This window comes from Agelaius phoeniceus, chromosome 3 (assembly GCF_051311805.1).
Source record: "Agelaius phoeniceus isolate bAgePho1 chromosome 3, bAgePho1.hap1, whole genome shotgun sequence".
Classification (NCBI taxonomy): Eukaryota; Metazoa; Chordata; class Aves; order Passeriformes; family Icteridae; genus Agelaius; species Agelaius phoeniceus.
This window is the reverse complement of record NC_135267.1, coordinates 44,171,512-44,435,113: the sequence shown is the minus strand read 5'-3', so window position 1 is coordinate 44,435,113 and position 263,602 is coordinate 44,171,512. Positions and strand designations below refer to the sequence as shown.

Here is a 263,602-nt window from a genome sequence, read left to right as displayed (position 1 = left end):
ATCACTTTGTGCTCAGTGATCCTGACTGTAAAGCAGATGGGTGTAGGTCCATTCTCTGGCCCTGACACCTGTACTGGAATGGAATGTGCTGTTCCCATGCAACTACCCCAAAGCTGTGGCTGAACTGGGATGCTGGTTGGGAACACAAATCTAGATTCAATATCAGGAGTCAATATAGAAATATTTTCTGCCTAATTCTGGAGAAACAATGCAGTGAAAGCACCTGTGGTTGCCAAGTTACTATCACTGATACAGCACATGAAACAAGCCCATTCTTCTATCCACTGACAGCTCTGTCTGTGCCCAGAATCACAGAACCCTAGAATCATGGCTGGAAAAGACCTAAAGATCATGGAGTCCAGCCATTAACCCAGCACTGCCAAGCTCAGCACTAAACGACGTCTGTCAATGTGACATTTACAGATCTTTCATGTACCTCCAGGGATGGTGACTCTGGGCAGTCTGTTCCAGTTTTAACAGCCCTTTTGGTGAAAGAAATTGTTCCTAAAATCCAATCTGAACTTCCATTTATGCAATTTGAGGTCATCTCATCTTGTTCTATCACTTGTAACTTGAGAGAAGAGCCCAACCCCCACCAGGCTTCACCCTCCTGTCAGCTGTACAGAGAGAGAAGGGTCTCCCCCTGAGCCTCCTTTTCTCCAGGCTGAGCCCCTTTCCCAGCTCTCTCAGCTGCTCCTCCTCAGATCTGTGCTCCAGAGCCTTCCCCAGAGCCTTCAGAGCCTTCCCCAGCTCCGTTCCCTTCCCTGGACATGCTCTAGACCCTCAGTGTCCTTCCTGAACTGAGGGCCCAGAACTGGGCCCAGTCCTCAGGGTGGCCTCAGCCATGCCCCCCACAGGGGACAGTCACTGCCCTGGCCCTGCTGCCACACCATGGCTGGTACAGCCCAGGTGCCTTTGGCCTTCTTGGCCACCTGGGCACACCTGGGCCATGTTCAGCCACTGTCCCCAGCACCCCCAGGTCCTTTTTCACTGGACACCTTTCCAGCCACTCTGCCCCCAGCCTGTGGCACTGCAGGGATTGTTGTGACCCAAGTGCAGCACCCAGCACTTGGCTTTCTTGAACTCAATCAATTGACCTCAGTCCATGGATCCAGCCTGTCCAGATCCCTCTGCAGAGCCTTCCCACTCTCCAGCAGATCAATACTCAGATTGGTGCTGTCTGGGAACCTACTGAGGATGGACTTGGTCTCCTCCTCCAAACCATCAATAAAGACATTAAACAGAGCTGGCCCCAGAGCCTTGGGGAATGGGATTTATTAAATCTAACAGCAAGACTTTCTCCTATAAGCTAACTTCAGACTGGCTCTATCTTATTATTTTCAGCAGGACTACACACAGAGCTGGAGCAGATCCAAAAGGCACCATTGTCTGCCTGACTGGCTCAGTAATAAATTCAGGAGCCATATCATATTTGATGTGAGGTTTGTTTTTTGTTTGTTTGTTTGTTTTCTGCTATGAGGGGAAGGCAAAAAGTGTAAAGCTGAAAGATTGCAAAAAATGCCAGCACTTTCAAAATCCTGTAACAATATCCACTCATTATTTGTTGCAAATACTCACATTGTTCAAAACTGGCCACTGTTCCTAGCAAAGACTAATGCTAAGTTTTTCCAGGGCCAGATTTGCAGTAGTCATTCTTTGGAGTTTACTCTTGCTGTCCTGGATGATTTCTTTGTGGGGAAAAAAAAAAAAAAAAAAAAAAAAAAGAAGAGTAACTTTTCTTTGCATGTTACAAGATATTTCTGAAAATTATTTAAAGTTCTGCTTAGTGTTTATTCTTTAGAGCAGATAGTACCTCACAAATACAGGTATTTTAAATTTTCAGATAGAAACAGCACTGTCATCATTTGAGTGCAGTATAGTGCAAGGGGGATATGTACTTGAAAAAAAGCATCTCCATTACAGCAATTCTGTACATGACTTTTATAATCATTGATTTAAATTTTTATTTATTTATGTCCCTGTGTTATTATAGCAGACTACTTTAGAGAGAAAGGTAGCTGAATCAGCAGAAAACTTGGACTTCATCAACCTCAAGAGTGCTCATTAAGAAATGAAGTACAGAAGTTCAAAACTTTAAACAAGAAACTGCTGCTTTACAACATTACAGCTGCTGAGCTCCCTTCTGTTTTTTCAAGAACAATTGTGGGCTTGCTTCTCATAAAAGGACTACCCTATGCATTTGCCTTCTATGTTTCTTAACGGAATTGAAAGTGATGTCTTCACTATTTGGTTCAAGATGTTGTGCTTTATCTTTCTAATGCTGTATTTTAGCCTGCTTCCAGATAACACAGTTACTAATCTCACTTCACAAAGTAAGTTCTCTAATGGCATTATAGCTACACAGGAGCCATAGACCCAAGGGACAAAGGAAATTGCTAAACTAACACATTTTCAGACTGTCCTGTACATCCTTGAATAATAAAATAATAAAACATATTTTTATCATGTGAATTTGCATTGTCAATGACTGCAATAGAAAGTTATTTTAAACTGCAGCGGATTGCAAAGTCCTCTGGGGACAGTGGAGGAGGAACAATGCCAGTACTGGCACTGAATCAGGCTGTCTGCACTATAGACCAGGCTTCACGATCTTTCCATCTTCAGAAACACATCAATTCTTAGCTCTTCAAGTCACGTGAGAACAAAAGAATTTTATCTATACTTGATTTAAATTTTTTTCCATTTCAAAGAGGAGTTTAAAAGCCTGAATCCAAAAATCTCATTATTACAGGAAAAAAAAAATCCACAGAAAAATCCCACACATATGAGTTACCATTTTTAAATAGTCTGAAGTGTCAGTTTTATTCCCTGACAGCTCAAACACTCAAGAGCTGGTGAACAGGACACCGAGAAAGGCGTGATCTGATCCTTCTGCAAAGCTCAAGGAGATACCATCAGACTTTTAGAGCAGTACTGATTCTGATTCCAAACCCTCAGGTAGAAACACACGGGGTGTAAAGATGTGAACCAGCGAGCTCTGAACGCCGCTGTTCCCCAGGAACAGCAGAGCCCAGGGCAGCCTCCCCAGCGCATTCACGGCATCAGGGCTGGCACAGCTCCCACGCTCTCAGTGCCAGTGCCGCAAATCGAGTCTGAGACACAGAACTCTGAAGTGACAGCACTTGCACAGCTGGAGCACACCCCATCACACTCACTGGCACAGCCACGGGCAGCAGGCCAAGCTCCCCGTGCGCTGGGGCAGCGGCCGATCTCTGCCGCAAGGCCAAGCGGGAAAACAGATTTCTGTGCCAAGCCATGGAATAATCCAGGTCGTTCGCAGGAACAATGGGGAGCTGTGCTCATATTTCTGACTCCTCGTATGTGTCGCTCCAAAGAAGAACAGCCTCGCACTGTTCCTCGCCTCGGCCTGCAGGGGAGTAGCTGAGTGCCGGCAGGAACTGGGATCGGACTCTGCTCCCGAGGACAGGCTGGGTTTGTTCCGGGGCACAGACTGTCCGTCCTTCCTTACAGGAAAAAGGTGAGCTCGGGAGTGGGCTCGGGAGCCACAGAGCTTCTTAAAATTGTCATTTTCAGCCGCTGCTGGCAGATCTGAGAGCTTGAAATGGTTGGAAACCTGTATCTCAGTTTCTGCGGTTTTCTGTACGTTTCAGAGTAACGTAAATATTCAGATCCTCTTGGTTTTTTGGTTCTGTTTTTTTTGGGGGGGGAGTTTTTTTAAACATTTTTTGTGTGCCTGCTTCTAGCAAAAAAGACAATCATTTATTAAAAAACAGGTTAATGAACTCTGACAAAAGAGGGACAAAAGCTTCCTTCACATCTTATTTTAACTGACTAAATTTGGACCAAATTAAAGGCAGCAGAAACAATTGCTATGGGTGGCACCAGGTGGGCTTTCCATTGAATTTTTTTTGCTGATACAGGCAAATTTTGTGGGACTGGATTAAATTGTTAATAACAATGACTAGAAAGCCAGCCTCAGAAACAAAATCCTTTAAATTGCACTTTATACAAAGTGCTTATTCACCATAAAATAGCCATAGAGCACCACCCTGTGGGGATTGACATCCCTGGGGTTTTAAGCTGTTCATCATTCTGCATTTGCAGTTTTACAAGTAATTAGGTATGCACTTAGCTTTTCCTGCGCAGAAATCAGTGATTTTTACAGAGATTTTTTTTACTGTCTGTCACACAATGCTGGTCACTTGAAGAGGCTCTGGCCTGCAGCCTATCCTGTGCTGCAATCAGTGCAGTACCAGCTCTCAGGAACTAACAGCTGTTCCCCTTGTGATTGCCTCTCCTTCCCATCTCCTTCCACCCAGGACCCAGGGAGCAGAGAGAAGACTGTTCCTCATTTGATTTTACCAGGCAGGAGAAGGCTTGACAGCTCAGCCCATCTGCTGGTGCCAAAAGGATCCCAGGAGCAGCATCTGAGGAGGTACCTCAAAGACTCCTGCAGCAGTGAGAGCCTGTACCACAGCAAATCAGGCATACAGCAATCACCTCCTGAGGCAAGGGAAATAAATAGGAATTTTAAAGCTATTTACCTTTCTTACCTGAGATTTTTCCGCTGCACATGCCTGCATTCGTGCAATGTTTTTTTCAGTTTGGTTTTGTTTGGATTTTTTTTTTAGAGAAAATGTTTGCAGCCTATTTTGATTGCCCAGGAGGCCCAGAAAATCTCTATATGAAAGAAGTGATGAAACCAAATCCAGGAGAAGGAGAAGTTCTTGTGAAGGTCTCTGCCAGTGCTCTGAATAGGGCTGATTTACTCCAGGTATGTCTAGGTTAAGCAGATTTATGCACCCAAAACCAACACAGTTTTCAAGTCCCTCTGTGAAGTCCTGACAGATCTGATGAGCTAAAAGAGTTTGAACCTGGTGAGCATTTGGATTAGAGAGTTCATAGGGCTGAAAGAAGAGATGTTTGTTGATTCAGCAGATAAATGTTTTTATCTGAGATAGTGCAGTGCTGGGCTGGCATGGAAAGGCCACGCTCTGCAAATGGAGATCATAGTATCTCTTCAGCATGAATTAGCCTGGACAGAGGAAACTCACAAATATTTCAATTTATTCTTATTTTAAGAATAAGACTTAGGAAGAATAACACTTAGGAAACAAAAATGTTTCCAGAGGCTAGAAGATCCTCAAATTACTGCAACATATACACAGGGCAAAATCAGGATTAAACAAATAGGAATTTAGACTGGAGATGTGTGAATGAAATATTGCAGGTAATTACACTCATTGATAGTTTTTCCTTCCTTGCCTTCTCTTTTTTTTAATTTTTATTTTAGAGGAGAGGGAAGTACCCTCCCCCCAAAGGAGCAAGTGACATTTTAGGCCTGGAAGCAGCTGGGAGCGTGGCGGGGCTGGGTCCCGGCTGCTTGGGCCGCTGGAAGATCAGCGATGCAGTGATGGCTCTGCTCCCCGGGGGGGGCCAGGCACAATTCGTGACAGTGCCCGAAGGCCTCCTGATGCCAATTCCCAAAGACATGACTTTTATCCAGGCTGCAGCCATTCCTGAAGCCTGGCTAACAGCATTTCAGCTGCTCCATTTTGTAGGTGAGAGGTGCATTTGCCCATTTATCCTACCAAAACAGCTCATCTTCCTTTCTGTCACAAAATCCTCTCCTTGTTGCCTCTATTTGAATGTTGCTTGCCTTCAAAGAACCTTATTTCTGTCACTTTATTCTTGTGGGTCAGAATCCAGTATGCCAGACACAAATCCTTGAATCTTGGCCACCTCTCCCCAGTGCCAACCTACCATGCTGGTTACATATTTACAAGGAAGGATATGGAAAGATAGCCAATTTATTTTCATCTGTATTTCTCAGTTTGAATCACTGAATGGTTTGGGTTGAAAAGGAGCTAGGTGATCTAGTTCTACTTCCTTGCCATGCACAGGGACACCTTCCATTAAGCCTAAATTACATTAAGCCTAAACCCTGAAATTATTCCCACCTTTTCAAGACATCCAAAACCACATCTTACTTCTAAGGATTTGGCTTCACTGCACGCATGACCATACCAAGAACTTTATCACTATGTTCTTGTGAATCTACAGTAGGCAACATCTTGTACCTTTGTTTACCAGATACATTATTTGTAGGTAAAATCCACTCAGAGCTGATTTAAAATAGACAGAAGCCTACACTCTTCATTTTAAAAATACGCTGCCAAGGTAGTAAACCTGCCAAAGTTTTCCTCCTGTGAGAAATATCCTTCTTCTACACTCTTCAGCAGTAGCATCTGAAAGATCCAATAAGGAACAAAAAGTTCCAAACATAACTTCCCTGCACACTTGCTTCAAGTCTCCTGGGGATCAGTGGGAGGCTACTTGGTGCCTCACTTACAGAAGCAAGTGGTGAAACACAAATGAATGCGACCAATAGATGGTAAAATGATTGGTAGGACTGGTCTTTAATGTTATCCAGCATTTCTGGTATTCCTCCATTGCTGAGTGCCTGATTTCTGGAGTATGAATATCCTCCAAGTGTGTTTTCTACTGATGGTATAAAAAGGCTGTGACTGCCCTCACTTAAGCATTGGTCACAGATGCCCAGAACTGCACACAGCCAAGTCAAAGTCCTTCCCCTGAGGCTGGGAAAATGACATCCTGTCAGCACACTGCAACCTCTGCTGCTTCTGGATTTCTCTCTTTTATGAAGGCTACAAAGATGTCCAATTGTCCAAAGTCCAGTCAAGGACAACTCTTTCAACCTCCTCTTTGCTATCTTACAGATTGTTCATATTTTAATTAAAAGGTGATGCCCAAAGGGTGACCACTTCCCTTCTGCCCTCCTCCAGGTAAAGTACAGGAGGGTGAGAAAGTGTTGATCCATGCTGGAGCCAGTGGGGTTGGCATGGCAGCCATTCAGCTGGTGAGACTGGCCAAGGCCATTCCCATTGTGACAGCAGGAACTCAGGAGAAACTGGAAGCAACAGCAAATGCTGGAGCAGCTGCAGGTTTCAACTACAAGAATGAAGACTTCAGTGAAAAGGTCTTGGAGTTCACCCAAGGTAAAAACCTCTCTGTAAAAGTGCAAATGAACCTCCCAACATGTAGACACAGACTCAGTTTCAGCTGTCACTTGGTGAGGGATCAGACAGTAGTGATCCTGGAAGCACAAGCTTAATATCCTGCTCAGCCCAGAATGAGCTTTTCCTTAGTTTAACTGTGCTGTTTTCTGCATGGGCTCTCTTTGGCTGTGTTTATTTGGGGCATAAATATTGTGCCATGTTATTGCTGCCTCCCCAAGAAACTGCCCAAGGAACAAATCCTCACATTTTGGTGTTTGAGTCATCACAGAAGCACAGCATGGCCTGGGTTGGAAAGGGCTTTAAAGATCATCCCATTCCAACCCCCTGCCATGGGCAGGGACACCCCACCTTGCTCTGAGCCCCATCTAACCTGCCTTGAACATTTCCAGGGGTGGGACACCTATAGCTTCTCTGGGCAACCTGTGCCAGTGCCACTTCATTCCTAAACTATTAGAAAAATGTAGCTTTTCTAAGCATTTGGGGTGGTTTATGCCTGAATTTGCTTATGGATAACTGATGATTCTTTTTTTGTGCCTGATTCCATACAAATCCTTAAGGATTAACCCTTCCAATTCCTTACAAATCACTGTGCCAATTCCTAATTTCAGTAGAAAGATTTAAATAAGAATTTTAGGGTAAATTCTGTACCTATAAATAACAAGGTTGTAGTCATGCTTGAAATTATCCTGCCTTTAATGCAGCTTGGACTTCATTGATGAAATCTCTTCTGTTTCTACCTGAGGTTCTGGAGTAGATATTATTTTAGATTGTGTTGGGGCCTCATACTGGGAGAAGAATCTCAACTGTCTGAGCACTGATGGCCGGTGGATCATTTATGGCCTGCTGAGTGGAGGTGAAGTCCATGGGGATTTGCTGGCAAGGCTGATTTCCAAAAGAGCCAGCATCCACACGAGCCTCTTGCGGTCCCGAGACAATGAGGCAAGTAGTGGCTATCAGCAGTGTATGGAGTTTGATCTTAAAATTTATGATAGTTTTGAGAGCTTTCTTTTAAAACCAGTGTTGAGCACATTCTTGTCAAAAAAGCCCCACCTTGAACTGTTACTACATTCTTTGGAAAATGTCACAAAATTAGGTTGTAATGGGTTTTTTTTCTATTTTTATCAAATTCCTCCCTGAATGAGAGGAATGACACCCAGGACTTCTTAATGTGCTTCATGGATACCATAATTTAGATATTTTGCCCTAGAAGAAATAAAACTCCAGTGATCGGGCAACTTGATCAAGTCTGAGGAGGGAAAAATAAAAATCTTTATTAGGTCACTTCAAAGTAGAAACCAAGGCCATTTGGATGCCCAGTTACCAAAGAAAACTCATTTTATGTGGAATCTTCTCAGATGTCACAGTAAAAGACCCACAGTGCAGAGCCCTAAGGTGGATTCTGTGCATGGTTTAAGACAGAGTATTTACAAGACCTTTATCAGTTCGATTTAAATGGTTCTGCAAGGAGCTGACACCACTTGCTTTGCAGAATTTCATTCAATTAAGATGTAATAAATCTAAAAGCTTCCTCCTTGTTTTTAATTTAGACCTGTCAGGTGTTTTTATCTCCGTTTCACTGTGAAAATGTCAGAAGGTGTCTCCTTGAGGGCTGTGTACATTTTATACACCGTGCTCTGAGACGCCTCGGTGAGTGAAGCGACTGGAAATAACCTTGCAGGTGTTTATTCCGCAGTACAAGGAGCGGCTGGTGAGAGCCTTCACAGAGGAGGTGCTGCCCCATTTTTCCGGAGAGGCTTCCCCGCGGCTGCAGCCCCTCGTGGACAGCGTTTACCCCCTGCACGCCATCGCTGAGGCACACAGGGCTATGGAGGAGAACAGGAACATCGGCAAAATCGTCATCGAAATTCCCGTTTGCGGCAAGAAGGGGCCGCCGCAGTAGATGCTCTGGGACACTCACTGCGGGGGCCGCACTGGGCCATCCCGCCACGTCTGCTCCACACCGGGACCGATTCACGTGGGTGGCGGGGAAGGGGAAAGGACAAGCAGGAAGCGTTTATTAAAGAGGTTCATGTAGCAATTCTCGCACCGCGGATCGAACGTGCGGGGGCGGGCCGGGGCCGGGCCTGGGCCTGGGCCTGAGGGGCTGGGGGGGCGGGGCCGGGGCCGCCCTGGAGGGGCGGGGCTTAAACACGGGGCGGGGCCGGGAGCGAGCGCGCTGCCGCTTCCCGCGCGGTGCACGCTGGGATAGATCCGGTTCCGTGAGGGCAGCGCGCGGTGCCTGCTGGGATAGACCCGGGTGTGCCGCCCGTCGCTCCCGGTCCCTGCCGGTGTCCCCGCTCCACGGTCCGTCCAAGCCGCTGTCTCCGCCCCAGCCTCCTTCCCCGCCGGTGTTTCTGTCCCAGGCCGCGGCCCCCACTCACCGCCCGTCGACATGGCGATGCAAGCAGCCAAACGAGCCAACGTGAGTGCCCTGCCCTGTCCCGTCCCTGCCGGGCTGGGCTCGGCTTCGTCCCGCTCCGGGCACCCCGCTGCTCTGAGGGGAACGTGGCAGGGGGGTGGGACTGGGGTATATTTAAGGCCCGTCCAGCCCCAGCCATTCCGGGGGCTCGGTGGTTCCATGGTTTTGCCCGTAGGCTGCTGGGTTTAAGATTTGCAGTACGTGCCGTGGGCCTAACACACCGCCGGTCTTTTCCCCATCAGATCCGGCTCCCTCCGGAGGTCAACCGGATCCTGTACATCAGGAACCTGCCGTACAAAATCACGGCCGAGGAGATGTACGACATTTTTGGGAAGTACGGGCCCATCCGGCAGATCAGAGTGTGAGTATTTCCAGTTCCTTTGGACCGTGAAGGGTTTCACAGCTGGGAAGGTTCAATGTGCTGGAGCAGACCCCGGGTACCAGAAGGGATGTGATGATGCTCTTAACACGTGAATTTGTTAGAGAATGATTCTGCTGGGAGGTGCAGAGAATGAACTTAAATTTGAAATGAACTTGGGGAAGTTGATAAAATATGACAAACTTGTTTGCTTAAGTCAGTTTCAAATACAACTGAAGTTTTACCTCGACTTGGGGTGAAAAAAGGAAAGGCAGCAGCTGAGCACAGTTTTCCTGTTTTATGAGTATCTGCTAACCAGTGGGAAAACAGGGATGTGGTGTTGCTGGATCTGTTCACTAGAAACAAATACCAGCAGCAAGCCCTGCATGGCAGAGACAGGGGCCATGCCATGTAGGGGAGGTGTGACTGTGCCTTTGGTTCTGAATTGTGTGGAGGTTGTACAAGTCTGCAGCAATTCTGATGTTCTTCTCCTGGTTAGCTCAAATGCTGAGGACCTGAGCTTTGATCATCATAGGAGGGTTTGTGTTGGAAGGGACCACTTTATTCCAACCCCCTGCAGTGGGCAGGGACACCTTCCACCTGCCCAGGTGCTCTGAGCCCCATCCAAGCTGGCTGGCCTTGAACATTTCTAGGGATGGAGCATCCACAGCTTCCCTGGGTGACTTGTTTGAATGATTGTTGTGTAAAGTGAGTTTTACAGAGTTGCTCTCAGTAAGCAAAGGACACAAGGGCACACGTGCTGCTGCTGTCACACTGGGATGTGACACCAGACAGACCCTTCTCGAGCAAGGAAGGGCAGTAGATGTGACTGGAGAAGTGGCTGAGAGAACAAGGGGCAGTGTAAACACTGCCTGGCTAAATAGGTGGAACTCTTTGCTAATGAGCATAAAGGAGAGCCAGTACTTAAGTTTTCTGAAAATATGTGGGCTGCAACAGCATGATAGTGGGACACAATTAGGACGTATCAGGGGCTCTCTATTGTGTTGATGCTCTGGTGTGTGCAACCAGCACTTTGTTCAGAACTACTAATTCTGGAATTTCCCACAGAAATCCCAACAAAGCCCCTCTGTAAAGGCTTCTGTGCTTTGTGCAGTGTTTATCCCATTCTCCTCCTCACCTTTTCACAGACCACAGTGTGATATTTGTGATACTGTTTGTCCTCGGGTGTTCTCAGAAGCACCTTAGGGAGGTTTTTCTGACTCTGAAGTTTCTATCACTGCCTGTTAGCTGAGACCTTTGGGATCTCTGCAGCCCCTCTGGGCTCATTACTGTTACGTGCCAGACCTGTGTCCCATCCCTCAGGAAAAGGACATGGAATTGGTGCTCCCATGGGTGATGATGTGCCTCAGCAGTGGGCTTGCACCAGCAGGGCTGTTCTGCCTCTTAAGTTCACTTTGTGATATGCCAGGAGCCCTGTTCCATCCTAGGGACACATCTGATCCAGACAGCCACTGACTGTCTGCCAAGTAATACTAAATAAAAGCTAGTTGCTATAATAAAAATTTAAATTATTTCCAGACACAGCATGGCAGCCCTGACAAAAGCTGCAACAGCCCAGTTGTTGTGGAGAGGTGCATTTCCCTTATGGAGCAAAATATAGCACATTTTCTGTTGTCTCTGGCTCTGAACTGTTTGGTGTGGAAAGCAGGGATGTAGTCTAATACCTAAAAAAAAATAACAAATTGGTTTTTAGTGATGTTGCATTGGTTCATCTAATCTCAGTCACTGTGAAATAAATAAACTATTTCTTGTTGATTTTATTTGATTGATGCTGCCCTGCTGAGCAGTGGGAATACCCCTGAGACCAGAGGAACAGCCTACGTGGTGTACGAGGACATCTTTGATGCCAAGAACGCCTGCGACCACCTGTCGGGGTTCAACGTGTGCAACAGATACCTTGTGGTGCTCTACTACAACGCCAACAGGGTATGTGCACTTGGGCTGGGGGGCTCACCTCTGAGCAGAGCTGTCACAAAGAAACAACCCCAGCATCACTTTGTAAAGACTGTTGCTTGGGTGTTTTTAAGAAATAGAACCCAAACTGTTAGAGGGAGTGAACGGGATACATCGTCAGAGTTTCATATTTACTTGGTGGTTTGTGTGCAAAAAAAAGTTTGCCTTTGGGCAAAGGGTGGGAAAAAGATGTTTGTGGGGAGTGTACTCTGGAGAAAAGGGTGCAGAGGCCCCACAATTGCACAGCTGCTGCAGGAGGAGAGATCTTGTTTATGGCTAAAAGGTCTACAGTTCTCTGTGTCCTCCCTGTCATTGATGACATCCAGGGCCCTGCGACATTCTCCAAAGACAAGAATCAAACAGTGCTCTGTGTGTGTGATGGTGATGGAATTCACAGTGGTGCTTGTTGCAGATACTGGGAAATAACTTGTCATGAGATGAGAGACTTAATTTGTCTTCTTACAACTTTTATTTTCCTAATTACAGGCATTCCAAAAGATGGACACAAAGAAGAAAGAAGAACAGCTTAAGCTTCTCAAGGAAAAATATGGAATTAACACAGACCCACCAAAATAAAATGATCCCTTTTGGAAAACTGTTTTCAAGCCCTGTTGTTGAGTTCCTGGCCTAAACATAGGAATTCTTAACAAAGTGTAATTTTTTTCTCTTATGAATTTGATAAACTGCAATATGAGTTTTTATATCTTCAGATTAGGATTAAATAAATTTAGAACACAGGGAGATCTGCTTTAAGATGAAATTCCCCAAGGCAACATGGCTTCCCTGTGCTGAGGGTGACCTGGTAAAGGCTGCAATGTCCTGTTTCTACCAGGAGCTTTCAAGAAGGGACTGAGAAGGTTCTGCACTTGACTGAAGAAAGTGCCCAAGCCCGTGTTTGTAACAAAGTTTCTTTCACAAACTGTAGAAGATAACGGCTTTCAAAAGGATCCAGCTGATAAGGGGACTCCAAGTACCTTGTTCCCAGTGATGGTACCAGGTCTGATCAGCTGCAGTGAAACAACCCAGCTCTCACACTACAAAAAAAAAAGTGTATGGGGGCTTTGTTTGGTGTCCCAGGTTTGGACTGAGGATTTGGTATGAATTGAAGAACACATGACCAAAATGAGACAGCAGATGAAGGTTTTCATTTTGATACCTGTAGTGTGATTGTTTTCTACTTGGCATGGTTGAACTGTAACACATTTTCTGTATGTACATTTTTAGGTGTAGCATGTGGTGAAGGAAAACAAATTTACCTTTTTTTGGCTTTTTTTTCTGTACTCATGTCTTGTGTGTAAAAATGAGTGTAATCCAGGCATAGCCAGTATCTTTTGGAAGTGAGAAAGAATAAACTCTGCTTGTGTTCTGAACGAGCTGGAAGTTGTGTGAATGTGGGTAGTATCCTGCTTTAGGAGGATTTATTTGCATGGATGTGATGTTCCATTCCCTGACCAGACAGCTTCCAGCCAGTGCAGAACCAGGGCAGATAACAATATACTTTGCCTGGAATTTGTAACCCAGTTTTATTTTTCAGTGCATTGTACTGTCGTAGAGGAATGCTTCCATTTTCTGAAATTACTTTTTTGTTGGAATCTGTCACTTTGGGAACAATGCTGTGTCCATTTGGTGAAAAAATAAATGCGTATTTTGCTTTTTTTCATCAAGGCTGTGCTGTTAGATGGGAGTCATTCATCACCTGAGTGATGCAGGCAGGAGCTGCAGCAAATGCATCTGTGTGGGTACAGGGATGACCCTGTGTGTGACAGGAGGGTGCCCAGCTGTGGGAACAATGCCCATCTCACCTGGAGGACATCCCTGGCACTGCCCTGTGCTGAACACCTCCTTTGGCAGCTGGGAGGGGCTCACAGCAGTACTCAGATTTAGCTGGAACCAGTGAGAAACTCAACACTCATGATTTTGCACTAAGTGGTCCTATTTTCTTCATTCCTCAAATAAACTATTACAAATTAATAAATCAGTGATGGCTCGTGAAGAGTGAGCTCCAAGCCAGCTCTGGGGGAAAGCAGCCATGATGGCTGAGGTGTGATTTCAGCTTTGGGTGGGTGCTTGGAGTCCTATCCTGTGCCTGACCCTGGAGCACACTGGAACAGATGTGCCCTGCCTTCCCTTGCACACAGGCACTGGGGATGTGAGCCAGAGGTCACTAAGCCATGCTTAGTGCACAATTCCCCCAAATCTGCATCTGTCCTTTGAAACTGATGCTGTTTTTGCAGCAAGAAGCCTTGCAGGCTGCAGTAACCCCAGCTGAGGTCAGGAGCAGGCACTGGGAGACCTGGAGCCCAGGAGCTGTGTTAGCTGAGCAGTCCCTCCATGGCCAGCCTGGCTTCCAGGTCCTACCCATCAGATTAACACAAACCAAGAGCTCTCAGGCAAGAACCAGGTTGCATTAAAAATCTTTAAATGACTTAAATCCTCCTGGGGGATTTGCTTCTATGTGACCATTCATAGCTTTTCAAGGGTTACAAACTGCTCTGCTGCCAAATATGTATCTTTTATATATATAAATATATGTATTTATATGTGCCATGTATATACGTACACCTCCATGTACCAAACACTTGGGTAACAGAAATCATTTACACCAACTGCTGGGCATTGGGAAGGCTCCTTGCTGAAAGGAGAACTGGAGGTGCTTGTTGCCATGCTGGATTTATGCTTCTATGGAATAATGAACACTGATAATAAATACCAGAGTGCCAATAACGGTGCTGTATGCTGGCAGCCTTGTTTTAAATCATATGCAAATACCACATTCCTTCTGTCAATAGCGGAGAGCATGGTGCTTGCACTGCAGTGTCTGTTTTGATGAGGATTTGATGCTGTTTGAAAAACATATATAAAAAGCAATTCTTTAGGGTAATAAGATTAATAAAAATTCCTTCAATGAATCCTCAAGATCAGCAGCTTTTGATTTCTCTGAGAGCTCAGCTGCCGCCTTTCATTAAATATTCCATTTCATAGTTTTTCTTCCAGTGCCTGTTCAGGGCTTTCAGTGTCCCTGCACATGTAAAATGAAATAATAATTTGTACCTGCAAGACAGAGGGAATGGAAATGGAATGCCCAGAGGACTGTTTTGATGAGATCTACTCAAGATTTTGTTTGAAATGTAATATCAAAGAACAGGGAAATGAGTTCATCAGCTTTATTTGCTGCCCCTCTGCCATTCAGTTCATGAATGGCAGAGGGGCAGCAAATAAAGCAGATGTTACCAGGCTCGCACTCTGCATCTGTGCTGGTTTTGTGTGTGCTCACTTCCCATTTAATTTTTCAGGAAGTAGGGCATGAAATTAAGACTCGAAGGTCATTTTTTTCCCATTGAAACTGTTTAGAAATTAGTAACAAGAGTATATCTGATTACACAGGCAATGACAGTAAATTTTTTCCATTCTATTATATAGAGGTAATAATTATATGTACTGTGTTGATCGATGATACAATTAAATAAATTAACGCATTCGCAGTCGAATAAAGAGCTGAAGATTACATTTCCTTGAAGACTTAATTTCCCTAAGTATCACAAAGCACAATTAGTTTTCCTTTCAGATTTTTTCTTTTTAATGAAATTGGCATGAAAAATGTAATAGTCCCTGTTTCCAACCAAGGTCTCTGCAGAGAGGAGGCGATGAGGGAGAGCTTAATCAGCCAGCTGTAATAAGGATTTTACAGAGTGGGTAATGGCTGGTTTGTGCTGGGAGGGTAGGAGGGAAGGGCACAGTGGCAGCTCTGCAGATAAAAGTGATAAGATCAAGTATGATCAGCTCTCAGCCCAGCAGGAATGTGCTGGGTTTCCTGGTGAGAAACCCACAGGAGCAGAAGGGCAGAGCTATGCCCTGCCCATTGCTCAGATGCAGCAGAAACTCCCCAACAGCAAGGCCAAGAGGGGATGGAGGGAGCACAGGGCCATTCCAGGGTCACTCACACAAACCTTGGCATTGCCATTCCCTGTTGGGACATTCAGGAAGGGGCCCAAAGCAGGTGCTGGTCTCTAGTGAGACCCTCACCTGCAACCAGCTCTGGGGCCCCAGCACAGGGAGGATGTGGACCTGTTGGAGCAAGTCCAGAGGAGGGACACCAGGATGATCAGAGGGATGGAACACCTCTCCCATGAGGAAAGGCTGGGAGAATTGGAATTGTTCAGCCTGGGAAAGAGGAGCTTTGGGGTGGCCTAACTGTGGCCTTCCAGTACCTAAAGAGAGCTAACAAGAAAGATGCAGAGACTATTTACAAGGACATGGAGTGACAGGACAAGGGGGAATGGTTTCAAACTAGCAGAAGGCAGGGTTGGATCATAGATTAGGAAAAACATTCTTTACTGTGAGGGGTAGTGAGACACTGGCAAAGGCTCCCCACAGAGATTGGGGGTGTTCATCCCTGGGAGTGTTCAAGGCCAGGCTGGATGGGGCTTTGAATGACCTGGTTTAATATTCCAGCCCATGGCAGAAGGCTGGAACAACATTATCTTTAAGGTCCCTTCCAACCCAAACCATTCTGTGATTCTATCACACTTTGGGTTTTTTTCATTTTTTTAAATAAGCAATTAACTTAAACTGAACCATTGATAGGAACAGCTTAGACCAATGTGCTGAATTGAACTGTGTTTGACAGGCACAACAGAGCCACACCACCTTTAACCAAGACTTTGGGAAGTGCAATCTGGGACCCAGTGGTAAAAGGAAGGCCAGTGACAGAGGCCAGGGCAGTAGCAAAGGAGAGCAGAACCTTTTCAAATTATTTGGGAAAGCTGGTGGACACCAGATCTTGAGAGATCCAATTACCAATTTTTAACAGGAAATTAGCATGCCCTAAATAAAAGAACTATTAGTGGAGGTCTAACCCAGCTGCTGCAGTGACTGAGATTTCCACCAAAAAAGGGGTTCTGAAAATCCCTTAATTTCTTTATGGAAAGCAGAGTGAGAAAAAGATTTACTCCACTTAGTGTATAAAAATCCCTAAGATATGGATTTATGGGTTTATTAATTAACAAGCTGAAATAAATGCAGCTCTGGGGGTAAAATGAACATCTGGAGAGAGAAGACCACAAGCCATGGACTCTGGCCAGATCACCAGTCTTGTTTCTCTGTGCTCATTCTCTCTCCCAACTCCAGGAGGTGTCACCTGGGATCATCTCTGTAGCTTTGCTGTCTGACTGCTCATGCTGGGACTGTTCTCCTTACACAGACATAGGAACAGCACAGCTGTTTGAAATATGACCATCAAAACATCTGTTAGTAGAAAACCATGCAAATAGTTTACAGTCAAGTTAAATAAAAGTAACATCACAACCTGGGTCTTGTACAGCAAAGAGGAAAAATGGAAAGAAAAATGGAAAGAAAAATGGAAAGCCTAATGGAAAGAAATCAGACAAGGCAAAATAACAGCACAGAGAAAGCCTTGCTGATCAGGTCCTGCTCCCAAATCCAGATAAGCCAACACATTTTCCTGCCTCCAGAGGAGAAACCAGCATTTCATGAATTCATATAAGCAGCAAATTAAATAAATATTGCTGAGCCTCAAGTGCCAGAGGCCCAGTGCACAAGGTCAGTTTGCAGGCTTTGTAAACAGCAGCAGCTGCTACAGCCTAAAGGCCCCAGAGTGTTCAGTGGCCACATCATCCCACAGCTCAGATTTCTTTTGAAAGGTGGATGCACATAATCCTGCTCTTTTCTAGCCTTACTCAGCTCCAGTAGAAAATATTACACTAGTTTTGCTGTTGTAAAGGCACAGAATTAGACCAGCACTGCATGTCTTTGACAAGCAGCACTTTCCATCTCTTCAGCAGCCCAATTTTGGCCAGAGTTGAGGGGCCATAGAGGCAGGGGATATGGAGAGTCAGGAAAATTGTCCCAGCACCCCTTACTTGCATGTCCCTGGTACCTCTGATCCCACAGAGATCTTCCACTGGGCCATCTCTAATAGAAGCAGTGCATGGAGCTACATGTATTTCATATAAGAGAAATAATTAACAAAAAATGGGTTGATGATTAAAGAACTTCTTGTACAGTAAAAAGCATCCCGGTAGACAGAAGAGAAAAACAGGAAGAGAAATGGTAAAGTATCAAGATTTTATTGTTTTATATATATACTTATAATTCTTAAATGAGACAGTATTTTTTTAAAACAGCAGCAAGCAGAACATACAAGTTGAGAAAAGTGGCAGCGCAGGTAACTCTGTTTGGCTAATGCCCGTTCATGTACAAGGCGTACATTGGATTTTTTTCTTTTGAGCACCTTTTGTGGTTATTTTTTCTTGGTTTAAGTGTACAGTAAGGCAGTGGTTTTTTCAATAAGGAATATATATATATATATATATTTATATTTATATATATTTTCAGTCATCACCATGAATTCTTCGTACATGCAAATTCAATAAAATGTACAACTCGGAAATGTTACAGCGGGAGACAGTTTTCCTCAGAGCAAAGCTTCTAATAAAAGGCAAATACAGACACCACAAAGTTAGAAAAGAGAAGGAAGGCATAGGAAACCAAGAGTCAGGCGCTCCTGACAGGACAGCTTGAGCAGGGAAGGTTGGGATTCCAGTGAAGATTCCTCCTGCCGCTGGCAAGGCGGGAAAGAAGGGATGGTTATTAACAGATGTCTCCAGCCAACTCCCTCGGGAAGGTTCACTCTAACCTGAGAAGCTCCACATCAAAGAGGAGTGTGGCATTGGGAGGTATGACCCCAGGGTGGCCTGTGGCTCCATAGGCCATCTCAGGTGTGCAGGTCAACTTTGCTCTTTGTCCTAAGCTCATCTGTGTTTTGGACATCGGAGAAAAGAGAACACACACAAAAAAACAGGATTAGGAGGAAAACAAAAAAAAAAAAATCATTACCTGGCAGATTTACAGAATCAAGGAGTGTTCATAGAATTGTTTAGTTTGGAAAAGACCTTTAAGATTATTGAGTCTGGGGCTTGGAAGGGGAAGATCTTTAAGGTCCCTTCCAACCCAAGCCACTCTACAATTCTGAGTCCGAGTGGTTTCACTTCAAGCTGAAGCTGCCACAAAGAGCTCAGACATGGGCATGGGCCTCCTCAATGATCTGCACTCTCACAGCAGTTATTTAAACTGCCAGAACCAGCCTGGAAGTGACACAAAGTCTTTTTAACACAATGCTTGGTCCATCCTGCCTATACTGGTGCAGGCTGAAGGCAGTCTGAGCTCCTCCTGTGGAGCACAGGGTACAAAGAACGCCATCAGCAGGCACTGGGAAAGGCCCTCAGAGCTCTCTATTCTTGAGAGATCCATGCTCAACACAGCCAGGTTCGGCACTTAATTCCCCAAACTCAGTCCAAGCCCCAGGGCAGACATCTCACTTATGCTACTTATCCAGACAGAGCCCTTGTCCCTGGATGGGCAGGAATGCTGATTTCCCTCACTCCAGGCTGGCTCTGAAGGGAGCTGCTCACTGAGATGTGGAATTATCTTCTAACTGAGTATTTTGGAACATTTTCAAACTGCTATTCATGCATCATACACTGGTGATGGAATATTCACTGGCCAAGAAACATCCCCTGATTTGACGCAGTGATTTTAATTCAGACCTCTCTCCCAAGATTGGGCACATCACTGGACTACAGATTATGTGATACCTCTTAGTTGAGAATATTATCAGGTTCTATAAAAGATACAAAGCTAGAGAGTCAATTACTTTGGGTAGAAGAAAAATGGGGATATGAACTTTCCCACATTTGAGGAGTACTCATGGCATGGGGCTGAGGATGTCCAAGCTGATGGCCTCCCCTGGTCCCCACAGAGATTTTGCATGGGGCTGGCTGTCCAGTGCTTGGATGTGTCCATGCAAAGCAGGCAGCTGGTAGGTCATGCCTGGGGTTTTAGGGATGAGGCAAACTTGAACTTTGAGAAGCTGAGCAGACAAATGCAGACAAACCCTGCTGACACCTGACAGTCATTACACCAAGGTTTGTGAAATCTGCAAGCTGGACACAGGGAACTGCCTTGTTCCAAGAGACTCTGTCCAGCACACTCCCCAGATCCCTCAAACCTGGGCTGGAAGGAGATAGCCACGAGCTCGACTTGTGTCAGTGATCCACTAGGAGGAGCAGGAGGGCAGCCTGTGGCCAAACGGGCTCCTGCCATGGCTCTCGGCCACTTATTTTCTAGGGGACAAGAGCTGGGGAGTGAGAGCAGTCAAGGAAGGGATTACTTGATTCACCCAGCACTTGTTGATGCTGCTTTATCTGCACTGGCTTCTGCTTCCTACAGCTCTGCAGTCCTGAGCTCTCTTAGGCCTTTCTGCAAAGCAAATAATAAACAGTCCAACTCAAATCCTTCAGAGGAAGATGGTATTTTTCACAGTCAAGGATTCCTCAAATGGACTTCTCTGGCTGGAGAGAGGGGAATGCTTGCACTGCTTTCTCCACAGGGCTGGAAACCCTTGTCTCTTCCACCCTTCTCTGAAAAAGCATGGTTGCATCATTTCTCAGTGGATTTTTTCTGGTTTTGCATTCTTCCCTTCTCTCTATTCAAGCATAAGAACTTGTTCCTGTTAAAGTTGTTCCTGTAAGAGTATTTGAACAGTTGCCTCCTACACTGAGCTCTTGGATCCTGAAATGGGAAGTCAGGAGGAATTTGCATCCTGATCTCATTCACTCGTGCTCTTGAGCAGCCTGATCACACTCCTCATGTGTGGGGGACCCTCAGAGCACTGCACAAAAAGCATGCCCTGGCAGTGAATTGTAATTTGGGGCTTTTACTGTCCTGGTACTCTAACTGCAGTCAATGGAGGGCAGTTTTCTTTCTCTCAGCACAGGGCTGGCCAGTGAATGTTTTGTAGCTGGGAGTCTGAAGTAGTAAAAATGTACCAGTGCAGTTTGGTACCTTATCCAGTCAGGGTCAGAACCTGTAGCTGGGTCATGGATGTCATCAGAAAGGGCAGCTTGGGCCTCTATGGAGTAGCTGAATAGAGATCACTCCATAAAAAGCTGCCACCTCAACGTTTTAGAGGCCATTGCTGTTTGTGGAGCTGCCCATGGGAGAGAGACAGCGCTTACATGGCACCTGGGGAGGGGACTTCACCTCTCCCCTCCCAAATGCATACCATGGGGAAAGGCTTGTGAGCAGGGGATAGCCCTGGGTGGATGGATGGATGGATGGATGGATGGATGGATGGATGGATGGATGGATGGATGGATGGATGGAAACCACAGGAAATACTGTGCTCAAATGCACCACACTTTCACAAAAACACTCCATATCCTTCACTGTGATTTCCACTTGGTCTTGTCACCACTGCCCTGCACGCTGCTGAGCTCACACACTCTTCAGCCAGCTCCAGGTTCAGCCAGAACAATTTATTAGTACCTGTGTAACACCTTCTTCAAATCCTTTAATGACTTCTTGCCTGCCAATCTTGAATCTGAAAGGCTTGTTTCTGTCTCTGGAGGAATCAAACTTCTTTCCATTTTGTAGCATTCCTGCCAAAAAAAGACACATGGTTTCAGTCTGAGATACATCTAAATTTAAGTGCTGGAGAAGAGGGAAGGAGTGAAAAATTAATGTCTTGGTCACATCAGCTGCTCATTTCCATTTTTACTTTAAAGCCTCATTCAAAAGGCAGGAGAGGCAACTGCAGTGGTACCATATTGTTACCTTTGCCTTCCTGTAGTTTAGGCTCTAAAATGGAAATTATTTTTACTGTTCTCAATGCAATAGCTTATGACCCATGTTGCACCAAACATTGCACAGACATACAGAAGAGCTGTTGTTTGCACTGTGGAGCTCCCTGCCTAAGTGGATAAAAGCAGGCAAGGAACAAGTGGGAGGCAGCAGAAGTGAGAATCCCAAGACAGTGCCTGATCCAGGGCTGCCCCTAATAACGTGTGTTACACAAACAGAGCCATCCCACACCATGTGTGTGAAACTTCTACACAACGTGACAACTGCATCTCTGTCATACAGACAGAACAGAAGAGACTCTGCAGTCACAAATATGAAAGTAGCAGAGGCATTTATATAAATGTTCTACTACCCTTGTTTTTCATGTTTTCATTCAGAGACAGTCCCAGAAGACATGACTTGTTCCTTTGCATGGGCACTGTTTCAATCCATGGGTTTTGAACACATGCCCAGATTCCTCAGCAAATGGACAAAACCTTCACATAGCACATGATCAGCTATTCTCCTTCTCTTTTCAAATTGTGGCTGATTACAGTAGCTTTCAATTTAGAAGTACCTGGTACTTAAAATGCTTTACTCTGGATATTGCAAGGTTGGGCTGATATTCATATATTAGAATCAATCCTTTCTTTGTAGTGCTGTAGAGCCAGTGTTGTGGGTATACTCCATGATTCTTCTATGCAAGCGGTTGCACAAAGAGAAGTTAATTAATCTGAGAAAGACTTTGGTTGCAAAGAACATTAACAAGTCCAGCTTTGAAAGAAAATGCTGAGAAAAATGGCCTTTAAGATTCAGTATCAAAGACACAGTCTTACTAGTTTCTTTCCATTAAAGCAGTTATATTAACAGATCAGCTTGAAGCACAAATTTTATTTTTCAGCGAAAACCATCATTTTTTGTCCAATAACAAAGAGGCATCTTTTGCTTGCTTAAAAAGTCTGTACTGTGAATCAAAGGTAAATATGAAGAGGTGTACCAGAATGAAAAACAGAGACTAAAAAGGTAGGATTCATTTTGCCAACTTTTAGGCTTCTAAGATATAGCCAGCTACTTCTGAGCTAATTACTCAGAGAAAATAGATAATCAAGTCAGAGAAAAATGCACTTTCAGGGAGCAATTCATCTAACCAAATCTAGGGATGTACATTAGGACATAATGAATCACATCCCAGCAGTGCCTGTTTCTGTGCAATGAATAAAGGACAGTCCAAACAACAGCTCAGACACAGATGTCTCCAAATTCATTAGTAGTTAAATCAGTGGCAATGGAGTTCTTGACTTGCAGTTATGAGCACACAGTGTTTGATTATTCCAGTGGGGTTCTCTGTCCAGATATTTTACAATACTAAAATCAAATGCCATATTAAGGCACATTAGCCATTAGCAAAGTCCAACATTTGTCCAAGTTGGTCTTTCAGACATGCCTGTGCATGTGCTCAAGGTTTTAGAAAGAAAACTGTGGAGTAACCAGCCCATAAGGAATGTTTCATAACCATTAGTGCCTGACATAATCCTTTAGTTTTTCACAGTCAAATAATGAGGTGTTGTATGTGTGCTCTCATGCAAGTACATAGAATCAGAAAACCACAGAATCAATGAGGTTGGACAAGACCTCTGAGTCCAACCTTTGACTCAATGCCACCTTGTCAAACAGAACATGGCACTGAGTACCACACCCAGGTGACTCCACCAGCTCCCTGGGCAGCTCATTCCAATGTCTAATTACCCTTTCTGTGAAGCAATTTCTCCTAATGTCCAACCTAAACCTGCCCTGGCAGAGTTTGAGGCCATTTTCTCTTGTTCTGTCCCCTGTTCCCTGGGAGCAGAGCCTGACCCCCACTGGCTGCACCCTCCTGTCAGGGAGTTGTAGAGACTGATGAGCTCCTGCTGAGCCTCCCTTTCTCCAGACTGAACACTCCCAGCTCTCCCAGCCACTCCTCAAAGGATTTACCCTCAAGACCCCTCCCCAGTTCCATTGCCCTTCTCTGGACCCACTCCAGCCCCTCAATGTCCTTCCTGAATTGAGGGGCCAGAATTGGACACAGAACTCAAGGAGTGGCCTCACCAATACAGAGGGAAATTCCCATATACTGTGCAATGTATCAGCTCTGGGATAGCCACAAACCCCTCCAGGCAGGCTGGGAAGCCACAGCAGCTCCTGAACAAGATTTTCCAGCTACAGACTAAGATGGGTTCATTTGTAATATAGAAATTCAGCCTATATTGGGGGAGGGAAGGCAGAGAGAAGGGGAGAAGCAGCTCAGGGGGAGCTCTCAGGCATATAATATAATCCTTTTTGAAGTATTTGATCTTAAATTTAAGTGACAGTCCTTCCTCAGAGCACTTTTATTTTTAAACACATCATAAAACCTTATGATTCTATGAAATGGAAGGAGACTACTACAGAATCCCAATATTTAAGAGTTTTAATATTAAAACTTAGTATTGTCATTACAGCTTGCATGTTCAAAGTACCCGAACATTAATTACTCTTCACATTAGCCCAAGGAGGTAAAGAAGATATTTATTACAAAATAGCCTCAATCTGAAAGTTCAGATTCAGATGCAAAGTTCCACCACACTTTATTATGCATTCATCTTATTTTGTAACTAAATCCTATTAAAACTCTTAGCTTAAAGCTCTGATGATTTACAAACACCCCATATCAAACCAGCAACAGAATCAGAATCAAATCTTCAGAGATTCTGACAACAGCTCCTGGACAATGTTTCCCCTTTAAAGCAACATTTCCATCTTCCCATGAGCTTGGTAGCTTGATACACCACTTAAAAAATTAATTAATTTCACTAGAAAATGCCCATAGAAGATGTGTTAGGCCTTGTAGAAGAAATCAGGCTTTTCTATATTTACAGCAACATCCTATTTTCAGCAACAACTGAAAATTCATGAGGTTATGGATTCACAAATGTAACTTCCTCTGCCATCACCTTACTGCTTTTGGAAGACAAACTGGAATGCAGAGTCAAATGTGTCTGTATTCACTGAAGCTCTGGCAGAAGGGTCAGTTTTTATGTGAGTGCCCTTTAAATGCACATCCAGGCTGGAAATGAGTCAGAGGCTCCATGTGCCCTGAAGAAGTTCTGATGCAGATTTAGATGTGAACTTTAGATCTTTTTTATCTCTGATTCTGAGAGCTAGAGTTAGCTCTGCAGGCTCCTGGGAGCTAAAACAGCACAATGCTTTATTTTCTCTCTTGCTAATGCACCAATTGAATTTTTTGGTGAAAAAATTGATTTAGTTAATATTCTTCAACAAGGATGGATGCCCATGTTCAGCCTACATCTTTATTTATCTAGCTAACAGCAAGGAGAAAAAAAACCCACAATCTGGAACTCAGCAACAACATTGTTTTGCAAGTCAGAACAATCAATAAGAGTTTTGACTGAGCAAGGACATCTATATGCCTATAAGGCTACTTGTGAAAAAAACCTTAGGTTCCTGAAATGGAACAATCATTGTATTAAAATAATTAATTGCACAAACATGGTTATCAGAATATGGCACAGATTTGAAAACATTCTGATCTACAAGGCATCCTAATTGAAAACCAGGCTTTAAAAATTACAAGGGCATAGAAAAGGAGACATTTCAGATCATGGGTCCTACTGAATCTCTGATGTTCAGCTCATTGAAGCTGCAGATTAAAGAGCAGCTGGATCATTTTATTAAGGGACATGACCACAGATCCATCCCAGCTGCCAGGACTACAATGCCATTTGGGCTAAACTGGCAGTGAAAACACAACTTCAGGAGAGGTTCAGCACAAGTTATTACTTCTTATTAAAACACAGGTGTGCCTGCAGCTGTGTCTGCACTGCTTTTTAACACTGCACTACTTTAGCTAAGATCCCATCACTGAAGTCTGTTTCCTAAGGGGAGAGGGCTGATGAAATGAGACTGTCTGCACTTGCCTAATAATGGGAGATTCTTTGAGCCAATTTCAACCCCATTTGGCAGAGGAATAGGGATCATACCAACATTAAGATCCAATGCATGCAATGAAAAAAATCTGTGTAGAAAGAAGAGCCTGTAAGAGCTTCTACCGAGAGAAAGGCTCAGTCTTTGTTATCAGAGAAACTCAGAGAGGTCAGGAATGGAAAGCCTGGAGCACAGACCAAGTTTCTTTTTCTTTCATCTGAGAACAATTCAGCTGGGAATATAAGCAATCACACAGCACAAATCCACAGAGCCATCCCAGGTGTTAGACACCTAATGCCCCTATTGTCCCAACAAAACCCTACCCCAAACCATGGCCCCAGACTGTTATCCACACCAAGGATGGATGGAGAGGGAACACTGGAGGCCATCCACAGGTAGACTGTCAAGCTTCTGGGCCTGAACCTGGAAAGTTCATGTGTAAATTCTACTGCAAAGGTTATCCACTTCAAAGGTACAAACTGGGTCTCAACCTGGCATCTAGGCTACTCCTTGGTTAATGGAGAAAGAGGAGTATCTCCAAGAATGATGCATCCCACCTAGATTTAGATGTTAGGGCTGAAATAACCTTTTGGAACTGTTTATCATTCTCAGTCAACTATCTTAAAAAAGGTAAGGTACCTTAAACCAAATGCTAGACTGCCAGGTTTTTAGAGGGCCCTAGAGAGGCAGTATGAACTCAGCCATCCATCCCTAAATGAAACAGGCAAAATTGCATCCCAGGCTTCACTGACTCCAGTGTTTACTGAATCATTTGTCTCTGCAGTGTTGACAAATTCTGGGAATCAGAAGATGAAGATCCTAATCCAGAACAAATCTCTTGATTTCACTAGTTGCTCTCTTTTTATCCTGTACAATAGGATTCACTTATCCCACAAGTATTGAGGGGATAAACTGAATTAAATAGGTGACTTTCAAAAAACAGCATCATCCATCTAGGAAGTATTCCATTCCTATATTTTTTCAAACAGTAATTACCTACAGAATGTAAAGGCAACACATATGCTTGAAGACAGCTACTTCCTGAACACTTTTTGGCAGCAGAAAGAGAGGCAGATATTCAGCAGTTTCTAGGACACTATCCTATTTCATTTTATGTAGACCAGAGGCTCTTCAGGACAGGGACTATATTCTGATGCCACTGAATGCCATCACCTTTCCAATTATGCCCTGTAATCAATTTATGCTGTTAGGAACATATCTTTCAGTTTGGTTCCTAGGACCTTCTGAGGAGTTAATGCTGCTGTGGGTTAAGAATTTTTTATCTCAAGTGTTTCTTTTTTTCCTCATAAAATATATTCTTTCTATGTCAAAATATATCCATATTCTGTCAGGAGAATATCACAAAGGTTGGAAATTCTGATATTCCCCCCATTTACAACATGGAACTATTACTAATATCGAGTTTTAGCCTGGAAAATATATTATCAGAAAGGTTCTAGTAACTGCACAAAAGTCCTTGTGTAAACATTGATGCTTCCCAATGTACAGAGGAAGGCACAGTTCAGTACAATCCCTGAAGTTGTGGTGAGAGAAACACATCCATAAAGTCACAAATCACATCCCAGCTTGATTCACACCAGCAGAACTCCACTGTAGTGTTACTTGCATTTAACATTAAAATAGATCAGTTGTCTTCAGGACTCAATTCTGAAATACTGGCAAAGCATTCCCTGCATTCAGTGGTGTTCCCACTTTAGCTTGTGGCTGAGTCTCAAGATAACATACCTGAAAAAAGTGTGGTTCCCTCAGGAACAAAAACAATTCCCCTATGTCTTGGTGGGAAATGCAGAGATCTGAGCAACAGTTTTCTAGGCAAATACTGTCAGTGCCTTGTGTTTCTTCTTCCCAGGACCTAACTCAGCCTTCCAACACATTCCATCAGAATCCAGATGTGCATCACTCAGACATCTCACACTTCTTCCATCTTAATGTCATTATTATCTCAAAATTCAACTCACTGTTTCACACATTTCTGTCATAACAACAGCTCCCAGTAACCTGGCCCTGAGCCTGCTCCTGCCACAACACAGTGAGCGGCACACACCTCTGATTCCCTTGCTTGGACTTCCAAAGGAAACTCCTCTGGACAAATTTGTTGTCTCATTAATTTTACTGATGGCTATTGTAATGGAAACAAAGAGTGTTGAATGTGAGCTGGAAGATACTTTTGTTCTCTTCACTGTGTTGAAATAGGGGCCACCTTACTGTGTCCTGTCTGGGGACTTTGGCAACTGAACTGCAAAGGAAGCCTCACTTTTCCAGGGAAAGGCTCAACAATGGAGGTTTAGTACTATTACAAACACTCAGTTTTATCCTGCTAACATTTTCTCTGCTTAATATAAACAAAGTCTTATGTGAAAAAAGGATTTACTGTCTTAGACTGCATTTTCCTGACAGTTTGCAGCCACTTAAGAAAAAATTATTAATACTCTAAGGGAATTTTCAGTCTAGAGGGATAACAGCTGAAAAAAAGGGGGAAGGGGATAAGCACAACTCTGCAGCATATCAGCCCTTTACCACAATTATTTCTTTTTGTCTAGAAAGGCAACAGCAAGGACTTGAATGTGCCATTTGTTGCCATGACAAACCGACTCAATAGGAGAAGTGGGAAATGGATAGTGGTGGTGGGCACTTCCCAGTTCCTGCTACTGCAGCACACTTCATGCTTCATCTTTTGAGCACTGGCTGCCTTGCTACTTCATTTTCTTCCTGTATTAGATACTCATATATCTTTAATGTGGAGTAAGAGCAGCACAATCAATTATTTATTATGCAGCTGAGAGCGTGCAATGAAGACACAACAGACAACTCCTCAATAATGCATCACCGTGGGCTATGAATCACTGCTGCACAACCACAAGGCAAAATGAAAGAACCTTGCACTTAGCTCGACTTCACAGCCAGGAAAATTACCTGCAATTGTTTAGCTCACTCTGCTGAAAGGCATTATTCTGTCCTAGTGGCTTTAGGGATTTGCATACTTTTAAAAGAAGGAAAAGTAGATTTACCTTCAAGGGAGATTTGGGGCTCACTAAGCATATTCTACATAAGTTGTAGAGAGAAAACAATTCCTCTGGTATCCTATCACCTTAAAAAAGTAATTTTATTTTAGAGTTTGAGTCTGTTACTGTTACAAAGTTCAGCTGTAAAATATACATGTACTGCAGCATAAGGCAAATTTCATTTGAATAAGCATGGCAGAATCAGGTCAGTGTGGGAATGCTACTGAGTGGGATGATAAATGTCTAAAGCAGCATTTTAGAGAGAATATATTAATAGAGAAGTACTTTGGATCTCTTGTTTCTCTATCCCCAAACACCATGTCTTGTAACACAAGGTGTGCAGGGAGAGGGAATGTTCCTCACAGGTCCGGGTCTTTCTGTCCCTACCCTCTGGTAGCAGCCCAGAAGCACAAAGAACAGTTCAGGCATGGCTGTAATACAAAGAAGAGAGTCTGCAAGATTTCCCACTCAAACACAAGTGGCAGAGCTTGCCCAAAGAATTCTGAGCACCCAGTGCACCATGAAAACAGAGCAATAAAATAAATCTCTTTTTTTTTTTCATCTTGGTTTCATTCTCATTCTCATCCTATGGCACATGTATTTCCTTCCCTCCTCCCTTTTTGTTTCATGGTTGCCTGTGTTGTGGGGGCATGGATTTGACATTTTAGCCTGTGGCACATGCACAACTGTGCAGGTGACCTCCCACTGGGAAGTTACACACTTGTGTAGCAGGTAAACCACACTGAAATAGGTGTGAGTGTGCCAGCCACTGTCTCTCAGGGTACCAAACCAGAAAGGCCCAAGGTGGAACTCCAGAGTTCTCAACACAGATCTGGGGGCAGGGAGCGTGGGAAAACAGCAGAAAAGCATCTTCAGAGGTTTCTTGTGAAAGCTCTGAGCTTGGCTGTGAGATCACATGAGAGGGGACTTGGGGTAAAAGCACCAGGTTCTTAATTCCTCTTCTGTGCCAGGGAAGAAACTGCCAGAAGAATCACCTTCCAGCCTGACATGACAATCTAACCAGCAGTTAGATGTGCTTTAATAATAAGCTGTTCTCAGACTGGGCATTTTTTTTGGTTTTCAGCTGTCCAGCCTTGTAGTATGTTCCATTCTGAATAAAATTTGTGCTAAAATCTTCATTTAAGTGCAACACTTCTGATTCCCTTGGCTCTCACTAGCAACAGCCTAGTGAGAGTTTCACCCATCTCTACCAGGGCACTGAATTAAGGGGCTATGGAGAGAATCACAGAATAGTCAGGGTTGCAAGGAACATTAAAGATCATCTCATTGCAACCCCCTGCCATGGGCAGGGACACCTTGCACTAGATCCAGCTGCTAAGGGCCCCATCCAGCCTGGTCTTAAACACTTCCACAGATAGGGAATCCATGGCTTCTCTGGGCATGCCCAAAGACAATAAATTTGAGCATGAAAAAGTATATTATTTATGTGTTACCACTTAACACCAAGATGGCATGTTGGCTTTTAGGGCATTTGGAACTGAAAAATAACATTTCTCCCCACATCCCTGGTGAATGAAGGCTCTTTCTCTCCCATAGGTCCTTGTTTACTTGGTTCTTTATCACATCCCACTTTCTTAATGCTCAGCATGGCTACACCTCCTTGGCAGGGGAGTGTTTTACTGAGACTCATCTTGACAAACACAGCAATCAACTAACATCGTGCAAAGGACTCAGCAGCTACTCTGTTCTTAAATGAGATGGAGAAAAGGAAAAACATTATTGGAAAAAGAGAGAAACACACAGGACACAACCAGAGAAGTAAATAGTTTATAAAAATGGGTGTTTACTGAGCCAGTATGTCAGCCAGCCATAGTCAATATGCCAGGATTACATATACTCTAAGTAAGTCAGAGGCAGACACTGCTGTTCCACCATGATCTCATGTGTACATAAAACATACATAATGCAGAAGTCCAATGCTTTTCATCCAGGGTGTCCAACTTTTTGATCTAGACTGGTCAGACATCCCTGTAATATCTTATTTTAGAGATGTGGTATAACCTTCCTGGCTGGCATTATGCAATAGCCCCTCCCTTCACAAGTGTTTGGAGAATTCCTGGGGAGTCATCTCCTCCTGCCTGCGATTCCATGCAGAAAAATGAGACATTACTTCACTGACACCAATTTGAGGCTGCTGTGAGGCCTCACTCCAGCATAACACACAGAGTTTCCAGGGTGATCAGGTGGAACACACTGCTGGGTCACTCAAGGGATGAGTCCCTTGCTGGGATGGAAAAGGCATCTTGATGCTGCACTCTCCTCACTGACATGGAGAGATTGTAGACTTGTAGGTAGCTAGGACAGTCAAGCTTAATTCCATCCAAAATCAGTTGATGACAGTCAAGATTAGTGAAAAAACGCAGCTTAAAACCAAGCTGGTTTTGATCTGTGCACCAAATGCCTTTCAGTGGATTTTGTTGCCTGAAGCAACTCTGCTGCAGAAATAACAGAAGAGCCCCATCTAGACTTTGAATAAGCTCTGAGAAGGGTTCATTATAAGTTATTTGTTGGGAAACCCTTACTGTATTGTCAGAAGTTCAGCTTACCATTAACACCAGATAAACCCAGCATTTGCTGAGGAGAAGCTTTGCTGTTTGCTGCAGGACTCCAGTAGAGAAATGTCTTAGTTTACTTTTCTAGACCTTCATTTGAAAAGGTAGATGAGACACCTCATCAAAGGGACAAATCTTTCCATGGATGTACAGTTTGCTCTTCCCACCTACTAGGAATATACCCGCTTTTACAAAAAAAAAAAAAAAAAAAAAAAAAAGAGTATTTTTGCAGTATTGTTTTCAATGTAAACAGTGTTTTATGTGCTCCAAGGCAGACACTGTCAGTGTCATAAATGTCACTCTGCCTGTAAACTTTGAGTTTGTTCTGAAATCATAGTACTGTGAGATTATTTTTTTTTTTGCCACATTTGTTTCCTATTTTTGCTCATCATTCCTGATGTTGCAGATTCTCTTTGGCGTGAACTGGCACAGTTCCCCTGATATTAATGAAAGTACAAAAATATATGCAACAGCTTGAGACCTGGATCTCAGTAATTTAAATCTACATTGAATCATGCACTTGGGGCTATTCTCCAGAGCAGAATCCTGCAAGAATATGGAATAGTGTACATTTGTGATCACAGCAAAAAGCTGCATGTCAAAAAGAAGAGGTATAACTCACCTTTATTTTATACCCTGTGAAACAAGCATTGTAGTTTCACCAAGGTCAGCCAGTCAATAGCATTTCCAGCAATAATATTATTAACTAATGCACTTTGCCTTGGATATCCTGAAAGGCTTCATTCAGTAAGCCTTTAAAGCATCTTCTGAGCCACAGAGGAAAGGAGCTATTAACAGCACAGTTTGTTCTTAAAAATAGGTCTTTTCCATCTCCAAGTTTTGAGCTCAGTGATCTTATAAATGAACTATGGAAAAAGTAGCAGCTGTTATCTTGACAGATGGGTCTCAGGCATTGCTCTGTTGGACATTAGAGTTGTCTCTCTGAAGAACAATAGGAATTTCCAAGAGCCTGTATCTATTTTCATCTCCTTAATAAGCCACTCGTGTCTTGGGCAATGGAGAAGCAAGAACACAAAATAAACATTTTAGGGGACGCATGTCAGAGAAAGGGGTAAGAAGAGGGATATCACCCATTAGGGACTTCCCCCTTGCATTTTATTGAAGTGAGAGACAGAAAAAGAATCAGAAGTTTCTTACAGAGGCAAGAGGGACAAGCAGGCACTTCCAGAAGGTGAGATACAGAAAGCTTGTGCACCAAGTGAAGTGCAGCTGACAGTCAGGTAGCAGGACACAATAAGCACAAGGATGAACCTCAGTTTTAATCTCTTTCTAAAATTTAGCATCATCATGAATTTTGGATGTAGAGCTTTGAATCTGGTTTTAAAGACAGACAGAAGGCTGAGAAAGTTCATCCTTTTTCCAGGGTGATCGGGAGAGACGGCACTGCCGCCCACCTTTCCTATTACAAACACTTGTCAAGGCACTATGAGTTCAACTCCACCTTAACCCTGAATTTAAACTCATTTTCTTCACCTTTTCTGATGGCATTCTCATCATCAGACAACCAAACACTCAGTGGTATCATGCTCTATGCTCCCTCTTTGAATCACTGTGGTAGCTGGAAGTAGAGAACATTGGAGTCAGGAGAAAACAAAACAAGCAGTAATTGGGGAAGTCAGTGGCATGGGCAGAGAGCTGGATCCCAGTTCCCAGACTCATGGAACCATGGAATGGTTTGTGTTGGAAGGGGCCTTGCATAGATCATCTTGTTCCAATCCCTCTGGCACCTCTCACCAGCCCAGGCTGCTCCAAGCCCCATCCTACCTGGCCTGGAACACTTCCAGGGATGGGGACACCACAGCCCTTCTGGGCAACCAATCCTTGCTCCCAAGATTTGTTAGATCAGCAGTGACTGATGTGTAGGGTTTGTCCCTGCACTGCCCTCTCTGCCTTCAGTGGCAGTTTGAGGATGGACTGCACAGACCATACCCTTCTCCCAAAAGCAAAAGTGTTTTCACACTCAGGACTGCAGCAAACAGAAGACATTGTAAATTAAGACAGTTTAGATACTACTAATAGAAATAGTAGCCAGTCCATAGACACAAACAACAGAGATAAACATTGCCAAAAATACCTCAACAGCACAACAGAGTGGAGAGCAAGACAAGCTGAGTGTGGACAAAACAGCAAAGCACTACATAAAAAATGTATTATTACATCAACAATGAAAAGCCTGAAGATTTCAGACTCTGCAGTGAAATGTGTAATATTATAATCTGTAAAAGCAAAGACTGAGATGGTGCATACATTGTATAACTCACAGGGACTGCTGTAGACCAGACTCTGCTCCATCCCAGGTCACACTATCTTTCATAATCTCAGCATGTGTAACTGAAAAAGCAGCATCTATATGAGCAATTTACTATGTGAAGTCAATAAAGATCTGTTCCTAGCAATCAAATGGCAAAAACATTCAAACCACAGTATCAAAGAGTGTTTTTGGAAAAAAATAATCAATGTCCTGTTCAATATCAAAACTTCAGAGAAAATACAGTTCAGTGTTGAATGGAATGAAATATTTTGCTTTAAAAATAATAAAAAGAAAAGGGTTATGTTCATCTGAAATGTTACATTCTAGAAAGACTTCATTACTTGGCTTTCCAATTACCAGTATTTAAATCTATTTAAAATTCAGCCTGGATGAGATCTAAGGGGTTCTTGAGCACCACCACCTTTCCAATTACATAACACTTGAAAATATTGTTTAGCTACATCCAAGGTAAAAGACACCAGAGTTATTAAGAAGAAAACATAAAAGGAAAACAGAGAAGTTTAAATTCATAAGAAGCTTGCTGAAGGGGAGGCATATCAGATAAAATCCAAGTATCCACACAGCCTAACCAGACAAAAGAAAGGCAGAACTGAGCTAAAATTTGGATCAAAGAAGCTGAGAATTATGTGAGAAGGATACAGTTATCTAGCCCAAAATAATCATTCACCCAGACACTTGGATATTCTACATTGCTTTTAAAAATAATAGAACAGATCTTCCCTGAGCAGGTAACATGGCTCACTCTGTAATCCATAAGATCTAATGTTATGGAATGTGTAAACATTCAATTCATTTGAGTTGTTGCTTTGATTTTCCCATTTTGCACAAAAATGGGAAAAAATGGGAAAAAAACCAACAACAACAACAAGAAAAAAAGGCTTGTGGCAGTTATTTTCTCTCTGTTTTGGGAACCATTTTAATGCTTACACACGGATCTGCTGATTTACTGGCTGCCTGCACAGGGAGTTTCAGTGATCCTGCTCACAAGGGCAGCAATCATCCAGGACATTGGGTCTTTGGAAATCATTCATCAGACTTTTAAGTATTCTGGCTGTTTGTGTCATAAAACACTTGTCAAGAAAAAAGGGAATAAAATGGGAAATTACAGCTCTTATAATATTTACTGTATCAAAAGTCTAAGACAGCCATAACAATTCTGGTAATTCAATTCCTGATCTCTACATATTTCTGTAATTTTTGTGTGCTTTGCCCTCCTCAGTCACAACATCATCTGCCTTGCCTGTGCACTGTGTGCCCTGGTGTTTGCCTTCTAGCAGGAGGATTAAATACTGCCTTCTGTCCCTGTGGATCCTCACTTTCTTACTTGCTGTTCACAGCCTTCTTGGAGAGGTGATCACACATTTCAAAGCCCAGTGGGATTGCTATTCAGCAGCCAACTCTCCAAGAAAAAAAACCAACCCGCGTATAAATTTTTGCACAGCTCAAAAATGACCCAGTGAGCCCTTGTGTGATCGGCCCTTAGTACTAAGGTGCCTCCCACAACCCAAACAGCCTTTCCTGCAAAAATCTGAGCATCTGACTCTGGAGATTATGACACCAGACTCCTAGAAAGCAAATCTCAAATTAATATTTTGTTAAACAGTTTAACAAGCACATCTTCCATCGGTGTTTCCCAAGGGTTTAAAAGAAAGTAGCATGATTCAAAAAGAAAGAAAAGGTGATTTATAAACCACATGCATTTGGATTGCAACACTGCATTAAGCAGAGAAGTAATTTTGAAGAAAATACAACAGTCTGCTTCTGTTCAGGTGTAATATTTTTTTACCTCTCTTACACCAAATTATGTGTTTAATACAGGTACAGTGCACCCTGCAAGCAGCCAGAACTCCAGCAGTGTTTAGTTGCATCTCTTTTCCCAAACTCCTTTGGAGGACCATGAAACCTAAATTGTGGTGCATTGCAGATTGTCATTTTTAGCTGCTGCAATACCCTGTCTTGTTTTGGTCCCTACTGCCAGATGACATCATCTTGTAGCAACTTTTTCAGTGGAACAGCCAATGCTGCTTTTCCCAGGATATTGTTGACTAGAAATCCAACAATAGTATATTTTCTTTTTTTTTTTTTTAGTCTTCCTGCTGCAAGTAAGAGACTGAAGGATGCAAAAGAAGAGGAAATTACAGAATCATATCAGCAAGGAAGATCACAGGAAGCCCTGTGATCTTGTGCAGTGATGCACTTATTGCTGTAGTGCAGCCTGAAGGTTGATCATATCTACACCCAATAAACACATGAACACTATCAATTCTTCAGAGCTGGTGCATGTGTGGATACATAAAATTCTATTTTCTCACAGCAGCTTGAGCTTTGTGTCATGTTCTCTGCCTAGTAATCTAATAATGGCTGGAGGTGAAGCCCTAGCAGGGAAAAGAAAAACAACAAATAACAAAACACAGAAAGGTCATTTGCCATGCTGCAAAGACAATTTCTGCTGCAAATGTTTCACAGGCTGAGAGCAAGACATCTGGCTGCCATGTAACACAGAGCTATAAGGCAAGATAAATTTGTCTTGGCCTCCACAAGTTTGAATTTTAGGGCTGCACTGTGCATGTTCAAATCAAATACCAAACTTCCTCTGGGTGAGCTCCAAGATCTATGTTGACTCTTGGTATTGCTTAATAAAATGGAAAGGAGGATTTAAACTACAGTTTTTTGTTGGGGTTTTCTGTTGTTGTTGGGGGTTTTTTTTAATTCTAATGCTTTGCACAGCCATTAAAAGGATACAGAGTTTCACACATGACATGAAGCTGACAGCAAGTATTTCTAGTAATGGCACAATTATGTTTTTACTCTGAGGCAGACAGACTCCATCCCAGTGACTGGGAGAACATGTTATCTGATCCCTAATTGGTTTAACAGTCCATAGAACCTTTTTAGGCTGGTGCCCAGATATGATCTTTATTTCTGTCTTTGTGGTGACAGTGCCACTCGACTGAGTGCCTTGGGCCACGTCTCTGTTTGGTTGCTTACATCTCAAACATTCAGCTCAGAAGAGAACACAAATCAGTGTCACCTGTAATTTTAAGGTTACAGGAACACGGAACCCTTATTCTGATCTTGTTCAGAGCAGCTTCACATCCTGTTGGTTCTGCTGAAGTGTCACAGAATGCAAAGCAGGGGCTCTGGTTTCTATCTGCTTCAGGAGCCTTTGTGGAGATTAGGAAGTGTTGCTCTGCTCTCTCCCACCTTGCTATCTGGACACAGAAGTTCTGTGCCACCTTGCTATCTGCACACAAAAGGTCAGGTTTCAAGCTGGGGTAAATCAATTGAACCTCAAAAAGGTCAATAGAGCAATGTGAGCTCATACTGGCTGTGGAGAAATTCTCACTGAGCCATTCCATAGATATGAGACTTGGGATACAGGCTTTTCCCACCATACAGTCTGCTATAGATATTTTTTACTCTCCTACACAGTTTTCCTAGCTGCCTGGATAGTCTATGCAATTTCTTGCCTTTTTTTTTTTTCTCACTTACTGTATTTAAAGACAATTTGCCTTCCTGGAAGCCAGAAAATAAACACATTCTAAACCTTGCACCACAAAGATTTTCTAATATGGAATTACTCTGCTAGACCCAGGACTAATAAACCTTGGTATTACAAAAGATACAATGAGAATATCTGCCCACAAATCGTTCTTAACAGTAAGAAACATTTTCTTCATTTGTATTTGTACCAAGAGTCTACTGAGAGGGTAGGAAGGAGAAATGATAGAGCTTCTCCCAGTGTCCTTGCACATCCACTTTGAAAGGACCAGAATACAAGAGAGATATTTGTGGTTTCATTTGTGTGAAGGAAAAAAGAGATGTGTATGAGACACAAAAATAGCTCAGTTTCAACACTTTTTACTGCAACAGCAGAACATGACATAAAAATTAGTGTGGTGGCTGAGCACAGAATAAAATGAAGATGTTTCATTACCTTTAGATAATGACTGTATTTTATTTTGTTTTATCACAAATTGAAAGAAAATTCAGCCAGGTTTATTTTGGCTGGTTTGCTGCATTGGTGTGACTGCTAAATATAGGTAAATCAAACCAGAGCTCCCTACTCAAGTTTGACCCTATTAATAGAAATATGCCTGACCCCGAGACACTCCTACATTAGTTAGTCTGAGTCAGGGCAGACTCCCTGACTCATCCAAATTGCATTTCTCATTTTGGGTAACAGTGGCATGGATGTTACAGAAGGGCAGTAAGTGATACTTGTATTAACACCTTCATTTTTGGAAATTTGGTGTGCCTGCTACAGGCAACTTGAGGAAAGAAGGCAATAAATAAATAAATCAAACTCTGGCTTGTATAGAGAGACAGCCATCCTTCCCCTGTGGGTAGGGAAAGTGTCAAGGAACAAATTAGATAGTGGGTACAAAAGGAACAAAACCCCTCTACCCTGCTGTTTGCTTGCACCAGAACATGCCATTAAATGTGTATGTCTTGGGGAAATGCCAACCTGCCCCCAGGAAAATCTGGCTCATCTCGAGGAGAGTCATCATTTACTACTGAAAAAAAAAAAAAAAAAAAAAGAAGGAGCAGTGGTAGTGAGAGGCTAAGACGATCAGGTTTAACTTTCACTGGCCTGAATCCAAATATGCAAGCACAGGCTTAAGAGAACTTTCTACTGATGTCTCTGTGCCAACAATAGATGTGAACAGGACAAATATTTACAGAGCAAAAGTAGAGGGAGACTAAATGGGGGCAGCCAGCCCCTGGCTGAAGTGGTTATTGCGGTGCTCAGGCCCCGGTGGGTGCAGGCTGCAGACGGGACAGGAGGGGCTGACTCAACGCCACAAGATGCTGTGCACACATCCATGGCCAGCTCCCTTCCCTGGGGATTAGCAGCAGCACAGCCACACTCCACATCCTACAGAACCACCACCTCACTCTGGTGTGAGCCCAGGCAAGGCTGCCCATGGGCTAAAACATGTCCAAAACAAACAAAATGGTCCTGGAGACCCGCTGGAGGCGTTGGCTCTTGTGCTCCACGCCCTGAATGCTCTCTTTATGCACCTCTCTGAGGCCACCTCGCTCTATAAGGCTCTCTCAACACCCAAACGTGTTGTAACATTACAGGAAAATGAGTTATTAAATGGATAATTTGGTTGAGAGATGCCTCTCACTTTGCCTTTGAAACCATAAAGTAAATATCATAGTAATACATGTATGGATCTGACTGTGTCCCTTCCTCTTTGTTGTTCATCTTCCTCAGCTGTCTGAAAATGAGAGTTTCTCCTAATCCATTTTTTGCACAGTTAAGCACAATGGAGCTCTTGAATGATTCTACAATACAAACATAATCAAATTCTCCTTTTGCTGTTCCAGGAAACAAGGAAAATGTTATTAAAAAAATAATAACTCTACAATAGTGGGGAGGACATTTGAGAGCAAAACTTTGTCCAAAAGCATCTGCATTGAAAGCAACCAAAGAACCATTAAAATGGTTGTTTGGTTGTGATAACTGGTTAGCTCATTCCTTATTTTTCCAGAGCTAAATGTGTCACTCACCCTGAAGAGCAGTTTATCACTGTGAATAAATTCAATCTGCAGATCTTCCCAAATTTCCCTTCCTGAATATTTCTGTCTGAAACCCAAGAAGGACCACAGGCTGATCACTGCAGGATGGATCTTTAGCAAGCAGAACTGTGAAATAAATAGCCACATCCTGAAGCATCTGATTACAGGGCTATAACTGCATTATTTTCAACCATTTCAAAAGCAATTACTCCCCTTCTTCCTACACACCCATGTTTACTGGAATAACTGGAAGCACTTTCAGAGATGCATGGAAAAATACAGAAATTGTCTGAAAAAGCAGTTATGTAATAGAGGAGTAAATACAGTTCTCCAGCTGGATGTTAAATAGTGAACTATCTTCTGCTTCTCGATCACTTTGAGCTTTAATGCCTTAATGTCCAGATGTCCAAGGCATGCCCAGGTGTACAAATGAGTAATTTCCTATTTATCTTTTCTACTAAGAAAATAAAATCAATAGTGTAACTCCACAAATGTCACAAACTGCAGCAACATGCAGCTTTCAAGAAGTAGATGAACATCCTTCCTATGTAGCCCTAAGGAGACCCATGAAGCAAACACAACCTTGTGTCCTCACAGACAAAACACTGTTTACCTGCTGTGACTCTCACATTTCATTGCAAAGTAGCAGGGGGGTGTTCCTTGCAACTATTCTACTGTGCCCATCAAATTCCTTGCCTTTTCTCCCTCTGGCTTGCACATGCCAGAAATTAAAACAGGCATGTCCTGACCATCTGCAGGAGCTAAATCATGCATGGGACATTCTTGTCATCGGGTTCTCAGTCTGCCCAGAGTAAGATTAAATAGAAGATGCGATAAACTGCCCCATGAGGCCAGCAGCAAGCTCTGGGATTGGCTCCAGAGCCAAGCTGAGACTGGTGAGTCGAGTGAATGCTCCAGTGCACAGCCTGAATGCTGCTCCATGAGCGCTTGGTGTGGAGCTGCCAGGAAGCAGCTCCTCAGCATTGTGTGTGCATGTGGTATCACTCCTGCCAAGACAAATGTAATCATTCTCATTCTAATCCTAAACCCCTTCATTCTTTTCCTTCTGTTTTGAGCTCTGCTTCTGTTCTCCAGTCAGAAATCTCTAAGCAGGCGCTGACCTGTCTGATCCCAACTGGGGCCTGAGCCAACATGGATTAGCACCAGTGAAGAGCTACAAAATCATGGCTAGGGCATGTCAAGGTCATGGATGTTTCCTCAGCTGAAATTGCTCTCTCTCTCCTTTGCAGCCATGTATCTGACCTAACTGTGCAGCTTAGAGAGCTGTCTGTGCTCTGAGACTTGAGGCATTTCCATGTTGCACACCAGGGTCATCCCAAGGCTGCCCTCGGGACCAGACCTACTCTATATTCAGACAGTGAAATGCAGGTGCAACCCCAGGCACAGCCCAAGGCACTCTGTCTAAGCCTGTCTGGCAGTTCAGTGCTCTGCCAGGCCGTGGGCATGGGCAGGGGTAGTCTGCAGCATGCCTTGGGGCAAGCCTGTGATCAGGAGCCGTGGCTCACACACCTTCCTGCTCCCAGCCCTTGTCAGCTGTAATGTAGACACAGCCTGGGGTGCTGGAGAACAAGAACGTGCTTGTCCCCAGCCCAGCAGAGTCTCCAGAGAGAGAGGCTGAACGTGCCACATCTCCTACAGCTGTGACTCACACACACGTACATAACAGAAGGCAGTCAACATCTTTTCAACATCTCTATTAAATAAACTAGTAAGTACTTAAAATTGCAAGCCAAATGGAACCAATCTTCATTTAATATGGCCAGACCTGTCTCCATGATTCATAACATCAAAAAGTCCAGCAAAAAGCTGAGAAACACGCAGTGCTTGCTGCGGAGCCACTCGCACTATCTCCTTTAAACTGAAAATGTACACAAAATGCAGTAGGTAGTAACCAGATTTAAAATGTCACCCCAACCAGAATAGCAGAATGTAATATCTGGTCTCATACACACTTTCTATGATATAAAAATGTTGGTTGAAAATACAAATTTCTCCCAACATCTCTGCAATGCTCACATCAACACACCCATGTCAGAAACACAACAGTAGTGACAAGTGGCACCGTTTTTATAATCACAGAATCATTTAAGATGGAAAAGACTTCTAAGATCATCAAGTCCAACCATTAACACTGCCAAGCATTTTTGCATGTAAACATGACATAAAGGGCAGATATTTGAAGATAATTAGGTGTCTAAAGATGTAGTAGTCATACTGCAGGCATTTCAAATGCACCTGGGCATCAAACTCCTTTGATTTCAACACAGTTATTTTAGAAACTTTTCAACTCTGAATATTTTCTTACGTTTTCCCCAGACATTAAATGTAACTAGCACAAAGTTACAGTAATTACCATCACTTCAAAGCCCACACATCTCTTTTAAAAGTTTAACTTCCTAAGTTGTGCAAAAACATCTATGACATTAAACACCTACAAAAACCCCAACTCTTAAAAGTGAGGAAATGGACAAGTCAGAACATTGCAAAGTTCATGATGTCCACACAGTAAAAAACATTTCTTTTTATTACCCAGCATGAAGAACCTGCACTGCATCACTGCAGGCAGGCATAATTCTAATACTGAAATTTCATATTGTTCTTCTCAGCTTTGGTGTGTATTGGGTAGTGGAATATGGAATATATCAGTTGATGTGTGTGTTAATCAGACATTTATCATTATTCATGCTTGTATTTTGATGGAGTATTCATAAATACTAATTCTGAGTCAGCTTTGACCTGGCAATTCCCATGGAACAGCCTGACATCCTACTTGGTTGAACTTGCTCACAAGGCACATCCATCGTTTTAAACCTGAATGTATTTCTGCCCCTGTCAACTTGCTATCTCATTATCTCACTATTCACTCACAAAAGAAATGATGAATCATGAACACTGGGGTGCAGGGAACAAAATACACTCAATAAAATTAACCTCATTATGTCAGTTGTGAGTAGCACCATGGAAATCTCTGAGGGTTACTCCAACACAAGAAAAGAAGAATTGTGTTCTATTGGAAATAACGATGAACAGATACCTTGACAAAATCAGCAAAATCAGGGCTACAGGTGAATTTGCATTTGAGAAGTTTTGCTGTGTGACATTAACAGATGAGAATTGTGACATCTTTCACAAAGTTTTTTTTGTGATTTGGTTTGATCACTAGCTTTAGAAAATACACAAAGTAGGTAGCATTTTATACTTAAACAGAACAAAACTGTTACAAAATCAAGTGAAAAATCTTACACCCAAACTATCCACGGGGTGAGGCTGTATTTTACCAATAGCAAGAGGCCATCTATGTTATTCCTTATAATGTCTATGATGCAGACCTACTTTGGGAAAGGCATCAAGGTGCTCAGTATCACCATGTACAGACTGCACCACTGCCACAAGCAATGCCCAGGAATGTGGGCAATTGCCAATGCCTGGCAATCCCAGGATCCTGCTGTGTCCACACAGCCCCACCCAAGTACCAGTCCTCTCTATGTAGTCAGACTGCTACAGATCATCCAGTGACCCCAGAATTTGCTCCCAAACCACCTCCAGTGTTAGCATGACTTAAAAATCAAGGTGAACTTCTGTGCAAGGTACACAGGGTATTTATAGGTGGGATAATTTTATTTTACAATCACTCTGTAGGGAATTTTTCCATGTTCTTTCTGGTGTGACTATTTTTCTTTTTCCCATACACGGATGTCTTTGAAGTATGCTTAAAGCCCAACCAGTGAACACTGCTCGTCACCCTTGGGTTTTCCTGTAACACGAGACATTTCTGATGTGTGTGTGACACAGAGAACCCCAAAACCATGTGCCCTGTGGGCAGGAACACACAGCAGAGTAAGAGTCAAAAAGTCCTGCTGCAAAACAGGGCAGAGCTGACAGGGGGCCAGGGCTTCATATGGTCAAAGGCCACTCCTAAGAATAGCTGCTGCAGAAACTTGCTTTGCCTATACTATGTTGGTAAGGCAGTGTTTTCCAGAAGAGTCAATCAAATGTTTTTAAAGAAGAACAAAGCAGTGGGATGTCAATTAAATGAGACGTGATGATTGCAAGGGGATTTATGCAAACAGTGTTTGTTACCCTGAGCAGCACAATGGCTTGTCAATCTTCCTGTGTGTTGCAGATTCCCTTGGAAAGGCTCCCTTCTCGTAGGCGTTGCTGTCTTCTGCTGGGCATGTCTAGTACTTACCATTTTTTATAGAAAGAGCCATTGCAGCTGTCTGTTCCCAGCTCCAGTCCCAGGTTTCTGCCCAGTAATCCCCACATCAAAGACATACCTTGAAGTCAGACATCCATCTGTTTCAATGCAGCTGTTTCGGTTTTCATATACAATAAGCACTATCTAATAAAAATTGTATCAACCAAAGTGGTCTAAAGACATAATTAAGTCCTCTGACTAAGCATGGAAAATTACTTTGAAACATGATTTTACATTCTAAAATTGACCAAGCATTTTTTTAATATCCCTTTAATATACTTCAATTACTTTTCTGAGAAGTGACCAGTTCTAAGGATGTCCAGTGCAAGCTGATGACCAGCATGCAAATGGATGTAAATGGTTCCAGAGCTGTACCAGCTCATTCCTCACAGTAAGGAGTATCTTGTGCAAAGTGCTGACTGTCCTCTGGTGTCAGTGAATTCCACCCATGGGAGGGCACCCTTTTGGTGGTGGCAAGCATTAGGACAAGAGACAAAAGGCAGAATCTGATGCACAGAAAGTTCCACCTGCACATGAAGAAGAACTTATTTCCTGTGCTGTGACTGAGCACTGGAAGAGACTGCCCAGAGAGCCTGTGGAGTCCCCCTCACTGGAGATATTCCAGAAATGTCTGAATGCAATCCTGTGCCATGTGCTCTGGGATGACCCCGTTTGAGCAGGAAGTTGAACCAGATGAGCCACTGCAGTCCCTTCCAGCCTGACCCATTCTGAGATTCACCTGACCATCACCCAGAAGCTGGAAAAGCAGGTAACAGTTTGATTGACACCTTCTTTTAGTTGTCATTCATTTATATACAGCAAAAGGTATCAAAGATCCAGACACACAAAAAACGAAATGCAAAAGAAGAAAAGTAACTGGCATGATCAAACCTAGGGAAGCAAATGAGTTCAAGTTCAAACATTGTTATGGGGGGAGTTGGACAAATTACCAGCCCAACTCTAATAATCATGAATCTAGGAAGGATATGAAGTCTCTGGGACTAATCTACACAAGGAAAACACCACTGAACAAGAATGCTACCAAAGCTTCCAAAATACATGACAAAACTGCTAATTAATGTACCTATATGCCAGAAGTGATCCTTGCAATTTCTTCTTCTGACTTCTTACTTTAATAGAGGCTGTAGAATTTTCACTAAATAATTCCTGTTTGAATTAGATCTGATTTAAAGATTTCTCAGGGAGATGAAGTGATTGCAATTATTGATTGGTGTTAATTTATAAATCAGAATTGCCAGTTCACATGTATTCCTTATTTTCAGGTGAACTTACAAAATTTCACTTTCCAGCTATGATATCTTTATGTCTCTGGGTGAACTAACAGATCAATTCAATCGTCCTATCAATTTTTTATTCCCCATGTAAGTAGCAAACTATCCCTTAACCCCTGCTGAATAAATTAGGCATTTTTTATTCAGAAAGGTCTCCCAGCACTTCTACCATCCTCATGTATCTTTCCAGCATTGTAGACTACAGAACTGAGCACACTGTTTTTGAAATATCTGTGTGAGATCTCTGGCTCCCCTCTCTTCTCCTCAGATTGCTGTCTGCAATCCATGAATATCCTCATATTCATGGATTGCAGACAGCTTTTTAGCCAAAGAGCAGCTCAGAGCATGTGTTCAGTTGATAACCAACCAAAACTCCCCAAATCTGTCTCAAAGTCCCTGCTTCACATGACAAAGTGCTCCTAAAGTGCACAGGAGTCAATCTTTGCTCTTCCACCTTCAAGTTTGTAAAGAGTTTTATAGCAACTGAAACAAATTATTTACTGGTGACAATATTAACTAATGATTCCTCTTACTGTGTATCAATGATCTATGGGATGAGAACATTTATTTAGGATGTCTCTATTAATTTTTATCACCTTGATATCTTCCTCCACTGATAAAAACATCCACGTGGGGCTGACACCAGCCCATTTGAAGGTCTACTGGAAAGTCCTCTATTGAATAAGTCAATTTTAGATCCACTGGCATGGTTTTTTTCAAGTTTCTTATTCAGGGTACCATGAATTCCTTGCAGACCATGATGGAAAACCTCATGATGCTCTGGAAATGTTATCCAGGCATCCACACACCAACTCCTTGAGAGCCAGCTTGACAAGATTTTCTGCGGATGACCCCACAATTGCTTGTCAGTGTTTAAAAGGCATTTTGACAATGCCTTTAATAATACCCTGTGATTTTTGGCCAGTTCTGAAGTGATTGGGCAGTTGGGTCAGATGATAGTTGTAGGTCCCTTCCAACTGAAATAGTCTATTCCATTTCTATGACATCCTAAAGCAGAATTTTGTCACTATTACTCACCAAAAACACAGATGAGAAAGACCAGCTGAACAAGGTACAACACAACATAAAACATTTCAGAGCTGCAATACTGACACAAAACAAGAGTCAGAATTTATTTTAAAATGTTTTGAACACTAAAAACCCACACTCATTTTGACCTGATTTTTTAAACATTATAATCTAAGGTCTTTATACTTATACTGTCTTTATACTATGGCACACATACACCTGAATTAGAGATGTCTTCCTCAAATACATCAAAAAACAGGAAAACAAATTGTAAACATCCACCTTAATCCATCTTAAATGCATAAGTGTTGATCCCATATTTAAGCTAATACCATAATCTTTTGTATAAGATATGCATCACAGTTTAAAAAATATATGGTAGGCTGATTTTTTTCCTAAGTTGTTTCCCCAGCTCTCTGGAAAACAGCAGGAGAAAAGCATCCATGGGTTGTGGCTTTTCCCCATAAAAAAGTCCTAAATACCTTCCTCATATGAGGGGCCTGTCCTCAAATCCACCCTCACTCAGCTAGGCCAAAAGAAGCATTTCTAAATCACTAAATGCTGCTTCACAAGGAGCAGTAAAAGGAAGGTTCAGCAAAACCATTTTTTGACTTTTAAATCCAAGAGCCATGAATCTTTTGCAGGGGAAAAGATATCCCCATCATCTTGTGCAGCACTGTCACTACTTCAGGGTAAGGTGGGTTCTTTAAATACTTCACCCTGGTAGTGCCTTTGACATTCAAGTTAATACCTTCATCAGGATCTAATGTAGTTCTGATGAATCCTGCCCAGTGACAGGTTTATACAAGTTATGCTCAGAAGTTACCTTGGCTGGTGATAGTGATTCATTTTCTGATAAGAAGCTAATTATAAAGGCTTGAAATTTGCAAATGCTCAGCAGAAGGGCAAAGTACTTCCTTTAAAAGTCATGCACACTGTATTAGTAAATATATTTATAGCAATAATTCTTTCCCCATGTATAGACCCTGGTCTTCCTAGTCAAAATGCTCTCATTGTGCACCACAGTCTTAGCCCTGGAATGATTGTCCACCCACCACTAAATAACCGTACACCAAAAATGTTCTTTAGTACCAAGTTTCAAGAAGGAAATTTTTTGTCTTCTTTCTTGGGGAAAAAAAAAGTCAAGCAAATTTATTCTGAGATCACTTCTATAAACAAATAACAGCAGCACTAGAGAGCCCTCATCACAGCAGTGTTATACATATGAACCATGCTAAGCAGACAAATTTGTCCCAGACCATTATTGCAATGGAGAGATTGAGAGTTTGCTATGGGAGGGTCCCCAAACTGTGCACTGCTGGGAAGCTGGACAGGGCAGAAAGGTGAGAAGGAAGCAGAAATAAATACTCCCTCTTGTTCCCACAGGCAAATCTTCTTTTCTCTTCTCTACAGCCACCCAAGTGCTTTGGCTCCCTACACCACTGCCAAACTCTAGGCCTGCTGCAGTGCCAGATCACAAGTGGCTGTTGATCTTTCTATCACCCTGCACTTCCATCCTGTTCTCCTGATGTCCTTCACAAGCACTTCTTCCCTCCTTCCCCAACTTTTCTTTCACTTCAGATTTCAGCCCAGTTCATAGTGCAGCCACTGCAACATTTCTACACACAAGACAGAGTGATGCAGAGGCAGGAGGAAAGAGCTGGGAATGTCCCTGCATCCCCTGTTTCAGCCCTGTCAAATCACACTGTGGCACCTTCAGTGACTGTGACAAGCAATTATGCTGCAGCAAAAAGAAATATTTTCAAATCAGGGCTGCACTCATGTGTTCTTTTGGATGAACTGAAAATCTCCACTGCTTCATCCTCTGAGGAAGCAATCTGAAAACAAGTCTCAGCTTAGCATACTGCTAGAATGTGCTTAAGAAGCTGCAAAACAAATAACACTGAAAACTAACAAAAACTTGCCTGTGACTAAACAAACATACTAGAAAATTCTTCTAGAAGTCTATTACAACTTGCTAAAGTATTGGGAAAAAAAAACCCCAAAAAACTAGAAGAAGGGTGGTCCTCTGCATAGTAAGAGACCAACAGGAGGGTTGGAAGTGGAAGGGCACATTGGGGACATTAATTTAGCCACGGTGTGCCAGACAGTGTCCAGTTCCTCTTGGATGCCAGGCTTCTCAACATCAAAACCAGAGAACACTTTGCATTTGTCTGACTTTTATCAGCTGACACCCTCTTGGCCTGTATTGTACAGCAGTTTCTCAAGGGAAAAAGAAGAGCTAAGATAAGTACTGCCCTAGTGGCCCCTGCTTTTTCAACACAGCTACTTGTCCACAAGACGTACAGAGGTGTCCAAAACCTCAAGTGAATGTGGCAGACACTGAAGACTGGGAGCTATTCTTATCTCACTGCCCTCTATAAACACAATGGCCAACCATGTCCCCTACAGCCTCATACAGCTGTCAGCATCTAAATGCTTTGTAGCCTCCAAATGGGCCAGTCCTGCAGTGACAGGCTGAATAATAGAAAGATTACAGGTTGTGTAACTCCATTACAGTATGGAGGTGCTTTGCAATCAGTCAATGTTTCTTTTCACACTCCTGCAGGGAAAAATCCCAGCCCAAGATTTTATTGCTCTTTTGCTCTAAGGCAAATAATTTCTCAGCTCTCCATCACCTCTGGCCCCTGTGTTTCTAGCTCCACACTCTCTCAGGTCCAGGCTACTTTGTTTCCTATTGTTTTCCCAAATGCTTTAGAAACTTTTGAATATGAAGAGGAGCTTTGAATGTGCTACAATAGCAAGTCTTAGGAAAGCACTTCAGAAATGGTTCTGCAGTTTTAAGAAATCAATGTACTGCAAGCTTTAGTTACTTTATTGAAACACAGTGAATCGTTATAATCAAGTCCCCTATTCTTTGCAGCAGGAAAGGACTGAGCCCTTATTCTGTTTACAATGCTTATGTAACCAATCAAATCAAGACTGGTTAGACAAAGAGAAAACCTAATAAAAACTAAAGTATATAGTGTTTTTCCACCATTTATCTTAATTTAAATTGTTTGTTCTCAAAATTTAAAGACTTTTCTGAGGTCTGGAAATAAAAATAAACAGCTCTTCTACAGAGTTGGTATACCCTATATGTAATAAATATAGGTGGGTAATGCAATAGATAAGTGGTAAGATAAATATAGTAGATAAGGAATTTAAAAGCCCATGAATTTTTAGCCTCAACTTTTCTAGAGGCTTGCTTTGTGCCCTGGACACAGCATCTCCCTTCTGAATGTCCCTGTCCTTTAAAGGGGAGTAAACAAAAAAAGGTCTTCCTTTTCCAAAGCAATTTATGAATGAAGTGAGTAGCTCTTTGATCAGATTCAGCTTTCTAAGTTGTCCACAGGGGACTGCTGATGGCAGTTCTTCATGACTGTATCAACTCCAAATTTGCATTTGACTCATACACATTTAAAACTCCCACACTCTCAGCCAGGGATTGCAAAAAATATTGAAAATGAGATGAGCTTTATAGCTGCTTTCACAAAGAACAAGTCTTAATGGCACAGGTAAGGATCATTTTGTAATGAGGCATTTCCACCCTGTTCCAATGACTTTTGGACACCTCTTCCTACAGTTACAGGCCTTGGAAGTCCACAGTGTTAAGACATAAAAGGTCAGGACTCTTGAATTCCAGGCAGGAAAAGGTAGGACATGACAAATGGGCACAGTCAGATGACAGCCCTCAGCTGTGCTCTGCAGGAGCACTGCCCACTGACTCAGCAAGCATCTGAACCTGTCCCTGCTACTTATTTGACTGAAGATGAGGTGCAAATGATGGCAGAAGAAATTCAAAGGACAGAATAAACTGAAAGCTATCAATGGGGCTGTCTGTGTTCTCCCAAATCTCCCCTGACAGAGTGGGACAGACATAGCCATAGTTTTCCAGAGCTGTTGCCAGCTGGCCACTGAGAGACACAAGGGTGTGGGGAGCTGTCACCCAGGCAGAGTGACAGAGGAGCAGCTCCTGCTCTCATCACTGGACAGACACTGCCAGAGAGTGACCTCAGGCGCAAGCCAAGGTCAGGTGTTCCAGCATGATACTGCAGAAAAGCATTCATCTCTGTGAATGGCCTATGGAGCCCTGCAGAGAAGGATTTGGAGGCACTGCTGCATGAACAGCTGGACATGACCTGTTAATGTGTGCTTTTAGCCCAGAAACCAAACACACCCTGAGCTGCATCAGAAGCTTTTTGGCTTTTTCACCAAAATTGCAGCTTTTACAAATAAGATAATTTATTTCAGTTCTTCAGGCTGAAAATTGTACATTCCAGTCTGAAAATGGCAACACTTGATGATGATGCCTCAGGAACTTGTCCACTGTGGGACCCACCTTCTATTTTCTTTTATGTACTCTAGATATGGCTACATTACACTTCCAAAAGTATGATGTGCTCCTGTCTTCTTGAAAATCCATGCCTGTAGTAAAACCAGAAATTTATCCACAGAACAAAAATGTAAGTTCTCATAAAACTGCAATCCCTATATAGTATTTTAGTGTAATTTCCAAACAACTGCATGTTTGGTTTCTGTTTGCATTGGATTTTTTCTAACACAGAGTAAAAAATTTCAACACAGAGCTGCTACTTTCAAAGTTGCAACAGCAGCAACTTCAACAAGTTAGGAAGTAACAAAATATATATTCACTTCTGCCATTAAAAACTAGATAATGCCAATGTATCTGGGAGTGTCTTTTTTTTTTTTTGTAGCAATCACCAATTGGAAAATTAAGTACTCAGGTGTTAGGTATCTTCTGCTGTCCAGCAGGAAACCACCTTCAAAAAACAAGTTTTCCATTTGTAACTGAGAAAAGAAGTAAGAGAAGACAATCTTGCTAAATCAAGGTTGTCACTTCATTAAATGGGCAAAGGGAAGTGAATTAGAGCAGGAAGAGACAACTAAGAACCAAATAACTATGCAGGATTAAATGGAAAAGATCTGGAAGGAGTAACCACACTTGGGATATCATAAAATGAGACAGAGGGAGATCAACAAATCAAATGTACCTCACAACCACTGCTTTAACCCTGAGTTTCAGAAGTCCCAGGGTGTTCGATGGGAGAGAAAGGACTACACTGCCTAAGCACATGGACCTGCCTTGGCTACAAAGATGCTCTGGCTCTGCCTGATGACACCACAGCTACAACATTTAAGATCCCTCACACTGAGTGATGTGCAAGGGAGTACAAACTTCTGCAGCCAGCAGTCTTGTGGGAAAAAAAATTAAGGAAGATTTACAGTGCCCTTGAGTAAGTAAAGCTAAATAATACATCTCAACTGAGAGATGCTGCTTTCAATATAAAGCCCCCCCAGCCCCTGGCCCTGGTTCAGCAAGACTCAGCAGAACTCCTGCCAACACCAAGCTGCTGCTGCTGCTGCTTCCCGCGGCAGAGCGCGTGTCCTCTCCCCAGAGCCAAAATGGGGACCATGTGAGCTCCTTGGCAATGCCCTCCCCAGGGATCTCCCACACACATCCCTGCAGCACTTGGACCACACAATGCTGGAGATGACAAGGCTGCAGAGATCTCTGGCTGCACAGCATGTGCTCAGGTAATGCCCTGGGATGTGGGGTGTTACACACAGCCCTGCCGTGGATCCACTGCGCAGGGAGGACACCACGTGCTGAGCAGTTGAGAAAATCTTCCCCCGTCCACACTCCCTGCCCAGCTGAGCTGCCTGACCTAGGAACAGTATTAAGCTCTTTATCTAATCAATAGAAAGAGAGGCATGTCCACAATCTAACTGTTTAGGTAACCCAAGGTAACTAAGCTCTCAATTTAGACTTCTTAATTAGGTAAATATGGTGATGTCAGTTCTATTTTGTCAATAAAGAGAGACAAGCCTATCACTGGTGCCAGCTGTAAGAGCTTCTCTTTGGCTGATGTAGGATCATTTGTACATTTTACACTAACAAATACTATTCATTGCACAGTTTTTTCAATGATGCTTTGATTTTTGGCTGCATAAATTACTAGAAAATGATGTCATTCTTGTAACGACCTGGAATTCTGATGATCAAGAATTGATGCAAATCTTTCAGGTCTAAGTCCAAAAATACAAGTATGAACTGTAAGCAGGGCACACTGGAATCACTCAAAATAAGTGGAAAGAGGTTCCAGAAAAAAATACCTCGTTTGAAACAGCAATCTAATTTTCTAAAAGATGGCACTTTTTTGGATCAGCTCTGAGCTTTTAAAAACTTGATGAACAGAGGCTATTAGTTCTCTGGTACTTTAGATAATCTGCTTTGTGAGCTTTTTTTTTTTTTTTAATATCTCAAAATTCACTTCCTTAAGGCTTTTGTGAGGCAGGAGTAGGAAGTTTAATTATTCACTAGCAGTTTCATTTCTGGGCACAATGGGAAGAGAGCATGATGCTACAGTCCCACCATGAAAGGAAATCCTGTAAAGGTTAGCAAGTGCTCCAAAATTGAAGCTAGCAGTCACCAAATCACTCAGCACATCTCATGCTGACAGAGAAGTCCCTGTCAGGGGAGAAAGTGCCAGTGTATGCTATCTTGAAGAAATCTATTTATAATCCTCTTTACTCTGCAAGAATGAAACTCATCCTGTCTTCTTCCCAAATGAATGTAAGACAGTGCTCATGGGCAATCCTGCACCCATCCCTTTCTTTGCCCAAAGCAGATCAGCAGCAGTCCAAACAACACCTCAGTGCCATGGGGAGCACCTTCAAGGGGAGAAACTTCCAATTCTCAGTGAAACCAAGGCTTCACAGCTGAGGTTGCCAGTAAGAACACAGTTGAAATAGTTCAAGGTCCTTTTCTGATTCACCTATCCACAATAAATAACATCTAACACCACAAGTGATTCCAGTGAAACCAATGGGCACCAAAGGAGGAGCAACTGGGAAACCTGAGTTTATTACACTGATCCTTTTCCATCAGGCAACAATCTGGTGTGTTCAGTTTAAACTCACTCACTCTGCCACTGAAGCAGCTACTTTTTCTCTTAATAAAAAGATTCTCTGAATCTTTTTATTCATCAAATCACTTTTTCACATCAATAGCCCCTTACAGTGAGTCCCACTGTACTTTCAAACATTAATTGCATGACAATTTTGAGAGCACAGTCCCTTTAATGTAAAACTAAACCACAGCTTAGTTTTACATTAAATTTACAAAATGAAAGAGCAAGTAATATACCTGACATCAGTCACTAAGCTGGCAGCAAAATGTGTAGGAGAAATCTCTTCTGCTCAGACTTTTGCTTCTAGACTCTGACCACTATTATGACTATCAGGCCGAAGTCACTGCTAAAATACTTCCAGGGATAACTAATCTATAATTAAATAAGCAGAGATGAGAATTTTTATCTCCTTACTGACAGAGTTTAAGACCTGCAGATTGTTTCTAAGGGGCAGCAAAAGACCACATTCCTCAGGGAGGACTAAAACTACTTTTTGCAGTTATGATCCACCAAAGAAAAAAGATGTTTCTAAGTGCTTAGTTGTCACCAAGATCTCCATAGAAGCAAAAGGCTTTCATAATTTTAAACCAGGGCATTAAATTAAAAAAAAAAAAAACCAACAAAAACAAAAAACCAAAAAATTGGCAGTCCCCAAAAGATGGACAGACATCACACTCCTCTGTTATATTTTATCTTGGGAACATGATTGATTAAAGAATTAAATTCCTTCTAGGTAAGCAAGATTTAGCTGGCTTTAAATCAAGGTTCAATTATAATGTCTGTTACAATACAATTCTTATTAATGATAATTCTAATTGCAGTGTTCACTATCCTCTTCCAAACCCAGCTAGACAGCCTCCTGGAGACAAAGAATTTTGATTAAATGCCTTACTTAGTTCAATTTTCCTCTCAGCTACACACGCAGAGCTCCAACCTGAAGTAGCACAGCTGTTTCTGAAAGTGGGACCAGAGAAATAACATCCTCCTGTACTCACCTGGCACAAATGCTTGCACAAGGCTGATGTTCATCCAGTCATGCTCATAAGACAGATGACACTCTGTAAAGTTACTCTGAATTTACCTCAGTCTTTTTGAGAGTATGTCACTATAGACAAATCTCTGGCTATTACTATGTACACTCAAGGCTGAGTTGATTTTGATCCAAGAAAAACAGGCAGATCTTTTTGGCAAGGATTATTTCAAGGGAATTGCATTACATTTCTATTGTGTTAAATGGAAAATACTGTTTTTAATCATGATAAATCAAGCATATTCTATGAATTGCTGTTCATCTATATCTATGCAGTATGCTTTTGTTATATAAAGAGCTTTCAAATTCACAGACATAACCATAATTCTCAACACTACACCACTGCCAAAGCTAAAGAAACAATATAAAGTAATTCTGGCAATATATGGGAAAAGAAGATGATATGAATTTGTCCTCAGACCACTAGGAAAAGAACAATTAATCATTTGTTCTGCTTTAAATAAAAGCCTGCTTCCTAAACCAGAATGAATTTGTACAGCTCAGCTGCAGTAAATGGAATAGTATTCATTTATTTCAATGTGGAATTTCACTTCACGCATTAAAACAATAATAAAAAAGCAATTTCTCAGTATATAAACATTGAAGTGGAGATGGAGGTGCTGGGCTCTTCTCCCTGTGATCCAGGACATGTGGGAATGGTTCCAAGCTGCTCCAGGGGAGGTTTAGACTGGACATTAGGCAGCATTTCTTCACTGAGTGGGGGGCCCACCACCAGAGAAGTGGTTGATCCCCCAAATCAGTCAGTGTCTAAAGGATTTGGACAATGACCTTCCCAACATACTTTGACTTTTGGTCACCTCTGATGTTGTCAGGCAGTTGGAAGAGATGATCATTTTAGGTCCCTTCCAACTGAAGTATTCTACTCTCTTGGAGATCTATTTAGTGCAATTTTGGGGCAATAATCCTAGCCTAAGAAGTCTATGAAAAATCTTCTGAGAGAAGTCCGCTTTAATAAATAATTAATGATTTACTGTGGTTTTTTAGTCTCACTCAAATAAATCAGTTCCAGCACATTAGAAACACTGGTTATCATCAGTTCCTTAAAAAGAGTAATTGCATTATAATCAGAGCTTTACAGGTGGCCAAGGAGAAAGATTAAGAGGTTAAGGATTTAGCTCTGCCACAAGCTACATGGGACAACACAAGAGAATGTCAACTCTGAATAACTTGGGAAAAAAGCTGCCCTCTCATTATCATGAGCAGATTTAGATTCAGTACACACAAAGCTGGGGTGAAGGCACATCATCATCCAGCAGGAGGGCAGGGAATGGGATCCAGCTTCCTGGAGTGCAGGTTTTACCTCACAGTCTCCAGACAGAGCACATCCCTCCTCAGTGAAGGTTTTATTGAGGGGCATTTCTAACTGAAAGTCACATTTTGTATCATATTCATAAATCTTTGAAAATTCTCCACTGCTAATTCCCATGGCCAGAGTCAACAAATTTAAATCACAGGAATCAAAATTGCAGAAAATGTCTTAATTCCTTTTATGCACTCCAGGATTAATTAGTTTGCTTGTACTACTGTCAGTGGTCCAATGTAACCTGAAGACCCAATCAAGATTAGGTGACCATCACAACAGGCATGAAGAAGGAGGCAGTTCATATCTCAAACTGCCTGCAATCTCTCTACAGGAGGCAGACAAAGTACAACTATCATTTTGCAGATGGAAAACAGAAGGAGTAAGCAGATTGCCAAAGGCTTTGAGAAGCTTGCTCCAGGAAATCTGTGACAAAAAACATGACATAAACCAGTGCTGCTGCAAGTGCATTTCAGTGCCAGTGCTCTGCCTTATCTATTAATCCCATTACAGTGATATTGTGCAGGTAACTTTTGAGACTCAACATGGATGCTGGATGCTAAGAAGAAATTATTATATTTGTTATATTTGTTAACAAAAACAAGAATACAGGAACCTGACCACATTTTTCCATCGTATACTAAGATTGGGACTTGGTTTCATGTTCTATCACAGTCCCCCTATGTAATGTTTTATAATTATCTGGACATCTATTTGTGTACTTAAATCAGGCTGTGCAAAGCTGAAAAATTAGCAGGTGATTTACAGGACCAAAGTTAGGCACTAAGGCATCTTATGAAAGGGCAATTAGGTACTTCTGAAGGGTAATCCAAAAATCCTGCTCTAATTGTAAAGCAGCAGAGAATTACTCCTAAGGGGGAAAAAAATAATTAAAAACAATCTCCTTAAATGAAGAGGTCCTTTGTAAATTGCTCCCTAGTGAGGTTGCACCTTCACTCCTGCTGCCACTGGAACTTAGGTCTGTTCCTTCAGGCACCACAATGCTTTTGGGAATCACACCACTCTGTACACTGAGATTCTGTATCCAGTTGGGCAAGGAGAGAATCAGGAAAAGCTGCCACATGTAACAGCCTAATAGCTGGAGTGCTGACAGCAGAAGTGTAAAACTCAATCACAGTTCTCCTTCATCTTGAGGAGATTCCAGTTCTCACTTCCCACTCCTCCAGAACATGTAGGGTTGTCAGACTAGAAACTACCCTGCTGAATCTCTACCTTGGTGATGAAGCATAAAATCCTGGAGGACAAGCAGACAGAGCTCTAAAGCTCTGCCAAACATCTGGAGTACCAGCCTTTGGTCCTCCCTTGACTTTTCCTGCATGAACCACCAGGACAAGTCATACAGACAGCTCCTAAAAAATGGAGGTTGCTGGGAGCCTTTTACTCCTGCAGTGCCAGCAGTCCCTTCCTGTCCTCGCTGTCTGCCATCACTCCCCATCACATGCTAAATGCACGCCTGCAAGAGCAAAGGCACGAGGGGAAATAAGACACTACAGAGCCTCAAAGATTCATAACTTGCTCTGGCAGAAGAGAACCCATTTTAGCCTCTCCTCTCCTTTTGAGACAGGAATAATTAGTGGGCAGGCAAGGTTTTTTCTATGCATGCACAAAAACTAGGACCCACCACGCTTGTGCTGAGGAGCTGTATCACCACAGTGTGTGTTGGTGTGAGAGCAGATGGGCCACTGCAAGGAGTTACATGGCCTGCCCAGCTGGCACCACCACATGGGAAAATCTTAGGATTAACAAAAAAGGTACTGAATTAATCCCCAAAGACAGGGATTGCACTACAACTCCTTCCCTATCCCTGCATGAGTGCCTGCAACAAATACTCACCCTCTTGCCTGCTCCTTTCCTTGCCCATGGCTCCTGCACTCTTCACTGCTCAGTGTCCCAAGCTAGACTGAAGGGAGTGGGCAATTTCAGCTTTCTTCTCCCCAGGAATGTAATGGCTGCAGCTCAGGATGTGGCAGGCAGAGTTATAACCCTCTTCTCTTGCAAGAGCCAGCTGGGGATAGGTTTGCCTTGCCTGAACCAACTGTTATTCAGTTATTACACACCAAATGGGCTCCCACAGGCCGTGGTTTTGGCTCTCTGCTCTGCTTGATCCTGGATTCAGAGCTGTGCTCCAAGCACCCCAGAGAGTTTAGGCTTTTCTGGGGATCCAAACAATCTCTGGATCCTGATGGAGTCAGTCAGTGCATGGTTCCCCCACCTCCCATAACATAACACCTCCTCACAGGTATCTGTGCCCAGCTCCAGAGTGTCACATCAGCTGGATCTGGAGATCATTTGAGAGTTGTACATGTTATACAATATTAAGCAGCTCTGAAGAGCAGCATTTCTGGATTATTTCCTTGTACCTAAGTGTCTTAGTTTTTCCTAGTTCCCTTTTTAGGTGCCAAGGCAGAGGTTCTGCATTTCTCTGCAGACTTCCCTCTAACTTAGCTTTACAATTCCTAAAGAAGGAGTCAGAGGAGTGTGGTGAGGATAAGCATATTGAATAAATAAGACAGAGATCATTCCAAGATAATTACCAGGCACATCCAGAATCTCATCAGTACAAAAAGAAACTGTACCGGATCCAGATAAAACTGTTCTAAACTAAAACTCAACACTTACATGTCATCTTATCCACATGCTTTATAGATCACTGGAAGGAAACACTTTATCCACTAACCATGGGCTCAACTTATAAACATCATCACCAAAGACTGCTGGCAGCAGCAGTGGAACTGAGGTGATGAGCTTCCTGATATCTGTTCTAATCTCAGAGCCAAGAGAGGTTGCATAGCACCAGCAGCAAGGTACATGGAGAAAGCACAGTTTACACTAGAGATTGATTTAATGAGTTTTTATAAAGTCTTTTATGTCAAAGCCAGCTCACAACAGCCTCATCTAAGACACTACCTAATATCAATAGCAGTATGCAGCATCTTGTTATCTTTTCACATTTCACCATTCACACTCTTCTGAAGTTATCCAGAAAAAATGTGCTTTGTGGGAGCCAACAGGCTCAATTTTTTTGCCTATTTCAGTTCTTACATTTAAATTTATCTTGAACTAACTAGGGGTGGGAGGTGACAATTTTATTTCATAAAACCATTTGAAGTTTGGACACGAAGAGAAACATCGTTAAGCATCTTCACAAAAATAATTTCAAAACACCTATTTTCATATCTAAGTTACAGAGAAATGCCTGTAAGAGCTGAGACTGGAATAGGAGACCCATGTCTTTAACATCTTCTAATTCAAACTAGAAATCCTCATTAGACCAAAATACTTTGAATATATAAATTTATATATGGGAGTTCAAACCCAGACAACCTCCACCCCAAGCCAATGCACTAACTCCCACATAACCTTCTGAATGGTGGTATTATTGAAATTATATAAAAGGTTTATTGAAAATGCAAACAGGTTTACTTCATCAGTCATATTTATTGGAAAATGTTCCCATCTTGCTCCAGTTGTAAGAATCAAATACAAAGCTGAAGGAAAGCAACAGTTACCAGAGAGAACTTTCCTATCATCCTGAACACTAGAGGAAAACATGACCTCACTATCTAGGCCTAGATCAGAAGCTTCAATCCCTACATAACCTGCATGTTAGCTTCTTAAGGAAAATGTCTCATCAAATGGCAGCTGCTGAAGTGAACTTCCCAGTCAGAGACTCGGACTGCAGAGATTTTTGCATCCCTTTGACAACTTACATAACTACACACAAAGCTAACACCATAAACTGATTTAAAGAACATTTTCTTCTTCAGCATAAGCAGCTCCATTAACCAGCTCACTACTTAAGATTAACACAAGTCCATAAAACAGGTGTTTAAACAGACCTGGTATTGATCTCTTCAATCTGGAATGAATTTTACTGCCAATACATGGACACATGCTCTTAAGATATATACAATCATTAATTGTCTGTATCAAGACAAGAGGCTGTAAAAATATGAACCTAGCATTTTGACTGTTTCATGCTCAATTTCATTAGCTAATAAAATGGCTTAATGAATCAGGTCTGCAGCTTCTTCTGCAAAGCTCCCACCACTGAACGCTAGCCATGGCAAATGTGCCAGCAGGCACATCTAGCTACTGTAGCCTGAACAGCTCAGCTAGAAGTGAAACAAGCAGGAAACCCACCCAAGCATTATCCAATGGATTACAGGTGACAGAACAAAACAAAAAAAACAACAGACATCAAAAAATGGGAAACCACTCTTGATGTGAAGCAGAAGAACATCCAGAACATGCCTTACCTGTGTAGTGCACCACACACGTCTGACCCTTCTTTGGAAATGTCCGTCCTGTCAAAATTAGAAAAGGTTCATCTTTTATTTTCTCTGATTGACCTGGCTAGGCAAGTTTATCTTTTAAGAGGAAAATGCTGAATTGAGATCTGGTATTAGCCATTTGGTTACATTAGGATACCTGAAGCATCCACATAACATCTGTAGGTACAAGTGGCTCCTCATACAAATTGGAGCACAAGTCTTACAAGGAGTGGCTGAGGGAGCTGGGGGTGTTTGGCCTGGAGAAAAGGAGGCTCGGGGGGGACCTTATTGCTCTCTACAACTCCCTGACAGGAGGTTGTAGTGAAGCAGGGATCAGCCTCTTCTCCCAGACAAAAAGTGGAGGGTAAAAGTGAGGGGAAATGGCCTCAAGTTGCACTGGGTTTGGTTTAGATTGGATCATTGGGAAACATTTCTTCACAGAAAAGGTTGTAGAGCATTGGGTTGTAAAACACTGACTGCCCAGGCAAGTGGAGGAGTACAATCCTTTCCAGTGTTGAGAAAACACATGCATATGGCATCAGAAGACATGGTTTAATGGTGAACATGGTGGTGGTGCTGGGTTGATGGTTGAACTTGATGATCTTAGAAGTCTCTTCCAACCTTAACAACTCCATGATTCTATGACTATGTGTTACCAAATCACTAATATGCAAGACAGGAATGGGATGGTTTAGGGTAAAAGGTCCCAGTTTGGATGCTGTTTAGCTCTTAGACCAAGCAGTATTTTTCTTAGATAACTCTCCCTATATATGTGTGCATTAAATATGCATTTATATTCTGTAAGTGCAAAAGGACAGTCAAAACTTCATGGATTATAACTTTAAATATTCTTAGAATGTTTTTGCTATCATTTTTCAAATAAAGTCTCAGCCTGACATTGTGAGAAAATCCATTTGTATTCACATGTCTAATGCCTTCTACTCAAGAAAGACAGCTCTGTGAGGGCATCTTTAATTAGCAGGGATGGGTTTTACAGAAATTTTCACAGACAAAAGCGGTTTATTTTTGTAGTATCAGGCAACAGTAAAGCAGTAGTACACTGAGTTCTTTCAAAAGCCTGGTAGCTCCTCCTAAAATGTTCATACTGAAAGGAAAAAAAGCTCAAATTATTAGCTTGACACAAAATGAAATTACCATTTCCATTTTACCTGTTCTAGGTACTGCTAAAGGTACTAAAAGCTAAGGGATTACTCTCAAGGCTCAATTAGGTGCCAATAGTGTATTAAAGATGCTAACCATGATTTCTCAAGGTTGGCCAGGGGAGTGCCAGGTTCAGAAGAAATTAAAAGTATCAATGAGGTTAATTATTAAGGAACATCCTTAGAAAGCTAAATACTGGGGATTGAGTTAGGTTGCCCACAAAAGCTGTGGAAGCCCCATCCCTGGAAATATTCAACATCGGGCTTGATGGGGATGGAGCAACCTGGTCTAGTGGAACGTGTCCCTGCCCGTGGCAGGGGGGCTGGAACAAGATGATCCTCTAGAGTCCCTTCCAACCAAACCATTCTATGATTCCATGAAACTGAGGCTCATCTCTCAGCTGGCTTTCTGTCTCTTTGGTCAGAATTAACATGATACAAGTTCTGCATTACAGGGCACCTCACAGGGTATAAACCAGCAGGTCACACACAAGCTATGGCCTTGGGGCTCACGTGCCAACACCACATGAGCAATACCTGGCAGAGGGCAGGCTAACATAATGAACCAAGATTTACAACACAAAAATTGAGAAAGTGGTGCTTCCAAGTGCTACCTGAACAGCCTTGTTCATTGGCTTGGCTGGCTGGAATATCCCCAGTTGCACCTTGTACAAAATGCAGTACAGTAGGTATCTGGTAAGGTCACCATGGTATGCTAAAGTGGGATTCATCTCTTTTAAATTCACAGCCATCTAAACCACAGGCAACTATCGTATGCCAGTCTCCTGGGCTTCCTCTATGGACAGCAAAGAATTAGCAGTGCTTTGAGAGAAAGCCAGCATATCCAGAGAAAGGCAAGACAAATTATTCTCTGGAGATGGCCACAGAGAAAACCCAGGAGACTGCTTTAGAGTAGCTAGCTAACCTGAGGAAAGTTATGTGAGATGAATCCTACCTCCAGTAAAACAGGTATTATTAAAATGATCCACTATTATACAGAGATCTGAGAAAAGCAGTTTCAGACCTTATGGACACACACTCTGCTGTGTGAGTTTACCACCAGCAAAGCCAATGAAGATACATAATTTCACATCAAAACCAAATCAAAAGCAGAGATGCGCAAGACCACTGACTCACTGTGGCTTAAGACAGTATTTAAAGTCAGCTGATTTTGATTAAGACTTGCAACCAAGAGATCGAATCCATATAGCCTTATTTGGAATCACATATTACTTACAATGACAGCCTTGATCTATTTAATAGATAGAAAGTACTACCATGAGGTAGTTCCACCCTCCTTCCTACTCCCAACTCAGCACCATTACTTATGTGGGTATAAGTATTCTTTTTTTACATCTGTGCAAACAAGAGAAGAATTCGATCTCTAGAGCTAAACAGCACAGAGGGAGGAGCCAATTTAAAAGCATATACAAAGAAAGGAAATATACCGGGCCAAGAAACTTAATCTGCAATCAACTTGAACGAATTATTTACGGTTGTATATCAGCCAACGATGAATATGATGTAGCTATTATATAGCTACATACATATGCTAGAAATTACATTCTCTTAAAAAAAAACCCCAAAGCACAAACACCTTACGGAATTACAATGCCAAGGAAGAGCAGAACACTGCGAATTGGCTCTCGAAAGCCAAGCGTGCGCCAAGGAGAGATGACTGCCACCCGGGCTGCACATCAGCCCTCGCCAGCATCCCACGCTGGACCGGGAGGCGGCGGTGCCTTGCCGGGGGATGCTGGCACGAACGGGCGGCAGCCCCGGCGAGGCCGGGCTCGCCACCGGGGAAAGTTTGGGCTCCCCGCCGGGCGCTGACCGCGGGCTCCGCGCTCGGGCCGTGCAGCTGTCAGCGGATGCCACAGAAACCCCGGCCCCCGCCGCCCCCGCCGCCGCCGCCGCGACCCCGGGCGGCCGCGTGGCCGCGCTCCGCCTCTCCCCACGGGGGTTCGTGCCCGCGGGGCTGCGGGGGCGGCCGTGCCTCCCTCCGCTCCGCCGCCTCCCCGCTCTGCCCCCGGCGGGGACGCGGCTCCCTTGCTCCCGGAGCCCCCGGTGCCCGTCCCCGCGCCGCAGGGCTGCTCCCCGCACGGCCTCGTACCGTCTCCCGGAGAGATGGTCTCGATCTCCACCCCCATGGCGGCACCGGCGCGACTCAGCCCCGCTCCGCGGCGCGGCCGGACCCCCAGTGCGGGCAGTGCCCCTGGGCAGGGCCGCCCCGCTGCCCGTCAGCGCCCGCAGCCAATGCGGGGCAGGGGCGGGGAGGACGGGCAGGGAGGGGAGGGGTCCGCCCGCCCCGCTCCGAGCGCCCGGGGGCCGCGGGGACCGGGGGAGCCTTGCGGAGGGGGCGTCCCCCGCCGGCATCGCTCCCGCAGCCACGGCCGTGCGGGGGATGCTGCTGCCATCCCCCGGGCAGGGCTCGCTTCAGCGGTGGTGCCCGGCGGAGCGCTGCTCCGGGGGTCTCGCCGGCCTTTGCCCCCCGTGTGCCCGTGGCCGTGCGGAGCCCGAGCGGCGGAGGGCTCGGGGCTTGTGCGGGAGCGGGGGGTACTGGGGGTGATGCTGCAGGCGCTCCGGGCACACAGGGAAACCAAGCGCCGCGCTTCAGACCGTCCAGACAGCAGGACGCGGCTGAGTGCGAGCGGAGGGTCGGCATTTCCCGTCACAAAGAGCCATGGAGGAAGGCATCCGCGCTCGCACATTACGTGCGCGCTGAAGGGAATGTCCCCCCGATTCTGCTGGTGAACGGCAGCATCAGGGCAGTGGTACCCACCGCTGGGCAGTGCCACCCACCGCTGGTGACTGACCCCACACAGCAGCAGCAGCAGCAGCGGCAGGTCTCCAGCAGGCTGGCAGTGACCTTGAGTTTCAGTGCAAAACAGTTTCTAAGTCCTTCTTCATACCCATGTTTTAAATTGGAAAATCTATTTATGTATGGTGTTCCCATGATGTGAGATTACATATTCAACCTTGCTACAACTACTTCTGGGGAGTGCACCTGAAATAGACTATTTCCTCATGCACTTACAGTGTATTTGAATCTCAGGAGTTTCCACTGCCTCTAAAGGAATAGTTCTGTTTGCAGTTCTGTGTTTTCTGAGTTAAAAATAAAAATGGAACCACAACATCATCAGTTTCTCAACTGAAAGAGCTGTCTGTAGCCATCTAATTCCAACCTGAACTTTTCTGACATTGCTTCTTCAATATTTTTATCTGTTACAAGCTGGGAAGATCTTCAGGTAAAAAGATCTTCCTCTATATGGGCAGTTGTCAGGATGACTGAACTGAGGAATTACTGTGCTAGTTTGTAGCTGTGATAAGGTGGCCCTTGCGTGCATGCTCTGAACTACACTGACCATCTCCACACAGCATTTCACATTACTCTCATCAGACTGTTCCTTCACCTGGGTGCTCGATTCTATCTATCTTTCCTTGGGGTCAGATACTCTGAAATACCAGGGTTGGCTGCTTGAAGTTCCCCAAAAATGGGCAAGTGAAGAAAATCATGAACTCACACGAGTTCAGAAGCAGTAATGAGGGCTGAACATGGATTCCTTTCACCTGCCTCCCATTCCACTGAATTCTGCATCTTAGGTAGCATGTACAGAATAAGCAGGCACTTACTGCAGTTTATCAGAGGAGGTCTGTAACAGTGGAAATTCTGAAAAGTGGAAATTCTGAAAATCTCTTCCATTGCCAGTGTCAGAGTGTCATTTGATTTCTAATCAGTAGAAAGATACTAAAAATGCATTTGAGAAATAGGAAAATGCCAGGTAGGAGGCAAGTGGCACAGAAGCATTAAGAACACATGAACATTGCTAATTTCAGAGGTGCCTCTGAGTCATTACAGAGCAAAATGGACAGCACAAGAAAAGCCGAGTGCATGAGGGGAGTTATAAAGGGAAATTCTCGGTACATGGTGTCCTATTTGCCCTCTTGACTTTACTAGAAAGGACTGCTTTCATCCAGGCTCCAGGTAGATGTCTGTGTCCTCTCAGATGATCAGAGCATCAGAAGCCATAAATCCAGTGAATGAAAGCAAATGATTCTTTGCTGGGTTCACTTTAGCTTTTATAATTACATGTTTCCTTTGATCAGGCCACACATCTCTCCACGATGGGAGAGAAGCTGTTCTCAAGTTGTGTCTTGTGACAGGAGATTGGACCTAATCACATAATAGACATAATTCAGACAGGATCACAGAATATCTGCTGCAAGTGTCATCACAAGTAACAGGCCTTAAAGGCAGACCACAGAATCCTCAGGCAGACTGACAATCATAATAAAAAAGCAAAGACCACCAACAGCAAAATTCAGAAGGCACAAAATGGGATTAGGAAGGACCAAGCTGTGACCTAAGTCAAACATGCTGTATCTACAACCATCCTATCCCATGGCCTCTTGCCCCATGGTGAGACTAAATGCTTCTTTTGGGCATGAGGCTAATTAGATCCCCCACACTCATATTCCCAAAATTATGGAAAGAAAGGTCAATTTCCAAGACAGAAAATAAGGATCTGTAGAGAGCATATCAAAGTTGTTGGATGAATATGTTAAAAAATCTTTGACACCACAGATATTGAACCAAAAATAATGTAATTTTTCCCCTCACAGTATTCACTGGAGGCATTGAGATCCTTAAATATGTGTTAACAAGTCTGCAGCACAGGAAGATCTTGGAAGAGTAGACTGAAACAAGGAATGCCCACATCTTCAGAAAAGGCTCTGAAATACAAGACGAAGTAGTTTAAAACTGGCAGGGAATTGGAGGGGAAACAGAAAGGACAAAGGGACTAAGAGGGAAAGTTCATGACCAAGGAAATGGCTAAAACCAGATTATCAAAGCAGACCAGATTAGTGTATTAAGAATGCTCTTTGAAAGTCGTTGCGTGTCATCCACCTCCACCACCTTTGGGATCCAGAGTACCTGTATCAAAACACGTATCAAGGGCAAAGTCCAGTAGTGTCTCTTTCCAAAGCTCTGTAGAGTCACGTTCCTGAACAGTTGTTTACCACAAGACCTTCCCACAGCATGTTTTTCTATCCTGGCACCAGAAAGACTGGGCTGGAAAAGTGGGGGGGTCTCTTGACACTCATTCCCAAATGTTTTGGTGGAACCACACGACTCCAACATCTAAGATTACTCCATGGTCACAAAGAGGACAATTTGCCAGAGTCATTATGAGAAAAACCCCAAACCTCAAAGTTTAGCAGATGAATATCCATCCCATTTTCTTTAGTTCAAACCCCTATAGCCAGCACTGTTTACAAAATATTTGTGCATTTCCACTTCTAGGAAGACAAATTTTCAAGTTTTCAAAATTTTTAGGGTGTTTTAACTTAGTTCATAGTTCCTATATTGTGAAATCCCATTCTTCATTGTTTTTAAATCTACAAAGGATCTACAAATCATGTGTAATAGATTCCATATGCACACAAAGAACACCCCTGGAAGGCAAAGCACTAAATTGCCCATAAATGGAAAGCACAAATTCTGCAAATGTAAAAATTCATGGAGGCCACAAAACGCCCCCAACAATACACATTTCCCCTCACCAGCATCCATGGATAAAAAACCAGCATTACTTTGTAATCCAACCAGTGTGATGTGAACAGTGAAAACAAACTAAAAATGTGTTACCAATACTGACCTTCCCATTCAGTGAACCAACATGTGCAACCAAGTAATTTTAATCCCAAAGTGTACAGGTCATGCAAAACCAGCACCTCGCTGGAAAAACTCCTGACCAAAATAAACAGCAGCCTGCAGAGCTCAGCAGGTCGTGTCACTGCGAATGTTCCTGTGCACATGAGCATTGACAAAAGAGAGCCAGCCAGAATCCCTGATTCCTCTCAAAGCACATGCTTAGGGTAAGTCTGACAGCACACCCACAGTGACAGCCATGTGATTAACAGATTAAACCCAAAAATCTCCATGTGCCTGTCTCACTTCTCACCACTGCTGGTTACCACAGGTCTGCAGCACAGTCACCTCCTCCCAACTGATACTTGTTCCAAATGCCCTGAAACAGGATAAAATTTCCTCCTGAAGCAATCCTCATCTCCCTCTTGGAACTCCTTATCCACATCTGTATCTATTGATTCCTCTTGCAGCTGTAGCTCTGAGTGCAAAACTGCAGCTGGATTTTTTCAGTAGCACTAAAACTGCCTTGAAAGCCACCACCTCTCTCACCAAGCTCTTCCCAACTCAGATATTCACATATTCTCTCTCACAACACTTTTATGTGAGTCAATATGAAGATGTTAGACCTGATCTTCAAAGCCTTTTACAGGACCAGGTGAGGTAACCTCAGGTATGCACAGGGAAGACTCCAGCTCATAAGGATATATGCCACAGCTACTAGAGTCAAGGAATTAATAGCTTGTGTTCTGGAATGGAGGTAAAAATTCCACAAGACCAGGATCTTAATAATGGAGCTTGCTTCCAGAAGAGATTGATGCAATTTAACACTTCCAAATCCACATGAGTTTCAACAGATTCATGGTCTCTCAGACTTGTCTCCCCAGTACAAGGACATACTGGAGCAAGCCCAAGCATTCCAATGTTGTTAGTGGTTGGAGAGCGTGGAGAGGGGGGAGCTGGCTTTGTTCGGCCTGCAGAAGAAAGAGAGAGGAAGGATCTCAGTTATTGTCTACAGCTACATAATGGGTGGTGGAGAGGATGGTGTCACACTCTGTTCAGAGATGCCCAACAAAAGGACAAGGAGCAATAGACACAAGTCATAGCAAGGGAAATTCTGACTATATATAGATAAAAACATCTTCACAAAATGAGTTATCAAACAAAGCCTTAAGGAACTGGAACAAACTGATGTCAGCCCTGTTCCAAGCAAGAAATTAGACCATGTGGCCTCCAAAGATCCCTTCCCCTAAACTGATGTATGAGTCTGTAATATTTTTCATGCAACGTGGAGAAGGAAATTAAAAAATGGTAGTGAGGTTAACCACAATTCCAACATTGACTGCATGATCCTAAATCACCTTGGATCTGTTTGCAATGCATAATGCTCCAAAGTGGCTAATACACTAGCTAGCACCTCAGATGCAATATAAATATGAAATTGCAGCATCCATCCAGACTAATTAGCACACGTGCAGATTGTTGCAGTGATATTGCTTCACTGCCTACTCTTTTGAAGGCAGCTTGCTGAATGATCATTCTACCTCGTTTAGATTCCAAATACTTCAGGGGAAGAGATCCTCTTTTATCATAAATAAAAGAGGGCAAGTAACACCTTAGGGCAAGTAACAGAGCCTAGACTCAGGGTCATGCAGTGCAGTCTCACAAATAAAATTTTCAATAATAACAATATCTTAAGCAGACAGTCCAAGAGGATTTGATTTTCTCTTCCACCCAATATTTCATAGCAAAAAATTGATTAAAAAATGTAAGTAAATTTATCTTTCAAACTGTGGAAGAGTACTGGAATTACATATATTGCATCTATTCTGTAAACTAATTATTCTGGCTCTGTCATTTCCTTGCCGTGGAAGTTACAGAAAGACGTCAGCGGCTTTGAGAAACTTTGTATTTACAGGGCAACACATTTGCTGCTTTCTTCAGTAAAACTATTTCTCTGTAATTTTGGTATTTATTCTGCTCATTGGAGAAATGTCACTGGCAAGACATATTGGAAGCAGTTCAAACAACAGGAGAAAACCAAACAAGCTGCAAATATTAGCTACAAGCTTTTGATTAGTCTTTCTAAGATTTTGGAAAATGTAACTGTGGAAATGAAATTAACTGGCGTTCTCAATCCTCCAGATAAATGAATCAAGGGAGCTGGCTAATGGACTCAGAAAATTAAGGTTGTATTTGTTTTCCTTCATTCTGTATGTGCAATTATAACACCATTTAATGAGTTTCTAGAACCTCCTGACCAAAATGATCTGAAGTTATAACTAAAAGTTCAGCAGCCAGAGAGGCAAATTGTAACATACCAGACAGCTACAAGTAGGAGAGCATAGAAAGATTGTAAAAAGTTGGGGTTTTTTCTGTGTAATGCTCCAGGGATGGCTTTAATTCTAGGTAAGTGTCAACAGATCAGTGACAGCCACTAAAAATCTCAGAGTTTTTACATTCATCTGTAGGAGAAACACAAACACTAATCTCTCTGGTATTCAGCTCCCCATCAGGGTTGACCAGCATTTGGCCTTCAGTTCTCTTACAGAAAGACAAGGCTGGATCAGCCATTTCAGGTTGTGCACCTATGGTGGCTGAATCCTGGGAAATAAGCATTTAGGCTTAAACTGACCCAGTGGAAACATTTCTAATGCTTCCTACTAGGAAAGCAGGAAAAAGTATTTTTAATTTTATTTTCCATTACATTTGAAGGCCTTATCTAAGATAAAAAAGAGGGCCAAAACACAGCCATCACAGCCTTCCAGTAAAAATGTAGACCCCACCAGACCTTCAGTACAATTCTAGTTAATGCTTCTTCTATCTTAAGGGCTGTGGATTAAAAATATCATCCAGTATAGCTCAGTTTCAGCCTACATAGACAGTTACAGGTGGACTACTTAAACAAGCAGGTGGATAGCAGCACAATGTTATCACTGTTTCATTTTCATTAGCAGGTTTGTGTTAGAACACATTCACCAATATTTTCATCTGTATCAGGGAAATAGGGAGATCCTATTCAGTCTAACTAGCAAGAACATTTCTATGGGAGACAAAGTTAAAGATGTTTTATTACAAGGGTTTACAAATACAGCAGGGATTCATCTTTCTTCAGACAATTCTGAAATTGTCCCAAGTAGAACCAGCAACAGCAAACTGTTCAACTGTCTTGGGCATCAGAAGTGTTATCACCAAACACACCCTGTGCATCAAGCAAAATAAGAGAGACCCCACAATCTTTCTCAATCAATATTCCCAAACACAGTTTAATTGCCTGAATAGATAATAGAACCCATGTGATTCAGAAGTAACCAATTTTGATATATTTTATAAAATTTGCTTTCTAGTGCCCTTTCCAAAACAGGTGTTGTTGAGTTTGACTCTGTCATTGTCAACCAACCAGTTTGGATACAGGATTATGTCCAGCTCATGCTGTCCTGAGTTCCTTTACAATAATAAATTATTCTCCCAGAGCTGACAGAGTTTAGTGACCTTTTCAACTTACCAAGCTGGGACAAACATGAATCTGCTAAAAATATTGCTATCCTTTGTTCTTCTTCAAGTCTCAGTGGGTTTTCAACTGAGAGTGATCTAACTGAGTATGCACACTGTGGCAAAGAGCATTTAGCCATGCAAGAGGTTCCTGAGTTATCTGATGTGTCTGGTGGGAATTATAAAAATGTCACTTCAAGGGTATAAATTTACATCATCATGTAAAAAAGAAGGTACTAATAAGAGACCTCTTCAAAAACAAATACATTTAATGTCTATGAAGAAAAAGACTGTGATAATTTGGAAGCTGAATGTTGACTTACAGATGGAAAGACCCATTAGATCATTCATTCCCTCTCTTTGCCAAGACAGAAATATATCCTAAAGAACATTTCATACTCTTCTGCCCAGTATAATTTTTGTAACATAAGTGCTAGAGTTTCTATTGAAAACTGATTGTTTATAAAGAGTGCACAAGAGACTCGCATGTACATATGGGAGCATTAAGTCAAAAAACAATGGTTTGAGACAGGGAGGGCATTCTGCAGTGGGAAGGGTGTGGGTAGGAATCATGTAGCTCTAGAAAGAGTTATTGGTGGGCTGATCACTGATAAATGTTCTAGTCAGAGCAGACATGCACTTAATGACTACACAACCATTCCTTGGCATTCATCTGTCCATACCCATTTCCTATCCGAGTACTTCAGCTAGACTCATAAAGCAAGAGTTGTTAATCTATTTTAGGTACTTTAGGAGGGAATGAATCATGCCCTAAAAGTATGTATTTCTCACCACTGACTTTTAAGTGAATCAGGAAGGGTCTGACTTAGACAACTGTAGTGTGCATGTGCAGAGATATGTTAGAGAGCTGAGGCTCCATGCTGTTGCCTCGTGGGAGCTTGGTACTACCTTCATGTAGGGGGCTATACCAATTTACTTTAATGCAAAAATACTAATTTGTGGGATGAATCCCACACCTATAATTAAATGAGGCATGAGTCTCATTCTCTGCGACCATGTTTGCATAACCAGCCTGCTTTGCTAAACAGTTTTGCTTAAGTGTTGTGAAGGCCCAAAAACATTAAGCCCTTGATGAGAGTGAGAATTAAATTGCCTTCTGAAAAGACTTGGTTCTCTTCTCTCCACTCCAGTGAACTAGAGTCTCACTCTAAGCCACAAAAGGGAAGGCTTGGGTGATTAACAACTGCTTCACCAACTTTACTCCCCCCGATTTGCTGTATTTCTGTGTAAGAATTGCATGTTTGCCTTTCTGTTACAGAGGAAAGGGAGTTCCATGAACCACAAAGATCAAGAAAGCTGTTGAGAACACACCTGCAAGAATGATGGACAGCTCCAGTTCAAATGATGGAGCATCTCTGGTGCCTTCCCTGAGACCCAGAGGGATTTCAGAGAGCCCAAGGTCCGGTGTCAGAGAGGTCACTGCAGTCAGTCATACACGTATGACATTTGGAGAGTTGCCATCTAGCAGCATATCCCTGAGGGTAGAAATGAGCTCACAGAATTTATAAACTTCTACAAGAAGAGGCAAAACTTTTGTCTTGCTGTAGCAGCGTCTTGTCCATCATATGTGTTCCCATGCTAGGTGCCTCTATTTACAGATGACAGACCAAGCCAGCCTGGTACCCTTGGCCCAGGCAGTTGCTCCAGAAAGGTAACACCAAGGGTCTGCATATGTGAAAAAAACAGTCCTAGAAAGAAGTGGTGACTTTCCTGCCTGAAGTCTCCTCCTGCCTCCTGAATGTAGTCCACATAGAAAAGATGAGGGGCTTGCCTTTACACAATAATTTGCATTTGTGACTTTTTATTAATTAACCAAACTTCTTAGCAATTTCTTAAATAAATGTATGTAAAAATTACAGTATTTCATTAGGTGTTCCCCACTTTACATGACATACATACAAAACTGTGTAGTTGGTGAGTAAAATCGTATTCTGAGAGTGGGGAGAGCACACAGACATATCCCTGTCAGAAGAGCACACAGACATATCCCTGTTCAGATTTACAAGGCGTGGATCAGTGGATCTGCTCTGACAGATTACGTATTTTGTTTCTTTATTAACTGTGCATAATTTTTACATTCTGTTCAAGTTAGCTTATGACAGATAAGTACTTTTTAAAATCAGATCTTGAGGCAAAGAAATGTCAGTGTGAAAGAATAGAGACATTTAGTATGCATTTATTACGTAAATAAATACTCAAGCTTCTCAAAAGTGTTGAAGTAAATGACACACCTACTTAAATTGGTGAATTCATGGTGAGTAGCTTTAAACAGACATATTTTTGAAGTAAAAATACCACCAAGTATTAGACATTTCATGAAGCTGAGCTAAATTAATATTAGAAAAAATATTACTCTTACATTTTTATTACATATTGAGCTGAATCTCTCTTCCTCTGAAGTCACCAGGAATATTAACATCTATTTAATTAACTTGAAGCAAGATTTAGCCTGGAAGAGTTATTTTACCATGACTAAAGGAGGAAAATGAAGTCTGAAATTCAGCTTTTCCAGCAAGGCACTGAACTCGGATCCACAGAAATATTTAGACATCTAAATATTCAATCTCCCACTGAGATAGACAAGAGATAGACAGGTAAATATATTTAAGAACCTGGAACTCATTAGCTCTGATCCATTTGGACACAAGAAGTATTCACTCTTTCTCTGAATAGCAAGTAGAGCAATGTGTAAAAACATCAATATAAATCAGTATTATAAGAAAAGGCAGCTCACCCTCTGCAATGATGAAGCCTGGATTATTTTAATTTTAATTTTCCAACACCCATTATGAACCATGAGAACTCATATCTATCAACTGGCAGCCATGTGCAACTCAGTGTTCAATTGATGTACTTCTAAAAACCATCTCCTCCAAAGCACCAAGGACTGGCTGGCTGGAATTACTCTGCAGGAGAGAGCCAGCCAAGGTGCCACCAGTGAAACACCTTGTTTAAGCCAAAGGTCACATTCTGATCTCAGTTACACCAGAGCTAATCAGAGGATCAGAGATGCTAATAGATCAGAATCTAGCTTATTGTAGGTGTAAAGACTGTGGTTGCTCACTGAAGTGTCTCAGATTTCTAACTGTGGTGTTTCCAGGACAGTTTTCAATTACAGGCCTTTATTTTGAGTGTGTGCTACAGAGATCTGTGCATGCCAAGGTGATGGAAAAATATTAATTATATTTTTTTCAGAAAAATATGATAATTGAATGAAGGCAACTTGTTTTTCCACTCTTTTTAAATCCTGTTTTTAAAAAATGAGGTTTTTCCAAACAAAAGTTCAATGTATCTTTTATTCACTTTGTGCCTTTTTTGATCCCTAGTACAACTTGCTCAAATCCATAATCATGGCATAACTTAGGCTTTATTCCCCACTGTATATTTTACAAGTTTTCCATTATTTAGAGTTTTTAAAAAGATATTATCTGAATGATAACCTTATCTCAAATTCATTTTCTCATACGTGGTGTTTATGGGGGTACCGGAGGATTCTGTTCTCACAGAAGTTCCTTGCCCACATTATTGCCTCTCACCAGAACCACAAGAGGAAATTCTCCTTGAGATTCTCAAATGTTATCCCAAATGGAATCTGGAGTTCCAACTCAGTTGCTACAGAATAGAGCTTGCAGGGCGTCTAAACCCTGCAGATTTCAACAAACACTGAGAATTAGAGATTTTTGAAAAGGCCACAGCAAATTGTTGCTTACTTGACTCCCCAGCTCACTACCATGCCAGTGGAACTTTGTGGATGTTGCCATCTTTGTATCTGTGTATCTCAGATAATTAATTAGAAATAAATATGTTTCAGATGAAGTATGTCTTCATATGTGTGTCATAAGTATGACTTCAGATGAAGTCCTATTTCCTAAGGCCTTCAGAGATGGATGAAAATCTCACTGTAGCTCTGCTGCAAATATTTTTCAAGACTTCAGTGTTTGTGAGATGACCTGAATTCCAAAATTAAGATTGATTCTGACAAACTTACTGGCAAACCTCACATATTCAGCCCTGTATTATCCTCCGATAATGTGACAGACACTGCTGAAGAGCAAATGCTTTACAAGATGATGAAATTTAAAAAAAAAAAAAAAGAAATCAGCAAATCAAGTCCAATCTTCCACACAAGTAATCATTCCATGCTCTCAAGATGCCAGCATAGCTGGCAGAAATACACATTATCCCTAGCAAAACATCTGAGCATTTCAGTCACACTGAGACAGAAGTTTCTGCATCCAAACCACATTTAAGGTGGCTAGAATCCAGCTGTGACACAGTTTTGTTAGGATAATAAAAGCACAGTGGTGCAGAATATAGATGAGATACTGTGCCAAAGAATAGCTTTATCAGTTTCAGCAAAATACACCCAGAAGACAACAAAGCAGTGAAAGACTAATATTGTAAAGTAAAATAAATATATATTATACAGACTGTCAATTTATGGAGCTGCTGGGATTGTATTTTAATGCAATCTATTCATTAGAACTGCTATGAGTAAGAAACTTTCACTAATATAGAAAAAAACAATAATCCTGCTACAACTTGGAGGAAGTTGTCAGAACTCCTAGTGAAACAGGTATGGCAGAGTGGCATTCGAGCCTCAAAAGGGTAAGGTAAAATCATTAAAAATCATGGTTTCACCCCAGGCACAGACAGAGACCAAAGAATTTACGAGTCTTGCGTAAAAAAGGATCTTCTAACCTGTATATTTAGCTTTTTAACTTTTACCTATTCCAGTCATCCTTGCTGGCTTGTTCTTGAAGAATATAAAAAAGTTTTTATTTTGAATGTAGTCTTCACTAAATAATTCATACAAAAAAAATAGCTGTGAATGAGCATGTGATATTATTACACCAATTTGGGAGTTCTTTAGTGGTAATACCCATCCTCAGTAAATACACCTGGAAAAAGGGTATTAAAAATTCTTACAACAGAGGTCCAACTGCCTACAACTTTTTCCTCAGGTGCTAATATACAATATTATATATTGTATAAATATATATATATATATATATATATATATATATATATGATATATAATGTATATATATGATGTATAAATGAGTTAAGGATGGAGAATGTGTATTGTTAAGCCTTACATCTTTAACCACAGTGATTACATTGATAGCTTGTGAACCTTTTCCCAGGTTTAGTTTATTCCCTTTTTGTTAATTTACAAAGAAAGAGACACAAGTTACATGGAAGCTGAAAGGAAATGCACTGGCAAAACAAGAATTACAGAAAGATGCTGATGACGGGATTCGCTTACCTGCTTATAAGCTTCTAATGCCATCTTAGGCAGCCCAGGGACTATCTGGGGATCATCTCTTTGTTGCCAGCTGCCACCCCAGAATGGCACTACTCTTCTCTAAGTCCTGTGTTGTACCTGCCAGATCAGTGTGGCTGTCTGAGATATCCTGGGGAGCTGAAAATAGTAATGGTTGCTTATATTTAAGTTAATTAATCCCACTCTGACTATTTATGCTCAGCCATACACACCCACTGTCCAAACTAACCCCAGAGAGGGCTGTGCTGAGGAGGGAAGGATGGAGACACCCAAGCCAGTCCATCTGGCCCAGGTCTGGGCCTGAAACAACACAGCCCACCCAAACTGCTGTATCCTCCCACAGCCCCACTGTGCTACAGCAATTTATTGGTTGGGTCTTTTGGTCTTTGACAACTCAAGGATCTTGCATGATATTATGTTACACATATGCAGGGAAAATGCAGGGTTAGGAGAAATAGGAAATTTTTGGATTCCTCTCTGCATTCTGTCTGTATAATGAGGGAACAGCCCTTAGATACAAGTGGCTGGGATGACCAAGAAAGAAATCAATATATATTTGTGGCTAGGAAGTATGTCCCAGTAAAATGAACACTAAACACTAATCAGCTCTCTTTGCTTCTAGACTATGTATTTGGGGCTTTTTAGTTTGGGTGTTTGGTTTTTTTTTTTTTCATGGCACCTTCCTCTGTTCTCTTGTAACTACTAATAGAACAGAGCATGATTTCCCATTTCTACTTTCCTTTCATAGCCATTTCAGATCTTGTCTCTTTGAAAGATGCTGCCCATCACAGATTGCAATCTGCCTTGTACAGTTCTCAGTTATGTTTAAATCTTCTTTCATCCTCAAAGGCTGGCTGAAAGAAGTGTCAGGTCATTATTTCAGGCTGTAGCTTAATACTTAGGCTTACCAGTATATGATCTCTCTCTTTGGTAAAGACCTTCATTCACTGAAGGTCAAGGTATTAGTGTTATTTTTAAATATATTCCCAGCACTGAAGAGTTAAAAATAGCCTTCTACGAAAACGCACAGTAATTGGTTAAACCTTGTTAGCAATCACATGAAGATGATAACTCCTCCCAGGAAAAGACATAGCCAAAGCAGCTTTGACATGGATTTATACTTAGAAGAGCAGCTGCAGGCCTCCTGAGAAGGAGTTCACAATATAGACTCTTGGATTATTAGCAGAAAATTAGCAGCTTGATGCCGGAAAGGAAGGGAAGGAGGCATGAGAAAAAAACTTTCTCATGGTGATCTGCAAGTGAATTCCATGGATTCTCTATTTTGGAACTATCCTCATTAGAAAGAAAGCCTAAAAGATGGATTTGGGAAAGGCAAAGCTGCTGAGAACCGGCCTCAATGCTTTATATCAAGCTATCCACCCTGTGCATGGAATTGCCTGGACAGATGGGAAGCAAGTGATACTGACTACTTTATACTATCAAAATGGAGAGCTGAAGTTTGGAGACTCAAACATTCTTGGTCAATTTGAACATGTGCATGGGCTTTACTGGGGCCCATATTGCTCTACAGACATCCCAGCTCTGCTCGCCGTTCAGCACAAAAAGCACGTAAGCATTTGGCAGCTGGTCTACAGCAGTGCAGAGAAGAAAAAGCCCTTGATTTCTCAGACTTGTGAGGTTGGTGAGCCATTTCCACTGCTTTCTCAGGGCTGTGTCTGGCATCCTAAGAAGGAGGTCCTGGCTGTGCTTACAAAAAGAGATGCTTCAGTCCTGCACGCCGTTCGTACTGACAATACGCGGGTTAAGGCAGAGATCAAAAGCAGCGGACTCATCCACTGTGCTTGCTGGACTAAGGATGGTAATCGTTTAGTAGTTGCTATAGGCAGTACCCTGCACTCCTACATATGGGATAATGCTCAGAAAACTCTAAATATCTGCTCCTTTTGCCCAGTTTTTGATGTGGGAGGTTATATCTGCGCTATAGAAGCCACTCTGGATTTCCAAATTGCTGTAGCTACTGAGCTTCCTTTAGATAACATCTGTGGTATCAATGCAGGCATTGCATTTGATGTGCCCTCTGGTACAGAAGCTGGTTCTTTAACCTCACAGTCTGCTTTGGTGCTTGGTGACGAGGAATACTCCATGGACACACGAAGAAAGTCCATAGATTCAGATAGATCAGGTGTTGATTCAGTTGCCTCTTCTTCATCAGGTCCTGTGGATTTGACCCATATCCTTGCAAACCACCGTCGGTCTGATCCCAGTCCTCTCATTACTCTGAAACGCAAAGACTCTGCAGCAACAAATGGTCAAGATTCTTCTCACTTGATCTTGGTGACTTTTGAGAGGAAGGTAACAACCACCAGAAAAGTCACCATCCCAGGTATTTTGGTTCCTGATATAATGGCTTTTGATCTTAGAGCTCAGATTGTGGCAGTAGCCTCTAATACTTCTAATATTGTTCTGGTATATTCAGTAACCTCTTCCTCCATGCCTCACATTCAACAAATCCAGCTGGAAAAAAATGAAAGACCAAAGGGCTTATGCTTTTTAACAGATAAACTCTTATTGATTCTGATTGGCAAGCAGAGGTTCCCTGATTCTAATCTCATTCCATCTTCAAGTTCAGACAGGTATGTAATGCGTCTTATGGTCAAAGAATTGATGCTGGAAGAAAATTCTTCAGCATTGCCTGAGACTAAGCAGAATATGTTTTATAACTTTGAATCCTCTGTTAATATACCTGGGAGAAGAAAATTCTTTGAGAACCTTGCCACAGAAGACCAACCTCAAAGCAGGGAGTTGTTAATACCAAGAAGCACAGTTATTCAGTCTCCAAGTGGCAGGAGAAGACTCATTGAAGAAGTAAAGAGCCCTAGTTATGAGCAGAGCTCTTCATCAAGTGTGAGTGACCTGGATGAAAAAAGGCTCCCAGGTGACTCCTCGGTGGCCTTGGAAACATTGGATGCTGAACCTATGAATCGCTCAGTGTCTCTTCGTGGTTTTGGATCACCCAGCAGGATTTCCAGCAGACCAACATCCCCTAAAGTGCAGTTCAATGTGATCCAAGAAGCATCGAATTCTCCTAAAAACAACAATTTGCCAAGTGAAAGGGGAATGAGTCACATATCTAGAAATTTAGAGAGACTTTGTGGCAGTTTCAATGAGTTACAGCTGAGCCTTTCTGAAATAACAGACTTGGCTAGGAATGGCAGGAGGATTTCTTTAGCCTACCCGTGTTCCCAGGAACCGCCTGTCGTGCATGTCACCTACCAGGTAACTTTTTGTCAGCTTACAAATACTGTGATAGGTAACCAAACTTTTAAACAATCTTGCATTTATTTAGCTTTAAATCAAGTGGATGCAGTTTATTCTTATCAACCCATAAGAAATGTAACCTTGGTTTGGAGTCAAGCTTAATTTAAAATGGAATTATAATTTGTCATTGGAATGACAACTCAGGATGATGTGTATAGTTTACAGGATACTTAACATGGGAGATTTGTCTGTTTATTCTTTGATCATGCACAATTGTCTTGGACAGTGGCTGATTTTGTGTGCATCTGTCAGAGAGAACAGAGCCAGACTTGTTAATCTACAAAAGGCTTATATTTTAGTTTAGTGCAGAGATAAGCTGATGAATGGGGGGCTACAGTAGCTCACCAGAAATCTAATAAATTTAAACCTGAGCTCAAATACAAAGTCTGAAGATAGGCAGATTCACAGGAAGACTGAAACAAAGTATTGAATCTCAATTTATGGAAAATTTAAATGGATATGACATGAATTTGGCTTATTTCTGCTTTGATTTCTCAACACTATTCTTTGCAAAATAAGATGTACTCAATTTGTAAAGCACATAACCACTTAAAATATTAAAAAAAAACTACCCTCAAACAAACAAAAACCTTCTAATCCATCAATATGTAATTATGATTTCATCAGATAAATAAAAGAATTTCAAACCACCATGCTCCTATTACCCTTGTTTTGGCAAATTTCCTCCTGGCTTCAATAAGAATTTCAACTAAGGAATGTAGGTTGGGTAATTATTTCTATCTACTATTTTTAATAGTATTCACAGGAATACTAACATTATACTGATCAGATTTTTGAACATGTTGATAGTAGTGATAAAACTGGTATCACTTTCAGGATGTAAATGCCAATTATAAATGCATTCTTATCTACTGCAACATAAGCAGCATTATGTCAACATAATACACTGCATTGTGATGATGCTGAAGCAAATTTTACTTCCTTTAACTTTAAAGGATCTATGTAGACATCTAAGTACCCCTCCTTAAAAAGCCATTAAGGGAATGGTGACTCAATTCAATCATGGTCATTACTTTCTAGCAAGTGTTTACTTGGCATTTAAACAGATTCGGGTGTGTTGGGTTTTCTGGATAAAAGCAAAGCTTTCGATCTGAATTAGTCAATAATTTAACTTGAACACATTATACAAATTCTGGTGGAAAAGTAGCATGTCTATTTTAAATAATTCAGGATTTTATTGGCCAAGAAGCAAGCCCTTCTGTTCTCCAGTATGTTCAAATTAATTTTGATTTCTTAACATAAATCAACTTATTTATTTAGCAAGCAGCCCTGTTTCTAGGAGTCAATTGGATTAACCTTTCCCAAGAGAAGTTTTATTTGTGACACATAACATTAATCTAAGATCTGAAGTTGCTGTGCACGTGCTTGCACTAGAAGTAAGAATTAGTTAACCTGCTATTTTTCTTTGGAAAGAACAACAAAAAATTTAAGTGCTTCTAAAATACTGCTAGAAAAACTATGTTTAGAAAGGAATACTTATTTATCTGAATAGGTTAGTTTCACATTAAGCCAGCAGCAAGCACTGCTAGCACCACATTACAATGACTCAAAAAAGTGCCACTAATGCCTTCCCACACACAGCTTTCCTGGCGAAGTCTCCACTAATGCCTTGTATAGTTCAGCCCGTCTTCTGAAATCTAACAGGATCACAGCATGATGCCAAAAAATAATGAAAAGTAGACTTGGCAGAAAGGTCTACAGACAGACAGGGAAATATTTGCTTCATAGGCAGCTAATAATTTTCAGAGAAATAGTTGTTTTGATTAGTTTCTATTCAGACATCTGAACCTTGTTCCTCCTTCAGGAGTTGTTTAGTACACTGTGAGCTCAGAGACCAGCTGGGCTGTGAGCTCCAGCCAGACTCTGTGTTCACAGAGCAGAAAGTCAGGAAATAACTTTATTGCCTTATGATATAAGTATCAGCCAGTGGAAAACTTTCTAAGCTTTAGGAACACTGCAGTCCAGTCAATAATATGCCCATTATCTTCCAGCTCTTTGTGCCAAGTGCATGTCTTAAGTGTCTCTATAATCCCCAGCACAGCAGAGGCTCAGTCTTGATTGAGAAGTCTATTGCACTAAAGAATATAATTATCAGAACTGCATAACCATATTTATACATTTAGAAAATAAAATGAAAGTTTAAAACATAATGGTTAAAAATGTAGCAATAATTAATGAGCAATTATGAACACTTGTGCAGAATTGTTATTGACATATTTATGTGTACTTCCTGTTCTGCTTAGGAAACTAAAAAAACAGAAACATTTATTACTTAATAATTCATAATGTTTGCTCATTTAACAGTCTTTCATAACCTTTGTTTATACTGTTAGTGCAAGTCTGCCTGTAACTCCTCTGAAGTCGCATCTATGCAGTGCTACCAGAATCTGTATTTTTTGTAGCCCATAGCCATAGAAGAAAACCATGATCATTCACACTTTGGAAATGTCACTGCACTATCACTTTTGTAATAGCATTCAGCCACCAGAGGTAACTTGATCATTCAACCCTGGAAAGCAAATATTATTGCTCTTTCATCACAGGCAGGTTTGTGATTCAGGGGAATGTGGGAGGGCAGACAGACAAATGCAATAAGAAGACATTATTTAAAAAGAAAAAAAAAGAAAAGAGGATCTGTCACAGATTTTTTTCTGTTTCGCTTTGCAAAAAGATACTTATACGATCCCTTTCCCCCAGAAAAGAAACAGCTGCAGAATATTTAAACTAGTCTCATTCAGAAGCTAATTACAGTGGAAATAAAGCCAATCTGGATCTCAAATTAAAGGCATTTAGGCAAACCTCTCCAGGAGGAATAACATTCATCTTAATCTGAAGAACATCTTTAAACTCCTACATTTTGTTCACAAGCAGTATGATGTCAAAAGTTTATATCACTGATAGCATATATTGCATAATTAAATAGGAAATAATATCTTTTCAGCAATTAGTCACAATTACTTTCTTTTCTTAGCACAGACCAGTAATTGTACATAAGTCAATCTGTACTTTTATAGTATCTTCATACAATTTGCTATGGGAAGCTTTATTGCCAGCTACAAAGGTCAGCTACAAAATAAACGTGGGTGTTATAATTTTTTTACGCATATCTGGGAGATGAACAGAAAGGATCCAAACATATGGCAGTAAAGCTCTGATAGAAATACATGATGTAAAGAAGGGGAATATAAGGGGGGCACAAAAAAAATGAGCAAAGACCAGGCTGAAATGATGAGCTGTAATAAGACCATGAACCCTTCTGAAATCCAAAGGGCAATTTTGACTTGGGTTGAGCAATAGAAAGTAAGTCATGAAAATGATGGAAGAGGAAGCTGATATGACTGCTCCCTGGAGTAAGAAACTAGTCAGCTATCCTGAAATTTAGAAACAAGAGATTTAGGATGACTGTAAAAGAAAGACCTGCAGTATTCAAGAGAAAGTGTGATTAATGCATGGATAACATTTTGAGCAAAGGTTGAGGAATTTGTGTGATTAATGCATGGATAACATTTTGAGCAAAGGTTGGGGAATTTGTTATTAACAAATTCTGTCAACAGCGTTCTGAAACTGATCAATAGCAGACAAGCAGGGTGTGTAGAGGAGACACAATTCCTTTTGTTAAAGCAGATGATTTGTTTGTTGGATGCACAGGTGCAAAAGGAAAGGAACACACAATGTCAAAAATAGAGCCAAGTTATCATACTGCACAAAGAAAGTAGAGATCACACATAAATATCATGGAAGCACAAAAGGTGTATCTTAGATGACAATACACCTGAAACAGTAGCTGCAGAGAGCCAAGAGGAGAGAAATCCCAGCATTGTGTCACCAGGAATGCTGATGTGCCCTATAAATTCAAACTGCACTGGGATTTAAGCACCTCTGAGCACCTCAGGTCTCTTCCAGCATAAACATTTTACAGGCTTATGCTTCTCTGCCAGGTTAATTAAGGTTGCAATTGGAATGTCCCACATAAGGGTAAGGAAAGGAAAGATATCAATATCTCCACCACAATAAAAAACAGAATCTACCAAAAAGCAGGCAGGAATCACAGCAACAGTAGAAATAATGACAGGGAAGGGGAGCAGTGCAAGCTGTCAAACCTTATGAACACCACCTGTGGCAATGCTGCACGAGGCACTGTGAGAATGTAAATCATAATTCTCCTTCCTCTTCAATGCTCTCTTCCTTAGCTGTTTAAGTGTCTTTCCATTGTGTTCTGGGACAGAACTCCCACATCTAGCTAATCTACTAGCTTTTACTCACCCTGCACAATGAATATGGGGGAAAAGGTAAAAGCAACCTGACTAATGGGTACTAAGGTATCAAACCTGAAATCACCAGTGGAGCACAACACAGTTGAAATCAAGGGTGTAAAAGAAGGAAAACAGAATGCTAGACAACTACAGCACTAATCACTGTACAATGCATGTGCTAACCTGATACCTTTCCCTTATAAAACAACAGATTATTAACACAAAGGAGATGAAGAATATTTAAAATACCTGTAATTCAGTACAGTACTTGAAATATGCCACAGGGGAAATTATTTGTTCAACAGCAGAGAGTAGGGATTAATAGAAGAAAAATAAGATGGTTAAGGAATTAGCTGCAATGGAGATAGTAATAGTTATACCAGTATAGAAGAAAATGGAAAAAATTACTGGTGGATTTTCTCATGATGGATTTTCAGTGTCATCTAAAAGTTTCATTAATGATTTGCTGAGTTATGCTTATAAAATCTGCATATGACATAAAGTCAGTAATATTCTCAGTAAAGGATCAGGATTTCACACTTGTAAATGGATGACTATTATTTAACATCTAGAATAAATTTTAAAAAAGGATTGAAATTAATGAAATGAACTAATATAAAGTGCATAGTAATATATTCCAGGATTAAGAGATGAAATTTCTGCTTCTGTACATGTTATTTGACTACAAGATGACTGTGAATTTAAAATACAGTACTGTTACGAAAAGAACAAAGGCAGTGTGTGGGCACATCAGTGAGGCATATCCTTCAGCAGGTGATGAGCACTGGGCACACAGCTGGCAGGTCTCATCTGAAAAACATTTTACATTCCTAGACATCCATGGGCAAGAAGAACACACTGAGACTTCAACTGATCGCTAACCCAGCATCAATAAAAACAATTCTGAGTGGTAGCATATTCTCATTTACCTCACTGGTTCATCAGTTGTTAAATTTAAGTTCGTTAAGATGATCTCAGCATGCAGGAGAGTGTAGGCAGTACATTAGGAAATACAAGAAAAATGAAGAAAAGGTCAAGAGGCAGAATCAGCTCCAGCTGACTGCTCAGTGGGGTTCAAAAAAGGGAGAGAAGGCATGTTCACTTATTGTGCAGTATGAAAACTGCAAATACGTGAGGTATATAACATCTCATCCAGGAATCCTTTTGCCTTAGTAAATGATGCTTTTCTCCTACATATCTGCAATCTGAAATGAGTTTTGAAAAACAGCTTGGCACTGCTGTGACTGGCTGGCTGCTGCCCAGAACACCCTTAATAGGATGTAAAATCTGATCTGGGCAGGCTGACATGGGTGAGGGAAAACAATTATTGATCATTTCTTTTTGCTGGGTTTTTGTTGAAGAAGAGTTGCACTTGACATACTACAGGAAGTTGGCTAAAGAAACTTAATCTGAAAATATACAACTAATGTATGTGGAAATATATTTGTTTCTTCTGTTATTAACATGTTCTTTGTCTACCAATAAACTTTGTTCTAGGATAAATCAACTAACACAAGGGATTTTAATCTGGGAATTTCAAATCCTCTGATTACTATTGAGATAAATAACAAGGTAGCAAAAACAGACATGGATTTTGGGAAGAGGTGGACTAAATCTAGATTTGGCTAGAAAATTGTCTTTGGGTTATGGCACCAAGGCAAGCTTTTAGTTGTACCTCTAACTCTGTCACAAATTACTTCCATGACCTTGACTAAATCTCTTAAGCTCCCTGTGTAATGGTATGATCATCTATAAAAAGGGGATACTAAGAGTTACCTGCCTCACAAGAAGGTACAGGTTTAAATCAGTTAATCTGTGATATGACATCTGTGAACACATTCCTCCAAGAGAAGGCACGTTATCACCACTTAAACTAAGCATTAAGCAAAAAGGCTAAATAATTAGAAGATTATAACAGAGAAAGATTCTTGACCTGACAGAATTTGTAAAAAGTCAAAAATAAATGCATAAGATGATTATGTTTATCATTACAAACAGAAGCATGTAACAGAGAAAATAGCTCATATGAACACTGACAAGTGATGAAAGACAAACAACTGAGACTTGATCTTTCAGGTCTGTCCTTGAAAAACTGTTTCGGATAAAAAATAGGTGTTGTGCAGTTTTGTGTATACAAAAATGTCCTCCACTTCCAATGGCTGTTCCAATAATAATGTGCAATGCTATATAGGAAACAAACTAGAACAAAATCATCTTGAGTATACATTTCCATTCAACTGATTTCAAGTCAAGACAGACAGAGCTAGATTATTTTCTGATAATTCTTAAATTGAAGCACATCTATGTGAAAAATGGAACCCTTGGGTCAAGTCAATGAGCTTGTCTCATGTACAGTCCATTTTTTTCTATAATTCATGAACTGAAGTTCCAGTTTGAATAAACTCTGTTATTCCAACCTGAACTCAGGAAAATGAAATAGTTGTTAGATGTGCTAGTCCATAAACTGCAGCAATGACAAAGCTTTGCACAAATACCTGCACAGGCAAAGAGCACCTTTGCAATGCCTATAAAAGCACAAACTCACTGCTGAACATTCAGCCCATTGAGTTTCAGGTGTGTTTAGGTTCAATAGAATACAGTACTACATAATTTGGAAATACCAAGTTTTTGGTAAATTTCCAAGTACTACATAACTTGGAAATACTTAAAAATTACAAAGAACTTTTCTTATATAGTTGCAGCTGTAACAAAAAGCTGCTATAGGTTTATGACTAAGACAATGATACTTCTTTGATGTATTCCTTAGGTATACCCTTTATTAATTATGCACCAACAAATTTCTGGTTATTCTGAATGTGGAAAAAAGATGAGAAGACATTTGAAAGTTGGAAAGTTCACATATTTAATGGAAAGATATTTTTTATGGTTTTTATGAATAAAATCACTCACAATAAATAAAAAAAAGATACATTAAAAAAAATCAGCCATAGACTATCTGCATGAGCAAATAATAGCAGAGTGAGAGAAAGGACATTTGCAACAGTCAGCAGACATTCTGATTTACAGAATTCAATGCAGTTGCATGACAGCACAGACACTGTGTACAGAAAAGTGAAAGAGATTGATTTAGAAAGGTTGTTACACAGCAAAAAACCACACATTCACAGAGAGCAACTGTGAAAAGACAGCACAATTAGAAATGAAGACAAGCATTACAAGAGACATTTATTTAGTCAGAGGTTAGATTACAAATTGAAGATGCAGTTGTGAATTCATTCAACCGTAAGTTTTACATTAGCAAGAAAAATTCAAGGGTGTGAAGTAGACACAGACAGAGTAGGACTAGAACAGGAGTTAGGATAGATGAGATCCTCTCAATCCATTCTGAAATATTACCTTGGATCCCTTTTGAATGTATGAAACAGAGGGGTCTATGAAATTGGGTAAATAGACTGTCCATTCATAACAAATATGTAAAATCTGGGGGTATTGCAAACATAAAGATGCCAAAGAAAAAGAAACAAGCAAAACATAACACATGGAACTACACAGGGAGAAAGCATGGAAAGAATAAAATGAAATTCAGAGGACAAAGTCTAGAAATATTATTTAGCAATATTAGTTAGAAGAAAATGTCCCATCCACATCTATTTCATAATAACATTTAGTCATTGGAAAATTTTCAGTGTTAAAAGGACTTTTAAATTATAGCTGATAGGGAAATGTAAGTTCAAATATATATCCACTCCATGACCATAGCAGCTCTACAATTTTTTTGTCCTTGCACCTTGTAGTAACTAGAAAGATGAAACACAAAGATGTTGATTCTTAGGGCCACCTAAATTTCATGAAGCACAAACAAGCCACCTTTATATTCAAGTGTGTTCTTTCAGTGAATATCAGAGCAAATTCCGAGGCTGTAAATCCATACATTCCCTCTCTCTCAATGCCAGTCACAGGATTCCCAAGCTACCTTGATGTGACAGCTTTTCAGAAACTGTTGCTAGGTTCAGTCTCTCTGCAATACTCCCTGTGCCAAAATAACCCTGAGGTTATTTTGCCAGGGTGGAATAGCTGCCCAATGGCTCTCAAACCCACCCACACATACAGCTGAAACTGAGCAGAGTGCTCATTTACTCTGGCAGCATCTGGAACAACATTATTCCAGGTATGATACATTCCCTTCCACTGAACTGGCTTCAGGCAGGAAGGCCCCACAGACACACAGATGCCCAGCCCAGGACAATACATGTACAGGGCTGAGGCAGCTTTGAGCTGCAGGAGCTCACAAAGCAAAAGCCAAAGAGGCATTTTTATCCTCCTCACATGGGGCTATGAGATTGTGCTTAGAATGGTCCTGCATGATGATGTCATCTATAAACTGTCGGAAAGACAGACAAAGAAAAGGCAAAATGACTAAAGAGCTGAAAGGAGTAAGAGCAGAAGAATGGTTATGAGTACTCGGGCTCAATGTCTAAGCCATTAACTAGATCTTTTCTTTTATATACATGGATATGAAGAAAAGCTTTTCAAATGGATCAGTTACTGAAGAAACAAAAGACGTTCTCCTCTGTGACGGCAAGATCCATTTGAGTTTAGTCCAGCAGCTGTTTGATCTGCCTGTTATTGAAATGAAACACGGTACGTTCTTTTTATTTCTGCTATCTGGTTTCACCTGAGATTTTTAGCATATAAAAGAAGCATTTGTGACAGAATAATTACCCCAGACTTTAGTAAACTGAGCTAACTAACTTCTTTTGGCAAGTGTGTGTTTTCCCTTGTCTGAAATACAGCAGAGACTCTTGAAATAATTTAAATGCTAAGTAACTGCAAAACTACCTATTAGCAGAGTAATATGTTAGGTGCCTCTGCAAAGGAAGGCTGAGAAAATAATCAGTACACTGTGTTACCTGGAAGGAGAATAGTAGAATTGCTTTCCTGAAACCTTTTGGCATTTTGCTTCATCCATCCTTACTAGCATGTCTCAGCCCTGACAACAGAGAATAGGTTGGAGAAAAATTCAAAAATTCACTCTCAGAATATTATATACATACATACATATATATATATAAAGTAGCATTTGGGATTATTTTAATGTAAGATAAAAAATGAAGCTCAGTGTTCCTATTTGCCTATTTGCCAATCTCCCATTTTTACCACCCACCACTGATTAACTCATAAGGACAGGTGTAAAAGGGGAACCCTGGACCCAGACTGGCCTCTGAAGTGCTTTGTCCCTGTCTGTTCCTGTGTGACACCTAGGAGCAACACACAAACTGCCATTTCTTAACCATTTCACTATAATGCTTCTGATAGCTTTTCTCATCACAGACTACCATGATCCTCTTTCTGAGGTTGTTCCAGAAGACAAGGACATGCATGTTTCATATTTTTGTCAGGAATCTTCCTTGACTGTGCAGTGTAATGGAAGCACACATATGAAAAAACTCTACCTGCTGTGGACACCTGAGCTATTTCCCAGCAGGCTTCTGCAGCAACATGATGCAGAGCTGCAGGGCAAGGAGGAGCCCATTTTTGGCCTGCATTTCCAGCTCTTGATTTTGGAAAGGAGTGCCCATAATAAACAAGGGAACTGAGAAAACCAATTTTCAGCTCTACAGAGCAGTTGAATATTTAATTAGCAGAACACCTTTCCTCAAATTTATGTATTAGACTTCAGAGATATCAAAAAGATAATGTCTCAGAATCATCCTAATATGTCCCTCTTTCTGCTTGGATTTTCTGATATTGAGTCCGTACGCTTTCAGCAAAAACAAAAACTGAAACAATCTTTCTAAAACTCACCAAAATCCTGCAAAATTATAAGGTTTGGAGCAGAAGCAGTTGTGTAGCTCTTTATTCAACTCTAGATGGTACTTGCTTATATTCCTAAAAGTTTCTTTTGACACACGACATAAATATTAAATGTGAAGTTTAAAAATATCACTCCCATCCTTTAATACTACATAATTAAAGGGTATGTAATGAAGAGCATGCTTGTATTATAATGACAGCCTGGCATTTATTACAATGAGTAAACACTTAAGCAGTAATAGATTGGAGGGAAAAGCTTCACAACTGTAAGTCAAATTCATGTCCACAGCAATGCTGTTAAGATCATCAGAGTTAAAAGAGCAATGAGCTCGGCCTCATTGTTTGCCCTTTAAGCCCAGGACTGTAATACCATTACCTATGCTAAATAGAGTCTGTTGTGTAGTGCTCCTGGTAGCAGCACACAGGAGTCTCTCTTTTTGGCATATCATCATAATAATTGTTCACAGTAAAAGAGTACTACACTCTACACACTATGGTTATTCCATGGGATATGCCTCCAAGCAAGTGTTATCAATGGCACTGAGAATTTCCAGCATTTCAATGGATGAAAATAATTTCAAGAGTCTGACACAAAAGTATGCTTCATCAATTTGATCAACAATGGAATATCCATTTGGATCATAGAAATTCCACTTTCAGGGCCACTGCTCACAGAATCTGAAGTCTGTTCAGATTTAGAAAGAAAGTATTAAGAGCAGAAGATTAAAGATCCATGGTTTGGAAAGACAATCTTCTTATGATGTAACAGGTGACATGACAACATACAACCAGCCTGAAAAAGTGCTTTGTTAGTGGTTAAAGAAGGGGAGATTTACCTTCTCCAGGAGCATGCTTTGTTATGACTGACAAAAATAAGGATGGTTCATTTGGACTTTCTACAGTTCCTTTTTTCATATACCATTTCAAAAACAGTTTTATATCCCAAAATCTAAAATCCCATCACAGAACCTAACAGGGTCTTCTTTCCCTCATATCCCAGCTAATGCCCCTGCTCAATAATGACAGAATCACACGCTCTAAGGAAATTGTGTCATATAAAGGCTCCCCCAATGGTTTTAAGTTGCCACAGATTTTTTTTTTCCATACAGTGTCAAACTGGAAAAAAATAGAGAATTCACTTTTTTCTATGAGAACTGCAATATCCAGCAAGAAAGAAAGCCAGATGAATCACTAAAGAAAATAAATACAGCTTCATTTTTAAGCCAATTTGCTAAGAAAAGTAAAAAAAAAAAAAAAAAAGTGGGTGGAAGTCTATTTTCTTCTATGCAATACAGATAGAGAACCTAAAATGTTTTGAAGTATTTTGGTTTTTAAATCTCATCCCTTTTTTTTTCTGAAAAAAAGGATTAAAAATGTCATCCATATTTTGTTCATTCTCTTTAGGAGAAGATTCTATAAATAATTAAAAGACAAGACATTTTACTGTAGCAGCTTTTGTAAATCATCTTCAAGGTGTAACTTTATTCTATTTGCTATATGAATCTGAAAATACGTGGAACAATCTTGGCTTGATGGTAATGAGATGGAGACCCCTACTCCTTTCTAGAGCAAGTACAGCCAATCATTTTTGCTGGCAACTTTTCCAGTTTTTATAACCTCTTCATTATTTGAGTAGAGCAGATGAGTGAAAGGCTAAGCAGAAGTTGATGTCATTAGAACAAAAGTCAGCTGAAAGGCTGGCTGGGTTTTCAGAAGATGAAGACACTTTTAGTTCATTAGAACTAGCAAAGATGCACCTTGTGTTTGAACTTAATATAAATAAGGGACAAAATGCCTCAAACCTTGCAAGACCTTTCATTTAGCTCCTCACTGCATCTGCACAAAGGTGTGTTGAGCATGGATTGTCAGACCTTAATGTCATTAGTGTAATAAGGCTTTAGTGCACAAAAAGAAACCCTGCTCTGCCTGCGTGCTCACTGACTTTTAGAAACGTGCTTCTACATTTACGTAACCACAGCAGTGCACTCATTTTCTTTTTCTTACTTAATTTTTGTAGGCTCTTCTTGGATTGTGCTCACTGCAGACAAGGACGGCTTTGTGCCATTAATATTCAAAGCCACACAAGAGATAATCATAAGGGATGGAACTGACAGTTCAGAAGTCTGTGGAGGTCACTCCTACAAAAAAAGCATCCCAATGCGACCACCAAGCAGAGTGACATAATTTCTGAACAAAGAACCCCAATGACCTTCTTTTCTCCTACAATACAGAGACATTCTGTGCTCTCAGACACTGAGAGACTAGAAAGCTGTCTTCACCACTTTCTGTGTATTGCAACTGCAAAATCTGTGGCATGGTTACACTATAGTTGCATCCTGGGGTTGGCTGGACCCTCACTATTCCTTTGGCAGGACTGGACCTACAGTGAAGTTCACCACAGCTGCTGTTATTAATGGCTGGAGCCAAGAGACCATTGTCTACTTTGAGGTCAGGATGTTCTTGGAGGAACAGTAACAACAAATCTAGCTGGTGCAGGTGGTACAGTTTAACATAAAACCTGAACAAAATACAACTAAAGAGCTTTTATATTCATTAAGGAAAACCAGGATAGGAAAAAAAAAGAAAGAAAAAGAAAGAAAGTCTCAGCCTCTTTTCTGTTCCAGCTGGATCCCATGGAAACCTGCAATATTTTCAGAAATGCCTAATTTTTATCTGAAAATGTTCAAATACTAAAAAGGCTGCATCACTGTCTCCTGTCACTGTCTTACACAGCATGTAGATTTATACATGCACACAGAAGAGAAAGAAAAAATCTTGTAGGATTAACTGAGGATCAAAGATGTTGATTAAAGATGTTGAATGTAAATTTCATTTGGCTAAATGCAAGTGTATACACTGAACATTTCATCTATGCTCCTGCATGATCAGTCATTAAAGAAAAGCACTTCTACAGCAGATTATTCATGTCCTAACAGAGATTTCTAAAACTGATTGTGGTGAATTGTCCCTGTTAAAAAAGTAAATAAGTGCCTGTTCCTTTCCACTGACTGCAAACACAAGCTGGGGGACTGGTTTGAACACAAACATTTGCTTGTAGCTAGATGAACCTCACCCTGAGAGACAAAAGACAATACAGATACAGGTGAGAGTCAAGCAGGCAGGTCCATGGGAATGAAACTGTCGTGATTAAGGTGATAGAAATAGGCATAAGGGAAGAACTTAATGAGCTCCCTAACTTTTCCTCATTGAAATGCAAAGAGAAGGATAAAGTAGAGCAAGCAACCATGTGTGCAAGGGCATTTTGTACTGCTGGAACCATGGAAAGTCGTGCCTGCTTCACCCTGTACAGCCAGGGAAACAGACAAGGAAGGACATTTAAGCTACTATTAGGAGTTATTTTTCATACTGTGCATTTTGGGTCTTGTTTATACTCCTGGGGAGTCTTTTTTCTCTTCCTGGGAACTATGACAAGCCCATTCATAGTGCACAGATACTAAAATCTAGTTACAATACTTCACCCCATACAAAGGCTGGATCAAGACAGTAGAGCTATGCTCTGAAGGACCTTAATGGCTTTGGAGGTTTGGCATTAGTACCATTGCAGTGATGCAGCCAGGAATCTCATAAGGAATTATTTCAATTCTTGAAATAAGTAAGCAGTTTTGTTCCATTGAATTAAATATCTTCTTCATGCAAGTATCCTCCCAGGAACAAAGGAATCATCATTCTAAATGACCTATAAATCACCTATAACCGCAGACATGCAATACCATGGAATATATTTGTACTACCTTGTTTGTAAAGATATCTTTTAGTAGCTTCAAAAAGCATCCCTGTTTGTAAAAAAAAAAAAAATCCTAAACAACAAATAAATATGACTTTTTAAGTATTAAACACATCAGTTACTTTATAGTTATTGGGTTAATTGGATTTCCTGTTTCTTTGTATTAGAATTGTGTTCAAATGGGTATTTGTATTACTACTGCTTTAAGAATTTTATGTAAGTTGTGCTTTCCTTCACTGAAATCAAATAAGTAACACAAAGATTCACAGACATAGCATGGTGAGGGAAGACATGATCAGATTTCTAAAGGACATAGCACATTTCAAGACAGCAGATGTATCTAATCCTGCAAATACCCTTGAATAACATCTTTGTGGCTCATAAGTCTTGGGTATTTACAATGCTTATGTTATGGCCAAGCAAAATAAAACTTAATTATAACTAACTAGAATGATGGGAGGATCTATTTTAGAGGACTACTTAGGGACAAATAAAGGAAAAAACTACAATAATTTTTTTTCACAAATATTATCTTCTATGGGTGCTAATCTCATAGTTTGGTCTGCTCAAATTGAAGCTAATGAAACACAGGAAATGTTATAGGGGAACTCTAGGAAGGTGGAAAACTGAACTAGCAGAGATCAGCAACTATCCAGGCAGTAAAGATCCCCCAGAACTTATAACCAGACATTTCTGTGTCATTCTGTCATATTACCATTTTAGTTTTCCACGCATTACTCTTCTATAAAACAGTCTGAGTGTTGAGGAGATCAGAAATCAAAGGAGATTCTTTGAACAGCTATCAAAGTTTGGTTTGGTTCTGTTTGGTGGAGCTAAACAAGAACAAATATTCAGATGACAAAATAGTTCGTTTTCAGGGAGTAACTAGATATAAAATTAAAAACTTAGTTCCGTGATGCTTAATGAATTTCTGGATTTGTTATATATTGGTGACATTGTTTTCCCTGCTGTATGATTCAAAGATTAAGTAGGAGCCATTCTACCTGAAAGTGCCATCATCAGCCAGCACAAATAGTCTGGTAACGAGCAAGGATTCCAGTTTATCTTGGACACTTAAAATTTTATAGGAAGGCTTAAGAAAAATACTGTACATCAATTAAAATTGTATACTCTTAAAGAACAGAACTGCTCCCACATTTATGAATATACTGTTATGTAAATATGCTTGAAAACAAGGGTTTAAATCATATAGATACACTCAAAAATGGACAAAAATTGAACAAAGAAATATTTGTTTTCAGGTAATAATTAAGGAGAGCAGCACAGTGCAGAGTTATCTAGTGTCTATCACAGGGCTGTAAAGTTAAAATTGAAAGCAATAAAAGCACTGGAAGAAGTGCTGAAGAGATTTATGCAAAGCAGAGGATAAACTTTCAGGTTTGATTTGGATGGAGAACAGATGGAGAATCAGTGAAGTAGAGAGATAAAAGACGACTGTTCTATTAAGCACAAGCTGTACAGAAGATATTTGCAAAAACAGTGATAAAGGCATGTGGAGAGAGAGTTTGTACTAAACAAGTTGAGCAGAGAGGAGATTGTGAAAAGGACAAAAGCATAGACTGAGAAGCCTTCGCCATCCTCCCCAAATGCTATTTTACAGGACCAAAACTGATCAGTGTAGGAGAGGGGAGTTGTTCAGATCATCCAAATGTCATGAAGCACCAACCCCCTTTTTTAGCTCCTTTTTTCACCAGCAGAAAGGACAGTCACCAGACTAGACAGTCACCAGACTAGACAGTCACCAGAAAGGACAGTGCCCTCTGGAAGAATAAGGAGACTACTGGTGTTAAGCTGGTGTCCAGAGCCACCCAGCAGGGAGGTCTGTAGTCTGTAATTAAACCAGAGGAAAGCTAGGAAGACTAGGAGCTTAAATTAGAAGTGGAAGCAGAATGATGACACTCAGTATGCCAAACCAGTGGCACTCAGAAGTCTAAATGGGGTACCAACTCCTCCAAAACATTTCCCCTGTGGGAAATAAACAACATACCACAAAGTCTAAATTTCCATTTTAATTACTCTGCATCTTTAGCCAGCACATTTATATGCATCCCAGTATATTTTTAGGAGTTGCTACAGCTTTACTTAAAAGTATAATCTGCTTCAAAGTTAAAACTCACCGTACACTTTCCATAAGTTGCCTGCTAAGCATGCAACAGTCTGCTTTCTTTTCATGATTTTTTTTGCACTGGCCCACTTCTTGAGAAAGTGCTAACTACAGAAGTTCTGTATTCCACATGGACTTTTTCTTTTTTTGATTTTTAAAATGGTTTCATGAGAACAATAATAAAACAATATACAAATGAAACCCAGCAAAATCAAAGTAGTCTGAAATTCTGCTGGCCAATTTATGATGCTGACTGTGCACAATGAAATATTATTTTGGTATTCTTTATAGTAGCTAAAAAGTAAGATATCACAGCAGGAAGTGTATAAAGGAGGCCCTGCATTACCCTCAACTAGTTCTTCCATTCTTCCCTCTATTACTCTAGAATAGTATTTTCTATACTCATGTGAATTTCTTTAATATATTTTCAATCACTGAAATAGTATCAACAGTATCATCAAGCCTAATTTCCTTTCCCCCAATTCTCATTTTCCTCTGTATTTCCAAGCTTGGATAATGAACTTATTTTTAGCGATTTTTACTTTCAGGTTTTCCTGCCTTAACAGAAAACCACAAGTCCTGGACCATTTTCCTACCCAAAATGTAGCTGAAAAGACTATCACTCTAACCCAAACCAGTGCCAATTATTCTGAAGTAACTCCTGTCAGATGTTTGCCTAACTTCTTAAAAAACCCAATATACAAGACCTGATAGGACTAACCCATCCTTTGGAGCTGAACTCATCTGAGCTGACTTTTAAGCATGTGAAGTTAGACAAGGTAAATCCCAGGAGTTATGAAATTTCACACATGCAAGTATTACTTTATTTTCCATTGTCACACACAACTGAAATTAATTTATGTATTAGTGGTTTCATGTTAATAGTAATTTTATGTATTTATATATATGTTAATTAGTCAATGTTATGGTTTCATTTTTTTAACAGACTGAGGCAATTTCACAATTTTGATGTTAAATGCAAACACACTTTGCTGAGGTTCAGTCATTCCTGACAGTGTTATTATCTAATTGATAAGGAGAGAGCTGCCATTTTCCCCCAGCTAATGACATTGATGTACCCCTCATTCGAGTCTCCAAAGTGGGAAGGATCCACCCCTCTTGTGCAGGTACCATGGCATCTTACCAAAAAAGGCAGCACACAGCCAGCAGAGCATCCAAACACCACAGGATGACACTACAGACAAAATCAAACAAACTCTGGGCAAATGCAAACTTTTAGGTCACTTCAGAGGCAACAGTCACTTCCTTCCAATCAAACACACTTAATAAATTTTAAAAATATAAAAGGTAGTATAGAAAGACACAGTTCTCAAACATTATTTTATAAAAATATTAAAAAATTCACAATGATTTACTAATTTTAGCCATCAAAAAATAAACTTTTGCTGTGTAAGAAAAGGTCTGATGCCCTTATGGAAATTTAGCTGGAGGTGAAGTTTTACAAAGCAATACCAGTGATAGGACTTCTCATTCTCCATTGGACCCCTCTTCATTCATCCTGCAGTCTAAATGGAAATACACAGACCCAAACATTTATGGGGCTAAAAATACCAACCAAAACACTTTTAAAGTGGATCCATTTCTCAATCCAACCCACAGCTCAGCTACACAGTTGTGCCAGCAGAGAAGGCAGACCAACAAATACTAACATGCCTCCTGCTATCATAGCTCATTCTTTTTATCTGTCAGTGAATTCCATGTCTCTCTAAATATCAATAAATTTCTTTTTAATTGTAACACTTCAGAGCATTTTCAATATGGCTCATTGCATTTATTACATTTCCTACCTCAGACAGCATAACACCATCTAATTTGTGTAATGCCAATTGCTTCCCTTGCTATCTTTCCCTCAGAAACTTAGTTCACCTAAGTCAAATGAAGAAAAGTCAGAATACTGGCTCCACTGCAAAGTACTGTCAAAGTTTCCCTTGAACTTCAAACAAGTCACGATTTCATTCAGTTTGTAAATATTCTTATGCTCATGTAACTTGTACACAGCTGTCATCTCCATTTTCATGTCTACCTTTCCTCATTAACATTTTATTTAGATATCAATGATACTGTTATCAGCACAAAATGTAGTGACACTGATCTTCATTGATACACTGTTATCTCAAAACAGTTGAACCTCTTAATAGCATAAAAGAAAACTGTGCATGACAACAGTGTGCCAGAAATGCAGGATTAACCTAAGCAGCAGCAAAGATCAAAGAAGTACTTTTGCAGATTAGTTACATAAAAGGAAAATAGAAAATTTATCTGTAGGAGACAGAAGTATCTAGGACTGAATTGTTTACAGGCACAAGGAAGGGTTCTCACAGCAATATTTTCAGAGAAGGAGAAAAGATGTGTATATATGGTGGCACAAGGAAAAGGGAATCCAGATGCCTACCAGAAAGATTAAGATTTGAACAATCTCTTTCACAAGATATTGTTAAGTATCTGTAATTATGTGATTTGTGTATCAACTTGGTTCTGGATTCAACCCAGTTACAAGGATGTGTAATTTAAAAAAAGATACTGTTTGCTCTGAAGATGTATGCCTGGAAATGCCCTTGCAAAGATTATTCCAAAGGAACACTGTCATATCAAAAATTCTTGTTTACAACATGGCTGATTTACACAACTCAATTTTAAAATGGAAAGACTCTTAAGAGGATATCTTATTTTCAACATACATTATGCTATTCTGGTTTCGTGTGTTATTTATACAACAAACTGAGAAGTCACAAAACTGATTTTCACTTTGTAGCACTTCCACAGCAGCACAAGAGTATCAGCTTGGCATAGAGACTATTCACAGTTTGGATCCTTGTTTGGGGCAGCTGTCTGTTAAATACTTGAAAACTTTTCTGTCCATTAGGTCTCCTTTGAGTTTCCTTTTCTTTATGCAACACCACTCTTCAGCCCCTCTCACAGACATCCACCCTGGATCCCATTTCTCTGCCCTCTGCCAGCGTGCATTGTCTCTCCTGAACTGCAACAGAGTGGGCAGAACTCAGCTGAAGAACTGTTTCAGACACTGAAAAGCACTGCTGCAGGTTTTTACACACAGAAAAAACAGGCTGTCACAGCGTGAACCACTGCAGGGGGTGATAAACATTCCTGTGTGAGTTTTGTACATTTCCCATGCCTTGTTCCCGGTGCAGGAAACAACTAACTGTTTGAAAACTAATATACACAACGTTCTGAGTCTCCTTTGTCTCTACAGCAACCAGCAAAGTGTTGTATCTGTGCAGTACAACCTGCTAGGGCAGGCATCCGGTGGCCTGTACGGTAGCTGCTTTAGGAGAGGTGTGGTAGCTACAGCTGCAGAGAAAAGCAGCAATTCCCACCCTGCCACTGTTCTAATCCCCCAAATTTGCACTGATCCTCTCCATTCCTCAAAGTGTGGAGCCACAAGGAACCCCCTGCAAGACTTCGTGCTACAGAGCACAAAATTCATTTTTGCCTGTGCTGTGGAAATGCTGTGACCCCGTCTGGCTGTACCCAGCCAAGCCGAGCAGACACAATACAATGATCCTGTTCACACACCCCCCAGCACTGTCTGACTTCTTCTGACAACATGATATTGACTCAGAACGAGGCAATTTTCTGCAAAATTGCTCATCTTATTTTATTTTCATTACTAATCAGCTCCCAGAATGAAGAAGAAACATTTTAAACCTGATAATAAAAAACACAAAAAACATCTGTATCTTTTAGCTGCTGATCCTAGGCTTTACCATATCATATTTTAGAAGTCTAAATTACATGGTAGTGCCTCATTAAGTTTTCCCATTAAGAAATACAATTATGAGATCAATTTGCTCATTCAGTAGAGTCCATAGACTAGATTAAATATATATATGTTTTAAATTTATGCTTATGAAGCTAAGAGAAACTATCTTTAAATTTTTCTTTTCCTTTGTAACATCATGTTCTTTAAATGTGTACAAGTTCAGTAAGAGCAAAGAAAAAATCTAGAGAGCAAATCCAGCAACTCTACATATCCCATCACAACCATTTCACCTTCCTTCCCTGCCATTCCCTCCCTCCAGAAGGTATTCATAACTCTTCTGTCTCTGACTCTCCTATATTCTTATTAATGTTGTGTTTCAACTAATTCGAAAAGCAGACACCCAAATGATACAACAAATTAGGTTATGAGAAGGCAAATCTGCTCTCCATGCAGGGCCTGAGAACAGATTTGTGTGTCTGCTCAGTGTTAAAGGATAAGCCTGACTCAATGCAATCACATGTTTTTAAAAGCCAAGATGTGTGCTTTAAATGAGCATGGCCACAGGAAATTATTTCTCTCATTTCAGCCTTTAAAAAACACTTCCTTGCATAATTTCATTGAGCCATTTTCTACCTTACAGACTTCCCCCAGGGGGTTCTAGGTTGTTATAACCCCCAAAGTCACAGCCACATCATATGTATCAGCAGTGAACAGCTTGGAAAGTCTGGAAAAGAAAGAAAGAAAACCAGAGATATTTATTTGCAGTACAGCTGCTGAGGAACAACCACTGTGCCAGTGCATATTGTGGCTGTGTGACCAGCCATGGCTCATGGCTGCTGGCCAAGCAGCCTCCAGCCTTTTTCATGCTGCTCTACATGTCAAAATAACCAGGCTGTGGTTACACAAATAAGACACACACTGTAGGGCATGGAAATAAACAACTGGTGTAATAATAACTACATGCACACCATTCTGGCACTCTGGTAGGTTGAGTCAATTCCATTTCAATGGAAATATTATTTTGCAGATTTTCAGCTAACTCTGAGTTTTTGTGATATTTTCAGTTCATTTGTTGAACTCTATTAGCAGTTTACATATAACACAAGTTACATGATGAAAATAAGTCTTTAAAAGTACTTAATTGTACTTAAAAGTACTTAATTATATGCATAGGAAACAAAAATAGACATTTACCATAAAAATGTCTCTGAGGTATTCTTAAACTGTGGTCTCTGTGGTTTAAATGTTTATTTCTGTCTATTAATATGGATGGTCAATTTAAGTTTTATATTTAAAAAATAGTGAAATCATTGCTGTTCAACAGAATTCTTTGTGAGACTAAAATTATAGTCAGAAAACTGTTTTTGTCTAATAAAGCCAGCTGGTGGCTCAGGGTCCCAGACACCAAGTGACAATTCTGCTTGGCCAGACTCACCACTGAGGAAAATGGATATTATGAAGGTAAGAACAGATCACACATTTGTGTAACAGAACTTCTTGGAAATTGGCTTGATTGAGTTGTTCAAGTAAGCCAGTGGTGGGGAGGAGGGAGGAGGGGATGTCTTTTGCCAAAGGGTTTCAAGGCCAGGCTGTATGGGGCTGAGAAACCTGATCTAGAGGAAGGTCTCCCTACCTGCTGCAGGGAGTTGGAATGAGATGATCTTTGGGGTCCCTTCCAACCCAAACCATTCTATGACTTACTATTTAAAATTGTATATCTCTGAAAATTACCAAGTTTTAATGTGAAGATGCTCTGATGGCAGCTTGATCAGTCAGACTCACAGATGTGTCTTACATATTTGAATCTGTCCACAGCTCTGTGTTAAACCTTCCTTCATTAACTTCAGAACTTTTTTGTGCTGTTGTTTCCCCTCTGTACAAGCACTCATGCTATATGGCCAAGTCACCACCTAGTGTTCTTCTTTTGCTAAGCTGGAGCTACTTACATATTTGACCTTACATATTTGCAACTATTTTAAGCATTTTGTTTTTCCCACACCTTTGGCAGCTCTTTTTATGGCACCTTTTCCAGTGTTTCAGCATCATATCAGGAGTGTGGGTTTCAAAACTGGTACAATGATCTGGTACACTGCTCTGCAGTGCCGAGGAGTGGCAAAGTGGCACAGTCACACAATATAATTAATTTTTAAAGGGCCTCAGAGATTTAAAAGGATCTATGCTCAATACAATAAATCAGGACCAGGTAGGTTGTATTGGAGTAGTTCTGCATTGAATTTAGATGGTTTCTCACTTCAGTGTGACCACCTCATGGGATGGGATACACAACACCAGGGCCCTGATGTTCTTGCTCTGGAGGCATCTCTGCTCTTCTGTGCCACTTCCTCAGGCCTCTCCAGGAGCCACATGGGTGTAAGCAGGCTGGAGGTCCTGTGTGGAAGTGTCACACGGTGGATTACCCCTGGGGACAATGGAAATGACAAGAGCAGGACAATCACCTCCTTAGCCTGGCAGGTGATGCTTTGCTTGAAGCCAACCATACCCTGGGGTGCATCAGGCACAGCACTGATCGCTGGTCAAGGGAGGGGATTGTCCCTCTCTGTTCTGCACTGGTGTGGCTGCACCTCGAGTTCCATGTGCAGTTCTGAGTGTCACAATATAAAAAGGACATCTGAAGGAGGGCCACAAGGATGGCAAGGGTATGGAAGGAAAGCCTTATGAGGAGCAGCTGAGGTCACTTGGTTTGTCCAACCTGGAGGAGACTGAGGGGACATCTCATTGTGATCTTCAACATCCTCATGAGGGCCAGCAGAGGGGCAGACACCGATCCCCCTGGCAAGCAGTAACAGGAGCCGGGAGAACGGCATGGAGATGTGTCAGGGGAGGTTTACGCTGGATATCAGGAAAGGGCTCTGCACCCAGAGAGTGGCTGGCCACTGGAACAGGCTCTGCAGGGCAGCGGTCCGAGCACCAAGCCTGAGTTGAGGAAGCGTTCCCAGGCACACGGCGCGATTCTTGGGGTGTGCTGCGCACAAGAGCTGGGCTCGATGGGTGCCTCCCAGCTGCAGATATGCTCTGATTTATGACTCCTCATCCCCTCCCGCCGCCCGCCCAGCGTCCGCGGCCCCTCAGGGGCGCTGCGGGGATCGGGGGCGGCAGCGGCCGAGGCGCCCGCCCCGTGCAGGCCCCACCCGCGGGGCCATAGAGCGCCGCCGCCACCACAGAGCGGCCGGGCGGGCGGAGCGGCGCCGGCGCCCCCCGCGGCCGGGCGGAGCTGGACCGCGCTGGGCCGGGCGGCGCGGAGAGGGGCGGGCCGGGCCCTGCGGGAAGGCGGTGCCCGCCACAGCCCAGCGCCGCCGGGGCTGCAGGGCCTGGGGCCGCCTCAGCGGAGCGGGGCCGGGCCGCCGGCAGGGCGGGTGAGCGCGGCCGCGGCGGGGCGGAGAGGCGGCGGGAGGCGGGGAGGAGCGGGGCGGGCGGGCCCGCGCAGGCAGCGGCGGCGCAGGCGGGAGGTTTGTGCGGGCTCCCCGGCCCGCCGCTGCCCTGGCCGCTCCGTGCAGGGGGGTCCCTAGAGCGGCTCCTCTGTCCCTGGGGGTGGGACGGGCACCGCGTTTCGCCGACACCCGGCCTGTAGTGTGACACCTGCCCGGGGAGCTACGGCCGGGCCGGGCGCTGCAGGAGGCGGTGTGGCTTTGGACACAGGAATGCACTGGCCACTCTTGCTCTTTTTGCTTTTCCAGGGCAGCTGGGATAGTGACAACGCCCGTTGTGACACAGGAACATCTCCAGACGGCCCAGGAGGCTTTAGCATCTTTCAGTGCCTTGTGAGGCACATTCTCTCGCATCTCCCTGCCATCAGTAAGTATTGACCAGCAGAGTGGGTTCTGAGCACAGGGAACATCCAATGTTAATTTTCCTGGAACTGGTGACTGCTTAACAGGACTGAGTTGGTTATAGAGGAGAGGCCAGGTAGATGGTGGAGAAGTTGCATTGGAAGTATCTTGAGTGTTCTCCTGTGAGGCAGGATTCTGTGTGCTTAAACTTATCCCTGACAGACATTTCCTTAATTGGCTCTTACAGATTATGAAATTCATGTAGCGCCTTCCCCTCCTCTCCAAGGTAACCTGCTTCAATGCTTAGCTATTACATATAGTCAGAATTTTTCCTTAATAGCTGACCTAAATCTTTGTTGAAACTAAGCTGATTATTATCATGCCCTGTCCAGAGTATACCTGGAGACCAGTGGATGGATGTTCTGTCACTGGGCTGGTGAATGTTCTCTGGTTCCCACTCACAGTCTTCTCCAGACAGAGAACCCACTTCCTGTGTTTCTCTGATCCCTTAGCTTTGTTGAGCATTTCTATCATCTTCAACTCAGAAGGAGGTTCAATGGAGGTGCTGTTAGCAATGAGGAAGTAGGGCAGTTATCTCCCTTGTGTATCTCCATCCCTCTTAAAACATTCCAGAATGAATTATTCTTACTTGGCTACATATCTCACATTACTGAAATATTCAGTTTGTGATTTATTGTAAGCCACATCCTTTTTTGCTATACCTCTACCCAGGGAATTATTCCTGGAGAGGTATCCAAGTTGGTGGGTTTTTTTTTTAGTAAGTATATTATCTTGCACTTGTTATTAGGTTGAGAAGTTACTTTGGTCATAATAACATAACTTTCTATACAATTTTTATATTTTAAATCCATTCTTGCAATCCTCTTCCTTCAAGTTTAGGGTCATCCACACATAATTAAAATACTGAGTGGTGCCAGGCCCCGCACATTGTGATAAACTCTTCCAGTTTGACAGTTTTTAGTCTCAAACAACTTTCTTGTTCTTCTTGTTTCCTACTAAAACTGCAGCTCATTCTGTGCCATGGCTTTACATCTGAGCCAAATTTTGTGCAGATCTCAAATTAGGAAACCATCGATTCCTTTCAACTGGCTTTTGTGCACGGAGTAGGGATTGCTCACAGCTCAAAAACTAGAAGTTAGTGTAAAATCCTGAAGTTTTCCCAAGTGTTGATGCCTTGTGTATGCCTTCTTTTAAATTATTTTTTCTTTCATTTCCTCAGAAAAATCTGCTTTCATCCTAATTCTCTTCAAAATTGCATTTGCTTTCTTAGACAGCTTTCTGGGATAACCATCCAAATGCCTCCTTCTCACACGCTTAATACAGGATCAGATTTGTAGATAATACATTAATGCTTGGTTATACTTGTCAGGGATGACTTCATCTGGCCACAACTGCTCCAGGAAGTTGAGAGCAGCAATATTTTGAGAATTGTTGATATTGAAATAAACAGAAAATAATCTGAGAACAGCGAATTACTGATTAGAATGTAGGGACTGATCTTGTGATGGAAATGCAGCAGAAATCTGACAGTAAGGCTATAGAAACAGCAAAGCTTCTTTCTCTTAAAATTGCATTTCATGGTGGAAACATCATAAACAAAAAATTACTGGGCTGGGAATTAAGCATAGGTGAACATTATGTTTATATTGACTTCACTGGAAGGAAGAGTCCAGCACTGGCAGGGTCATAAGCTAAATGGTAATCCAGGTACCGTCCTCTACAATAATTTCTTTTTCCTTCTCATTCTGCTCTGTGTAGATGTTCCACTTTGAAAGCCATGGAGCTGGGAAAGGCGAAGCTCCTGCGCACCGGCCTCAACGCCTTGCACCAGGCCATCCACCCGGTGCACGGGCTGGCCTGGACGGACGGCAAGCAGGTGATCCTGACCGCGCTGCACCTGCACAACGGGGAGCCCACCTTCGGTGACTCCAGCGTGGTGGGTCAGTTTGAGCACGTGCACGGGCTCTACTGGGGCCCCTGTCCCGCCGAGGCCCCAGCCCTGCTGGCCGTGCAGCACAAAAAGCACATCACCATCTGGCAGCTCTGCTTCAACGGCGCCGACAGGAACAAGCTCCTCGTTTCCCAGGTCTGCGACATCAGCGAGCCCTATCCCGTGCTCCCCCAGGGCTGCGTGTGGCATCCCAGCAAGGAGGTGTTGGCCGTGCTGACCACCCGGGACGCCTCCGTCCTGCCCTCTGTCCACCTCGACAGCTCCAGGATTAACGCGGACATCAAGGGCAGCGGGCTCATCCACTGCGCCTGTTGGACCAAGGAAGGCAACCGCTTGGTTGTGGGGGTGGGCAGTGCCCTCCATTCCTACATTTGGGATGATGCTCAGAAGACACTCAGCGCTTGCTCTTTTTGCCCAATCTTTGATGTGGGAGGCTACATCTGTGCCGTGGAAGCTACGCAGAATTTACAAGTTGCTGTTGCCACCGAGCTCCCTCTGGACAAGATCTGTGGCTTAAATGCTGGTGTTGCCTTTGAAGTTCCATCAAGTGTTGAAACCGAGTCCTTCCCCTCACAGTCCAGCTTGTGTGGGGAGGAAGAGTATTCTTTGGATGGGGGGAAGAAGTCACTGGACTCTGAGAAGCCCTTGCCTGTAGTTACATCTCCTGTGGATCTAACTCACATACTTTCTAGCAAGCAGAGTGCTGATTCCAGCCCTCTCCTCCACCTGAGGCCCAAGGACTACCTGACGGGAAGTGGCCAAGATTCCTCACACCTCATCTTGGTGACTTTTGAAAGAAAGGTTACCACTACTAAAAAAGTGAGCATCCCAGGCATTCTTGTTCCTGATATAATGGCTTTTGACTCCAAAACTCAAACTGTATCTGTTGCCTCCAATACTTGTAATGTTATTTTAGTCTATTCACTGACTTCATCCAATTTACCTAATATTCAACAAATTCAGCTAGAGAAAAGCGAGAAGCCGAAGGGGTTGTGCTTCTTGACCAATAAATTGTTACTGATACTGGTTGGAAGACAAAAATTCTCTGACCCTGCTTTTCTTCCTTCTTCAAGATCAGACAAATACATGATCCGATTGATGATTAAAGAACTGATACTTGAAATGTGTCCTTCAAAGGCTGTGTCAGCTGATGGCAGCTCCAGTTTGAACCTTTCCAGTGTTACTCCTGATCCCTCTAGAGATGTCCACCCACTCAGCCGTGGGCTCCTGATTCCAGATCGCTCTGCCCTTCAGTCCCCCACAAGCCGAAGGAAACTCATTGAAGAAATCAAGAGTCCTGCTTATGAACAAAACTTGGTGTTGAACATCAGCGACCTCAAAGAGAAAAAGATTTCCATGAATTTTCCTCCAGCTGTCGAGACTCTGGATGCTGAGCCAGTTAATCGGAGCGTGGCACTATCTAATGCTTCAAACAGGCCAACGTCCCCAAAAAGGCAGCATGAGGCAGCTTCCAAAATACCCAATTCTTACAAGAATAACCTCTTCAGTGAGAAGGAGGCGAGTTACTTTTTGAAAAATGTGGAAAAATTGTCTGGTAACTTCGCAGAATTGCAGCACCATCTTTCTGAATTAACTGAGCTGCTAAAATCTGGGAAGAGAAATCTTGCAGTGTACCCATCTTCTCAGGAACCATCATTTATTAAAATCACCTGCCAGGTAATTTTAATATTGGAAGCCTTAATGGTGAAGCCTGTTTGTGGCTGTATGTTCTTTGTAATGCTCAGGTAACAGTCAGTAGGATTAGATTTCCATCCTGTTTCTGCAGGTATTTATATATGATTATAAATCCCATTACTCTGCAGGCTTCCAGTGTTTTTAAAGCAATGGGATATCCTGGAATGTGAAGCTCCCTGCCCCACCTCACCGTGGGCCAAACTTCTCAGCTCTGCAGTGAGGCTGCAGGGACTCAAGAGGACTCACATATTGCAGCCCAGCTGCAGAATTAAAGCCCTTTATAGAGATCTAGGAAGGGAATGCTTTTCCTAGGCAACACCTAAAGCTTTCTGTATAGAAATTTAGACAAGTGAAGATTTCCATGTGTGGGAATTGGTATCAATCTCCCGCTCTCCTGTGAGGAAAACTAAAATAATGAAGACTGAAACAAAAGCAAATTGCCTTGGCTTTGAAACAGAAATGTTGCTAATTAGCATTGAGAGCACCATCCAAGGAGGAAAGAGACCTTTAGGGACACAATAGATAATTCCATTAACATGGCTTAAAAATGGATTTAAAGTGAAATTTCACATGAAAAACACATTGTTTGGCTGAAAGATTTGCTCTTGCAAATCTCATGCTAGAAAGGGTAAATTACCTGATTATCAAAACCTGGCAGAGATCTACTATGTCATTTCTAGAATTCAGAATAATTAACCTTAGTCAATATTCAAAGTAATTTAACCTGCCATTTTCCTTTCAATTAGCTCTTACTTTTAAGCTTTATTACTGAAAAAAAGTCCCAACTTTTGTAGCATTGAATTCAAGTTCTAGATCATATTCCCTCACTCTCTTCACTGTTTTCCATTGTAAACATTTAATAATTGTAATAACAGATTTAAAAAATGCCTTCCTGTGCCCAACTGGGCATATTCTTTGAAGATGCTTTTTGGATTTAAGGCTTGGAGCAGTGATGGTCAGGGGTGGGACAAATAAGCCCTTCTGACTTGTGAGTCTGTTCCTCACCCCAGCATTCAAGCTCCTTGGGGAAGTCCTTCACAGATGGAAGGATGTGGATGAGGATTGTGCTGTGGATGAAGCTCGTGGTTTCTCCAGCAGCAGTGGATTTTCTCCCCTGTTCTGACATGCTGGATAAGTATTGTTCCTTGCTGCTGTCACTCATGAACACTTTGACAGCTGAGACTTCAAAGGATAAATCTTGCAAATGGGCCTGAATGTGTGGAGCATTTGACTTTCTGTAAATAATGCCACTGAAGACACGTCTGTGATCCTGTTGTGATTAATGCCATTTTAACTATACATCACAGTAGCTGATGACTGTTGCTTGCATTTTCAGAGGCAGCTTTCCAAAAGTGATGCAGATGAAAGTCGGGCTGTTCTCCTCTGTGGTGGTAAACTCCGCCTAAACATCGTCCAGCAGATATTCAACCTCTCCCTTGTAGAAATGCAGCATGGTATGTTGGGATTATCCAAGAGGAAAACACTTCATACAAACACCTTGTCAGAGATGCTGTGGCTGCTCCATCCCTGGAAGTGTCCCACAGCCTGGTCTACTGGAAGGTGTCCATGCCCATGGCAGGGGAGTGGACCTGGATGAGCTTTAGGGTCCCTTCCTACCCAAACCATTCTGTGATTCTGTGTGTCATTCTTAGTGAGCAATAGCAATATGCATATTCCATCCAGGGAAAAACCCAAGAAATAAATAATGAAAGATGAATAAAATTTTGCCTTTTGGTTTTTTTTTAATAATGTAAAAATTCTTCTCTGAATCTTCTTTTACTGAGAAGAGTCTTCATTATTAAAAAAAAAAGAAGAGCAAACTTTAATATTGATGCTCTTGTCAAGTAACTAGTTATACAGCAAAATTGCTTTCAGCCAGTGTTTTACTTGTTTTCAGCTGCTCAATAGAGAGAAGTCTGAGTAGCAAGGAGAGTAGGGTTGACTGGTGGTTTTGGGAGTACAGTGTTCTATATTTGAAACTGTGGCTCCAGCATCTAGACTTGCTGTAGGAAATGCTGTAGCACAGAAGCAGCTCTGTACTCTTCAGCAGTGCATCAGGTTTTGCTGTGAAGTAAACTGCCTCTCTTCCTGCTGTGTTCTCCTCTGCTGTTACCAGTTCATGCTGTGCCCATTTCATGTGTCTGTGTACATGTCAGTTCTGAGTGTCTCACTCTGGGCAGAAGTAGAAAACACACTTTGGGGTATGATTTCTTACTACTACAGGTATTCCCTGTGCTGTATTCCATCTACTTGCCCCCTGTATCTACTCTCCCCCTGCTTGCAGATCACTGGGCAGCCATCCCAAAGCCTAAGGCTGCTGTTCTTGCCATTGTTCTTGCCAAGTTTTATTTCTCCTAAAGAATTCTAGAGGGAGTATGTTTGTTTGAAATATACAGATGCAAAGTAGGAATGGTATTTTCAAATCCTGAGTTGTATTGATTTTCAAGTTTGGTCCAAATTAAGCCAAAAGATTAGATGGTTGTGTGCCTTTAAGCTACAATCTTCTTGTGACGTAAAGTTACATAATACAAATTTACAAACAGCTGGAAATGCTCCTCTGAATTCCCTTACCCCTCATGAGCTCTATTTTCTTGCTTTATCAGCTTAATGGATAAAAATATAAAAATTTTCTAGTTTATTTATGTTGGCAGAAGTCAGGGTTTCAGATTCAAATTGTAGAGAAAAAAACTAGTGATGAAGTCAAATAGCAAATGGCCCAGAGATTTTGGGTTTGTACAGTATTGTAAAATGTTCCTTCCTTGTATTTCTTGGAATTAAGTATAGTGAAATTATGTAATAAAAGCAATTTCTAAATTGTCTTTATTACAATAATTTGTCATTTAATTTACTAAATCTCTGCTTTTTATAGTAGCTGCATAGCTTTAGCACTGTGAAGTAGCTTATCAATACCTAATTAAAACCAAGTGTGGATGCTTATGAATTCTGCTCAGAATTTCAATCCTCCTCCTCATTTGAAGCATGCATTTATTATTGTCTCCTCTCCTAATGGCAAAATCCATCATAGTTGCCAAGTGTCCTTTATTTTTGAGATTGTACAACCTGTATATTTTCATACCTTTTCTTTTCTAGAAAGTTGTAAATATACCGAAGCATTTAATTCTAGAAGAAATTTGGTTTTTACCTTAAAGGTACCCTAATTACACAAAGATTTATCAACAGCCATGTGCTTGTCTTCCCAGGTTCCTCTTGGATCATCCTCACAGCAGACAGCGAGGGCTTCATCCCGTTAATGTTCACATCCACACAGGAGATCCTCATCAGAGATGCCACTGCAAAAGGCTACAGTGCCCGCTCCTCCAAAACTCTGGACATCATCAGTTCCACACAGGGGTGTAGATCCACTTCTTCTGAAAGCCTGGACATCACCAGTTCTCTGGAAGTACTGAGGGACTGCTCCTCCAAGACCTTGGACAGCATCAGCCCTTCAGAACAGCCCAGCAATAAAATGTAGTTTTTGACAGTGGTTTTGCAATACCTCTCTGATGATGGGAGGCTTTTATGTTTACTGTATGGGACTGCAAATTATTAATAACAGTCTCAAATGTCTGTACAATTTCTATAATTTTTTGTTGCATTGTAAATTATTTATTTGATCCTTGGAAACGTTAACTTTTTTTTATACTGAGCAGTGTTTTTTAACTATGTCTCTTGAGGTACAGATGAGGTTGAAAATGTGCATTCTTACAAGTTTCTGAGCTCAAGTTTCCATCTCGGTCTTTAATACATTGGTGGTTTTAGATAATAGTAAACTTGGATAATAAAGAAATCTTTGAAAATGCTGCATTGTCCCCCATTTCCTCTTTTCTGCCAAAGCCTGAAATATTGTGCTGGTGTTGTTTAGGAGCAGTGCCTGCAGAAGTGCACCTGGGTTTGCACTGGTGTAAGCACCAATGGAAGGTCATGGAGTTTGGGACAAAATAGGATTATGAGTAATACCCATATTGTGTGTAAGCAATATCTTTTTCCCCTCCTGTACCTGCCCATAACACTCCTCTGCTTCCATCTCTGGATTTGGGGAAGTGGTTGCCACATGTCTCATCCAGCTAAAGTCTGACAGAAGAAAATGTTCTATGGGCTTTTGTAGTGAGAAAGAGAGAAAATGCAATGGGGAAATGTAGAAAAAGTTTATGTAAGCACAAGTTTATGTAACATGATTGAAGCACTGAAGAAAAGACTAATCCAAGATTGCTCCCCATAAAATCACAGCATGATAACTTTAAGCAGTTTATCAGGCTTTCACAGTGGCACTTACTGTGTGAGAAGGCATCAAGCAGCTAGATTATAGAATTGGAGCTGCTGTCTCAGGACAAAGATAATCTCCTTTTTTTTATTGCCTATTTGGAAATTTAGCCACTGTCAAACTAAATATATCCACAAAAACACAGTATTAAAGATACAACACTAGCAAAAGCTGCAGAGAGCACTCAGCATTGGGTGGTGAAACTACAAGTTACAGCTTTTGATGAACGGGGAAGAAGGAAAACAAAGTGAAATACTTTGGCAGTTGTGGGCTCAATCCTTTACATAACGTGTCTTCTCAGTAATGGTCACTGTTTCATCAAAAGGTGGACCATGATTACAGCTGTCCTTACCAGAAAGTCACTGAAACCTCAGCACTGGGTGTGGGTTCAAAGCAGGCTGGATGCTGGGGATGGTCCATGTTTCTTCACAGCTGCCTGACAGTCCTTTTTCATGCCTGTTCCTGATTCCAACATCCCACTAACCCATGGGAGGAGAGGGTCAGGGCTGAGCACTCTTGGCTCTGCAGAATACCTTGACTTTGAATTTCTCATGTCTCAAATGCTGCTTCTGTAATTTTGTTATGCAGCCAAAGTGTATATAAAAATTAGCTGCTTATTTTGGAATTGTTCCTATTTGTGTTAGATTGACAAGACAAAGTGTCCCACCAGTAGTGTGCTCAGTCTCAGGCTGCACCAAACAGACCTGTGGAGTTCTTCCAGCTCCCCATGTAAGCACCAAGGACTTACCTGTGCACAGGGCAGTGCCGTGTGGGGTAAGTGGAGCAGACACAGCAAGAGCTGCTTGACAGCTACAGACACCTGCTAAAAGCTGTTAATAGTTTGGTCAACAGATTACACTGGCTCTTCATGGTGTGCTCTGTGCACATGGACAAATACTGCATTTAAAATATAATCCTAGGAATCTTGGAAGAATAAAATTCTTACGTTGACGGACTTGCTTATTTAATGGAATCACAGAATCATGTGGCTTGGAAGGGACCTGAAAGATCATCTAGTTCCAACCCCTGCTGTGGGCAAGCGTAGGGGGATAGAATATAAGAAAATAAAGATAGTGTAGAAAGTAATCTTACCCCTAAGGAGTTGCAGCTGGGCCAATTAGCAAAGATTAGGAAGAGGCCTGAATTTAACAGGCCACAGCTATAACCAATGAGAAGAAGAGTGCTATAAAAGAGTGGGGTGGGCCCTTGAAAAGGGAACGGAAGTTAGTTAGCTACTTTGTGAAGAAGGAGTGAGTGCTCTGAGGAACTACCCATGAGAAATAGCAAGAAGGTATGAAACTTTTGCAATAGAGAGACAACATTATGGAACCCCTGCAATACGATAACAACAGGCAGGGACACCTTTTACTAGACCTGGTTGCTCCAAGCCTATCCAGCCTGGCCTTGAACACTTCCAGGGATGAAGCATCCACAGTTTCTATGAGCAATTTGTGTCAGTGCCTCACCACCCTCACAGAAAATAATTCCTTCCCAATGTGTCAACTAAACGTGCTCTCTTTCAGTTTAAAGCCATTTCCCCCTTGTCTATTACCACATGCTCTTTTAAAAATTCCCTCTCCAGCTCTCTTGTAGGCATTGGAAACTCTAAGGCCTCCTCTGATTCTTCTCCAGACTGAACAACCCCAGCTCTCTCAGCCTGTCTCCACAGCAGAGCTGCTCCAGCCCTCAGAGCATCATCATGGCCTTCCCTGGACTCACTCCAACAGGTCTGTGTCCTTCATATATTAGGGGTCCCAGAGCTGGACACAGGACTTCAGGTGGGATCTCACAGGACTTGTCCCTCACCTTCTGTCCATGCTGCTTTTGATGCAGCCCAGGACACATTTGGCACACTGCTGCACAACAAAAGCACGTTAATGCACATTTGGCTTTCTGGGCTCTGAGCACACATTGCCAACTTACGTTGAACTTCTCGTCAACTAACACACCCAAGTATTTCAGGGCTGCTTGATTTCAAATCAAAGTGCTATTTCTAAACTTATGGGATGATTTTCACCAAAGCTGAATGTTAAAAGAAGGCCCAAATAGTTGGAAAAAGTACCAAGCCTAATCCAAGAATCCTTAAGAGAAGACTGCAGGTTTTAACAAACTCTCTTCTCTTATGGCTCTTCTTTCATGCCTACAAGTCCCTTTGGGAATTCTGGAGTTGCCCATTCTCTCTGCTAGGCCAGCTCAGCACAGCTGAGACTTTGCCAGGAGTCTGGGGTGGCTGAAGTTCTGCTTCATCCCACACTGATGTCAGCAGGTACTTCCATGCACTGAGACTCACGATCCAACGCGTCCAGCAGCTGTGGAAATTGTTGAACCTGCTGGATGTGGAAATGTGCATTCTATTCTATGACTTTGAAGGTGACCAGAGGGGGAGTTTATTTTGGAAACACAAGGGAATTTAAGTCCTCGTGGGCTTCAGCCAGTTTGAACAGAAACTTCTCAGCCAATGTAAACCTGTTACATCATCACAGTGACAAGCCCTAGGCAGACAAAAACATCCTCTAGGTAAAACAGATGAAATTCTATGATGGAGAATACTAAGGTGTAAAGGGAATTATTTTGATCCTTTGCTGAATACAGATGATGCTGTGTACATCAGCAAAAACAGGCTGGCAGGGGATGGGTGCTGGGCCTCCAAAGTGGAGCTTTGTCAGTGAAGCTGAGCAAACAACCATCATCAGTTCCATGAGACCTGAGCAATTCTTCCTCATCATCTACAGCAGAGCACAGCAAAAGTCAGAACAGACATCTGAATTGTGTAGCTGAAATTCATGCTCTCATCTAAGATCATTTGGAGTAAGAAATAGATCAGGATCTCCAGCTGGGCTTGGAGGCTGCCCTCTTTAATGCCTCTGAAGTGGTACTGAGGACCCAACTGCCCTGAAAAGTGCCACAGCTTAAAAGTGTCTTCTCTTTGTTCAGCTCTATCATGCCAGTTTTTTGTCTTCAGAGACTGTAAATTCTCAGGTGCTACATAGCAAAAACTTTCCTCCTCTGCCTTGGAGACAGACAGATGCTGCTGCTTCATCTTCTGAATGAAGCTTCTCAGTGAGTTAGCATCTGGTTTGTGCAGCAAGTTTGCTGTTTGTGAAGTGAAAGCCATCTGATTTCATATTTTAAGCCTACAGCATATACACATTCTTGTAACCATAACATTTAGCACTCTTGCTGAGTAGCTGAACTGTGGAATTGCAGAAAGTTTAAAAAAAAAAACATTCAGTGAAATTGCATGAAAACAAAATTCCCTCCTGCACCCACCTGTTGCATGAGTCCAACTGAGCTTCCTATCAGTCCAGAAGATTTCTTAAGGAAAAGGCTATTGTAACACTTTGAGACTGTTTTTACACAACTATGATATGAAATTCATATTATGTATATGATTGACCACTAAACTGCTGTAATCTATTGGATGGGACTTTGAGCTAACTTGCCCTCTCTTCTTCATCTTACAGCTGAACAACAGATACCAGGTCTGAAAGGACCCAAGTTGCCTTGGTGGAAACTCCTCCTCTCAACAGGATTGATTTAACTCTATGTTTTCTGTCTACAGCCCAGAAAGGCAAGCAGAGAAGTAAATGAACAAGTGGTATTTGGAAACAAACTCAGAACTCAAAAGCATTTTGCTTTAAAACATTTTCCTCTTCAACTACTTTGCTTGGAATGCTGAAGGTGAATAAAGATGAGAGGATGCAGCAGGGATTGAATCAAGCAGCAATTCTTATAAGGTTCAGGAGTGACTTAAGGAATTAGTACTCAAATCTTCAGAGCTCTTCCTGAAAAGCCAGTGACCTGACACAGGAGGTCCCAGCCTTCAGAGACTCCCCAGGGACAGATGTCCAAGGTGGTGTCCACCTGTTAATGTGGGGTACTTGGCAGAAGGGATCTGATCCAGATAAGCCAAGGTCAGTCAGCAAGCTCAGGGACAGGCAAGGGACAACAAGGCAGGAGAGGAACACAGAGGCACAGCTGGTGGCCAACAGCAACCCTCTCCACCAGTGCCTGGTGGGAACAGCAGCTTGGATATGGAGTTACCTGATCACCAGCAGGAAGCTTTAGGGGGGTGGGGTAACCTTGGAAGGTGCCAGCGTTGTTGTTAGGCAGGAAAAGCAATGAAACTGGAAGAGAAGACTGAGTTGATGGTTAGACTTGATGATCTTCAAGGTCTTTTCCAACTGTAGTGATTCCATGATACAATGACTGGTGATCAGCTCAGCTACTGACTGCCAGTAACCAGCCCAGCATGGAAGATTTGGGCTGCCCTCACAACACTTCAACAAGGACAAAGAATTGGACATGGTTTGGCTTCCAGAGCAATATCAAGTGACACACCACTCTGTTATCCTTCTCTTTTCTTCCAATATTTGTTGGAATTGCCTGTGTGCAGGTGGGGAAGTGCTGTCCCTTATGCACCCAGCTGGTTTAATCCAGTTTCCTATATTCTTATTAATGTATTTGGATATTACCTGAAGGAGAACCCCTGGGAATTAAACCCAGCCCCTGTTACTGCCAGTCAGTGGGAAAGCAAGAGGTTTACATTAGATCAGTGTTTAATCTAAATGCTTGTCAACATAAAAAATTGCTCCTTTTGGTCACATGTTCTGAACATGCATAAGGCATATACATCATTTAAAACTGACAAGAGATATAAAAATCTCTTTCATTTTACTGCACCAACATTGAGTCTAAGAAAAGAAATGTACAAAAATAATCTTATCCTGCACTTAATCCTCCATTCTTCTGACTTGCAAAAATACACCCATTTTCTCAACAAAATTACATCAACATTATATTTCTGATAATGAAATAAAATAATGAGATTTTCAAAATATAAAAACAGTCTGTTTCACTTAATCTACAGAAGCTTTATCTTTTCTTTTGGGAGTTCCTGTTGGTACCATATGCAAAGTGAGGACTGAGTATATTTCAGTGAGATAAAGATCACATTGTCTCTCTGGAGAAGAAGAAAACAGTTTACAGTCAACCAAGTTTACCTTCCAAGAGTCTGAATTCAGACTGGGTGTTATGCAATTTTAGAGGCAACTGCACAACTGATCTAGAAATAGTATTGTAAGCCACATTCAAATGGCTCCACTCAACCCCACCCAGCATTTTCTGCAGCCCCTTTATCACTGGGCTGAGTGTTCAGTTAATACAAACTGACACAGACCCACTGCCTTGTAGCTAGAGATTTATAGTAGCTGAAAACATAACCCATTAAAAAACATTAACAGCCTTTACTGGGCCTTCTGGTTATTTTTAAATGTGGCTATTCAGAAATACACAAATATTACAGAATAAATTGAATGCCCCAAACTGTTCTCTGTGATGTTTTGGAGCTATGTGATATTGCTACATAACTTACCTACTTCAAAGTGCAGTAAATCTGCTATTTCAAATTCCATCAGACTCAAAATTGTAAACAGGCTTATGGTTTTTATTGTTGTAAACACATATGCCCCAGGCATACATATCTTGGTTTGTCCAAAAACTGAAACAAGGAAGAAAACATAAAACCCCAGCCTTAGATGGCAAGTAAACAGAAATCTTAAATGAAGTTAATTCTTACCCACACACACTCAAAATATACCCTTAGAAGCTTCCTCATAATTAAGCATTTTGAGGAGAGTTCATAAGGCCTTCTACTTCAAATTTGCCTGACAGGGTTTCAGTATCAAACGTAATGAGATGCTTCATGGTTGCACTGATTTTACATCCCAGTGTCCTTCAGCAAAATCTTTCCCAATTTTCCAGCCCAGCACTATGAGCCACTTCCCAGATGGCCCTGGGCAAATTTCAGGTGGCCCCTTCCTCCAGGTGCTCCCAAACAGCAGCAAGCCTGTCCTCCAAAGGCACTTCTGGTGCAGCAAAAAGGCACTCACAGACTCGCTCAGGGAAGGCAGTGGGATGAAATTCATGTCTTGTCTTGCATTGCTAATTTCTTCAAGGTGAACAAACCTCTTGAATTGCTCACTCTTCCTTCCACATTTAGATATGTCTTCAGAGTCCCATCATTTTAGCTTAGGCTTGGAGTCTCCATTCTCTGGAACCACCACAGAAGCCAAGAATGAACAGGTCTGAACTTCAGTGCTCCAGAAGGTGCCTGAGATTAGGTGTGTCTTTCATTTAAAAAGTGTGCTCAACAGTATAAATCTATAGTAGAAATAAGTTGATGTATCTAAGGCATGATAACATCCCTGACTGAAAAAAAAATCACCATTTAAAAGACTGGTGCAGCTTCATTATTACAAAATAGGTGCAAGCTGAGATTAATACCCATGCCACGTTTTTTTGTGAGGCAGAGAGAAATGGGTATGGTGGTAAGTTAAAAGCCAAAATTTAAAGAAAATTGAATTACATAATTTTTGGAAGGGACTACTGATTTTTCATATCCTCAGGGGAGATGTTGATTTTGAAAACGTGAAGTTCTCATTCTCTGACAGAGATCAGTTTACAGGTTTCAGAAGCAAGAAACATCAGTAACAGGAAATGCAGGGTTCTATTTCTTGTAGAATCTATAAACTCAAAATATCTTTCAAAAAAATGAAAAAAAAATCCTCAAAATATGTCTGCATGAGTGATTTGCTTCATTTCAAAACAAATAAATCCTAACTTCATGTAGTACACTTCAGGTTCCCAAGTGCTTTCCAGACACAAGAGTGTGCAAGTTTTAGGTAGAGATTGTGCTCAAAATCCACCTCAGCCCCCAAGCGTGAAGTATATTGTGAGTTAATGTTTGGATGGTGCATCATGAATTGGACTCAATTACCCTTCAGGGTATTTTCCAATTCAGAACCTTCAAAGATTCTCTGGTCACATTTACTCTTTTTTCTTCCTCTTAAGTTACAAATGCATAAAATCTCTCATGAACAAGATCACAGCTTCCCATTAATCATTGAAAAAAACAAACAAAATCCCCAAGCCTTCAATAGCTTGCATTTTTGAACACGTGTAATGTCTTTTCTAGCACAGTGCATGGAGTTAGGTGCATATTTGCACAATGGTGTCCTCTCTTGATTTCATTACTGGCTATGTCAGAACCACCCTTTGTCCCTTTTGATAAAATGTGAGTGGAGAAACGACCTAGAAAACTCTCACAGAGTTTGTTGGTGGGATGTGAGTCTGTATTTGGAAAGCCAGTGCATTCAGAGCTTTCAGACAGAGGTGTCCTTTTCGTGGCTGTCCAAGTTCTCTGTGCTTTGGTGGCTCCTCCTGGTAAAAGCAGAACAAATGATACATGAACCCACTTCTGGCTTTCACTGCTGACTCACTGAGCTGAGTTTGGCAATCTCAAACAGCTGAGGACCCCCAGCAAGGTGTGGTGCTCTGGACTGAAGTTGCTGAACAGAGGAACCAGTCCCATTTTAGATTGTTTACCCCATCCCCTCCAGTCTGCATAGAGGCCTTTGTCATATCTGCCAACCCCATGCACATATCTTGGATATTTTAGGGCATGAAGTGGTCCCAGGCACCCTTGCTTAGGTCCTGGAATGGACCTCTTTGCATGGAAATCAGTTTCCAATTCCAGTAAATCGGGATAATAAAACCAAGACAAAGGAACAACCTTTTTTTTTTTTTTTTGGTATTTTATCCATCAGTCTTCTAGGACTCTCCTTATGTATGTCCTCAAGAGTTGACAGAGGTAGATGAATTTGAGCTAGACAAGATTTTTCTTGGAGAAGGAGAAAAAAGGAGAAAGGGAGAGTGACAGAGTAAAAAGGGAAAGAATAGCTCAAAACGGACCTCTTTTTTTCTCCCACAATCTTTTCTGCCTACACTTCTAAATGGTTTGGATATTTCTTGTATGCCATAAACACCAAGAATGCAGTCAACAACATATCATTTTCTTCTATATAAAAGTAAATTGTAGCTATTCACATTACCCCCACAAATTTAATCTATGTAGAATATTCCTCATTTCTGGCCTGAAACAATGTACCACAATAGTGCTTTGTGAGCCACTCCAGAGAAAATATAAATACAGCAGCTGAAATTTCTGATAAATGGTCCTCTAAGCAGGTTGTACTGCACTACAAAAAAGAGATACTGGAACATGTCATGGTACCATTCTGTTAATAATTTGACTAAGAGCACATTGTTTTATTTTGTTGTAAGGAATATAGGGGTTCCTTAAAATAATAAATTTCCCAGTATGATTAAGAGCTGCTGTGGGGGTGTTGCTGCTGTTTTCATGCCAGTCCAAACTTACCTTAACTCTTCAAGGGCAAGCTTTGTTTTTTTCCGACTTTCTTCAGTGATGGGGTAGAAAAGGAGTATAAACAAACCTAAAAGGATGAGGATGGCAGGGACTGCTCCAATCAGGAGTTTCAGTGTGAGGATCACATCATCTGACTGTCTGCATATCCCTGGCTTGTACCCAGTAAACCTAAACAAATGGAAAGAAGTGGTGTGTGTATGTCCAAAGCTAAAAGGCTGTTGTTCACCTGAAGGCTTCCTTCTCCCTACCCCCCCACTCTTCAAGACTTTTCTTCGATTTTCCCTACACCTCTCTTTTTTCCTTCTCCCCACTCCCCTCACTCTTCAAGACTTTTCTCCCATTTTCCCTACACCTCTCTTTTTTCCTTCTCTCCACTACATTTCAAATTGTGTTTTTCAAACCACATTTTTGTGCTCAACTTCAGATAACTGCATTATCTCTGTATTTTCTTGTTATTATATATAACATTTAAACTAATTATTGCTGTTGAAATTGATCAAATTGCTTGCATACTTTCAAAGAAAGGATTGTGGAATCCCATGGAAGGAAATAAACCCGGCAAGTTCCACCTGAACATGAGGCAGAACTTTTTTCCTGTGCAGTGACTGAGCCCTGAACAGATTGCCCAGAGAGGCTGTGGAGTCTCCCTCACTGGAGATATTCCAGAACCATCTGGACAGAATCCTGTGCCTGTGCTCTGGGATGACCCTGCTTGAGCAAGGAAGGTTGGAAACAGATGAGCCACTGTGGTCCCTTCCAGCCCTACCCATTCTGTGATTCTGTGGTTATGTGAAATTAATCTGTTATGTGTTTCCTATTAATATTCAGCAAAGTATTCAAGCTCTGCTTTAAAAGCATGGAAGTAATTTCACCAATTTCAACAGCAATAATTAACTTTAAATTAAACACACACTTAAGCACTCGTCTCAAGATAGACAAATTTACTCAAGTGCTCAGAGTTAGGTACACTTCACTGGTTCAGGGCTTCCATGCAGTCCCACAACTGCTGATATACTCAAATTCCTACTTCTTATTTGTGGAATGAGTTTTTCTTCTGAACATCCACCTAATAAAAACTCATTTGGCATCACTTTGTCTTCTGTGTTCTCCCACAAACATCTGCCTTGGCAAATTGCTGGGACCCAACTGGAATGCAATTGAAAAGGGGCTAATTGGGGAACTGCAAATTGTTTGAGGGTTTTAGCAATAAGCAGTTAAAATTCCTAAGCCCAAAATGTTCAGCCAACATTGCCTGTTATTTAGCAATTTCAGCTCCAGGCCCCAAAGCAAAACATTCTGGTTACCAGAACCTAATCTGGAGCTGAGGGATAGATTTCCCTTCTAAGTATTTATTGTGTGCTGTAGCAGGGACAGGCACAGGCCCTTTCTGCCAGGTCTTGCACAAAGGCAGGGCAGGAGATGTCACTTACTCAGCCTGTCTGGTCAGAACAGACAAGACAAAATGGGAAGAGACCATAAACCTTCTCCTAAAGTGACATGGTCTAGGTGACAGGCAGAGCTGTGAGAAAGGCTGTTCCTGACTCTGATCAGTATCCAGTTCCCTAAAATGATGCAGGAATTGGTGATCCTTTCATGCTGAACAGGTCTCTGGCACCCCCAAAAGCACTCCAGTCCATGTAAAATCTTACAAGCTCATAGAGATAGTCCAGTGCAACAGGGAGTGCACAAAGCACCTGTATCACCTGTGGGGGACCTTCATCTGCTGCACTTTTGTGTTTAGTTCTTTATTCATATAAGCCACTAAAATTTACATAAGTAATTGAAAGGAGGAAAATCTGAAGGGAAATCTGGTTTTCCTGAATAGAACCATGTCAGGGCAAGTAACTTAATGCTCAGTTGTCTGGCCTAGATGGCACCAATCCTGTCTTTAGTGGTCAGCCATCTGGAGCTGCTGGCGCTTTCAGGCTCAGTGCATGCAATTAACTCCACAGGGTAAAAGTGTTGTAACCTCAGAATGCTTTCAGAGTAGATCCACTAAGTGGAAACACAGTGTTACTTACTCCAGTCCTGCTGCAGAAATTCCTAAGCCAATTCCTGCTGACATCTTGGTAAAAAAAACATAAGAAGAATAGAAAATGGTTTCATGTCCTTTCCCATGGGGATTCTGCAGGCGAAAGTTATCAACAACATCAGGCAGCATTGACCTAGAAGTGAGCAAGATAAAAGAAAAACTCAAACCAAAATTTCTTTTCAAAGTCCAAACTTAATGAAATAGAGCACAGCCCTCCTCCATTTTTAAGCTGATTGATGTAGCCATGCACATGAAAGAATCCAGTTCAAAAGGTTCTACTCCTGGAAAGGAGGGCAAAAAATGTGTAAGAAAAGCATGGCCATATATTGCAATGTGGAAAATCACTGAAAAGCCATCAAACACTTGAGAAGTGACAGAATTTCCTAGTCTGTCTGTCATTCCAATCAGAAGTTGTGATATTAAAAAAGAACAACAACCCCCCCCCCCCAACATTTATTAAGATTTCAAGGGACTCTGAATGTCTGAATAATTGCACTCTGAAATAACTCTTTTGACAAGGTAGCAACAATTTCAGAAACCAATGAAACATATTCTCTCTCTAATTCAAAGAGACTGAATTAGGTAATGGGGAATTAGAATGGAAGCTGCTTGAATATTAATTGTGAATTGACATTTTTTTCCAATATACGTAATCATTTACTGTTGGAAAAAGAAAAGTCTTCTCACCCTCCGTGCAGAAAAGCTTACATAGTCTGACAACTAATTTCAAACTAAGTATTCCATGATCTCTTGGAGTTTTCAAGGCACTGTACAAACAAGTTATGAAAAACAGTGCTCTCAGCAATGGTCTTGCTTTCTGGTTAATGTGATCTTAATAACAATTATTCAGTCTGAAGAGGAAATGTCCTGCCATGCTCATCCTTGAGGTGTTTTTCCCCCATTATTTTCAGTCCTCAAGTGCAAAAGACCTTGAATTCTTGGTTTCTTAAAATCATAACCTTGTGTATTTGATCCATTACAAAGGATTACTCAAACAGGGACACACAGAATCATGGAATGGTTTGGGTTGGAAGGGACTTTAAAGCTCATCTCATTCCAGCCCTCTGCCATAGGCAGGGACACCTTCCACTATCCCAGGTTGTTTCAAGCCCCATCCAGCCTGACTTTGAACACTTCCAGGGATGGGGCATCCACAGCTTCTCTGGGCAACCTGTGATAGGGCCTCCCCACCCCCACAGTAAAGAAATTCTTTCTAAAACCTAATCTAAATCTATAATCTTTCAGTTTAAAGCCATTACCCCTTGGTCTATAAGTACATGCCCTTATAAAAAGTAAGGTTAGACATAGTTTACTTTATGTATCCTCTGCTACATTCTTAATTGCTCAGCATTAATTGATTTGCCTAACTTCATAATGCCTGAAGTAATGTTATCACACGTTGTACACTACTTAGATTATTGATTAATTTACATACTCTTGTATACAAAAAGCAGCTACAGCTACAGTGGATGTTAACAACAGGGTGACCAAGCTTGTATCACTGCATATAGCATCCACTACAAAACCACAAAAAGATTCTTAGAAGAAGTGACTCTTGCCATATTCCGCCTTTTTCAGAGGCAAATTCCATGCAGTAGTACATACATGTAATGCAGAAATACATCCATTCCCCAGCTCAAATGTAAAAGTCTCCTACCATGGCAACAGAAGAGATGCTGCAATGCTCAGACCAGAGACGAAGGCCACGAAGTAAGCCAGGATCAGGTTTGGAATGGTCACTAGCATGACTGCAAAAGGAATCATCCACTGAAGAAGAAAAGCATTATATCTAAGTTACAGCATGCACTGCTCAATGTTATACAGACTGTTCCCTTCAAAATACAAAACTGTGTTACAGAACAGTACACACACAGCAATGTCTCACACTTCAGTATTTTAGTCAAATTGCATTTCCAAAAAGCCCTGAGCCAATCTGTACTTAACTACCCAGAATAATTGGAGAAAAGTAGGACAAGTGATAGTAGTGTTGTCTCTGTTAGCAGTATTAGGGCTACAACTGAACTAGGAAATTAAACAGACCCAAGAGCCTATTTACCGGTCTTGAAGCCAACTCACAGATCCTGGCCACATTCATAGTTCTAAACACTCATGGTCTCCAAAAACCCAAAGCCATATAAATACTTTGTATGAAGAGCCCTAAAGCGGTTGATTCCCAAACTGTGCTAGGTAGAATAATAGAATGGCTTGGTTTTGGATGGAACCTTTAAAGATTATCTCATTCCAGGTCCCCTGTCATGGGCCGGGACACCTTCCACTAGACCAAGCTGCTCCAAGCTCCATCCAAATGTTAAAGCCCTGGCTTTGAACACTTCCAGGGATGGGGCACCCACATCTTCTCTGGGCAACCTGTGCCAGGGCCTCTCCACCCTAAAAGTAAAGAATTTTTTCCTAGTGTCCAATCTAAATCTACCTATCTTTCAGGTAAAAGCCATTCCCCTTTGTTCTATCACTGCATGCCCCTGTAGGAAGTCCCTCTCCAGCTCTCTTGAAGCTGCTTTAGGCACTGGAAGGGGCTCTAAGGTCTTCCCAGAGCCTTCTCTTCTTCAGGCTAAACAACCCTAGCTCTCTCAGCCTGTCTTCATAGGACAGGTGCTCTAACCCTCTGATTATTTTTGCAGTCCTCCTTTGGACTTACTCCACCAGGCCCACAACCTTCTGAGGTTGTAGGTCCCAGAGCTGGATGCAGCATGGCAGGAGGGTCTCATGAGAGCAGAGCAGAGGGGCAGAATCCTCTCCCCCAGCTGCTGCCCACACTGACTTTGAAGCATTTGGTTTTGTAGGCTGCAAGTTCACATTGCTGAACAATGTCATCTCGAGCATCTTGTCAACCAACACCCCCATTTCTTTCTCCTCAGGGCTGCTCTCAATCCATTCACTTCCCAGATTAGTTTTGTGCCTGGGATTGCCCTGACCCAGATGCAGGATCTTGTGCTTGGCCTTGCTGAACTTCATGAGGTTCCCACAGTCCCACCCCTCAGGCCTGTCCAGGCCTTTCAGGATGGCATCCCTTCCCTCCAGCATGTCACCTGCTCAGTGTCACCAGCAAACCTGCTGAGGGTGCCTCAGTTCCTCTCTCCATGTCCCTGACAAGGATGTTGAACAGCACCACTCCCAGTACAGACCCCTGGGGATGACACTCCTCACTGGTCCCCACCTGGACATTGAGCCATTGACCACAACTCTTTGGGTCATTGACCACAGCTCTTTTGCCACCATCCAGCCAATTCCTTATGCACTGAATGGTCCATCCACTGAATCCATGCCCCTCCAGCTTAGAGACAAGGATGACATGCAGGACAGTGTAAAATGCTTTGCACAAGTCCAGCTAGACACTTTCAGTTGCTCTTCCCTTATCCATGAACACTGATAATTCTCAGGAGATTGCTAATCAGCTTGGGTGAAGATTTTTCTGCCAGTTAAATAACAGAGATGACCAAATGTCCATTTCTATTCTAGGCCACTGGAACTATTTAATTTATTATTAGAGACAATGCCTTAAAAAATCCTCACACTGCATTTCAAGGGTAGTGGCAGGATTTCAGTGGTCATTTTAAACTGTAAATAGATCATTTCACAGATCACCTTCAGTCTTGATGAAGAAGAATTTGCTTTCATTTCCAATCACCTCTTTAAAGCCATATACATACTCAGCAATAAATAAACCCAAAAGTCAGAGTGGTTCACTCCACTCCCCACAGCCGGATCCACTCATGACATTGCATGACAAGCCACAGAGGTTACCCTCAAAACCAAATTAATTTGGGATGCTTGGGATTTATTTTCTGGCAGTAGTTATAGTCACTAGATTTCTTCAACTTCAACTTGAAGCAATGGGCTTACAGGACTGAAAATCCACTTTTTAAAATGCTGATTGAATGCCACTGCCCAGCTGTCCTATACCCGTCACATGCTCCATCTCCCACGCCTGTGAACCATAGGCACAGCAGCACATGTAGAATCCAGAGCCAGGGGCTTATCTACAGGGCTTTTTAATGATGGGGATTAGTTTAACATTAAGTGTTTCAATCCTCTATACGTGCAGCTTGGGAGCTGAGGGCATGAGAAGAGCTTTCACAGAGAGTGATTCCCCAAAGCATTGCTATTTACAGTTCTGTTTGATAAGTGATTCTGGGAGTCCTGCAGTCTAATCCATTATGTTTATGTTTTAAATGCATTTCCCATCTAAAGCATTTGCTCCCAAGCTAAGGAGGCAGAAAATAACCTTTCCTGACTGCAAGTTCCCAGCACGGGCAGATAATCCTTGCATTAGCCCAGTGTTGTGGCAAAATCGTTATTTCACCACAAGAGAGCACTCCAGCAATATCAGATTTTATGTTGTCTATAAGCAATTTTATGACTGCCTTATGCTCCACATGGGGCACCCACTCAGAAACCAAAGCACTTAAACAAAATTCTAGATCAATAATAATAATAATAATAATTGTAACTGTAATTTCCTAGAGGAAGAGAAGCAGGGCCAGCAGGACTGAGGTTACAATGGCCTAAAGCCTCCCTCATGCAGTGGCAGTGCAGTCATGGGGGCAGTGCTCCCACTGCAATAAACAGCTAATGCAGCTCCTTCTTTCTTACTTGTAAAGCAAATACTCTGTTATTGGCATCTGCTCCCTTGTCACGGGGCTGCTGCCCTCTGAGTTATAAACAACATCCCACAGTTATCCCGTGCCTTCCATCCGTGCCCTGACAGCGCCGTGCAAGGTGACCCTGCTGGGATGCTGAGGCTGGCACTGGTCTCTGCAGCAGCACAGTATGAAGGGCAAATCAGGAAAAGGTGCAGGGAGGATGTGAGTAGAAACAAGATGGGAGAGTGGAAATGGGGCTGCAGAGCCAGGACTCATCCAAAGGTGTCTCTCCATGCTGCACAGTGCTCATAGATGGCAAATAAACAATTGCGTATCTGTGAGGAGGTGCTCTTATTTTTACTAAATCCTGCAAAACCCATGGCCAAAAGATATTATTGGCTAGGATGGAAGCTAGAGTTGTGGGAGAGAGCCGTCTTTGCTTTTAGACACGTTGCCAAAACTATGACCCAAGAAGGTGCCACACTTGTTAAAATTTCTCCTGACAACTTCACCTCCTGTCACCAGCTGAGACTCACTGAGTGTAAGTTCAGTGTTTGCCCCGTGAGGGCAGAGCAGACACCTAAATGAACACAGCACGTGGAAGCTGAAGGAAATAAACAGAAGAGAATAATTTCCAGCTTGTGCACCAACCTGGTTGATAGCATTCTTCCTATCCTCCCAAGGATCCTGCTTGGGAACAGGCTAATTCCTGATAATTCCAGAAATTCTAGGTTTTAAACTTCTAGAAACTTGAGATACTTAATCAGTAGCTAGACTTGCTGGTCATCTCTTTTGGGGGAATGGGTAAGAAGGGAGAAATATCAGTGGAAGAAACCCAAGATTCTTGTTGCTTATCTACCAGTTTCTAAACTCTTTGAGGGCTCTCTTCAACATAGATTCACCTTAACAGGAAATATTAGTCTGGAGCACTGTGACTTTTTTTCCCATGAAACTGAATTTCCAATCACATGTTCACCCTGAAGGCTGAGTGAGGTTTTAGAGAAAAAAAAAAAAAAAAAAGTTTTCTTCCCTGTCTCCCCTTCCATTAGAACATTCCCCAATGACAAACTTAGGAACCTTAAATGATGTGCTTGTATTTCATAGTGGGAGAGTACAGATTAGTTGTACAGATCACACAAGGTGGTAGGGTAGGAAGCTCCTGTGATGCATTGTCAGACACAAAATCCATCACTGAGCACACACTGAGTCCCCTGAGAAATGTCTCCAAGGTGAAACAGAGAGGTGGCTTTTTTTCAATCCATCCCCCACTTAGACCATAACAGTCAAGCAACTCAACTGTAAAATTAAGTTAAACCATGTTTACAGAGGTGCTGACAGGCTTTCCAGTCACGTAAAACTAAATTTATAGAGCCAACTTGGTTGAAGAAAGCATTTTTTGTGGCCAAGTAGACAGAGGAGTAGATTTCCTAAGGAGGAAATCTGCATTCCCAGGTCTAGTCAATGGGCCAATACTGCTTTTGGCAATTCTCTTTGCTAAAGTGGTAAAAAGAAATAAGGATGGGGCTCGAATTCCAGATGCCTACTTCAAAACACATAACAATTCAGCATATTTGGAACTTGGGTTTTAAAGTTACTTCTGATTCTCTGGAAGTCATTACAACACAGATTTTAATTCCAAAAATTATAACTGTTCAACTCTGTCACCAGACCTAAATTTTTCAGCTTTGTTCCAATTTTGACATATAGCTTTGGTCTGGATTTTTCAAGTCCTCCTGCTTTGTTGTGCACAAGGCAATTTTTCTTTCCTCTTTCATAAGTAATTGAAGGTAAACAGGGGGAAAATGGGGAGGAACAGGCCTATACAATAACTCACCAAGGATGATGACAGAAAATTGCTGCTGTCTGCACTAAGTAAGGGACTTAAAATAATCCATCAGTGACAAGGGCAGGCTCACTGAGCTGGCTTTGCAGAGTTGTGTCAGAGTTAAACTAGGCTTCTTTCCTCAGCTAGGTCACCTTTTTCTTTACTTCACTAATAACTGTCCCTCCCTATTCAGAGGGATGTGGATGCTCCTAGAGGGGGTGTCTAACAGACTTTTGTTTCCTTCTGTGAGACTGAATTACAGACACCTCAGCACCATATAACAAAGACAAAACAAGCCTTGCACAACAGGTAACTTGTCAACACTAGGCAACTCAGATCTGAATTTATAAAACCTCATTGAAGCTCAGTTCTGAGAGCTTCAAATGACGAGAATTTGTGCAGATTCTTAAATAAACTGGGACCTCCCTCCAGCATCAATCCATTTCTCTAAAGTTTCCCTTGGAAACTTGGAATCTGTCTGAAATTTGGTACAGTGATTTAAAACAAACTCTGGAACGGAGCAAATTTCACATAGATTGATGTTATAAGCACTTGAAAGAGCTCCTGAAGTGGCTCATTGTCAAACGAAATGAGCACAAGCAGAATTTTATTTCTCAGAGGATTTGCTTACCGAAATCCCACATGCTGCACACTTCTTGCCAAATCTCTGCAGAAACTTCTGCCAGAAGGGAACGCTCACCACTGCTGATACCTACAAGGGACAAAAACCCGTATCTGTACTGTGCTTACTTCCACTGTCTTCTTAACTCTAGAGCTCACAGACATCTTTTTGTCTAGTACATAAAAGCCTGAAAGGAAGGTGAACATGCAGATTCTTGTTTCTCCTCATCCTTTGACTGACTTTTTAAAATTCATTGTTAAGCTATCCAGCAGAGGGTATTCCACAGTCAAGTCTCAGAAGATAGTGTTTTAAAATTTCCTTTTCTAATGTAAACCACAGCAGTCAAAGCTGTGCTCATTCATTAAAGTTCAAACATACTGCAAACAGCCACACTTTGTGCTAATGCCTTTTGCCACACTACCTGAACCTGACAAATTATGAGTGAACTTAGCTCTACCCCATGGTACAGGAATAAAGCTGAAGTGCAAGATAAACCTTTCCTAAGATACACTTAAGAGTACATTCCATACTGTGTGTCCCTTCTTAGGAGCAATCTGTAAGAGAAATAGTTGCTTGCAGTTGACATTGTTTCAGACACTGAAATACTCCCCCATAGCAGCAACAACCACAAGCAATGTCATTCACCTATGCACTGAAGTACTGCTACTAATGGCAGCCTTACACTTGACCTTTATTTAAATGTCATCTAATTGTTAGTTATATTTCAGTCTTTACTTTAACTCTACTGTCTCTTGTCTCTCTTCTTGGTGACCATCACTTGCAGAGCCTTAAGATACCCAGCACTCCTCTTTTCCTCTCCAACATCTTGTTTTTAATGGTTTTGGAAAGATATGTCTCACAATGTGGGAAAGGATAAGTATCACCTAAGCAAGCAGAATTCTACCTCTGCATGTTAAGAAAAAAGATTCTGTAAAGGGATCTTTTTGTCACACTGCCAATTGCTCTAGAGAGGAATCTTCGTATTTCTGGGTATTTTAAATATTTATCCTTGCAAGCTGCCTAGCCCAGAGGAGTCGTGTGTATGAATATGCAAATTGAGGTTGTTTAATTTTCAGCACATAGGACTGGGGAAAGGGACAAAGGAGGTAAAATTCCAAACCTCCTTTCTAGAAGCAGCTTCTGCCTTTTATAGAAGCTGTGGCTTACAGGTAAAAACAACAAGGAATGAATTAAAAGCTCCAAACCAGTATTTTTTTAGAAGTGCAGTAGGGAACACCAGCTTTACTTCAAACAGACAATGCAAAAGATAGTGTAGCTTCCTAACAGCTCTGCTGAGACACAAAACTCTTCTTGCCTTCTGTAATTTTGTGCCAAAGCCCAGTGAAAACCTGGTAACATTTGGGAGAGAAGTGCAACTCACCAAGATGGTCACCACCAAATACTGGAAGTGATTGCGGAGGCCAGCAGCATGAGTGCAGAACAGGACAAAGTTTCCCTGCTCCAGCTGTCGAATTTAAGACATTTGGTGACCACCAAAAGACAAAGGAAAATTTTAAAAAGACAAAAATTGCATCACACTCCATGTTAGTTAAATATAGTATATTTAACTAACATGGAGTGTTAGTTATAACTCCACGTTAGTTAAATATATTTATTTATAACTCTATGTTAGTTAAATATATAAATATGATTTATTAAATGTAGAGTTTGGGAGTCTCATTCTTCCCTTGTTTGCAACAATTTAAAGAAGCGTTAATTGTCCCATTATCACTGGAATAACTTGCCAGTAATTCTGGGGCAAGCAAGAGGTAAGCTACACCTAACAGAGCATAAAATTGACCAGAGCAGAAATGGCCCTATGAAAGGATTCTGTCTCGAGGCTTTATTCCCCATGTCCCAGTTGCCTTGTGTTGTCTCAGCTGCAGGCTACTGCAAGAAACTGTCCTTTCTCTTCCCCAGCAAGGCCATAAATCTTTCTCCAGAAGCTCTGACTCCAAAACAAGTAACATTGCAGCTGTAATAACACTCCTGCCAACTTCCTGTAGTAAAGCAGCTGGTTTTGTATGCACCCTCAGCTATGGAGTGCAGCTTTGGGTCAGATATCTCCCTACATCTGAATCCTCATCACATGGGAGGATCTAACTGCACTGTGTTATATGACAGGTGAAGCCACTGCCACCACCATGCTTCTGCAGAACTCAGGGGGATTCTGAACACCAGAATATGATAGAGGGCCAGCTCCAGAAATTCTGCAGAAGCAGAGTGACAGAGGAGGGTTTAATATTCATGCCACAGCAGCACGACCAATTCTTGCTTCCTTTGTGTGCTTGCAGATTACAGGTGGCCAATCACCTGTATACAAATTAGGATATCCAAAAGGTTGTATCCTGTCTCTGTTGCCACAAACCCCTTCCTTAGTCTGTGTCCCTGTTTATGCTGCCCTAATTTTAGACACAGGATATCACACTCTGGAATTACAGACAATGCATCTTTACCTGCCTATTCCTTTTGCTGAGCAGTAATCCACTCTCTAAATTTCACAAAATCAGTGCCCCTCCCTCAAGTAACAGCAGCAAGGGTTGCTCATGCTGGCTCAACTGGAGTAACAGAGCTTCCAGCTTCTGCCTCCCCTCACACCTTCCCTTCAGTCTGCACAAACAGCAAAACAGAGAGATATGGACTGACAAATGATCTCTTCCTCTCTGGGTGCTGTCAGCAAGTAGCTGGCTGCCAGCAACCAGATGTGCTCTATATCCCTGCTGGCTGAGTGGATGCTGGAAGGACGTGGACAATAAGGGACCTTTCATCTTTCATCTCCTCCCTGTCTCTGCAGTTGCTCACAGTACCTGCAGATCCCAGACATGAGCAGAAATAACTTCTGTTATTGTTTCTCACCCTTGGGTATTCCAGCAAGGACTAGCAGATGCTGTGCCCAAATCCAGGCCAACAAAAAAGTTCAGTGCTTCTTTGGCAAACAAACTTTTAAGCAGTCCTTCCAAGGAACTTAATAATTCACCAAGACTGCTGGTGAGCACAGCACTGCTCTCTCACATGTCATTTTCTTGCCTTCTGTCCTGCTATTGCCTTGATCAATGGTTCACGTGATTAAGAGTCTCTTGGTAAAAATGTAATAATTATTTGCTTTTCAAAATAAAGCAAACTTCAACTGTTATGTACAAGTTCAGAGTAAAATAATATATATTTACTGAATTGAACATGTGCTAAAAGTCAGGCTTAAAAAGCCTGCTGTACTTATGGGGAGTGAGGGTTTCTTATTGAGTGGCTTTTCTACAGCTCCTCTCTCTGGGAGGATGCACCACATCTTTTCATGAGAGCCACATCCAATTGCAGGTCCTCATTTCAAAATGAGCTCTACCTAACTCTGACACAGGTGAGACCTCCTGCCTCTGAATGTCTTCTTACTCTGACCTAATGCCTTCCACCACAAAAGACTCCACAGGACCCAGTTCAGCCACTATCTGAGAGCAGTCACCTCCACAAAGGAGAGGGGCAACAGTTTAAACAGGGCACACAGAGAGAGGAACAGACAGAAGAGAAAAAGCATTCTCTAAGCAACTGAAACCACAGGAGACTGTGCATGGATAACACAGAATGACCCAGACTGGGTCACTAGGACTAGTTCTTCACCTTTTATGAAAAAAAAAAAAAAAGAACAGAAAGGGAAAAAAAGTCTTTAAATGGTCATGACTTTGGCTTTGCTCCTCCTTTGTAAGAACAATCTCCAGCCACACAGGACCCCAGGCACCAGAAGAGGATTCTGGTTCCCTACTGATTTACAGGGGAAGGCAACACCCCCCAGATCACCCCTCCAGTCACCAGCCAAAGGTTATTTGCATTTCAGACTCTCCCATGCTGGGAGTGGAATGAGGCCAGCAGACAGACTGAGAGGGTCTGAAGTTACCTGAACTGCTGTCGAGATGAGAAGAAATGAAGCTGTAAGCTTCACATATGGACCATGCTTCATGGTGAGTGCAAGCCCCTTACAAAAAGGAATTGCTCTGTCTGAATTTAAGGCATAAGGATCTAAGAGAAACAGAATACATAAAATAAAAAACCTTTTCAATAAAGGAATGTGAACTAACTATTATTACATTGAGGCATATTTAAATATAACTTACCATCCCTTTCCTTTACTCCAAGAAAAAGAACGACAATTCCAAGGAGATACACACCTGCTATGACCCCTGCTGCAATCATGTAAACTTTGGCCTTTCAAAAGGAAAAAAAAAGACATTTGAAATTTTGACAGGAGAATGAAAAGTCATTATGAAAATTTCAGTCCGTTTTTGGTAAGCCACCTGCAAGTGAAGAAATACCCATCTACATACAGCCAAATGCATCTGCTCCCTCTCTGAAAAATGTTCACTTCTGCAGTTCATTTATAAACCACACCTGCCTTAGGATAAATTCAGGGCATATAAATATATATTTCTTGAAGAAAAAAAAATAAGAAGCAGTGAACAAAAAGGTTACTGTGTTGGCAACCTGAATGTTTTAAAAATTTGCTTATGTTGAGACTAACCACAGACATACACAGTCACCTAATCAAAACCATGCATCATCCACAGAGACATTCTAATTTTCAGTAAGTCCAGTTGATCTGGCTACACAAACTGCAATCTGGAATTTCATGGTGCATGGGAGAGTTCTCAGTACTGAGGTAAACATAGTTACTACAGTTTCTGCATTTACACATAATGATAATAATGACACATGATGATAATAATGAATTTTAGAAATCATACTTACATGCCAATGTTTTGAGAGTATGGTACCTTGCATGCTGGTTTTCCCAGTTATTTAGTGACATATCCAAGCAAATTCAGAAATCTTTGCTTCCTTTTAGCCAGGGGGGCAAAGCCTCCAGGGATACCTCCCACACCACCAGATCACATTTACTGTTTCTAACTTTGATTACACTGACTTTGAATTAAAGCTTTAAAAAATATTTTGCTTTAGTATGATGTAATAATTTACCTTATACTGTGTTATCAAAGACAGCTAATAGAGCTTTATAAAACAATTATTACTTGATATGAAAACAGAATTCCAAATTATTGGTTATATATTGTAGATGAAATTATTATAAGTCTAAGAAGAAGTTGGCAAAAAAAAATGCAATTACAAGAATGTAGTTCAAAATATAAAGACACTTAGTATAGGTGCAAATGCATTCAGATGAACCATGTAAGAATATAAAATTTTCAAGAAAACAGCTTTTATTAAGATGTTTATACAGAAAATAACATGGTGAGATAAAGGAATGTGTAGGGGGATATAGTATGGGTAAATGAAGGTGGTATAGAATGTAATCATATCCCCTAAAGCGTTGCAGCTGGGTTGATTACTAAAGATTAGGAGCAGGCCTGATGTTAACAGGCCACAGCTGTAGCCAATCAGAAGAGTGTTATAAAAGAGTGGATTGGTTGGCTGAGGGGAACTGGAGTCAGTTGGCTGCTGTGAGGAGGAGGAAGAGTCAGTGCCTGGAGGAGCTGCCTACAAGAAACATCAAGGAGGTATGAAACTCTGGCAATGTGGAACCCTTGCACTATAATGACAACAGGAATGCAGGACTATGCTTTATATGGAATAAAGGTTTGAGTTTTTTTATATCAGAGCTATAAATTAAGTCACAGAGTACTTTCACATTGTTGGTTATGGCTTGCACAGAATACAGAGTGCAGTAGTGGAGATATCTGAATTCACTTAAGCAAACATATTTTGGCCTAAAATAAAGGAGAGAAGGGGATTAAAAAAAGGGTTGGTAACAGGACTCCTTTATCATTTTCATGTATTTGTTAGTTTGCTTGAAACATTTGAATTAAATGTTGTGTTTCATAGGCCATCATTAAATGAGCTTAAACTATCGAGGATATTCATGGTCGGCCAGATAAGATTCTCTAACCCTGAACAAAACTTGTTAGCCCATCCATAACTTTATCAATACCCATATTTGGTTTCCAGTAATAAAGATCCATTTATAAGCTTATAGTAACAATTTCAGGAGAGCTTAAAAATTACCATTTCTTCCATTTCCTTTTTTTCAGTAAGGAGCAAAATAATGCCAATTGTTCACTAAGTGCTTTTTAAAACTAGGTGTGCTCTTGAGTAGCTAAGAATTAATCCTTGTGACAAAAAGAGTCAGGGTCATACTCCTGATAGGCACTAAAAGAAAGTCAATATTTGTGCTCATCTAAATATTTCCTGATGGAGATTCTTCAATTAATCTAGTCTTGCCTCAACTCGTAACTTAATATCCATCAGCCATACAACCAAAATTAAGATCCATCAAGATCTCTTCTTTATTTGCAATTAATTAGGTGCATGTTCTGCTGTGTGGTGTGAACAAAGGGCAGGTTTCCAGTCACACTGCAGCTTCAGGATCTGAAAAATGTTTGTGTCTAAAAACTTTCCTATAATTTCCCAGTTTTAGTATCTAGTTTAATGAAAGATCTTGCCTCTACCTATAAACTCTGGCTACTTTAGGCTATGGATTTTTGCTAGTTTTTCAAATTAGAAAACTACTTGACATTCAAGCCATTGTGAAGTTTCTTTCTCCATCTCCCTCCTACCTCAAAAAGGACAGGAAAGCACATATGGTTAAGCAGAAAGGAAATAAATCAAGATTGTGTATTTTTTCCCCTTGAAAGCTATTTCAGAGGTTTCAAAATAGAAATTGGGGATTTTAGTCTGAAGAAGATTGAGACAGGGAATCCGTGGTGCAGTGAAATTCAGCTTGCTCCATGACTTTTCAAACTACTTGTCTTGACAATTCACAGAGGTGTAATAAACACAGTAGTGCTCTACATCAAACCGTTGTCCCAGAAGCTAAAAAGGAAGGCAGGATGAATTTCTGTGTCTCATTAAAACACACTCTACAAGTTACTAAACAAGCATGTCCAAAGACACATTATTCAACCAAAGAATGGCATGGCCACCTAGAGAAGCAGCCCAGCTGCCCTCAGACTGTTGCCAGATCAGCTCTATGAGAGGCCTGTGCCAAAAAAAGAAGGATCAGGTGGCACAGAGGCAAAGAAGGGGGTCTGGGAATGGGGGGAGGCAAGACTTTGACCCCTTCCTGGACCACCAGTGCTGATGCCAGACTATGCAAATCCAAAACATAGATAAAAACATACCTTAGCCTGTGCTTTTACTGCTGCTGAAGCATGATAATAGGAGCTACTCCACTGCATTAGGAAGAGCCAGATATGCACTTCCTCATTTGCATCAAGCATTTGAGATTAGATTCAGGTCAAGGAACCTTCTTCACGGGGTGTTTTATATACTGGTTAGTAAATGCACTGATATAGCAACAGATGAAAGTATAAAAAGAAAGGATGAATCCAGCAATTGGTAAATTGGAACCAACAATCTGCTGATTTCACAAGTGACATAGGAAAAAAAAACCCACTGCATCATGTAATTCTTTAATTCAGGGCCTGTTTCAAGACCACTGCAAACAATGGAAGACTATCAAATTGTGTTCACTGAGGTTTGGATCAGGTTTTAGGTTTTCCTCCCAGCTACAAAGCCTTCTTTGTTTCTCAAAAAATATAAAACTCAAGTATGAGGAGAATAAATTATTTGTGCAAAATTACAGGAAAAACCTGTCATGGAAAATTAAATAAATAAGCATGGATCCTTAGGTTCATTCCACATGTTAACCACTGAGATCTGCCCCCACTAATGGGGTGTTACCAATCATTTACTTTCAACAGTGCTTTGTACCTTCACGAAAGTACAGATTGCAAATAGGACTTGGTTTTCTTCACAAAATTGCCATTAATCTGTTCAGGAGATCTCCAGTGGTAACTCCTCTAGAAATCAGTGTTGCTGAACTGAAAGATCCTGCTGTAGCCACCCTTTTTTCATGGAATCATAGAACGCTTTGGGTTGGGTGGGACTTAAGTTTCTTCCATCTTTCTTAAAAATTCCCTTTTTGTACTGAAAGGCTGCAATAAGTTCTCCCTGGAATTTTCTCTCCTCTGGGCTGAACAAATCCAACTCTCTCAGCCTGTATTCACTGGAGAAGTCCTTCAACCTTCTGACCATTTTTGTGACCCTCCTCTGGCTCTGCTCTAATAGATCCAAGTCTTTCTTGTGCTGGGGTCCCCAGAACTGGATGGAGTGTTTCTGGCAGGGTAAAATGTGCTGTTCTTACTAAGCTTCTATAAACTGTAAATCAGCCCCTAGTGAAAAGGAAGGGTGGCCATGTCCCTCCCAGCTGCTTTATGGGTTTGGCACCTCCTGCAAGGCTCCTCAAAGAAATTCTGGTGTCACACTGAGGAGGGGTTGCAAGGACAGCAAAGATGGAAAACATTGTCTGCAACAAGGTCATTGCCTGAGCTCCAGCATCATTGATTTAAGGGAGTCATGTTCACACTCATCCTGCTGGATATGATCTGGTATTAGAGAAGCATCCCCACCCTTCTCCATAGGATATTTTAGTGTGTTCACAGACACTTACTTGATGAGACAGAGGATCTGAGGGGTCTGGAATGCTGGGAGTGTCATGCCAGGAGTCAGTGGTGTTTACTGAGGGATTCACAGTGCAGTGGGGAGAGACATGAGCACTGGCCACAATCTGCCCCTGAAGTGAAGCTCCAATCAAGGTCCCAAGCACTTCCATGGTCATTCCTAGAGAATGGAAGCACAAATGTGCACTGAGGTTGGGAATCTTGCTCATCTGTCTTACTGAAGGGAAGTGTTATCAAATCATTTCCTCTCACAGGAATGAGCAATGCCAAGAACAGAAGAACTGAAAGGTCAGTAATAGAACATTTCAAAGGCAGAGAGTTTTGTAATTTATTTTCTCATCAGGTTTGAGAAGAAACATCCATGAAAGAGCTTTTTCTATACAAGCTGCATGAGAAATGTGAATGCTGAGATTAGGAGCCACAAGGGGATAACATGGAGATCTTTCATCTTGAGGACCAGAGTGGAACTACTTTTTAAATGCCATTTTTTCCAAAGTAGGACTTGGAGTCATGATATCAGACTGTTCATCTCAAACTTGGCAGCAACTTGTGAAACACTTATCTAATCAGACCTTGGAGTCCTCCAACTGTAAAATAAAGTGATACTTGCCTCAGGTTTATGGAAATAGTACAGCTACAAAGCTCTTGGAAACAGCGGGTGCTGTTCTTAATTGCCTAAGGCCAGAGTCAGGCAGAACTATCTACCTCAACCTCAGAGAACAATTCAGATCACTAATTCTCACCAGAAAAAGGGATCATCTAAATCAAACCAACCAAAGCCTTCACTTAGGAAAGCAAAAATCTAACCATGGTTATCATCTTGTGAAATCGATCAACAACCTAACCAGGTGTTGCAGCTGTGTTAAGGCAAATTGTAGGAAATTTAGTTTCTAGACCCTCCTCAGCCTGAGGGATTTCAAGCCTGCTGTGCCTGTTTCCCTGCAATATGGCCATATCCAGCATCCCCATGGCCAGGAGATAAACTGAATTCCTGTCCTAGCTCCAGAGACTGTTTACGCATTTTGCATAAAGATACATTAGGGCTGAATGCATGAACTGATTAAAGATGGGGGAAAAGTCTTCCCATTTGTGAGGGAATGCACTTCTCATTGACCCAAACTTCAGGGTTTTTTTTCTATTTTTCCTCTTTCAGTGGCTCCCAGGGTCATATGTTCTTTTCTGAGAAGCACCATGGAGGATTCTGAAGGGATGCTTCCAGAGCAGGTTGTGTCCTGGTGGTTATCATGCTCCCTCTGGGATGTGACAGCTGTTTCAAAAGCTCCTAAGTTCATGTTTATTCAAGTCCCCTGATCTATAACAGCCTTCAGTGACCTCAGACACGTGACTTTTTGTGTGTCCCTGTAAAGGAATAAAAATACTTCACCATCTAAAGGGAGGAGCAATGCACACAGATTGTGAGGGGTTCAGACACTGCAGCAATGCAGGCTGTCTGTAGCTATGCAAGATCCAGTAAGGAAAAGGGAAGAGAGGCTCCCTAGGAGACCTGGACCTTTTAAACCATTGCTACTTTGTTCCCAAACTGAAAATGCTTTTGAGTGGAAAATCGGAGGCGCCATGCAACATTAATTTAAACCAATGGGAAGTAAAAAAAGCCCCTTCCCCAAGCTTCACATCCAATCTTACCAGCAATGTTGCAATTCAGTCCATGCACACAAAAATCCTGGCAGATGGTGGAAATCGAACTCCAGCCTGGTCTGAAGTGTTTGGACACAAACTGGTCTCAGTTGGGCGTTGCAGAGCTTCCAAACTCAGTACAAAGGCAATGCACTCAAATCACACCTTTCATTCAAACACCACCTACACATTCATAACCTTTGTCTAGGGCTCTACATCTGCATTTTATCAAGAACTTGTATGGAATAAAACCCAGAAGCATCATTACAGGCACCAGAAATACAACCACTGTGAAACTATTTTCTAAGTAGTAGCAAGAGCTGAGGAACAGGTATCCTTCAAAGTTCTTATGTGCCCAGAATTTATGATGTATTACTTTCCACATCAGCCAAGAAAGCTGATCTGCCAGCAGATTGTATCCTGAAGTAGGTTATATTTTGACCAGAATATAAGTAGGAGTTATGTTAAAGCAACTTTGGAATCCAGTATTTCTACCTTGCATCAATAGCAGCAGCAGAATAAAATTTATAATAAGCAGTTCTGCTTGTCTCCAGCAGAGGGTAATGGATCCTCTGATCCCAACCTTATTTTTAAGCACACACTTCATGTGACACAGCTGTTTTTCTTTTACAGTTGAAGCAATGCCTGAACAACTGACTGTATCCAAGACAGTCTGTCAACAGGAAGAATTCTCTATGAAGCCCAAAGAGAGGCAGAGGTGTTTAAGTAAAACACTTACCAAAAAAGGAAAAGGTAAAGAAAAAGGTTCTCACATAATCATAACCATTACAAGAACCCTTTGCTCCAAACAAATATTATATCAACATGCACAAAAATACCAACATTTGAAAAGTCAAAACTATGGTTCATTCCACCACTTTAATTTGGTTTAGGAGAACAGCTGTACACTCAAATGTTAAACCCTTTCTGAACAATAAATGACACCATAAATGTGTGACACCTCTCAGCCACAGAGTTCGACAGCTTTTATGAGTACAAGTTTCACATGCCTGTGAAGCCCTGCATGGGACTAGCAGATCAGAAAGCACATTTATTTGGATCAGAGCCTCTGAAGACATAAAACCAGACAATAGAAAACACTAGGTACGTAGATTTAGTTAGAATTTAGGCCAGATGACTCAGAATACAGTTAGTGCCAAAGAATATAACACAACTGGAATCTCCTGCTGTTTAGTCCTGTCCTGTGACTGCCAGTCCAGACTTTTTCTTAAAGATATAGTTGATGGTAATGCAAATTACAACAGTTCCATATCTCTGAAGAGGGATTGGGTTGCTCAGGGGATACCATATCTAGAATTTTTGACATTACATTTTCAGTTCTTCTCACTATTTCACTGTGCCTCTGTGGGTTTCAACATAATCAAAGATGTCGAGGGTTAGAAGGACTAATGGAAGAGAAAAGGAATCTTGACAGGAAGAGAAAACAAATGCAACAAAAAAAACTAAAAGATATTCTAAAGCAACACTTTAAGGACAAGTTAAGACATAGAGAAATCTTACATGTAATATTTGACTTTTTTCTCTTTATCTTGCTTAATGCAGTTACACAGTAAAGAAGGCACGAGAATAGAGCTGAAGAGAGTAGGAGGGGAGGAAACTGTTCTTGCATTCAATTTGTGATCTATATAGGATATCTTGAAAATATTTTCACTGCACTTTTTTTTTGTCTGATTGATTTGCTTCAAAGCTAAAAGTTTGTCTGGTTTTGGTTGTTGAAGAGCCAGAGATATGGTCTGGAAAGCCTCATTCTTTTAACTAATACACTTAGAGTGCTAGCTGTATTACAACAAGATCTGCCTTTAAACTACTTGGTGTATGCCAGAATTAATTTAAAAAACACAGATGAAATGAAAAAAGATATTTCAGTTGATGTGAACATGCACACAAAATTACTTTCCTTTTTTGTGAGGTTAGGTGTCTTGGTTCTATGAGTTCTCAAATTTTTTTTCTGAGAAAACAGGTTTGGCATCTGAATTTATAACATAAAACACATAAATCTAAGGAAATATGAACTAAAAAAAAGAAGGTGACAGAACGAAACAACAAACCCCAAACAAAACCTAAATAACAAACTCCTCAAATTACTGTCGTACTTTCTTTAATTGAATGTTTCTTGGTTTTTTCCCTACAAATCACCTTGAAATGAAATCATTATTCCTTACCCTGACTTGGTTAGGAGTGATTTTTTTATTGTTTCCTCTGGCTAGCAATAAACCAAAAAGAGTTTATAGCTGATCAGACAATTTGAAACAATTAAATATTAACATCCCCTATTTAACTAGAAAAATGCAATTCCTTTGAAGACAAATTAGTTTTCATCACATATTAAAACGTTCTTATAGAAGTCCAGTTTAGGGACACAAATCACTAGAACTTCCTATAGATTAAGAAGTATTTTCAATAAAACTCAGCCCAATCCCCAAGAGAGAGCCCAGATCACACTCACTATATGCTGTTGCAGAATCTCTATCCTTCTGGTCCGTGCTGAGAAACATGGTGAGGGCAGAGTATGGTACTTGGAATAACTATGGAAAGAAAGAACATAGGAAATGTCAGAGTAAAACTGCAGTATTCCTTTGATATCCAAGAAAATGGTTTAATGGGACCTTGGAAATAATTTAGAACATTCATTCAGAACATGAAGAACCCTCAACCAATTTTTTAGCACAAAGACTTGCCTTTTCTTTCTGGTTTGAAAAGCATATAAAAGGAAAACAGTATCTCTCAGAATACAAATAATAAATAATAAAATACCCAGAGAGTTTACCTTGATGTTGTGCTCCTTCAGTTTCCTTGGGAAAACATCCTTCACTGAGAGACTCAAAAGAACTTTGCTTTCTTTGCACTAGGACACTATCGTGCTCCTAGCTTGAGCTAACTAACAGGAAGTCAAGCCATAAAGAAGAAATACATTTTTCCACTTTATTCAAGCCAGAAGACTATACAAATACCCAAAATATTTCAAACATCTGTCAAATTATGTAAATCCAGGAGATAATAGTGAAAACTACTCTTTCAGCACCACTGTACCACATACTCCTTAATTTAAGCATAAGTTAAGACCATTGCAAAGTGGAACTGGGACGTGAACCTGCTTGAATAACCAAGTTCTCTGTGGTGTTCCCACCACTCCAGAAATCTGTAGCCAAAATAAGTCTTGCACTCTGCATCCCACAATGTTTGTACAAAAGGATTTTCTGTTCACCTCCATCAAAAATGGTACGTGTGTACATTTTCAAAACGGCCAGGAAAACCCTGTGTTTTTCTTTCAAAAGAAAGAGGAAAGAAATTATATAAAACAATTATGGATGCCTTCTGGACCATCTTTCTACTGGGAAAATAAAGGACTTAGGGAAATATTCAAGCTTAACATAGGAATACAGAATTCCTAATCTGCTCCTGAGAAGTTATGAGAAGTTGGATGTCCAACTGGAATTAGGAATCTGAACGTCTATACAAGAATGAGTTGAGGGCACTGGAGGTAACCTGGATGAATTAGCAGTTCATTTACCAGAAAAAGCATTGGCAGAAACCATCAAGAGTTTGATAAAAGGGCATCTGCCTGTCCCTTAAACTCACTAGAACTTGAAGTAAAATGTGAAAACAAGTTTACCAAATATGAATGCTCTAATATAGACAGGCAACAAGCAAGTCCCTGCTGAGAACATCATGACCTGTAATCTACTTACTGTGGTCAGTGCTTGGAAAAGGCAGTGGAAAGTCAGGTACCAAGCAACTCTTCCTGAGACAAACGGAGGCAGGTACCACATTAAAAAATAGGAGATTATTGTGAAGGGTGTACATGCCAGCACCCTGAGAAGAAAATTAACACACATCAACAATCTTAAAATAATGATAGCAAAGCACATTAAATTTTCCTGCTAATAATCAATATAACACAATTTATGTGCAGTTTTTCTAACTGCAGTAATGTATGCTTTTAAATATCAAAATTTAGTGTGCATTAAATACACAGATTAATATAAAATATTAATATTAATATAAAATATATAAATACACAGATTAATACTTTCATAAAGAGGAAAAAACCCCAGTGAGTCTGAAAGAAAAGAGCTACACTTTAATTAATATCCAACTCAGAAGAGACATAATTTCCTTTCACATGCACTGTAACAGCACACCTATATTACCATTCCTTGGCACATCTCTCAGATTACACATTTATTAGAAAGAATCACTAAAAACTAAGATCTCTCATCATGTCTTTGCATACTACAGAAATTTTTACATGAGTTTACTTATTAATGAGATTTCCCCTTCTAATTTTAGTGTCTTTGGTTTCTCCCTGAACTTAGTCTCTTCACTGCTACTTCAAGCAAGTGTAAATATGTTGATACACTTAAAAACACTCAAAAAAGCAAAAGAGACAATGGACAACCCGTTGTGAAAGCTCCTACACTGTGTCTAGTTGGGTAGATTATAATTTCCTCCATTTAACTCCTAATCACTTCAAACACAAAAGGATCATCTTCAGAGAGGAAGGTGGCTTAAAAAAAAGAACCACAGAAACTTATACTCCAGACATTGCCATTAACAAGCAATTAGTCTAAAACCTATTTCAGGCAAATAGCATTTGTCAAACTCCATGATACAGAACTGGTCAGATGCTGTTATTTCCTAAAGGTCTGAGCTGCAGCATTAGGCCTGTCCTGTGTTCTTGTAAATCAGGCACTGAACAATGTATTTAGATGACCAAGATCCTGACAAAAAATTTCCAAACACATAAAAGAGAAAACAGATTAATCCCTTCACAACAGCACTACTGACATTGGGGGTCAGCTGATTATTTTGCAGTCGTGAACTGAAAACCTGGAATACAAAAGAGTAATGTGGGTAAATAGTTTAGTAAAACAATGGCTTTCCCACACTGCTCTTTGGGATGGACAGCATCACTGGGAGCTGAACATATACCAGGAAAGTGCCAGGTTCTGGTATTCTCTGCCCCTCTAGTCCCCAGCCCACAGTTCACCCACAGCAATGGAAAACATAAACAAGGGTAAACTCCTAACACATCTCAGGGAATCTACTTCCTCTCCAAAAGCATGAGCTCTTCCAGATGGTGTCCAGGCAGTCATCACACTAAATATCTTCACAGTCACTTTTTCATGCAACTTTTTGGCAACAACCCTCTTGGTATTGTTCTCCCCTTTCCCACATTCTCCTTTCTTCTCTAATGCCAGGGAGTTTTCAAAGCCTTGCTGGAGTTGCTGAATATCTGATTGTCAGCTATTATCTCTTTTGACAAAATGTTAGACCAGTATTTCAAGTCAGTGTCTGCTTCTGCCTTTTAAAGCCATTAAATAAGTGATTGATGACTTTGTGTTATATTGAGGACAGTATTAAGCAATAGCTAAACATTCACCTCCCTTACTAAGGTTCTTGCTTTGCTGGCAAGCTTTTCTGACTGAAAAAAATCCATTGCTTCATTCTAGATTGTTAAGAAGTCAGAAAAAAATCAAAATACTGAAGTATTTTTAAGCTAAGGGAAGACACATTTTTTGTTTTGTACAAAAAAAAATGGCCTGACTCTCAAAGTCTAGGAACAGAATTTCCATGAAAATATTAGTGTTACCAAAAAAATCCAGACAAAATCCTCCTGTAAAGAAAGCAGCTGTTTGATGAAAGGTGGGGTTAGATAAACACTTTTCCTGTAAGAAGTGCAAGATGTGCTGGAGCTGATTTACAATAAAAAGGGCTGATAAGTCCATGCTGGTACTAGGACAGGAATCATTCTAACATCAATGTAACACTAACAATAAACACATGCACTCGCTGTATTTTCAGAGAACTTTAAAAAAAGGGAAAAAGGGATAAAAGCATCAGAATTCTAGTGGCGTTTGTACAAAAATTCCATTGTTTTCCTTTTGGGTAGATTTTTTACTTGGTTAATTCAGTGGTCATTAAAAACCACACCACTTACCTGGCCTCCAACCAAATCTTGAAAAGAGAAACAGCAGTAAACTCCTCTTTTCCCATGAGTCTTGACAAAAAGCTTAACTTCAACCTGAAGACCCTGTTTACTGGGCCAAGAGCAGCTGATCTCAGCATTTTTCCAACGAGTACTTGCCTTCTCTATTTTGTCAGATATAAGCTGCTCATGGACAAGTTTCTGTAGCCATAAAACTGCATAACAGCAAAAGAACCAGCTAAAAACTGTGTTCATTTTCCCTGAAATTTCAACTTCCTTGCTCAGGACACATTTAGTCTTAGATTTTTGTTGTAAATCAAGTTTGTGGGTTATATCAATTAAAATTTTGAAATTAATTTAAAATATATCCATATAATGTATGAGATAAAATGATTAAAGACTCCCTATTTCACAAGGTCATCAATCTCCCCTTGGCTTCCAAAATACTAAAAACCAACAAACACATGCCCTGTGGCACAGGTGAGTTCCTCTAGCACGGCTCAATCTTTTCCAATTTTACTTGCTTCACACTTGTCAATCTCATTCCTATATGGCCAACATTCATTGCTCCAACCTCTCCTTGGAGCACATGGACAGCACATGCACGCAGGTAAGATGTCACAGCGAAACATCACACACTTCCTTCACAAAAATCCAAAACCTTGCAGCATCTTGTGACTCATGAGAGTCTTACATGACTCATTGTAAGAGTCATGGTGGTTTTTTAATGAACTTTTCTGACTATGAGATGTAAGAGAAGCAGGACTCTGATGAGTGCCACTCCCACAGTGCCATGGCAGTGCTGGCTGCTGGGCCCTTTGGTGCCATGGTGTCACATCTATTCCACACCCATGCACACATCTGTTCTACAGCTGTGCATGCATCCTTCCCTGAACTGAAAGGCCTGGGCAGGAGCTCCTGGAAGGCTGATTGTGAGATGTGAAGGCGCTCTAGGACATAAGTAGAAATAAGTTCCAACTTTCTGAAAGAGTGAAGTCAAACAAAACAAATCTAGACAAAGATGAAAATTCAACCACAGATTTAAGAAAGTTTTAGACCTCAGCTTCCAGTTTTGCTAAAAATAGTCTCTTGGCTTAATTGTTTGCATCTCCAGTGATAAAAAATCTCTTCTGTGTTTTCATGTGTGAACAAGCTAAAGATGACATGGCAATTTTTAATTTTTATTTTATATATGTGGAATGAAAACAATTCCTGAGACTAATTCAGTGGGGTGGCTATATGATCACAACACTCAATATTCACATATATATGTAAATATATGTACGCATTTATACTTACCAAGGCATGAGCCGGCCAATTTTTGTCCATCTACTTTTGCTAATAAAAAAGCCAGCAACAGGATCGGTAACTGCACCTGAGGCTTTGCCAATGAACAGCACCAAAGAGGCATGAAATGGAGTAATCTGAAAGTAGACAGAATACAGTAAACAAGAGCCATTGTTTCACAATACAATGAAACAGCATAAAGCAACTTTCCAGAAAAAAACACCTCAGTGTTTTAAAGAATAATGATCATTTACAAAACACGTCTGCTGCTATCATAGAAATTCCTATTGGTTACCCATAGCAAACAAATGAGACATTGAGATTGGTGTTGTGAATTAAAGGATCAGAAGGGAAAAATGCAAGGAAGGAAACATCCAGAATGTCTTTGGGATGAGGAAAATGAAGCAGTCAAATAGCAAAGTCCTTGTTTTAGTCATACAATCTGACAGAGTCCTTCTGTAATTACCCTCTTGCTTTCCCCCCACACATCTCCATCTCCCCATATCGTTATCTTGACCTGATTTTAAAAAATGGTAGAGGGGGTTGTTTACAGGCAGCAATGTTTTTTCCTCTCCTGAGATCACAAGGCTGCCAACTGGTGGCATGGGGCTGAGGAAGAGGTTGTTGCACAACAGACTTTATCCACCTGGGACTGAGCAGTGACAAGTGAATTGCGTAAGGCACATCTGCTCAAATCAAAGTTGCCAGCACGTGTCCGTCACATATTACTTAAAAAATGTTAATGGATTACAAAAGAACAAAATGGCCAAGTAGGAAAACCTCTGAAATTAACCCAAGTGGACCATACGTTAGTGCCTATATAGAAATGCAGTTTATCCTAGGCAAGGCAGTTATTTTTTATCTGTACACAGCTTAGGAATTCCCATCACACAATGGTTAAAAAAGATGGGTTCTCTTCCCCGTGTTCAGTTCACGTCACTGCAATTATAGTCCTAAAAAAAAAAGTCATTGAAACCTATATAAATGTGAATGTTCCTCACATCAATTATTGAGAGAAGCTGCTGAAAGAGTCTCTGTGGCTTAAACAGCAAGAGCAGACAAGGTCCCTTCATCTCTGTGCTTCAACATATCAGTGCTCCAAAGGCCTGGAAAACACAGCTGATGCAACACCAAGCTTGAGCAGGTATCCCCTGCTTTCCTGCAAAGGATGTTGTCTCCCAGGCAGCAGCACCAGGAATGCAGCTGGTGCAGGTGCCCGGCCTGCAGAATTTGCTGTAGGTGTTCTCTCAGAGGTGAAAGAAGGAAGCAGTGATCTCTGAATGTCCTGAATGACCAGCACAAAAGGCAGGTGCTACAGACCTCCAACATCACACCCTTTACATTTCAACCCAAATTAGGTGAAATTGCAGTGGCAGCCAATGTTCCTGTCACCACCAGCTCCAAGACACACACTCCCCCCAGAGAGTCTGTGAACAGGGAAGGATTGGGAATGGCAGTGTCCAGCAGATAACAATAGTGGCTCTCCATTCCACTGCTGCATGGTGGGATGGAGCTGGGATGAGCACAGGACTGTGTCCCACCTTCTTGCTGATCCACCTTAGCTGGCCTGTGCCCTCCCACAGCCACCAAGGGTGGCAAGCAGCCCACCAGCCCTGAGACAAACTCACTGTGGGGGCTGCACCAGGACTGTCCACAGGCCACTACTGCTCCTCAAGAGACAGGGCAGCCAAAAGAAGCACAAAATAGCAGTCAGAAAGATACAGGGGTTAAAATACTGCAGTTATGAGGGGGACAAGAACAAAAAACTACAAATTAGGTGAGTTCCAGATTTGTATTTTGTTTGGACATTTTGTGAAAGAAAGCTTTGAGGAAAAAGCAAAACCTCTTTCATGTTAGGAGTGGAATCTATATGGTCACCCTGACTTCATCATTGATATGGGCTTATATATCCCTTGGCTGCATTTTCTTATCTCCTACATCTAGACAGTGTCTGTCAGCATCAATGCCAGAAACTTCTCAGTGTTAATAAAATACAAGATAAAATATGCTAAATTCACCCATCTCAAAAGGAATAAAGGCCAGGATCCTTTAATCAGAGAATTTTTGTGTCCTCTAGAAATTTGTCTCAAGGATCCCATGTGGTTTGGAGTTCCATTTATGTCTGTAGTCTACACAGGTAACTTAGGTGGAACAAGGAATTCAAATTGAAAAACTGGAAGTTACAGAAAATTAATAGAAAATACAATTTTCTTAGAAAAGATCCAGATTATGCATAAAAGATTACACTTGGTGACTTTTACATTCTCTCAAGTAGCTAAAACAATTCTGCTCTCTAAGTGGGCAAGAAATAAATCCAGGCAGTGACTATAAAATTACATTCTTTCCCCTGAAAATGTATGGGAAAGAGCACAGGATTTCAGACCTATTTATCAGGCCTTGAAATAAATCCTGTCCCTGCAGGACTACTTCAAAGAACAAATTAAACCACCAGGGAACAAATAATTAAGCCCCTTAATGAAAGTGTAAGTATATCACCACCAACATTAAGCAAAATTATTTGGTTTCAGTAGAAGCTTGTTAATAAAATAATTATTTTGTTGTAACTTTTTTAGCTAGTGCCCAAAGATGCATGGATGGGATCCCAGCTTTCTGGACACTGCACACAAACACAGGAAGGATCAGTCCCTTGCTTCCAGAATTTTCAGTCTCTGTGACAAGCAAAGAATGGGGAAATTGCCATACTTCTAAGCACCCTGGGGAAATGGTGTTAGAAGCTTTCTAATTTAGTTCCTGCTTCATCATCTCCAATGGTTTGCACTGCCATCCTTCATGTCAGTGTGCAACAGCTTTAGTTAGAGCTGTTCCAACTCCCTGCTGTACCCCCAAGCTCCTTTTCCACCTCCAGCTCCTCAGATTCCACACCATCCACTCGACATCTTGGGCACTGCTGTCCAAAACTGGCTCCTTTTCTACATCTACATCTTCTACATCTACATCTTTGATCAAAACAATGCACTCAAGATGATCTCAGCTGTACAGCACACCTTACTGTGTTGAAAATTTTATCAAGTTGCAAGTCAGCTTTTAATACCAGACTTTTACAGGAAAACCATAAAACCAAACTTCTGGACACCTCCAATAACAATGTCATGTCTTTAGACAGCAAATGGGTAATGATATCTGACCCAGAACATCCTGGTTTTTCCAGCCAATAGGAACAGTCATCAGTGCTGAAGTCCCACGTGTAGTTTCACAGCTGTTCACACAGTCCTTGCAATTTGACCTCAGCTCCCTAAAATCCTTTTTTCTATCCTAGTACCTTGTCCTAGTTACCATGCATGCATACAAGAAAATACAGAACAGTAAAAATTGCTTATGGATTGATTTTCTTTGTGTCTCTGCTGAGTTCTGAAATCTAGCTGGAGCAGCTGAAAGTCAGATGAATGGGATGACTCCTAATGCTTTGTTTCACCAGGTCTGCTTCTGCACCAGAGAGCAACTGGAAGCAAAGAACCTTCAGGAAGGATAACTCAGCTTTATTTGCCACAAAATTACCTTAGACAAACAAAATAAAAATTGCGTGAAATGATCACAGAATCACTGGGTTGGAAGAGACCTTTAAGATCATAGAGTCCAACCCAGCCCTAACACCTCAACTAAACCATAGCCCCAAGTGCCACATCCAGTCTTTTTTTAACACATCCAGGGATGGTTTAAAGACCTCCGACACCTCCCCAGGCAGACCATTCCAGAACTTTATCACTCTTTCCATAAAAACCTTTTTCCTAATACCCAACCTATATTTCCTGTGGCACAGCTTAAGACTGTGGTGGCTACTGGTTGCAACTGGAGTGATTTTTAACCTAAACCAATTGAACAAAACTTCAGCATCGCACTGTTAATGTTTTCATATGTCTCCTATCTTACACTCTTTGACTCCTGACACTGAATTTTGAGAACTGATTTTCCTTGTGTCTGCAAGTGTGTGAGCCCTACAGCACCCAAAGTTCTAATAATGATCCCAAACTAAAAATGAACAACAGACATCTCAAGACAGAAAGAAAACTAGAGGGAAAAAAATTAATTCTGGACAAGTTTATGCAGTTTCCAGGATGCTGGACAGCTAGAGGCAATGACAATGAGACAATTTAAAATATTTATTAACTAATTCCTCTTTTATCATTCCAGGGACATGGCTGACAATATCAGAGTGAAGTTTACAGTCTGAAAATGTTTCTTGTGCTACTTACATGGGCTATGTCTAGCAGGTAGATCTGCAGGAAGAAGGAAGCAGCACTCCCTGCCACTTGGTTTGGGGCCCCTCCTATGGCGTAGCAGATCTTGCTGCACATCGAGAGCCTGTGGCCCTGTGGGAGAGGAAGCAGAACAAACCATGAGTGAACCAAGGTGCACAAGTCAAAAGCTACACAAGTGATAAGGTTAAAGTCTATAGTTAACACCACTTTAATGTATTTGCTTCACAGCTCTTCCACTAATAAATCTGTATGCCCTCAACCCCTATCAACAACAAGCATTTGGGTGCTCGTTACTTTGATTTTTAATGGGTTTGTTCTCTAATTCAGCCCTTGAAAACAGATTACAATGTTCCTAAAAGTGAGTTGTGATGACCCTCTGGTTTACCTACCTTCCTCTCACAAGCTATTAAAAGGAAACAAGCAAGAAGCAGCAGAGAAGTGCTATACTATTATTTACTATTATTTGAGCTTGTCTTTGAATGCTTAATTCAAATTTTAAAGGTTGAAAACTTGTACCTTAAAAAAATATTTCTTTTATTAACCTTTCAGATAATAATTGATAAATACACTCATACCACAGTAATTAAACATTATTCACAGAAAGTTCCACAGACCTAACAGATCCCAAACATTTGTGCTTTGTTTCTTCCTTTGTCACAAAATGCTGGTGTGACACTGGCAAAATCACTTGACTTTGCATATCTTCCTTTTGACCTGACTTTTCTATATCTTTGTGAAAATTGGCATCATATGGTAAGTAATTTTGGGCCCAAGATTTTTTTAGAAAATCGCTCCAAGTGTATTTAAAACATTCTGCAAAACTGTGCTCTCTCATTTGTCATTTGATGTTTGAAAAGTACCATAAACATGCAAGAATATTCTCAAATACAATAGGTAAATAAGATAAATGTTGAAAATAAGGGTACACACCAGTAATTAAAATAAAAAAATTGTACAGTTTCTAATAGAGATTCTTATGAAGAACATAGGGTTTTTTCCCCAACAGTAGAAGTCCAGGATACTGGAAAGCCCTTTAAAAAAATGTAAGATTTAATTTTATGCCATAAAATTCAAAATGAAGAAAGAAAATGACTCTTTGTTAATCTGTATTCCTTTCAGAGGGACAACACATCAAATCAAATTTTTAACTTTGAGGCTTTCAGTCTCTCTTTAAAATTTTCTGCCAACAGGAGCCAAGAAACATGAAGAGGATCTGCAATATTATTCCTGGGTCTGTCTTCTCTCTGAACTGACTACATAAGCCCTTAATTCTTATGTTAGATTGGCATAAAGATAGAGATACGGAAATGAAATCCACCACAATGATATTCTGACACATTACCTAATTTCTGAACATTTTTAGATTTAATAACCTATCATCTTTACTCTGTAACATTTTTGAGAAGTTTTAGATTTCTAGGCAATGCCTTTCATCATCTAAACATTTCCCTTTGAACTGTTTTATCAGAGTGGGTGTGAACAAACAAGCACAAGTATCAGCACTCCTTCCTTTTTGTGTTTTCCCAGAAAAAGACGGGGTGGGATCCCATTACTACACCCAAGGAAAGTGGACACTGCCAGGGCATGAACTGCAAAATGTTATCACCACAGCAGGCCTCACTTTACACTGCATTGGCAATTTTCTTCTTTGCAGGGGAAAACAAAAAGTGATAAACAGTCACAAAACAGACTTCATAGTAACAATTATACAATTTAATTTGATAAGAGATTGCAAACAAAACAAACAGACTATTTTGCTGTATTTGCTGTCCAAAGTAACTCTTCATTTTCCATACATAAGTACTAATAAATACAAGCTTTACTAGACTTGTGGGCCCACACAACTTGCTTGACTCATTCCCATGCCCTTGAGCTTTGCTCCAGGGGCTGTGTACTTTAAAACTTTGTCTCATTTTTTATTTTTTCGGCATTCCCCTTTTTTAGTTTTATTTTTTAGTCATTAAATTACTTTAAAAGTTTGGTTTCCCTCGATACTTTCCCTCCTGATCTCCAAGCATTGGCAAGATGACTTTCACCTGAAATCAAGAGATATAAACCACTGCTATGCAAATCCTGTGTCCTATTGCAACCTCAAAAACTGAAAAACCTTTTAGATCTGTGGTGCTGCCTTCCCACTCACTTTCACTAGTAATTTTCATAGACTCACAGAATGGTTTGAGTTGGAGAGGACTTCTGAAGATCATCCAATCCAACCCCTCTGCTATAGGCAGGGACACCTTCCTTGCTCTGACCCCATCCAACCTGGCTTTGAACACTTCTAGGGATGGGGCAGCCACAGCTTCTCTGGTCAAGCTGTGCCAGGTTCACAACACCTTCATAGTGAAACATTTCATTCTTACATGCTTCTTTTACTTTGAAACCATTGCCCCTTGTCCTTTCAATAGCTAAGGCTGTGGTAAAAGAGAAAAAGCAAATGCCTCTATAGAACATACATGATCAAAATGTTTTTAGAAGAATGTGAAGTTCTCATGAAGTAATCTAATTAAAGCTGTGGTACACAAAATGGTCAACCAAAATCTAAACTTACAGGCTGCAGGTAGTACTCCTGTCTTTACAGCAGTTTCATGCTTAGAAAATTGACAATCTTAGTACATATTTTTTGAAGTCTCACTGCAATTCCACACACACCCAAAATGCTGCTACACTACTCTCTGAACCGTGCTCCCAGATCTCCTTGAAGCAAAGTTAATACTTTGGTCACAGCAGTAGTTAAGTTTTAATTAAATTTTGGTTATGAATGTTATTTTCAGAATAAAACAAGCTGTCAGATAGAAATGGCATACAGAGGTGTCCTGTCTGGTCACCCACAGAAACACAGGGAATCTGCAGTTCATGAGCCCCCTGGAAGGTAAGTTACATCCTGATCACTGTTCCATACCTGTTTTCCTTTTATTTTGCCTAATTGCTTTTGGAACTTGTTTGTACATTAAGACATAAACACCACAGCAGTTCTGCATGGCAATGACACGTACTGTGAAAGGAAATGCCACTGTCACTGCAGATCTGCTGCCTGCTAATTTCATTGAGAGTCTCTGAGCTTCTAGCTGCTGAGAAGCAATCCCTCAGACTCTACATTCTGGAGTGTCTTTCAAAAAGAAGCAGCCCACAGTAGATTTTTGCCTCTCCATGTTGAATTCATATGATGATGACCACATTCTCTGCCTTGTACCCAATGGAAAGTGGTAAAATGAAGGTAGGACCCTGCACCAGTAAAGCTGACACATTTCCTTCTCTCTAACTTCCTACAATTAAGGGCACACAAAATGCATATGGCAGCTGTCTGCTACAGGATCTACAGCAGATGGCAGCTGTCTGTTACAGGATCTAGAGCAGCAAGTCCCCCAGCCTTGGTTGGGTTTGCATGATACTGCTCACAGATGCTGACAGCAGCAGCTTAACGCTGAGCAGGGCAGAGCTCTGGCTATCAGCAGCTGGCAGGGCTTTCCTCCAAGGGCTGGGTGTCCCTGCTGCATTGCTTCCTCAAAAAAACACAAATGCCTTATTCCTGTGAAATCCAGTAAAAGCTTCTTCATCTGTGCAGGTTTGTCAGCAAGCTGAAAGTACTCCACAAATCATTAGAGACAGAAATGCATAAGTCAAATCAGGAATGAAACATAAAAGTACTATCAAAATTTTTTTTGAGACCCCTGTGGCCTAATTGAACATCAACATCAAATTGCTTCTACAAGCTTTAGGAGAAATGTGAGATGATGGCATGAGAGGAAAGAGGACAGAAGGTCAAAGAAAGTTACCATTTTTTTTGTTCTCAGATTAACTTGAAAATTTCTCACTTATACACGCTCCCATCATATCAAATTTAATTGTGTTTCAAGGCAAACCAAGAAAGCATAATAGCTGAGAGATTTGATTTTGCTCCTTAAATAGAAAGCTTAAACGTTGTTATGGAAAATTAATGCTTCTCCTACACTGTAGTTCCTTTATTTTTAATTCTCTTGTAAGTTAAAACCATACTTGTAAATTTTCCCTTCCCCAACAGAACAGAAATTGAATACAATATTTATAGCAGAACATCTTATTTCTACAGAAAGTGTTTCAGCTCATTGAAAACAACTCAGCAACTGTGTTACAGGGACAGGGAGCAGCCGCAGAGTTTTGTCCTGAGCTATTCGTTATCAGTGGAGTCCAGAACTGAACCAACAAGTAATTTAAAAGCAGTAAGAACAGAGAGCGAAACCTGTGACTCAAAGATAAATGCTAGTCTAGGTTTATCTGAGAAACAATGAAATGTAGCTAGCGAGGAGCAGCTTTTGAGTCAGCTTTTCTCTCAACGTGGAATTAACACTGGTCATGTTTCTGTTCTGTGAGTGACCAAACAACTGCCTCTTGAAAGCACGAGTGTGGCAGCCACGGGTTGCATCCCAGGTCCCTCACAGCAAGCATCTTGAGGACTGGTTTCAGGTTAGTTAGTGACATCAGCCCGCCCTTGAGTGGAAGAAAACAGGAGCAGGGCTTGTGTGCAGACACCTAGGAAAGGGTGTATGAGTAAGGTGGGATACAGTGGTGCTTTCTCAGGATATTCTTTCAGCTGCTGGCAATGCAGCTCTGTGGAACTCCATGAGACAAAGATGGTGCATCTGTGCAACATGAGACAGACTTATGCCGTGAATTCACCCAGATGCTTTCCAAACACAAAAACTCAAGCCCGAACAGGACATGCCAGGTGTCTGAAGAGCTCCGTGGGCTGAATGCCCCCAACATGCTGTGGAAGGCTTCCTCATCCGCTCCGTTTGGAAGCTGCCCCTTCCCAGTTTCACCTGGTGTTCCCTCAAGAGCCATGGAGTGGGGCAGTCCTCGCTCACCCTCACCTGCCTGCCGCTCCTCCCGCGGCGAGCAGCGAGTCTGGGCAGGCAGCGTGGGATACCCTCGCTCACATCCCAACACACCCCTGAAAATTGGGAGTTTCTGAGGCTCCGGGGGAGCCAACCCACCTGCCTCCCGCATCCCACCTGCCTCTGTCCGGGAGGCAGCCCTGGAGGGGACAGAGGTGGGAAGCGAAGGCGCTTTTCCCTGGCACCGCAGCAGCCAGCGAGCGAATCCCGTGCGGGGCATTCCAGGGAAAGCGCCGGGGTCGTGGCGCTGCCCGGCGGGCGCAGGGGTGGCGAGAAGGGTCCAGGAGCTATTCCAGGCACTGGCTGGGGCCGCGCACGAAGCCCCGCACAGACCCGGGCGGCCTCAGAGCGTCCGGGCTGCCCCGGCCCCGCCGAGTGCCCGCGACCCGCCCGCGATGGAAGCGGAGCGCCGGCGTGGCGGGACCCTGCTCTCGCCCAGGGCTGTGTCCGAGGGGCTCCCCAACACCCCGACCGCCGCCCTGCCCCTCGCAGCCCCTACCTCCTGCTCGCCCGCCGGGGTGTCCCTCGCAGCCCCCGCCATGGCACCGCGGCCATCCCACCCCGAGCGACACCTGCGCGCCCGGGGCGGGGCGGGGAGCGGAGCCCAGGGACAGCGGGCGGTGTCCTCGCCGCCCTCTCCCAGCGCCCAGGAGGGGCGAAGGCGTCGGCGCTGCCCTCACGGCCCGGGACGGGGATCCCCCGCCCCGCCGAGCCCCCACAGCCCGCGCCCTCGGTCCCTCCGCGGGGAGAGGAGCGGGGCAGCTCCCGGCGGTCACAGCTCCACAGCTCAAGGGGCTCAAGGACGGGGAACGGGGCTGGAGGGGGCCGGGGCTGTTTTCATCCAGCCCCAAAACGCCTCCTCTGCCCCTTGAAGAGATGCGCGGTTTCCCGACGTGCAGGGATACAGAACCATGCCGGACAGAACGCTGTCATCACACAGCAGCCGCCCTGGAGCCGGGACACTGCGGGGACAGAGGCTCCTAATTCTGCCCTTAGGGTGGATAGAGATGGCCAGGGGCTGCCCAGGGAGGCGATGGAGACACCGGCCCTGGAGCTGTTGAAGGAAAAGACTGGATGCGGCTCTCGGTGCCATGGTCCGGTTGACAAGGTAGTGATCAGCCCAAAGTCGGACGCGATGATCTCAGAGATCTTTTGCAACCTCATTGATTCTGTGATTCTGCTGCCCCCGAGCCAACACTCTTATCTAGGATACACCAGTTCACCACCACCCTGCCCCTGGGAAAGTGCTCTTGCAGGCATGCCCTGCATCAGAGGAAATACAAATTGCATTTTGAAGTATGAATCCTTTCAACAGTGAGGTAGCCTAAGAGAAGAGGGTTTAACGAAGCCAACAGGACTTGTGACTTGCTTGTCTTGGGGAGATGATGACTAATCAATCTCTACACCCAGGGCTTTTGGTGCGACTGATTCAAAGGGCTCTGCTCCTGACAGGGTCACCTACTGGGTACTGGGCAGGCACTGCAAACCATGCCATGAAGTACTGACTAAAATCCTGTGCAGCCTCGTTTGGTAAGAATAATTACAGCATATTCGCCAAATTCTGAACAGGATATTAAAGGATTTTCTAAAAACCAGACCTTTAACAAAAAACTGAGATTGTGGCCCTAACACACCTTATTGAAAACTCTCTGAAGGGGGTCCCTATAGGCTGATGCCAGATGAGCTTCAAAACTGAGACAGACTGGCCAGTACCAAGCTAAATACAAGGTATGCATCTAACATTCAAATTCAACATTTAGGTTGTTTTGTCTTTACACACTGTCTTCATAACACATTAAACACTTTCTTCCTGCATTTGCATGTTTCTTCATAAAGGGAAAACTACAGAAAACATTTCCTTTTGCTCTTCTTCTCTTGGCTGTTTCAGTTTTAATGTAAAATATCTTCAGGCAAGGCTTTACTCAAAATAGCAAAAGCTTGTGAAGAAACAATGAATAATTGATGGTATTTTGTGTTTCACAAATTCTAGCACTGATCAAGCCATTTATGCTGTTGTTTGACCAATTCAAAATTGCTATCTACAGACACTACACGTAGCTACACCAAAACCAATTAGATTTAGGAAAGTCTTCTATTAATTTCAAAGAAATTTAGGAAATAAATTATTTAATTACAGTTTGCTGCCTTTAAATAAAGACAGTTTCTAATCTAGTGTGGGATAAATGCAGCCAGCATCACTTCAGACTTCCCAAAGACTTTCTCTCATTTTGTAATTAAGATCATAACACTTTCAAACTGCAAATGCACTCTCAAGTACACCAAAGCCGCAGTCAGACAGCTGGTTTTAGTCAAGCACCTAACTGTCCAATCTCTTAAAATGCTGGTAGCAGACATGAATCAACGTTAAAATACAAAATTTACTGCTCCTTCCAATGGCTAACAAGCAAAATTTAGAATTTTACACTCCCCCCTTCAATTTCAAACTTACACTATTTACTTCTTCCAATTTTTGTGCTGCAAATGCATGAATAGTAGTACACTGTTACTTTTGACATTTCATGTGCCTTTTAGATAGAACAACTGAACTCACAATCAACCACATGTGCTTTTCTAATACTATGTTTTATATTAAGATAAATTTGAAAGCACTGGTTAAATTCCCTGTTCAGGAAGCTCTGGGTACTGAGGATTGGAGCTGTGTATGTACACGGTTTGTTTTTTCAATTTTACTAATGTATTTGTCTGCACATATATTTTTGTTTTTCATATAGGAGTCAGTGCAAGAACGAAGAAAATTTAATTGTACCACTTGCTACATAAAGCCGAATGGCACAGTAGCACAGGAAGTTTATAGCACTGGAAAGTATTTAAAGGCATAGTTTCCAGAGAGTTGTTTTCTGAGGACACTAAATAGATATTTGCCCAGTTGACTTTCATTTCAAACACACCATGAGAGATGCTGAAGCAAACCAGTTTTATATATATCCCTGGGAATGAAGGAGAGTACATCCCTACTCTGAAGTCTCACTACTTTTTAGAATAAAAGTTGCTCCAATTAAGTACTTTTCTATTTAGAACAAAACCAGGAAAACCCAAACCCAACTTTCACTTAACCACACAAAAGAAGTACAACCCCAACAACCATCCTTTGGCAGAGGTAGCACAGAGGAGTCAGGACTTGAAGATCCTGGGATATGTCTTACCTGGAGATTTTAGTTCCTTTCACAAACCCACAGGCTTAGTAAACACAGTACAAAATATTAAGTCTTTCTGTTGTTTTCTCTTTTAGCAAAACATGGAGTAGTTGGCTACAAACTTTATTCCTCAAGTACATGAACAGCAAAATAAAAGATTTGGATGGAAATGGGGCAAAGTGGAGAGAAAAATGTCAGTTTTCAAGTAAGGATTTTCAACAGCTTTGAAACTTGACCACATGCAATTAGTGTCTCCATCAGCTGGGCAGTTCAGGACAGAGGCAGATAAACAGTACAAAAACAACTGTGTCCCTCTCAACTACTACTCCTACTTGGTGATAGCCAAAACAGCTGAAGTTTCTGTGTGACAAAGCTACAAGTGGGTCCCTAAGCTGATGAGCTAGGTAGTTTAACATCACCTGATCTGCAAGACACCCGTAGCAGCCCAAAAGAAGCAGAAACCACTTCAACCATTGGTAAGAACAATTCCTTCAGAGCTTACTTTGAGGCACTTCATATGCAGTATGCACCAAACTATCTCGTTTGTATCTTCTCACACATGCACCTACCACCATGTGGAAACTTGACAGAACATTATTACACTGCAAATCTTGTGACAAAAGTTACATCCTGAAGATTTTCAAGGTAGAATTCAAATGTGAGCTTGCTTGCAGTACTAGTTGTCAAAGAGTTACTGTGAGAAGAATGCAAACTGCAGCAGTTTACACTACAATGTAAGTGAAATGTTTCACTTTAGTCCAAAGTGCAAAAATAAATACTATTTTTCCTTAAAAGGTGCTATCAGTAGTTAAGTCTCAGAGAACTGTTCCACCTAGACCCACTTATTAAATACTAAGAAGCTTTTAACCTAAGGAAATTCTAAGGATGATCTGCTGTACAGTTAGCTCTGCTACATTATACAGCCAGGCTCTGACTACCCAATGTAGCTGAAAATACCTCTATTATAGCAGATGACAGCACAGCACCCATTCTGCTCTAATAAGAGCACAGTGCATGAGGATGTGAGGGCATCCACATATTGCTGGTTACATTTTTGGTTTTGCCTAGTTCACCCTGCAGATAATTTTTGGTCAGTTGTAAAGCTAATTTGATCGTGTACTATTGATAGCATTTTTTTGCTCATTCTTGAGTTGTCCATTAGGTGTAGCAGCACTTTTGTAGTCGTTGTCAGGTGCTTTTATCACCAAGAGTCTGAAAGGTTCAGTTGTTTTCCGAAGTCTCTGAACAACAACGGCGTTTTGCAACTTTGCTTCCTCAAGCGTGAGTGTCTCGTCCTGCAGCTCTCGAAAAGGCAGGGAGGTGGTCAGTGTGAAGGGAACACTTCCCTCAGATCCTTGATACTTTGTTATGAAGTCTCTGACATGGCTGATTCTGAGAAGAGAGAAAGAAAAACTCAGAGTTTTGACACTGCAGTCCCCACACACGTGCATAACACACACAGCCACCATGGGACAGGAATGCAACACCACTGCATGGAACGCCTGAGAGCACAGAACTAGAGCAGTACAGATGAGGTGGTATCTTGAAATGCCTGATCCACTTGGGAGGCAAGGACCAAGGTCTGCATGCTCTGAGTAGTCCCAAGGGGCCAAGCATGAGTATGTTATTCTGAGCACTCAAACACACCATTGTGGCTCAGATGGTAGTTACACACACCTACCATTTCCTAACCAGCTGGTGGAGCTCTGACCTGAGGGTCCTATAGCCAAGAGCTAGAATAAAGATGCCTCCAGTGTGTGGTTCATGTGGCGGAACCACAATAAAAAATTAAGAAAAAGGCTTTGCAAAAACTATTTGGACAGCTGATACATTGACTAGGTCTAAGTATGGTCCCATCCTCCCAAAGCAGGGGCATGGTGAACTCACTACAGACTCAATCTGTGAAGAGCCTTGCAACAGCTGAGCAAGACATAAGTTTTGCTGTGGAAGAATCAGGATCGACTCATTTAATTAGAAAATGAAGATGAGAAGATACATCTGTATGAATAAAATAAACATAGTATCAATGTCCATTCCCTGGTCCTGAGGCCAACTGGCAGACTGGCTGCTGGCAAATTCCTAAATTCATCCTTCCTCTCCCCCATGCAGAGGGTCACCCATGAGGTTTACTGTCTCCTGGGAATGGTCCACGACCTGAGCTAACAGCTGAGCCATGGATGGTTAGGTATTGACTGAGGAAGTGCTGGCTGGCTTGGGGCAATGCCATCCTAACATTTTAGCATTACAGATGCCTGAGATTTTCCAAGCCTTAGCCACACTCTCCAGGACAGACACAGCCAGCAAAACAAAAACTGATTCCTGTGCAACAGACCTCAACACAGAGACACTGCTTGGTCTTGTAAGTCAACAGCCTGAAAAACCTCAAGCAGGACTAAATTTCTGGTTGGACATTTACAGGTGTCTACATGCATTATATCAAATTTCATTGGGTTCTAAGAGCAACTCAGGCAATTAGCCACCAGTTCTCTGCTTCTGGGTGAACAAGTTCCTTTCAGGCTCCATACTTGATGCTCCAAACATAGTAAGTGCTGAAGAGGGGACACAGCTCAATCCAGGACACAGCTCTGTGTGCTGTTCCTACAGTTCTGCTCTCCTAGCTGCTGCACTCTCACGTCTCAATTCCCCACACTGCAACACTACAATGCTTCCTGTGCTTCTGCTCCCATCTTTCACCAGGAATCAACTCACATCTAAGCCAGCACCTACACAATCTAACTGCCAAGAGCTGTAAGTCATCAATTTACCCAGACACTGGGTAATATGCTACATATGTGTTACATGCTATTAATCTATACCTTAGTTAACAAATAGCTGTCTCGTGCACTGAAAGGAGTGCTGTGTATGCAATCATCACTCTTAAGGGTATTGCTCTAAAAGGATTTCCCTCTAGTTCTTATCAGGCTATACACAAGTACTGTGTACAGCACAAACGTGCTGGTCTTGTGGCAAGAGGCTATGTTATGATAGAATATTTATTGCACAGTACTTCAAAAAGAGCATTACACCAGTAGAGCTGTTTTTCTGCTTATCTCAGATGTTTTTTTCCTCTCAAAAACACTTAGCAGCTGTTCGAATGGTTATTTACTATGAAGACAAAACGCTTCTAAATATACTTAAGTGTGTGGGACCTGGAATAATTGAGATATGAAGCCCTTCAATGAAGCATTGATAATTAAAATAGCAATTTACCCTTCAACAGTACATCACAACAGTGTTTCAGTTCATAGATCAGGCTGCTAACAGTAATAAATTAGTACAAGTCAAAGAAAATACTACAGTCATTAACCTTCAAGAGCTGAGCTTTCCTTCTGACCAGCCACAGACATACAGAGTTTATCTTGACAGCAGCCTGGGTTGTATTAAATCTGTAATACCTTTAAACTGCTTCACAGAGAAGCACAGGAAACATATCCTTTCCACATGACATGAGTGTACAGTACATCAGTGATTTCTCAAATTCAGAATTGAGAAAGGTCTCTAAAGACAGTAGCTCTGCAATTCAATGGTAAGGTGTTAATCCCACTTTCTCAAAGCTCCTTCATACATGTGCTGTGCTGACACCTTCTGACATTATCCTCATTTCTAAGCCTCTTTGGGAACCAGAAATTTTATTAATTAAGAATTAAACATACTGTGTGCATTCTGTTCTGTCCACGTTGACATGCAGGGGATGAACCTCCCTGCCCAGTGCACCAACTCCAGCCCTCCCCAGAGGTTTCTCTGGCTTAACTTGAAGTCCCTTTCTCCAGCTCTCACATGTGGTGCTGCCTATGCCCAATGACCAGCAGGTTTTTTACTACGCCATTTGTTCCACATGTATTTGTTTTGTGAGAGATCTATCATGTTAAAAGCTATTTCTTCTAGTAATGAGCAATATGTACACCTTAACTTTCACTAACCCAGAAAGAACTCCTACAGTTTTCTCAGATTTTCCTTTACACTCAGCTATGACCTGACTTTTAACAGTTCACATTTCTCTTATGCTTGCTTGTCAGCTAAAAGGTTTCTCAAATTTTCAAAGATTTTCCAAATACAACTGAAGGGCAGTCCAATGCTAAGTGGACTGAGGAGGTAGACTAGTCATAAAAATTAAAGACTTAAATGTACAGGCATTAAGATATATAGTTCAGATGCAAATATATATGACAGTTAAATAAATTCTACCTGTGAGAAACATTGAATTTCTGAATTATCCTTTCCCCATCAGCTAACCAGATCTGGACATTGGTGATAGGCTCCAAATCATTCAAGGGTACTAAAGGCAGGTGTCTTTTGTCATCAGGTCCTGGATGATCGTCTCTCACTTTAGAGATTATCTTTGGAGTAGCACTGAAAAGAAAAGTCACATGAGGTTATGGCTTCTGTATTCACATGCAAGCTCAAACTTCCCCCCAGACCTCTGCTTCTGGAGCTTTCTGCCCCATAGCAGAGTGTGCTGATGACTTTTTATTTTAACAAATATAGGAACAGTAACATAAATATCAGCTTTTTTCTTTCTTCCTTATTTATTTCCTACATGTATGCCATTATTTTCACTTACTGACTAAAACATACTAAACAATTTCAGTTTGCTTGTGTTTAACATTTTTATAAGATAGAAAGGAGCTTTAAATATCAGAGGATTAAATATGAATATACAAGAGACAAAACTGTCTGAAGATTCCTCATCCATTTTTGTACTCAAATCACACAGGTGAAATTTAAAGGGGGTTGAGTATTGAATTTGCATACTCAAAGTTAATTTTCAGGGTAATGTGATTACAGTAATTCAATTTAACTGAATGTTGTTAGCCTTGATTTAGACTCCAGCATCATCTATCTCAGCTTAGAAGAATTACTCATCTATCAGAAAAATTGACTTAATGTGAAAAACCCAGACTGATGCACACAGCAGTTGGATTTTTTTTTTCCTAAGGCATTTTCCACAGCTGACCAAACCACAGGGGCAAAGATTCATAAAATGACTTAACAGAATACATCAACCTCAGTCCAAGTGCATAGTCTTAAAATACAAACAAAAAAACTGCTGGCAAAAAATGTTATGCTGAAGAAATGCCTAGAGCTTAGTGCTTCTTTCATGACTAAGCTTGTTCAGCATGTACAGTTTAAATCCTCACTGGGCCTGATCCAATGGGCACATTCTCAGCTCCCGTGAGTATAACCAGATGTTTGCTTGCAGAACAATAGCAGTGATTTAAAGGAGTTTCTCCTCTGAGCTCAGCTGTGGTCACAGACTACATGAGCACTACATGGCAGTTTGCAGAAAAGCTCTCTTTGCACAGAAAATTGGTTGAGTTACAGCTTCTTGAGAGAAAAGTGGGTAACTGAAGTCCACAGAGTAACAGTTGTAACTATGTTGCACACCTGCTTTGCAGACAAACCCCGTTCTTATGCTCTTGTACCTGTATTAGTTTATTCATAAGGCGGAAAAGTCAAAGCTAATTTATTATTAGCTAAAGACTTAATATGTTCAGGCTAATAAAGCTGGAGTCTTAAGTGCAAGTTCAGTCAGAGCTATTTCAAAAACTTTTATTGCCCATTTAAGTGCTGCCCTAACTTCTAGGTTATTAGCCAGCAGAGGCACTTTTTTGTATCTTCCACAGAAACAGCAAAAAGAATGAGAATCAAGAAATCTCATTTCCAAGTGAGCAATTAGAGATGTTCACTGTGACTGGAGACAGGTAAAAGGTACAGAACTGTTTTGCATTACACATAAATCAGCTGGGGCACAAGGACTTGGCACCAACAAATTACAAGAGGCACATCTGTAAAATATTCTGGCATTTCTAGTACGGGTGATGTACTAGCACCTACCTGCCTCACAAACAGCTTCTGTTCATGCTTGACCTCAATACGAAATAAAACTTAATTGCCCTCCAGATCAGGAATAAAAGCTTGAGTACCAGCAAGATAATGTTAAACAGTTTTGCAGGCAGAGAAAAAAAAAAAAATTTCAAGTCATACTTCAGTCCAGCCATGCCCAGCTCTTGCTGTTCAGTTGCTGGTTCAGACACTGCAGAACTCCTGTGAGTGAGCTGCCTCCAGGACAGCAGAGGCTGCAGATGTGTCCAGCTGTAGTGTCTGGCTCAGGCTGGGCTGGGCTACATCAGTCTCAGCTGTAGCTCAGACAACTGCCTAGAAGGACACAGATTTTGGTGTCATTTCCAAACCAACCTCCTTCACAGTCACATCTCCATATGCAGCAGGCACTGGAGGTGATTCTTTCGATAGCAAATGTGTGTGAGACTGAAGCCAGCACATTAAATGAAGCTTTAAGAGAAAGTTAGAGCATCTGTATTCACCAAGATCTAAAGCACTTCTATATGTAAAAACTTTTCTCTTGCAGAGCTGACAGATAAAGCCATCTAGTGGTGGGAGCTTTGACTAAAGCCAAAACCCAAGAATGTAATTATTATTAGCCTGAGATCAAAGCATTGTAACTCCTTTTAAGGCTTATTCTTTTATAAGATTATCAACAGAAGATGTAAACTAGAGATTGAAGAGACCTAAGAGCATCCTGTCAATTTTCTGACAAGAAAAAGTCCAGCAGTTAGGTGTCATGCCTTACCCTGACTGATGGTTAGGCAGCTTGACACACAATGCTTTAGCCTAATGAGGTTACAGAGCAAGCTTGCTTTGCTACAAGGGGTTTCAGTCAATAGTTCAATTAACATGTTTCTGAGGCTGTCTCGGAGGTGCATAGATTAGCTCAATAGAAAAGTGGGGTTGAAAATCTAGTCATAAATCCCAAACTCTGAAATTCAGCTGGACAGTGATAGATAAAACAGAGTATACCCATTAGTTACATAGGTTCGTAAGGCACATTGGAAAATTTTGATATGTCTTACTTATTTCTCCTGTAGAACAAAAAGGCAGAGGATCAAGCTTGTCTGAGCTATATCAACATATATGTTATTTCCAGATCCTCCAACTAAAGTTTTGAGAACTAGTCAATAGACCAATTGAAAATGGTTCATCCATTACAAAATCCTGGAAACACTTGACAAAATATACAAGATTAATTTTATAAGTTCATTTGCTAAGCAGAGGTTTAGGTAGGCTATAAGCTAAAGTAAACTCTTCAGTCATTTGTCTCTCTCATTTCTGACTAATCACACAAAAGGAGTTCTAATCACAGAAAAGGAGTTCTATAGCTTAAAACTTGTTCCAGGTCTCAGTCAGCTCTGTTGCTGCCCCACAAAGCTTTTCTGCTCCAAGTGTGGTGTATTCATGCAATGGACATCTATCAACAGCAGAAAGTGAGCACTACTTTATGGAGTACGAATACTTATGGCTCATGGTTCCAACATCAGCCCTAATATCAACTTATTTTTAAGGAAAAGGCTTTGATAGCACAGCACAGAATAGACAAAGAAGAGTAGGAAAATAATAAAAAATGCTGAGCAAGTTGTAGAATGTCTCAGTGTACAAGACCAGTGAACCAAAATTCACAGATTAGCATGTTTCTGAAACCTAACTTGCCTACTGGGAAGCAAGATCATTACTTGCTGTAGGCATGGCAGAGCACAAGAAGTGACTGAACAACCTAGCATTTAGCACTGCTTAGCAGCACACTGAAGATCTTTTTGGTTTTGTTATGAACAGCTCTACTTGTAGATATAACAAGGTTAAGTTCTTGACCCCTGTTTGCTCAGGATTTCCATGCCACCAAAAGCAAATCTTCCAGCATCTCACCTATCTCTCAAGGGAAGGTTTTCCCACTGTATCTACTCAATGGTCTGTACTACAGAAACAGATGAAACTCATAAAACAGATACTTGCTTCTCTGAGTCAGCCTGGAACCACTCACCCTTTACCTTTATCAGTCTTTTGCTCTGCACATTATCATCTTCCCCTGCCTCAGCTGTTCCTGCCCAGGTCAGGCTTTCCCTCAGCACAAGCTCTGGGCCTTAGCAGCCAAACCCTTCCCACTTAATTGAAACAAGCTGTTCACCTAAGGCTGCACCACAGCCTAGGAACTCCAGCCTGCAGGTCACTCAGCAGTGCCAACTGGTCACTGAACATGTCCTGGTCCCTAGGCCAAAGCCTGCTTCTATAGGCACACAAGTCTTGCATGACAGGGATATTCAAGCAGATAATGTGGCTGGAGTAAGCAAAAGTCACAGGGATCAAATAAACGAACTCCTGGCGTGTTGCCCTACAACAGCCTTCCAAAAGACAATAGTTGTTTGGTTGTAAATCAAGTCCAGTTTCAGCATTGGCATGAGCGGCTGACACGCTCCAACTACAAAAAAGACACGGATCATTGTAGAATGCTAAAATGCCTTACTGCAATACATGCATGATTAATTACTGAACAATTTTAAGAGAATGCCAATAACCTCTTACTTCTTTGGTTCTCTTTATGGGATTGTCATATTTCCCCCTCTTCTCAAATTATTGCTAATACAGCTTAAAAAGAGATTATTTTTTCTAAAATCACGGAATAGAAGAGTGACAGCATTTCAGCTGGAAACAATTCTGCTAATATTGAGACCTTGAACAAAGAAAGCCAAGAGCTTCCTGGCTGTATCAACACAGCAACACGTCCAGTGGATTGTGGGAGCCAATTATCCCCCAAGCTTCATGGAGAGACACCAAGATGCCTGCAGGATGGAGCATTCACACTGTCAGCAGATGCTGGAGGAGAGCAGCTTGCTCAGCCTGTGGAAGAGATGGTGGTCGTGGTGGGGCACATAAAAGCAGCCTGCCAGGGTCTGCAGGAGGAGGTGATGCTCATTATGGTGGACAGAAATTCCAATGAGAGGCATTCAGACTGGATATAAGGAAAATATTCTTTCCCATAAGGACAGTCCAGCACTAAAGACTGCACAGCCACTGCACAGCCTCTGCTCTTATGGGATTTCAAGACCCAATTGGATAAAAGCCTAAGTAACCTCATCTGTCTCCACAGATGACCCTGCTTTGAGCAGGATTTTAGACTAGAAAACTCCAGAGATTGCTTGCCACCTGAATTTTGATCCTTCACCACAGGTATAGTTCCCTTCAGCTACTCAATCATAGATCACACCAGCCTACTCACCTTCCTAATCTGTAACCATGTCCAGAAAAGGGATGAAACATTGGCTTTTTCGATGACAAATACACCTTATCCTTTTTATCTTCCACTTTCACTTCTACCTCCTCCTTATCAAAAACTTTTTGCAGCTCAAAAGGCAGTTCCCTTAAGAAAAAAAAAAAAAAAACAAAAGGTCAAAAAAAAAGTACTATGCTGTTTTCAGTACACAAAATAGACCAATGATTAATATCTGTTCAACATCTGGCCCTTCAAGAATGATGCTTTTAAAAAACATCTTCACAAGTATTTACTAAGAGTTAGGTTAAGAACATAGCATACAAATAACTTCAAGTTCCTGAATAGCAAATTAACTAGAAAGTATATAATTAAAAAACCCCTATGATGCAAGTTGTTGAATGATGTTCAAATTTACTCAGCAGTTACCACTCTAAACACATAATGTGTAGGAAGTTCAGTGTTGCCATACACTGCTGCAAAGGGTTCAATTATTTTATCTCCATAGGAAAAAAAAAAGAAAAAGGCTTTTAAAGAGGAAGAACTGAGTTTACACACAAAGTATTTAATGACAAACACAGATCTCAGCTTCAAAAAATGGTATCATCACTAACAGCTCCACTCTTTAGTGCAGTAACATCAACTTGGTAATGCTTTAATTGCATGAAGCAGAATACAACAATGCCTTTGTCTCTGAGCTCTGAGGCAGACAGTACAATTTTGGGTGGTGGGGCTCAGATGGCACAGAGGCTGTACTGAATGCTTCTCCACCATCAATGATTATGCAGAAACCATCTCATAATTAGCATCTTCACAGGCAAACAGTGGAATAAAACTGGCAAACTTTTGATGAATGTACACAAAGGGCTTTAAACAGTGCAGTTAATTGCTATTACAACTAACACAGGTGACAGACATACAGGAGAAATAGTGTAAAATTAGTATTTTTGACGGCCTAGCAAAATATGGAAAAGAAAAATATAATGACTTAGTAATTTCACATGCTTGATAAGGAGGTATTAAATTACATTATCCATAACATTATATTCTTCTCTCCATTTGTACATGGTGAGGAAACAGACTACAAATTAAAGGCTCAAAATAACACTGGTTAGTATGGTCAAACTCCTTTTTTAAAGCAACAACTGCAAACAGTAGCAGAAATCAGGACAGCATGTAAACTTTTAATACAGGGAAAAATGTAAGATGGCTATTAACACAGGAATTTATGCAAGATTGTTATATATACACAACAGCAAGTTTGTACTTGGAAAAATGTCAGAAATTTAAGACTGATCAGAGTTACTTGATGATACATAGAACATCTGTGCCCATTTAAGGCTTTTCATCAACAAAAAGAAAAAGACCATAAAACCAGAAATGCTCAACCCCTTTTGCACTGAGTTCATTAGTCAAAATACCATTTGATCTGTAGCTCTTATTGGGCACTGATTTATTCTTTATTTCATTGTGCACCTGCTGTGCCCCCTGCCAACACTGGCTTTTATCTATTCATCAGCAACTGTACAACTACTGCCACTGAGAGCTGTGTTAAACCTGTTGATGTTCCAACAGCCATTAGCACTGCAGGAACGAGACTGGCAGGGCCTGTGCTCCTACAGGGACACTGCAGTGCAGCAAAGCCACGTAAAAAATTTAGAGCATAAGCTAAGTGCTGCCCAAAGCACATTAACTCAGACTGGTTAAGAACACAAAACTCACTTACCCCTTTTTAATGGACTCCAAGAACTGCTGGTTTGCAACATCAGTGTAGCTCCGAAGTTCGCCATCATTTACCGTAAACCCATTTTTCCAAAGTTTAATGATTACATCAACCTACAGAGTAAGAACAGTTCTCATTATAACACTGATGAAAAAGAAGCTTGGTATACACACATACCCTGTGATTATAAATCATCCACTTCATGGACTAAAAATACTGAGAGCAGGCTCACTGTAATCTGCCTTGGCCCCATGCCAACAGGCACAGCAACTGCAAGGGCTAAGTGACATTTTTAAGTATCTTGTGTCAATCAGGGTTATAAACAAACCTTCCCCCAATCATTCTGGCTTCCTAGATCAAGAACACTCCTTCAATTCAGCAGAGGAAAAAAAATAAAATAGCTGGACTATCCCAGCCAGCTGCAACTCTTCAAGAGCTAATTTGAGAGCATACATGCCTGGTGTTGGAACACCAAGTGCCAGAATAGTCCAGCTGGGGATTTATTAGGGTAAAGCCTTGTTCCAATCATTCAGGAGGATTTTCTCAAAGTAAAGGCATTGAGATTATGCATGCAGAAGCCTTTCACTCAGGAAATGAAGCAAGTATCAGAAACTTTACTTTCAGACAGTCATATACTTATATTACCCTAGAATTCCTGGGTGTATTCAAAACCTTGGTGGTTAGGGGAATGAAAAAATAAATTCTCAGTAATTCCTTAACTTTGCCAGAAATCATCTACTACTCCAACCTGTAGCCATTGTAATGTTTATTGAAATCTCTCCAACTGTAAGATGGATATTTGAGATTGTATTTTCATATTAATGCACCATGCCATTTAAGGAAGTATTTGGTTATCGAGGTTTGATCCCTGCAATAACACTGTCTTGGCAGATACTTGGCCACAGATGAGGCCACAAATGCAGAATTCACCTCAGCTGAAAATTAGTTTGAATGAGGCTTGATAGCACCTGACAAGTTTGTTGGTTTTTTTTTTTCCCCAGTTTGACTTGTTAGGTGATTGCTACATAAATAAACAGCATGTGCAAACTGCTGAATAGAATTCCTTGTCTTTCCATTGGATGATCTGTCAAAAGAAGCAGACAGCACTCAGCAAGATTAGATTCCATCAAAAACTCTTGTGTCTCATGGCACCAATGCATATGGAAAGAGTTCTAATTTTGGGAAGGTTCCTCTACAGTGAGCCAGAATGCAAATTTAACATGGACTAATTATTCCATACCAACTTCCCATTTAAGCATTGACACAACGAATGCCATGGAACACTATTTCAGGACTGCAATTTAAGATATTGCTCCTGACATTTCATTTCTTCCAGGGTCAATTAAGGATCTATGAACATAATTTCTAGCAATGCCCACTCCAAATTTCTTTTTTGTCATTTTTGTCCTACATGGCCTTTTCTCCCTCCCCTTACCAGTCACTGATGAGTAACAGAAAAACACGAAAAGGACAGAATCACTGAGATACAAGCCCACACTGAACATCCCACGACAACCATAATTATATGAATAAGACCAAATGAAAAATATTTGGGCTATGCCTCTGCATTAAAAGGCTGCAGCTCCTTAAATAACTTCTTATATAACAGTACTTGTCATTCCTTGAACTCCTGCTCACCTCACTCCTTCGTAATAAAGCAGAAGTGCATAAGCCAATGCCAGCATCAGTTCTAGAATGACTCTAAACCAACTACAAAGCAGTGAGAGCCAAAAGCCCAGCAGCAAAGGCCTGGCTGACTGGGAGATGGGAGGCTGTTCCTACAGCTTTCTGAATTCTGTATTTTTTTACTGATGGACTGGAAAACACTGCTGGACTTCTGGCATCTGTTCTCCAGAATAGTCCTGGACTGCTGTTATAACAAACATGACTATTTTTTTCTTCACTGCCTACCTGGTTCTTGACTGTAGTTGGGGGCACACACATAGCACCAACCTTCTGAGCTTCTTCAAAAAGGTTATCTACAAAGTAGTCACAGTTTTGTTCTGTACCGTTCAAAATCTGATCATCAGTTCCTGATTTACACACCCTGCAGAACAAAGACAGAAGCATAAATGACTCCTCAGAGGACACATTAGAAGACAAATAGGTACCTCAGAATCTCAGTACCAAGAAATATAGAAGGCACACTCTCCTGCACCCAGCTTACTCAATTTACTGAGTATAAACATCAGGTCAACTTGCATTGTGCCTTCTCTATAAACTTCTTACCAATCTCTAACTGCTACAATTTGCACTTCAAAAGCACAAGCTAAAGAACGTCATCAAAAAAGATGAACTAATCTATGCAAAGCTTCTAAAGTTGGTATCAGAGCCAGGAATGCAAGTTAAATTATTCAGACTTCTAACCATCATACACCTAGCTGCTCACCAATGAAATGCTTTCCTTAAAGCATTTCCATGATACGGCTCCTTTGCCATAAGTTAAAAAAAAAAAAACAAGAAAATTGCCCTAGGATTTACTCATCAACCCCAACTTGAACTTCCCCATTCCGAGCACCATCCCAGAACCACCATTACTGTTTTGGACTGTGCATTAGGGAAACTCAAGTAACTCAACACCACTGGAGCACACTGAAGAAATACAATGGAAGCCTTCAACACTGTGGAGATTGCCAGGATATTAAAAAAGATGCATCAATCATATCTTTTTATAGAACACTGTATATGTGACAGCTGTTTGTAAGATTTTCACCAATCAAAATGCAGAAATATGCAACTGAATGATTATCTCAGTGTAGGTTCTCTGCATAGTAAGAAGATTATGCAGCTTTTCATAAACATTGCAGGAGTTACTCCTAAGGCAGATTCAGAAAAGTCTGTTTTCAGCAATTCAGAAAATAAAAATCCCAGCTCCTGAAAAATTATCCAATTTTACATAAAACTCTGCATTGAATTCAAGAGCAGCAATACTTACTGGAATGCTAATTAGATACATTTGCATAAAATTGAATTGTTTGCAATGCACCTATGCACCACTAAGAATCCCTGGAGATTAACATCTTAAACAAAAGAAAACCTCAATAACTTTAAAGAAGAAATTTCAAAAGTATGCTGTCCACATTTTAGTTTTCTAATAGAACAAAAGAAACTTGAAGCATTAACGTAGGTATTCACTATGCTTTACCTCAGAAACAGAACTGGAAAAGCAAACACCTCCACGTCAGATGCAGAGCTGCACAGTGAGTTAGCAATTTGAAAGGCTGCCTTGCCTTTAAATATTTTAAATTAAAATATTTACACAGCTTCTTGCATCTAGGAAACATTTCAGGTATATGAAAAATCTTTCAGCAAAACAACAGGATTTTTCTGTATATGTGGAACAGATGAGTACAGTAAAAATACTGTATTTTAGAATTTAACATAAAGTTTGAAAAGTAATGACAGGACACACAAACAGCAATGGGAAAGGAAGACAAAAAATAGGGAGAACTGGCACCTACCATTCTTTCTTTACAGTTTTGATATTATCCATGTCTTTCATTCTGGTGCTTCCCCTAATTACAAAAAGAAAATGGTTTAAAGCCAAAACAAAACAAAATGCCTATCACACTTTGTCTCCTTTTGTAGCTGAAGCACTCTTTATATTTTTTCCTGTGTTGGTAATACATTTAACCAGAAACCTCAACCTTGCCCCCCACCAAGTCTCCAGATGGTTCTTTGTTTTCCTGCAGTTTCTAATTTAATGACACATGAACCACACATCTGTGCCAGACATTCAGGAGCAAGGTTACTTTTTCATAAATGTACAAAATACATTTCACAATTATACCAGTATGATGTGAAAACACATGCCCATACTCCTGTAAAGGGAGGGGAAAAAAATCACAATCTTTTCTGAGTGGCATGGTTTAAAACTTCCCTGATTTTACACAGCATTATGAGATAGTTGCAGAAAAACTGCACTGCCACTGCAGGCATTTGAGTGACCTTCACCTTAACTGTGCTTTACTTAAAGGGGCAAGATTTGTCAGGTTACCCTTCCTACCTTACCTCAAGACATTGTTGCAGCAATTCAGGAACTGTGAATTATCATTTCTGGCCCACTGTCAGCTGGCATGAAAATCTTGGATTTGTAAGTACTAAATATGATACAGGATTACTCTGCTGAGTCAAAAGAAATTAAGAATCCCACACTGATCTCATTACAGTCACTTTTGAATGCTCTGAAGAAAGCCACAGTAAGTCGCTAAAAGCCAGAAACTCCCAAAAACACCCTTAAAAAATAAAATCACTCTAAAATTGGAAAAACCCACAGGAAACCAGAAATTTTCAGTTGCAACTGTGCTCGGAGAGTTAACCCTGACAACCACTGCTTACAAAGATGATGGCCTGCTCCTGGCAGGTTGAGGATTAAGTTATGACATTGTGTGTGGCATCAAACTAAGCAGTGATAGCCATCACACTCCTGAACAAAGCACAACACCACTAATATGAATTTTACGTGATTTTGAGATCTAATTTAACAAGATGTGGAGTTTAGGGGAAAACAATGTCCACTGTAGCACAAATTAAAAAAGAAAAAAAAACACAAAAAAAACCCCACCACATGCAGTACTAATTCTCCTTGGTACTTGAATACTGGTATTCTCTCAATTTGAAAGTTAAAATCCATGTAAGACACATTCTGTAGAAAAATATGTAAGCCTCCAAAAAAAAACCTACAACAGTCAACATTAAATTTAACTGGTGCTGTTACACATTAAGTCAAAACATATTTTGCACACCTCTGACATGTCACACAAGATGAGGTATAGTCTTTTTTTTTCCCCCACAAATGTTCTGCCAGAGCCCTACATCTATCAGGCAAGCCTGTGCTGGTACATGATGATGTTATAGGCATATCTGTTTATTGCTCTTGGAACTCCGTAGTGCAATTGGAAAAAAAAAAAACCTCTCAGTATCAAGTGAGCAGAGTGAAACCAGAATGCTTAAAAAGTATAATTTTTTCAAACTTCTCTCAAATTCAGTTTTAACACTCTGGCATGTAGGGTTTTTTTGTGTTTAGCCAAAAGTAATTATTTGTGGTTTATGTTAATGTGCTTATCTTCTAATCTTTCACTCCAGTAGGCTACTCCCCAAAGCAACAAGAGCCACCTCCTGCCATCTGCTTTTGTTGATCCTCTGTGACTTGTCATCAGAGCTGTTAAAAAGAAACAGACACAATGAAGCAGCTCTTCAAATTAGCTCTTTGGCTACATTAGGCTGGCCTCAAATGTGCATGAATAGTATTCAAAACTGGTCAGCTGTAAAAGCTGCTGTTCCTTCTAAAGTACAACAGCAATTACACTTCGAAGAAATGTTTGTGCTAATCTCTCTAGGTGAAGAATCATCCTATACAGCATATTGATGTTTATTATGGCCAAAAGCTGCTAGAACACAGCCATCAGAACGCACTGCAAGCACTTTAGCTCAGCGTGTCAACCCAGGCAGCACAAACCACCTCCTCCCACCAACTTCTGACAGACATCCCTAGCTGCTGCTGGAAATGGTAAGAATTTTGGTACGTAATTCTTGCGTCAGTGGCAAAAAGTACCTCAGAACTGAACTACCACCTCCAGAAACTAAATTTAAAACAAGAAGCTGCAAATGCCAGCAGCCCACCACAGCTACATCTATTAATTGGGGTTAGGATACTCCTGGCCATTCCCACACAGCCCCACCAAGATGGGCCACTGACCCAGCAATGGCCTTTCACAGCCAGGATTTCCAAACAGACAGCCCTCAATAGGCATATTTTTCCGGGCAAATAATTTTATGGTCAATACTTTTGAGCCCACACTTCCAGTTATTTCAACACAGGAGAAACAAAACACTATCTGTGAGGCTGTCCTTGCTGTGAAGGGCAGAAATACCCACAGAAGCACATGCAGCCCCCTCCCCTGAAAGCCTGCTAACCCCTTACTAACTTTGGCAGAACAAACTCTCCAGTTGAGAGCTGCTCACAGCACAGCACAGTCTGTCCCTGCACAGCACAGAAATTGCAGCTGAAAATTGCACTGTACCATGCCACAGAGAGATGGGAGGCTACAGAGAAATAGCAAGTACAAATTAATAGCGAGATGAGCATCAAACCTAATGGCCTGAACATGACTGATGTGCTCAGGTACAAACCACAGCATTCACGCTTCCTCTCCAGCTGGAATGGAGGAAGGAGCTGTGCACTCAGAAAGAAACCTGTCCCCAACCTTGATGTCCAGGTGTTAGAAAGATACTTGTCTGTAGAATTGCCTTGTTAAGGTTTAGGACTTGACATGCTTCAACTATCTCAGATCTAAAGGGGAAGAGGCTAAACAAAGCTTGGGAAGAAGGATATATCACTGACGGTGGACACAAAGAATGCACAATTTACAGGCCACAAGGACATTGGGCAGAACTTCCACGATAAGAAACTAATAAAGCCAGCTCAGCAACTGTGCTGAATTCACTTCCAAGTGGGTAAAAGGTAATTCTGGCAGGGCAAAATCACGACAAGCAACTTATAGATCACCAACTCAAGAAAATCACCTACCTAAAAGAAGAGAAAGACTGAGCACGCAGGCTACTTAGCATAAGAAGGAAGAGAATAATTTAACCAATAAAGACAGAATACTCACTAATAAGACAAGTACCCAAACTGGTAGCCAGTGAACATTAAATGCTATGCTTGCTAACACGTATAAAGCGTGAGAAGTTTCGATAGTCGTGCTGGCTTTGTGGATTTACCACCCAGCCCTTCTTTATGCTCAGAACCACAAATAAATCAAGTACCTCGGCTCTGTGTGCGGATTAGCCTCATGCACAGCAGGTCAAAGAACCTATTTTGGGACAACCCCGCGTCTGCGACACCTGAACTCACCCGCACCCCGAGAGCCAGGCCGGGCACACGCTCCGCGCCTCCCGCCGCTGCCAAACCAGCCGGAAGGTATTTTTAGGCGATGAGGCAATAGCACGGTACGGACGCGGAGGCGGAACGCCCCGGGAGGGGCCAGGCCGGGCCCCCCCGAGGGTCGCTCCTGCTGCGGGACGCGGCCGGTTCGGAGCAGGGCGAAGCCGCAGGGCGGAGGCAGCGGGGAGACTCAGCCCGCCCGCCCAGGGACGGCCGCGGGCAAAGTCCGAGCGCCGGCAGGAGCCGAGGGAGCGCAGGCTCTGCGGGACGCGCTGCCCCTACCCAGCCTGTGCCCGCAGAGAACTCACCCGCCCGTCCCACGGCGCCCAGCCCGGGACCGACCACCCGCCGCGGAACTCCTCGGTGTCCCGCCTTGGGCGGCGCAGGCGCGGCGGCGCCGGGCGGGGCGGGCAGAGCTCCGCCCCGGTACCGCGGGTGGAGCGAAGGGGTGTCCGTAAGGATCAGCGCCCGCGGTGCCGGGGGAAACGCGGCTTCCCCGGGGATTGCCCTGCCCTGCCCTGTCCTGTCCTGTCCTGTCCTCCGGGGACAGGTGAGGGCTGGCGTGTTTGCGGCCCACCTTTACGAGCCGGAACTCCCGCGCCACTCCCCGGGCAGGACCTGGTACAGCACAGTAGAGATAAATATCTCTGCCCAGCCTGAGACTGCGAAGGCAGCTCTGTCCCGACTGCGGAACAAAGGACGCGGTCTGCGTGTCCGTCTGCCAAGTCGCGGCATTTACAAGAGTGGGGAATGGTGCCTGTGTTTGGGCACCTGGCCGGCCCCGGCGGGAGCAGCCGCACGCCGAGCCCTTTGCAGAGCGGCAATGGCTCATTGTGCGGCGAGCGCTAATTACGGGCCAGCGTTGACACATGTGAAAAGGAGCTCAGCCGAGGCCTCGCACCGAGGACAAAAGAGCGGCGCGATGTCTGGGAAGCAGAGCTCCCGAGGGTGAATCGGACGGGAAAAGGGGATGGGATCCTCGGGGAGGGAAGAAGGATTGAGCTGAGTTCCCTGCGCTGTGTTTGGCCTTGGAGAAGCCGCTCTCTGCGGGACGAGGAGGTCCCGTGGTGGTGGTGCTAGGATCTATGCAAGTATCCAAGGCCAACGCTGTGCAGAAGCTGCCAGCCCCTAGAAACATACATGGAGCAGGGTGAACGCATCCCTTGCATCTGCGGGCTGTTTAATAAGGGTTGGATTTTTTTCTCCCCCAATAATTAGTGATGCACTGTAAAACACTTAGAATTAACCTAAACTGAACAGCCACAACTATCTAATTCACACTAATTAATGGGAAATCCACTGCGAATTTACAAGTGCGATCAAAGGTAATTCTAAAAGCAGAGGTAATACTTCATCGAGTGTCGTCTTCACGTGGGACACGTTTCTGCAATCCCTTAATCACAACAATTAAAATCACATTGCTCAGAAATATTAAAATAAGATGCTTAGTCTCAAGGTTCAGTGATGGGTGAGTAACAGAAGTAAAATCTGACACTTGACAGCTATAATTTCTTTCTCTTTATAATGCACATCACAATGCACTGATCCTTTTGAAGACAGTTTGGATTAATTGTTAAGTTTTAACTGGATGAGATCTAATTAGAGCTCCTACTTATGAATCTTCAGGGAAGATAGTAAGAAATTTGCCTTTTGTTTCGGTTAAAATACATGGAGTTTTATATTTCAAAACACTGACTGCAGAGATTCTATTCTCCCTGGTTTTGTTTAGTGTTTAAAATACTTTGACATTTTAGAATAGAAGGTACTTCTTTGTTACAAGTGTTACTGATTCTATTAAACAGGTTTTATATATTTAGAACTTAAATCACGGATATCATGACTGTAGAGAAGTCAAGGAATTTACAAAACCCTAAGCTAAAACATCATAAAGTTGTTTTGCAATGCTGGACTGTTTTAAATTTTCTTTCAGTATTTTAAGTACACTATCTCCGTTTCATTAAACACACAAGTTCATTAATATGCTTAACCCTTTCCTGGGGGCCCTTTCAGCAACAATTTGACCGACCCAAAGGTAAGCATAGAAGGAGGTGAGGTTGGACTTACCTGGTGTAATGGTGCAGGTGTCCTGGCTGCAATCACTTATTGCTTTAGAAGATTAGGTCTATTACTGGAAATCAGAGTACAGCTGGAGACATGCTGACCTACTACAATAGGAACCAGTGTCCTAGTGAATTTGGTTTCTTAAAAGCTCTTCTAAGTACTGCTGTCCTCCCTTAGGAGCCAAACTGTTGACAAAGCATAGGAGTAACAAAAATCTTAGGAAAGATCTGCAACTCTTGTATAATGTAAAGTATATTTTCTTTAAAGCTGGAAATTTTCAAGTTAGAGTGTTACAATCAAGACATCACTAAAATCCTTTTAGACTCTGTGCATTTAATACAGCTTATTCTCTGGCAGTACACTAGATGAACAGAAGCAAATGGTCCTTTTCTTACCGTGTGGTGAATAGAAGCAAACAGCCCAGACTGTGTCTGCTGAAAAACCTCTAACAGGGTATTCATGAGATGAATACAACCATCTCATGCCCCTTTGTCAGACGAGATCAAATGCAGTGGCGTGGAAGATAGTGACAACCCCCAGACTTGTTTTATAATGTAGGAGTGAATCTCAGTGTTGACAAAGTAAAGCAGGGTTTTAGCTGTCACTGCCAGACCTGTCAAGGTCACAGAAGAACCAGCACACACAGGGCATCTAAAAACAAGCAGAAAATTAATTTTGAAGGGATATTTTTAAACCTTATATTTAACAACGTTAGCCTATGCCAGAGGACACTGTCAGCTACCTATAATTAAACATCAGCCGTATTGATTGACCTTAACTTGAGAGAGGAGCTGTTGCCTGAAGCCTTTTGTAAGTGTGGGCACACAGAGTAGGAGCACATTGTAAGGGAACTGGGACTGCAAAATAAATAGGAGAACAGGGTCTGGTTATCCTGTAAATGGCAATTCCACTGACTAAAACAGCACATTCCTCTGCATAGGATGAGTGGTCCTTGAAGGAATGTTAAACCTTCTAGGCTGCCACACAGAGGGGAGTAGCTTAAGGAACTGGTGTTTCTAGGAAGTCAGCTATGCACTGGAAAAGCAAGTCATTGTTTCATGGGTGAATCAGCTTTCATGCCAAGGGTATTAACCCCATGCATTGAAAGAAGTATCCACACATTGCTGGACTCTTGGACTGTAAATACACAAGAAAATTGAATATAGCTTCAATTTTAAAGTTTGTGTGAATTGCATAAGCCCATGAAAAATTCAAGGCAGCCTGAGCAACTGTTTGTACCAGATAACACACATTTGGAAATAATGTATGGTGAATTCTCAAAGACACTTTTAAGTGAAACTACAATGATGACATGGTGGTGTATTTTATGAGCTTGTTCTTGGACCAGTAACAAAAAACCACACTTCGAAACCTAAGATTGTGTGTGAGGACTAGAGAGATTTATGAACCAATAATGTTTTTGATGGACTTGCCATGTGATCCTAATCAAGCCATTATGCATTTGTATGGTGCTGAAGCTTATCTACACATGTGTGTATAAATGCCTATTTTTATTGTGAGCATTTTAGGACAGAGTCTGGTTTTTACTACAAAGCTATACATCACCCAGCATAGTAACAGGCTGGCGGTGCTACTTTCATATGATTAATGATTATAAGCACCAAAGTGAGATGATTTGCCACTTTTGTCCAAGATGGAAGTAATTTACAGCCAGAATGATAGTGAAAAACAGACCCTGCAGATGCCTGGCTGCAATATCATCAGCCTATGAGTTTCACACAATTATTATTATTAGAAAAACTATCTACTGTGACCTTAGCTCAACAGGAAAAATATTATGGAAGCTAATGGCCAGATGTGATGGCAAGATAATTTTGAAATATTAGGAGGGAAGTTTTACCACTCCCTTCTAATGTTATCTAAGAAACCTACTCTCTGATCCCTCTCAAGTTGCACTGATGTTATCTAATGTAGAAAACAATCTTCAGATAGGTGTGCTGATAATGGCACTGGACATTAAGTGTTTAATTTGAAATCATAACTATTACCCATTTTTAAATGACAGTGGTAGTCTTCAAATAATGAGCCTTCTATAATAACATAGCAAAATGCTTGCAATGTGGAGTGATTGTATCATGTTCTCTGTTCCAGATCAAGGTAGTACCAATCCTGATTCTTGCACACTGCTTGTTTGAAGTTTCCAAACTTATATCCCATGGGCCTTTCTTCATAATGGACAATTCTCAAAGGAGTAACCACACAATCTTAATTTCCTAATATGCCCCTCAGGAAAAAACTTAGGGTGCATTTACAAAAGCAAGATCTCTTGTGAATCTTTTTTTATTTCAAGATTCAACTGAAACCAGGGGGAGTTGACAGCATGATTGAGAGGCACACATATGAGCTTATAAATAGAGGCCTGAAAAGATGACTTGATTTCCATTCTTTGGAATGTTACTGCTATTCAGAGATATTGCAAAGTAATCTCTGGTAAATTGCCTATGATTGAAGCAAATGGTAATTCACTGAATAGAGCCCTCTGGTCCTTACTAAAAAGAAACTCTGCAGAAGTTCTGAATAAGGGAGGAAGGACTTTTTCTTTTGTTGTAATTCCTGATTTCCTGGTAAAATAGGGACATGTGACAACAAAATCTTCCATCTCCAAATATTTCTTGTGTCATTAAATATCATTCACATAGCAAACAAGGTTTTCCACCCTGGGTAATTTTTTAACATCTTTTTACATCATGATGTCCTGATATGACTTCATTCCCCAACTCTTTTTTAATGGAAAGGGACTCTTTTGCTCAAGTCATTTTTCATATTTTTCCAATTTCCCAGTGGTGTACCTGCCTTGGCAGATGGTGTGGCTTCTTCTTAATACATTTTTCAGATCCCTTAATCTCTTTTCTGAACAACTGGAAGTAAAAGGACATTGAATACTGCTGTAAGCTTCAGCATTCATTATAAACTGGTTCCATTTGAAATATGGTCCTTCCCAATGGCATTTATTTGTAGAAGCATTTAGACATCGGTCTGTAAGACCAAACTACAAATCTTGACACTGAATTAACTATACAATTTTTTTTTTATGTAATACATAGTGGAATGTGGCTTCAGTCCTTCTCCCCCTATTTTTTTCATTGTCTCTCACTACTCAGAGTTCTTACTTTTTTCCTCCCCAAGCATTTCCTGCACGTAGACTGCTGAAGGGAGTCTGAATAGATTTCTAATGTCATATGTTCTGTCTTCATATGACACTTGAACCAACAACAGATAGAAAAAATGGGAACAAGTAAATTATTGGATTAGTGAAATTATTCTAAATCCCTTTCTACAGTAATTCATCTTTCATTGTAAAACCACATTTAAATCTCTAAGTATGTGTGATATAAAATATTAATCCTATGTTAACATGTTCTCAGCATTAAAAAAAAAATCCAATCAAAGCTACCCAAGCAAACCTTGTAACTTATGATTGATTTATTTATATTGTCAGTACTAAAAATGGTGATGAGGCTGACATGGAAGCTATAAAGCCATGAGCTATTTCAGTCAAAATAACCAGCCACACCTTCTAAGAGGAACAAGACAACTAAGAAACCTGTAAATAAAACCATCTGTGAAAAGCAACACAGGGAGTAAACATCCAAAATGAATGCATGTCTTTCCATGTTTCCTACCATGCTAACATAATGAGAATGAAGCACTACAAATGTTCAAAGCAGAGATCAGGGATTTTTAACTACATCAATCTCTCCACAGTAGTCCCTTCGGTGTCGTAAAGAGTGCTCTCTGGGTATGGCTCACAGGAATGAGATCAGAACACATACACAAAAAAACCCAACAACAACAACAAAAAAAGGACATAACTGTGGTATAAATATCTAGCAAATTTGAATAAATTGCTTTTGAGTTGGGGAATTTCTGTTATTTCAAGCAGATCTGGTCAGGCACCCAGGAAAATCAGTTTGCTTGCATATTGACTAAGTTTATTTTACTTCTAACAAGTCTTCACTGTTCATGAGAGGAAGAGTGCTGGTTTGAATCAGGCATGTTGCAAGCAGATGTTATGCAAGCTTCCCCAAACAGCCCTGCCAATGACTGCAATCCTGAGTTATGACATTCACTGTAACTGCTGCAGCCTTTTTTGGGCCACTCATCTGTTGGTTTTCCCAAAATGGGGATCTTTTTGTGACAAGTACAAAAACTTGAAGATCAACATTTGTTTCTAGACCAACAGAATTTGAAAACCGTAATTGAGTTTCATGGCCTATCAGTACTACAGGACAGAAATGTTAAAGTTTATTATTTATCATTATATATATGATGTGATACTGTTACTGAACATATCTTCTGGTGTTTGGTAAGGGGCAGTCTCTTGCAGTTTCCTTCTTTTGAAGGCTAAAAGGATGTGATTTCCAAATACCATTCACAAAACCCCTTGAAGGTTTTTAATTAAAATACTCATTTAGCCTGCAAGTGTATGAAATTACTACATCCCTTCATACCCTTGAACAAATAAATTTAGAAACAAAGGATATAAAACCTACCAAAACCAATCTCATGGAGCAGAACTACTCTAATTTTGAAAGACACTGGAGATTCTGGGACAGGAGATGAAGCACTGTTGTTAATATAGATTACAAGCTCTAAATAGAGAATGTCAGATGAGACATTACAGTTCCCATCCTGAAACGTCCTGTATTTTGGAGTATCTCATAAAACTAAAAATTTGCTGCTATTCACAGTAATTTTTTTATATTTAAAAAGCTGAATTTCTTATTATAAAGCCTGATGTCATTGTTGCATATTTTCTATTTTTAAGCACACATTCTACCATACTTGTACAGACTGTAATCTTCAAGAGAAAGATGTGGGAGTATGCAGGTAAAACAGAATAATAGTTTTTTAAATTTCTTGTTCTTTACTAAAAGATTATCGCATTTTCAATCTTTAAACAGTAAAAATACTTTGAGAAAGCTTGCTTGAGCCTAACAGTCAGAGTCACGTGCTCAGAAATTTCATGATACTATTCTTTTTGGTTAAAGAAGTAAGAAGCACTGAAATGACTTGCCCAGCAGTGCCAAACCAGTCAGTGTGAAAATTAAAAGGTCGAGACTTTGTCACCTACAGCTTTATGCTTGTGTTCCTCAGCTACGTTTCTTTCACAAAGCTTTTGGTTTCCGGGCTTATGTGCAGGTACTGTTATAAGTTCTGTATAGGGCAACAAGTGGTAAGAGAATGATTCTTACATCGGCGAGAAGGGATCGGGTTCGTGAATAGGCTAAGGGTTATAGTTTGTGAGTAATTTGAAAAACATTTAAGCATCCGGTGTAGAGTAATGCGTTGTTTTCTTTGACCCTCTGACCTGCATCTCCGATAATGGGGAGAAATGAGCTTTCCAAGGACCGAGCAAGGAACATGAAGCGCAGGTTAAGGCAAAACATAGGGGACGCTGCCGGTGGCTGGCGCGATGGGAGAAGCAAGGGCGCACTCCCGATAGCCTGGATAGCAAGGTGATTTCTTAAAAATGAGGCTCACCAGACTGTGAAAAGACTTTCCACAGGGAATTATGGAGATCTCAGCCTCGGGAGATCTGTTCGCCCAAGCTGTCCGGTCAGCTCCTGGCAAGAGCCTCCCTGGGCGAGCAGAGGCGACGGCTCCAGCCCCCCAGGACGGGCGGCCGAGCTCCTTCCCGGGTGCCAGCGCTGCCCTTCGCGCCCCGCGGCCCCGGGCAGCCGCTCCCCCTGCCCTTGAACTCCCCAGCCCTCGGCTCAACCCTCAGGGGGTGGCGGCGGCGGCGGCTCCCCCGCCCCACGGGGTCACGCCGGGCCAGGCCCGGCCGGCGGCTCTCCAGGCCGCGGCGGGGCCGTGAGGCTGTGTGCGCGCTCGGTGCCCGCCGCGGAGCCGGGGCCGGAGCAGCTCCCCAGAGACCCGCGGCCGCCGCCGCCTCCCCCGGGCCGAGCCGGGCCGGGCCGGGCCCATAGAGCGCGCGGCGCCGGGATAGAACGGCCGCGCCGGGGCCGCAGCGCCCCCCGGCGGCGACTGGCGGGGGCGGCGCGGAGCGAGCAGAGAAAGGGAGCAGGGACAGTAATGGCGGCCAGTTAGAGCCGGGCTGAGCCCGAGAGGCGGCGGCGACAGCGGCGGGAGGAGCCGGCGCGGCTCCGGTTGCGTCTCTGCCCGGCAGAGCGGCTTCCCCGGAGGGCTTTTCTTCCTTCCTCCCTCCTCCCCCCTTTCCCCCTCTCCCTCCCCTTCCCCTCCCTGCCCGAGCCCCCGCCTGTCCGCCCTCCCTCCCTCCTCCCTCCGCGCCGGCGGCGGCGGCGGCGGCGCCCCCCGTGTCCCCCCTCGCCGGGGCCATGGTGAACACCAGGAAGAGCTCTCTGCGCCCCCTGGGCAAAGCGGCGGCCGGGGCGGCCGGGGCCGGCAGCCATTTCATCTCGTCCCGCACCCGCTCTTCTAAGAGGGGCACCAAGGCAGATGCGGCCGGGCTGGAGGAGGCGGCGGCAGCGCGGGTGAGGACCGGGGGCTCCACGGGGGACCGGAGGGCGGGAGGCGGCGAGGCCGGGGAATCGCTGGGGACAGCGCCGCTGGTGCCGCGGCGGGGGGGGCTGCGGGCACGGGAGCCGGCGGGGGGCGGGTGCCGAGACGGCTGTCGGCTGTCGGAGGGACGGTGGGGCCGGCGGGCAGCCCGCGGCGAGGAGGCACCGCGGAGCCGGCAGGGACGCGGGGGGCAGTTGCGGAGAGCCGCAGTCCCTGTGGGGCCAGCGCCGGCGCGGCGTGGGCCGCTGACAGGGGGCGGGGGCGGCGGGGACACGGGCGGCGCAGCGGCCGCGGTACCGGTGCCCGGCGGGGCCGGCGGCGGGCGGGGGTCCGGCGGGGTCCGGCGGCGCGGGGCTCCCCCTGCGGCCGCGCCCGGCGCTGCCGCCGCCAGACAAAAGTTGGGAGCTGCGCCCGCAGCAACTTCGCAATAAACCTCGGCCCGGTTTGGTTTGTGTGTGTGTGTGTGTGGTTTTTTTTTTTTTTTCCCCTTTTCCCTAAATGACCTCGATTCGGCTGGCGGCTGCGACGGGAGGAAGCTGGTGTTCGGGAAAGCCCCCCGCCCCGTTTTTTGTGGCACGGAGGGTGTGATTTTTGCCGTCAAGTTTAAGTTGAATGCTTTCCCAGCCGAACTCGCTGTGATTGCTTGGGTTAGACGGGCTTAACTGCAAGTTAAATTCTACAGCCCGATTTGGAGAATTAACATTTGGTAAATTGTAACTAGAAGAAAGAATTCGGGAGTCTCCTTTCTTCCTTGTCTCTAAACAGCTCTGTTGACAAAACCTGTAATTTTTGTTTTTAATTATCGAAGAATCACAGAATCAATGAGGTTGTAAAAGATCCCTGAGATCATCGGGTCCGACCTATGGCCGATCACCACTTTGTGAACCGGACCATGGCACCGAGTGCCACATCCAGTCTTTCCTTAAACAGCTCCAGGGCCGGTGCCTCCACCGCCTCCCTGGGCAGCCCGTTCCCAATGTTTAATGATCCTGTCTGTGAAGAAATTCCTCCCACAGGAGGAATTGTAGGCAGGACTTTTTCTTTGGTTGATGAAACTTCACGTATTGCTTTAAAGGGATCTTTCAATAAAAGCAATAAAAATCAATAAAAGCAACGCAAATATGGAAGTGAAATTTGAGGGTCCGAGTGTTTGACAGTCGTGCACCAACTGACCATGTCCCTGCCGTGCAAAGGAGGAAGTCAATCAGCCGAGTAGAAAAACAGCAGCAGCAGCAGCCAGAGGCATGTCAAGGATGTCACCTGTAATTCTCAAAAAACCTTTTTACCCCATCCATTTGGTGTAAAATACTAAAACAAATACAAATCACTGATGAGATATCCTATACCTTCTGTGCTTCTCTTTCAGGTCTTTCATAGTTCACAGTTCTTCCCTTCCCCCATCTTACTTTTCCTTGTTCCCTATTTCTTCCTTGTTTAATTTCAGTGGACTCCTGGGGATGCAGCCCCATAGCTGTAAAAAGCTGCTCTGCTTGTTCTAGTTTGCAGTTTCTGTTTATTCATATCGTGGGTCTTGTGGTTTGTGAAGCAAAGTTTGAAGTAACCCTTACTGGCTTACTTCTCAATGAGTTTACTGCTGCTAAGAAAACTAGCTTGGGCTTCTTTCCAAGTATTTTTAATTCATAACAGTGGTTTCTTATGACAAATCATTAAAACATTGAAATTATGTTAGTGTCATGGTGTAAGGAAAGGAGATTGTGCAAAATAGTGTAAAATATTGTAAATACTTCTCAAGATATTGCCCACACTTCTAAAAGAGCATTTATTCTGAAGTTAAATGTAAATTTTGGTGTATGGGAATGAACTTGTTTCACTTCAAGTACGTCTCATGTGTTTGAGGTGGATTTTTTCTTCCCTTTTAAGATGTAATTGCCAAATATGAGCAGAAGTTATCCAAGAAGGTTTTTTTTCTTATTTCCTCCATCCAGTGTGTTTTATAAAATATGTATATCTCACTGTATTTTAAAGTTGTTTTTGAAAAACTCTTTTTATTCTTCAGATGTAAGTACTGTCAGCAATACAGTGTCTTTCTGAGCTTCTGAATCTTCTTGAAGTAGTGCCAGAGAAGGATCTCAGTGATTAGGAAATGAATAAGTATAGCAGTAGGGAGACAAAGCCTTTGCTTTTGGAAGTGACTGTCGGGAGACAGATAGTGAGGCTGTGTTCAGAAAGCGTGCTGGGATCGTCTTCATGCAGTTGTATTTTTTTTTCTTTCCTTTTTTTTTTTTTTTTTTGTAGTTGACTGGAGCAGTCTGTCCTTTCTAAATCTTTTGGGTGTCACATCAGGAAACTAGCCTTGCTACGAGCAGTTAATCGGGTTAATGGGCAGCTAGAGTTTGGAGCTCTGCAGAGATGGGACGCTTCTTGTTTGCAGTATGTGACTTAGTTTTCTTGCATGGAACTTTTGACTGGGACTCTCTGAGAAATGTTCTTCAGTGGGAATGTTTGCAGCCACCTTTCAGAATGTATTTTAAAAGATCATCTGTCTGTTCCTTATTAGCAACAAAAGCCAAGTTAGTGACCTAATGGCATCCTGTAAGATGCTGAGTAGACCAGAAGAGGGGATAGGACTTCCCTTCTACCTCTTTTGTATCTATTTCCTTCTTATTTTTTTCCACTTGGCTTTTTCTGATGTACTTTTTTGTGTTGTTTTGTTGTTGGTTTTTTTTTTTCCCATTTGTTTGGGTTTCTTGCTTATATTTATAAGGATAGGCTTGACTCTCTCCTTTCCCAAGAACTTAAGTTCCTAGTCTTCTGCTTCAATATTCTGCTGAGTTGTGTGTGAATAGTGTCCTTTTTTGTTTGATCTGAATCTGAAGGCAACATTTGTGGAAATGGACTGTAATAGTCTAAATGCCTTTATCATGTTCAGCGTATTCCCTCAGTAGTACTCACTCAGCTTGGAGAAAGCAATGACGTCAGGCTTTGAAAAGTAAACTGGTTTGAATTATTGATTGGCGACCACGCAGTCAGTGAGGGAGATGAATACGTGTGTGTCTGTCTGCTTACCAGAAGCCAGATTAAAATGAACAAAATCCCTCACTAAATGGATCGAGGAGCCAAGAAGTTTATTGTCTGAGATGATGTCATAGCAGAGTGCATAGGGAGGGTACAGAGGGGAAAAACTGGGCTTTGTTTTCTTCCCGTTTCCAGGACTGATGTTTAGTACTACACTGTTTAGTAGATTTTGAAGCTATGCTTACATAAATATATATTCTGTTGTTACACAAATTGTACATATGTGTATAAAAACACAGATTTTTTTCTTTTCGGCATTAAAATTTGGGAAGTGTTCTAGCTTTATATTAAAGCATTCTGACAGGAAAAGCTCATCAAAATCTTCTACAGAGACACAGAATTTTAACACAAGGCTTATAGGTTCAGTGGACTTTGTTCACAGTATGAAAAAATGGAGGATCCTGTGACCATAAGTGATTAAATTTGCACTTTGTATCTACTGATGTCTCATGTTTTCAGACACTGAGTTGTGATTGCTGGTAACACTTCTTTGGCAACTGAAATGATTTTTCTTAGTCATCTCAAAGCACAAATCAGAAGTGTTGATCAAGAATTTATTGTGTAATAAACACTTAAATCATGTCAGCGTACTAGTTAGACATTTTAGCAATGTATACAAGGTTAGCTTAATTTAATTAGCCAAGAAAGCATTAGCAGTGCCTTAAGAGCTACTTGAGGGCATGGTGATAATTGTAAGGCATGATCCTCGCTAAAAGTAGTGCTGCCAACATTGTTCAAGTTGCGCGGTGCAACCCAGAGCTCTCCATTGTACTTAATCGCTGATGGGAGCGATCAGGGGCTGCGGGAGCGACACCGGCTGCTGCAGTGAGGAAAGGTGGAGAGAAGCAGCGTTTCTGTGCCCTGCGATACAGTGTGCTTCAGAGTCTCTCACTGTAGTTTCTCAGTCTGTAGCAATAGAAGTGTTTTCTGATTTCTGGGTGATCATTTCAGCTTTTGTAGCATAAGCTTGTTGCTACATTTTATTCTTCGAAAAGCCTTTAATGGTCAGCTGTTGAAAACATAGAAAATGTAAAACTTACTATGATTTCTCTTAAATTACTAGTTTTATGCATAACCAATAGAGCTTTCTAAAAATCAAGTTTTCCCTTATGAAAGACCCCGATTGGCATATTTATTTTCTATGTAGTGTCTCATGGTGTTCTAGATGCTCTGGTGTTTAGAATAACGCTATAGAAAAAGTTAGATTTTCCTCCTGTTGCTGGATAAATGACACTTGCTGGCCACCTGTGTGTAAAGCTCTTCAAGAAAAAAGCTCCTGTCCAATATCTATGTTTTAAAGAACTGCATTGCCTTTGTGTTCGAGTTTGCAGTAGCATCAGTAAAGGTGCTGAGGCTAATGCTTTTACAGTTCTTTGAAATACATCCTGAAATATAAAGCCTTGTGAAGTTATTCCAAACAATTTAATTTAAAGGAAGATGCCCAGGAAAGCTCATCTTTTTGGTGAGTAATAAAATCTCGGGTTCTTTCTGTTTTAGTGGTCTGCTGCTCTTTTGGGATTTAGCAGGGAAAAATCAGTGTTCTAAAATGAGTCATGCAGGCCATTCCTTGGCTGTATGGTGTTAATACAGCTGTGAGCAGTGGGAAATGGAGCAATTGTTGGAAGCAGTCTTTGTTCAGGATTCTGTCAAAATACCATACAGCTGGCATTTGTGATCCTTTTGTGGTTCTGAAGGGCTGTCCTGAGTTTGAATTCTTCATACGTATCATGCCAGATCAGTCTGGGCCCCTCTCAGCAGTCAGGACACGTGAAGTGTCCGTGGTTTGTTTTGGGAGGCAGTGGTGCATCCTGTTCAAGTGCTGTCACACTGTTCCAGGACCTTCAAAGGAAGCAATCCAAGGGCTAATCCAGTGGATGGATAAGACCTCCAAAGAGTACTCAGGAAATGGTGTTGATGTTTTGTGTGCTGCATTGCTTCCTCTGAACATTGGGCTTGTCCCAAAGTATTATTAATAAAAGCTGCTTCTCCAACTACTGTCTCGTCTGAACTTCAAACAGAAGGTTTGACCCATGGCTGTGAGACAGCCCATGACAATTTTGCAAGAGTTGCATACAGCTTGGGGTTATGCAAGATAATTAGCTCAGGTAATTATATTCTGATCACCTCTATCCCCCTGCAGTTTCAGTTGCATGTAGTATGGTTTTGCACATCCTGCCCTAAATTGTTGAATGTTTGCTATGCTGTGGAAGAGTTTTAATTCCGATCTAATGATGCTTTGAATGATTTTTCTGTAAGACTTTATAAAACCCATCTTGAAACAAAGGATGCAGCAAGTAGACATCAATGCGCTGAAGCTTTCATTGCTGTGAATTTTGTGTGCTGTTTTGTAGCTGTGACCCTTTGAAAGATTGCTGATTGTTTATTAGATGTTTTAGCTCTAATGGATTACTTTTTCTGTGGGTAATATCACTCATGAACCCATTTATTGCAAAGGGAACTGACAATATGTTTTTATCCCTTTTTTGTGTATACTTCATGCTTTGCTGGTTTTTCAAAACAATTTTTCAGTCCAACTTCACTCTTGAAATATTGTCTTCATTACCTTTGATGGGATTTTCATGGTTTATTTTAACCATTAATTCGGGTTTAAATTGTTCAAGTGTTGGTTTGCATTTATACAGGCTTGGATTCTTTTTCTGAATAAATTTAGTTTCTTTTTGCTTGGTAGTTACTAAAACAGGCAACTTTTTCAACCAGTTGTAAGACTAATGTGTAATCTTCTGTAAGCCTTTTCATTTTGCACTGACTAGGTGTATGCTGTAATAGTTTCAGCTCCAGCTGGGCTAGTTATGAAGGAGACAGCTTTACTTCCCCTATTAGAAATACAGAACTTAGAAATGTCTCCAGGTTCCATAGTTCTTGTAGCCTGTACTGAACTTTCTGGTTTTACCTTTGTGCTTCTAGTAGTGTCTGTTGATGGCCTAACTGATGTAAAGCTTTGATAGAAAGTTTGTGTTCAGTTGCACTTGGAACAGATGCTTTGGTTTGGTTGTTTTCATAATGTGGGAAGGGGGCATTTTGCTTTTCTCCAGCCTCCAGTCAGTTCCTTTATTTTAAATGGATAAATGGTTGAGCCAAAGCTATTTAAAAAACCTGAAATGAAGAAGCTGTTCATTCTGTACATGTGGAAGAGATTACTTGCAGTGAAATTTGTTGCTGTGCTTCAGCAATCCCTCATTTCAAATACTTAATAACTATCCTTTATTATTTCTCTAATGTATTGTTCAGGCTTAGAATTTTGATTTTTTTATGATTTAAATTTCAGTACATTAATCTTAAGATTTCTATCACAATTGTACGCAATTTTAATTTCTTTTTTCTCTTTTAAAAATACTGTCTTCAAGTGCATTGCAGCTAGGGGTGCAGAAGTGTTTTTTAATCCTATGTTTTTACCACACAGAAGGCCACCTTCCTAGTTTCTCTTGCTACAGACACTTCTTTGCTTAGCTTACTGAGTCTATTTCCTGGTCATGTCCAAACCTTGAGGAGCAGTCTGGTTCAGGGCTTCTCGCTCTGTTTTCCTCTTTGCTAGCCTCATTTACATAATTCTGCATCTTTATTTAGGTTTATAGTAGTATTGAAGGAGGCCATATCCTATAAGCTTTGTTTAGGATGTGACTGTTAAGCAGAAACAAGATGGATTTTCGAGGACTGAGGGTAGGAGAAAACATTTGAATGTTTTCATTTTTTCTACATCAGAATTGTAATCATTCTTGATTCTCAATTCATCACATAAATATAATTTCTGCTTTAAAAGTCTTTGTTAACAGAGTCTAGAAACTCACAGAAATGGTTAATGTAGTTCTGACTAAAAATGTGTTGCTTTTATTATTCCTTCAGTGTTGAATAAGGAAGATCAGTGGTTTTAAAAACTTCCCTTAATTGGATTTACTAGAAATACTTCTAAGTGAGGTGTGGACCCCATACAGCAAGTAGAGAACTCTTCTCAGTGGACTTGCTCTTCTGCAGGTGTGTGATTTCACATGTGCTGTGAGCTCTGGCTGTGAACTCTGCAGTTGTGAAAACAACAGACTCGCCAATATTAATGCTTGCCAGGCCATTTGATCAGCGGGATCAGGATCACGTTACTGGTTCAGCTGAAACTAATCCTCTTCTCCACATCCCCTGGCTTCCCCTTGCTTCCCCTCCATCCTTCTGATTTGATTATCAGCTGAAATTTCACAGTATCATCCTAATTTTGGTGAAGGCACAGAGAAGAGAGGAGCGCTCGTGGTGAAATGCTTGGAGCGGGCTGCTGTTGATGGGAGGATAAACCTCAGCTCACTATATATGGCTTCTGTCACAGCTTGGCAGAGGCTGCTCTGTAGGTCACTCTCCCTTTCATTCGTGAACCAAGTAACCTGTAGGTTGCAAGAGTTTTTTGTGTGTCACACTGAAGCTGTTGACAGGCACTCACTCAGTGTGGATACAAGCAGGTGTCTTTCTTCTGTAACAGACAGAGGGAATGGTTGCAGGTGTGAAAATCCCTAATTAACAGTGCTTATATTTTTAACTTGTAAACTTTTCTCAAAAGCTTTCACGTTTATTAAATAACCTGAATTCTAGGGTTGAAGAGTTTCAGGAAATAAAATGGAAATCTGTTGAAATAATAAAGCAGATCTTCCTGTGGAAGAAATATGTTTGGGGTTTTCTTAATCTGAACAAATGGTGAAGAATTTATTCTTCTGAAAAGGTCTAGATGATGGTATTCTTTGTGTTCTTTGTGGCTATTATTGACGTGAGCATTGTTCACTAAAAAAAAAAAACCAAAAACGGAACCTGAATGTTAAAAGGATTCCGATCATTCTGCAGTTGAGGCATTCTTTACTATCATTACCACTAATGAAATACATCGTTAATAGTTGTTTATTCCAAGATCATCAAGCACTTAAGCATGAACATTATTTTTCCTTAACACCTGTGGAGAGCCAATGTCTGATAAATGACTGTGTGCAAACAAGTGGAAATTAGAGAACTGCAACCAGGAGATATGTTCTTTTAAGCTGATGTTGTTTTGTTTCACGCTGTCAGCAAGGTTAACGCATCAGGGCCTTCATGCAACTTGGACTTCTCACTAAGGTAGTTAATGTGCTCTAATCCCAATACATTTATTTCTCAGCTTCTTGTCATTTGAAGGCTGAGGCAGAATGAATTGGTTTGGAAGGGATGTTGAAGATCATCTCTTCCCAACCCCCTGCCATGGGCAGGGACACCTTCCACTAGACAAGGTTGCTCAGAGCCCCATCCAGTCTAGCCTTGAAGTAAAAGTGCTTTCACACTGGCTTTTTAGGACACAAAGGCAGGTGTTCATCCTGCAGCAATATGTTGTGTACCATCACAAATACAGGGTGCTGCATTATGCTCGACCTCAAGTTCAGTCATGTTACCTTCTTTCCCCAGACAAGTGTATCAGGTCTTACCTCTTCCCACTAAGCAGTCAGCCAGTTCTTCCCTACATGAGGGGCTGGAGGCATTTGCCAGGAAAATGTGCATTGGGGTGGGGAAGAGAGGAGCTTGTGAGGATGTGTTGGTGCTGGAGAGAGTGGGTAGTGTGGTGTGTCATCCTGAAATTAGGGCATATTGTGGATGTGTAAGGCAAGGTGTGGTACCTGGTTTGAGCATGATAATGAGAAAGTTTCAGCTACTTCAGCTACTTGGAACGTTTGTACCAAGCATAAGGAGAGTTTTACTCCTTCCCCCCCTCCTTTTTTTTTTTTTTGGTTAGAAAACTCTAAAACAAAGTGGTGAACTTAAAAAAAAAAAAAGAAATAGGATTTGAAAGGATTTATTAGATTCTGGTCAGATGACATGATCACATCCTAAGAAAATTATTTTGATCTAGTACATAGAATTTGCAACCAAACAAAACTTAAATCTCAAAGAGATTGTGAAGCCTTCTGATTTTTTAAAACTGCTTAGTATGCCTAGCCTCAAAATGCATTAACTTAATGTTAGCAAAACCTAGCTCTTACCTAACTCTCATCAATAAATCTTAACACAGATCTTTAATGCAATTAAATTTTTAGGATATAATGTTTTAATCCATATTTTTTACCTTTGCAGAAACTGGATACAGAAAGGAACAAGCATCTTTTCCAGAATCACTGGACAGACAGCTAGACGATGTTTTTGGTGTATTTTACTGGTGTTTGAAATGCATTATAGTTTCAGTGAAAGCAAGTTATTTGTTAACTGAATAGTTATATGAGGGCAAGGATGAGACATGAGCTTAACTAATTGGGGTGCTGGGGGCACAGTCACATTTTTTTCATGAATAACTGTTTCAGTTTGGAAAGACAATTTTATCTTTTTATACTGTAGGATATAAAAGTTTATTAAATGCAGTAAAGAGCCCTGAGTATTTCAGATCTTTTGATGGACAGCTCATTTCAAGAACTTTGCGGGAACTGGTAGGAGAAGAGGCACACCAGTTTTTTTCATGTGCATTTTTAAGATAAGAATCCAGACTAATAATCTGGGACATCCAAGAAGATGTGTTGTTAATCAAAAGTTGTATTTTAAATTAGAAAATAGAGAGTTAGAAATAACCAGGGGACCTGGATTTAATTTCTCTACGGTCACTAAAAATAAGATTGACACATGTCTGAAATTGTTGTCTTTTCAGAGAAGTGGAAGAAGTTACATTTCAATATCAGAAGCTAGGGTTTAACTAAAGTTAGAAGCAGAGGTTTTTGAAAACCTGTGGCTGAAACAGATTTTTTGAAAATGTTTATTTCATTATTAAGAGAAATTAACTTTCAGGGTCTTTTGTGCTTATTTAGTGGGTTAAAAAGAAAAGCTATTTATGCATTTAACAGAATGCAGAGAAATAGGATTGGTCAGCTGAACATTGAATGTCAGTACATTAATTTTGTGTCTTAGACATGGGAAGAGGCCATAGAAAAAACAGTTGCTGCAGTGCTTAAGAGAATGGGTTGAAAAGTTGCCTGAGTGAGGAGCTGTGTGAGCAGTGGTGTGAGTGTTCAGGGCGTGGCAGACACTGAGCAGGGTGTGCCCCACAAACTGTACAGCGGGGACAGCAAGTCTGACCATGGTGAATAACTCAGATATTCATGTCTGCATGCCTGTGTCTGTGTAGAGACGAACCTGTGGCAAACCAGACAGAGTCTTTTTCAGAAATTGCAAGGTGTGGTTGTGGTTTGAATGTTATATCATCTCTTACTTGAGAACTCTGTGAACTTGTGTTCACATGCTTGGAGATGCCAGTGGTAGAGATGGTTTGTACTCATTCTCTGTGTCCAAGACTACTGGATTAGGATTATTTTGGGGTGTTCAGACCAGCAGTTTAAGAAGACTTCTTTGGTTATTCTCTTAGCCAGGAAATTCAACTTAAACAGAAGAAGCATCCCCCCCCCCCTTTCCCTTCAAAGATGCTAAGTAATCTTTGTATTTTAACTTGGGAATTAATCAAATGTCATGCTTTAGCCAGCTGCTTCCTGTGACATACCTGAAGGCACTGTCAGTGAGTACTGCCCTGCTATGTGTGTTCTTCAGTCTTGCTGAAAGACTGTGCTGGTATAGTTGATGTTCTAAGAGGATAAACTGAGAAGGAAAAGGCCAGTTTTATTAATGGATTTCTAGTTTGTGTTTTCCAAAACTTGAGGACTCTACATGTTTTAAATAAAACTGTTAGTATCAAATTAGTGTTTCGAAATTTAGGGATGGATAGAGAAGAGACTGCAGGTAATAATGTATACCAGTGTGTTTGTAGCTTGTTCATAGATAGGTATTAAACAGTGTTTCTGTCTTTCTCCTTTTCATACAAAGCAGAGAAAGCATAGAGATAACATGCGACTATATATGTTTTCTTGCTTTATTATTTATTTTAACTTTTGTTTCTAGATATATCAGTACCATCATTCAAGTGCCTTCAGTGAAGGTGTGTTACCAGTTTGCCCCCACTGCCTCTGCCTAAATTGAATCTTAGCTCAGCAGCTGATTTGTGGTATTCATTCAGCTGTCACATTCCATTTTGCTTTTGAATCCAAAGATAAGACTGTGTTTTGCCAGTCTAGAGCGTGGATGGTATCCTGTTAATGCTAGTTATTTCCTTACTGATTTGTAGCAAGAGTGCTTTCTGTAAGAGGTGGTTCTGGTTGTTCTGGATCCCAGCTGGAGTTTGCTGGATCTCTCTTTTCTGTTGGATCAATGCAGTTGCACCAAATTTTGTTTCTCTCTTTGTATCTTCTGACACTATCTAAAGTAATTTTTCCATTTTTCTCTGCTTGCTTTTTCTTTGTTGCTTTGGTATGCTTGAAGGCAATTTCTGACATGATTAAGATTTTATTAATTCATATTCTCTGCATTCTCTCAGCGTGTGAGTTGCATTTGCTTCAGTGCCAGTGTTTCATTAGGAGCTTTGAGTGCAGTGCCTTGGTTCCTACTTCTGCAATTGCATTATTAATTTCTTAATTTTTAAGTTTGATGCTTGTATCATATTTTTCTAGTCCCAGAACATTTTCATGATATCTAATCTGAAGTAATAAGTTTCTGGGTTGAAACTGAAGTGCTATTTTTAATCATTAAAGGTATAAATGGTTTGAGACCCAGTTCCTTGAGGGAGCAAGCTGACTCCTGTGGAATCGTTAGACCTGTTATGCTATAAATGGGAGGAAGCAGTGGATAGACTGCTCTCTGTAAAGGCTTCCCAAACTGAAATTAATTTTCTTCCTTGTTCTAGTGTATCCCAGTTTGGATAATCTCTTGAGTGTTATGAAAACTATATCTGTATTTTACCGTGGGTAGTGAAGGTTCTGGATAGTAGTCTGATTTCATTCCCCAGAGTTTGAATTTTTAAAATTGTCTGTTAACTGGAAAATGGAGCTTGGATTCTTGGTAATGTATTTAAAATTTCAGTGATTTCAACTTTATAGTAGCTTTGTCACTACTTCATGATAAAACATTTTCTGTGTTAGTGCATCTTACACAGCATGTACTCCAATATAGGTTAGTATTTGGACTTCAGTATCTTAAGATTTAACTTGGTTTGTACTTGCTGAGTTTGTGCATAGAGTTAATATGCAGGCAAGTGAGGCTCAGCTGAAAATAATAGCCTAAACAAAGAATAACCTAATTAAATAACCCCCTTAATTGCTAGTCTGGTTCCTTAGGCAGCTGCAAGGAACTGATCGCTCACGTGATCACACTGACAGCCTGCTTTTCCAGTTTCTGAAGCTATTTGCCAGCATATGTTCATTTGACAGCATTAGAGTTCTCCAAGATACTCAACTTTTATGAATTTTGTGAATATTTGTAGCAGAGGGAGACCTGAAGTAGCAGAATTTGTCTCCATTGTCAGTATTTTGTTTTAACTGCCAGCTGACAGAGCAAGATCCTAGCTGAACTTGAGACTTGGGACCAGAGGCAAGGCACTGGAGGAAATGCAGAGAAAGGTGATGATAGGGGACTCTGACGAGTTTGGCTTTTTGCATGAAAAGGGGTGGAGATGGAATACAGGAACCTGTGCATTACTAATTTCACGGCTGGCAAATAGTTTTAATGTTACTGCTTGTAAAGCTTTGTTACGTGCTGCTTCATCTTTCCTAGTTTCATTTTCTCTGTCTTGTTTAGCCGGTTTTAAGCTGGTTCTGTGGCTTACCTTGAAACTCTGCTTCTATCCTTCACAGGGGAGCTTGTGTAGTTTTGGAAAGTTGTTACTAAAATTGACCTAAGCAGGGTTGTATTTCTCTAAGTTCACAAGTAAACTGATAATAAAGCAGGAAGTATATGCACAAATACTTAGAGTGTTCAGAAGTGAATATGAAAGCTACTAAAATTTTGTAAAAAGTTGGTATTTTGTAGTTTCAGAGGGTTATGGAAAACAGCCAGGTGCTGCCCATGTATTTTGTAGGGCTATGCAGGGTGCAGGTGTTTTGCATTTAGGAATGGTGGTAGTTATCATCTTTTGTACTTGTATGATCCCTCAGTGAAATGATTAAGATCACCGACAAGGTAGGAATTCCATCTAAAAGAAGGAAAGTGAACTTTTGAAGCTTAGTGAGCTGGTCTGGTTTATGGATGGATCAGAGAAACATCAGAAGAGGATCTGAGGAGGTTGGAATGGTGCTGTGTAGTCAGGCAAGGGAGTGCATGGGCTCTTCTTGTGTCACATTGGTGCTGAGCTGTCTTGTCAAACCGCACCCATACATTTGGATTTCCCTTTCTAAATACTGTGCTGTGTTATTCTGTCTTCCTCTCTTAAAAGATAAGCCTTTTTATTAAATTTTCTGAGTATGTGACATGTGATGTTGAAGTATCTGGAGTACAAATCAGATTGTTGTTGTTACTAAGCCCAATGAACAAATGGGACTTCTGTGGTTATCTCCTTGTGTTTAAGTAAAACTATCTCTTTGTCATAGTTCAAGTTCTTACTGACAATTCCTGGACCTTAATATTTGAAAATTGGTTCTCTATTGTTGCAATAAAGGATGTTTAGTTTTTGAATCATAGAATCATAGAATGGTTTGGGTTGGAAGGAACCTTAAAGATCATCTAGTTTGAAAACCCTTGCCATGGGCAGGGGCACCTTCCACTATCCCAGGTTGCTCAAAACCCCATCCAACCTGGCCTTGAACGCTTCTGGGGATGGGGCAGCCACAGCTTCTTTGGGCACCCTGTGCCAGGGCCTCACCACCCTCATAGGGAAGAATTTCTTCCTAATATCTTACCTGAACTTGTCATCTGTTAGTTTAAAACCATTCCTTGTCCTGTCAATACACGCCCTTGTTAAAAAGTCCCTTTCCAGCTCTCTTAGAGTCCCTTTAGTTACTGGCAGGTTCTATAAGATCCCCCTGGAGCCTTCTCCAAGCTGAACAACCCCAATTCTCTCAGCCTGTCTCCACAGCAGAGCTGCTCCAGTCCTTGGATTATCTTTGTGACTTTCTCTGGACTCGCTCCGACATTCCCATGTCCTTCATATGTTCTGGGCCCCCTGGCTAGACAGAGGACTGCAGGTGGGATCTCAGGAGTAGGGGCATAGGTAGGGAGAATCCCCTCCCTTGACCTGCTGCCCATTTTGCTGCTTTTGGCACTTTTGGCTTTCTGGGCTGCAGGAGCACAATGTGGGGACCTTCTTGTCAAGCAACACCCCCAAGTCTTTCTTCCCTGGGCTACTCTCCATCCATTCTCCACCCAACCTGTACTTGTGCTTGGGATGTGCTTGCCGGACCCAGATGCAAGACCTTGCACTTGGACTTGTTAACTTTGTGAGGTTTGCCCAGGGTCCCACTGAATGGCATCAAGACTGTTTTGATGAGCTAAAATTTGTAGTTAATAGAATCCTGGTTTTATGTTTTGTTGTGGTAGTTCACCTAAATAGAAGCAGATCCTCTGAAGTTTAGTGTCTGTCTATTTTTTGTGTACATTGCTACTGTCTTTGAGTTTCTGTCTCTGTTACTTTTGATAAATGCAATGGAAAAAAGGCCCCTTTTGGTACTGTTTAGGTGCTTTTTAAAAGATGTTAAGAGTAATGTGGTTAATGTACATAATGCTGTTAATGAACATGTTGGACATCTCCTGGCTATGTGCTGGGCAGTTTGATGGGTAGAACAAGGTACTGGAAAACTCTTAGAGGAAGGAAGAGTGTTTGTTTAAGCCTTTTAAAGACAAAAACAACATCAGCAGAATAAATAACTGCTGTGGTTTTAAATATCTTAATATTTCACAGTCCTTTTCTCTCTTTATGGCATTATTAGCTCTTTGGCAAGTAAGGTGAGAATAGCAGTGTCGTGTATGATACATAAAAAACACAATGAGTTATACAAACAATACTTGTTCAGAAATCAGGAAAACTGCTATAGAAGTTTAATATTTGAAATGAAATATTTTCATAGTTTCTGGTAATGTTTTCAGAATAAACACTTTTAATAGTGCACACAAATTGGTCACTAAGAGTTTGACAGACACTTTCCTTTTACTGAACTGAAGTTTAACCTTTTTCTGTAAGGATATCTGCAAATGAGCCAAGTAAGTATGATCTGATGCTTTTTTTCTTTTCAGAAAGATGAAGGTAGTGATGCTAGTTTGAGTGATAGCCACATATCTCCTCCTGCCAAACGTACCTCAAAACATGCTGATCCTGTGGGCAAAGACAAATCAAAATCACGCGGTACTGGGCAGAGAGAGGAATGGAGCATCTCAACTGGACAGTCCAGGTAATTGGTGCCAAAAGAAGAAAGAACTTATACCAATTTTTTTTCTGTGTTGTTATCCCATTTATGCTAGTTCTGTAGTCAGCTGCAGCTCAGGAGTGTACTTTTGAAACATGTTATTTTTACAAAATTTTCTTCATTTTAATACTCCAGGAATGTGGATTGCATCAATTGTCTCATCTCTGTTTCCTTTCTATGCATATTTGTACAAAAAATATAAAGTAATTTTATTTGAGATGCAGTCTGAATTTTGGATTCTTGATGCATCCAAATTTAGTAATGTAATTGGTATTTTTATGTACTCAAGCTATAAGAAGACATGATATTTTAATTAGGGAATCAGTGTTACCATCTTTAGGGAATGCTTAACAGTCAAGTTTATTTCTATTGTTCTTCAGCCTCGTAAGTAAATTTTACTGAATATAGCCTCAGCCTTGCCACATTTTTGTAACTTGAAGCAGAAGTAATTAATTTTATTTTATAAATTATTTCATTGTATTTTACAAAGCATCCTTGTATTCATAAGGTTCCTCACATGGTTACAGGTAACTGTGAGACAATGTACACAGTATGTTCCTGATCCATGAACTTTCAGTTAATACTGATTGTTTTGTAGATATGTATTTCATATTTATGTACCTGTCAAAATCATTCTTGAAATGATTTGTATGTAAGAGTGACTGTAAGTCACTACTGCACTTTTGACTGCTAGGATGAAGTTTGCTTAAAAGCTGTGTAAATCTCAAGATAGATTTACCTCTTCTTATTTTTATTTTTCTCTTTTAAAACAGAATGAATTAAATCTAGCGTATTAATGTGCAATGGTAATTGGGAATGTATTGAAACTTGTGCACCTTCTGTTTCTTTTGTTTGTAAGAGTAGACTTGTCCTGGAGCTCCTAGAAATGTCAATATACAAAAAGAAATATTTAATGTAGCTGGGAGAATTTAGATCATTGTGTCAAATGAAATTTGGCCAGGGTACTGAAAATCATATTGTTGCTCATTTAGAAGCCACTGCGACATTTCTTTGCATCTGAAGTTTTATGTTGGTTCTTCTGCCACAATCCAAAGCACTGTGCTTAACAGTGATCTTCAGTCACTAAGACTTTTCCCAAAAGTTCTGTTACTTCTACTGGTTTATCCAAAGTGTTGGAATGATGGTTGCCTTTGGAGAGCTATACCAAGGTTCAGTTCTGAAATTTAAGGAGAGAGTTAATAGCATAAGGGCATGAAGAAGGATTAAGGAGATTAATCAGAGAGGTGCTTTGACAGTTGGGGGGATTCATACAATTGGTATTGAGCAGTTTTGTCCTTACTAAGGTGTTGGGCATGAAGTAGACTCTTCCAAGGCTTTGTCTTGGAAAGGTTTTGAAATTAGAGTATCATGGAGCATTTTACAGTCAAAGTTCTGTTTTCACTGTGTGCCTTTTGCTTGGCTAAGGAATGTTAATGTTATTTGTATGTCTGATTGTCTCATAGGCTAACTTCTCAGCCTGGTGCTGCACTACCAAATGGACGTAGCTTATGTAAGTAAATTATAGCAAAGCTTTTTGTATCAGCTTTTGCATTAAACAGTTTTATGTCAATGATATTCAGTGGCATATGTTTTTGATAACTTTACTGATTCCTTTGACCATTTTGACCAGAAAAGCTGCTCAGTTTTTTCCTGTTGCCATCTTGGATACTCTCTGTGGATATGGGGAACATTTTTAGATGAAAATCCATTTCTCTTCTCAATTCAGACCTCTTGGCCATGATCTTGATGTTTTCCTTAATTCCCAAATTACTGTTATGAGCTAATTTTGGCCTTCCTCTCTCAGTTGGTCTCTTTAATTTAGTCTCTTTGCTCATCTGAAATTTGGCCTTTTGTGGTTCTTAACATTACTTAACTCTATTGCTTTAGAGAGACCTGCCTTGTCTGCAGCTCCTGCTACCTTGAACAGTCTTCTTAAAAGCTTGTACCTTACAAACTTGCCATTTCATTGCTTATCTCAGCTAAAACCACTTTGTCTTTTGTGTCCCTTTTTCATCAGTTCTGTCTTGTTTAATTTTGTGTTGACTCTATTAGTGTTATTTCATTAGGCATATTTGGTATTTTGTTATTTATTGTGGTGCCTAAGGAACAATTAGCAGTGGGATCTCTTTGTTTGGCACTGTACAGAGTAGCTGGTATAGATTTGCTTGTGAAGTCAGTATGTTGTATCTGGTCTTTTGATACTATATTTGAAAGACTAAGAATTGAAACTGTGGGCCAAGTGTGCATTTTAGTATTGATGTTAACTTAAAAATATTGAATGCTTAATTGAATGCCAAATTTTCATCATAAAATAAGATTATCATCTAAGGAAACAAGCTTGAATATGCAGAAGTAACTTTTAAAATAACTTTGATAGGAATTAAATACAGTTCTTTAGTTCATACTATGCTTAATAACTTTTGGTTTATTGTCCTTGATAAGTATTCTCTTATTAATTCTTGTTTGTGAAAATGTTGTTTCCTGCATTTTGAAGTAGTAATACAAATTTCTCTTAGCTCTCAAAAGCCACCCCCTTCGAGGGGAAAAAAAGGGAGATGGGGACCATGCTTGCATAAACGGAGATATAGAAGTCAGAAAAAGTTGTCGGTCCAGGAAAAACAGATTTGAAACTTTGAATCAGAGTTTATTGTTTGATCAGCTAGTAAACAGGTATGTGGGGATACTACAGTTGTATTCACAAAGCACCTTAATGATTTTTTTAAATTAGAAACCCCTGTGTTCCAGTGCCATGTCTGTGTTTTATTGTGGGGATGCACTGAGACAAGCTAGACTGTGGTTTGAGTTACAGCTGGGTCTGTGCTGTGATTGCCATGGTGTCCATGCTCTAAATGCAGAGCAGCTTCCCAGGCTTTCATTGAGGAGTAAGTTACTCTGTCCTTACACCTGGATAAAGCTGTGTGTTGGCAGTTACTGCAGAGTGCCTGACGTGCTGTAAATCCACACCCTAGTTTGTTTCTTGGTAACCTGTTTATGTAGTGATACCTTAAATGTCATGTAAATTGGTGATTAGCAGCAGTGCTTGGAAGCATTCTAGATTTTGCTTGTATGATTTGATCATAAAATATCAAAAGTTTGTAGCTTTCTTTTGTTTTTGTTTTTTACCATTTGTTAATAATTCACATAGGGTGGGTGTCACTTTTTGACATTTACTGTGCAGACAAAGTAGGTCAGGGAGGCATGGTCTGGTCTGAGCATAGGAATGGGAGCCAGAAATGCTTTTTCTGAAATATTATTTCTCTGTAGCCCTGGGCAGGTCATTTAATATGTCCTGATCTTCCCACCTGTAAAACAGGTTTTAGCAGTCACACCTCTGAGAGACTGCTTTCTCCAGAGCTGGAAAATGATGTAAACATTTAATTGTCAAGTATGATCTTTATTTTTAAATGTATTCTGTTGAATCTTTTATTAATTTAATTTTTTTTTCGACTTACTCAGTAACTACTTGGTATCAGTGTGCAAACTTATATTGAGTTACATATATTTTTCTAGTTGCAATTGAATCTTCCTCTTCTCATCAACAGTAGGGAAAAGTCTACCATGAAGGTTGTAATTTGATAAGATCATGGTACTGAAGTCTGTATATGAGCTTTTACTGGTAACAGTGTGTCCCATAATCATTGGAGGTTTTTAAGAACAGGTTTGACAAAAGTCTGTCAGGAATGATTTAATCATTCTGTAGTGTGCTCTTGCCTGGCAGAGCACGTTGACTTTTCCAGGTCCCTTCCAACCCTATTTTCTTTGGTAGCAAACTGCAGCATGATTTTACTTGAAATTGTTCTGTCACTCATCACAGATATTTTGGAAGAATTATTTAAAATGGAGAGGAGCTCTCATAATGAAAGTGTGGCCTTACTGACTTACATCACCAGAACTTCCACTGTCTTCTTTCTAGGCAGTCTTTGACCCTTTAGATTTACTTTTAACCAGCTTGAAAAAAAGGAAATGAAGGTTTCTGTCTTAGTACAAATATTATCCAAATATAGCAGAATTCCAGTTAAAAGCTACTCTAATCACCATAGAGAGCAGTAACATGGTCTTCAGGACAGGTGGCCAAATAATTGACTTGGCCTGGCTAATACTGTGCTGTTCTCTTCTTTAGCAGTGAAGCATCTTGGCCAGGGTTATCACTTACATACCACTGCTGTTTTGACAGCTGTTTACAAATACTCCAGATAATGAAAATGCTGGCTAAATAGTAAATGAGAAATGATCGTGAGGTCAAATACTGAATTATGAGATTCTAGATGTTACTGATTTAATAAAAATCCTATATTTTCTAGTGTCTCTTTGAGGCCAGGGTAAGAAACTGTAAAGCTTATGGGGTGGAGGCATTAAATGCATTCCCATTATTATAATTATATAGGTGAAAAGCTTTACTTTCTTATTTTTCAAATTTAATCTTGCCTGACACCTAATCTAATGTCTCAGCAGTTGCAGATTTATATGCTACAATTTATACTGAGCCAAATTATTTTTAAAAATTTGTTAAAATACTACTCTCTAATTTGAACTCCAAACTTAAATAGCATCAGCATTTCTTCTTTTACATACTTATTAGTTTATATTCTTTCAATTTTATTATGGTTAGGTTTGTAGTTCATTGATAGACAACTTAAGATGTTGAATGCTATGTCAAAGTTCTGCATGGCATTGTTTAAAGACTGATTTTTTGTGTGTGTTAACTGTTGCATATATTTTAGTACTGCTGAAGCTGTCCTGCAGGAAATGGATAATATTAACATCAGGAGGAACAGGCGATCTGGGGAGGTAGAACGGCTGCGGATGTGGACAGATACTGAATTTGTAAGTGCAGAGTTTCTGAGATCTTGGATAAAAGTCATATCAAGGCAGAGCATGTTTGTTTTGCAAACACCATACATTTATCTATAGCTCTGTCTAAAGGTTTATGATTTTCTTTGGTGGATAACATTAAAAAAACATGATGAACTAAAATTCAGAACTAAATTAGCGGATATACACTACATTGTTTCCTTATTGATAAATTCATTGTCGTGCTCTCCTGATGTGCTGTGGTGGTTCTTTGGTTTGAAGCATACTCTGGTAGCCTGGAAGCAGCAGGACCAGGGACTGTCATCTGCTTTTTTCATGAAAACTTGATACTGATGTTACTTTGTATTAGGTGGACTAGGTACTGTCGGAGAGATTTACTTTAGCATTTATTATATGAGACTGCTTTTGTAGTCTACCTGTGGAGAGCTCTGCTGGAAAAACACTTGAGGACTAGAGATTGTGTGGAGCACTATTTACTGCACTGGGACTAATACTGAGTGACATGGGACACTACTGATGGAAGTGCATGTGAATTTTATTCCAGGAAAACATGGATATGTATTCTCGAGTGAAAAGAAGGAGGAAGTCACTGAGAAGAAATAGCTATGGGATTCAGAACCACCATGAAGTGTCCACAGAAGGGGAAGAAGAAGGTAGGGGTTGTAAAAAATAGTGGGGGCTTGTCCAAAACACTTATAGAACAAAGTTATCCTTCTCATAAGATAGAAATATATTGCACTTCAGAAAGCAGAACAAAGCCTGGTTTCAAAATGTTTGTATAGTTAATTTCCTTCCTTCTGTTTTTCTTAATTCTAAGTAATTGGAGCTTTCCTTCCATTCCGTGTAACAATCCTCTGGTGGAAATCAGGGTTTCATGAGTCTAGTCTACAACTATGTGTGTTCTAACTGACTTGGTGTTTCTCATGTGCTGAGTGGCAATTACCAGAAAGAATTTGTAATAGTTAGGCCTGCATCCTTCCTTTGGGGTAAGGTATTAATTAAAGTCTCCTTTCTGTCCACTGACATTTTAGGAGGCTTGTAGGTGCACAGCTGTATTTGAAATTCTACTTTCCTTTAAAAATTTGAATAAAACTGGTCAATGGGTTCAAAAATTACCAGGAAAGAAGGGATTGTGCCTAACTTTGATTGCCTGATCAGCATCATGCTTGGGCTCCTTAAAAAATCCGACTTAAACTTCAGGCATCCATACAGGTTTCAGCATAGTGCATCTCAATTTTTAATTAAAACTGCTGTGGAAGGTATGGTTTGTCCCAATGACTAAGAATGCAGTCCTGGTTCTGAGATCCATAGATGGAAGTTGTGATCCTGTTAACAGATGTATCTATGTTGTGCCTTTATACACAAGGTATATAAAGTGTATTTCTGTGTTCTTTGCTTTGTTTAAAAATGATGTTGTGAATCATAAAGTTGTACTTATTTTCATGCTGTGTCAAATATTTGATTTATTGAGGCTCCTATGGGAAAAGAGACTAAAGGAATAATCCTTAATTTGAAGGATAGTTATTGAAGGAAAAATACAGTGGATAGAAGTGATATTTGAAGTATTTTAAAACTAAAGCTGTTTTGACTGCATTTATTTTTCTTTCTTTTGCCTTTCCAGAATCTTGTGTAAAAAACTAGAAGGAAGTTTGACAATGTGCTGTAGATTTATCGTGACCTTCAAATTTCCACTGATTTGACAATTAGTGTTAATTAATAAATGGGCAGTAATTCTCAGTGACTATTAAAAAGTTAATTTTTTAGGATGAAGGTAGCTCTGACATGAAGTGGAAGTGTTCTGAAAATATTTTTACCCCCCAACAGAGTCTCAGGAAGAAGATGGAGATATAGAAGTAGAAGAAGCTGAGGGGGAAGAAAATGATCGGCCATATAATCTCAGACAGAGAAAAACTGTTGAGAGATACCAGGCCCCTCCAATAGGTGAGGAACCTGACAGTGCTTGACCTGCAGGAGTTCCATGGATGTGGGGAGGGCTGTTGGATGGCTGTGTCTCACCCATGACAGAATAACAGGAATGTGGCATTGTGTGATTTCCACCCTGACCTGTTGTGGTTCACCATGTGGATAGGACTACTGAGACACAGTCTGTCAGTTTGTCAGTGGTGGTGGCATTGCTGCCTCATTGAACTCTGCAAATACCACCCTGTGCTGGCCTCAGGGCTGGGGGTGAATGGGGTTTAGGTCAAGAATACTTGCCAGAAAGCAATCTAATAAATTAGGTGATTGCATAGGAAAAATAGTTACTGTTATGCCTGCTTCTCTTCTTGAGTGGTAAGCCTAATTCATAACTGTGCATAAATGGCATAGCAGCAGTTATCACAAATGAGAAATATCAGGTATTTCAGTGATCATATAGTCCAGCTTCAGGGCTTACAGCCTTATAGCCTGGCAGCTTCAGGGCTTACAAAAAGCATGTTATTTGGTCATTGCCCAAATGCCTCTTATGATGGCTTGGGGCATCAACCACTTCTTTGGAAGTCTTTTGCAGTGTTGGACCACCCTCTCAGTAAAGAAATGCTTCTTCCTGTTAAGTTTGTGTTTTCCCTGGTGCAGCTTTGAACCATTTCTGCAAGTCAGAGGATCACAGAGTATGATTTCTTTGATAGAGAACTGCTGTGGTTTATTTGTTCAGAGAAATTTCAAGACATCCCATATTATCAGCTCTGAAGAGGTTTCTGAATGGACTTCAATGTCCTGCAAATAAACTCAAAATGATAGTGCCCTGGTTGAATTACATTCTGTGCTATCATAGACACTGCTCTAGTAATTTGGGGAGGGTGAGGATGAAATTCCTGTGTCTGCATCAAGCCAAGTACGGTGATTGTGACAAAGCCCCCTGCCCAATTCTTTCTTTAATTTAAGCTTTTAGAGAAACAATGATAACCTTATTGATGAAAATTGATAATCCAGCACTTCTGTGCTGCATTAAGATTAGTTTGTTATTCTTTTGTAATTGATGTTACAGTGCCAGCTCATCAAAAAAAGAGAGAAAATACGCTGTTCGATATTCACAGATCTCCTGCAAGAAGAAGCCATATCAGGTAAATGTCAGTCTTTTGGTGTGTAATTGTTTGCTTTCCTTTGGTACATTTTGGTAGTTTTTGATTTTCAAACCATTCTTGAGTTAGTTGCACAGTTCATTCACGCATGTGAGTGGCTCTTGAATTGTATCCTGGATTCAGATCCTGATCAGCATCCAGACAGGGGTGTCATGGCACTGTATAAATCTACTAGAAGCTTTGTGCTACACAGAATGGAAACAGGTGTGCTACAAGTACTGGAAAGAATTCTGCATGGCATACTGTAGCTTTCTCTATAAGGCCATATATTGAATATTTAAATCCAATGCACCAGTTTAACAAATATCCCCTCTCTGTTCTATAAAACTGAGCAAGTAGGTTAATGTTTTTTGTTTTCTTTCTGTTCAAATTTCATGCAAGAATTTTCAACAATTTAATAAAATATTTAGCAAGCATAATTTTTGACTCTTATGTTTTGTGTCAGAGAAGTCTGGAATGTATCAAGTTGTCTTGGAAACTGTCAGTAGGCTTTATGTAACAAAACAGATGAGATTACAGCTTAAAACATTTTTTTAAAAAATAAACTTACTCAAAGCTTCAAAAAGACAAATCTGTCCATGAGCAGAATCCAAGTAAATGAATACTAGTCATAGCTGAAACTTGTCTTATTGCTCAATTTAATGGCATAGTGAAAATATATAAAGTAAATAAAATAATAGCTGAATCTTAGGATTCTAAAGTTTCTTCGTAATATAGATAAGAGTTGGTGGTTTGTTTTTTTTCCTTGAAGAGCATATGACTTTTTTTTTGGTAATATCTGGATTTGTACTTGTACTTACTATTCATATGTGAAGAGTTCGAAAGTTATTATCCCTTTGGTTTTAGCCTGCTCATTACTTGGCCCTAATTTTATACCTTCTTGTCATAAGAAATCTTCCCAATTGCTTGATATTCTCTTTGATATATTTTGAAATGTATCTCATTTTTGGTCATTGGACAGTAAAATTGATAGACCATGTTATCCATTGGCAAAAACCAGTTAATTCAGTGCACTATCATGTTCACACAAATAATGCAGCTTACCATATTCACTTAAAATCCAAGAGTTTTTACTAGTAACCAGCTTCTTCCTGCAAAAGTGCTGAGTATTTCAACTGATATCAAATTCAACACTTTTTTGTACAGAAGATTTAATGTACATTCTCTAATATTTCTGAAATACTCCTTTTTGTGAAATACTGTGATACTAAAATAAGAAATGGTTCATTGAGACTTTGGATAGTAATTTTACTTGGATTCAGATCAGAAGTAAAGGTGTTTTGAGATCCTGTTCTGCTATTCAGAATTAATAACCTCGTAAAAAGAGATTATATACTTAGTGAAGTATGGATTTTTTTCAAAGAATATGTAAAGGAAGCATCAAACTGAGTAAGGAGACTTAAGTATGTTTGTTATGTTAGAGGTGGCTAAAGTAGTTGGAAATTTTCTCAAGTACAATTGCAATTTATTGACTGAATATTCAAATCACATTGCTGAGGTAGCATGGACTGGACCACACATTTTATAGGGCTCTGCTGTTCTAATAACGTTCATGTTGAATTCAGATAATCACTGTGGCAGTAAGAGCTGTTGTTTCCCTCTCAGATTATTTTGATATTGATGAAGCTAGAATTTGCATGCATCTCAAACCTAAACAATACTGTACTTAGCATTTCAGTTTCATTTTTATAGGACCAACACATGCCATTCCACTGCAAAAAAGACTGAGTTTTCTGTTTGTTTTGCCACTTCAATAGGAGAAAGAAGCATGCCATTCACAGCAGCGATACAACCTCTTCAGATGAAGAACGTTTTGAAAGAAGAAAATCTAAAAGCATAGCCAGAGCAAGAAATAGGTATCAAAACATCCTTGGTCTTTAGAATGGTTTGATTTTATTATTTATGAGAAAACAAGCAGAACTAGTCTATAGTGTTTTATGAGTTCTGCAGACTTTTGATTCTGCTGGTAATTACCTGCAGATGTGGTTTAGGAGGAGTGATGGTTATATATCAATTCAGGTTTTGGAGCCTTATGAGTAGATAATTAATAATAGTGATAAAAAGATGGAAATATAAGAGTAGCTGTTTGATTCAGTTGGGTTATAAAAATCAACTCCTCTTGGTTAAAATTGGTGTAACTTGGTCCTAATTAATTCAGTTGTACTCTCAGCTCTTCACTCGTCCTGTTGTGTAAGAGTTCATGCATTCTAAACACCTAATGCACATTTTTTTGACCTTACATGTAAGGTTAATGATTAGCAGTAATCTAAAAATGGAAGATCTATAAGTAAATTTATTCACTTATACTAGGTAGGAAAATTCTGCAGGAAAAAAGTTCCCTCATCTTTTTTCCATCTCTTCCTGTCTGCCACGTTGTTCCCTTTCTATTGCAAGGAATTCAAGCAACGTACAATGACCAGAAGTGTAGTTCTGAGTGTAACCTGTCTCTTACTAGTACCTTTCTTCCTCCCTTTAACTATGTGTTGGCCTGATGTAGTATCTGTGTAGGGGCTTAAAGGAAGGAAATACTGTTTTTTCTGTGTTCAATCAAAATAATCTCTCCAGCCTAGTTCTTCAGATTAAATTATGTGTATGGATGCATAAATGTTAAGGAACTTCCAGATATATAACCATAGTTACAAGATTAAAAAAAGAAGATTAGTTTTCTTTACCAGTCTGGGAAGGTTATCTCTTTATGTAGTTAAAGGCATTTAATCTCTTGTTTCTTCACCTCCAAGCAATGAAAGCAGTATTTATTTGGTGTTTGTTTATTGTTGAACAGGTGCCTGCCTCTAAACTTCAGAGCAGAAGACTTAGCTAGTGGAATCCTTCGGGAACGTGTGAAAGTTGGGGCGAGTTTGGCTGATGTTGACCCAATGATTGTTGATAAATCAGTAGGTTTTGTTAGAGCTTTTTATCTTCCTTCCCTGAATTATGCATAAGCAGAATTCTCCACAGCCTTTTATTGATGTTGAAGTAAATTCATAAAAAAGCTCACTGATTTTTTAAAATTTTATTTTATTGTTACCAAAGCTTTTGTCTCCTTATTCCTTTGGACTACAAAGCATTTGCTCTCTGGGACTTAGGCTGGATCTCTGTAGATGTCCAGGCAGCCCTGGCACAGTTAACTTGCAAACCAGATAAGCCTCATGTGGGCAGCCAAGACTTGACTTGCTTAGCTGGTTTTTCACACATTCAAAATTCCGGGAAATCCTGTTGATCAATGCAATATTTTTTCTAATTTGTTTTCAAATATTTTATAAGTAAAGGTGCTTTTGTGGAAAGCTGTTACAATATAAACTTAATATGGTTTTTTTTTTTCCCTAAGGTGTGTTTTGATAGTATAGGGGGATTGAGCCATCATATCCTTGCACTTAAGGAAATGGTAGTGTTTCCTCTTCTCTATCCAGAAATATTTGAAAAATTCAAAATTCAGCCACCAAGGTAGGTCTATTTACTCTCACTGTTGTATTTTTTTAAATTAAGCTCTGAGGAATTGAAAACACATAGGAGGTTGATTCTTTCCCTGAAGTGTTTCACAGTTTGAATAGATTTACATGTTTGCTACCCAGCTTGTCTATCAGAATATGTAATGAGCAGGATGAAGATTTAAAAAAACCTAGTATATTTTTCTTGTGGGAGGAAGGTAAACTTTGTGATTTGGTTAAAGAAAGAATTCTCATTTCTTTTATTTAGTAGTACCTTGCCTTTTTTTCCCATTATGTTATTAAATATTTTACTTAATCAAGCAAAATGCTGATGTTTCTCTCAATAATAGTATACTGGGATTATAATATTTAATAATGAGGCATCTTGGTATGTGATTTAAATGGTGTTTAAGTCAATTGAAAAATTGGGGGTATTTTTGTCACTTAATTACTTCATTCTAAAGAAGTAACAAATATTGATTAAGGTATTACTTAAAATCTAATGCTTGAAGAGGTGATATTTAACTAATGTAGAAGAATCCTTTGGAAACTTAATATGCCTTTGATTAATGTTCTTTACAAATCAAAGTTTTACTGATTTGAAAGCATAAAACAAACTTAGATTTTACGAAGTCATGTTAATACTACAACATTTTAATAATACAATACTACTACAAAATAATAATACAAGATCTTAAGTCATTCTTCTCCAGGCTCCCTGTCTTCATTATAAAATTTGACTTGGAGTTTTTCAGGAGACGTAAAATAAGTTTGTGACTGTGTTGATCCATTTATCTTCAGGGGCTGTTTATTCTATGGTCCTCCTGGAACAGGTAAAACCTTGGTAGCTAGAGCTCTAGCTAATGAATGCAGTCAAGGAGACAAAAAGGTGGCTTTCTTTATGAGGAAAGGAGCAGACTGTCTCAGTAAGTGGGTTGGTGAATCTGAACGTCAGCTTCGACTCCTTTTTGATCAGGTTAGAAGAAAATATATTTTTCTTGATATAATTTCTCTGTATGTTGTGTTTTGTGGTTTAGGTAGCCAAAGGTATTTCCAATTCAAACTAAATAACTGTACATTTTTGTAAATTAAGTAGGATTTTACCAAATGTCATATTTGGATGAAAAGAGTAGGGGAATGCTGACAGTAGCTTTACTTCCTCTGGAAACTCAGAGGAAGAAGTCTCTTGATTTCTTCATTAATGAAGCAAAGTAGTTTGGGTAAAAATTGGGGAAAAAAAAAACAACCAGTCAAACAAACAGTTTGAGTTTGACTGACACGTTCAAGATAAATGCTACAGAGGGGAGTGCATGCTTGCCTTGGTTGTGTGTCTATTTTAGTGTTCTTTTTTGGCTTAGAAGAGATTGGACAAACAGAGAGTTACACAAAGCAGTAAAGCAGTAGCTCAAAGAAAAGTAGTTATCAGAGAGAGCTGTCTAAACAAACAGATTATGAGCAGATAAGATCATGTTTTCTGAGTGTCAGGTGTGTGTTTGTCTTTAACCTGTCCAGCACACAGTAAAACTGGTACACTGGTGCCATCTTGCTTACTCAAAGTAGACTGCACTCTGCTTTGCTTTGAAACACTGCTGGAGTTGGAAATTCAGTTTTCATTTCAGACTTTACACTTTCTAACAAAGATGTCTCAATATATGTGTTAGTTTAGCATGTTAATGGTTTCTAGTGAAACCAATGTTCAATTTTGATGGATAAATTAGAAATTAACAGTGAATTCAGTTTTTGGTTTTTTTTTTTATTGCATACCAGGCATACTTGATGAGACCCTCTATAATCTTTTTTGATGAAATAGATGGTTTGGCTCCAGTTCGTTCTAGCAGACAAGATCAGATTCACAGGTAATATTTCTTCTATGCTGCCATTATCTTGGTATAGGGTACATTATCTTGGTAAACTCTTAAATGTAATTTTTTCTCATTTCACAGGAAAGCTTTTTTTCTTTTTCTGAAGCCCACTTATACTAGAAAGGACAGATTGGTTTTTTGGTGTTGAAAGTCATCTTTTCAGTCCTTCAGGCAAACTGTAATTTGCTGGGAATTGAATTGCAGTGACAATTACCCTTCAACCACATTATTAACTACAGTATTTCCACAGCTATTCCTTGATTTTCTGTTTTGTGCTGTAAACAGATTGTCTGTTACCAGCCCAATAGAATAACCAGTTGAAAAAATGTTATTCTAGCATGATGAATTGTAATGTTCTATCAATGAACTGAGCTCACCTGTGACTTTAATTCTTAATGGTGTGATGTACAAACATATCTTGTGTTGCTATCTTGTCATTTTTTAGAACATCTCTTACAACAGTTTGCTGTTGGCTGAATTTTTTTGTGGCTGCTATTGATCTCAGTTTTACTGTGCTCTGTATGGCAACACACTTGTACTCGTCATTCTATAGGTGGTGGTATTTATGTGTCCATATCCCTCCACTCTGCTGAGAGAAATTTGGGGCCAGCAGACCAGGAGGCCAGTGGAACTTAGGAGACTTGAAACTGTTATGCACCTGTTTGTAGCTTAGCTTTTTTCTTTTGAATATATTAATGTTGCATTTGTAAATGCAGAAGTTCTTGCAGTGTTCCTAAAACTTTCTTATTCTGAAAACTTTCTTGTAGCTCTATAGTGTCTACTCTTCTTGCCCTCATGGATGGACTGGATAATAGAGGTGAAATAGTTGTAATTGGTGCTACAAACAGACTGGATTCTATAGATCCTGCACTCAGGAGACCTGGTCGCTTTGACAGGGAATTTCTTTTCAACTTGCCTGACAAGAAGGTAAAACCTGGAAAGGAGATTTATTAATAAACATCTGTAGTATACTAAACATCTGAATGCCTGACAACCAAGCTTATGAAATAAAAATATTCATTCTTGCTTGTAAGAATGTTTCATTTAGGGAGGCATTTTTAGTACAAACAGATTGTATACATGAAATTGTATTGAGCTTCAGATCTTCAGGATATAGCTAAAACTAAACAGAGGTAAATTATTCACAATAAGCTGTATTGCTTATCTCAAAACTGTGGATTTGTATAATGAAGCTTAACTATCTGGGGGCTGGAAACTTAAGGTAAAACAAAATAACTTTAAATCTTGTAGACTTCTAAGCATGTAAAAAATGTAGATGCACAGCCAGGCATTACAATGCAGGCAACAGGAATGTTTCATTTTTTTTTTCTAAATTTACATAAACTCAACCATAATGCTTCATGAATTTATACCTAAAATTAAATATGCTTTGTATATGGATAGATTTATTTAAATTCTATAGAACTTTTAACTGAAATTGTTTTGGGATTCATGTGTATGTGATGTGCTACTCAACCTATTAATTGGTGAGGCCTTTGACAGTAGAACCTGTTACTCATAGGTGCAGTAATTAAAAATGAAATCATAAAACTATGATAATTCCTAATAGAAGATGAGTTTTGATCAGTTCATGTATAATAATGTTGATCAAACAGAAATTAAAATGTGTAACTGGTGAAAAAAGTACTGTTTATATACAAAATTAAAAAGAAGGGAAAAGCTTTGTTCTTTGGAGTGCTAAGACTATGGAGTCCTAAGTTCCATTTTATATGTCTCAGTTACATGCAAAAGCAGGTAAGTAACTATAGATTCACACAAATAATATTTTTTCTATGATAGGGATTTGACTTGCTAGTTTTTTAATCTAATTTTTTTTTTTTTTTTTAAATCAGGCACGAAAGCACATTTTGCAAATTCATACCAGGGATTGGAACCCCAAATTGTCAGATCCTTTCTTAGGAGAACTGGCTGAAAAATGTGTTGGTGAGTGTTATGTTGTTAATATTTTTACTGTAGAGTCTTTCTCTTCTGTGTAAAACTTGGAAGGTATGTTAAATGTTTCAAGATTTTCTTATCTCTGCCTTTCTAAACTTCTGTACTTTGAACAATACTCTTTTTGTAGTAACAAGTATGTTTCTGTCTTACTAAAGCACAAAATGAGTAGCTGGTAGTCATTTGAAAATACAACCACGTTTCCTTTCTGTGATAACACTGTCCTTATATAAGGTGCATACCCTTAAAGAGAAGCAAAATGAAGTTGGAATTGGAATCTTTAGGTAGACTTCCCATTAAATTGGTAAATTACAAAAGAGACTTAGGCAGACTTAGGTTTTTTCTGTCTACTTACTGAGAAAAAAAATAGTACTTGTGTGTGGGGTTTTTGATTTTTGTTTATTTTTCACTGACTGACATGCTCTCCTCTGACATAAATCCAACAAACTAACCAGCCTTTTTTAAAGATGAATTTTTTTTTAGATTGCTAGCACAGAACAACCTCAAAGTGTAGACATAGGTAGGGGAGAAAAAAAGCACCGCAACATGAATACATTAAATACACTTTTGGAGCTCACAAAGACCTGCTGTACTGAATGGAGGTTGGTTGTTCAAGATAAGCCTGCTGTTTAAATCTAATCAGAAACAAACCCAAATATTTGTATAGTGAATTTAACAGAGGAAATGACCCTAAAGCACACACTACAATACCTTCTCAACAACTTGCATGCAAAGATACATCCTCTGTAAGTCATCTGCTTGGATGAGCACTGAAGTTCTCAGACAAAGAGCAGATTGAAATATCTGTGCTTTGGAATCCATCATCAGGGAATGTAAGAACTTTAAACTGAACATCAGTCCATTCAGTCAGCTGCAGTACATCCAAATTATCCTCTTCATCTGCAGGGACACCTCTCACGGAAGCAGCATCCCTCTGCTTTCAATGCACAAAGACCTCAGCATCTTCTGGTGAGGAGAGCACATAACTATCCAGGAAACTCCAGTTTTAGCTTTGCTGGGTATAGCAGCACACAACAAACCCCTTTCATGTAAATTCTGCTTGAATTGTGCAAACGTGTGGTGCTGCTTAGTGGGAGAGAGGGAATAGGTTGGAAAAAGCCCACAGATGTTTCTTTTAAAATTCACCATATTTTTTCATTGAGAACAGTATTTTAAAATTTCAGACAATAGAGAAAGCCATTTGTACGTTTGACTGGAAGACATTCTTTGTGCTCCATAAAGCCTGTCAGTTCTGTGGAAGTCAGCTAACAAAAAGAAACATCCTTTTCTGTTTTCCTTGGCTTTCCTGCTCTCCAGCTACTGTACACTTGACAGTCTCCAGTCTGTATCTTGGAATTTAAGTGTTTCCATACATCCAAGATGAAAATCTTTGAAGTATTACAAAGTCTTTTCAAAACAGCTGAAGTAAGACTGGTGTATCTTCTCCACCTTGAGAGTGCCTCATCGTTTCTGTATGTGAAATCTGCAATGAAGATTTAAACAGACTTTTCCAGATTCTTTTTGGCTATTACCAATGGGACTCATTGGCACACATGTATGTCTGTGATGTAGTTTATACCAGTCTGATATTTCTCTTGTGCACAAGTTTTCTTTAAAAACAAACAAACAAACAACCTTCCTCCCCAAAAAACAACACCCCCTCTTCCCCACGTAAAAGCTGTGCTTTTGGCACAGCATGGTTGATACCTCTCTCCAGTTCATCAGGCTTGGCAACACTTAACTCCAAGCTTTTGGATCCTAATGAAGAAAACTACTGAAATACTCCCAAAGCAAATGCCTTTTGGGAAGCAGGTCTATGTGCAACTCAGAACTCCTTACGATCCAGGGGTGTAATTAGAAGGAAATTGGAAGCGAAAAGCCCCAGGACTTGCAAAAAATAGGTTATTTCCTGAGGGTTGATTTTTGTCCCAGGTGTTACGGATTACAACCTTTTAGTGGATTTCTATGTATGTGAGAATTAAAGACTCCACTTCCCTGCATGGCCTCATGACTGCAGTGTGTGTGAGACGAAGCAGCTTGGGGAGAGCACAGCATTGCTCAGAAGACCACACACTTCTGTCCTGTTAGTATTTTCAGTAAATACACATAATTGCTATGTATTTTCTCTTTACTGGAGATGAGTCCCAGATACTCTTAACTTTGTAAATCCCATCTTATCTCTCATGCTTATTCCCTTGTTTGGAATGGTAACTTTCTGTAGCTAGAGAGACTTACCTATAAACTCAGTCTTGCAGGAAACAAAACATACTAGCAACTGAAAAAGTGTGAATTCCTCCATCTGGCATTTTGCAGATGAATCTTTTTACAATGTAGTAAGGGTTATTTAAATAATGTTATTTAATAGAATTGTAAAGAAACAAACTATTCTGCTGAAGATGCTTGTTAAAAATACTCTGTGCTTATTATTGCAGGAGTGTTTTGTGGCAAAATTATGATACCATTTAGATTTTTCATTCCCATCCTCATGTAATCATGGTGGGGGAGATTTTGGCATTAGCATTCCTGTGTTTCACAGATCTTTAAAATAAACCTTGTAGTTATTTTTCATCTCTATCATGCTGAGTTGTTTGCTAACTCTCTTTCCCTGCAGTCATTTTGAGAGTTTTGTAGGGAGTTGCACAACATAAAGTGGAAGAAGTGGTCAAAATTGTTCACCTAAATGCTTCACCCTGTTCAGTAGCACTTTGTTGTGGGGTTTAGGGTGGGTTTTAGGCAGAAGACAGTTTAAAGAGGGCACAATTTCTGCACACTAGAGGTGGCTGCAAAATTTTGGTGATCAAAGTGCATTCTTTGGAAACCTGTGTAGGAATCCACTTATTTGCTGTCCTGCTCTTTGAAAGTTGTACTTCAGAAATATTCAGCAGAGTTTGATGGTGCTGGGTAGAAGAAAATGGGCTACTTGACAGGAATCCTCATTTTGTTCTAAGTTGAGGTGTGCCAGTACCTTTTACTTGGCAAATTGAACATCTTTCCTGAGATGCTTTAAAAATGGAAGCAAATGCACTGAACCCTGAGTTTATATTACAGTGTCAATTTGGGTAAAATCTGCATCAGGTTATTTACTGTTGGCATGATACATTTTATTTTGTTTTGACAATACTTCACTTATGTTTTTCTTCTGCTTAATCAGTGTGCGTTTGCTTCTTAGCAATAAAAAGCTCTTTAATGTTTCTCAAGGTACAGAATTTTTGCAGTTTCCTTGTCACTGAAATGGATGTACAGTATGCACAAGAGAGTCCCTCAAAAAGAGACACCAATTATTAGTCTTCAAATGTAATTGCTCCTGAGAAATGAGAGGTAGAAATGGAGACTAATTGTGCATCTGATCACCTGAGAATTTAATTTTAAAAATAGGCTACAGGCTATTATTTCCTAATTTTGCAATTCTTTGGAGATGTACAAGCGGTGATTAAAATGACTATTAGAAAGTGATGTTACAGCATTTGTTAATAGAAAAGTTGGGAAGGATCTGGCTCCTGAGCTGCTGAATCTTTTCACAAAGATACTAAACTAGCTTCTAAGGTGACAGGCATTCATGGTGCTCTCTATCTTCAGCACATCTTTGATTTAAGCTTTGGTTTAGTGCTCCCCTCACTCATTTTTTGTTTAATCTAGTGTGGTTTTTGGATGAGAAGTGGACCAATTTAAATGGGAACTTGATACCTGATACCTAAAGAACAATGCAAAATTGAGAACCCTGGTTTGGTTTCTCTGATGCACCAGTAGCTACTGTCTAATAGTTTCATGTGGTTGGGGTGTCCCTGTATAGTTTTGATTCCATGTTAGATGAAAGTTAAAAAACCCTATAACATAACTCCAGTGCTGAAAACAATTATTTGTCTATTGATTAATATAGTGGATATATCTGAACATATTTCAAATGTATTCTGTATTTATTTCAAGGTAGCTTGGGAATGTGAATTGCTACATATGTTTTAGGTAGCAGTCATGGTGTGGACTCACCAAATTTATACAAGAGTAGCTACTGACCTTTTTCTAAAATTGCAAAGCTTGGTTTAAAAATTGCAGGAATTATCCAATATTTATGGTGATTGTCCATCTGGGGTTTTTTTGTTTTTCTAATTTTTTTAAATTATTTTCACATATATATAAGAAAGGTGCAGTTTGAAGTCTCATCCAATTTAAGTCACCTTTATAGCTGAAAAGTGTGTATCTTTTATTATTATCCCCCAAATTAATATATCTGAAAGATGGGGATGGAAAAGTGTCTACAGTCCTCCATATTACTTGCTTCCTTTTTTATTTTTAAACACTGTATATGGAATCACCTTTGTTTCTTATTTCTGTATGGATCTTGTAAAAATATATGTGCCAGGAGCACTGAAGGAACATCAGAGGCTAAAGAGAGAGAAGCAAGGCAGGCCTCAGTTCTGCAACCTGGTGCTGCCAAAAGATCAATCCTAGAATCACAGAATGTTTTGGGTTGGGAGGGTCCTTAAAGCTCATCTCATTCCAATCCCCTGCCATGGACAGTGACACCTTCCACTATCCCAGGTCACTCAGAGCTGCATCCAGCCTGGCCGTGGACATTTCCAAGGATGGGACACCTGCAGCCTCTTTGGACAGCCAGTTCAAGTGCCTTATAGTAAAGAATTGCTTCCTAATATCCAATCTAAACCTGCCCTCCTTGGTTTTAATACAAAAATAGAGTAGAAAAAATGCAAGTAGTGTAAGACTTTGTGAGGAGGAGGAAGTCTGGTAAAACAACAGTTGAATGAGAATTAACTAAAGAATTGATTAATTACTTTCTATAAACACTTCATTACAAAGCCATGAACTTTTATATGGCAGTACCTCAGTGCAACACATTTTCCTATAGTGACTCTTTATTCTCTAAATGACTTTTCTCACTGGAATACTGTTCTACAGTTTTTGAAAGATGGAGCTATGGTGCCTCAAAATACAGAGGCATATTAATGGGTCTTGCTGAGAGAAGTGGAAAAACTTGAAATCTAATTTCTAGCTCTGGGGGAAACCCCCAAACCATTAGTACTGCAGAAGACTCAGAGGTATTAAGTCCCTCTGTATTTCATAATTATCAGATCTATGTTTTTCACTAATGATGATTAAGCAATTATAGGTAGCCACCTGTAGATACTTATGAAGATAGGCTAAATTAAAATTTTAATGCATTTTAATTTCAACCTTTGGCTATATTAGTAAAGTTATGAAACTCTTAAAAGTCTGAAACATTTCTCTTCATAGTAGAAGTTAACATTTTTCCAAGAATTCAGAGTAATGCTTTTTTTAACACGAGATTCTGTCTCTTCCCTATTCTACTCATGAAACATTTTTCTTTATACTGCTCATTTTCTCAGATTGTAAAAGTTTAAAGTTGGTGATGTTCAGTGTAACAAAATTACGTTGCTATTAAAGATTATATTCATGTGGAGGTATTAAAGGAAAAAAGGAAGAGAGGAACTAGCCTGTTAAAATTGCACACATACGTTAGACAATATTAAGGGAAAAGAAAGAGCAATAACAGACCTATAACCCAGGACTGGAAATACACTATGTACCAAATGATATAGTGAAAATGGAAAATTATTTCAACTTCCATGTGGAATTAGTTTCTTAGTATACCTTATAAACATGTCTGATTTCTTGATATACAGCGCTGTCATCAGATTATGACCCAATGCCTTTTGTTAGATGCTTTGTAGTCCTTGACAATTAAATATTCCTGATTTGTTTGTAGCTGGATGCATGTTTGCTGCAGGCGTGGCACAGCAGCGCTGTTTCACGGAAGGTGTTTGTGTTTCTGTGTGCACTAGGGTACTGTGGAGCTGACATAAAAGCACTTTGCACTGAGGCTGCCTTGATTGCCCTGAGACGCCGCTACCCCCAGATCTACATGAGCAGCCAGAAGCTGCAGCTGGACGTTTCCTCGGTGGTTCTGAGCGCGCAGGATTTCTACCATGCCATGCAGAACATCGTGCCGGCCTCCCAGCGCGCCGTCACCTCCTCGGGCCATGCGCTGTCCCCCGTCATCCGGCCGCTCCTGGAGCGCACCTTCAGCAAGCTCCTCGAGGTCTTGCACAAAGTGTTCCCCCATGCTGAGTTCAGCCAGGCTGACAAAAGTGAAGGTATGGGGAGTGGGTTTTTTTGCAAATGCTGTTTCAGCTTGCAGGGATTTCAGGTTCTCCGCCTAGCCTTAAGTCTGGTGTGTATTTCCTTCGGTGTTTTTAGGGTGTAAGTACTCTTTGCTTGGATGTTGCATAATTATTTTTGCTGATTCCAAGTTGTTGTAGAATCTAATGACCTGACCTATACAGAGCAAGGTCCCATAGGTGTGAGGGCCATCCATAAAAAGAACTCACAAATAATTTGCAATTTAAATACAAGAAATGATGGGCATAATTAAAGGTCAGAACAAAAAAAAAAAAAGGTCAGACAATGTTGCTGAGTGTAACAGGACCTGAAATTGGTGCTCCTGTCCTCAACAATGGTTAGCTATCCCACGTCCTTTGCTTGCTAGTGGTGCAGATGCTTTAGGGGGCTCACAGCTCAGCAGCTTAGTACCTGAGCCTATGTAATGGTCATGTGTCGATTCTAGAAGAAAGTCCTGAGTCTTCCATGTCCTTGAACTGGCCTGATCCGCTCCTGATCCTCCAAGCTGATTCTGTCAGCTTAGCAAGTAGAGAACTATTTGCTGTTCTGTCAAGTTGGCTTTTTTTGCTGAATTAGTGAGTAAAATCCACTCAGTAAGGGGTCAGTGAATGCCAGAAACCTGCTGCAGTGGGAGCAGTGTGAGTGCACCAAGGAGGAAGGGAATAAGAAGAACTGTGACCAACTGGCTGGCAATGAGTTAATAGGTACTGGGGTCTTTCTACCCAGCTCTTCTCTGAGACATACTTTAATAGTTACTGTGGTCATTTCTTGGAAGTTAAATGTTGAACAAGATACCTTGGCTTTGAGATCTGTTTATTCTGATATAGTCTACTGTTCTTATCTAGGATCATTCTTACCCCCCAGCTCCTTAAACTGCGCTTGGGGTTGTGTGTGATTAACTTGAAAACAGCCCAGTCATGAAGCAAATCTGTGACAGCCGTGACTTTCCTCTCATTCCTGTTCCAGGGCATGCTTTCAGCCTGCAGCCCAGGCAGCTTAAGCCGATCCTTGTGCTGGCTGCTGCAGTTCTCCAGCCCAGCTGTGCATTTTTACTCTATCTTTCCACTTGCTTGAGTACCTCAGGTCCTTTGTTAAACCATTTTAGCCGGAAAACTCATCCAAAAATGATGTATTTATGTGTTTTCTGCTGACTGCGGGGTATCTGGAGGTTTTAACAAGTGTTGGAGTTGGCCAGAGATGGGTCCTGGGAGCATGTGGTGGTGGGTAGAGGGAAATGAGCTGGCTTGCAGCTGCAGTTAGATCCTATTGGGCTTCTTCAGCTGAAAGTTATTTATGATGCTTAAGTCTCTGCCTACTGCTAACCTGTTAGTTGCACCCAATTTAGAGATTGTCATTCTTGTTGAAGAATTGGTTTAAGTTCACAATATTTTCTTTGGTTATATTTTTTGCATTCCTATTTATTATTGCTCATTACTGCTAACAAATTGAGTTTGGAAGCTTAAGTTGATTCAAATAGTAGTTTTACTAGATAATTTGCTGCTATGGGTACTTTTAAGTGTTTATAGATAATTGATTTTGAAGATGCATGAACTGAGTTTTCTTTTAACATTTAGTTTTTTCTTACCCCCTTAAATCCAAGAAAATATGGAATAACAAGCTTTAAGCTTTGTTAAAACCAGAAAAATCCACTTTCAGGTACAATGATTATACATAAATGTAGATTATACAATAGGGCTTCAAATGTTCTTGAATTCAAAGTCAAATATATAGAACATGCTTACAGCTATACTTACAATCTGCACATCAGGTTTTCTACATTTCACTAAAAATTCCTCTTTCTTGTAATTCAGTGAGTCAGATGCTTGAGCAGAGAATGTCATAGAAATTTGATGCTTGGGGTTAAAAGATGGGCTACCTTTTAAAATAGTGATGTATTTTAGGGAGAGAAAGCTTTGTCCAGTGTATGAGCACAGGACTTCTCTATGTCTACATTTGGTATTCTGGAAATTCTGTCTGTTTTAGGGACTGTCTGTTTTAGTGAGCCCAGAGATAGAAGGCATATGTCCAGTTGATTTGGAGGTCTCCATCCTTAGCTTTAGCTAAATATCCAGCAGTTTCTGTGCCATGTTTTCTTACTCTGGATTAGCTTTTGGCCACTGCCTGGGGTCTGCAAGCCTTTTTCATCTTTGCTCCCAAGGTATGATTGTCAGGTGGGTGACTGCATCACATCCTCATCCCATGGCAGCAGAATATTATTCCTGCCCAGCCTACTCTGAATTCGGTTTCTTACACGGAACCATTGTTGTCTCTTAACAATTTTTCCTGGAATACTGGGACAGTTTTTCCTGTGGCTTAGATGGCATCTCCATCTGACACTTAACACTGCCTTGATTCCTTTGTCCCATGGTGGTTGTCTGATCATGGTGATGTGGCCAGACCTGTGCCATTGCCTCTTGAAAATCCAACAAGTCATGCAGTGGTTTGGGTATTTGAGAATAATACTTGGATCTCTCTATTTTACACTTTTCATTTCACAGCAATCCCTTTTCTTAAATGGCTGTGGCCAACTTGAGCTGCTGTTGGGATGTCTGATGGTTGTCCTGGGTAGCAGTGTGCTACAGTGACTCTGGGCTGCTCTCAGAAATGCTGCCCATCCATTGCAGAGCATTTTCTTGCTCTGCAGTGCTCCTCCTGTACAGCTGAGTGGCTGTGGCCATGTTCATCCCATCACTGCAGACTTCCTTCCCTGTGGAAATGAGAATGAGTGCCATGGCATAGGGCAAAAGCAACTCAGCTCCTTTCCTGGGTCAAATAAGATCTTGCAGCAGTTCTTTCCTATTATCAAATCACACCAGGTAACTTTTAATCCCCTTGCAGCTCTGGGAGATAATGTACGTGATTTTCAGCTGTTACCTGGTTGTTCTGTCTTAGTGCCATATTAGTATTTTTGCAGTTTTTTGTCTCTGCAGTGTGTCTTGTGAATATGAGTCCTTGAAGTTTTTATTTTTTAAGGTCTGTATAGAAAGTGCTTCAGCTGATTGTGCTAATATATTAGCAAGGGAATTAAAATAGGTAAAGGTATAGTAGATGAACATGGAATGCATTGAACTGATTTTGATAAAAAGTAATTTGATACTCTTCATTAGATTATCAGAAGGTGGAAAGCAATTCTTCATAAACATACATTGTCTAGGTAGTCATGCTGAGAATCATTTTAGAAGACATGTACCTATGAGAATTTGGACACTTGGAACAAGTAAATAATTACAAAATTCTATGTAGTCTGAGGAATTATAAATTTTATAGCTTCATCCTTGAAAAAACCTCTAGCTGTGAAATAAACCCAAAGGAAGCATTTTATGACAAGTTAAACTTTTTTGTACTTGAGAAGTTGTTTAGCTTGATTGTTTAAAAATAAAATTGTAATTATGATTAGACTTCTACACTATTTAATTTGTTTTGGTTTTTGAAGTAATAAGTACTTATTATTCTGAAGGCTGATACTTAGACAGTTTTAACTAATTTCTTCTACATTTGAGGATTTATTATAATTGACACAAAGAAAATTGTAATATCTTGTCTTGTTTGTTGTACTTGTACTTAGAAGTGATAAAGTTCTAATTAATACATCTCTTGGAACAGATGTACCAAGTCTAATATTAGATGATAGTGAAGATGAGAATGCTTCATCAATTTTTGAGACGAGCTGTCACTCAGGATCACCAAAGAAACAGTCATCAGCTGCTATACATAAGCCCTACCTTCATTTTACAATGTGAGTGTTTCTCTAAATGAATATAATTAGATAGATAAACCCAAGAGATTCTTACATCAGGAGAGCTAAAAAAATTGTTCTTTTGCTTTGGGGTGGCAGTGGTGTTCTGTAATGGAAACATGTACGTGCACAGACAAGAGTTTTAGATGTGGGGGGTGTTCTTGGGAAAGGCCACATCCTACACACTGGAATCAGAAATGTTTTTCAATATGTAGATTAGGAATAAAGATGCTAACAGCAATTTTCAATTCTAACAAACTACTTTGATTTGAAAGATTAAGAACTGAAAAGAGATGTATGTAGAAATATTTTGGAGGGGTTGTGTGCTTTTTCTTGGTTCAAAGTATGGTTGAGCTTCTGTGTATGCAGCTGTTTGGAAGCATCATGTATAATGATTGTATTCAGCATTTCTGATGGGGTTTTTTCATTGTGTTTCATAGAAAGTTTCAGGAAAACAGGAATTTAGAAAACGTGTGAAATTTGGATGAGTATTTCCTGTATAAATTTGACTTACTACAGTAATTAACAATAATTAAAATTTCTTGATTTTGTGTTAAAAATATTTTTAGACTACTTTATGTGGTAGTTTCTGCAGGGAGTTTGCTGAATAAAGAAAATAAAGTTAGAAAAACTGTTCATTAGTGGCACTGTTTAGTAGAGCCATCTTGTGGAAAACTGCTAAATTTTTTGTGCTAAATAATGGCAGAACAGAATTTGTGGGTATCTATGCTTAAAAATAAGTTCAAAGAGTTGGAGGGACCTAGTTAAGTATTCTAATGCCAAATTTAAGCTTTTGTTGCAAGGTTGGAAAGGGAGAAGCCAAACCCAAAATAACAGTATATATTTCTATGGATGTGTGTCTTTAAATAAAAGAATTTCAAGACTGTGTTTATTTTTGCAACATATGTAAGCTTCTCTCAGTCTGTTTTCTGAGCATTTCTGATTGTTACCTGTGTGTGTAACCACCACCACCAGAACTGAAAGCCAAAGGTCAGCAATGTTCATTACTGTCCCAAAATGTTTAACATGAAGTAATACCAGCAAGTCTTGTTCCACTGCCTGAGTTCACTGATGGGCAGATAGAAATGCCTTAATGAGAGAAAATGCAAATTAATTAAAAACTTTCTGGTTTTATAACCAGTTTTCTATAAATGGAAAAGACTTCTAATGGAAAAACTTCATGCATTTTTCTTCATGTATCATTTGTCCATAAAATTGGGCAAAAATACCCAAGAGAAAGAAACAAACACAAAATCTCACAACCCCTTCTATGGGCTTAGAGTTTCTTCTCAACAACAAAAAACCAAAAAATAAGTTTACCTTTGCAGTTTTTGTTTGAAGTCTTCCTTCAGTGCAGAAGTCTATTGACTAGAAGTGTACAAATAGGCTAAAATACACAATGCATAGTGATGTTATTCAACCCTACTTCAGGTCCTTTTCCTTAAATAAGGAAACTATTGAAATGTTCATTGGTTCTTGAAAATCTTGGGCAGCACTTAAGGGATAAAAGGATTGACCTGGGATTCCTGAGGCTACTGAAGAGATCTGTAAGTAGTTAGGACTGAACTGGAATGATTAAATTGCTGTCTTTACTGGATGTTCAATAAGTCTTTTTATATGATCAAGGAATTAGTTTTAAATAAACTGGTTATAATGAAAATTGTAATGAATTTAATATATGCATAGCTTCCCACAGATGAGTTTGAATTAAATGGTTGTGAAACCAAAGATAAGAGAAATCTTGAGTTATTGGCACCTGAAGCAGTATTCAGGGGTAGTCACGTTAGTTGATCTTTTAGGCTGTTGTAGGAAGCTCTTACCCATTACTGAAAGTCTAATGGATTCTAAATGATCTCCTATATATCCATCTGTTGATAATACTGGTGTGTTAATTGGCTGTTGTTACTGTTCTGTTGCAGGTCAGCTTATCACCAGCCAACCTCTTACAGACCCAGATTACTGCTCTCCGGGGAAAGAGGTTCAGGTCAGACTTCGCACCTTGCTCCAGCACTATTGCACACCCTGGAAAAATTCTCTGTACACAGGCTGGACCTGCCAGCCCTTTATTCAGTCAGTGCCAAAACACCTGAAGAGTCATGTGCACAGGTGAGATTTCAGATTCCCCTGTAATGAGTCAATTATGTAATTCTGGTTGTATCAATATAAAGGCAGCCAGCTGGAGTGTAACTTAAAGTCCAGGTTTTCATAGGCTCCTTCTATTTTCCTGTTTAAAGTAAAGAGGTCTCTAGAGGGTGATGGAAAACTCTCTAGTGACTAGTGAATGTAATTACATTTTTAACCTGCCCCCTCATCACATACCTAGAGCTAAGTAAGTTTAATCTGGGTATTCAGTACCTGATACTAATTTTATTCACTTTTGTATGGATTGGTGTGCTGTGGTTCTAGGTTTGTTTGCTTAGTTTTAAGTGTTTTACATTTCCAACTAGCTTTTGGTAAATATTGCATGAATTGAAAAACAGTTTAATTTTCATCTTGATTGTTCAGTCATAGCAAGTTTTAAAAACATATATATTTTTAAAACAAAGTAGTTGCTTTGTAGTCTCCCTGGCACATTGACATAAAATAATTGAATTCTGTAGCTAAGAGTCACAAGCACTTGTTTGAAAAGTCTTTAGATAATTCTATTCTGCTGGAACATTTGTCTAGAAAATACCACAAATATGAATCATTCTCTAATGTGCAAGAACTTTGTTACTCACAACTGCTGGTAACAATTAGTTCCTTAGTTGAAATACAACTGTTTCTTTTAATTAGATCTTTCGTGAAGCTCGAAGAACAGTACCAAGTATAGTTTACATGCCTCATATTGGTGATTGGTGGGAAGCTGTCAGTGAAACTGTGAGAGCTACTTTCCTAACTTTGCTGCAAGATATACCATCTTTTTCACCTATATTTCTACTGTCTACCTCTGAGTCCATGTTTAGTGATTTGCCTGAAGAGGTAAGTTTATCATGGAAGGAGGCATTGATAGGGGGTTCTGTGCTCTTCTGAATGTTTTAATAATGTAAAATAATTTTGTTCTGTAGTGGCTTTCTAACTTAATTTAAAATATGTCAGACATAAAATGTAATAATTACTGAATGTTAGTAATTTTCCTTATTGAGGGATGTATGTTCGTATTACTGATTTTCATAAGTTCCATGCCACTCTGCTGAGAAGACAAAATTGTTCATTATGCCAATTGTTCGTTTGACAAATGACTCCACTGTAATTAAATGCAGATTTAGTTTAAAGGCCTGACCTTGAACTTTACATTTTCTGAGGCTCTCGATAGGGGGAGGATTCCTGGTTTTTCTCCTTAACATTTTCTGTGATTTTTTTTTTCTCCCTTTTAACTCTCCTATTACTGCAGTGTTGGCGATTGTTAGGATCATGGGATACTGCAAGTTTCATTACTATAGAAAATTCAGTGAGAATTACAAGTGTTTATTTTCCCTTTGCTGTGAGCACAGCTTTAGGTAGAGTTTACCATCTCCTGTCCTGTGGCTGATTTGGAAAAGTTTGTTACTAGGTCATTATTTGCGTATTTTTGAGTGAGGGCTCCTTTTTCTTACGGCTTTTTTTTTTTTTTTTTTTAGCTGAAATGTATTTTCAGAATCCAGTATGAAGAGGTTTTTTATATTCAAAGACCAAGTGAAGAAGACAGATTGCGATTTTTCAAAGGCTTAATCCTTGATGAGGCAGCAATGCCCCCACCAAGAAGGAAACAGGCTGGTAAACTAAGTTACAGTAAAACCAATAATAATGTGATCCTAATGTTTTATTTTGTGTTACTTTCCTTTTTAAAGAGGTGCGGGTAATTAACAGTCAGTTTAATTACCATGTGACAGCATTAATCAGTACCCAGAATAAATTTCATACTTTGAAGTTGTTGAAGATGGAGAGCTGTGGGGTCAAGCATGCAGTGACAGACCCACCATGCCTATTGGATACATATAATGAAATTTGGAATGGCATCATGCAAAGAGCCACTCTGTTGTTGACGTTTCCATTGTCTGATTTCTTGTTCTTTTCCCTAGCTCTTCGTGCCCTGGAAGTTCTTCCTCTTGCCCTGCCGTGTCCTGCCCGGGAGCTGTCGGAGGCGGAGAAGCAGCGGATGGAGGACCAGGAGGAGAACACCCTGCGGGAGCTGCGCCTGTTTCTTAGGGATGTCACCAAGAGGCTGGCCACAGACAAACGCTTTAACATCTTCAGCAAACCGGTGGATATTGAAGAGGTCTTGTTTCAGTAATGTGCAAACAATGAAGTTGAAAATACTAGAAAAAAGAATGCAAATTTAAAAAAGGAAATGGTCAAATTAATTAGAAAAATAGATGTTTGATCCATGATCTGTCCAATCTAAGATTTTTAGCTGGTGGTACAGTCACAGCCTCATCGTCCATGCTGCAAGAATTTGGAACATGTTCTGTTGCCAATGGCCTTTGGAAAAACCTTGTGCATTCCTGTCCATTTTATAAATGAAATGAGCATTTTAAAATGCCAACACTCCTTCCCTTGCCAGTGCTTCTGAAATACTTGAAACCATAAATATAATTCTTTAATGAAAGCTTTTACAGCATTGTAATCATAGACATGATAATATTGGGAAAGTGATCTGTGTTCTGTAATGCATTCAGCATTAATAGTGTTGTTGCATAATTTCAGCAGTAATGCTTGTGGATGCCATTAATCACAGATGGTAGCACATTACAGGGCATTAACTGGTCGATTATGGACTGTACACACCTAACTGATGAGACAGTTCGATCTGCAAATCTGTTTTCAGGGGTTGCTGTATGAATAGGGTTGTGTTTGGTCTGACTTTGAGATCAGATGCTGGCCCCCTGCAAGCTTTGCAGGCTTACTAACTGAAAAGAAATCCCTCATTGCTTCTGAAGAGAGAAGCATCTCTTTTGGAAGACATTAAAAGATGAATATGGGACATCAGAAGACCAGCATTGTAAAAAGCAGATTTGGAATGTAAATTCCTTGCAGGATGGAACACCCATCTTTTATGGGCTGATGCAGTCCTCTCTCAATTTGAGTTTTCCATAGTGTTCCATAGCTGACTGGTTTTGAAAACCTGGTGAGCTGTTTAATGTGGCAACCTACAGTATGAGCATGGTCTCAGCAGTACCTTGGTTTAATTTCTCTTGTGAAACTGGGAGGTCCATTATTGTAGAAACTCTTCATACTTGTAGTGTAGGTAGTTCCTTTCTATCAAGAATTTGTGGTCTAAACTTACATGAATAAGAGCACATAGAGAAAGAATAAGTAACTGTCCATGTTTTGTAGATGAAGAGAATAAAAATGTGAATTTGTTATTTGAAGACTTGCCAGAACCCTGCTAATATATCCCAGCTCCAGAAATCAAATGTAATCCTTTTCGTCCCACCTGCTGCATTTAAGCACAGGACTAGCCTTTCTTTTTCTACAACAGCTTGTCTGCTTGACTTCCTTAAAAAATGTGTTAGGTTTATTTCACTTTTACTTGCATTGCAGAGAATGCTGCTGAGTGATAAGTCAAGAATTTCCCTGACTAAAGCAGTAGCAATATTTACAGCTTCCAGTGAAGATTTTCTGATGCTGTGCTAACAAGAAAAGGAAGCCTGTGGCTTAGTTTTCCAATCCCTGAACCAGATACAATCATGTTTCCATAAAGGGAGACAAAAAAGAGAATTTTTGCCATTTTCATTTGTCAATATGAATTTCAATGTCTGTATTTAAGGAGTTAGGTGACACATTGCTGTCCACTGAAGTAATGCATTAATCTTATAATATATATATATATATAGAGAGAGAGAGAGAGAGAGAGATATGTAATATATAATGTTGTAATATATATCTGCAGGCACTATATTAAAAACAAATCTTATAGAGCCATTATGGCTTGACCTGAATCTGTATTTAACTCTTAAGTGCTTTGACAGTGACTGTCATATCTGGAAGATTTCAAAAGAAAAAAAATACAGTACTGTTTTAGAGGCTGCCAGTGTGTTTAATTAAATGTAATCTAAATCACACTGAAACATTGATACATTTTTTTTTTCTGTGAAGTTAATAAAAAATTTATTGATTTTTTGGGTGAACTTCATTACAGCAGCTGTGCTGATGCATTTGGCTATTTAGGCTGAGACCCTTATGGTATCATGAATTATGCTAAACACTTTTTAGTGTGCTCCACTGGTTGCTGTATCTCCAGTTATGATCTAAGCTCATAGTAAACTGTGACACAAAGCTTTTTCTTTAGATTGTCCTTCTGTACAGCCAATCTAACATCTGAAATCAATGAAACCTGACTTTTCTTTGTTTAACAAGTGATTGAAGAAACTATTTAATAGAAGATATTTAAAAGCTGATAATTTGGCTGTTAAGTTTAATGAGAACTTCACCTACAAAGTAAAGTTCTCATTAAAAAAAAAATAGAAAAAATAGAGCTTCCCAATATTTCCTAGGGCTTCAAGTTAGACTGATGGGTTTTGCCTTTTTAGTTCCATGACAGTGTTATAGCACCATAAAAATCTATAACTAAATTAGTCTAAAATGAAAAATGCATTTACATTAAGTTGTACTGCTTCAAAAATACTGTTTAATTAATTTTGAAAGATAAATTGGTGAGCTCCTGAAGGAAAAGCAGATTTGGAAGTCTTATGTTTTTAGCCTGATAAAACTTCAATTTTTAACATAAATTTGCTTAGAAATCAAGATGTTTAGTTAATGTCTTAGAGCTAAGCATGTGGAATGAATCCAAGTATAAAGAAGTGATTGTCAGTATTCAATAGGTCCTGTGTCATTTTTGTGTGCTGTTTGTTTATAGGTTTCAGATTACCTTGAGGTTATCAAAGAGCCAATGGACCTATCAACAGTAATAACCAAAATTGATAAACACAACTACTTAACAGCCAAGGATTTTCTAACAGACATTGACCTGATCTGCAGCAATGCGTTGGAGTACAATCCAGACAAAGATCCTGGAGGTAAGAACCTACTTCTTTTTGGTCTACCTAGACCTGAAAGCCTGGTACTTAATTCCATATTCTGTTGCTATTCAGGCATTTAGATAAGCTGCATGCTTTGTGATAATTAGGATAAGCAAGTCCTAAGGATCTGTGCTTTTAGTATTCTAAGGCATGGAGTGCACTGGGGACATGAGAAGAGCAGGAAAACTGCAGCATTCAGAGCTGTGTTCTAATAAATTATGTTTCATAGTTTCCTTTCAAATTTGATAGCTCCTTTTGGGTATCTAGATTTTTATAGGCAACAAAACCCCACTGTAATTTGGAGAGCTCTGTAGAGAATCCACACACAATCTGGCAGTGGTCTGCTGTATTTCCATGTCAGCTTAGAACATGAAATTCATACACAGAAATCAAAATCTACATATTTGGGGATAGAAATAAAACAGGATAAATCACCAGGCAAGGAAGTAAGTTGCAGCTGATTAGGAGAGATTAGACAGTATTGTCTTGAAAAGTGTGATGGGATGCTTTCAATTAAAAAGGAATTTGTAGACTGAAATGCATGTAAAAGCTGTTCACACTCCAAACTAAGGATAGAAGATCTTGTGTGCTCTTTGCTAGGGCGGTCTTACTGTGCACATTGCCAAAAGAAAGCCTTTCAGCTTGCAGCTTCAAGAGTCATCAACACAAAGCACCCTTTTAATGTGGAATTAATATATGTGGTACTTGGATATCGGGGTCCATCTACAAATGTAGTCCAATGTGTTAGAAAGTTTTTCATGACATCTTGTGAAATTGCTTTAGCAGGTTAAAGCCTGATTTTTCTGTATTTTTCTTCTCAAATTTTTGGTTTTGTGAGGCATTTTTCAAGTGTCTCATGTGTGGACCAGATACAGTATAGTCTTCTGTACTGTACAGTCTGCTATACGTTGCCTTTTGAACCCAGTTCATATTTGTAGAAGATTAACTTTATTTCTTCAGTTTATGATGCACTATTTTCTTTCAACTAGAAAAGTCCATTTATTTTGTGTTCTTGATAACACACTTTTGAGGACTTCTAATGTGCAGTTGATGTGAACTAATTAAAGCCCTTGATGGGCACTTGGCATTCAGAGTTTATCTGAAGAGCACCTGTTTAGTGATATTTTGATTTTCCTTGCTGTCAGAACTGAACTGGGAGAAATTGACCTGGCACTTTCTAGGCTCAGTTCTGGATAGCAGGTAATGAAAAATTGTTCTGTCCTCTGCTGTCAACTGCTCTTCTGGCATGCAGGATTTTTTGGGCTGTTGTGTGAACACACCTAAAACAGCACATTATGGCGCTTCAGAGGAAGCATTCCATGCATTCAGATGCATTCATTAAATGAATATTAACCTATAAAGGTTCACATTCTTTAAAGCTGGACATACCTGCTTGCTTGTGCTTGCGGAAGACTCATACTGTACCTGTTTTTGTCCTGTTGTTAAGTTGGAAAAGCAAAGGGACAACCAGACTGGCTGATTTTATCTGCAGTCTGGATATCAAAAACTGGCTGCTTGGGGATTTTTTTTTTCATGGTACTTTGCTGTAAAATGTCAGACAGGTTCTGTAGTGAGACAGGTTGGGGTTTTCTTGCTCCATTGTTTGACTGGGAAATGTTTTTGAAGGCATGGGAATATAACCCCTGTATGTTGGAGATGAGTTTTTGCCTCACTGAAGCACTGTCTGGGGGAAAGCCTTGCCCAGCACAGGGTTAGAGGAAGGTAGTGGCTCAGTCAAACACCCCAATTTTGATTCCTTTTTATTTCTCTTCTTTCCCATCCCTTCCTCCTTTGCAAGGGCTTCTTAAAATTTATTATCTGACCAAAAGTTTGAAGTTTATTATTTCAGAATTACATCTGGTACTAATGCAGTGTGGGGTTTTTTGTGATCATAAAACATAATGCTTCACAAATATGTGGGCAAAACCTTCCAACATTCAGTAGATTTAATGGGCAGTAGTTCTCCCCAGAAAATGTTGGACTCTTTTGAGCTAGATACTGGATAGTCTCTTTCACTCAACAGTTTTTCCAGCTGTAAAACCTGCTGTTTCTAGAATTACAAATATTGTGAAATAAGTATTTAGTGATATTCTTAATTGTTGTCTTTAAAGATTACTAAAACATTAAATCTGCTGGTTGTAGAATATGTTCTAGACATTAATGTTGATGGTTACTGTTAAGTACCTGCAACAGCTGGAAAAAGTAATTCAGTATGGATGGATTGACAAATTAAATATGTTTGTACTGAAGTCAAACAATGACTGTTGTAGATTTCATTGAAAAGCTACGTTCTAGATGTCAATTTTCTCTGCATATGGGCTTAGTTATTAAGTTATGATTACTTTTCAAATTTCAGTGGTGGAATAATTTGTTTTGTGTGTTTCAAAGGTAGGGGAACTGGTCTGGTTTTTCCTGAGTTTCATTTAGGCTTCCAGCATGAGCAATTTGTTCTGTTCCCCAAATAGGCCTGAAAATGTAGCACACTTGAGGCTTGTTTCTTGCCCTTTTTTTAAAAATGAATTTAAATGAGCAACAGCTATTTAATGTAAGGAATAAAATAATGTGTTTTAGCACAATTTTGATCAGTTGTTAAATAATAATTAAGCGATAATTTCAGGTTAAAGAAAAAACAACAGAGAAGGAATGTAAGTGAGCCAGGTCTACCTTACAGATGCAGATGATGTCCAGTATGATTGTGCAGGCAGTATAACTGTGACTATTCCTCGACCCCAGTGGGTAAATTAATTCTTGGACAAGTCTCCTGTTATTTTGTGACTCTTTGCACTCCACTCCATTATACTATACACATTATACATGTGTAGATCTGCCTGTGGAAACTGGCTACACCTTATGGCAAGTTGATTTAGGTGTGTTCATCATTCACTGTTTACATTTGTTTATAGTTGCCACCGTGGATTAAAGTACCAATTTATACTTCTATATCTCTTCAATAGCTGGGTTGTGATTCTTGACTGATATTGATTAATCTGCACTTTCAGACATCTGTAATTTTTCCCACTTACTTCTGTTTGTATCAGTGTTGTAATATGCATTACAAACCAACATAGAAATGCTAAGGAATTTTTGTAATTGTGATAAAAAAATGTGCTGTCCTGTTTTCTAGATAAAATAATTAGACATAGAGCCTGTACTTTGAAGGACACTGCTCATGCTATCATTGCTGCTGAACTGGATCCAGAATTTAATAAGATGTGTGAAGAAATCAAGGAAGCAAGAAGAAAAAGAGGTATGTTTAACTTCAGTGATCATAACACAGCACACGTAGAGACCCTCTACAGACAGGTAGGAATGGGCTCATGTTCACAAGCCCTGGACCTTGTGGGGGGCTTCAGCCACCCCAGTATGTGTTGAAGGGACAACACAGAGGGCAAAAGGAATTCAAAGGGTTTCTAGAATGAGTAGAGGACAACTTCCTTCTCCAAGTCATAGAGGAGCCACCAAGAAGAGATGCTGTGCTGGACTTTGTTCTCACCAACAAAGAGGGGAATGTGAACCTCAAGATCAGCTGGGTTGCACTGACCATGAAGTGGAGGGGTTTGAGATCCTAGGGGCAGCAAGGCATGCACAGCAAAGTTCAGTACCTTGGACTAAAGGAGAGCAGGCTTCAGGCATCTACTTGGTAGAGTCCCATGGGATAAAGCTCTGGAGGGAAGAGGGGCCCAGGACAGCTGGTTAATACTCAAGGACTGCCTCCTTCAAACTCGGGAGTGATGTTTCCCAAAAAAGAGGAGGTTACGTGAACACATTAGGAGGCCTGTGTGGATGAAGAAGTTGATGGTGGATGAACTTAAACACAAAAGGAAGGCCTGCAGAGAGTGGAAACAGAAAAAGGTAGCCTGGGAAGACTACAGAGGAATTGAGCAACCAGGGACCAAGTTAGGAAAGCTAAAGCCCTGAGAGAATTCAACCTGGCCAGGGACAAGGGCAACAAGAAAAGCTTCTGTACATATATAGGATAGAATTTACAGATCTCCATACAAAAATTTATATTTAATGTGAAATAATGAATGCATGTCAGATTCAGACAGTGCAGGTTAAAGGGTGAGTGACCTTGAAACCTCTCCACATTTTTCCTGTTTTGTGAGCTGATCTGATAGGATATCATCATCCTTTCCAGAAGAAGGATGCATTGCCTCCTGTTACAGACAGTACTACAGAACCTGGTGAACAAGTAAATGCTAGGGTTGCTATACTAACTTCTGATGTGGATGTGGTGGAACCAGAGCTGTGTTCTGAAAGTGCCTGTAGTAAAGTATAATAAGAATTATGGTAAGGGAGAACAGCCTTTAAGCCACAGGACTTTTAGTTCACCTTGGCCTGTGTACAACTGTCGTTTTGGAGGTAATGCATTGATTTTTTTGATTAAGAAACAACCCTTGTAAGTCTGTGTACAGCTTCTAAAGTGACCAGGAAAAGTTATCAAAAGTCCAAACATATTCCTGGTGTGGCAGCAGTGATCAGTTTACATAAAAAGAGTATACCTCCGTGGAAAAGTTTTAAACTTTTGAAAGTTGAAAAAGGAAAATCACTGAACTATAACATTAGAACAAAATTTCATGCTGATTTAGGGATCACTGATTTCAATAATTCCAGCTTTACCTTGGCAAGTTGTTTCCTGCTTTGGTATAAAGCTCCATTATTTGATTTCTAGGTTGAATTGGCTGGTCTTACCTTTCAGCTGCTGATTCTTGAAATACTTCTGTTGGTAGATTGAAGACCCTTTATTAATAATCTTCTTTGAACTATGCAAGTATCTATAGGCTTTCTCTCCTTCAGATTAAAACAGATAGAATTCTTTGTATTTTCCTATTCAGTCATGCGTGTTTTTGTCTAATTTTGTGCAAGCTTCCAATGTGTGTCTTGAATTGTGGATAAATGAACCAATTGTAATTCACTGTGGCTGTAAAACAGAGCTAATATAATGCCTTCATTTCTCCTCTGTACTTTTCTATTAGAACTACAAGAATATTCACAATTCTGGCCACAGCATCATGCTGTGAGCTGTGCTCAGTTAATTATCCAAGTCCCCATGACTGTTAAAGGTTATTGCTTCCGAGGTTAAAGTAAATGTTTGTAAGAGCTCTTTGTTACAGAGAATGACTCTATGGCTTGTAGTCCTTTCTTGCAAGTTTGCAAGAACTGGAATGCTGCCCTCCTTTTTGTGGCAGTGGCCCAGTAATAGATATTTCTGGAGACAAAGCCTGCAAACTCTGTTGAAAGAAGGGCGGTGTCTTAAGTCATATTTAAGGCTGATGGTATCATGCAGTGAACTTGTTAAATCAGAAAAAGGAGGTACCATTGGTGTGAGAGGGCCTTGAGGTACAGGTACATGATAAGCAGCACCAGTTTGTGGGACAAAACAACTCACAGACAGGAATGGGCAGGATTCAAAGTGTATTCAGTACATTGGCATGGAAACTGTTACAGTGTCAGAGGTACTTGCAGGTGACACTTAAAGATGCTTGTGCTTCTGGCCCACACTTGGTGGTTTCAGTGACAACTGAGCTCTGCAGTCGGTCCAGCTGTACAACGTGCAAGGCTGGGATCACTGACTGGGTTAGCAAGGAGTGCTAACCAAAGCAAGCCCAAAAGACTTGGAATGCATGGAAGAAGCTGTGTTAGATGAACTGTTTATGGACAGAGGAAAATGTATCAAGCTCCTAGAGTCTGAGGAAGCCTCCTGCTGGAGGGCTGTCACAAGGGATCAGGAGTTGTGTGAAAAGATTATGGTGGTGCAGAGCACCTGGATGATGACACTTCAGGAGTATAGTCTTGGCACTGGTCCTTGTAGTGGATGGAAAGGATGTGAATGCTGATCAGTTCTGCCATAATTCTCATTTTGCTGTAAAGAACAGCCTCAGCAAGACGGCAGATCTGGTCAATCCCAGTGCATCTGCTTGTCTAGACTTTGACATGTACCCTGTTTCAGAGGAGTTTGGGCAAGGGATGAAAAAAGCTAAAAAGCTTCATATCCATTTTCTTCACAGTTTTGTCAGCAAGTTACTTAGCAATCTTTTGCAGTTGTAAAATGGAAAATATGTTCTACATGGCTTTTTTGGAGGGTGTGGAGTTGTGGTTGTTTTTGGTTTTGGGTTTTTTTCCTTTTGTTTTTGTTTTTTTGTTTGTTTTGTTTTGTTCTCCACACATCTGCCACTTTTACTTAGTACTCTGGTGACCAGATTCAAAAGCACTGTACAATAAAATCAGTATGTAGAAGTCAAACTAGAATATCTTGTTCCTCTGTTACTGAAATGAGGTGCTGTTGTTGAAAAATGTTAAGCCTAAGGACAGCAAGTTTTAAGTTGGTAAATAAGAACCAACTATCTATATCTTAGACTATTGAAATTTGCAACTACTTGTGGAAAGGTAGAAGTGATTGTTGTTTTGAGTAATGAAATATGTTTGATATGCAGTTTAAAATTTTTATAATAATACCTAGAAACCTATGTTGTAATTATTAATTGTGAGATGTGAGATTCTGTGTGAATCTTTTAATTTCTGCATCTATCAGTTTTGGAGCTTATTTTCAGCTTTTGATCACTTGGTTCTGGTTTCTATTAGAGATGTGTTATAACATTTTGAAGACCATTTTAGTGGATGGATAGGAAATTCTAGTTCACAAATACAGAACTTCAGATATTCATTTATGTCTTCAAAATGTGCTTAACCAATATGAAAGTTTGCTTTTTTAGAATTTAATTAAAAAACCTATGAAGCAGTAGAAGCTATGAGATGAAGTTATATTACAGGAAGCAAACCACGCTTTTTGTTAAAAGCAGAATTGCATTTTCTTAATTTAAGAGCTCATATTGACTCTGAAATGGATCCATTTTACATAACACAGATCACAGTGACAATACAAGGTTCTTATTCAGATACTCTTTTTGATATGGCATACAATGCCATTATGAATTGCCACTTATTTTAAAACTGTTTAAAATAAGGAAAAGATTGAAATGGTCAGTAAGAATTTGCTTGTAGAGGAAATATGAATAGAAGGGTCAATCTTTGGGGACCAGTGGCAGTCACATTTTTCTAATCCATCAGAGCTGACAGTTTAAGACCATGCAACCAGTAAGTTGTTTTGTCAGCAGAAACCAAATATTCTTGAGGCAAATCTTTATTTTGAATGTCCAGCTAAACATTAATGGATGTATTCCTATTGCAGTATGGTGTTCTGAGTTTCTTCTTTGATTCAGTAGATTCCTGCAGCTTGGTTTATTTAAATAGGTATGGTTGTCTTTTGCATGCAGGCTTCTCAGTGCCAGCAGAACAGGTAAATCCTCATGGTTCCACTGTACGGAAAACAGAAGCCAGAGTTGAAGAAGCATTTCGGAGCAAGCAAAAACCCACCATGGCTGTGTGGCCCAACTCTGCAAATAAATGTGCTTGTAAGTACCTTGGGTGACAACTGTGCAAAATTAGAGGTCCTTTCAATGCCAGACATTGGAAATGTGTCTCTACTGCTGCTTACCGGTTATTTACAGAAGTAATTTTAGGCATGAAGCACATGGAACTAAGAAATGCTCCTTCTAGGAGTACATAAAATCCCTGCCCAAGAAGTTGTAAAGAAGCAGGATTTCTGGTTTTATGATAAAGAATAATTTTTTTTCTAATGCAGCATAGTATTTTGCTTTTTTTGTTGTAAAACACTGTTTTCAGTATAAGACAACATGGATCCAAGAACACTTTTCAGTGGTTTGATGAGTTTTCAGGTTTGTTTACTCTGTGTATTAGCAGGTAAATACCTCTACACTGCTTAATAGTTTCTCACCTGCACTGCATTGAATTCCTGCCTTCAATACATTCAGCGTCATGCTGAAAGCTAGAGAGGAGATTGCAAATTTAACTGTATTTTCCTTTATGGCAATGGTTTTCAACAGTCAGTAACCATTACTGGAGGATGTTAAGATACACTTCCTGGAGCCTACTGAATTAATCCAGTTAAGTGATCAGAACCTCTAGGATTGTGAGGTGTGTTTGCGTAATCAGAGGCACTGCTAATTATTTTCAAGAGGTAAGTTGATTAGAACAGGCGAATACATAGCAGATATTTTCATTATAAAGCAAATAAAGACTATGAGAGACAGTTAGTATGGGGGTATACTAATGGTTGCACCTGGCTTTCCTGCTGAAGATGTGGAGTCCATTATTAATATATTATTAGTAGCGTTATCAATTATTGCTGATTGATGGCAAACTGATGGAAGCGGTCAAATTTTCATTTTGTTCTTCATGTGCTCTCCTTCATGGTGCTTTTCCTTGATGAGAAATCGTTTTCTAGGCATGGTGATAACTGCCCAGAGATGAACATTGTTTATATATGAATGATAGTGTTGATGTCAAATGGTTTAATTAATTAGAGGTGTATGATTTTATTTCCCGAAGCTGTAATTTCTTCCGTTAAAGGAATTAAAGTCAATTGTACAGAATTATGGTTAGAATAAATTGTTATATAATAAATTGATGATGTGGATCCAAGCTGTTCTTTATTCATTTGGCAGCTCGTGCTAAACAGAGAGTGTAGGGAAGGGATTCCCAATTAATTTTTTTTAATTCCTGTGAAGTCCAGGATGGAGCTTTTCCCTCTGGCTGCCTTACAGAGCACTTTGCTGGCTGTGCATGCTGAGCAGCAGACGGTGGGGTTTATGGACCTCCAAGCTGGACATCCCTTGGGAATGGGGAGAGCAGCCCTTGCTGGTGACTCGCATCCAAAGCAGCTCCAGTACCTCACTCACTTCCCCTCTGTTGTGCAGGCAGCAGCAGTTGTTTGAAAACTCGAACCATCAGCTGCAGGAAATTGCCAGTGTCTCTGTGCAAACAACAAAGTTACTGTTAAGGCACTGATCCTGTTGGTATTTTCATGATCTAGCTTGGAAAGCAAGAAAAATTGAGGCTTAGTGGTGTTTGGGTCTACGATCAAATGAAAATCTGCCTTTTAAGGCTGAGTCCAGGAAAGGTAACTAGTCCAGGAGGGATGTGATGCATCTAGTAATCAAGAGAGAGAACCAGGAATTGATGAGCAATCAGAAATCTGCAGAAAGGATTCAAGTAGTACATGGGCACTCTTGAAGATTGATGTGGTCAGTTCAGCAGAGACTAAAAATGAGGAAGAGAAACGGTCTTAAAAGGGTATTTGGAGGATAAGCTAGAGAAAGGTGAGAGCAGAACTGAGCAGATTGTGGGGAGCTCAAATAGCAGAAAATGAAACTCCAGATTGTGATTGTTTAAATGGAAGAAGTAAGTTTGGAGAAGGGATTTCTGAAGAGGGATTATTTTAGGGAGCGAGTGGAATTTTTTTATGGTCATGAAATAGTATTTTTTAAAAAACTATAATGTATTGCACAATCAGAGTAACAAGAAAAATTATTAAAGTATTTTATTTAAACAGGATAAAACCATACTTTTCGATAATTCTGAAAATAATTGCAGGTTTTCTGCTGTTCGAACTTGAAGTAATGTTTTCCCTTAGAGGAATCTAAAGAAAGAAACACCAATCATAACTTTATTTTCCTGATCAGTTGTTACTATTTTCAAGGGCTTTGTTTTACAGTGTTTTACAAAAGAGCTGCAAAAAGGTTAATTCAGATGACAAACCTGAGAACTCTAAAAGAAATTATTGTCAAGTGTCTTCTCTAAAAACAGAGAGGACTGCAGATAGTGCAGCAGTCTTGCCAAATTTAGGGTCCTGCTCAGGGCTAGTACAGTAGAGAGTGAGAGTTGGATTAATATTTGTTGGTTTGTTTTCTGAGGTTTTATATTTAGTATAAAAAATTACGTAGTTTTTTAGTTACCTGTTATTTTGTGATTTATTTAATTTTTCTGATGTATTTTAGATAATTTAGATATTTTGTTAATTTGATTGGACCAGATGGGCTGTTGGAAATGTGGTGAATAAGTAATTTTTCTGTTAGAAGGCATAGTGATGCACATTCCTGAGTTACATTTCATCTGCAACTCCCATTTCCCTTGTTGAAGGTACAGCTGTGTGGATTGTGTCTGACAGTATAGATGAGTTTTAAAAGTATTGAATTACTAGAAGTTGATGAAAATCTATTTGGGGAAGTTCTGCCACAATTTAAAATATTTCCATTATCGACTGTGTATTTTGAGGAAAGTGCAAGTATTCTGGTGGGAACTTGGAATGGGACAGATGTCAGAAGTCTGATATAAAAAGTTTTATGATTATAGAATCACAAAATTACAGTGGTTGGAGGGAACCTCTGGAGATGTTCTAGTCTAGCTCCCCTCAGAACTGGTTGCTCAAGGCTTTGTCTGGTTGTGTGTTGAAAATCTCCCAAGAATGAGGGCTCTGTGTCATGCCTGGGGAACCTCTTGTAGTGCTTGGATACAAACAATAAATTATTTTTCTTAATTTTGAGTGTCTTGTATTTCGGTCTGTGCCCATTGCCTCTTGTCACTGGGCACTGCTGAGAAGAGTCTTATTTTGCCTTTTTATGGAGCTGTGTGGAAAAGGAAACTACCAACAGTGTGCAGTTCAGTGTGTTTGCTAAATTAAGTGCTTTAGATACAGTTAGCTCAGAAAGCATTAGCATCTCTTTAATCATTGGGATCCTGTATAATAAAACTGTATCCAGCTGCTCCATCTTGCCAGTAGATGGGGCATGGTACATACCATTTTACTGTGTTGCACTTGCTTCCCTTAGTGTTACATATAAATAAACTCTGTGGGGAAGATTTGGCTTTGCATTCTTATCTTTTTTTTGCAGCATTTAATGATAATATATTGTAGTGATAGACTGCAGATTTTATGTTTTCTTCATAGAAGAGATGTTTTTTATGCCATATGATAAATAGCATAACTGTGAAAATGGCATTTGGAGCAAATAAAGAAAATTTAAATCCTTTGTGCTATGCAAACTATTAAAAATATAAGTTTTATATGAAAGTAATTTTATGAAATATGAAGTGAACACCCTGCTAACTTTTCCCAGTAATTTAAGTGATTAGTGGGCTCTCTAGAAAGGACTGTAGGGAAACCAAGCAAGGATCTAAAAAACTGTGGCAGAAAACGTTGTTTCTAAATAAGTAATATTTTCTTTGCCTTTTTGTGTTGGATTCTTTTGGTTCATTGGTTTTTGGCTTGCTCTTTTTCACCCCCAAATGGGTGATCTTTGCTGTCCTGTGGAACACTTTGTTTCTGCTTTATAATGGAAAGGTTTTTGTCTTGTCTCGAGACTTTTAAAAAAAGATATTTAGAAAGAAAAGGTCTTTCATTTACAGTCTTTCTCAGAAACTGTTTTATTCTCAGTCTTTGTCCGATTTTCATCTGTTTAGTGGCTCTTCTTTGACCTTTCTGTGACAGTGGTGTCAGTGATTGCTGTACTTTAGGCTTCTGGGACTGCAGCAGTGCCTTATCAAAGGACATGGCAGACCAGATGCCATATGGTTTTGATGCTTTGAACTGTTTTCTCCTTTTGATGTGGTTCTGAGTTTGGATTCAAGAATTGGATATTAGCAAATTAACAGCATTCAGATGCTAACATGAAAATCCTAGTAGCTGCTGTTTTGTCACTTACCCTGTATTTGCTACTGTTTAGTTTACTCCTCCTGCTTTCCAGATTTGACTTGGATTAATTCTCACTTGAGACAGAGGCAAGTACTGTTACTTGATAAGCACCATCCAAAAAGATTTTCTGGAATGTGAGGATATCTTTACTCAGAGCTGGGACAACTGTCTCTTTTTGTCTCTCTGTCATTTTGTTCTGGGTAGCGTAGGAGTTGGCATTCTGGTTGGGAGTGGTTTGATCTCTTGTGCTGCCTTCAACCAGATGCCTTAAAAGAAAGTTTCAAACATTTGAGAAATAATTTTTTTTCATGCCTGATTTTGAAGGAAATATCAATGTAGCTGATGATTCCAGGTTGGTTAATAGTTCTTTAAAACCCCATAGGCTTTTAAATTCTTCTAATTTAAAATGTAATTTAGTGAATTTGTGGGTGTTCTAATAAATCTTGACTGCCTGTTCTTTTTTGGGATCGCATCAAACTTTTGAACTCAGTGATAATCTAGTGACAAAGAAATTTTCTTTCATCACTATTAAAAACCTGCCTATTGAATTAATCACAAGTGTCTTTTTTTCTCTGACAGAGGGCTAAGTGGGTTCTACAATTTACCTGATCAGTGACTTTTTTACGTTCTCTTGTTCTCGTCTTTATAACTGAGTAATGCAAGATGGCTCAGCCTCTTTTAAGGTTTCCTTGAAAGCATTATCATCACCTTTCTTGTAAACATGGTAAAACCATCTTCTGAAGTAGTTTGAAGTTTTTTTTCCCTCTAAGTGGTATGCACAAGGGATGTAATAAAAACAGTTTTCAGACCAGATAGATCCCTTCCTTCCTCCCTTCTGAAAACTGTGACAATGTTTGCTTTAAATTGTTTTAAGACATAGTGTTTCTGTCTGCAGAAGTAGTGGATTTTCTTGGGATTATTATCCATTTATTAACTTCAGATTTTGCCTCCTTGACAGAGAAACCACCCAGTAGCCATGATTCTTTCTTGTGTTTGTTCATGGCTCTCTTGCAGCAGGAAGTTGTCATTCAGTAGTCCTTAAGAGCCAGCTGAAGATACCAAGGATGTGTATAGCTGCAATAGTTGCTATTGTACAGAGCAGAGGGGAAATAAGCAGATCTACAGAGATGAAAAGTCTAAAAATTATCTCCACAGATGACATATAATCTGATTGTCTTTTGTCTTTTGACTTCATTTGCCTCTTTAATTTTCCAGCATGACAGTCTTGCCATGTATTTTACTAATATAATTACTCTGGTTTCATGTAAATTATATTTTTATCTTGGTTTCCCAAGAAAATCATACCTGTGCTCTCTGTCCATCTCTGCTCCCCTAATAACTTCTAAATCATTTAGTGGAGTTCAGACGGATTTGACAAGAGCTGAGAGCTGAAAGATTAGATTCCTGCGGGTTTTGTGAAAATTGGTAGCTGGAAAAATACATGTGTCTACTGCAGGAAAAGGAGCTAGATTGAAAATGGTATTTGAGCAGGTAAAACCTCCTATTGACCAGGCATGGCATGCACACCTCAGACATGGAGTGTGTCCAGTGTCCTGTTCAGCTGGGGTGGGGACGAATTGGAGACACTGGGATAGTTCCATGAGAAACCCTGGGAAGTGCTTGGGTGGAGAACATAATTGGGAATGGTAGGGGAAAGCAGTTGACTGGGGAAGAAAATATTGGGAATGCTGCAGTCAAGTTTGGTTTTTACTTATTTCAGCTCCTCCTTATGAAACTTGACTTCTCTGTGTTGAGTAGAAATGCCCAGATTCTTCAAGTATTTGCTTACAAAACATAAGCTGTTATATAAGGTGATTAAAATCATAAATATGTGAATTTGTTGCATGGAGTTCTTTTCATGTGTTTGTCAGTTCTGTGCCTTAAGTGCCCTCCATCTAGGTGAAGAAAATGACACCTTTTAGAGGTTGGTTCCACTGTCACTTTAAGGTGGTCAAACTGCAGGTCACTACTAAAGAGCTGTCTTGCCTTGTTGCTGGTGGCATATTCCCACCATGTTCCCTGTGCCAGCATTGTCATTCATGAGTTGGAAAGCTTAACCAAAGATGTTGAAAACTAAGCCAGAAAAAACCCCAACAACCTAATGTTTCAGATGGATTTAGTTCCCTTATCTGTTTTACTGCAGGAACAGTAGTGCCGGCACAAATGAGGCAGTGGAAATGCTATAGCTGGCTTTGGAGGGAGAAATGGCTTTGTTAGTGGAAGCTGGCACCTCACTTTGCTTTTTAAGCCATTGTGGAACTGTGATCTGTTCTTTCTTGCTGCTTATCTCTGACTGCAGTTTGGGACTTTGAGTAGAAACTCCAGAGACTTTCAAGTGGACTATTTAGTGCCTCTTGGTAAGGAATGTGGAGCTACTGGAAGCAGCTAAATGACTCTGTCAGGTACATAGATATCCTGGATGCTGTATAAGAGAGTGTAAGTTGCTGGTTATAAGTGATTTCTCAAGGCTTTGAGTTACTTTACACACAAGACATCAGAAAGGTGTTGAGGGTTTTGATCATGGAAGAAAAACTTAAAACACGTGAATTGCTTTAAGTGGTTCTTGATAGTACAGACTAAAAATCTAGATCCATAGTGATCTTCCTTGCCGTGAGAATCTTCTTTGGGTTTTAATCCCCAGGAATTCTTCATGAAATACAGTTACAACAGAGAAATTACTGTTTGATGGATGTCAGTTTTATCATTTACTGACGGAGGGTTCACATTCTGTGATGGGTTTTAAGCAGTGTGGAAGCATGGAAGTGTCTTCTCTGCAGCATAAAGTGAACTTGTTAGCCTTGAATACTGTGCTGCACTCATGGTACTGTAGTAGTCAAACTACAGAAATTTCAAGAGGAAGATCTCTGCTGCATCTTATTAGAGTTCTTCCACATTAAGAGAAGCAGACTTGCTTGTTAGTAATTGACAGTCTTTGAATAATCTAATTATGCCTGCTTTCTTTTCCACTGTTATTTTTATTTCTCTGTAGTCTACAGTTCTATCACTGTACTGCTGGGTTTGGGGGACAGCAACAGTGCATACCTCAGCTCTGAAACTTCTGTACTATTCACCCATTTTTTTGAGATCTCTTTTCCCAAGACCCTAAACAGAAAGGTCACGGTTACTTCTGTGTCTTGCAGAAATACTTTGGAAAACTGGGAAGGAATTTAATTTTTTGGTTCATAGTTTTTAGGATGTTTTTAGTTTTGGGGTTTTTTTTCCACTATTTCTGTTCTTTAATAGCCAAGAGCAGTGCTCTGCTCTGTACAGGGCTGGTACTTATGTCACCAGATGATGTTGTTATTACTTAGTGTATCTGACTGGGGAATCTCCAGGCAGCACCTGTCAGTGGGCAAGAATTCAGAATTTCTGAAAGCCTGCTACAGGTTTCATTTTACTTAACTTCATCTAGAGGACTAGTCCTTCTGAAGTAAGGACATTGCAGAATTTATTTTTAATCATACCTAGGAGAAATGCTGTCTGCCTTGTTCATGGGTCTTTCAGATGACTCTGAAATTGTCTTAACATAGGAATGGAAGAATTGAGGAACTTCATACTGCTTAACAAAATGTACAATAAATCTCTATTCAGCGATTAATTGCATTGTCTTACATAGCACTTAAAAAATGCTGTCTACATAGATTGTGCATGTTAGGAAAAAAAGAGCAGGCAAAATTTAGCTTTGATACCAACTTCATGTGAACCTGAGTGAAATGTTAGGTGTGACTTGTGGTCAGACGGATATTTATTGTTATTAAAAATGCTTAGTAGTGATTTGCGAAAAAGCAAACCAGACAGAAGCTCCAACTAAAATTAAGATCCCTTTGGCAAATCTGTAGAGGTTATGTGAAGATTATAGAGTGAATAGTTGGCCAATTTAGAAGGTAAGTGAATGTATTCATGTGTGAATAATTGCTATTATAATACTTTGAGTTAGAGAAACTCAGTTCTATAAAGCAGGATTCTTCTGACAATAGTATTTCCACTGCCTCTGGCACAAATATTGCCAAAAGACTGGGTATCAATGGGGAGATTTCTGATGAGTAGTTTTAAAAGGAGTAATTGAAAAGGTGTTAAGACAGTAAGTTGCATTTGTATGTACTGTGTTCATTTTTTAAACAAAGTTCACTCCAGGCTTTTCTTCTGTAAATAGCTGTCCCTTTCTGTTACCTGCTGGAAGCTGATAGTCATGAATCATACTGAATAAAAAATAAAAAGTTTGGCATTCTGCTCTTGATAGTTTACAATCTTTAAACATAGAAACATTAAGATAGTTAAGATGGGATTTCAGGCTTATTTTTTAACAGCAATCTGTTAACCCATTAGTTCCTCCCTAGTGGCCCTTTGCATCAGTTTTGCATCAGTTTTACCTTGTGGTAGCTCCTTCATCCTTTTAAGGTCATAATCAACTGTCCTGTAGGATTCAGTTTCCTGCCTCTTATGGCAGCTTCTCAGATCCATGATACTCTTGTAGTAGTGCCTTTTTTATTTTCAGTAACTGTAAAGGGGACCAATATAGGTGATGAAATCTGGTGTCAGTGTCTGCAATTTGTCACATGGTTCTCTGGTCCATTAAACTCCTCCTTGTACCACTCCCTTAACTTAACTGGGGAATTAAGCAGGACAGAAAGACTGGTGCAAGGTTTTGTTTTTAGATGTTGTATTCCTTGCTCAACTTTTCACTAATATAGAGGCTTGACTCTATGTAAAAGAAAAATCTGTGTAACAATGCTTTGGTTGCTAAGGATCTGGAACCAGAATTTCCTCTGTCATCCCAAACGACATTGCTGTCTCACTTTTTTTTTTTTTTTTTTGTGGTTGCTTTGTCCTAATTAAAAACAGCAGTAAAAAACAACACCCATAATGTTTGTTCAAAAATACTGGATGAGACACTGAGTGAGCTGGACTTGCTGACTCTCAATTTGGAAAGACTTGAAATTTAATGAGATGGCTAATACAAGGATTAATTCCATTTTGCTTTAAAGTGATTTCTCTCACACCTAAGAATTTTAGGAATGTACTTGTGTGTTTGGGGAAATTATGGATTCTCATTCCAGGTGGAACTCACAGTGGGAATGTAACAGTAAATATTTGAAGTGCAACCCACTGATGTAAAAGATGTCAAATATACTTCACAATATATCTCATATATCTATCTGAATTACAGCAAAGTGTGCCTAAACAGCCGAAAATCTGTGTATCTTTAAAATTTTCAACTTACTTATTTATACATTTAGGATATACCAGATTTCCTTCAAAAGACTTCTGCTCTCCTTCTGTGTTTTATTTACCCATCTTTGGAGTTGTGCTGAGGTTCAATTCATTGGCTAATAGAGTATTATTTTTATTTTTGTCTGTAAGTTTACATTTCCCTGTTTAGTTTCAGATTTGCTGCTTCAGTGATTAATGAAAATCTCTTGCACAATCTAGGGAAAAAATACATGAAATCCTGAAAAGTTATGTGAGTAGGTTGTAGTTTGTCATCAATAAAAGAGTGACATTGACTGTAGAAGTCGCTATCAGATCTTGAATATGGCTGAAGAAAGGGGATTTTCCCCCCTCCCTCAAGTCTTGCAGTTCTCCATAAAGATTATTTGTAACAATAAATACACATTCCAAGTGAGACTGTTTTTATTGCAGTGTGATTGTAACTTTAGATAGCTTTAAAGCTAAAAGGTGAGGATTTACTCCTAATGTAGTTGTTAAACTACCTGCTTACATACAGCACTCATGGGGAGAAGTTCTGAAGTACAACTGTGCTTCTGAGTGGCTGTGAATTAATTCTCAACACTTGTACCTGCATAGTGCTTGTATCTTCAAAGTGAGATCTTGGTAACTCAGTGTGTGCTTGGCAGGCACAGGTGTAGGACTTAATACCCATAAATCAAAGCAACTTAAAAATGTAAAGAACATTATGGGGGTGCTCAGCATAAGAGTTCACTTTGAAAGGGATGGAAATTTGTCAGTCTCTGGTTACTATTGGCTGCGATTTTCATTTATTGTAGTTGGCCACAACTTAAGCAATTTTGCAAAAATAGAACAGTCTTTATCATTGCTTGGATTTTAATGTAGAAGCTTCACTTTGTCCCAGTGTCTTCCTTGGTCTTCTGAGCTGTGTCTAGTTAGTGCTTTTGAAAAGGATATTGACAATAGCATTAGGTTGGAATGGTCTTCCTTCTGCATTTGCTCATCAAATTACAAATGTGCCCCAAAGCCTTCAGATCAGTACCTTAGTTGTATCTCACTGCAGATAGGTTAATAAAGTGACCTTTCTGCAAAATTGGTTTATTATGTAATTTTTCAAAGGCACAGAAAATAAAACTAAGAAATAAGAAAAAGTAAAATTTCATGGCGAAATAATGAAAAAAAGGGAATAGCATGCCTATATTGTGTGAAGTTGAGTAGCACAATATGGCCCTCACAGCTGACTCTGGTTGGAGTAATAGTTTGAATTAGAAGCTTCCTCATGTCCCTTCCAACCTGAATTATTCTATGAATCCATGGATTGCACTTTAATTTGTTTTATTGTATAATCACTTCAAATCACTGAGGAGCTAAAAAGGGAAAATGAGAATAACTGTCTTTGAGTCCTCATTTACCCAAATGAGCTACCCAAATGACTAAGCAGCTGTTTTAAGTAGGAATTTCTTGTTTCCATAGTTTAGGAATTGAGTGGATGACTGAGTGTCCACTCCTTATACTTCTAAAATGCCTTGTTTCCTCTAATTTGCTCACATTCAAATCAACAGACACCTTATTTTTCCTCTAAGAGTGACGATACTAGATTGCCTCACACAACACCATATTCTTATATGCTGGTCTCTGTACTGAGGGGTACCTGTGCATTTAAAAGTGTTTGTTGGTGTTTTTGTTTTCAGTTCGAATAAGGAGAAAATCAAGACGGCGCTCCCAGTGGGGCAAAGGCATTATTAAGAAGAGGAAAGTCAATAATTTAAAGAAAGATGAAGATGATGCAAAATTTGCTGATGATGAAAATCACGGTGAGGACAATAAATTATTGGAAAATGGAGAGCTAGAGATTAGCACTGACTGCATTGAGGAGAATGGAGAGGAAACAGGAGACCTCTCTATGACAAATGACGAATCCTCTTGTGATATTATGGATATAGATACAGAGCAGAGGCTTAACAATGGGACATCAGGAAAGGAAAACAATTTTGCATCCACAGAAGAGGAGAGCTCAAATGAATCACTGTTAATAACTGACAGTATTACCCTGGGTGCTGAAAAGGAATTGAAGAAGGACTCTACATTGAAAGGGGACTGTGTGAATGGAGAGACATCTGTACACGGCTCTGAAGGTGTACCTGTTCCAGCCTGTCATAATGGTAAAGTAGAATCACTTGATGCTGTTTCACCCTGTGACAACAGTGATTGGTCTAGTAACAAGCAAAAATCTTTATCTGAAGATCAGCCAAAGGAGAAAATGGAAGCTTCCAGTGAAAATCAAGGAACTGATCTGGTGAAAGCTGAGTTACCACATTGCAGCAATAATGAGAAAACACTACAGAGCACAGACATTGAAACTAAAGATGCTGAAGCAGATAAAGAAGGTATAGCTTGTTTTCCATGTTTCTGTCTTTATCTCAGTGTCCAAGTTAATGTGTGTATTTTTCACTCTAATATGTTACAATTATTATATAGTAATATTTTATTAATTGCTGACTATTTATTTGAACTCTTGGTATGCTTATAGCATTTAATTTCACATATAAAAATTAGAAGTGCAATCTTGACTTGCTATATTTTTATCCTAGGCAAGAAATTGTTTCCCCGCACTATTTGTTCATATTTGTCAGCTTTGTAGGAAATACTGAGATAACATTAAAACAATATTTAAGTATTTAAAAATACTATAAATAGCAATAAATACAGTACATATTTTGGTCTGTATATTCTGTCTGATTTCTATTTTGGTCTACATGATAGATATTGACTTGTTTTGTTAGAGAATGTGATAACAATATCATTAACAGTGGATAAAAAAGCATAGAAATAAAGAATGCATTCTTTTAAAAAACTGTGCGTAGCAAAAGTTGAAGCAGTTTAACTCATCACAAGAGCCAGATTGTTGTTCATCTGTTGGAGAAGGTATCTGGCTTTGGAGTCACAGTGAACACAATAACTGTGCAGGAAAATGATAAGAGAAGGAGGTGTATAAAAGAAGGGGCCATGTCCTTTGAAGACAAGAGAGATAGTTTCCTCAGGGAACAGAAATAGAAGCCTTGTGCATGATTGCCTTTTTAATGAGCTTTCAGAATTATCTAAAAGAATGGAATCTTTACTTCAAAAGTTAGTGCTGAGATTTACAAAGTAAATGAGCTTTAATGAGAGATCTGAATTATGAGAAGATTACTGTGTACATGTTGGCTGTGTTTGTACATACATATTTTCTCTGAGGGTAAGGAGACTAATACAAGAAAGGTCCTGGGAATATCACAAGAAGAGCATGATGCGTTAAGAGCCTTTACATTTCTGAATTTGGTGGGTGAATTTTGTATGCATTAGGATGGTTATGATAGCAGGGGTCCTCAGAAGAAAAGGTGTTTTAAATAGTTGAGGAGAAAAATAGTGAATGAATGTAGGGAGAATATAAGGGGTAAGAAAATATTTTGGTCAATAGGTTGAATACAAAGGTGGAAGAAAACAGAAATGTGTAACAAAAGCATGAGTTTTGGAATAGAGCAGATGTTGGAATACTGTGGTGATGAGGACGTGGGATGCTTTAGGGAGAAAAATGAAGATTTGTTTCATTTGAGCAGAAAGAATTTCAGCATTTGCTTAGTGTGTGAACTTGTCTTTGAAGCTGTTTAATTTGTTGTTGTTGAATAGAGGGATACGATGAGAAAACTCATCGTGGGAGTCAGTTTTCCTTCAAAGTTGGCACTTTGGAATTGGGTTTTAAGGATTGCCATTTTGTGTGTGCCTTCTGAACTGTGGGTTTGTGCACCTGTAAGCATTAGAATTGGCAAAGCTCATGAATAATGTGCACTGCTAAAGTCTTGCTTGATTCCAAACAACCCAACAAACTAAACAAGCAAAATCAAACTGAAGTGATGAAATAGGCTGTATTTTGTGGGAGTGACAGTGCTGATAATTGTTTTTCAAATTACAGGTTTGTTCAAAAGCAAGAAAGCACGAAAAGTTGCTGTGGAGCAGTCAAAGCCCACAAGTTTGGAGCAGGTTCCAGAGGAACCTTCAGATCCCGTACCGTCTGTGGTTGTTGACCATGACAGACTAAAGGTAACAGAACTGGAAAAATAAATTGAACTATTAACAGACTTCATTGAAAAAGCTTCCTTTCTGTGTTCTGAAGCAACATCTCCTTTAGTTTTGACTGCAAACAAGTATTATGATCAGAGTGGCTTCTGGAAATGATTTGTCAATCAGTGTTTTTTGGATGAAAGGTTAATAAAACTACTGAATTCTTACTGTCCCATCATTACTACCCTTATAATCCATTAATGACACTGGATTCCTTGCAGTCCACTCTATTAATTGCCCATTTTTGCAGGTACTCACATGTGTTAATTGGCCGTGCAAAGTACCAAGAAACTGCTGGGTGCCTGGTAATTGGGAGTTAATATCATCTTTTCCTGTGTATACCAAGGTATACTTGGTAGAGAAAATTCAGTGGATTGGAAAGCAAATGGAAATTTGTGTGGATGTTTTGGCATTATAAACTGCTAGTTAATTTTCTTCCAGTTTTCTTTAAGCTAAAGGCTTTTTTCAGTTAAAGTTGCAACAAAATTTGCTGTCTTCTGTTGTAAAAAGTAGCTTCACCTACTGTGACCCATGAAATTTAGATCCCATTTTCTGTGGAATACAGATGATGATCTCTTCAGAAACCACAGAATTGTTATGACAGGAGAAAAAATAATCTTAAATGTCACTCTTTGCTACTATGTAAAATACTTTCACCTTTGTTATGAGAAATTTTGCATATGTTGTGTCCTCCTTCTCTTTTTTTTTGTTCTGTTTAACAACATTTGTGGAAGACCAAATGTTTTCCTGTGGTGGTACTTTTTTTTCCCTGCCAGTATAAATGCTTAAAAATGTCTGCCTTGGCCATCAAAGCAGTTTTTAGGGTTTGCTTTGTTACAATGACCAACCAAGATGAAATAGGATGCAATAGCATTCCATAAGACCAAACATTGCCCCAGCTATACTGAGTAAAAGAATTTTAAGACAAGAAGAAAAGTGGGTATAAGCAGAGAAGTGAAAGGAGACATCTAGTCCTTTTTGTATAAACATTGAAGCAGTGACCTTGCTGATACCCAGGTGTGGTTCATTTCATTTGTATGTATCCCTTTGAAGGAGGGCTTCAGAAACACATTGTATTTCTTATTTGTCCTTAAAAAAAAAAAAGAATTATTCTAGAAACCCTCTTAACTTCACCTTTTGTTGTTCCAACAGAAACTGCTTGATTTGGTGGTTAAGAAAAGTGACAACCTGACTGTTGACCAACTTGAGAGATTGTATTCACTCCTCAGTCAATGCATCTACAGACATCGTAGAGACTACGACAAATCACAACTTATAGAGGTAATGTTGTACAGCTTCTTTTATTCTTTATCTGAATATTGTGAGATAGGCTTTTCAGAAACTGTTAATCTGTCAATTTATTGTTCTACTAGCAGGCAAAAGCCTTTAATAGACTTTGAAGAAGGTATCTATAAAAAGGAAAAAGCTTAGTGTGGTAACTTAGAAACTGGCAGTTGTTTCTAAGAATGCTTTCTGCAGGAGAGGATTAAGAATTTAACCTAGAAGAGGGGAGGAAAAAGAGGAGAGAATACAGCAGTATAAAAAGCACATGCTAGCAGAGTAAAATTGAGTGGAAGCAGTTTCCATGTTTGTGGCATGACTAACAATGGATGTAAAGTGGTGATTTCATAGGCACCCTGACCTGGCATTTATTGTGTTGGTGTAACTAGGCCAAAACTAACTTACCCCTCTCTGCTCCATGCAGTTTCAGATTCTGACTTTCATACAAGACCTTAGAAGTGTGAACACTCTCTCTTGATCAGTAAGTGCAGCCTTAGGAAGGTCAGTGCAGCATGGTGGAAGCCAGGTGTCTGCCTTGCCATCATCCTTTGTCACTGAAGTGTTTGCCCTCCAAGGCCTCCTGTACATCAGCAGCAAATTGGTCATTTCACCATTGGCACAGGCTGGTGCCAGCTCTGGGTGTGCATTCTCTCCATCACCACTGCTGTAACTGCAGAGGGTTTGGATTGGCTTGCTGATTCAACTGATAACCAGCCCTGCTGAGAAAAGGACAACAATTGGTACTTTCCAGTTGGATCACTGAGCACTAAGTATTTTTCTTCATGAATAATTTGCAACAAAACCTGGAAAAGCCATATTGGGGGGTTTTGTAGAGTTCCTACAGAGTACTTTTCAATCTGTTTTCATGCTATTCCCTCCCATCTTCACCTAAAAATGTGTTGAAAGTCTGAGCAAGATGTTAGGTAGATTAAAAAGGCATTTGTCCAGCAGGAGTGTGTAGAGACCAATCTTTTCTTAGATTATCCAAACTGTGCAGACTTGTGATTACAGCTGGGTCACCGACTGCAGAAGTGTGCAGTAAGACTTGAACTCATGCAGTGTGCCACTGCAATGCTTTCCTAATATATATTGAGCACATTAATTATATAAGTGACCCTAATAAGTCTTGATTTTTCTCATGGACTGTCATTGCAGAGGGCTTTTCTGCATTAATGCTTCTCTAATTAGCTCCCTCTTTTATCGTGTTTTGCTAGCAGATAGCAGCTAATAAACAGAAGTGCCTGTTTTCATATATTTATTTGTTCAGATTAAAAAAAGTATCACAGTAAGTATTATTACATAAAGTAACTCTATTCCTGTCTCTCTATATTTATGAATAGTTAATGGTCTGTGTCTCTTGCAGGAGATGGAAAGAACAGTTCATGTGTTTGAAACATTCCTGTGAACTCCTCAAGATGGGTGGGTTTATCCTCTCAAACTGCTCATGGGAGAGCAGTCCTCTGAGCCATTCAGTTTCCATTTGCACCAAGTATGTGCAGAGCCTTGGTCTTAAGTGCTCTCTCTTTTTGTTTCTGTTGAATTTGGTGCTATTGTCTCAGGTACCTGAAACCAACCAGCCTACAAGAACCAAACGGAACTTCATATAGTTGTATCTGATATAAATAAAGAATACAATGCCACAGCTTGGAGATTTTTGGTGCTACAGAAACTGTTCTCATTCCTGCTCTTGTTCACTCTACATGCATTATCTATGGGGAAACTTCAGGCAAAGTGAAGACCAACACATACAAGAGGACTGGAAAGAGCAGATCTAAGTTGAATATTTTTAAACAGGCAAACTTTTTTTATTTTTTTTTTCCAATTTTTTCTCTTCTCTGGGGTTATGGACAAAAAAAATCTGTCCTAAAGAAGGCAGTGATGCATTGTGGTAGGAATCTTGAGTAACTGGATGTACAGTAATTTGAAGATGAGGCTCTCTAGAACTGCCTTTAATGTGCCTTTTAGTCAATTGAGAAAGATAAGGCTAAGCAATTTGTTTGGATTATAGCAAATGGCAATGTTAGAAAGCTGTCTGCAGAATGAAGATCTCCAAAAGGATGAATTGTATTCTCTTCATTGGATGGCAGCCAGTATTATGGTTCTATAATGCCTGTCTTACTCTACAGAACTAAACTAAGACACACTGAAAAAGCCACATACTTTACCAAAATGGTGAAATTCCTTTTTCATTGGTATATATTTTGTTTTAGAAACAAGTTACACAGTGAAACTCTTCTGTGTTGCTAAAAATGAAGCATTTTCCCACCGTGTCCTTGTTTTCCAGTGTGAGTTCTCTGAGGAAAGCAAGGTTAATACTGGCAGGTTTTTTTGGGAAGGTCTGTGTTTGTAATATAGCTTGGACTGTGCAATGCAGGCAAGAAGACACTATAGTTGGTCAAAGTCCTGGAGCCCAACCTCAGCTGAAAATAAAAACTTCTCCTAGGTTTCACAAGTCATTCTGTGCAAAGCATTGTTACTGTGGGGAGGATTGGAAGAGAGCCTTTTGAATCCATCTGTGCTGAGAGTTCTCTGGGTCTGAATTGTGTGGTTCAACACCTTTCCTTTCTGGCAGCTGGAGAGAGCAGTCTAGGCAGTTTTTATGTTTTATCACACTTAGAACATTACCTGGGCTGGTTTATTTCACACCCACATGGGAAGTGTTCTAGAGCAGTTGGCTGGTGGTGTTCCCATCCTGAACCGTTCATCGTGGCTGTCCCTACGTAGCTGCAGAAGTGTCTGTGCAGAAATATGCAACGCAGTGTGGTTAGTTTTTAATAGACAAAACAGACTACTGCAGAGATCCTGAGCTACCTCAGCTTTTTGTATTTTAGTTACCAACAGTGTTTATGGAGGACTGTAATCACGCTGCTGCTCCCTGTACAAACCCAGGCTTAGGGACTCGTCTCCGCCTCTCCGGCTCATCCCAGGGTAGTGCTGCAGAGAGAGAAAACATGGGCCTTGGGCTACTGCAGTAATCCAAAGTGCTTTGTCCATTGTGGTTAAACATCAGCCTATCTTAGGTTTTTTTCACCCCTGAATGCCACTGTTTTTCTTCATAGGTAATAGCAGGAAAAGATTTTAAGCATTCATGTACGTCTAGTTACACCGAAATGCAACCCATGCAGAAACACTGTATTTTTTAGGTGGGAAAGTGCGATTAAAAACAACAAAAACAAGCAGAAAACACATTTTAAATGAGATTCTTTGATCTCAGATTTGATTATGGGATTTTTTTCCATGTTTCATTTAGTATTTATTAGCATCATACCTATTTGAGATATTTATGTGTCTGGTACATTAACAGCATTTTGTATTTTGATGGAAATTGTTACAAACTTTAAGATTTGATTAAATGAAATGTAGCAGATTTTTTGTAGCAAGTTTCTGATAAAAGGGTTTTTTGCAAGTCTCAGGTTCTTGCTGCAGAATTTTTTAAAAATATTTATTCCAGTTTCACTTACTCAAAGAAGTTTTTGTTCAAGTAACAGCAGCACTTGTGGAAGATAAAACTGCATTCATTTTTAAGAAGATAATAAATTTATATAAACTAAAACAGTTGAGAATTTTAGTCACCAGTGAGTGTAAAAAGCAAGTTTAAGCTAATGCCTAGCATTAAAAAAGGTTCTAAAAGGTCAGGTTTCTAAAGGAAAATTTTTACTGTCAGTTGTTGATTGGGAAAAATCATTAAGAGGCAACTTTACTGATTGAGGAGCTGCCATGTTGTTTTAGAGAAACGTAGCTAATATCAGATGTTCTAGTGGACAGCTTACCTAAAATGATATACTCGCCTTCTTAGCCCAAATAACCACACTTCAGTTTTTGTTTTCCTTTACAGATGTCTGGTGGTTATAGAGTTAAAACAGCTGTTAATCTATCCATGTGGTCTAAACTTGTTTACTCTCTGTATGTTTTTAATTTTTTTGCCACATAGCACTGGCAAGAGTTTGTACAAATTGACCTCTCTTCCTTGTTTCTTGTTGTGAAAATTGCAAATAAACTCCTGTGTGAGTCCTTGTCCTGGACTCTATGGAATGTGGCCAGCCACGAGGAGGAGGAGGAGGAGGAGGAGGTTTCCCTGGGGGCTGGGGGGGCTGTTTTGGAGTGATAGAGTTGCTCTTGGGTGATGACTCTGGAGTTAATTGTATTTGCAAGCTTGAATCTCACCTGTGATTATTTTGTTTTGTTTTGTTTTGTGTCCTCTGTATTGTTACTTGATTTCCTCATATGCCAATGTATTTATAGGATTACTGGGTTTTGTAATATCTTTTCCTTTTTTTTTTTAATTAAGTTGGTGAGTCAGCGCTGGTTTTACCTTCAGTCTCGTGAATGGCAGGTCCTGCAGCTGATAGTCTTTTATTTTGTTTTTGTTTTATTTTGTAATCACACCATAAGCTTGAATTTGGGCTTGTACTTGCATCTTTTGTATCTTGTACATTGGGTTATTTAGACATGGGGATGTCCTGTTTGGTTTCATTAATGTGTGTCTACTTTGTGGATTAAGTAGACTTCCTTCATCAGCTATGGTATATTTTGGATTCTATAGTTTTATTCAGAATTGTGTTTAAATTGATGTTTTGCATTTTGACTTCATTTTACATTAGTTTGAAGTAAGTTATTTAATTTTTTTGAACTTCTGGAAATTTTGAACATTTTACTGTAATTTGTAATATAACTGCTGTGAAATACTTGAATAAAGATGACAAGAAAACACAGCTTTAGCTCCTTCAAAAATGTATTTAAAAGAAATGGCTGGAAACAGTCTTTTCCTTACTAGACCTCCTTGGTTTTGCAGTTTAGATGTGACACTTTGGGATCTTGCTGTTCAATTATTTTGAGCAGTTTGGTCCAACTTCTGCTTTCAGTGTTTGTCCATTAGAGAAATGGCTTCTAATTAGAGGGTTTTTTTAAAGGAAAGACTATTTCCTTTCTATTTATTATATTTAGCAAAGTTGTTCTTACAGCTTTGGCTTGTTTGTTTTTTGTTTTTTGATAGACGAACTCTTGAGTTGTAGGACATGGAACACCCCTGGACATTTCCCTCTTTTCCTTTCTGTGTACCTTAAACTCTAGAGCTCCTGGGCAAAAGAGTAGGTGAGGAATTGGGTAGTAGTAACTTCATGTCTGACTCCAATTCCACTTTTATATGCAGCTTTGAAAGCACAATTAGATATGAATTCCAATACCTGTTGTATAATAATGAAGTTGATTGGTGAGAGCCTGGGCTCAGCATGGGCTGCTGTGTTTTCACCTTGCAGGTTCCAGCACCAGCTTGGGTTTGCAGTGTGAATAAAGGAAGTGGAGTGTGAGGTCTTGTGTCTCTCTTTGTCTTTCAGGGGTGGGGATGGCCATGGTAACAGGGAAGAGATTCAGGTCTCATTTCTGATAGTGGCTGTAAAAATAACCAGTTGAAAGAGACAAAATATTTGGGAGCTGACAAAAGGATTCTTGTAAAGATACTTAGTGAATTTGGAGTGGTACTTGAAAAGCATGATTTAGTAAGAAATAGTTAGGGTGGGTGTTCCTAAAGCCTTTGTAGATGCTTGTGCAACACTCATATTTGTCAAGTGTTCATGGCTTAATGCTGCTTCCTTCTGCTGTTAGTTTCTGCCTTGAATGTAGTTTTGAAATCCAATTTCCCATATTTCCTTAAATTTGCAGTGCTGCACCTTCTCTGTTTCCTCCTTAAGCTCTTCAGGTAATTTATTTAAATAAATTAAAAATGAGATCCTTTTCTTCTGTATCTTGGGTAGGATTTGGATTTGTAATATATGGGGTTTTAAGCCAGCACTGCATGTGAATAAATTCTGAAAGGTAAATCAGTAAACTTACGAACTGATTAATGAAGCCAAACACTTCATTTTTTTTCCCCGCCTCCTTTTATGCTTCACTTGTGGTCATGTAACTATTATGTAAAAATGAGGGATTATAAACTTTAACACTAATTAATTCAGCCTCATTCCATTTCTAGGTGAGTTATTTTTTTCCAGCGTGATCATTTGCATAGGAAGTATATTTTATTTGAACCCACTGCCAGTAGATGGTTCTGACTACTGTGAAATTCCATTTATTTTAGAATTGCATTTGAGTTACGCTATGCTAAGCCTTACTTTTATATCAGGAAAAATCCTTTCCCTTTAAAAGTATGATAAGCAGCTAAGATTTGAAATGGATTCATCACTTCTGGTGGAATGTTAGTGTGAACCTGGCCATTTGCCTTGTGATTGCCTGGACTGGAATGCTGATGTGGAATAATGCTGCTTTCAAGGCTGAGGTGCAAAAGGTGATGTGGAGTTGGGTTCAGAGGCTCCTCACATCCAGTTACAGAGGTGGGGCAGGGGCTGTTCATGCTCCACATTTGGGATGTCAGTGATGCAGCCCCCAGGATGTGTTGGCCAACAGATGAAGTGGGGTTGGTTCTGCTGTGCTGGACTCCTCTGGTTTGCTGGGTTTGCTTCTGTCCTCCAGCAATCTGGATTTTGGCAGAGTATGTGTGAGAAACGTGCAGGTCCCTCGGCCTGGGTGGCTCTGGGAGTGCTCACACCATTTTGTCATCCTGGTTTTGTTGTGGACATGAGAAAACCCTTTTGCATCAGTGTAAAATCTGATTTGTGCCGTAATCCAGAGATGCTCAACTGTGTCTACAGGAAAGTAGGAGTTTGTGGGAGATGACCTGTCTATATGGGACTCTGCCTTGGGAGGAAGGAAAGACTTTAGGTCAAGTTTCAAAAGGACTCCCTTTGAAGTATTTATTCATCAAAGGGAGTGAAAAAATATAGAGGATTGATTCATCCTGGAAAATACATTAAATTTGGACTCAATTAGTTTTCTAAGAAGGAATCTTTCTGCTGTAGAAGGAAAAGAAAATTATGTTTTAGCTAAGAACCTATTTGTGAAAGCCCCAGCTACAGTTTTGTTGTAAAGATCTGGCATTCTCCTGCTGACTTTGTTACACCTTGTAGAATCCCTTCTGTGTGGAGGCTGCTTGGAAGAACAGTGATACCTGATTTTGGTGATAGGAAAGGAAAATTGCTAGTATGTTTTAGGTTTCTAATGAAAATAATTCCAACATAAGTTTTGAAGTGATGCCCACTGTATTCTCTGTGACATTACAAAAGGTTTAGTGTGATAAAGGAAATGTAACATGGATAGTGGCATGGTGAACGTGGCTAAGATCAGTTTAGTGATAAATTACTGTGTCCTATAGACATTTGAAGTATCATAAATAAAAGCATGTAAGACTACATTTTCATAAAGCATTGGAGATATGACTGGTATAAAATTAATGTCTCACCTTTATACTGGGGCTAGGCTGCTTCAGAGTCTTGCTCTAAGATCTAAAGCTTGTCCAGCAGGAAAAAAGGTTTTTTTTAAAAAGCTTCCTTTTCACAAGATTCAGAGGACAGCCACGAAAGCACAAGCTGAGCATAAATTTTGCACTGTTAATCTTGTCAATGCATGAGAATAAATTGTGGAAATGGAAATGAGCTGACATCTAATGATGATTTAAATGTTCAGGAATTTGTTAACAAAAATTTGGGTTTATTCACAGGGAATAATGCCAGCAGAAAACACTGGTTTGTGGAATTGGATGCTGTGGCACGTATGATTTAATCTCCTGCATGCCCAGGGCCTGCTGACATCTGAATGGCTTAACAGTGTTGTGGGGAAGGCATTTAGTCTGCAGAGTACATTTAGTCTGCTCTCTGAACTTTTCATGGAGTAGTTAAAACTTGTGGGTAGAAACATGTGCCTCATTCCTGGTTTGTTTTGGCCCAGCTTCACCTTCCCAGCTCTGCTTCTTGTCATCTCTTGGTGTTTCAGACTATTCATACCTGTTTCTCCCCCCCATGAAGACACTAATGCACTGTGATCAAGTAGCCTCTCCATCTTCTTTTTGCTGAAGAACAAGGTTTTTATGGCTCTCACTGCATTTTCTCCAGCCTTTAAGTCAATTTTGTGGCTTTATTCTGCAGTAGGTCAATTTTTCAACATCTTCTAAAACATTTGTTCACAGAAGAAATTTATGTGATATTCCAGCATAGGTCCCACCAGTGCCATTTATAGAGGGAAAAATCACTGATTCCTATTCCCTGTCCCCCTTTTTGCACATCTAAAGATCAATTTAGGCCTTTTATACCATGAAATTGGGCTGGGTACACTTGTTGTTTGACTCTTCTCAGACTTGCAGCTTTTCATGATGCAGTTCTCCATCCTGAACGTCACTGTTCCCCATTCCCACCTCTCTGAGGTCCTGCTTAGCTTTATGAAAAGAAGTTTTATGGGTCCCAGGCAGCCAGAGGAGCCAGCACCATATGTATGACTTGTTCAGGCCTCATTATCTTTCCCTTGGCTAATCTCCTTTTTCCACAGGTCTGTGACTTGTGATTTATGTCAACATTTTCCTTCAAGAACTTTGGGAGAAGAGGATTCCCCCATTAGAAACACTCTGATAGTACCAAATTGAGAATTACTCGAGTAGATTGGATATTCCTCAATTAATCTGCCTTTTCTTAGCCCATTTAATATTTGCTGTCTGAATACTGTACCATGAGGAAGTTGAAGTGTTTTGTCACATGCTGTTGAAAATCTATTACCTTATCAATCAAATGTGTAATCCTGTCAGAGAATGAGATCAGCTTTGTGTGATACAGCCAATTTTCTAGAAAATCATTGTATTTCTTCTTATCCATTTGATTCATGATCACTTTAGTTAGATATCATCTTTCCATTTTTCCATTTTTACTTGGGCTTGATGTCAGGTGAATGCCCTGTAATTACCCGGTCATTTCACTTGCCCTTTGATAACTGTCACATTATTGGCACTCTCTGAAACACCCCCATGTTATTAAAAAGGAATGTCAGCAGGGCAGAGACTTCTGGGCTTTCTGGAGATGGTTGAGTGTTAGGTTACCTCTGGAATTAAAAACCCCTTATCCAGTTGGGAAAGTCTCATATTCTCTCCAGGTAGTGAGCAGTCTGCATGTATTGATCTCCCTAGGGGATACCTCTTGCCAAGCAGTAAACAGAAATATTCCCAAGCTGCCACATTTCCACTCTTAATTTTACCCAGAAAGGCTATGTGTGACTTTTTTATTATAGAATCAGGGAATGTTAGGGATTGGAAGGGACCTTAAAGATCATCTAGTCCCAGTCCCCTGCCATGGGCAGGGACACCTCCCACTAGACCAGGTTGCTCAAGGCCTTATCCAACCTGTCTTTGAACACTGCAGGAATTGGGACATCCTGTACCAGTGTCTCACCACTCTCACAGGAAAGAATTTCTTCCCAATATCTAATCTAAATCTCCCTTCTTTCAACAGTTCCTGTCAAAGAGTGCCTCTCTGGATTCCCTCTAGGGAATCCCTTCAGTTACTGGAATGTTGCTATTTGGTGATCTTGTAGCCTTCTCCAGGCTCAACAGCCTCAGCTTTCTCGGCCTGAAATGCTCCAATACATAAACAGGGAACTTGCAGAAAAGCTGGGCCTAAATTGAAATAGGTAAAATTGAAATTGATGTAACAAGTAATGGAGCACTGCATTCACTGGACACAAGAATATGTAACTTACTAAAAGATTATCTCTTTTAATGGAAATAGCTACCAAAATTCCAGTGGGTTTGGCAGTGTCGGCTTGCTTTGTGAAAGCTGATTATTGTTTCTGTGGTAGAAGGACAGTGATTCTGGTGGAGCATCAGGCTTAGGATACTTTTTAAGAGCATTTGGTTTGTCCCCTTCCCTGTTCCATTCCCTGATCTTTATTTGGATGCTGTCCACCAGCACAGGGACATTGCATCAGAAATTAGAGACTGCTGAAGTTCCCAACATGTGGAAGAGGGATTGGCTCATTTTTATCTGCAAGACCTACTTTTTATTAACATGTATTGTTTTTAATGAGGTGAGAAGCAGATGCTTCTTTAGGAATGTCACAGGTGACCTTAGGTAGGTGTCTGCTCTTTAGCCACAAAAACATAGGAAAAAGTCACTGATGCTGGACAACAGCAGAGGTTTGATATTGCATTTTGCCAGTATGAATCTTGCTGTGTAAGATCTGGGGTATGTATGACTCCAAAGGAAGAAAGAACACTGCTCAAACCCAGCAGATTATGAAATTAAAAGCAGGAAGCCTTTCAAACCTTCATTGTACAGCCCACCACTAATGAAAAATGCAGAAGCAGATATGGCTTGATGACACCACTATAGCTTCCTTCTCCCAGGTAGTAACTGAGCCAAAACACTTAATTCTCTGTGTAAGGCTGCTGCCGACTGAAGTAGAATTTGTTTAGATAAAGGAAATTGGAATTTATTACTCTGTGAGAAATCTGCTGGCTAAACAGGACTTCCTGAAAGTAGTGTATGTTATCAAAAGAAAAAAACACTGGTGACCAGCAAAGGGAGAGTTGTTTTTCACGGTAGTCTGCCACTCTGGTTTTTGTTTTCAGGCTTCCAGAGCTCGGCTGAGGAGCCCACAATGTCAGCTCTTGCTATCATGAATCCTAACCTCAGTGAGTGTTTAATCATGCCTCAAACAGCTTGGCTTTTTGGAGGAAAACCAGTGTTTCTGCTCTGGTATTGCTGTCCAGCTCAATGTAATGAGTGATGGAAACACCATGCCTGGGATGCATCTGTCTGCTTCCCTCCAGACCATTTTCTTTCTGGCCTTTTCTGCAGTCTGAAGTTATCAACCCAGAGCACTCGCTGATGATGGGAACTTAGCGCTGCCTTCTGTACGTGCAGGCATCTCTACCTCAGCTGAATGCATGCTTCAGCTCCTGTTTGTGAGCTGACTTAAAATGGGAAAGAAGGCATTAAGGGGTGAGCTTAAGGGTCTCATCCAATTTAAAAAGCTTGTATTAGCATGACAAGTTAAAAATGTCCAAGTAGATACAGTCAGTGTCTTCTTTCAGACCTGGCACAGGTTGTATCCTGCCAAGTCCTGACTGCATGTGGTGTGTGTAGTTTTATTTGATATTACATTACACTAGGTCACCTTTTTTCAGTGGGGACAGAGCAGCAGTGTGCTTCTGAGACCATGCCCTTGCATTGGTAACTGCTTTGGGATCCCTTTTTCCCAGACAAATCCTTCATGAGAAGCCGGGAAGGTGGTCAAGTACCTGGAGCCACTTGTGCCAGTTCCATCTGTGCTGATTGAACAGATCAGTGCTGGTGGAGCTGGGTGGGAGCAGCTGCTCTCCTGGCTAATCCCTGCAGCTGCAGAACGTGGGGCTGGGGCTGGCTCGCTTTGTCTGCACCCCTCCAAGGGCAAGCTGGAGTGTACCCAGCGCTCTTAATTAGCTGCTGCACTTACACTGTGCTAAGCTCAGCCTTAACACCTACCTGCACTTAATTAGAAGATGGGGTTGCTGAGGTTTTATTAGTACAGTGTGTTTGCAGCTAGATGAAACAACGGGAGAAGGGGGATGATTTGTGTAACTTGTCAGGGGTGGGTGATTACCTGAACACAGTGAGCAGCCCCTTTGGAGATTGCTCTCCTTCCCAGGTGGGCCAGGGGAGGGTCACACCAGCGAGCCTAAGAGGCTGTTGGGCCAGCCTGTCCCCCTGAATTTCTTAAAGCTTTTAAGAAGATAAATCTCTGAGCAGATATGTGCATATGATTCATTTGGCATAAGCACTCAGCCAACTTCCCAGAAGGGTACTAAAATAATTTCCACATACAAGTAAAGTAAATAGTCTGTGTCTTGTTCATCCTACCAAGTATTATTGACTAGTGCTGAGTAAGAGATCCGTGCAGAGCCTTGATGAAAGGTTGGCAACTCACCCCACTTGGTCTGGATTATTGCAGCATGGTTTTGTAATATTGAATTGCAAACCTTTTAGTAATCTTCACAGGCTGTTCAACCTCAGCCACTAAGCCTAAACTAAAATGTTTAAAAACTGCACTTCATGCTCTTAAATACTCTGTAAGAACTGGAGACAATTTCAATAAATGTTA

The 263,602-nt window shown here is 40.5% G+C and overlaps 8 protein-coding genes across 22 annotated transcripts; 5 read left to right on the top strand and 3 right to left on the bottom strand.

Moving 5' to 3' along the window:
- Window positions 1-2,921: 2,921 nt before the first annotated feature.
- Window positions 2,922-9,047, top strand: TP53I3 (tumor protein p53 inducible protein 3). Of its 2 annotated transcripts, none has more exons than XM_054630286.2 (7): window positions 2,922-3,499; window positions 4,302-4,490; window positions 4,614-4,756; window positions 5,276-5,543; window positions 6,789-7,001; window positions 7,765-7,961; window positions 8,716-9,047. In XM_054630286.2, the coding sequence occupies exons 3-7, from the start codon at window positions 4,619-4,621 to the stop codon at window positions 8,920-8,922; spliced, it is 1,023 nt and encodes a 340-aa protein (XP_054486261.2). In that variant the 5' UTR covers window positions 2,922-3,499; window positions 4,302-4,490; window positions 4,614-4,618; the 3' UTR covers window positions 8,923-9,047. The 2 variants fall into 2 exon arrangements, with proteins under 2 accessions (XP_054486261.2, XP_077031248.1); XM_077175133.1 differs by having other exon boundaries at window positions 2,923-3,499; window positions 4,302-4,417.
- Window positions 9,048-9,207: 160 nt separating this feature from the next.
- On the top strand, window positions 9,208-13,433 carry SF3B6 (splicing factor 3b subunit 6). Its single transcript, XM_054630037.2, has 4 exons — window positions 9,208-9,444; window positions 9,684-9,802; window positions 11,608-11,746; window positions 12,260-13,433. The coding sequence occupies exons 1-4, from the start codon at window positions 9,415-9,417 to the stop codon at window positions 12,347-12,349; spliced, it is 378 nt and encodes a 125-aa protein (XP_054486012.1). The 5' UTR covers window positions 9,208-9,414; the 3' UTR covers window positions 12,350-13,433.
- A 4,410-nt stretch (window positions 13,434-17,843) lies between these two features.
- On the bottom strand, window positions 17,844-62,358 carry FKBP1B (FKBP prolyl isomerase 1B). Its single transcript, XM_054630113.2, has 4 exons — window positions 62,185-62,358; window positions 58,897-58,944; window positions 21,119-21,231; window positions 17,844-18,547 (listed from the first exon to the last, which is right to left on the bottom strand). Exons 1-4 carry the CDS (start codon window positions 62,219-62,221, stop codon window positions 18,419-18,421), a joined length of 327 nt encoding a protein of 108 aa, XP_054486088.1. The 5' UTR covers window positions 62,222-62,358; the 3' UTR covers window positions 17,844-18,418.
- A 13,480-nt stretch (window positions 62,359-75,838) lies between these two features.
- Window positions 75,839-91,551, top strand: LOC129118849 (WD repeat and coiled-coil-containing protein). The gene is made up of 3 exons (XM_054630436.2): window positions 75,839-77,758; window positions 86,556-86,676; window positions 89,867-91,551. The coding sequence occupies exons 1-3, from the start codon at window positions 75,839-75,841 to the stop codon at window positions 90,031-90,033; spliced, it is 2,208 nt and encodes a 735-aa protein (XP_054486411.2). The 3' UTR covers window positions 90,034-91,551.
- A 9,123-nt stretch (window positions 91,552-100,674) lies between these two features.
- Window positions 100,675-108,718, top strand: LOC129118571 (WD repeat and coiled-coil-containing protein). The gene is made up of 5 exons (XM_054630012.2): window positions 100,675-100,835; window positions 101,157-101,274; window positions 103,029-104,898; window positions 106,253-106,370; window positions 108,117-108,718. Exons 3-5 carry the CDS (start codon window positions 103,048-103,050, stop codon window positions 108,386-108,388), a joined length of 2,241 nt encoding a protein of 746 aa, XP_054485987.2. The 5' UTR covers window positions 100,675-100,835; window positions 101,157-101,274; window positions 103,029-103,047; the 3' UTR covers window positions 108,389-108,718.
- A 5,884-nt stretch (window positions 108,719-114,602) lies between these two features.
- MFSD2B (MFSD2 lysolipid transporter B, sphingolipid) lies at window positions 114,603-153,587 on the bottom strand. Of its 6 annotated transcripts, none has more exons than XM_054629178.2 (14): window positions 153,403-153,587; window positions 148,027-148,143; window positions 143,828-143,952; window positions 140,289-140,412; window positions 139,046-139,124; window positions 134,934-135,103; window positions 130,585-130,675; window positions 130,368-130,489; window positions 127,866-127,949; window positions 126,494-126,574; window positions 121,094-121,203; window positions 119,426-119,569; window positions 117,396-117,471; window positions 114,603-116,398 (listed from the first exon to the last, which is right to left on the bottom strand). In XM_054629178.2, the coding sequence occupies exons 1-13, from the start codon at window positions 153,442-153,444 to the stop codon at window positions 117,438-117,440; spliced, it is 1,323 nt and encodes a 440-aa protein (XP_054485153.1). In that variant the 5' UTR covers window positions 153,445-153,587; the 3' UTR covers window positions 114,603-116,398; window positions 117,396-117,437. The 6 variants fall into 6 exon arrangements, with proteins under 6 accessions (XP_054485153.1, XP_054485150.1, XP_054485149.1 ...); XM_054629175.2 differs by having other exon boundaries at window positions 117,396-117,572; window positions 130,639-130,675; XM_054629174.2 differs by having other exon boundaries at window positions 117,396-117,572; window positions 153,403-153,586.
- A 2,537-nt stretch (window positions 153,588-156,124) lies between these two features.
- On the bottom strand, window positions 156,125-176,418 carry UBXN2A (UBX domain protein 2A). 6 transcript variants are annotated; one of them, XM_077175129.1, is made up of 8 exons: window positions 176,179-176,418; window positions 175,787-175,968; window positions 170,298-170,351; window positions 168,748-168,883; window positions 166,840-166,949; window positions 165,123-165,263; window positions 160,244-160,408; window positions 156,125-157,450 (listed from the first exon to the last, which is right to left on the bottom strand). In XM_077175129.1, exons 3-8 carry the CDS (start codon window positions 170,336-170,338, stop codon window positions 157,162-157,164), a joined length of 882 nt encoding a protein of 293 aa, XP_077031244.1. In that variant the 5' UTR covers window positions 170,339-170,351; window positions 175,787-175,968; window positions 176,179-176,418; the 3' UTR covers window positions 156,125-157,161. The 6 variants fall into 6 exon arrangements, with proteins under 6 accessions (XP_077031244.1, XP_054485091.2, XP_077031245.1 ...); XM_054629116.2 differs by lacking the exons at window positions 175,787-175,968; window positions 176,179-176,418 and adding an exon at window positions 174,031-174,133; XM_077175130.1 differs by lacking the exons at window positions 175,787-175,968; window positions 176,179-176,418 and adding an exon at window positions 174,031-174,133 and having other exon boundaries at window positions 168,790-168,883.
- A 5,291-nt stretch (window positions 176,419-181,709) lies between these two features.
- On the top strand, window positions 181,710-256,365 carry ATAD2B (ATPase family AAA domain containing 2B). Of its 4 annotated transcripts, XM_077175126.1 has the most exons (29): window positions 181,712-182,259; window positions 197,363-197,517; window positions 198,996-199,042; window positions 200,049-200,202; window positions 202,254-202,356; window positions 202,889-202,997; window positions 204,169-204,285; window positions 205,331-205,406; window positions 207,182-207,280; window positions 208,207-208,318; window positions 208,753-208,868; window positions 209,654-209,828; window positions 210,620-210,708; window positions 211,482-211,641; window positions 212,568-212,658; window positions 218,484-218,795; window positions 222,424-222,556; window positions 224,476-224,662; window positions 225,332-225,517; window positions 226,156-226,291; window positions 226,597-226,793; window positions 229,374-229,533; window positions 232,661-232,783; window positions 236,811-236,948; window positions 247,966-248,436; window positions 248,518-248,661; window positions 250,224-250,351; window positions 251,525-251,653; window positions 253,017-256,365. In XM_077175126.1, the coding sequence occupies exons 1-29, from the start codon at window positions 182,104-182,106 to the stop codon at window positions 253,056-253,058; spliced, it is 4,245 nt and encodes a 1,414-aa protein (XP_077031241.1). In that variant the 5' UTR covers window positions 181,712-182,103; the 3' UTR covers window positions 253,059-256,365. The 4 variants fall into 4 exon arrangements, with proteins under 4 accessions (XP_077031240.1, XP_077031241.1, XP_054486022.1 ...); XM_077175125.1 differs by having other exon boundaries at window positions 181,710-182,259; window positions 226,597-226,778; window positions 247,966-248,661; XM_054630047.2 differs by having other exon boundaries at window positions 247,966-248,661.
- The last annotated feature ends 7,237 nt before the right edge of the window (window positions 256,366-263,602 follow it).

Bases quoted from the DNA above. Each gene is read 5' to 3' on its own strand.
- FKBP1B (XM_054630113.2), bottom strand. From the start codon at position 62,221: ATGGGGGTGGAGATCGAGACCATCTCTCCGGGAGACG. The intron at 58,945-62,184 runs GTACGAGGCCGT...TAATTTTGACAG, and splicing joins GACCATCTCTCCGGGAGACG to GACGGACATTTCCAAAGAAG. The intron at 18,548-21,118 runs GTACTAATAAAT...TCCAAAACACAG, and splicing joins TTGAAGAAGGTGTTACACAG to ATGAGCTTAGGACAAAGAGC.
- MFSD2B (XM_054629174.2), bottom strand. From the start codon at position 153,444: ATGGCGGGGGCTGCGAGGGACACCCCGGCGGGCGAGCAGGAG. The intron at 139,125-140,288 runs GTAAGTAGATTA...TTCTTTCCATAG, and splicing joins TTTTCCAAGCACTGACCACA to TTATTCCAAGTACCATACTC. The intron at 135,104-139,045 runs GTGAGTGTGATC...TCCATTCTCTAG, and splicing joins AGATTCTGCAACAGCATATA to GAATGACCATGGAAGTGCTT.
- LOC129118571 (XM_054630012.2), top strand. From the start codon at position 103,048: ATGGAGCTGGGAAAGGCGAAGCTCCTGCGCACCGGCCTCAACGCCTTG. The intron at 104,899-106,252 runs GTAATTTTAATA...TTGCATTTTCAG, and splicing joins TTATTAAAATCACCTGCCAG to AGGCAGCTTTCCAAAAGTGA. The intron at 106,371-108,116 runs GTATGTTGGGAT...TTGTCTTCCCAG, and splicing joins CCTTGTAGAAATGCAGCATG to GTTCCTCTTGGATCATCCTC.
- TP53I3 (XM_054630286.2), top strand. From the start codon at position 4,619: ATGTTTGCAGCCTATTTTGATTGCCCAGGAGGCCCAGAAAATCTCTAT. The intron at 4,757-5,275 runs GTATGTCTAGGT...TTTTTATTTTAG, and splicing joins ATAGGGCTGATTTACTCCAG to AGGAGAGGGAAGTACCCTCC. The intron at 5,544-6,788 runs GTGAGAGGTGCA...GCCCTCCTCCAG, and splicing joins TCAGCTGCTCCATTTTGTAG to GTAAAGTACAGGAGGGTGAG.
- ATAD2B (XM_054630047.2), top strand. From the start codon at position 182,104: ATGGTGAACACCAGGAAGAGCTCTCTGCGCCCCCTGGGCAAAGCGGCG. The intron at 202,357-202,888 runs GTAAGTGCAGAG...ATTTTATTCCAG, and splicing joins TGTGGACAGATACTGAATTT to GAAAACATGGATATGTATTC. The intron at 212,659-218,483 runs GTGAGTGTTATG...TGTGTGCACTAG, and splicing joins ACTGGCTGAAAAATGTGTTG to GGTACTGTGGAGCTGACATA.
- SF3B6 (XM_054630037.2), top strand. From the start codon at position 9,415: ATGGCGATGCAAGCAGCCAAACGAGCCAAC. The intron at 9,445-9,683 runs GTGAGTGCCCTG...TTTCCCCATCAG, and splicing joins AAGCAGCCAAACGAGCCAAC to ATCCGGCTCCCTCCGGAGGT. The intron at 9,803-11,607 runs GTGAGTATTTCC...CCTGCTGAGCAG, and splicing joins CCCATCCGGCAGATCAGAGT to TGGGAATACCCCTGAGACCA.
- LOC129118849 (XM_054630436.2), top strand. From the start codon at position 75,839: ATGGATTTGGGAAAGGCAAAGCTGCTGAGAACCGGCCTCAATGCTTTA. The intron at 77,759-86,555 runs GTAACTTTTTGT...ATGGATATGAAG, and splicing joins TCGTGCATGTCACCTACCAG to AAAAGCTTTTCAAATGGATC. The intron at 86,677-89,866 runs GTACGTTCTTTT...TAATTTTTGTAG, and splicing joins TGTTATTGAAATGAAACACG to GCTCTTCTTGGATTGTGCTC.
- UBXN2A (XM_077175129.1), bottom strand. From the start codon at position 170,338: ATGAAAGACATGGATAATATCAAAACTGTAAAGAAAGAATG. The intron at 168,884-170,297 runs GTAGGTGCCAGT...TTTGTTCTGCAG, and splicing joins AAAACTGTAAAGAAAGAATG to GGTGTGTAAATCAGGAACTG. The intron at 166,950-168,747 runs GTAGGCAGTGAA...CTTACTCTGTAG, and splicing joins CAACTACAGTCAAGAACCAG to GTTGATGTAATCATTAAACT.